The 243793-nt window shown below is 40.0% G+C and overlaps 2 protein-coding genes across 16 annotated transcripts in view; both read right to left on the bottom strand.

The window, feature by feature from the left end:
- Positions 1-1019: 1019 nt before the first annotated feature.
- LOC138764190 (constitutive coactivator of PPAR-gamma-like protein 1) lies at positions 1020-131502 on the bottom strand. Of its 9 annotated transcripts, none has more exons than XR_011358044.1 (19): positions 130499-131339; positions 102923-103169; positions 87838-87920; positions 83038-83166; positions 81486-81588; positions 78948-79048; positions 73385-73698; positions 69208-69340; positions 65759-66004; positions 51542-51716; positions 43807-44056; positions 40989-41103; positions 36401-36610; positions 20921-21104; positions 18358-18496; positions 8308-8410; positions 3229-3860; positions 1741-1901; positions 1020-1661 (listed from the first exon to the last, which is right to left on the bottom strand). XR_011358044.1 is itself a non-coding variant. In XM_069939763.1 (18 exons), the coding sequence occupies exons 1-18, from the start codon at positions 130970-130972 to the stop codon at positions 3513-3515; spliced, it is 3222 nt and encodes a 1073-aa protein (XP_069795864.1). In that variant the 5' UTR covers positions 130973-131345; the 3' UTR covers positions 1954-3512. The 9 variants fall into 9 exon arrangements, 5 of the variants coding, with proteins under 5 accessions (XP_069795864.1, XP_069795863.1, XP_069795865.1 ...); XR_011358043.1 differs by having other exon boundaries at positions 1021-1197; positions 1584-1901; XR_011358045.1 differs by having other exon boundaries at positions 1022-1197.
- Positions 131503-139577: 8075 nt separating this feature from the next.
- wnk2 (WNK lysine deficient protein kinase 2) overlaps positions 139578-243793 on the bottom strand; it is a 189606-nt gene continuing 85390 nt past the window's right edge. For 3 of the 7 annotated variants that reach the window (XM_069939761.1, XM_069939760.1, XM_069939755.1), the window contains 24 exons: positions 237132-237352; positions 230966-231123; positions 221036-221124; positions 218938-219157; positions 214604-214877; positions 214050-214246; positions 208452-208574; positions 206715-206864; positions 192857-192915; positions 191148-191313; positions 190944-191060; positions 190661-190831; positions 189819-189849; positions 186582-186701; positions 184853-186060; positions 177493-177565; positions 175302-175399; positions 172751-173394; positions 171586-171800; positions 167340-167528; positions 160430-160528; positions 143213-143254; positions 142305-142579; positions 139578-141477 (listed from right to left, as the gene is read on the bottom strand). In XM_069939761.1, the coding sequence (XP_069795862.1) occupies positions 141124-141477; positions 142305-142579; positions 143213-143254; positions 160430-160528; positions 167340-167528; positions 171586-171800; positions 172751-173394; positions 175302-175399; positions 177493-177565; positions 184853-186060; positions 186582-186701; positions 189819-189849; positions 190661-190831; positions 190944-191060; positions 191148-191313; positions 192857-192915; positions 206715-206864; positions 208452-208574; positions 214050-214246; positions 214604-214877; positions 218938-219157; positions 221036-221124; positions 230966-231123; positions 237132-237352 (5293 nt within the window). In that variant the 3' untranslated portion in view covers positions 139578-141123. The remainder of the gene's footprint in view (positions 141478-142304; positions 142580-143212; positions 143255-160429; positions 160529-167339; positions 167529-171585; positions 171801-172750; positions 173395-175301; positions 175400-177492; positions 177566-184852; positions 186061-186581; positions 186702-189818; positions 189850-190660; positions 190832-190943; positions 191061-191147; positions 191314-192856; positions 192916-206714; positions 206865-208451; positions 208575-214049; positions 214247-214603; positions 214878-218937; positions 219158-221035; positions 221125-230965; positions 231124-237131; positions 237353-243793) is intronic. The other 4 variants (XM_069939757.1, XM_069939756.1, XM_069939758.1 and 1 more) reach the window with 4 other exon arrangements.

Raw genomic sequence — 243793 nt, 5'->3', positions numbered from 1 at the left:
TGGGATGTTTTCCCAGGAGCTCAGGAGGCTGAGGGGAAATCTAATATTTCATTAAACCAAGAGGCATTACATCATGAGAGTATTGTCAGAACCTTGTCCCCCACGGTAAAAGTGTCACACTAAAGGACTAGCATTTAAGGGAGACGAAGTTTAAGGGTGATGTCTAAGGCAAATTATTTTTACAGAGTGAAGTGCCTGGAATGGGCATTTGAGAGGCTTTTAGCGTGTTACAAGAATATGAAGGAGATAAGGGTTGGGGGGAGGGTGGGGGGGATATCTATCAAAAGCAGCAGCTTTAGTTTGATTTGGATATCATATTCAGCACAGACAGGTAGGCCGAAGGCCTGTTCCTGTGCTACACTGGGCTTTTTTCTGATCACACTTTAGGAAGCATATTAAGGCCTAGTCAGGTGCAGAAATTTATAGAATTGTTACAGGGATGTGGGATTATAGCTGCAAGATCGAGGTGCAGATTTTTATGGCTCTGAAGGAACTTGGACATAAACAAGATGTTGTCAAAAATTCCCTTTACTTTGCGATGAAATGTAAAGAAAACTTTTTTTTCACATAGACAATGATTCGGATTGTCAGAATATGGTGGAACAGTCAAAAAGGCCTTCTGGTACTGCAGGTAGAGCGAGGGAAAGGTCTGAATGGATTTGTTCATAAAATTACGAATGACTCACAGTGCTGAATGGTGACCTCCTGTGGCACAAAAATACTATGATTAATTCAACGTTGATGGATTAGGATCCTCGGGATTTTTCAGCCCAAAACGTTTCCCAGCTTCACTGCTCGTCCAACATTCAAATGACTAATGAGCATGAACATTTGGAATACAAGTGGAATTCAGCATCGAGTTAATCTTTTGTTTTGTTTTGCCTGGTTACACTATTTACTATCTTAATGAAGTTATAATCAAATCTCAGCAAAATGAATTGCATTAAGATCGCTCCAAGTGGTCCCGACACTGCAGTGGAGGCATAAATTATAAATGTTTTCCAAACAAATGTTGTTGATTAGCATTTAATAATATCACTGCCCACCGAGGTTATGTTTCATTCTTCTTAATTTTTCCAAATTACAAGTATGCAGAGGTTTCAAATAACGTACAACTGAATTGCACACCTTTTATACTCCAGGGAAAAACTCCATTTCATTAACTTTCAATGACACTTCGAGATGCGCGTTGAAGGTCTGCAAAGACAAAGTACATTATATGCCAATCAGAAGCAATGCAATCCATCACCCTGTCCATTTGGGAAGACTCTTTTACTTCATATTTTACTGTCAGGTTTAAAAAGGACATCTTTCTTCTACCCGGACTAGTTTCACAGATTACAAAAATATATTTGGAAGAATTCTGAAGGGTAGATTAGCAATGCTGCCATTTTGATGGACTAGCTTAGATTCATCCATTATTAGTTTTTCACCTGACACAAGGAGCATAGCTGTTGAATCATTATTTGCTGCACCCAGAGATTAGTACGCTAAGAATCAATTTCATCTCTTTTTAGCAGATTACATTCATTGGGTCTGAATACAAGGGAACTCACCCATGTACATCTCCACAATTGTTTTACCTCTTTTTTAGTTGCGATGAAATGTTATTGAACTGAAACATAAACCTTGTTCTGTTGCCACAGATACTGCCCGGCTTGCTAAACAAAATTACATGAAAAATATTTGTGAAACAGCAAACTAATTCTGAAAATTATTTTAGTTTACTACATAACTCACCAGGATAAATTCATTTTTAGAAAAGGAAATAATTTCAATCCATAGCAAACTGAAATGGGCATTTGCCCAAACCTGATCCATATTCTTCGCAGACGAGTGAAGAGTTTGCCCTAGCCTAGCTTTGTTGACGTGAGAGATTTCAATTCAACTGGTTCTCAGTCCTAGCAAAAATCAGAACGATTCATTCAGTCAGTAGGGGGAAAAAGACAAGGGTTTATACTAAAAGAATAAAGATTTTTATTAAGCATTGTAAGTTGCATTCAATAGCCTTCCAGTATTACACCACACCATAATCCATCAACATCCGAGCAAACCCAACAGTAGTTCATTCTTGCACAATCCATATTTAGGTAGAACTCCTTTCAACTTACAGAAAAGGTACTATGTAGCTGTTGCGGGCAGGGAACTTTTGGGGTGGGGTGTTACATTTTATTTCTGTTCACTAATGTGTGATGAAGAGCATCAGGAAAATTATATGAAATAATAAAGAATTCTGATTCAAAGTACATCTCTTTTTAAACACTAATGAAACAGCGAAACGATACAAGTATACTTGCTTATACTAAACTCTTGACGGGAAGTTTTTAAACGAGCAATTTGCTGAATTGTTTGCTATGGAGGGGGGAATTGTTTTGACAAATGAAGCTTTTGAAGAATTTTGTCGAAAGATCACTTTGCTAATACAAATGCATAAAACAGCAACGGAGAAGAATATGAATACAGTAGCGATGAGTACACCAGGGTTAACATTAATCATTCAGAGTGGCTAGATAATTTTTGTAGGATTTAGAATAAATGCAACAGAGGTCAATAACCACAAAATTTAAGGTTAGAGCAAGATCAGGTAATGACTAAACATATTTTAACATCTTTTATAGGACTATGACTAACTGTTTTAAAATTTGTAAATGGGCACAGTACTTGTAGGATGGAAGAAAGAGGACGATAACATGCATAATATTAACTACACTTCAAAAATTATGAACCATGCAGAAGTTTAGCTGTAGTACTAATGTCTACATTTGATTCAAAAACCACTGATTTCATTGATTCACGGATGCATGGTAAGAGCTGTCATATTCACAAAATTATCAATTGAATGGTGTTTTACTTTTTAAAGGTCATCTGCATCTTCAATGAATGGTTTCAGTTGTTTCTTGACATGTCATTTGCTTCTTACACATATTTGCTTTTTCTTAAAGATCGCCAAAACTGAAGCTGCAATATTACTTCCTAGAAACTTAACACTGAATTGTTTTATTTTAAAAAATCTTTTGCTGACGTTACCACACCAAAACTAATGACACTGAAGTAATAGATTTTTTTTGGTGTGGTTCTGTGCCTTTTTAGGCTTATGATATTTAAATCTTAAAATAAGCAACTGACACAACACATAAAATCAATTAAGATGGCAAAGTCATGATGCCAAGTACTGTACTGTATTTTAACCTGTTCAAAACTGCCAAATTAAAGCCATATTTGCTTTACCTTCTGTAAAAGAAAATGAAAATCGTCTTAACCAGTTTGAATGTCTTGCAATACCATGTCAAAGGTGGGAGTCAAATGCTCTTCATTCCATTTTGTAGCATTCAACTGCAACTGGCTAGAAAGATTGCTTGTTAAACAGCTGACATCGAAGAGGGATCCAAATTTCAAATGTCCTCGTTTCTCTGAGAAGAAAATAATGTATGCAACTGTAGGCCATCCTTTTCAAATATTCCTATTCTGTAACCTTCAACACATCCTTCACCCCCTCAACCAAAAAAAAACCATTACTCTTCCTTTTTCAGGACAGCAGTATCAAGATTTTCATCTCTATTGCAACTGCTATCTGTAGTTAGTGCATTTAAGTGAGGAGTTGTATTGCACATTTTAGAGTCATTATTCAAGGCACTTTCAGTTTGATTGGAAGCCCTGACGTCTCCTTTGTTTCCATTCAGCTGGGAAATGGGTTTATTTTCATCTGAAACTTCATTTTCAGCAAGTGAGCTATCTGGAGAGTCTGCTACAAGGCCTGACTGAGGTTTTTCATGTTCCTCTGAACCGTGGTCTCCTGTATACACAGGGCCCTTCAATTCTTGAGCAACTTCTTCTGCAGAAGCAGCGTACGCTGGCTGAACCTGTTATACAATGAAAAGAAATAAGCAGGAACTTTTTAAAAAAAACATGACAAAACTGATCATTAAGATATTATAACCAGCCAGCAACATTACTGACATATGAACCTATGAACCATATTTTAAAGTTCTGTATAAAATCATGAAAAACACGTTGATGTCTGTTTAACCAGGTCATCGTACGATGCTTAAAACTGAAAGTAATGTTTTTGAAATGAGACAATAGCTCTACACAACCTAAACATCACATTTCTGCATTTCAATTGCCTTATGAAGATTAATTCATTCCACTGCAATTTTGTACAAATGCACTCTCCCCCTGTGAAAATTATGAACGTGGCTTTTTTCATTCCTTTACTTCATTACAAATTCCTCTTTTTCCTTGTTCAGAACAAAATTTGTCTTCCTCTAATACAAAGAACCTCATGCTTTCTGATACTACTCTATTTTCCATTTATCTACTTCTTTTTGTCTATTCATGTTTCTTTTGTAACTTGCACCACTAATTTACACAACGTACTTTACCTCCCCAATTATTATCCCCTACAAACTGTCCAATTCTTAATCCAAGTTATGTCCAAATAAATGATACTCATGTGAAAAGCTGAAGCCTGAGCATTGATCATGAGGAACACAGCTTCATATCCTGACAATTGGAATATAATTCCATTGTCCCTTCTCAGAATTACATTTTATAACAAATTATCAATCAGTTTGACCTCTACAACTTATACAGCCAATGGTATGGGTGGCAAGATCAGCGTAGTGGATAGTGCAACACTATTAGTGTCTGCAAACAGTCTGAATTAAGTGCTTGTCTGTAGGAGCTTGTACTGTGATGGACTATGTTATTTTGTATATTGTACATAGGTATGTTTTAGAGATAAATTGAGAGTTTTTTTTGTGTTGATCACAAACAAAACAAACACTTCACAACACAGATCTCATTTAAAATGCCAGAGCTCTGCTCAAGCCAGACAGTCCAGGCTCCGAGTGCCTTTGCAAAATGCCTACAAGAACTTCACAAGTTGGTGTTAATTGGACATGCTGCGGAGTAATGGATTATTGTTTTGGAAAGCAACAGGTGAATGGACTCAGGAGATTGGGTCCAGTGCCGCACTCTGTCTGAATGCAGTTTGCTGTTCTAAGAGGGCCATGTAGGTTTCTCTGAGAGAGGGAGAGAGAGATTCAGTTCTACAGTTCAGTAGCAGCAGCTGGGACTGGATCAAGCTTGTGGAAAAACCCCATTTTGAAGATGGGTTGTGAGTTCAAAGCCCTTGTGGCCCATATAAGAGATGGCTGGCTGTATAATGTTTCACCTGAGATAAGGGAAACAGAAAAGGAACTCTGTGGTGACCTGAAAGAAAGAGGATGTCATCTGGAGAACCCTGAGGGGGCAAGTTTCTTCGGCAAGACACTGAAGTGGCTGATTGGAAGGAATCAGTTGTGTGTGTCCAACGAGCAACAAATCTCTCTGAAAACCGACAAGAACCTTCCTGAGCAGTAACCATTGACCTTTCAAGCACCAAAGCCTGGTGAAGATTCATAAATGTTCATTTCTGTGCGCAGTATAAGAATTGCCTGATAATGGTGAACTTGGAGGAATGAGAAATGAGATTGAACTGTGAATCAAATAACTTTTCTGAACTTAGACACACATAACTTACACGTGCACTTAGAATTAGAAGCGGGTTAAGTAAATCAACAGAGTTAAGTTAAAGTGAGATCCTGTTTTCATGTTCAAAGATAATTAAAAGCAACTTTTGTTTAAGTCTCCATTTGTCTTGGTGAATTTCTATTGCTGCTGGGATTTGGGGTCCTCTGAGCTCATCACATTGCATTCTCCCCCTGACTGCGTGAGTTTCCTCTGGGTGCTCTGGTTTCCTCCCGTCCTTCAAAAATATACTGGGAGTGCAGGTCAATTGAGCTCCACAGACTCATGGGCCAAAAGGGCCTGTGTTACTGGGCTGTGTATCTGTGTATGTATGATGGTTTATGAGTCGGGAAAGATCTGGCAAACAATATAATTTAGCAAAATATGGGAAAAGTAAAAAGCATTATATAAACAGTGAGAGGCTACAACAAGTATCTAGGGGAACAGAGTTATGTTTTAATTATATAAGACATTACGTGGAGCACTGCACTGTATTGTTTTCCTTTTTAAGGAAGGATGCTCACATGCTGATTCTTGGAATGGGCAGGTTAGAGGGTTTAGACATGTATGCACTAAAGTTTAGAAGGGTGGAAGGGTGTTTGATTGAAGATTTTAACATCCTGAAGTGCATTGGCAGAATGAACTTGAAGACAATATTTCATTTTATGGAGAAATTAGAATGGGGATTAAAAAAGGATTGCTTATTTCAAATCTTGAAGAAAATTTTTGTTTTTCAAGGGTGGTGGATCACAGAATTCTCTTCCTCTAGTTACGGTAGAAACAGAGATTTTGATTATTTTTAAATCTGAGGGAGCTAGAATCTTGATCAAGAAGATTTTCAATGACTATCATGAGTAGACTTAAATGAGCTCACAATTAGATGAGCTATTATCTGAAATAGCAGAACAGTTTGAAGGGCCAATTAGCTTCATGTTCCTAATTAATACTTACCACATTATTGTTGCGAGGAATCTAGTGGGTTGCCATGAAATCATTTCTTTGATCTAAAAATATTTTCTTAGTTTGTTTCTGATTAAAAATTAAAATAGAGCACTTTTGATCTCCCTTTAGTCCCTCACTTGAAAAGGATCGTTATTTCTGAGAGAATCCAATAGTTCAGTCTGTGAGGACCAAGTAAGAGTTGATTGGCAAAATCACAACACTGGAGTAAGTCAGCAGGCCACACAGCGTACTTTATATAACAAAGATGAGGATACATAACGTTTTAGGCTCGAGTCCTCCATCAAGGTATGTAAATAGGCCCTTCAGCCCAACTTGACCACAATGACCAAAATGTCTCACTCACTCTAGTACCACCTGCCTGCATTTGCCAGATATCCTTTTAAACCCATCCTTTGCAGGTTTCCATTTATTTTTTTCTTGAACTTTGCAACAATACCTGCCACAACCACCTGCTCAGCCACCCATCACCCTCTGTGCAAAATACCCCTTTTTGGGGCAAAGGATTCTGAGTTCACCTGATCTAATCCCCTCATGATTTTGTATACCTCCATGAGATCAGCCCCTCATCCCCCTGCACTCCAAGAAATAAAGCCCTAGCCAAGCAACATCCTCATCAATCTTTGTACATTCTGAGTCCTGGCAACATCCACGTCAATCTTCTCTGCACCTCTCTCCAGCCTGACATATTTCCTACAGCTGGATGTCCAAAGCTGAAAACAATACCCCAAAGGGGACCTGACCAACGTCTGATACAACTGCAACATGACCTCCTAACTTCTATACTGAATACAGTGAGATGGGCAATTTGAATCCAAATTGCACAAGCTGACAAAACAACATGAAATTAATTTCTATTCATGCTGCTTTACTGGTTCTTGGTTCGATGACACTTAGATCTTATAAACCCTGGGAGATAGCATCCTGAAGCTCTCAAAAGCCGGTAGTGATCTACACAACTTGTCTTATGTTTGAAAGCAAGTAATCAAAGCATATGAAATGGATAGGAGGTCCAATCTAGACACCTTGCTATCAGATTAATTGGTAAAAATGTTCTTAATACATTTTTAGGACCATTAAGTGTTGAATATTTAAAACAAGGATGACCTCTGCCATTAATACCATGTTTTCCATAACGATGGTCAGCTCCTCCTCCATGTAGCATAAAATTCATTCAGGATCTTTCACAGAGTCCCCAGGTTGGACAACCATGGCGTGAAGATTTCAATCAGATTCCACCTTTACCAGGCCTCACCCAATTAAAAAAAAGTAGTCTTTGCTGGGCTATTAAGTGTCTAGAAGGGCAAACAGATCGAACAAGGAGGAGATAGCTGGCCGGGTAGGGAGGGAAAACTGTTTCTTTTTCATTTATTCAGAGATTTTTTTTTCCTTTAGATTACTCTAAAGAAAACATTTCAAAATTGTATGTCTATTGTGACTCTTTCTTAACACTTTTTGAAGTGCAAATCACAGTTAGAGCTTTCTACTTTCAAAAAGTTAAACAGGTAAGATTTACACATCCACAACATGCTCCAACATCTCAACTTCCAACAAGTTCAGCTGCTTGGTTTCTTTTTAATTGATAATAATATTGAAGCATAAGCCACCACCCATAACCTGAGATGAATTCATGGTTTCATTTTCATAGCTGCCAGCTCCAGTTTTGGAGCGAGTTAATTAATACCCCTACATAATAGTCAGTAGCACCACTGACTGGCCTGCTTTATTTTTGGAATATATCACATTATGAAAACAGACATTTAATATTAATAATTATTCAAAAGACAATACATTTAACTCCAACAGGAGGAACAAAAACACCATCTTGTCGCTCACCCCCTGATTTCTGACATTCCAGACAGCCGCACTTTTAATGTGGTACTTGGCTCCTCTGCCAAAACGACTAGCAGCTGGGCTGGAGATAATGCCTCTTGCACGCCTTTAAAAAAAAAGAACATTTCAAGTACATGGTAGTCATTTCACACAACCATAAACAATAGTACAGGATCACAAATACTTGTTATTATATTTTTTAAAACATGAAGTTTGTTTAAAAAAAATTTACCAATCCAAACCTTTCAATCTAGTAGCTTATACATTCATATTCTGCTATTCCCAATAATCTATGTAAAAATAATTTACTGCATGTTTGGGTTAATTGTATTTCATTCAAAATCCATTGCATTCCATGTTTATCTACACATCAATTTTCCAACACTGAAATCTTAAAAATGGGTGCAAAGATTTTGATGCAGAATAAATCTGCAACAGCTATTAAAATGTAGACACCATCCAAGTTTCATACTCCTGGTTCATTTAAACAATTTACAAAACACCCAGTTCTTGATTGTTGAATAACTGCACAGCTCAACAAAAGACACAATATCACAAATTACTAGCCTGCAATACCAAGCCAGTTTCCATTTCTTAAGAAGCAGCATTTTAACTACAGCTCTTGTTCAATCTCCTCTCCAATTTCTTCCACTTAATACCACACTGGAGGAGATGGAAAGAGAGGGAGATGGCTGGATCATTTAGGCCGTTAACTTATGGTCATGATACAAATGCCAGTATTTACCATTTTCCCCTAGTATGTTGGCCAGATTGCCAAAACCAATGGAATCCTATGCATGGTTCACCTGCCAATCATTCTCTTACACTCAAAGAGATCAGCATTCCTCTCAAAGCTTCATTTTCTGGCTGGTGCTTTAGCAGACAGCTTCAAAGCACCTGGAGTCTTGAGTGAATGACCAAGGCTCCAGAAAGGAACAGTGTCTCTAGTTCAGTCTGGAATGGGGGTGGAGCATGAAAAGTGAATGGTAAGAGGTCCCTCCACATACAAGAAAACAGTAAAACTGAAGAAATGGCACCAAGGGGTTCCAAGACTGGAAGGAACAAGTATTGTACATCTGAACACACAGAAGCAAGTCACAGACCTTCCTCCTCCACGCTGTTTCGTCCCACCCCAAGTATTTCAAGTGCGCAATGCAGTTCGGATTTTGGCAAGCTCAAACATCCAATGTGACTATTAATTGTGGGTAAATTAGAGTGGATTCACAATTGGATGTTTCAACCCAAAAATAATATTTGCAACAAATCAGAAGATTCTTCCAGCATGTTAAATCCCAATGAAAGCAGATACTGTGCAAGTTAATGTCAAGATATTAAAAATTTTCAAAGTTCAATGATTTTTTACAACTGAAGGTCAATCCAAATGACATATCCTAATTATATTACTAGCATGTTGCCGCTCAATGCACTGTACCCCAATCATTTATCAACTAAAATTTTCTCAAAACACAACCAATTTAAGCTTCACCATGTCTTCACAAGAAATATTACTGCAACAATTACAGTATATTTCAGTCAGCTATGACACTACATTATCTAAAGGCATTGTAAAATACTAATATACTTCCTTGTCACATGCAGAAAGTCTTACAAATACAGAGTACCTTTTGCGTAACTCTCAGATCATTCCAGTACATTTTGGAAAAAGTATGAAAAGTGGTATCTAATTGGTGTACAGCAGGTTCCCATTAACGGCAAAGTAAAAATGACCTAATAATACATGATAGTGATGTTGATCGAGGAATGACTATTGGATACCAGAATAAATCTCCCACTCTTCAAATGAGTCTCATGAAATCTTTCACTGGAGTGCAATTTGAATTCATTCTCATTCAATGATGTGCCAATGGAACCTCAACCAACAATGTGGAAAATAAGTCTTCCAGGAACACATCCATGAACCTAACCCATGGAGATGTGGCCAGGGGTGGGGTGCAAAATTAGTGTAGATCAATCAACCCACATTCCTAATCATTCTCCATATCACATCTCACACTCTCATTTAATTTACATGCAAGCATCAATAATGCTACTTTCTTTCCAAATAAGAAGTTAGTCGCCAACTTGGTCAGTCAGGAGTAGAAATACCTACAAAAAATGAATTAAGTTATCACCACAGATACCTGCAGAGTGGAATTTAGAGGGTGACTGAGAGATGGCATTTCAATATGGTGACTCCTCAGGTTCACGCTCTGTAGTCACCTGATAGGGCAGGAAGGAAGATAGCTGACAGATACCTGGAGATATAACCACAGGCACATTTTGCTGCAGAGGAACCAAATGAGCAAACTGACAAGGCTAGCTTCGGGGGGGCGGGGGGAGGGGGTGTAGATATGGACATGTAGAGTTAAATATTTTGTTCTTTACTGGCAAGCCAGGATGCCTACATTTTTTGGTTTTAATATTTTTCTTCTTTCTAGTCCCATTATAGATAACCATCTTTTTCAACCATCTTTGTTAGATGCAGATTTTAAGGAATGATACAGATTAGGTAACAAAAGTTATAAAGATCTTTTTATTCGAGAACAATTTAATCTTCCTAAGACTTTTTTTAAGCTATTTACAAGTTAGCCATTTTGTTCAGTCCAATCGTTCTGATTTTCCTTGACTCTCAAATACAAATATTCTTGATTTACTTTTTAACTTACAGTTTGTCTAAGGTGGATTAAATCATGTATTTATAATGACCTACTGGATTAAAGACCAGTCTCAATGGCTGCGATTACGAATGATTGGGAATGCGATTTGGATATAACATTTTCAGATGAAAATCGGTACGCTCCTCTTCACTTAATTAATGATTCCTCATTTTGTGCAAGGCATTGTTTATTACAATTTAAGGTGATACATAGAATACATAGGTCCAAACTTAAATTATCTCATTTTTATACAGACGTTGATCCACTATGTGAAAAGTGTAAAATTTTTGAAGCTTCAGTGATTCATATGTTTTGGGTGCCTCAATTTCGGAAGATTTGAGGAAAACTTTCCAAATTTTATCAATGATTTTTAAGATCAAAATAGAACCATGGTCTTTAATTGCCTTGTTTGTTTTTTCTCATGAACTGGATATACCTCTGGTTTTATATTTCATTATATTGATAGCTAGACAAGCAATTTTAATGAAATGGAAAAACAACTCCTCACTTACTCATACACAGTGGATACATGATGTAATATCTTATTTAAGCCTGGAGAAAATTAGATACAACATTATAGACAGAAAGTTTCAATTTGAAAAGATGTGGAGTCCATTCCTAAAATACTTGCATGATTGGAAGTTTTAAGAAGTTTGGATGTTCCAGTGATTCTCTGTCTCGTGTCTGAAAGTCGCTATTTGATCCACATCTTTACATCCTTTTCTACAAGGTAACTGATTAGAGGGAGGGGTTAGATTAGATTTAGGTTTTTTTTGTTTTCTTTTTATTCCTTTTTTTAAGATTAACTTGTTAAATATGGGCTTAAATACAGTTGTCATAGATCATATTAAATTAGACAGAACTTGCTCTTTGTTTTGATCAAGGGATAATCTAATGCACTTTTACTTATTTTCTATCCATATGTATCCGATATGACCTGTTATTTGTTTCATTAAAAGGACTTTGTATGTAGGATTTACATGTTAAACTCAATAAAAATATTTTAAAAAGAAAGAAAAGGAAGTTTACATTCAAAAAGAATACAAACTCAGCACAAAACTTATGCAAATCTTTGAGCCTATTTTTTCAGCTTGGAAATGGGAGGCACTTCAATCAACATATATGAATCCAATCATGTTACCATGTCTGATAGCAAACACCAGAGCTTCCGTTGTGGCATAAGCAGCAGGCAATAATCCAATGAAAGCCATGAATACTGCTGTGCGAGTTCAGATCAATGTCTTCATGGATGGAGATAGTATGCAAAGGAATTTTCAAACTATCACAGAATTTCTAAGGAATTAATGAATAATCAAACATGAGTCTGCCAAAACGTGCAAATAGAAAACTAATGAACAGGTGAATTTCAACATTTTTTCAGTTGGAAAGATGGGTGGAAATTTGGAAATGGTGATGCCTTTTGGAAAGTCAAAAAGGGGCAGGACTTTTAGAGTATACCGTAGGGAAACAAGGAATGTTGAATTTTGGGTATTCAAGTCCAGAGCCTCTTGAAAGTTGCAACATGGGTAGTTAGGGTGGTGAAGGCAGCATTTAAGCATGTGTGACGGCTCACCACTAGGCAGGCGAACCGGCCCCGCTTGTAAGCCACGTGGCGGGGCAGCTGGCTAAAATGGCACCGTCGGGAGTGTTCCCTTCCTCCCAGCACGGGGCTCAGAAGCCTGCACTGGGGGACCACATGACGCCCGGATGACATCAGCATCCTCCAGCGCAGTTCTCAGCCAGGTCCGGGCTGGGAGTATAAGTACAGCCCAGCAGCCTGCAATAAACTAGTCTGCTCACTGAGCTCAACCCGTCTGGCTGTGTGTGTTCATTCAGGAGCAGTGTAGCTGCCGCTACAATTGGTGACCCCGACTGGTTCAAAGGTCTTTGAACCCATCATGAGCGAGTCTGGGATCAGCGCTATAACCGCGAAACTGCCTGAATTCTGGGTTCAGGAGCTGGAGACCTGGTTCGGCCACGCGGAGGCCCAGTTTCACCTCCGCCAGATTTCGTCCGACACGACCAAATTCTACCATGTGATCGCTACCCTGGACCAGGCCACCACCAGATGCGTGCTTCACCTCGTTCGGCACCCACCCGCCGAAGACAAATACGAGACCATCAAGCAAGTGCTTACCGGATCCCTCAGACTATCCAGACACCAGTGTGCCGCTCGGATGCTGCACCTCAATGCCCTGGGGGACAGGTCCCCGTTGGAGCTGATGGACAAGATGCTCGCGCTCATGGGTGAGCACACCAACTGCCCACTCTTTGAGCGCATTTTCCTCGACCATATGCCTGGGGACATCCGGCCGCTGCTGGTCCAGGAGAGCTTCACCGATCCAAGGAAGGTCGCCCAGAAGGCCCAAGAGCTATGGCGCGCATGATTCCCAGAGGGTCCAGCGATACAGCAAGTCATGAGGCATGGGCACGACCATGCCAAGCCCACCCCTTGTGCTGTGGTAGAGCATCCAGCCTCTGCAGGTGCCCCCAAGGGCTTAACCAAGGCCACAGCATCCACTCCAGGCCTCTGCTTCTACCACCAGCGCTGGGGAGCCAAGGCTCGGAAGTGTCGTCAGCCCTGCTCGTTCCAGGGAAATGACCAGGCTGGCCGCTGTTAATGGCTGCGGCGGCTGGCCAAGGACACAGCCTCCTCTACCTGCAGGACTCAGTCAGCGGCCGGCGGTTCCTTGTTGACACTGGAGCCCAGATCAGTGTCATCCCGGCCACGGCCGTTGAGTCCAGGAACCGACCTCGTGGACCTCCCCTCCTTGCAGCCAACGCGACAGCAATTTGGACGTGTGGATATAAAACAGTCCACTTCCAGATCGGCCAATGAAATTTTGTGTGGAGGTTCACCATCCCGTCCCTCCCGACTGCCATCCTGGGGGCAGACTTCCTCCTCGCACACGAACTTCTGGTGGACATTCGAGGTAGGTGCCTGGTGGACGCCCGTACCTTCCAGGCTGTTCAGCCTCGACCCCTCCCGCTTTGAACAACTGCAGATGGCCACGAGTTCCAGCGAATCCTGGACGAGTTCCCGACACTCCTCAAGCCATAGTTCTCCACTGCCTCGCCGCACCACGGGATGTTCCACCACATCCCCACCCAGGGCCCACCGGTTCACGCCAAGGCACGCCAACTCCCACCTGACAAGCTCCAGGTGGCGAAGGAGGAATTTTCACACCTGCTGGAACTGGAGATCATTCGGCGGTCCGACAGCCCGTGGGCCTTGCTGCTCCACCTGGTCCCAAAAGCCTCGAGCGGCTGGTGTCTGCGGAGACTATCGACGGTTCAACGAGGCAACAGTTCCTGACTGTTACCTCATCTCTCACATAGGGACCTAGGAAGTAGGAACAGGAGTAGGCCAAAAATGGCCCATCGAGCCTGCTCTGCCATTCAATAAGATCATGGCTGATCTAATTTATGACCCAACTCCACCTACCTGCCTTCTCCCCATATCCCCTAATTCCATGATCTTACGGCCAACCTGCACGGTGAGAGGGTATTCTCCAAGGTTGACCTGGTGCGCAGATATCACCAGATCTTGGTGCACCCTGAGGACATACCCAAGACGGCCATCGTCACCCCCTTTGGCTTGTTCGAATTCCTGCGCATGCTGTTCGGGCTCAAGAACGCCGCTCAGACCTTCCAGCGCCTCATGGACTCTGTGGGCAGGGACTTGGATTTTGTCTTTATTTATTTGGATGAGATCCTCGTCAGCAGCAAGGACCAGGCGCAACACAAGGCCCACCTATGTGCCCTTTTCTCCTGGCTGGCTGACTTCGGCCTTACCATGAACCCAGCCAAGTGCCAGTTTGGGTAAGAGTCCTTGCAGTTCCTGGTCCATACCTGGACAGCCTCAAGGGGCTGCAGGAGTTCGCGGGTATGGTCAACTTTTACAACCGCTTCATCCCAGGAGCTGTGTGCATCATGCAGCCGCTGTTCGCCCTCATCACAGCCAAGCACAAGACGCTCGCTTGGAACCCAGAAGCCTGCACCGCATTCAAGGCCACCAAGGACGCCCTCACGAAGGCTGCCATGCTCGCCCACCCGCACACCAACCTGCATATGGCACTCTCTGTCAATGCCTCTCCCACAGCCGTCGGTGCCATCCTGGAGCAGCAGGTGAATGGGCATTGGAAGCCGCTAGCATTCTTCAGCTGCCTGCTCCGCCCGTTGGAACGCAAGTATAGAGCCTTCGACTGCGAGTTACTGGGCATGTACCTGGCGGTGCAGCATTTCCGCTATTTTTTGGAGGGGAGGACTTTTACCATCTTCACCGACCACAAACCCCTTGCCCAGGCGCTCGCGACGGCAAAGAATCCCTGGTCAGCCCGCCAGCAGCTTCACCTCTCCTTCGTGTCGGAGTTTACCACCAACATTCGGCACAAGGTGGGTAAGGACAATGTGGTTGCCGATGCACTGTTGCAACCGGCCATCTGCGCGCTGACGCCTGGCCTCGACTTCAACCAGCTCGCCCAGGACCATAAGTCTGATGAGGAGACGAGGGCTTTCAAGACCGCCATCACCGGCCTGCGGTTCCGAGACCTCCCGACTCCGAGCGACAAAGGCACCATCCTGTGCACTATCTCCATGGGCACCCCGCGACCAGTGGTTCCCCAGCAGTGGCGCAGGCAGGTCTTCCATCACATTCACGACCTTTCACATCCGTCCATCGGGTCCAAGGTCCGGATGGTGGCAGAACAGTTCGTATGGCATGGGCTGCGGAAGCAGATTGTGGGCTGGGTAGAACATGCACAGACACACCAGGGCGCCCGTACAGGAGTTCGAGCACGTCCGGGAACAGTTCACCCATATTCACGTGGACATCGTCAGGCTCTTACCCATTTCCTGGGGCAATTGTTACCTGTTTATGATGGTGGACCACACCACTCGCTGGCCTGTGGCGATCCCGATGCCAGACGACTCCACCAACTCCTGCTCCCAAGCACTGTCGCCCGGTTCGGCATCCTGGCTCACCTTACCAGCAATCGGGGAGCCCAGTTCACATTTGCGCTCTGGGCACAGCTCGCCAACAGGTTGGGGATCCAGCTACACCACACCACGGCCTACCACCCGCAGGCCAATGGACTGGTCGAACTTCTACCTTAAGTCGGCATTCATGGCCTGCCTCACGGGTCCCGACTGGGTGGACAAAATACTTTGGGTGCTCCTGGGCATCCGCTCCACTCCCAAGAAAGCTATCCAGGCGTCATCTGCTGAGCTGGTCTACGGTGTGCCGCTGGCACTACCTGGTGAGTTCGTCAACGCACCTCACAATCCCCAGTGGTTGGCGCACAAACTACTTCCTCATCTCAGGGCACACTTGGATTCGTTCGAACCCTCACTCCGCCCAGGCATGGCACCCACCCGTCTCATGTTCCCAGCGAACTGCTTTCCGCGGAGTACATTTTCATTTGGCGGGGCCCGATCACGGCACCTCTGCAGCAACCGTACGAGGGGCCTTACAGGGTTGCACAGCATTCCAGCTCCACGTTCACCCTGGACATTGCCGGCAGGTGGGAGCTGTTTACCGTGGTCAGGCTGAAAACCGGCCCCACTTGTAAGCCACGCGGCGGGGCAGCCGGCCAAAATGGCGCCATTGGGGGTGTTCCCTTCCTCGCAGCATGGGGCTCAGAAGCCCTCGCTGGGGGTCCACGTGACGCCCGGGTGACGTCAGCACCCTCCAGCGCAGTTCTCAGCCAAGTCTGGGCTGGGAGTATAAGTACAGCCCAGCAGCCTGCAATAAACTAGTCTGCTCATGGAGCTCAACCCGTCTGGTAGCTGCCGCTGCACACGCTTACTTTCAGAAGTCAAGGCATAGAATATAAATGTTGAGATATTATGTTGCAGTTAGATTGCACAGAGTTCTGGCTGTGCATCATAACCATTGGTTATGATGGAGCAGATTCACCAGGAAGTTGATTGGATTGGAGAAATTAGATAAACTCAGCTCCATTTTCCTGGACTGAAGTAGGTTGATGAGTGACCTGATTGAAGTATATAAAATTATTTAAAGTATAGATAATCTTAGGTCATTAATGTTGTGTTGTAATAATTACTTTATTTTTATTTTTCTTTAAATGTAATTTTTTTGTTTTATTTATGTGATAAAATCTTTAAATAAAGTTTAAAAAAAAATAAAGTATAGATAATCACAGGGCAATTCTCTCCAGTTTCTTTACATTCTAAAGACAATGGCATAGAAAACATCAGTGTTTGTGACTTTCCATAATGGTACCGGTGAGAAAAATAATTACAGGTTTTGTGTGTGTGCATCCTAGCTTATTGCAGGGAACCAAACAAACATCCATCCTGAAATCCAAACACAAAATCGTTGCATTATTTTCAGGTTATTCACAAAATTAGTTGATGCTTTGTGTTTTAAAACACCCCCAACCGGAAATAAAAATATTCTGAAGTTCTCAAAAAAAGTCCAACAGCCATTTCTACTGAGCCACGCCGAATTATACTTCCAGTAAAAAATATTATTCAGCTTAAATTGCCTGGGATATTCTTACTTGTTGCAAAGAACAAAACAATTCTTCTTGGGCACAATTTAAAAAAAAGAGCATCGCAGCATGTGGATGGAAACAGGCAATTATTCTGTGTTTGTGAAATAGCATGAGATTTTTAAATGATCAATTAAGTATTTTTGAACATATTATCGACTCTGTAAAATGAGTCAACTTAAATTTCATACCGAGAACAAACATTTGAAGAGTTGAAGAAAGCCCACAGCAGTTTAAAATACAAGATCTATTCATTACATTTTTAAACAAGGAAAGACTGATCATCCTAAAACACTTTTTAGTCCACAAAGTATAATTGAACTGCATTCATTGCTGCAATATAGGAAACAAAACAAACACAGCAAACTGCCATAAAAATAGACAATTTATATTTTCACTAAGAATTTTTACATCACCCGAGAAACCAGATATGGCTTTTGTTATCTCACTGAAAAGAGGATGAGATGATCACTGACCTCTTTAAAGATAAATCTCAGAAAGAATCAGCAACAACTTGAGAGTACTGATGAAACCAATCTGTTTCTTTCCAGACTTGCCATGGAACATCAATGCAATTACATGTAGACAACAGTAAAAAGGCTCTAAAACCAGCAGGTAGTAATAGTGCTGTTTCTCCAAGCCTTTACGGCACTGGAAGTGACCAGAGGGACAGGTTCGGAGATATTTAAATGAGTACATAGGGTGCCTACTTGAATTCTCACAAGTGCCTTGGAAAAACAGCAAATAAATCTTCATCATTCAGCAAAATCCAGAATTCTTTGTTTGCTTTGATTGTTGATTCTATTAAATGTTTCATGCCATCAATTAAAACTCAGGAAAAATATGGATGCCATGCACAAATTTTACAGTCATCAACATACCCTCTGGCTGGTCCCCCCACAGACACAACTTGGAGAGGAAAAGCTGTTCTGCCACGCCCACGCTTGCTCCCTGCCCACTGGCCCACAACTGTCCCGGCAATCTCCAGTTTTCCTCCTTGAGAGGGCATTGGCTGAAAACCTGCAAATGGAAGAGGAGTAATTAATATACATTGTATTCTTTAGCAGGCCAAAATGAGGATGGAATGTATAAAACTGTATCGACAAACCTTTTTATAAACTGGTCAAAGAATTACCATAGTGAAAAGAAATTGCCTGGAGGTCAAAATATAGAAAATTAATGGCCACACTAACTGCAAGTACAAATTCAACAGTTGTGTAAATATATATGTGTTGCTACATGTTAAGCGTCTTTTCACACACTGCCAAGGGACATTATACTGACAGGTGGACTTGGAACTCCTCACTTCCATTGCTTATAATGAAAATGAATTACCATAAATTTACCTATTGTCATGCAGTTCAACCATATACAAATAATAGATGTAATTACAATTATATATGAAAGTTGATCAAGAATCACTCCTTTTTCCAGCTTCTATTGTCCTTAAACAACCAAGTCAAATGTAGTTTATTTTTAAAACTGAGGCTCTCTTTAGATGTGGTAAAATATTGTGGCTCAGATGAGAGCTGGAGAGTATAACTCAATTTCATCTTTCACATTTGCCCTCAGGTTCAAGATCCTCTTGTGCATTCTCACGGTTCAGCAGCAGCGGAATATCCGTGACTGAAAATCTGCTCCAGTACTATTTTAATTGCACAATGTAGAAAAGAAAAACACTATTATGCACGACAAAATAATTCTCCTACTATCTGTAATTTCATTGCACATATAATTCAGTAAAACTGAGGAAAAAAAATCAGTAGCAACATGCATTAACCTGAATAACGTAAACTCCTTTCCCACTGGATAATGCAACTTAAAATTAGACCAAAAAAAGGGCACCTTGGCTGACCTTTTTGTCCATCTACATTCACTGCATTTGATCCAGGTGATTCTCCTCTGCATTCTATCCAATGTAACCATATCCTCTCAATATTGTGGCAAACAGAACTGGGTGTTGCCACTTTCAGGAAACTACGGACTTCAATACCCAAGGTCCCTTTGTTCATCAACAGTTATATTTTTTTGGAATATTTTATGATTTTTCCAAACGCAGATCCAGTACATCAATCACGTTCATCAAGCATATTTACATTTCTTCTACTGAGTCTGGTTTTATCCCCCCTCCCACCCACCAACAACACAAAATAACAAAAAAGAACACATTAATCATTTAAAGAAACTTAAAACAATTCTTAGCAACCTAATATTAACTGTTCATTTTTTATGTTCTAACTTATTTTAATTCTTACACAACTCATTCTTGTGGCCCAAATACCTCTAATCAATTAAAAGCAGCTCTGCACTGTCAAGTAACATTTGAACCTACACAAAATAATCTCACATCTTACAGGTGGCAGATACATGCAATTCCATAAAATGAGACAAGTTTCACAACAAATTTCAACTATCAACAGTCATTCAATTTAACATAAGAAAATGAAACAAAAGAAATCAGTTTTTCCCAAAAAATCTTTCAGTGTCTTAAAAAATGGAGAGGAAAAGTTGTTGAGCAATATCTTCAACAAAAGATTCCACAATCACTGTTTACCCAGCAATCTTGCAGCCAAGTAGTTATCTGATGGAGATATTCAATTGTGACCTGATGTTCAGACTGACTTGGATTAAAACCCATTCAAAAGCCATGATAGTATTAAAAAAACAGAATTAAGGGTCATCTGGTATAGGTCAGCAGACAGAAATGAATCACTCTGCCATCATAGGCTTCAGGCGTCTCCTAAGATTGGGGCATTTGGGGAAGTCATTGCAGAAGGCTGCCATTACCCAAGAGTTCTTGTATACAAGCTAAGACAGCTTTGATACTCAGTAAGAATTCTTAAGAGTGATCGACTCTTATCTGATTCGCAGCTTTAGAGGCAAAATGCACTTCACTGAGCTAAGTCTCCAGATTTTTGCATGTTAAAATGAAGTTACTTTGGACATCTGGTAGTCAAAAATCCATTCCAACATGTTGATACTGCACAGACCAACCTCAGTCTGCAAAGAAGAATTTAAAAATGTAATACAGTTGAAAAGAATACATGCTTGTTTATAAATCTTTAAATCAGGCACTGGTGCGAATTAAAAATCTAGGTGCAAAGATTAATCTCATCGAGGAAGATTACAAAAGCGAATGGAGTACAATTCTCATGTTAGTTGCATGTGCCAAATGCACAATACCATGCACTCTAGTCTGAAATTCGACTTTATTGGAAACAAATTGTAATTCTTAGTATAATTGAAATTTCTAAGATCATGGACTTGAAATGCTGTGTTTCTAAAAGTTATTTAAGTTATAGCTTTGAATCAGAACTAAAGTTGTATGTTCAAAGATTTCATCAGGCCTGAGTAAAAAAAAATTGTCAAGTTAAGAAAAAAAAATTTAAACTTTGCCGTAATTTCAAGATTCAGCGAAGGCAAATCATCAGTATTGTTACTTACCACCCACACCTCTTCCTCTGTCATGCTGCGACAGAATTGGTCCAACAGGTCGTGGATAAACTGCCGTTGGGTAAAAATGCATGGTGGCTGGAGGAGGATAAGCAATAGGATGACCTTGCCTGGAAAGGTTTAAGCCTTCCAGAATACTCTGACGCATCTTCTCAAGTTTGGCAGCTTGATCAGCCTAGAATTAATAGTAAAATATTCTTTTTCATTCTGAAATGCTTGTATTATTACTGTTCTTCAAAATATCACAAAGCCAATCGAGCAAGCATGAACAGTTGCATACCATCTGCCATCGACAACAAAATTGAGATATGCTCCCCTCGCTTCTTTATTAATTTGTATTTCAAACTGAAACAGTTTCAAATATATTGCTTGGCAAACGTTAGGCAGTGAGAAACTGAATGTATTGTGTACAGTTCTGGTCTCCATACTTGAGGAAGAGTATATATGAGCCTTGGAGGCAGTCCAGACCAGAGATGAGGGGGTTGACTAAATCGTCTGGGATTATACACACTCGAATTCAGAAAAATGAGAGACCTTATAGAAACATAAAATTATGAAAATAAGAGAAAGGCAGGAAAATTGATAGGTGAGACCAGAACTAGGGGACACAGCCTCAAGATTTAGGGGAATAGCAGAGATGAGGAAAAACTGTTTTTCCCCAGAGAGGAGTGACTCTGTGGAATTCTCTACCCAGGGAAGCGGTTGAGGTGACTTCATTAAACAGATTTAAAGTTCCGTTAGATAGATTTTTACATAAAAATGGAATTAAGGAATATGAGGAAAAGGCAGGTCGGTGGAGTTGCGTCAATGATCAGATCAGCCATAATCTTATTGAATGGCAGAGCGGACTCGACGGGCCTGATGGCCGACTCCTGCTCCTATTTCTTATGTTTTGTTGACTGTTTTCTGAAATGTTAATTCAGCTTTTCTCTCCACATATGCTACCTGATGAGTGTTTCTAGTATTTTTTTAAATTTTATTTCAATTTTCAGCATCTGTAATTTCATTGCACATTTTGCTATTTGCTCAATTTGAACTGTGTACCTATAATTTAATAACAAGCATTTATCGCTGTGTAGAATGATGACAAATAGACACTTACAGATCTCCTGGATCTATTCCAACTGATTTGGAATGAGATTCAGTACTTCACGTGATATTCACAGATCACAACTCTGGAAATGAGTCGACTCCTTACATTCCAAATTTACAACTACAGCTTTTAGTATTGTTACTGTGAAACTGACTGATGAAGGTTAGCGCAATGCTGATACAGTGCCAGTGTTCAGGATTGGGGTTCGAATACCGCACTGTCTGTAAGGAGTTTGTACATTCTCCCCTTGTCTGCGTGGGTTTCCTCTGGGTGCTCCGGTTTCCTCCCATCATTCAAAACATACTGGGGGTTAATTGGAGTCATTGGGGTGTAATTGGGAGGCTGGGCTCGGGGGCTGAAAGGGCTGTTACCGTGTTGTATGCCTAAATTAAAAAAAAATAAAAGATTCTCCTCCTGATAACATGATATTAAGGATTTTTTAAAAATCTTAGTCATTGTTGGCATGACGGGCATTTATTTATTGCTATTTGCCTCTGAACTGAATGCCATGCTACATCAGTTAAAGTCAAGATATTCAGTGGATTTCCTTCCCCGAGGGACTGATGAATGAAGACGGATTTTACAACGATCCATGTGCTTCATATCACTGCTAATAACAGACTTTTTATTCAAAATAACAACTCCACCCCTTATAGGTATCTAAAATACAGAAATGATGTGAAACTATCAAAAAGCTGTCTGATGCCCATCTAATTTGACTACTAATTATCCTTAAAATAGTTTAATATATGGTTGTTCAAGTGCTTACCACATCATTATTATTATTATAATAAATAGAGGACATGCTTATTTAACTTTCTAAAAATTTTTATGGAGTTGAAATAATCTTAAAAGGCAGTATATTTTTTTTAATCACCGTATAAATACAGTGCACAAATATTCATCAAAATAACTAAATATAGCAAAATATAAAAACGTGTGCAGTGAACTTATTTAACTATGTAACAAGCAAATATATGAAATGTATTATTGGAGGTGGAATGGACAAGTGGATTTAATACTAGGTTTTAGAAGCAATTTGTTGATAGGTCCTTTAAAAAGTGCTCATTGGCAGCACAAACCTCGCCCTGTACTGTAGGATTACTAAAATTATTTTCTTTAATCTACACCATATATAAAGATAAGTAGCCAAGACCAATAAAGATTAATCCCAATCTTTGTTTTACTTAATCCAATGTGCCATTAGAATCTCTTAATGATTGACTAAAATAGCCTTAGTAGCTCATTATTTCGATGAAATTCACCAGGACAATTAGAAAAGAGTAATAGGAATGTGAATGAACTCAATTCACTCCATTTTAGCTTAATTGAGTTTAGTTCAATGACCAAACCATTCATTATTTTGATGGGTTGTCACAGACACGTAATGCTACAATCGTGCATTGAAGTTTTAAGCATCAAGTGGAATGTATATGATAGGATCTTGTGTCATTTTAAATTGAACTATTTAATTTAAAATAGCTCAATTTAGTAATTAGTATTATACTAATCAAAATAACATTATTTATCAAAAGATGGTATTTTGTTCTTTAATACATGGAATACATCGGTACTTGCATACAGCAATTTAATCAAAAAGAAGAAACCCTCTAAAAGGTCATGGACTCAGCCCAATACATCACAGACAAAACTCTCCCCACCATGGAGAATATCTACATGGTACAGTCCCTGCAATGTCACTGGACAATTTTTTTCAAAAGGTTTTCTTCCTGAAAAATAAATGGGGCTTGTGATAGACAACTTCAAGCTGAACACAAAGATCATTTCAGATTTGCTGCATCACATAGGAAATTGGAGGAATGTTAAATTAACTTTTATTGGAATTAGCATGTTCAATCTCATAATAATGCTGACATATTGCGTTAGATTTAACTCATCTAAAAAATTTTTGCTTCCGATTTCCATTTGTACTCAGCATCTGATACCTCTCGTGTCAATGTCCAACAATAGCCAGAGGCACTGATGGGCTCCAGTTGCTCTGACACCGCTTTTCCATGGTCGCAATGTCCTGGTGAAACCTTTCACCATGTTCCTCACTGACTGCACAAAAATCAGCAGAGATGGAAGTCCAAGCATAAATGCAAAACTGAATTTTCAATGACATGTTGCACTTTATGGTTTTATATGCTTGAAGCAGGTTTGTAATCTGCTGGATGTAGTTTGGTGTTCTGTAGTTGCCAAAATTTTCAACATCATTAAATGCCTTCCATGCAGAGGTCACATGATGGTGAAAGTCTAGGAGGTTGCAAATCCTAAAAGCTCCCAGACCTAGACCAGAAAACAGCACTAAAAATCCAAAATCCGGGTTAAAAAAAGAGAAAAAATCCTGTCTGAGGACAAGAAGAGGGTAAGGAAGCTTCAGTCAACAAAAAAAGGGAAAAATACAATGAGGAAATGGATGTCCCAAAGAGGATCTGAGGCAAGTGGAGGTGCCTCATGTTGGGAGTAATGGCAATGCTGACCCAAGAGCCATCGAGGAGGATGTAACACCCCCACCACGACCTCAGCGCCAGAGTTCCACAAGCAGGTGGTGCCCAGAGCAGAGGAATGGTCACGAGTGGCAGTGAAAGCAGTAAGAGCCTTGGAACAGGTCAATGAGAACAAGGGAGGACAGCTGGCTCTCCCTCGTCGCTCGCAAGTTTGTGCGCCAACCAGCGGTCTCCCGACGGCAAAGTCCACCCAGCAGTGCGTCGAGTCAGGGAACGGCGGGCTCGAGACTAACAAGCTCCAAGAGGATGCGGAGGAGGTTGACCGGGACAGCGATGGCAGCAATCGCGAGGGCCGTCAAGTTGGAGACAAGGGCCGGTGGGGAGACAGCAATGGTGGCGGTTGAGTGTGCGAAGGACCCAGCTACGAGGCCAGGAGAAACTGGAAGGCTGGGCTACCACAAAAAAAAGGGAGGACGAGGGCCTGGGGTTCTCCTTAAGAGACATTTTACAGACTCTGACCCAAATGGAAAATAGGTCAGAGAAGGTAGTGGACAGAAGGGCCAGAGACATGTCCGAAAGATTAGACAGGATGGAGGGGCCCCTAGTGAATATAACACAGGGTTACAGAGGTAGAGGAGAGATTGGGGGCAGGGGAGGATTGAATTGCCACAATGGAGCAAGAAATTAAAGGTCTTCTCAAAGAAAGAGATGAGGTATGGGGGAAGCTGGACTTCCTGGAGAACTTCACAAAACGCTGCAACATTAAATAGAGGGACTGAAAAAAAAGACAACGAAGGAGGGAAATCTTATCAATGGATCCCCAAAGTATTGGGAAAGGAGACGCTGGGAACCCCCATTAAAATAGAAAAAGCCTTTAGTGCCCCGATCCCTAAGACAGGACTGGGACAAAGACCCTGGTCGATCCTTGTAAAGTTAAAATATTTTCAAGATTATGAAAAATATGAGGGGCAGCGGCAAAAGGGGCAATTCAGAGAGGAGCTCCCTTGGAGTACAGGGGGTCGAAATGGTTCTTTTATTCAGATATTCGTGCAGCTCTGCTTCAGAAGTGGAAAGACTTTAAACCGTTACCACAAAGGCTTTGAGGAGATGCCTGGGATTTTTCTCATATTACACCCAGTGGGTCCCTCAATACGCTGAAAAGGTTAGTCCCCTCTTAAAGGCCACCACTTTCCCCCTTTCGGTGGAAACCCAGATGGCTTTTAATTACCTCCGAAGTTACATTGTGAAAGTTGCGATGCACGCGGTAGATGAGAATGCACCTTTCCAAATGAAAAGTGACGCTTCGGATGTAGCCCTGGCCGCTACTCTCAATCAGGCGGGCCAGCCAGTTGCCTTTTTCTCACTGATGCTTCAAGGCCATGAGCTCCAGAACCTGTCTGTGGAAAAGGAGGCTCAGGCCATTGTAGAAGCCGTAAGGCACTGGAGGCACTACCTTGCTGGTAGATTTATGCTCCTCACAGACCAGTGCTCTGTCGCATTCATGTTCAACAACGCCAAGAGAAGCAAAATCAGGAATGACAAGATTGCTAGGTGGAGGATCGAACTTTCCACCTACAGTTTTGACATCGTCTACCGGCTAGAGGCCCTTAAAGACCCTCCAGATGTCTTGTCCAGGGAATGCTGTGCCTCCACACACACCGGTCAACTGCAGACCATACACAATGAGCTTTGCCATCTAGGGATCACTTGCATGGCTCATTTGGTCAAGACTCACAATTTGTCCTACTCAATAGAAGACGTTAGGGAAATGGCCAGGTCATGCCAGGTCTGCGCTGAGAGCAAGCCACACTTTTTTCGCACTATGAAAATGCACCTGATTAAATCATCCAGGCCCTTCAACCGGCTCAGCGTTGATTTTAAGGGACCGCTCCACTCCACGAACAGGAACACCTACTTTCTCTCACTCATTGATGAGTACTCTCGCTTCCCATTCGCAATCCTGTACCCAGACACATCTGCCTTGTCCATTATGACTCTATTTTTACTCTGTTTGAGTATCCCAGCTATATTCATAGCGACTGGGGCTCAGCCTTCATGAGCAATGAGCTGTGTCAGTACCTGCTAGTGAGGGGCATCACATCCAGCAGGACTACCAGTTACAACCTCTGGGAGAACTGGAAGGTTGAAAAAGAGAACACCATGATCTGGAAGGCTGTCAAACTTGCCTGAAGCAAAAAGGCCTTCCAGACTTGTACTGGCAGGATCACCATCGTGCTCCTCTCAATTCAGTTGCTACTCTGTATTGCAATCAATGCTACTCCTCGAGCTCATGTTTACGTTTGAAAGAAGGTCAGCATCGGAGACTACACTTCCAGCCTGGCTCACTAGTCCTGGTCCGGTCCTCCTCAAGAAGCATGCGAGGAGAAGCAAGACCCAACCCCCCCCCCCGTGGAAAGGGTGAAATTGCTCCATGCCAACCCCATGTATGCCTACGTGGAGTACCCAGATGGCAGGGAGGACACCGTCTCCATCAGGGATCTTGCACCCACCGGAACAGAGGATCCATTGTCTCAGGAGCCCCACGATACACTGAGATTTTTCTCCCCACCCCCGCTCATGGCCTCTGGGAACCCGATTCAGGAATAGAGTGAACGCCCCTCTATCATCCAACCGGAGCCCCAGCCTACTACCCTTCCATCACAGGAGGATCAGGAGACTCAAGAAGCCCAAGGCCCCCAGTGCTAAGGAGCTTCACCAGGATCTCCAGAAACCACCCCCCCCAGACCACCTTAATCTGTAAATAGTTTTAATAATATTTCAATTCTGTGTCTATTACTGGCTTCTGATCCTTGTTCTCTTTATCCACAGACCCTTAATTCTGAAGGAAGGGGTGAATATAGTTAACTGGGATTCACTAGAAGTGTGCTGTATTGACGACTGGTCCCACCTCCTTCCCCCTGGGGCCCGTATATAACCCTGGTTTCCCGCCTAAACCCAGAACCCCTCTGAAACCGGTTCGTGAACCCTACCTGTGTTTTAAGCTAATAAAAGCATTTATTCTCCCTCCAATTGAGCAAGAGCCTTTATCTACACTACAGGGAGGGAGCCCAGGTATGACGGCTAAAAGAGTAAAATATGCTACTTTCAATGCTAATGGCTTAAACGGTTCGGTGAAAAAATATTGAAAAAAATGTGGATAGATCTGGCCTTCCTCCAAGAGACGCATTTATCAGAGTGGGAACATCAGAAACTAAAAAGGGGATGGGTGGGTCAGATCATATCCCCCTCATTTGGCTCAAAAGCAAGGGGGTAGCAATTCTAGTGGGGAAGAGTGTTCCAGTACAGGTGCAGAGAGTGATTACTGACAAACGGGAAGATTCGTTTTGGTGCACTGTCAGATATATTCAGAACCCTGGACCCTAGTGAATGTCTATGCCCCCAATTCTAGTGGGGAAGAGTGTTCCAGTGCAGGTGCAGAGGGTGATTACTGACAAACAGGAAGATTCGTTATGGTACACGGTCAGATATATTCAGAACCCTGGACCCTAGTGAATGTCTATGCCCCCAATTCTAGTGGGGAAGAGTGTTCCAGTGCAGGTGCAGAGGGTGATTACTGACAAACAGGAAGATTCGTTATGGTACACGGTCAGATATATTCAGAACCCTGGACCCTAGTGAATGTCTATGCCCCCAATTCTAGTGAGGAAGAGTATTCCAGTGCAGGCGCAGAGGGTGATTACTGACAAAACGGGAAGATTCGTTATGGTACACAGTCAGATATATTCAGAACCCTGGACCCTAGTGAATGTCTATGCCCCCAATTCTAGTGGGGAAGAGTGTTCTAGTGCAGGTGCAGAGGGTGATTACTGACAAACGGGAAGATTCGTTATGGTACACGGTCAGATATATTCAGAACCCTGAACCCAAGTGAATGTCTATGTCCCCAATTCTAGTGGGGAAGAGTGTTCCAGTACAGGTGCAGAGGGTGATTACTGACAAAACGGGAAGATTCGTTATGGTGCACTGTCAGATATATTCAGAACCCTGGACACTAGTGAATGTCTATGCCCCGAATTCTAGTGGGGAAGAGTGTTCCAGTACAGGTGCAGAGGGTGATTACAGACAAAACGGGAAGATTCATTATGGTGCACGGTCAGATATATTCAGAACCCTGAACCCTAGTGAATGTCTATGCCCACAATTCTAGTGGGGAAGAGTGTTCCAGTACAGGTGCAGAGGGTGATTACTGACAAAACGGGAAGATTCGTTATGGTGCACTGTCAGATATATTCAGAACCCTGGACCCTAGTGAATGTCTATGCCCCCTATTCTAGTGGGGAAGAGTGTTCCAGTGCAGGTGCAGAGGGTGACTACTGACAAAACAGGAAGAGTCGTTATGGTACACGGTCAGATATATTCAGAACCCTGGACACTAGTGAATGTCTATGCCCCTAATTCTACTGGGGAAGATTGTTCCAGTGCAGGTGCAGAGGGTGATTACTGACAAAACGGAAAGATTCGTTATGGTACACGGTCAGATATATTCAGAATCCTGGACCCTAGTGAATGTCTATGCCCCCAATTCTAGTGGGGAAGAGTGTTCCAGTGCAGGTGCAGAGGGTGATTACTGACAAAACAGGAAGAGTCGTTATGGTACACGGTCAGATATATTCAGAACTCTGGACCCTAGTGAATGTCTATGCCCCCAATTCTAGTGGGGAAGAGTGTTCCAGTGCAGGTGCAGAGGGTGATTACAGACAAAACGGGAAGATTTGTTATGGTACACGGTCAGATATATTCAGAACCCTGGACCCTAGTGAATGTCTATGCCCCCAATTCTAGTGGGGAAGAGTGTTCCAGTGCAGATGCAGGGGGTGATTACTGACAAAACGGGAAGATTCGTTATGGTACACGGTCAGATATATTCCGAACCTTGGACCCTAGTGAATGTCTATGCCCCCAATTCTAGTGGGGAAGTGTGTTCCAGTGCAGGTGCAGAGGGTGATTACTGACAAACGGGAAGATTCGTTATGGCGCACGGTCAGATATATTCAGAACCCTGGACCCTAGTGAATGTCAATTTTAGTGTGGAATAGTGTTCCAGTGCAGGTGCAGAGGGTGATTACTGACAAAACTGAAAGATTCATTATGATACACGGTCAGATATATTCAGAATCCTGGACCTTAGTGAATGTCTATGCCCCCAATTCTAGTGGGGAAGAGTGTTCCAGTGCAGATGCAGGGGGTGATTACAGACAAAACGGGAAGATTCGTTATGGTACACGGTCAGATATATTCAGAACCTTGGACCCTAGTGAATGTCTATGCCCCCAATTCTAGTGGGGAAGTGTGTTCCAGTGCAGGTGCAGAGGGTGACTACTGACAAACGGGAAGATTTGTTATGGTGCACGGTCAGATATATTCAGAACCCTGGACCCTAGTGAATGTCTATGCCCCCAATTCTAGTGGGGAAGAGTGTTCCAGTGCAGATGCAGGGGGTGATTACTGACAAAACAGGAAGAGTCGTTATGGTACACGGTCAGATATATTCCGAACCTTGGACCCTAGTGAATGTCTATGCCCCCAATTCTAGTGGGGAAGAGTGTTCCAGTGCAGGTGCAGAGGGTGATTACAGATAAAACGGGAAGATTCGTTATGGTACACGGTCAGATATATTCAGAACCCTGGACCCTAGTGAATGTCTATGCCCCCAATTCTAGTGGGGAAGAGTGCTTCAGTGCAGGTGCAGAGGGTGATTACTGACAAAGCGGGAAGATTCGTTATGGTACACGGTCAGATATATTCAGAACCCTGGACCCTTGTGAATGTCTATGCCCCCAATTATGACGATGAATCATTTATACAGGGCATTTCCCTACGATTGGCAGAGGGGTCCGAAAATATTCTAATGATGGGGGCCACTTTTATCTATGTCTGGATCCGGTGCTGGATAAATCCACAAAACAAATAATGAGGACTAATGCCACCACTGACTGCGTGGGGGGGGCGGAGGGGGGGGGGGGGGGATCCGAATCTGATAGATGTGTAGCGGAAAAAACATCCAAGAGAGAGGGATTACTCATTTTACTCAAAGCAACATGACTCCAGAATAGACTATTTTCTGGCTTCAGCCCATATAGAGGGTTGGATCATGGAAGCTGAGTATGGGGCAAGGCTTCTCTTGGACCACTCCCCTCTCTGGTTTTGACCATAGAAATGCCAGATAAGCAGGACACAGCATACAGGTGGCGTCTTAACACTGTTGTTAAAAAAGCTGGAGTTTTGTAATTTCGTAAGAGCTGAAATGGCTCTGTTCTGTGAGGCCAACTACCCCTCTACTCCAGATAAATTCCTTCTGTGGGACATCCATACGGCATACTTGAGGGGCCAGATAATTGAGACACAAAGACAGTCAAGAAAAATTATATGAGGGAGGTGGTGGAATTGGAAAAGAACATTACCCAATTAGAGAAGGATTTTCAGAAATCAAGTTCAGAGGACCACTACAGAGCTCTTACAAACAATAAATTGGAATATATTATGCTTCAGATGTTTAGTATGGAGAAGGCTCTTATGATATCGAGGCAAAAATATTATGAGTTGGGGGACAGAGCTCACAAGATCCTCGCTTGGTAACTAAGGACAGAACAAGCCTCTTCAACAATCAATGCAATACCAACAGGGAATGGCCAGATCTCGTATAAACCAAAGGAAATTAATGAGACCTTAAGAGAATTTTATGAAGGACTGTATAAATCTGAATTGACTGGGAACACTAATCTAATGGGCAAGTTTCTGGCCAGATTAGATCTGGACTAGACCTTCCTCTTACAGAGGGAGAGCTGGGGAAAGCATTGAATGCACTACAAGCTGGCAAATCTCCAGGGAAGGATGATTCCCACCTGAGTTCTATTGAGAATTTAAGGATTTACTAATTCCTCTGTGTATGGAGGAGATAGACCAGGCAAGGGAGACATGGACCCTCCAGGAATCTTTCGCAATGGCGATTGTTACAGCAATCTTAAAGAAGGATAAAGATCCACTTTTGCCTTCTTATAGACTGATCTACCTGCTGAATATTGATTATAAGATCCTGCCCAAGGCCCAGGCTAACAGATTGGTATTGCATTTACCAAAATTAATAAATAAAGACCAGGCAGGCTTTGTGCAGGATATGCAAGCAGCGGATAACATTAGCAGAATGCTAAATATAATGCGTCTGGCACAAATCAGAAATGAGAGGGGATTGGTTGATTCCCTGGATGCAGAGAAGGCTTTTGATAGACTGGAGTGGGAAATTTTAATTTTAAGTGCTGAAGAAGGTGGGGTTAGGGCCATCTTTTCAAAATTGGATTACGACACTATATCATGCGCCCAAGGCAAATGTTATGACCAATGGACAAATCTCTTCAGCTTTCTCACTTACCAGAACTAGTAGACAAGGGTGCCCGCTGCCACCGGCTCTCTTTGTGCTAATGATGAAACCATTGGCTGAGGCCTTCGCCAGGATCCAGACATTAAAGGTTATAGAGTGGGCCAGGAGGAGCACAAAATCAACTTATTTGTTGATGACAGACCCTGCAACTTCTTTGCCTCAACTGCACGTGGTATTGGTGGACTATGGGAAACTCTTCGGGGAAAAAGTGAGGTGATGCCACTCACTGAGGAGAATTATAGCCAATTTAAAGTGGCCACAGGAGGGGGAGTTAATATTGATGGCAACTTGAATAATTTATACAAGTTAAATTACCCCCCCCCCCCCTTGCTGGAGAGAGTCAAGGAGGATTTAAATAAATGGATGTCCCTGCCCATAACATTAGTAGAGAGGGTTAACAGCATCAAAATGAATGTGTAGCCAAGATTCCAGTTGGGTTTCTTCAAACAGCTGCTACTCAAGGTCAGAATTTTTCTCTGGAACGGTAGGGTGGAAAGGGTCTCTATGGAAAAATTAACATGGGATTACAGTCTAGGCAGATTGAGGAGGCTGGACTTTAAAAAATATTATTGGGCAGCTCAATTGAGATACATCGCCTTTCTCTTCCAGGGAGGAGGTCTACCATCCTGGGCACAAATTGATCTGCACCTGGTGGGTGAGAGGATAGAAGAGGACTTTATTTATAAATGGGACGCTAAATTGCTGTCAGGAATGAAGGACAGCTCCATATTAAAACAACTGATTAATAGCTGGAACAAAATTAACCAATATTTGAACATCAAAGCAGGCCAGTATTGGGATTAGACTGAGATTTAAGCAGTTCAGATCCACGTTCTCGATGATCTTACTTGAAAATGTATCACCTGAGGCTACACCTGAACCAGACAGAACTGCAGATTTGCTGTGCTCTGCTGATTACAGAAATGTGACTCTTGGACTCATTCCAGAGTGATCCAGCTTTATGGCCTGATGTCCTTCAGGGCAGACAGAGATCTGTTGCTTATGGAAAGACTCGAAGAGGGGACTGTGCATTTACATCAGTGGGAAGGGGCGCAGAAATATCCCTGATGTAAGGATGTTCTGCTCAGCAAAGATAGAGTACCTGATGGTGAAAAGCAGACTCTTCTACCTGCCCAGGGAATTCACGACCATGTTGATTGTCGGTGTTTATGTTCTACTTTCGGCAAACGAGGGTGAAGCAATGAATGAAAGACCAGACATCCCACTCTGACAGTTGCATGATTGTTGCTGGCAACTTCAGCCACGCCAACCTGAAAATTGTTCTATGATGGTTTCAACAGCATGTCAACTTCGCCACTAGAGGAGAGAACATCCTCATTCGGATGTACATCAACGATTCTGCTGTGTACAAGTCTGCTCCTCACCCCCACTTTGGTTATTCGGATCCATCCTGTTAACAACGAGCAAAATCAATTCACAGGGAGATCAGGACATGGCCGAAGTGGGGGCACAGTAGTGCTACAAGACTGCTTTGAGACCACAGCCATGTAAACATCAAGGAGTACAAGAGTTCAGTGATTGGCTACATAGATTAAAGGCTACACAACCATGGGGATCCAGAAACCACAGTTGGATGCAGTGCTTATTATGCTGCTTTCAGGACAAGAGACAAGTTGGCACTAAGATCAGCCAGGGCTGAATTTTCTTGTGCAATCTGAAGACAAATTGTGGGTATGCACAGAAGATCCATAGGCAGCTGAGTGATACTGGCGACATGAGGTGCATGTGACAAGGGATCAAGACCATAAAAGATCTCAAGACAACCTTGCAAGTCAAAGACAACAACTCCTCCTTTCTGAACAGAATGAACATCTACGCATGGTTTGATGAGATGAACAGGCTGAAACCAAAATTAAAGCACAGTCTCTCCCTGATGAACAGGACTCTTGCATAGCCACCTCTGAGGTGAGAAGAACCCTATCCAAGGTGAATTCACACAAGGCAGTGGGACCATACAACAAACCCAGTCAGGAATTGAAGAACTATGCAGACCAACTGACGGAGGTCCTTATGGACATCTTCAACACATCAATGTAGCACTCCATCATCCCCGCGGGATTCGAAATAGTCACCACTATCATGGTACTGAAGAGGGTGACAGTAACAGGCGTCAATGGCTACCACCCAGTGGCAGTGACATCCTCGAAAAAGAAATGATTCAAGTGCCTGGTGAGGGAAGGCATCAAAGCACACCTCCGAGGGACATTGGACCATTTCAATTCACCTACAGATAAAACCGTTCCACTGATGATGCCATAGCCTTGTCCCTCTACTCTGTCCTGTCCCACCTGGGGGACAGCATTTAATACAATCATAGCCAGAGGTTCACGAAGAAGCTTCTGGCTATGATTCAACAGCCTTCTCTGAAATTGGATTCTGGACTTCCTCCAGTCTCTCTGGGTCAGTAGCAGAACACTGAGCACCATCACACTGAGCACAGGTGCTCAGCCTGCTCCTGCTCATGCTACTGATCCACGACTGTATCATTACAGATCCAGCTCCAACAGTGACGTCAAGTTTGCAGATGACACAACAGCCGTCAACCTCAACAGCTCACTGCAGAGAAGAGGTGGAAAATCTCGTGAAGTGGTGCAAGAATAACAATCCGAGACTCAACGCTGTCAAGACAAAGGAGATGATTGTGGACATCATGAGGAGCAGGGACGATCACCCTCCAGTACACTTTAATAGCTCAGTAGTGGAGAGAGTGGAGTCTACTTAACTAGTGACCTATCCTGGACACACATCTCACTTGTCAGGAAGTTGCAACAGCAATTGCACTTGATGAAAAAACTGAGGTAGGCAAGTCTACCGGCCACCATCCTCCCAACTTTCTCCAGGAGCTCCACAGAGTGTGTCCTGGCTGGCTGCATCACACCGTGGCACAGTTGCTGCAGAGTTTTAGATCGGAGACCAAGCCGCAGGACCACAGTAGAGAAGATCACTGGGGTCTCCCATGCCCCCATTGATGTGATTTACCAGGATCGCAGTCTCAAGAGGGCTATCAAAATCTGGAGGATCTCTACCACCCACTCCCCCCATACAGCAACTTACAGCTACTCCCGTCGGGAAAGGGAAAGAGAGCTGGAACCACCAGAAACTGCTTCCCACAGTGAGGTTGCGGAACGACTGTTGAACTGCTCATACAAATCCTCCGTGGCTCAACTATTTAACAATTAAAATTTTTAAAAAATATCTGTATATACATATTGTGCATGTGTATCATTATTCTGTATGCGTATTATGTTTGTATGTGTGCTGTCCACTTTTGCACTGAGGACCAGAGAACGCTGTTTGATTGGTTGCTCTTGTACAATCCGATTATAAAGACTTGAACTTGATAGAATACAAAATAAATTTATGTAAATATTTTGGAATAATTTACTTGTTTAATTTCTAAGCACCCTAAGGTTAAAGTACATCACCATTTATAAATCACACAGCCTGCAGAAGAAGATATTTCCCAGCCTGGCAGTCCTGGTTTTGATGCTCCTTACCTCCTTCCTGATGGTGGTAGATCAATGATACTGTGTGATGGATGGTAGGGTCCTCAATAATTCCATGAACCCTATTTAAACAATGCTCCCAATGAATGTCATCCACCATGGAAAGGAAGACCTCAGTGATCTTCTCAGCCATTTTAATGATCTTTTGTATAGACTTCTGGTCTGATGCTTTGCAGCTACCATACCACACAACAATGTAGCCTCACAGGTCATTCTTGATTGTGTTTCTGTTAAATGTTGTCAAGATGGGAAGAAGTGTGGCATTGCTACGTTTTCCTGATTAAGGGGGTGGTGTGGGTCCAGGAGAGATCATCCATAATATGCATACCAAGGAACCATGTCCTCTCTGGATAATGGAGCCTTTGATAATGTAGTGGAGAGTGTCTAAACGAGCAAACAAAGATTTGCTGGAGGAACTCATCCAGTCAGATAGCATCCATAAGTAGAAATGGTCAGACAACATTTTGGGTGTCAACCCGATATCAAGACTTTAGTTTTAATTAGTCTTGATAAAGAGTTCACACCTTAATGCTGATTGAGCATTTCTACCTTGGATCTGTCAGACTTGCTGAGTTCCTCCAGCAATTTTAGTTTTCTCAAATTCCACCATTTGCAGTTTGCGTGTTTCTTAATTGTGATTCATTGTTGGATCTGCCTCAAATTACCAGTGTAGGATACAGTAATAGGGAGATCAGGTTTTGATTCAGAATTCCAGCACAACAGCAGAGAGGGCAGGATTTTGTGCTAGATCCTGCCAGTAATACATTTCTCCATATATAATGCTATCATGATTTGTTTTATCATTGATTCCATTACTCCTCTCCTGGGAATGCATCCTTTTTCCTCAAGATACCAATGTAAAAATTAATACTCAATTAAAAATAGCAAAGAAATATCAAACTTTTACAATTAAGTATTTTTCAATATACTACTTTTTAATCTCATACATTATTTGAAAGCTTTAAAAAATTTATGGCACACAGCCACATTCATTGCAATCCATACCTGACCATCGCAGAGGTCAATCAAGGGTATCTTTTCCCGGCTCACTTTTATAAGCTTGCTTTGGAAAAGTTTGCCATCAAAGTACATCCACGGACAGCAGTGCTCCCAGGGGACTGGCTGCCCACAGGCATCATTTGCAAAAAGTGCCATATCAACCCCACTCATAAACAGTGCTCCAAGTTGAATACCACGGGGATCCAAGCTTTCAATCTAGAAACAAAAGATCACAAGATCTATCAATATATGTTAAGCAAGTTATCTGTCAGTGAAAACTACGATGACGTATTTGTAGTGGAAGTTGTAGGATGACATTGTTACTACATGTGGTTGATATTGCTTGCAATATGTTAATGGGGCCTTTGCCGATCCTCCGTCTGTCCATTGCACAAAATAGAATGAGCAGGACTTCTCAGATGTTCAGGCAATTTGGTTTGTTATTGTTGCTGTTAACAGAGAGCCCCATTCAATAGCTTCAATTACATTAATGTCTCATTTGTTTTGCATTGGCCATTTGCAAGAAACAGCAGGAATTGTTCTGAAATCATTACTACAATCTAGGCAAACTCAAGTTAACATATCTGTGCACATTGAGCCAAAAAATGAAGTTGTATAGTTTTCTTTCTCAAAGGATATTAGTGAATCAGCTATGTTTTTGACAAAAGTCCAAGCTATCTTAGTAACAAGTATTTATTATTTTCAGGTTTTTCAAAACAAGACTCAAAATTAAACGAGCATGGCGAAACTGATGCAGTTTTTAAAAATTATTTTCTGAGATCCTTGGTTTATCAGTCCAGTGATTGGCAAATTGACATGATTCATTAAATGACAATTTGCAACCAGGGCTTCAAAGCAGAATGTTTTTGAAAATAAATTCAGATAATTAAAAAACTTGTTTACCTTTCATTTGTCATTGAAAATATTAACTTCTCCTGACCATAAATCTTATGACAGAGTGATTGTACATATATATGCTGGAGTGAAATGGATGCATCAGGCACACAGCATGGATGCTGCAAAGGAAGGTCCTGTTGACAAATTTATTGGAGATCTTTGAAGATATAACAAGCGTGGTCGATAGAGGGGAGAAGATGCATGTTGTTTTCTTGGATTTCCAGAAGGCATTCAATAGTGTGCCTTGTATAGAGACATAGAGCTGCATAGAGTTGGGGCTGATGTATTAGCATGGATAGTGGATTTGGTTAACCAAAAGAAAACAGAGAGTTGGGATACAGGGGTGTTTTTCTGGTTGGCAATCAGTGGTGATCAGGGTACCACAGGAGTCGCTGCTGGACCTGCAACTGTTCACTATTATATTAACAATCTGGAAGGGGGACAGAGTGCAGTGATTTTCAGTTTGCTGATTACACAAAATTGAGTGGAAAAGGTAAATTGTGCAGAAGATACAGAGTCTGCAGAGATATAGATAGGTTACGTGAGTTGGCAAGGTCTGGCAAATGGAATACAATATTGGTGAGGTTATCCACTTTGGAAGGAAAAATGGAAGATCAGATTATTGACTGGAGCATACTGCTGTGAGACTTGGGAGGGCTTCTGCATGAATCGCAAAAGATCAGTTTGCAGGCGCAGCAGGCTATCAAGAAGGCAAATGGAATGTTGGCTTTCATTGCTAGAGGGATTGAATTCAGCAGCAGGGAGGTCATGCTGCAACTGTACAAGGTACTGATGAGGCTGCATCAGGAGCACTGCGTGCATTTCTGGTCTCCTGACTTGAGGACAGATGCAGTAACTTTGGAGGTGGTACAGAGTGGGTTCAACAGGTTGATTCCAGAGATGAGGGGGAGTTAGCCTATGTTATGAGCTCAGAGGACCCCAAAACCCAGCAGCAATAGAAATTCACTGACATATGGTTACTTAAAGAAAAGATGCTTTTAATTATCTTTAAACATGAACACAGGATCAAACTTTAACTTATTACTATTAATTTAACCCCCTTCTAATTCTAAGCGCAGATGTATGTAATGTGTGTGTAAGTTCAGAAAAGTTATTTAATTCACCGTCCAATCTCACTTCTCATTCCTCCAAGTTCACTGGTTGCAGGCAATTCTTATGTGCACAGAATTTAACATTTGTGAATTTCACCAGGCTTTGGTGCTTGAAAGGTAAATGGTTACCGCTCAGGAAGGTTCTTGTTGGATTTCAGAGAGAGATTTGTTGCTCGTTGGACACCCACAACTGATTCCTTTAGATCAGCCACTTCAGTGTCTTGCCGAAGAAACTTGCCCCATCAGGGTTTTCCAGAAGATAACCTCTTTCTTTCAGGTCACCAGAGTTCTTTTTTGGTTTCCCTTATTTCAAATGAAATTTTATGCAGCCAATCCTCTCCTCTTGTATGGTCCACAGGGGGTTTGATCAGGCTGAACTTAGAACTCACAACCCATCTTCAAAATGGGGTTTTTCCACAAGCTTGCCATGTTCTACTCCCAGCTGCTGCTGCTGAACTGTAGAACTGAAACTGAATTCTCTCTCACTCAGAGAAAACCACATGACCTTTTAGAACAGCCAACCCCACTCAGACAGACTGCTGCTCTGGACCTAATCTTCCGAGTTTGTCCATCTGTTGCTTTCCAAAACAATAATTTATTACTCCACAGTATGTCCAATTAACACCAACTTGTTAAGTCCTTATAGGCATCCTTCAAAGTTTTTGCAAAGGCACCCAGACCCTGGACTGTCTGGCTTGAGCAAAGCTCTGGCATTTTAAATGAGATCTCTTTTGAAGTATTTGAAAGTGACCTGCACTTAAAAAAAACCTGCCACAATTTATCTCCTTTAAAACATATCTATATATAAAATATAACATAATCTGTCACACCTATGAGGAGAGATCGGGTATTCTGGGAATTTACGCGATGGAATTTAGAAGAATGAGAGGGGATCTTTTATCTTCATATAAAATTATGAAACACATAGATAAGATAGAGATAGGTGACTTGTTTCCATTGGTGGGGTGGACTAAAACTAGGGGACTGAGCCTCAAGATTCAGGGTAGTAGATTTAGGACAGAGATGAGGAGGATTTGCTTTTCCTGAGGGTGGTGAATCTGTGGAATTCACTGCCTGTTGAAGAAGTGGAGGTTACTTCAGTAAATATATTTAAGACAGGGTTGGATAGATTTTTACATAGTAGGGGAATGAAGGGATATGGGGAAAAGGCAGGTAGGTGGAGGTGAGCCGATTATTAGATCAGCCATGATCTCACTGAATGGCAGAACAGGCTTGATGGGCCAGATGACCTACTCCTGCACCTATTTCTTATGATCTTACTCAACAATCAAAGCAGTTGAGATAATCTCAGTTTGTATCCAAAAATATTAACTATTCACAATATTTCTATAATATTGGGTTTTATTGATGCACCTATTTGAAATAGAACAAATAACTGGAGATGGATATGATGGCATAGTTGAGTAATAGATTTAGCAAATTAACCAAAATTCCTGGGTTACAGTTTCCTTTATGTTTTTACCTTGAGGCACCAAAAATTGAGACTCAAATAAATTTGGGTGTGAGTAAATTATTACTATACATCTCGATTCCCTGAATCTCTCAAGTCTGTTTATCAAACTACCCATAAAACTGACCATATTCCTTACTCTCAAGTTTCTTTCTGTCTGGATGGCTTGTTTCATCCATTTTAATTTTGGGCTGATAACTAAGGGTGTGGAAGGCATTAAATTTCATCTGCTGAATATATGGCTATTTCAGCAGTTTATGTCCTCATGCAGTCTGTATTCCTCTTCCCCAATTTCAACTTGGTGATTTTACCAACTGCAAACTTTGAAATTTCTCCTGTACACTTGTTTTACATTAGAAATGGTACTGATGCCTGGTGAACACCAGAACAGACTTGTTAATAGTTAATAGTCAAAAGAGCATCTATTCATCATCTTTCTTTGCGTTTTGCCACTTTACCACTTTACACAAGACCAATATTCCTGTGATTTTCAGGGTTTCAAATGCTGAGCTCCAATTTTAAATAAAGTTTTGGTAGAACTCACCAAGTTTTATTAGTTTCTTTATTCATATACTACTCCATTGGAAATATAATTTACATGAACAGAAACAAAGGTTTAAAGCATCCATGCTGCCCTGCAGATTACAATCAATGTACAAAACAATCATATTTAAAATGAACAATTTCCCTTAAAAGTAAACAGTAAATACAATATTAATTGCAATCAATCACAGGACGGTACAGAAATAGATGCATTTTTGCCCAACTTCTCATCTTGGCTTCTGCTATTTTCATTCAACTTCCATTCGTTTTGAAAAAAAGTCTAATCAAAATGGCACTGTTAGCATAGCGGTTAGCGCAAGGCAATTACAGCGCAAGTGACCTGGGTTCAAATCTGGCGCTGTCTGTAAGGAGTTTGTACGTTCTCCTCATGTCTGCATGGGATACCTCCAGGTGTTTCAGTTTCCTCCCACCTTTCAAAACGTACCTCATTTAGGTGCGATTGGGCTGTATGGGTTCGTGGGCCAGAAGGGCCTGTTACAATGCTCTATGTCTAAATTTAAATTAAAAAATTAAAACTTCCTCTTTAACAGAATTAATTAGTGTTGGTTACCTTAAGCTCCTGCAGCTGATCTGGCTCATAAAGTTTAGGAGACAGAGCCTGTGCAAGGAATGCATCGAGTTCGTGGCGACGCAGGATTCTCATTCCTGGCCACTGCAAAAGATAGCTATAACAGACATATACATAGGCTCTTTCAGTTAATTTATAAATTAGGTCACATTATTTTTAAAAAGTGATTTTTATAAGTATTAAAATCATCCTAGTTGGTAATTACATAGTTCACACAAAACTATATATGCATCTCTAATCATATCCCAACAAACTAGTTATGATATAATATCCAAATTTGCACTCAGATTTTTATAGTTACCAATGCTCAAATAGTTATAAAAGAGCTCTTCAATTCTCAAGGCATTTGTTTTTCATTCAAGTGATATATTTAAGATGATTAAAGGAATAAAAATTACTTCATTGCCAAATGATTTGGCCAAAGAAAGATTGTGACAGGTATTTGTTACAACTCTTATTCCACTTTAAAATTAACCAAGGCATCAAAATTAAACCTTGAAAAAGGAAAACAAAACAAATGTTAAAAATACCAATGGGAGTTGAAGAATTGTAGACTATTTACTCTAATATTCACTTTTGAAAAATTTGAGATTGAATGAACATCCTGCAAAGTTCAAGCTAATGAGAGTGAAAAATGATAAATCTGTAAACAATAGCTTATACCTTATGAATCTGACTGAATTTTTAGAGCAAATGAAAAATATTGGGGAGACCATTTTCATATGTTAATTTTTGGTCAGGAAAATATACAGTACCCTCCATAATGTTTGGGACAAAGACACTTTTCTTTCCTTTATTTATCCCTGTGCTCCACAGTTATCAATTTTTAATTAAAACAATTCACATGTAATTAATGTGCACATTCCAGATTTTATTCAAGGTCATTTGCATACATTTTGGATTGACCATGTAGAAATTACATAGTCCCCTCATTTCAGGGCACCGTAAAGTTTGAGACATTCAGCTTCGCAGGTATTTGTGATTACTTAGGTATGTTTAATTGCTTCGTTGGTGCAAGTTTAAGAGAGCTAGGCTTGCTTCTAAGCTTTTAATCACCTTTGGAGTCTGTAGTTACAATTTTTCGACACGAGGACCAAAGTTTTGCCAATGAAAGTCAAAGAAGCCATTATGAGACTGAAAAAACAAGAATAAAACAGTAAAAGACATCGCCCAAACCTTAAGGTACCCAAAATCAACTGTTTGGAAGATCATTAAGAAAAAAGAGTGTACCTGAACTGGTGAGCTTAGTAACCGTAAAGGGACTGGTATTCCAAGGAAGACCTCCTCTGCTACTGACTGCAGAATTCTCATCATAATGAAGAAAAATTCCCAAATGTATATCCCACAGATAACAAACATTCTTCGGAGGCAGGTGTTGATGTGTCGATGACTACTGTATGCAGAAGACTTCATGAACAGAGATACAGAGGCTACACTGGAAGATGCAAACCATGGCAAAGGTGGTCTGCTTTGGATCTTGGGCAGTTCTTTACACCTCCACACTTCGCTCTTGCCATCACTCTGATACAGATTCATTTTGATCTCATCTCTCCATAAGACCTTTTTCGAGAATTCTGCTATTTAAAAAAAAATACTTCTTGGCAAACTGTAATCTGGCCGTCCTTTCTGTGGCTAACTAGTGATTTGCATCTTGCAGTGTATGGTGCCCCGCAATGGGGTACTATGTATAAAAATTGCTGAAATTTCTAGTCAATCCAAAATGTATAGAAATGACCTTGAATAAAATCTAGAATGTGCATTTTAATTACATGTGAATTGTTTGATTACAAATATAAAATTGTTGAGCTCAGGGGAAAATAAAAGAAAAAAGTGTCTTTCTCTAAAACATTATGGAGGGTACTGTACGGGTTCTTCAAAAGAGAATGTGCCATAGGTGCTCTGTGTTTAGGAAGGGATGACTTAAAGAGGTATGTTAGTGGGGGGGAAAAAAAAAAATTGAGAACCACCGATTTATGGTAAAAGGGGAATCTAAGACTAAGATGCAGTTTCAAAACTAACAATTAGCTATCGAAAGTGAAGGAAAGAATTCTACATGTAAAGGGCAATCAGATCCAAGAATATGTAGTTTGGCACATTCTTTTAGACAATTATTTCTGAGCCAATTTAAATTAACTTTCCAACTCTGTTGTTCTTTCTCCTTAATTTTAATTTATCAATATGCTATTTAATTCTCTTTTCTTTTATCATAGCATTCAAAAGCAATTTTGTTAGTGTATTCTTTTTTTCCCTTACTTTCCCAATTATGTTCACAATCTGTAGTTTGTGATCCCTCATTACTGATTCACCATGCAAAGATATAAATGTCTTCATTTTGGATCTCCAGTTTTTAAACTACTAGGACCTCAAGCATTTTTAGGATTTAATAGGCAAGAGAATGAAAACATCTGCATTGTTTCTCCTACCACCGCACCCACAAACACTTTTTGAAAATTTTTTTTATTTTTCACACTATGAACCATACTGACCAAAATACACACAAACATTTCCCTCTTGAATATACACAGTGTCATTTGAGGCATCTGCTCACACTATGCTCTTACAAAGAATTGCACCCTTATTCTACATTCAGTAAGTTGTCAGAGAAAATAAAACATGAACATTTCAAATGATTTAATTATTTCTAATCCCGCTAATTCAATATCTTAGAAACATTAAGAATTTTTAAAATATGGCACTATTATACTAAAACATGTGTTTAAATGGTACTTACAATAAATATATACATATATGAAAACAAATAATCCATTTTCATTCACTATTTATTTTGCATTTCTCTTACCGTAGCACACAGCAAAGAACTAGTAGATGCGTTGGGACATTTGAGGGATTTAACATGGCTGGTGTATCTGATCTCATGCAGGCAAGAAATGCCCTCATTCTTCTGTTTTTATCTTCCACAGCTTTTCCTAGCCACAACTTCTTTAAATTGGGACACGTCCACTCTCTGAAAGCAAGTGCTTCAACCAGTTCTGGAGTTTGGGGTGATTTCCCTTTGTAAGCAGCCCACTCCTTCACTAAAACTGGGGGAACTGAAAAAGTAACAATATATTTTACTGACTGAGATAATATTCCATTTTTAAATTACAATAACCTGCATTAATATTTGAAATTGCTAGTAGAAGATCTGATTATGTTACTATTGTAATTAATGAAACATGCGTGCATAGATACAGATTGTATCTATGCATAATGCAAAGCTGGATGGCTATATGGACTGTGAGGACAGTGCCGAGAAACTCCCTGGAGATACAGATGGCTAACTCAGTGGTTCTCAACCTTTTTCTTTCCAACCACATCCCACTTTAAGTAATCCCTATGCCATTGGTGCTCTGTATTAATAAATGATTGCTTAAGGTGGTATGTGAGTGGAAAGGGAAGGTTGAGAATCACTGCTCTCGACGTAAATGTTACTGAAATTATTTGCTTGAGAAAAATTGTCACTGGCCCATTTCCTTTGGAGTTATGAAACCATGCACATAACGAGTCAATTAATACGATTGAAACAGTCGTTTTCAAACCTTTTTCTTTCCACCCACTCACCACCTTAAGCAATCCTGTACTAATCTCAGAGCGTCTCCAGCAGAGGAAAGAAAAAGGTTGAGAACCACTGGGCTAACCGAATGGACCAGGCCACAGGAGAGTGAACATAATGTGGGGAAAAAAAAGATGTTTAGTCTTATTTTTTAAGCGGCGAGAGACCAAAAAGTATACAAGAATTACTAAATATCTTCATATAGAATTGGACAAAGGAAGCCTAACTGTTTGTTAAGATCTGAAAACAAGCTTAGAAGTATCCTACTTGCTCTAATTATATAGGGCCTTGGTAATTTTGCATCTGGAATAATGTGTACAGTCTAACCTCCCTACCTAAGGAATGATATACTTATGAAAGAAGACATGCATGTTTGTCATACACGTCGGGATGATGTAGACTGGACTGACTCACTGATCAAAGTGCAAAACTGGAAGGTAATCAAGCTATTTCTCTCCCCACAAATGCTGTTATATCTGAGTATATATCCAGCAATTTCTTTTTTTAAATTTTTGCCATGTACTCTTCTGTTTAAAAGAATGAGAAATGATCTCATTCAAAGATGCAATTTTTTGAGAGCTTAACAGGGTATGTGCAGGAATGATGTCTCTCCTCAATGGGGTGCTTCCTACCAGGAGTCCCAGTCTTGATAGAAGGAATTAGCCATTCAGGACTGATTTGAGAATAAATTTCTCGACATAAAGTTTAATGAATAATTGGAAATGTCTATTCAAGATTACTGTGGAGGCTCAGTTGTCAAGAATATTCATGATAAAGATCAATAGGTTTTTAGATATTAGGGATTCAAGGGATGTGAGGCAAATGCTACAAAATGGTACCAAGGTTAAAGATCTGCCTTAACCTTATCGAATTGCAGCACAGATATTCCTGCTTCTACTTCTAATATTCGTGGCATGAGTTCCTGACAACACCTCTTCTGATCAATTTATTGTCTTGTAATTTCTTAAGTCATGCTGAACATTGCATATATGGTCGATATATAATTTTTTATTTTCAAATTTTAATCTTTGTTAAAAAAAATGAAGTGCCTTGTATTTTTCAATTTGCTCTTTTGACAAAGATGAGCAGCACAGTTAGTGCAGTGGTTAGTGTAATGCTGTTGCATCACCATTGATCAGGACCAGGCTGTCTCGAAGGAGTTTGTATTTTTACCACATGCCTCTGGGTTTACCCTGGGGGCTCTGGTTTCCTCCCACCATTTAAAACGGACTGGGGGTTGTAGGTTAATTGGTTCAATTGGACCGTACGGGCTCATGGGCTAAAAGAGACTGTTTACTGTGCTTTATGTCTAAATCATCCCATTCACCCTGCCAGTATTGAGTGCTTCTGTGGATTATTAAAAGTCATTTAAAATAAATATTCTGTTACCACATTTTTGAAAGTTTAGAAACCATACCAATGAGTCACTTTCTAAAACTGAACTGCATTCTTTCAGCACTGGGCCACCATACTGCTTTATCCACTACTCAGTGGCAGTTTTGGCATCTGATGTTTCTCAATGCAACTGCCTAACCTAAGAAATAATCAGGCACACAGCAAACAATTCATGGAACCAAAGGCATGAATAGATCTGCCTGCAACATGTATGGAATGGAGAGTAGACTGAGTAACTATGCATTCCTAGCCTTACACAATTTCATTTTCTAGAACCCTTTATGTTTTGAATTAGGATCTCTATTTGAACCAAGCACTCTAAGCTGTGTCGCTATATAATTGCACATAATAAAAACCATTCAGCAGTTCATCTAGAATTTGTATGGAAGAAATTTACTATGAATTGAATTGTTAATACGTGCCAAGTTTCTGTTTGCTATGTAATTTAAATTCAATGGAAATAAAAAGTAACTTGAAAAACAAAAACACGTTCAGGATATATGAGAGCTGCACAAAGTCTGTGATACTGGTCCTATTTCTTGTGTTTTTACTTCTTCTGGGTCCGTGGTGCTTTGAAATTATTAAGCACAAAGGATTCAGACTCACATGGATGCCCCTTCCTGGATTTCTGTTCTCATATAAGTGGCCCATGCAGCCCAAGGGTCATTTATGCATTAAGGTGAAAGACTAGGTATTTCTCTGGAGAGTGACTGAGCAACTATCACAACTCCTGTCAATGCCCCACTAGTTTTTCGGCAATCCATAAGGAACAAATCAGGAATATTCTTCAGTTTCCTAGAGAGGGTGGCTTCAGAGGACTCTCAAGAAGCCAAGACCATACTGAACAAAGCAGCATTCATCCAACACCTTAAGCATCCATTCCCTCCACCACTAATACACATGGGTTGCAGTGTTTCCTACAAGAAATGTGTATTAGTGAATTAATTTGACTTCTTCCACAGCTCTTTTCAGACCCACAATTTCCATCATTCTTAGACAGATGGCACACTTGAAAACACAAGTTCTTCCCCAAGTCAAATATATCCCTGAGCTAATTGGTGAGCTGAAATAGTGAAATGCCCTAAACATCCAACAGGATTTTGGTAGTCAGCAATAAATGGTGGTAGTGCCAGAAATGCCTCTACATTCTGTTGATGTATGGAAACAATTATCACTAGCCTCCTATATTTGGAGTTGATACCATGTTATTGCTGACAGGAAGATAAAAGCACAAAACTTAGAAGCCATTATAAATACTGACAAATAATTTTTGGTGCAATATTAAAAATGGAATAGATTATAATGGAGAATAAATTATATAAACATGTGCTGATCCACTGATACCTAACACTCTAATTGTGGATCGCCTTTTAAACACAATTCATGAAAGACTAATATTTTATAAACAGAACATTCAAAAAGATAAAGCTGCAGTAAATAAGAATATTAAAAATAGAAGTGGAGAAGACCATTTGGTCACTCAAGTCTGCCCTGCCATTCATCTGGAACCTGACTGGTCTTTCCTTGTTTTAATAACCTATTCTGCCACTTTTTGACTGCCCTGTCCTTGTTTTAATAACCTATTCTGCCACTTTTTGACTGCCCTGTCCTTGTTTTAATAACCTATTCTGCCACTTTTTGACTGCCCTGTATGTTCTTTGGGATTTTTTTGTACTGCACTAGACCCCAGAATTGGCAGATTTCTTGTTAACACCTATATATAACTTCTCTGCGGAACTTTGTTTCTAAGTAGCCTTTAAAAATTCATTTCTATTTTGATGACAGTTCATGAATCCAGCTCCTAAAAATATTCTTGGTGAAGTTATGTGGGAAAATTATCCACCCAGAAACATTCTTATTACTTCATGTAATTTTAAAGTGATCCCTGGACTTCTACCTATACACATACATCAAAATATTTATTTTTAATGATTAACACTTTTCAAATAACCTCCTGTTATCAATCCTAAGGTTACTGTTTTGAAATTATATTCTGTTTTCTCCACTAATAACCTTCAAATCAAAGCAGCATTCCAGATAAACCTTTTCTAAATTTTCACCTGATTTATACAAAGCTAATATTAATATCTGACATCTCCTTTCTAGGTCATAAAACTCAAGCTTCTCTGATTGAAGTGAAGGGTTAATGAAGGGTTGAAGGTTAAATGAAGGATCCTCCGTACTGCTATTAGAGCTTAAAATGGCTTTCTTATTTTCTGAAAACTAGAACTGAATAATGAATTTAAGACAGAATCTAACATGTTTAACAAAGAGCTCTAATTAACTTCTTCAAGCATCTAAATATTTTTGGGCACCTTAGATATATTTAAACTGCAACAACATAACCAAGATCTGTAACTGCAGTCCAAGTTCCAATAAGGCAGAACTATATTTCAAATGAACTCCATCACATAAACAAACACCAATGTACCACTGAGAAATGTCACAGATGTTCATAAACTAGAGGTATCGTTGTGCTTTACATTCATGCTGAGAGTAAAATCATTAACTTTTCTCCACAGTGGTAGCCATACTTAGATGTGATTAATTTCACGGAGAAACTGACCCTCAAGTAAAATCTGAAGCCTAATTATGTACACTGGTGCAATCTGACCAGCCAAGGAAAAAAGATCAGGTTCAAGACATTTACTGTTCATTGCAGAAGATCCTTATGATGACTTAAAATCTTGTTTGGAAAAAGAAATTATGCACAAACTGAAGAATCTGAGAGATAATGCACTTATCTCTGAGTCAGTAAGTTACTCACTCAAGTCCAAAACCAGCTAATTGAGTTCATCAGAAGTTGGTTGACAGTTCAGAAAAAGAGAGGACCATTGAACTGAAATAGCTTCTGCATTTTGGATGAGTTGTTAAACTGAGACCCTGTCTTTGACTATCCGAAAAATAATAAGAGATTCCACAGTCATTAGCCCAAATTCATCACCCAAACACCAAAATCAAGTAATCTAAACAATTTATTTCACTTCGATGTGAGGTATTATGTAGATAAGCTGTCTGCTCCATTCATCTCCTACATCACAAGAACCATTTTTATTGATTTTCATGTCTCTTGGTTGGGATGTCGAGATCATTGATGACATTATACAAAGTACTGTCTTTTGTTCTAAGATGAGTTTGTGTATTTTAAGAAGCTTGATGTGAACTTTGAACCATACAGTCCAGAAAACAGGCCGTTTGGCCCTTCTAGTCTGTGCTGATCACCATTCTGCTTGTCCCATTGACCTGCTCCTATTCCATAACCTTCCAGACCTCTCCCATCCATGTATTTATCCAATTTATTCTTAAAACTTGAGATCGAGCCAGCATTTACCACATCAGATGGCAGCTCATTCCACACTCTCACCACTCTCTGAGTGAAGAACCTTCCTCCAATGTTCCCCCTAAACCTTTCCCCTTTCAGTTTAAAACTATGACCTTGAAAAAGTGCTGGCCAAATAAAATCTGCATAAAAACTCGAATGCAACGTCCACAGAATTCTTTCTAAAACCATCAGTTGGAAAGATTTGCAGCACATGCAAAAATGTTCTCAATTAAGGGAGTGGTAGTAAATCTCAGATGGCAATAAGATCGGTAAAGGGAGAAAAGATGCAGGGAAAGAACATTTGGTCACAATAACCACTGGAACGGGCACTATAGCCTTCTGAGGCAGCTTCAACAAAATCATGGCTTATCTGTATATCATTCCTTCTTTCACCAATCACATCTTGATCTCTTTCATATTCAAATATCAGTTTCAGTCTTTAATACATTAAACAAAGATTTACAACCCTCTGTGTAATTTCTCCTCATCTCAGTCCGAAATGGCTGACCTTTTATCTTGAGACAATGCCACATATTCTTGAATTCTCCACCAAAGTATCTCCATCGTCAGAGTCTCTCAGATTATTATTGAGACACAACCTATTCTAAAATCCAATGAGTAAATGCCAACTTTCCTCAATTGCTCTTTAGAGGGCAACCCACTAATCCCAAGAACCAATCCTGTAAAAATACCATGCAATGAATCCATTGCCAGGATAAAACGAGACAATGCTGGAAACCATCAGGAAGTCAAACAGTATCTCTCGAAAGAGAGACACAGTTAAAGTTTCAGGTTTGAGTCCTTTGTCTGAATGGTCTGACATGAAAGGTGAACTGTTTCTTTTTGCACAGATGTCCCTGCATCTGCTAATCATTTTGATGTTTTCTATTTTTAATTTCACATTTCCAATAGTTTTTCTGATGGTTGAAAATTCTTTTTGAGATACTAAGACCAAAATGCACACAGTACTCCAAACAAAATTAATGTAATACTTGCCTTCCCAACTGCTTGCCAGACCAGTACAAATACTCTCTGTGGCTCCTGAGTCAGCACACTAGATCACTCTGTACACAAATATATATTGTTTTCTCGCGAGTTTTAAAAAAACATTCTGCTTTCCTATTCTTCACAAAGTCCAAAACTTTACTTTCCAAAGCAGTCAATCCTAATCTCTTCACTCAACGTGGTCACGGACTTGCAACAGAAACTGTAGCCTGCTTGTCACAATTCCTCACTTTACTTGTAATCGATAGCAAGTTTCAGTCTGTTACATTGACTTATAGTATACATAAACTGTGAAGGAATGTGTGTACTACATGAACTATAGTGTCACTCCGATAGCAACAGCCTGCCAACCTGATGAAAGACCCGGCAAATCCTTCTCTCCCATTTGGTGTTCTCGATGAGATGACTTCTACATTGGCAAAACTAAATGCAGGTTGGGTGGGTGGTTTGCAGAACACCTACATTCAGCCCACACGCATGCCCTGAGTCTATTTTCAAATCAACAAGCACCATTTAATCTCCCCAATCAGATCAAATTTAGACTAAATACTGCCCAACCAGCCAACTATTTTCAGCATTTGCAGTTTTTGAATCTGATTTTCAGCAACTTGGACTTTTTAAACTTTTCAATTCTTACTACTTCTTGTCCTTTAGTCCTTTATAACATTATCTCCAATCTCATCACCTTTGTTTTATTTTTAAATGGTACTTTATTGACAACTTACTGATGGATTTTTCTTCATGTCCTTTCTTCCTAATGTTGCTCTTTTATCACTATATTTTAAACTCGTGTAAAATCAAGGGACTGTATTTATGCTCTAAATTCCTTTACGTGTTTACATCAAAAACTCATCTGCAAGATTATGATGGCATTGAACTTTTAATTCAAATACATTCAAAAATTCCTCAAAATGACCAAAAAGGATGGATTTTTCTTCAGGGTGAAAATACTATTGGAAATAATTAAATCTACACATCTAGTCCAATTATCTCTACTTTCTTCTTTCTGTGGACAATGCCAATTGCCTCCCAATGGCAATACAATCCAGGTGATGTGATATTCAGATATATACAGTTTTGATCATCCAGCTGACTTTAATACCCTGCATCTGTAATGTACTTACTAAAGAAGATTTAATTATTAACTTGGTGTCCAAAAACAACTTCTTGTCTTGTATTTGCTTAATGAAGATACTCCCACCATAAACTTTTAAACTGCTATGCTACAAATATTCAGCAGAAAATATGAAAATAACTTACTTTCAGTAGGAAATCTATTTTTTCTTAGTGCAAGTCTTTCAGCCTTTTTCCTAGCCTCAGCCAGGCTAAAGAGGACTCCATATACACACTGCCGTATTGGCCTATAAAGCAAAGCAGCAGGAGGCAAATCCTTATTGGCTTCATCTTCTATGCTAATGGAGATCTTAATCTCACCCTATAATTAAAAACAAAGTATGCATCATTAGATAGTATTCATTATTTTCACAGAGTGTTCCTTCTGTTCTTCCACTCCAACCCACCAGCCACAACCCCTCCCACATCATTGGCTTTGTATTGCTCACAAACAGTTAAATCTACAACTATTTCCAGTTCTGAGGAAACATCACTAACTCAAAATATTAATTGTCTCTTCAGATGTTGCCTGATCTGCTTATTGTTTACTAGCATTATCTGTGTGAGTTCATCAATAGTGTATTTCTATTTGGGAAGTAAATAGGGCAAGAGAACAAGTTCAGTGGACAGGACAGGCAACACCATGGCAGGTACAGAAGGGCCAAGCAGCATGGATGACGTTTAACAGGAAAGGAAGGTGAGCGTGGGGATTAGCTAGATCCACAGGACTGATACGGAAGCATGGCTGAGGGAAGAATAGGACTGCATCTCAATGTAGCAGGGAGATGCTACAGGCATGAAAGAGGTGCAGATAAGAGAAGAGTGGGAGTTTTGATTAGGAAATACATCACAACAGTACTGAGAGAGGATAATCATGGAGGATTATCCACTAAGGATCCATGAGTAAAAATGTGGAATGAGGAAGTGTCTATGACATTGTTGGGATTGTACTTTTAGTCCCCTCAATAGTCAGAGGGAATTGATTGAGCAAATATGCAAGTAGATCGCTAAGAGTTAAAAGAATAATAACTTCCCAAACAACAATTCAGACTGCCACAGTACTATGAGAATGGATGCAATGGAATTTGTTGAGTATGTTCACATAAGTTTTCTCAAGAAACAGATAGATGGCCCTAGCAATGCTTGATCTCTTCTTAGGAAGTAAGGCTGGGCAAACAATGGAAATATCTGTGGGGGAGCATTTTGAGATAATTGAATGTAATGATATTAGTTTAATTTTTTTTTATAAAAAAGGATAGGACAAGTCCACAAGTTAAATTTCTAAATTGGGATAAGGTCAAATTTAATAAAGGGCCAGAGACCAAAATGTTTACTGACCATTTCCATTTCTCCTCATGGATGGTGTCTATCCCAATGAGTTCCTCCAGCAGCTCATTGTTCAGTGACTTGCATAGATTGATTACCTCCATTGGAGGTAAATGGATACCTGGCAAGCGGAAGGCTTTTAAAAGTGAGACAGTGTGTTTAACGTCAGCATGTTTCTGTTGGAGTGAAGGGCAAGGTTGGCAGGAGTACAGAACCATGGATGATAAGAGATTATGAGAGTCTCGTCAAGCAAAAGGTATAGACAGCTGGGATTGTGAATTTCTTGAGTACCAAGCATGTAAGAGTATATTCAAGAGGGAAATCAGTGCATAAGAGGACCTGAGATAGTGTTCGTAGAAGCGGCATAGGAGAATCTTAAGAGATTCTAAAAGTATGTTAAGACCAAAAAGGTAACCAAGAACAGAACAGAATATAGTTCCTTAAAGCTCAACATAGCTGTTCATGTGTGGAGCTAGAGGAGAGGGATGAGGTCCTAAACAAATGTTTCTCATTTGTATTTACTGTGGAGAAAATCATGAAAGCTAGGAAACTTTGATATTATAAGAGGTTCAAAGAGGAGATGCTGGAGGCACTAAATCACAGATCACTGAACAATACAGCAGAGTACAGGCCCTTTGGCCCACAACGGAAATGCCAACCTATATAAACCCATTCAACAATCTAAATGTTTCCTACCTCACACCCCTAACTCTCTATTTTTCTTGGATCCATGTGACTATCTAAGAGTATGTTAAATACCCCTATTGTACTAGTCTACTCAACCACCCTTGGCAATGCATTCCAGGCACCCACTACTCTTTGTGAAAAAAAAACTACTCCTGACATCTCCCCTCACCTGAAACAGATGTCCTTTGGTATTTGCTACTCTCACCCTGGGAAAAAGGTGCTAACTGTCCACCCTATTTATGTCTCATAATCTGGTAGAGCACTCATCCTTCATTGCTTCAAAGAGAAAAGCCCTGGCTCTGTTAATCTAGCTTCATAAAATGCATAGTCCAATTCAGGCAACATCCTGGTAAATCTCATCTGCATCCTCCAAAGCTTCCACATCCTTCCTGCAATGAGGTAACCAGAACTGAACATAATATTCCAAGAGCTCTCAAACCAAAGTTTTCTCAAGCTTTAACTAATGAACCACAGTTCTTGAACTCAATCAGACTATAGAAGGCCAGCAGACATAAGCCTTCTTAGCTACCCCATCAATCTGCATGACAACCTTGAGATATCTATGGATTTAGACCCCAAGGTTCCTCTGTTCACCCACTCTGCGAAGAATCCTGCCATTAACCATGTACTCACCTTCAAGTTTGACCTTCCAAAAGGAAACACTTCACACTTATCCAGATTGAACTCCATCTGTCACTTCTCTGCCCAACTCTGAATCCTGTCTATTACAACCTTCTACCCCAGCCATTCTCAAATTTTTTTTGGCTATGGCCTCCTTGGGACTCTGTTCCATGTGAAGCAGTCGTTTTGGTTTATTCCATACTTCTCTCGTACCGTGTACAAAAAATATCTTTGTCATGTGAAGTGAAATGAAAACAAGGCTTTTACTTAAATGTCCTGTGGATTGTGGATGTTCACGTGACCTCTCCGTATGGAATCTAGTTGGCAGTCACATCACCTGTCAATCAAGGTTGGAATCTGTCCAACCATTAGTGAATAACTGACCATTGGCTCCTTTAAATCAGTGATTTCTGGGGCCAGACTTCTGGAACTTTAAAAGCCTTCCAAATCTAGCAGCTGATTCTCTTTGCTCTTTGGCCCTGACTACGAACGCTGCTTTATACCAGGTCATGAACAGTGGACATCAGGAAGCGACTCTCGAGTTGCAGGGGAACTTTGGGGGTACAAATTAGGAGACCCAAATGGACAGACAATAGTCAGGGGTTCAGCAAGCTAGCAGGCCACGTGATGCCGGTTAACTGGGTTGGCAGGCTGGACCCCACAGGGAGAAGATTGGGCATCACGTGGCCTCCCTCTTGGAGGAATCAGGATTTCTCGTAGCCAAAGTCGTGGGGGAGCCCTAAGGTTGCTGAGGTGCCAATGGGATGTCACCAAGGAGTTAACAAAGCAGGATGCTCAAAATGATGAGCAAATTGAGTCTCTAGCTCACTGGAGGCATCAGACACGGACAATCTCCTCACACGCATTGGAAGCTTTTAAGGTCAAATATACTGAGACTGCCTGCCAATTGGTCAAAGTGTGGCAGCTTCAGCTGCAGGCAGCCCACCGATCCAGCTGGCAGGTTGATCCTGTCAAGATAAGGGACACTATAATGCCAGGTGACGTGGTCGGGGGATGGGAACACGTGGATGGAGGATGATGACCATGAGGAGGTAGAGTTCCATTACACGCTTCCTGGCCAGTGATCATCTGGTCCTACACCCACTGTGAGGACCCCCCCCCCCCCCGCCTTTTTTGGAATGAAGGGGTTCTTCATATCTGCCTCTCTCGCCTGGAGGCCAGTGAACAGCACCCTGCGGTGCCTCCCAGAGGGATTGATGAGGGCACCACCCTGTGAAAACAGGTGGTGGCTGCAATGCAGGCTAGGTTCCAAGCTCCTGGAATAGGACCTGAATGGGGATATAAGGAGGTGCAAAATGATTTCAAATCTAACTAATCAAGTCAGTGCTCCAAGTGCTACCATGAACATTCCTCAATAAAAGCAAAATCCCGCATAAGTATGAAAGACAAGTTGGAGAGTTGGCAACCGGACTCAGCCACTCGTGTTGGGTTGGTGATCCTACTCAAGCTTCCCGCTCTACTTCACACAATTACAAATGCTAATCTTTAGTCAAGATTAATTCTACAAGATAGAAATCGATAAAATGATGGAAAAGATGTCAATGACACTTATCAAACACCACTCACCCACCAGTTTGGATTTTGCCAGAACCTCCTGTCTCCACACTCCATTTCCAGCAACCAAAGAGCTGGAGGTGGAAGTGATTGTAGTTAACACAAAGCAGTAGTTGACCAGGTTATGTCTTTATAAACCCTAGTAAAATTAGAAGTCAATGAGATTCAAAGATAAAACTCCCCTCTCACTGGGATCACAAATATATTCTGAATGTCTATCAGTGATCCCAGGCCCTTGCAACATAGATTCCTGGATCTTTCATCATTAAGATAGAAGAAAGGATGATTGCTGATTTGTGTTCAATTTCATTCATAGTTTCTCAAAAAAAAGCACAGCTTCGAAAGAACAAAGTGAATACAAGAGTGAAGTTACGTTCTCATCACACGTATTCTGGGCAAGGATGATCGCCAACAAGACAGAATCTTTAACACTCAATGAATTGATCAATGTAGAGTTTCCCATCAATATCCTATGTATTAGCGCTAACCAAAATAACAAATATCATGGCTATAAGAGCAAGCCAGAGGCTGAATATCCTGCCACAAGTGACAACACACGATTCCCTTTCTGCTCTCAATAAGGCATAAACAAAAATCAGCGTGTGGTGGAATATTCTAGATGCGAACAGCTTCAACAACTCAAGCAGATAAACACCATCAAAGTAGGCTACTTAGTAATGGTCCACCTCTATGTTCCGTGCCAAGTTACAAATCAAGCAGAGAAAAATATACAGCCATTCATCAACATATGTCCAAGTTCCGTTCTGACCCAATGGTCGGATCTCAAAATGGATGCAAGTCGGATATATGTTAGCATGGCATGAAGTCCCCTCGCTATCATTCCCCACACTGATCCCACTGCCCTGCGCTCTCCCGAAAGCCCTATCAATCCCCACACTGATCAGCCTGCCCCGTGCTCTCCTGACAGCCCGCTGTACCTGTACGGCATTCTTTGATCCTGAGAAATGAGAGATGCTGTGATGTACACAATGCTGGGATATTGTCTGACTGTCGCTATCATACACCTGCAGCCGTTAGCACTGGTGGACATACGACCAAGCATAATTTTTATATTTACATATATGTTTTCTTTATTCTTAAAATTTCTATTTAGTTGTATGTCATGTCATTAGTAGGGAAGAGTCCTTGCCTAAAAGCACTGAAATTATCTTCACTGCCTCAGCACAACTAGTGGAGATGGTGAATGATTACCACCTTTACATGGGCAATTAGGGATACAGTTCTCAACCTTTTTCTTTCAATCCACATACGACTTTAAGTAATCCCTGTGCCATCGGGGCTCTGTGATGAGTAAGGGATTGGTTAAGGTAGTTTGTGGGTGGGAAGGGAAGGTTGAGAATCACTGCTCTAGACCAAATTGTAACTGAAATATTTTACTTGAGGAAAATTGTCATTGGCCCATTTCCTTTGGAGTTATGAAACCGTGCACATAACAAGTCAATTAGGTACGATTAAAACAGGGGTTTTCAACCTTTTTCTTTCCACCCACATACCACCTTAAGCAATCCCTTACTAACCACAGAGCATCTATGGCATAGGGAATAAAGTGGTATGTGAGTGGAAATAAAAAGGATGAGAACCACTGGGATAGATAATATATGACCTTGCCAGAAACATTTAAAATCCAGGATGAACGAACAAATCGAGAGTACACTTCAAAGTCAAAAGCATTTTATCCACTGGCGGTATTGCCAATCATCCATATCGCTGTCTTAATGTTTTTGAGGTCCTCACAAGCTGTTTTAGCTGCCTCCATCCAAAAAAATTGGAAAATACCCCATCATTATCCAAATCTGAGGCTTGTAGATCATGGAGAACCTGATAATGATTGAACGGAATCATTTATTCCATTTCCCTCTGCTTTATTACAATATCTTCTTTTGTGGCAATTTGGCATAAGCACTAAGAAATCATTCAGGCTTGTCCAGGTTACGCTCTTGTGTGAAAGGTGTTTGTTCAAAAAAGATTGAGCACATGGGATATGTTACCATTTATTATTGAAGGAATGTCACGGATGAAGAAATTGAAATTGCTGAGCTGAAGACACCATTCGGAGGAACATCTGCAGATGTATCTTGGGACAACTTACCTTGTAAAATCATACAATCAATACCTCATTTTTTTATCTGACCTCAATAATTATTAGGCCATTCACTGCCCAAAACAAATACCCCCTTTCCAGTTTTTTTCAGGATGTCAACCCATCTAAATCTGTTCTGGTCTTTCTCCCAATTCATGATTGAAGTCAATAATTAGAATTTTAAATTTGCTATACCAGACTGAAAAAAAAATCTTCTGTGTATGCTCAAGGAACATTCTCTTTGATCTCTGCAGCTTTGGAAATTGTTGACTTTGAAATTAGGATAAAGAAAGCTAGAAAACTGTAAGCCAGCCAGTATTAGTATTGAAATTGCACATTTTTATGGTTTGAAACCATCCTTTAGAAAGTTTCAGATTTGCAACAATTTTTCTGAAGCATTACACTCTCTATCCTGTCTTATGATGTTAGAATTCTGACTAGCCTGAAACAAGTCTCCAGCGCTTTCTATTTTTAACCCTTGCTGTCAGGGAACGAGGAAAAAATGATGAGCACATCAGTTATCGAAAGGTCAGGAGAAAAACAAAATGGCATCTTTATGACGTGAAAACAAATGGTCTTGCAAAATCATTCATTAACCGTGCACAGACTCTTCAAACATTATTTGTGTTATTCAGTAACGTAACGGCATAGCTGTAGCTTGATATGGAAACCTGAATAAAAGTTTGGTATGAGAACCAAATGGACATTTTTAAAAAAAAATTTTTTTTTATTCAGCTACCTTGCACAAAAAAAAGGTGAAAAAAAAAGCTAGCACAGAACAGCAATTAAAATGTAAGAACTTCAATTTTGAAATAAACAAAATTCAAACTTTGGATATGGATTCATGATTAATAAAATAAATTAAAAGGTTATAAGAAACATACACAATTAGTAATTGGCACCATATAGCTCATGTTCAGATTATATTAAATGTGATAAATATAATTACTTTCACTGTATGTTTAATGCTGGGATTATACTTCAGTAACCTTGAAATTCAATTATCTCTGAAAACTTTCTTCTTTACAATGATCACTAATATTTTATTTACTTCACTTTAACATTTCAGAGAGTGCAAGAACTACATTAATGAAATAAGCAATATTATTATTCAACAGTTTGGAACAAAATGCTCAGCAACAATTATTGTACGAATATCAAGGCGATTCAATGATGAGTAACACAACTACAACTTCTGGCATCCAATATTAATGCCTGCAGTTCCTTGTCAAACACAGTATTTACCACTTGGATGTGGTTACTGCCAAAATTTAAACATCAATTTGAAATGAACCCACTCAATAATATGGTAATTTCTACCCACACCATTGCCACATTCACTTTCATTTAAACCAAAGAAGTTGCAATCCAGGTGATGAAAATTGCAGCAGCCAACTAACTGTGCAGTCAGGAGAGTGGAAAAACAAGGAAAAGGCTAGAATTTGAGAATAGTGGTGAGAGAGAAGGCAAATGTTAGGCAATGAATAGATTTAAATGCGAGAAAGAGAATGTAAAATACTGAGGAATGTGAAACGGATGCCCACGTATGCCATGTTTAACATTTAGCATGCATGATGTAGCCAAGTCGTACATTAGCATCCTCAGTAGCCATGAGGTTGCAATATGGCACTAAACTTTGACAGCAGACATATTTGACAACATATATGTCTGAATTATTGCTAAGACTCCAAGTCTTGACACCTAAATTCCCCATAAAGAGTTCATTGATTGGACTCTTAAAATATGATAAAGTCAAAACAGCTGAAAAAACACAAACCCGCTGGTTTACTGCAGCCAAGTTTTTGAAATTGATCATTTTAAATAGAACAAGTCTTTTAATTCTTATTTTATCCAGCATTTTAATTTAATAAATTTTTCAAGATCCAACTTTTGCAGGATATTTCCACGGCCTCGTGGATTTTAGATCCACCAGGAGTTGCTCAAGAATCAAGTGAAAATCCCTTGCTTCTTGATCTTCAGGATGATCTCCAGGCATCAGAACTTCTAACGCGGCAGTCTACTAAACTTAACATCCTAAAGCATTTTAGCACCAAAGAGTTAGAATAAACCATGCTTCACTGCTTTTCAATTCAATATCTTAAATTATGGTGCTCATATCAGTGCCTGCGATTCTTCCATGTTAATTTTGGATGATGAGTGTGCAGTTTGGAAAAGATCAGTATATACACCCCCCCTCCCCCACCCGAGAGGGTGCAGAGATGAAAATTCAATATTACTTTTGATACTCCCACTAACAGATAATTTTAAAAACAATTATAATTAATTTGTGAATTTAAATAGTTTTTGATTTTTTTTCCCAATGCTGAGGGCCATTCAGAAGTCCTTGTAAGGTTTGAAAGCTGGTGAATCTTTGAAGAATGAAGGGTGGTACGAGCAGATGAGTGACATAATTAGCTAGCAGTTAAAGCTTTATTCCCTCAACTGCTTTGTGAGCGGAGCTTTTATCTGGTTAGCCTGTTTAACAAAATAATGTTGTACATGATGTTGCTGTGATTTTGTATCAGGAAGATTTGGGGTAAAAGCCGTTAATAGTACATCCTGAAAAGGCAAGTGCACCATTCTCTCACAGATCCAGATGAAAACATCACCAACTCAATGCTGGCAGCAACATGAGATCAGATGACTTAGAAGAACACTTTTAAATTAGTCACCATAAAAAAGTGAAAAGGTGTTCTGGACTTGCCCTAGTTTAGAAAAATTTTGGAAAGATACCTTTCAAACATTATTGGTGATTCTCATGTTCAAACTGGAATTGCTCAATTCGGATAATTTCAAGATGATGATGTTTTACTGACTCCGACTCAAAACTGAAATTTACCTTTTACTTCACTGATAGCCAGACGTGCAATTTTGATAAAATGGAAAGACAATACTCCACCTACACATACACAATGGTTAAGTGATATTATGTCTCGTTTCAATTTAGAAAAAATTAGATATGCCATAAAGAGTCAAATATTAACTTCCAAAAGACATGGAGCACATTTATGGTCTATTTTCATAACCTAGGGTTGTTCTGAAGCTTTGGTCTATGCTAACCATCATCAGATTGTTGTCACTTGATTCCTAAGTGCCAGCTTTTAATCTTGCCTTGAGGTAGGGGTCTTGAATTGAAACGTTTTATTGGGTATTTATTCTTCTCTTGAATTTTGCAATATATAACTGTACTGTTCAATTACACATTATGAAAACATCAATAAATAGTTTAAAGAGAAAAAGAAATGTGAAAAGATACTTTTTGAAAGTAATTTCTGATAATCCTACCATCTTATTTGGTATAATTTTACTAAATTGTACAGCCATCTATTTAGAAATAGAATGCTGCAGAGTGCTGGGTACATTTTGTAAGTAGTTCACACCACATGGCATGCAACTAAAATGGAACTGTGCTGAAATAGAACAAACATAGAACATTAACAGCACAATACAGGCCCTTCGTCTCAAGATGCTGAACTGACCTGTGACGTGTGGATTGTGGAGAAACATTTGGCCTCCCTGCCTGTCTGGAATATTGTGGATTGTGTGTGGTCATGTGTCCTTCCTTCCTGAAACTTATTCAGAAGTCACATCACCTGTCAATCAAGGCTGGACTCCAGCTACCCATTATTGCACATCTTGCCTTTGGCTCATTTAAATGACCCAGGGTCATTATTGGCTAGGCATCCAGATCAGAACTGTATAACGTCAAAGTATAGCACATTCTTTCTCTCTTCCTCATGGTCAAGCCCCGGACTTCGCTCTACGTCAGGTTGCTGCTGTGGACGTTGCTGGAAGTGCCGTGGGTAAGATGTGCACTACACTTAAGCTGAGCCGTAGTACTGTGATAGATCAGTGCTTGTACAGAGCCACACCTCCGTTGGTACAGGGAACCTGACGTGTGTGTGAAAGTCCCTGTCTATAGAGTATGTACACGTGAGCGTGTAGAGTATAGGTGGCCACTGGTATCGGAGTCCAACCTGGGTCCAATATGAATGTCTAAAGTAGTTTAGTAATTAAATATCATTTGATGTTCTCTCCTGTGTGTTCATTAGTCACCTGTGATTGTAACACTTGTGTCCAGACTCATTTCTCTGTGAACCCACCGAACCTGATACTCTTCCTAACACAACAACCGGCCCTGTGAACAGAATAGGGCACCACGTGATCTCTCTTCTGGCGGAACCAGGGTTTCCTGAGGTCAGGGAGAGTCAAGGAGAAGCCCAATTGTTACTGATATCTCTAGTTAGGTGCCAATGGGGTATCACGTCTGATTTAAGTAATCAGGGTGCCCAGAAAGATAGGGAGAGAGAATCCCTGCAACATCTCTGCTGTGCACTTCAGGAGGCAGTGCAGACTGCCCAAGTGCAGATGATTAACATAGGAATGAAACTCACAGAGGAAACTTCCAAGCTGATTGAAACGCAGCACCTGCGAGCAGCTCACTGGTCTGGCTGGCAGCTTGATCAAAGCAAAGTCCGAGTGATTGTCCAGCAAGGGGGGGGGGGATCGACATGTGGATGGATGGTGATGACCATGAGGAATGACACATGCTCTCCCCCATGTGCCTAGTGCCCTGGGCGGTCTATCTGTACAACAGACAATTGGCAATGCCTTGTGGGTGTCACCACAAGGAGTTGATGATGGTACCACCCTATGGGAATGGGTGGTGACTGGTGCCTTGGTGGACTATTTAGTCAACATACCACATGCCCCAACCTTGAAAAGGTAGTCTTGCCCCTCATGGGGCTAGTGACTGGGAAGGAAGCCATTACATTCCTGGAGGGTTCAGAGAACATGGAGCAGGGAGCAGCTGCTCAAGTTTGCAGTGCTGAGGTGAAATTTGGTGACGTCACTCTGCTGGTGACTCAGAGAGACATGTATGCTCTCTGGAGAGAGCATTACGGGGGGGGGGGGGGGGGGGGCGGCGGGAGCCCCGTGGAGGCAGAGCATCCTTTGCACCCCCCACTTGGATCTGGACCAGCCTCCCTTCTGGTCATCCCCAAAACTAATCTATCTTTTGAGTTCTCCCAAACCCTCTCCATAGGAGAAGACTATTGTTCAAGCTGTTCCTCCTCTCAGTGTGTGAGGATCTACGAAGCGCTCATCACTACAGACTGTGGTGATACCCCACATTGGTCTTCATAGGCTTCCTGCCATCATACCATTCTGTCTAACCAGCAAGGAGTAGTTGTCACTTACGCACAGAACTTTCAAGTAGACATAGAGCAGCTGTTGCCATGGAAATGTCATAATTGGACACTCGAGCTCAACAATGACCACATCTTTTGTTATGCACATCTTGCTTTTATTCTCTCTCTTTCTCTATTTAATTGAACCCTGAGCTGTGGTAATATTGTTTCCTAACACATTCAGGAAAGTGACGTAACAGATCACAATTACAATAGGTGCTTTTAAACTGCCTTGTAAACTGGGCAATTTGCCCTGTTAGTGCCCCACTCACAAGGCAGCTTGAAAGGGTCCGACCCTGTCAGTTTCGTCCAAATTCAACCGGGTCCATGAACTACCTCGGAAGTAGTCAGGGAATCCAGTTAAACTTACCCAGGACACTTCGACCGGCGCTTGAACAGCAAAATGGCTGACCCGGTTACTCCTGGAAAACCCCAGCTGAAGTGTCTGCAGTGATCAGGGGATCGGGGCAGAGAGAGGTTGCTGCCAGGGCCCAGGGTGAAGTGGGAGAGGTCGATGCCACCAGGGAGAGAGAGGGGGGCCACAATTGGAGGAGTGAGGTCACTGCCATGGAGGGAGAGGTCAATGTCGTGTGGGGTGGAGTGCCATGATCAGCAGCAGAGGGGTCAGCTGCCGTGGGGGCAGAAGGAGCATGATTGACGGTGGGAGGGATACTAACAGCTGGTTGGGGTGGATGAGGGAGACTAGTTTGCGTGACGCCTCACTTACTGCGTCATCGCGGGTCGGGATCCCCCTTAAATCGCCCCCTCAGTTTAAAAGGTGCTGGAGGCACCTTTGCCCCACTTAACACACCTGGGTCAGAGGAGAGCTACCCAGGTGCTGCAGCTTAAAAGCACCTAACGTTATAATTTATGTACAGTGTTACAGATCAAATACTACCAAAGAAATATTGTATTTATTTTGTTTTCATTCAACAATGACAGCGTCCCCACCAACCGTCCAAGTAAAGAAACAAAATACTTCATGGGGTGGGGTCTTCCGGAGCTTTTATTTAAAACGACTAATTTGGCCAACTTTCAGTCCTGACTCCTCCTGGCTATCATTACAGGGAACCAACACAGGCACATGGTACGTGTTTGAAGGGAAAGGGAGCAGGAACGGCATCCTGGTGTCAAACAACAGCCCAGGAGATACCAGGATGTATGCCTGCCTGCCCCCGGCCACACCATGGGGATAGCACGGCGACAGGACATCTGGGCTCTGTGCTTAGGGAGTACCTAAATGTGAAGCCAGGGCATGGAATGCAAGAGCCAAGAGAGGGCTCAGCACCTCATGGATGACCTTGCACTGCCTGCTCGCAGATGTTGGCGGTAAAGATGAAAACATTTGCCAATTAAGCCAGAGAAATCAGTCAGTGACAAGACTATTTTCTTTCTCTTCCCTCCCCTATGAAACTGGGGAGGAGCTCCATCAGGAACACAACAACCCTGTTTGGTTGGGGGGGGGGGGGGGGGAGCTGGTGAGGTGTTCCATCATTAAGTTTGATTATGTGCCTTGTCCAAGCATACAGAAATACAGAAGGCACTTGCCTATATATTGAGCCACTTGGTTTGCATCATTTTTCAACACTTTTTTTGTATCTTTTGTTTAGTACACGCACACACACACACACACACACACACACACACAAATATATCTATCTATTTATAACATGTACATAGAGTTTACTGTATAGAGACCAGGTATTGATGGTCTTTGTAGTTATTGCAGAATGATGTGATTTCCAAGGGATGGAATGTTACATGTAGATTGTGGTTAAACACGTGGCCTTCCTGCCTGTCTGGAATATTGTGGATTGGAGTGGCCTCCTGTCCTTCCTGTCTGAAACTTATTTGGAAGTCACATCACCTGTCACTCAAGGTTGGACTCCACCCATCTATTAGTGCACACCATTATTGGCTAGGCGCCCAGATCAGAACTATTTATCAACTCCTAGCACATTCTTTCTCTCTGCCTTGTGGTCCAAATTCCAGACTTCACTCCATGTCACATCGCTGCTATGGACTTCGCTGCAAGTGTCATGGGTAAGGTGTGTACTACACTTAAGCTAAGGCGTAGTACTGCAAGAGGTCAGTGATTGCAAAGAGCTGCGCCCTTGTTGGTACAGGGAACCAGGAGTGAGTGAGAGAGAGAGAGAGTGTGTGTGTGTGTGTGTGTGTGTGTGTGTAAGTGTAAGTCCGTCTGTAGTGTACATGTGTGTGATCATGTAGAGTATAGGAGTCCAACCTGGGTTCACTGTGAATGTCTATATGGTTGTTTAGAAATTATAGTATCGTTTGATGTTCTCCCATTTGTCTCCTGTGTGTTCATTAAAGTCATCTACGATTCTAAAACTTGTGTCCAGTCTTGTCTCTCCGTGAATCCGTCGAACCTGATATTTTTCCAAACGCAACATGACCTATATTTTTTAAACCTACTCAACAATCTAAACCTTCCCTACTTCACAACTCTAACCCTCTATTTTTCTTGCATCCATATGCCTGAGAAAAATCATCCATAACTGTATGAACGTACTTGAAGTTCTCAGCTAAAATATAATGAAGAGATTGTAAAGCATAAAGTAATCTTGAAGAAAATTATTATTTTAAACAAGGTGAACTGTTCAATACAACAGCTAATGTTCTGGCTTAACATGTATTTGAGAAAATGCATCTGTTAACTGATGTATATCACACCACATCCGACATTTCTTCAAAGGTGAACAAGGCAAAAGAATAATGTGCCATTCATGATATTCCTACTGTTCACACAATTTCCACATTACCCAAAATGTAGCCATTATTTTTCCTCAGTAACATTTTAACGTAAATAGTTAATTGTATATTGTTGTCAGTACTTAGACCTACCTTAGTGAGCACCTGAAGTACATATGGGTACATCAGCCCTTTTCTGTGTCTGTGTTCAGCAACTCTTAATACCTCTGGAGCTACCATTGGCACAGGAGGTGTGGTTATGTCCATGTGGTTTCTTGTAGGCACAGACAGTAGAGATGGAATATGTTCAGTGTTGATTTGGCTTAATCTGCTTCCAGCTGACGCAGGGGAAATTTTTGCATCTACCTGGCATCCTGGATTGCCAGGAAGTTCCTCAACCTGGTTGATAAGATATTAATAAATTCCACCATTTTCAAAGAACACATCCCCATTTCAAAACATTTTCAGAAATATTTTTGGACTATATACATTTGAGAAACTACACTGTGCATGAAATTCTTTCTATTCTTAGTACTGAATGGGCAACCCTTTAATTCAAACTCAGACTCCTGGTTAATAGACATTTCAACTGGGAAAAACATCATTCTTGTCTAACCCCATAAGAATTTTTTAAAAATCTTTCAATGAAATCATCTCCATCTTCTAAATTTGAGAGTGTTGACTCAGCCCGATTAATCACTCCTCATGCTACACGTTGAAAATCTCAGGAATATGGCAAATCCACATTGCCAGACTCTTTTGCAAAATATTCTTCCTAGGTAGAGAGATGATATCTCTATATATTACTCCAGATGGTTCTGATATAGTTACAGATTTCCTCAGTACAGAAAAAAGCCCTTTAGCCCAACGTCTTTCCCAATTAAGTTAGTTCATCTGCCTGCATTTGCTCCATATCCCTCTAAACCTTTGCTATCCATGCATCTTTCTAAATGTCATTTGACTGTCCAATTGTATCCTTTTCCTCTTACTCTGGCAAATTATTTCATAAACCTACCACCCTCTGTGTGAAGAAGGTAGCTCTCAAGTCCCTTTCAAATCTTTCCCCTCTCACATTGAATTTAAACCTTCTCATTTTAGATATCCCTTCCTTGGGAATAAGGCTAAGACTATTCTCCTTAGCCACACCCCTCATGATTTTATAAGCCCCTATAAAAGTTCTCCTCAGGGAGAAAAGTGCCCACCATTTCTGCCTCTCCTCAAGTTCAAGCCTTCCAGTCGCAGTAATGTTCTCATGAATCTTTACTGCACCTTACCCAACTTGATGATATCTTTCCTATAAATGGAAGACCAATACTGTACACAATAATCCAAGTGCAGCCTCACCAAATTTTGTACAGTTGTAACATGAGGTTTCTGCACCTAAACTCAATGCCCTGACTCATGGCCAAATACCTTTGTCATCATTCTGCCTACCTGCATTGCCACATTCATGGAACTATGTACCTGTACCCCTAAGTCTCTTTGTTCTACAATAATACCCTGGACCCTACCATTTACTGTGCTAACCCTGCCCTGGTTTAACCACCAAAGGACAACAGTTTGCACTTGTCCACACTATTAAGTAATTGCAGTATGACACCTTTACTGTTGGGTTCATACCCTCTTGCAAAAAAGCTGCACATACTGTTTATCTTCCTAATAGTTTGCTGTACAAATTTTTGTTAGTTAGCTTTTGAAGAACGACACCCTTCTGAACACCAATACCTTTCAATCATCTTTTCCACCAAAGGGGAAGACCTCACATTTCACCCCATTAGCCATAATGGTCATTGGAAAAATACTGTAAATTAATGAGGTAATAGCAGAGCATTTATAAAATCTCAAGATAATCAGTATTAACAAGGTTTAATGAAAAGGAAACCCTAGCTTCAAACTTGCTCGACTCTGAAAATATAACCAACTAAATTGAAGGGTAGATGTAACACAATTAGTAGATGTAACATATTTCGATTTGCCATATTTGAAGCCATTTAACAATGTACCATATTAAAAAATCATTAACCAGGATGACAATGCAATTTCTTGGCAAGTGGCAAGAATAGGAGAAAAATGATAGTTGGCAAAAATAGGACATTTTCTGGTTCATATTAGTGTTAGAGATCAATGGTGGGTGAAGGAGTCGAATGAACTGTGGCCAAATTTGCTGGTGATATTAAGATCAGTAGGTTCACAAGTCATGAAGAGAACATATATAACATGCAAAGGGAAATGGATTGATTCAAGTATGTGGGCAGGACACTGGCAATTGGGTATAATGTGTGACATTGTGAAGTTATCTTCTTTGAAAGGCAGTATAAAAAGAACATTATTTAAATGCAATGAGACTACAAAATGTTGCCATACAATAGCTCCATACACGGCTCCAAGTGCATGAAACACTAGGGTTGGCATGCAGGAAGCAAGTCATTAGGAAGGCTAATGAGATTGTTGGCCATTATTGCACTTGGTGTGGAGAACACAAGCAAGGAAATTTTGATACATTACAGAGCCCTGGTGAGGTTGTGCTTGGGCTGCCACATATATTTTTGCTCTTCACAGTTACAGAACAATATAACTGCATTGTAGGCAGTGCAGAAAAGTCTGGGGATGGATTCCTGGAATGAATGGATTGATACAGAAATAGAACTTTTGCAGTTTTGACCAATGCTCATGAGAGTTTCAAAGAATGAATGATGATACTAATAAGATTCTGTGGAGAATTAAAGGCTAGATGCTGAGATGTTTCTCCTCAAGGGTGTAAGTGAACCTTTCCAAACTCAATTAGCTTTTAGCTCATTAATTTCTTCATTTTTTTAATAATGGTAACTTCTACTGATGTCCACGTGACCTTACACAATGAAGTGTCTTGTGATGACTGCTCACTGAAGTATTGTGGAAGAACTAATGATAAGGTTTATATTTAGGTATTCTACTTCAAAAATAAAGATTTTGTTTTGTAAATTATAGGTTCAGTACAGAAACCTACACCAACATTAAGTCACAAACAATATTATTTTGAAAACTCTCCATACTTGTATTATGGTATATTATTGATAAAGTACAAAGAATTTGGAATTGATTTGGAGGATGCACAAAAAAGATTTGTTAAGATAGCTCTAGCCGTAGCAAAAAAATGTATTATGTCAACCTGGAAATCGGAAGATAATTTGAAAATACAACAATGGTATATAGAAATGAATAAATGTATTCCATTAGAAAAAATAACATATAGTTTAAGAAATAATATAGAAATATTTGAACAAATATGGGAGCCTTACATGAAACACAATAGCGAAAACCTACCGGGGACATTCACTACCTAAATTAGCGAAAGGAGAAGGAAATGAAAAGAATTGACTCAGTGGAATTTCTTGTTTATTTTTATTGAATGACAACATTGTTTGACTGGTTTAATGTATCCTAGATTTGGTACTTTAAATGGACGGGAGGGGGGAGGTAGGGAGGGTGGGATGGGAGGAGGGAGAGGAGAAAATGGCACTGTATATATTTGAAAAGGAAAAAGTATGTATCATGGTTAATGTGGTTTATGGTGTGAAAAATAAAAAATTTTAAAAAAAATAAAGATCACAGAAGGGAAATACCTTTGTTTCATTGCGAATACAGACGCCTTTCTGATGCCCTCCTCCAGTAGACTTGTCTGAAACATTAGACTGATTTCCAGATTTCTCCCATGGTAATACGTTCCCAACTTGGTGGTGTCGTTCAGTGACATGACTTGGGGGAAAATAAAATCCACAAAGGCAAACATTAAATGGATAAACAGGACAGAATTTTAGATCTGCATTCACAAAGCCACCAACCCAAATATTGACCCTGCCTTAACTACATAACCTTTCACTGGAGGCAATCTCCATTCATCGTTCCAACCCCATCCTAACACTTAAAAAGAAAATACTAAGACAGCTAACTTTTTTCCCCCCTCTAACTGAACAATTATCTTTAGTTCGATATGCAGATATTTGCTGGTTGGTATGTTATTTCATTACTCCTGGTAAGCCAGATGTTTCATAAGTAAAGGAGTTTCCATTGAGGATATTCATTTATTGGTTCATGTGGTGACCTAGCCACTAGCCTCTATTTAGTTTTATTTATGCTCAGTTCAACTGTAGAACAGTTTCCAAATGGGCATCACAATTTTATGGCATCTTATAAAAAGACATTTTTAAGTTTGGTATAGCACATATTTAAACACATACAATTAGTTCCAGGTACAAAACCTATTCTTTGACTGAATCCATTAAAAGTGTTTCAAAATAATTCTATGGTAATAAAAAGTCACCCCGATCACTTTCTCAGCATTTTTCTCTTGTTCCCTCCCATATATCCACCTATGTTCTCTTGCCAGTGGTCCTCCCTCCATCATTTAATTCAGCCACCTGCCTGCTTTTGCTCAGTCATTGATGAAGGGCTCAGGCCCAAAATATTAGTTATGTATCTTTGTCTTTGCTGCGTAACTTGCTGAGTTTCTCCAGCATTTTTGTGTAAAACTACAATCACAGTGTTTGCAGATTGTCTTGTTTAACAGCATTTATCAAAATTGTTTTTCAATTGTGCTTACTTTTTAAGAACAGAACTCTGACCCCATTCAAGTAGTAAAAACAAAAGCACAACATGATGGATGCTGGAAATCAGTGGCTGCATGGCTTATTTTATTTTTATTTTTGAATAATCATCATTTGAACTGTTAATAAAACTACAGTTAAATTATACCCAAGACCAACTTTGCAAATAATTGCAATTATTTTTTTTATTAAAACATTTCTAAGTCTAATGTTTAATTTTGTCTGAAACAAGGCAAATTGTAAACTTTGCCATTACAAGCGAAGTACCAAACTAGAAATAATGTTACCATTTGTTCCTTCACAGTATGTTTGGAAAAAATAATGTTACTGTCATGCATATCCATGAATACAAAGTGGAGAAGTATCGGTTTATTAACTTCAGGTTGATTTTGATAAGATCTTGTCTTGTAAATTTTATAGATTTTTTTGAGGAAGCGACAAAGACCAGTGATGAGGGTAGAGCAGTGGATGTTATCTAAATGGACATTGGTTGAACCTTTGACAAGGCTCCGTCTGGTAAATTGGTGGAGAAGATAAATCACATGGAATCCATGGTAAATTACTAAATTGGGTAGAAAATTAGCTTGTCATTGAAGACAGAAGGGTGTTTTTTTCAACTGGAAGTTCTTGACTAGTTCTGTTCCACAGGGATCAGTGCTGGGACACAAATTGGTCAAAGAATGCAGTAGGATATAGATCAGTAGTCAAATTGGGCAGAGATTGGAAAATGAAGTTTCAGCCAAACAATTGTGAGGCGTTGCATTTTAAGAAGTTAAATGCAAGAGGAACAGTAAATACCAAGACCCTACAGAGCCTCGATATCATTGCAATTATTTGCAAAGTTGGTCTTGGGTATAATTTAACTGTAGTTTTATTAACATTTCAAATGGTAATTATATTTGCTATAAGGATGGATTATAAAAAAAACGAAGTTGTTTTTGGTGAAATGTCCTTTGCTGAGGGGCATGGATAGGGTAGATAGCTTTATGTGCCATGGTGGAAATGCCATATACTAGAGGGCACAGGTTTAATGTGAGAGATGTAAAAGCTTAAATGAGATGTGGGAGGCAAGTGGGGCAGATTCCTTGAATATCCTGCCAAGAGAGTTCGTAAAAACAGAGATGATAACAACGTTTACGTGGCAATGGCAGGGAATAGAGGGATACAGCGAACACACAGGCATTTGGGATAAATTGGATTTGCATTATGGCTGACAGACAAAGGGACTGTCCTTGTGCCATTCTATTCTATGTTCCACCAGGAACCAAAGTTGTTCCTCATAGATTTGCAAACAATATTTTAAATAATATGCAAAAATTTGAAACTGAATTTCATGCTAATTACATTTCATATCAAACTGTAAACGGCAAGCTCACTTTTCAGACATGCCACACATCTTACATAATAGAACAATTTGAGAAATACTTTGCTCAGTAAAGCTTCCTCCACTGAAAATGATCTTTCAGTCAAGATTCCAATTTCTCTGCATTGGTTTCATTGATAGCTGTCTTAGCTGAATGTTTTATCAATAGTTATACTGTACTTCTATTTCATTTTGGAAATATATCCTAAACTTGGATTAAGATTACATGTTATAAATTATACATTCCATTGTTTGTTTGCTCCACTGTAAAAATTGTGATGGGACAGCAACTGCTTTGGCTATTCGGTTTCTATTACCACAATCACCTTTCTTTAATACAGTAAGTTGTCCAGTCATTCATTCAAGGAATTATCATTTCATCAAAAGACTCATTCTGGTCAAAAAGCACTTAACAATGCAGACATAAATAATCTTACTTTTTAATTTGGGCTGTCAGTTCCTCACAACAAACAAATGCATCACTGTTATGCTTTTTTATGTATTAATGAAAAAACAGGCAATATTTTTTAAAAATTCAAAAGAAAAGTTTTGTCTCATATTTCCCACAGGCCAAATGCAGCCTTCCAGACATTCATTTTGGTGAGCCAGCCACCACACTGTCAAAGACCTAAATGACAGACATTTTAAACAGACTCCCAACCCATGTCCTTCCTAGTTCAATTGGGGAAAATGAAGCCTTAGATAAAAAGGTCTGCTCCTCAGGTCAAAGATCTGAGGCCTTACAATTTCTTCTCGGACCATCCATTTGTAAAAGGCAAAAGTTTTTTTTCTCCATTAATTCATGTACATTTGTGACAAAACAGTTTGAATTGTTTAATAATTTGATTCATTTTTATAATCTTATTAGAATAGGGGTAGGGGCAGATCATCTGGCCTGTCAAGCCGACTCCATCATTCAAAAAGATCATGGCTAATCTGGTCGTGGACTCAGCTCCACCAATTTGCCTTTACTCCAGAGCCCTTAATTTCCCCTAAAAGACAAATATATATCTAACTGTCTTAATTATAACCAGATAGCTCTGACAAGTTCCTTAGGTAGAGAATTCCAGATTCTCTACTCTCTGGGAAAAGTAGTGCCTCATCTCAGTCCTAAATCTACTCCCCAAATCGTAAAGCTATGTCCTCTTGTTCTTGTTTCAATGCCAGTGGAAACAACCTTCCTGCCTCCATCTTATCTGTCCATGCTGTGCACTTGGATATCCAGAAAGCGTTCAATAAATGCAGCATAAAAGACTTATCCCTAAGATAAGAATGCATGGGGTTTAACCAATAGAAGGTTGAGATTTGGGATGTTTTAATCAGCCGTGAGTGGATTGCTGCAGGGTCAGTGCTGGGCTCTCAACTGTTTGTGATATACATTAATGATTTTGAAGAAGGAACCAAGTGTAGTGTATCCAAGTTTATCGACGACGCTAAATTCAGTGGAAAAATAAATTGCGCAAGGATGTGAAGAGTTTGTAGAGAGATAGATAAAGTGAGTGGGTAAGGGTCCGGCAGATGGAGTACAATGTAAGCCAACTCCTCTCTCATCCCATTGTAGTCTCCCTTATTTAAGGGTAAAACATTGATTTTGGGTTGAACGATTGTACCCTCCTTTTGTATGCTGAGATCACTCTTTTGAAGAGGATCCCTCATTTGAAGGGCATTAATCTTACCCGCCTCATTGCACAGGATCAGATCGAAGAGAGCATGTTCCCACGAGGAACAATTAGTCAAAATTTGTTTTATATGCATTGTAGTCCTACTTTTTAATCATAATCTGTACACATTTAAATTACCAAAGTAACAGAAGCAAAGGTGTTAAAGACTTACTTAATAGCACCTCTATTTTCCTCATTGTCAGATGAAGATGATGTTGAAGAAGCAGGGAAAAATGGACCTTCTATGCCACAGTGATTTGGACTCACAGCTGAAACCGTAGAAATATTTGGTGAGGAACGCTCATACAAAGGTGTATGCTTCCCTTCATGAGGAATGTTGCTGTAACTGTTGTTGGCTTCCAGGGTGAGGCTGGAGTCAGACAGAGCAGATTGATATGTACCTAATGGTGATGACTGATCTTTGCTGGGTGAATAGAAGTCAGGTCTCTGTCCTGAAGTGGCAGTTTGGCTAATTAGTCGTTGGTTCTGTAATGATGAAATAAATAATATTATCAAACAATGTTAATTTGTAATCATCACCAGTCTTTTGAATAACAGTGACCTCTGCATTAAATACTGTCAGATATAGAACATAATAGATGATTGAAAAACAATCCTGTGATACAACATTGATTTTGATAAAGAACTATATAAAATGCAAGTTCATTCTTTCTCTTCTATTTAAGACTTTGACATTTAAACCAAACTAATTTTCATATGAAAGTATTGTGAAATGTCAGTTGCACAAGTGAAAAATAAATCAATTTTTCATTAGATAAAGCTACAGAAACCATTTAGAGCAACACATCAACTTAAATAAATGAGGGTCAAAGTTCAAGTCAGCAAAACGTTCAAACGCAGAAAGGGAGAACAGGAAGCTAAATTAAATTGATCATTTATATTCAATTTCCATAATTGAATAAGTTCAAATCGCAATGATGAGAAACTCAAAGGCCCGTCCTAATCATCTGATTTGCAGAATTAATTTTAAACTCTGTAAATCCGGGAAAATATTCCCTTTAATGTTTAGTTTATGCAAATTTTCCTCTTGTTTTATTAGAATGAGATATAGTCAATTATTTTGAATGTGATAAGTTAATATTTTTATCAACGTGATGTACTATTAGACTTTAGGAAATACCTAATTTAGTTGTCACTCCAAAATTTTTACCACAACTCTTTTTAAATTTGCGAATTACCCATTTGACACAAAGATTGAAGGAATAGTGGACGGTGAAAAAGATTTTCAAAACTTGCTAAAGGTTCTGGACCAGCTGGAAAAATGGGCTGAAAAACGGCCGATGGGATTTGGTGCCGACAAATGTGAGGTGTTGCAATTTGAAAGGTCTAATTAAGGTAGGACATACACAGTTAACTGTGGGACCCGAAGGAGTGAAGTCAAACAGAGGAATCTGGGAATACAGATACACAATTCCCTCAAAGTGGCATCACAGGCAGAAAGAGCTGTAAAGAGAACTTTTGGCACAGTGGCTTTTATAAAAAAAAGTACCAAGTACAGGAGTTGGGACGTTATGAAGTTGTACAAGGGATTGGTGACACTAAATTTTAGGAGGTAAAGATATACAACCAACGTTTTGGGACTAAGCAAAAAGCAGAGGGAACTTGAAGGAAAGGGCTTTGGAGAAGGGAAGAAAGGGAAGGGAGAGGAGCACAGGATAACAGACAAAAGGTTATAATTTAACATAGACAGGAGAATAGGAGAAGAAAGGTGAAAATTGATCGGGGAAGAGGGTGGCCTGGAGAAAAGAGGAAGGGAAAGAGAGACAGAGCTAGAGGAAAGAAGATGGGGAATGGGGAGAAACATTAATCAAAATTGGAGAAATCAATGTCTGGCCATCTGGTTTAGGGGAGGGTGGGGGTGCCCAGATAAAAATACAAGGCATTGTTTCTCCAATAAAGATAGACCCCCTACTTACGATGCCCCAATATACGATATTTCAAAGTTACAATGGTTCTATTCTCACATCTTTCAGCAAAATATGCGGGTGGTCTCAGTCTGGCAGTGTACGAGACCTGAACAGACATGTCAGCATGGGAATGGGGTGGGGAACTGAAATGGATTGCCACTGGGAGATCCTGTAACACTGGACAATCAACAATCTCCTTTTACCAAAAGCCACATCCTGCTGTCCAGCAACCAGGCAACAAGCCTGAGCACACACTGCCATTGGCTGGCCCTGGTCATTGGCCCCTGCTCCACAGAGTGGGAAATTCAGGCCCCATCATTGGTCCCTGTTCAGTAAAGCGGGACATATTTAAGTCTGAGCGGGCTCTTTCTTGCTCTCTTTTTCCCCTCCCTGCTCAGATGCTCCTGCTCCCTGCCCAGATCACGGTCGCCACAGTAGACGCCATCCGTGGGGACCGCAGGTAGTAAGTAACATGGCATTGTGCTCCCAAAGGCTAGCCAGGGTATCCTGGTGTACAAAGAGCCACAGTCCTCCATATTCCCCAGGGTGGGAGGCTGTGAAATCCCCATGGGTAGCCCTGACACAAGGGCACATTTTCCCTCAGGGTCTAACACTAAGGGAATTCTCCCCTCCTGCCTTCCACTGAGCCCCTTCCTTCCCCAACAGGTCCCACAGCTGGGTGCAGATCAGCGCGAGTGTGTGAGTGCTTGTATGAGTATGAGCAGTGCAGCACGAGAGCCATTGCACTGTTCTATTCTTTGACTGGTTATCTAATAAAGATCATGGGTGATTGTGATTCAAGTCTTGGGAGCTTGCTTTCTGCTGCACCCCACAAACCCTTCCATGCAATTGGCACTGCAAGTAGAGCGCAGAGAAAGCAACCCAGTCAAGCGATCGATATGGATATGTGGGAGCAGCTAGTAGTTTTTGTGACCCAATCCGAGGTTGTGGCAGCATTCACTGCCACATTTGTAATGCTCGGAGATGGATGGTGGTGGCCATGTGGAACCGAGGGACCGTAGACGGGAAGGGACCCCCCACACCCAGACCTGCCGTTTCCAGGTGGCCTGATGATGATCTAGGGTACGGTCGCCTGCCAGCACAGCTGGCGGAACACACCTGGCAAGTTAGTGTTTGTGGTACCTGGACCTGCAGGGGCAAGGACTTGGCGACCAGGTGGCCATTCTCTACCAGGACTTGGCATTTCCCCGCACCCCAGGGAGTCGTGGGCAGGCTATGTGATTGCTCATGTCACTTCAGAAGAGCCAGTGCAAAGTAGCTGCTGAGCTGCACTTCAAGAGGGCATAGGATGCCAAGAAGCTTGAGGCCGTGGCTACAGAGTGGGCCACCGCATAGGACGTTCACCTGAGGGATGCTCTCCGGGGGGCCTCTGCCCGGGTGGACTGCATGGAAGTCCAAGTACACCCAGGGCTCATGCAAGCTGATCAAGGTGTGGCAACTCCAGGCTGCCCTCTGCAGCAGCTAGCAGATCGACCCGGTTAAGATCAGAGTCCTGGTTATGCTTGGAGCAGAACCAAAGGCTTGGGTGGGGGAGGCTGATGTGTGGCTGGGAGACTCGGCAGAGTTGGAACATGAGCCTCTGTCCCCCTGCCCTCCGGCAGAGGTACTAGCAACTAGCTCACCCAGTAACCACCCAATCCCATACTCGTAATCACGCCCCCCCCGCCCCCTCCAGGGTCCCCAAGCTGACGATGCCAGAAAAGGTCCAAGCAACCAGTGGGTGGACTGCTGGGATGCAGTTGAGCAGTACTCCAAGAAAGAGCTCTCTGCCCTGGCTGATAGATATTGCCAGTGACCAGGCGAGCAATTGTCCACTTAGCTACTGCAGCTGTGGGACGAGGGCGGGCCCCCGTATCCACCTCTCACCGGGAAGCCAGTTCCCTGGAAACTAACACTAACCTTAATGTGGGTACACCCCCTGGGAATAGCTGACGGGAGGAACTCCCTCTAGAACCAGATCACCGCGGCAGTGCGAGCAAATTCCCCTCACTGCTGGAGTGGAATCTCTCCAGCCGTCCCCAATGGCACACTGCACATGAGGGCACCAGGGCCATCAGAGAATGGGCCTTAATCACCGAATTGTACAACAATCAAGCCCCCAACAGCCTCCCCAAAGATGCCCAAATCATTCCAGCTCTCACAGGACACTGAGTTAACACAAGCCCAGATCTCAGGGGGTTGTGCTATCCCTATTCAGGACGGCATCCAGCAAGACCATCAGAGAGACCACTGCCATCCTGGAAGGGCTGGAGCACGGGGAGTTCAGTGCGCTCCGGGGGAACTCTGCGCAGGCTCACTGCTTGGAGGCCAGGCGCAGGGAGCCCCAGAAACCTCAGAACAAGCTTACCGTGAGAAGGCATGGGGGAGCCTGAGGTGCAGACATCAGGAAGGAATTAATCTGCACACTAGGGAAGACTGGCTTCGACCACTCCTTCTTTCATGTTCTTACTGCTGCCATTCTATTTAATGTGGCAGGAGTGCCACGAGAAGGAGGTGGAGGACTGCCCAAGCTATAGTACCCGCCGTCCAGCCATCCCCCTCCCCTGCCTCCAAGACAGAGGAACCCATCTTCCCCTCCACCATTGCGTGGAAACACAAATCGCCAACCCCATAGGAATGAAGCCAGGGACCCTGGTGGATCTGCTCATCGGCCCTGTCTCACCTGGGTGACCTGAGGCCATTCATTCCAGTGTGCGCACAATGGAATGAGGGTAACACACATAAATGGCTGGCGCTACAGGTTTACTAAAGCTGAGCACACCATCATCCACAGAACCCTTCACAGAGGTCCAGATAGAGGAACTCGGGGGCGCAATTATCCCGGCAAAGGAGATAACCCTGTGCCGTGCTCTAATGGCGACACTCCTGCACCCCCCCCCACCCCCAACCACTGGGCCCCTCCCGATTGAGGTGATAACCTCTACTGAGTGCATTCTTGGCATGAATGTACTGAGGGGGCGGACACTCAAAACTAACAAAGCTAAGTTTGCCTTTGGGGTCACCCGAATGTCCATCGTGATTGGGGCAGCAAAATGGACACTCCTTTCATTTTTTATCCACCCTACGGACCCCAGGACTCCGACTAACAAGGTAAGTACACAGATTTTGGCTCTTACGTGCCCTGTATCTGTTATAGTTTATCAAATACAACATAAACTGCATAAATTATTTTTCTTTATATTTTTTAAAACAAATTTTTGGTCAGATGGACATAGGTCACAAGTTGGGGAGTACCTGTATTGAGAAACTGAGACAGCTTGCCCAGAAGAACACAATAGATCTCATGCCACTTTCCCCACAGAGATAGTGATACACCACATCGAGGATTACATTTATTCTCCAAAAACATCACAAGAACAGATTATTTCATTATGTAGCTTAACAGCGATGTAAAGAACTTAAAATTTGAACTCTGAGGGATGCAGTCTTGTAAGTAGCTCTATAATCTATGATGCACAAAGCTATTACTCTATGTGACAATCCACTTCAACCATTAATCCAAATCTTCAGAAAAGGAAAAGTATATTTAAAAAAGACAAACACAAACTGTTGGAGGATCTCAGCAGGTCAACAGAGATCTTCCAGCAGATTTTGTTTGGCTTCAGATTTCAGCGTCTGCAGCATCAGACGTGTCTTCTATTTAAAAGGTGCATTTCTCATCTTTCCTGAACATCTCTACTACCTTTGTGGACAAACATCATAAGATTTTGACCTGCTGTACAAATGATCATCATCACCACGAATAATAATTAAGATTTAATGCCATCAATTGCTAATCAAACTCACCATAGCCTTCCCCTGAAGATGGGATTGTGGAATGGTAAGCATCTGTGGATGTGGATAGTGTGGTATTACACCGGGCACTCCAAACTGATTCAATCTCATTCCTTAAAGCAGTAGAAAAACATTGACAGGTTGTAGAAATCTCAAGTAGATAAATAAATGAACAATTCTTCAATATGAATGGACCTTGTAAAAATGCATGTCATTCCTAACTTATGTGCACAAATGCATGACGAACACATACCGACTGCATGCCCATGAGACTATTGGGGCTAAATCTAAATTAACAAATAACTACCCATAAAGCTGACTGCTTTAGTCATATAATCGTGAAAATTGTTCCTCCACCAGCAACTCCAAAATATGGAGTTTCCAAACATACAATGCGGAAATCCCAAAGCACAGCTCAATCGAGGGAAATTTACATGAATTCTAGCAATTAATGAAATAACTCCACTGTACCGGTGGCTGAATGAGATCCATGTTATTGCAGCTACTGTAAAACTCCAAAAATCCAGCACCTCTGGATTAATGGGACCAGATATGGAGGGATGATGAACAGATGGAACCAGGTGAGTGAAGAGGGGTGGTCGGGTACAGATTGAGGCTGGTCGGTGATAGGTGGAACCAGATAAGGGAGAAATGATGAGCAGATAAAACCAAGCGGGAGAGGGTGACGAGTCTGGGTAACAAGGAGGGAGAGCTGGAGAAGGTGAACAAAGGGAGAAAGACCTTGGGTACACTGGTGGGATTGGGAAATGTACCATTGGCAGTGGATTATTTGGCTTCAATTGAAGGTTGAGATGCATATGCTGAATGGCCTCCCCTTCTACACTTAAATTTCAGATATAAATTGAAATATGTCGGCCACCTATGTGGAATAATGTCTTATAGAGAGCCTTCAACATTGGAAGATGTCCTAAAATACATCAGAGGAGTGTTTAAATTAAAAGTAATAACACAAAATGCTGGAGAAACTCAGCAGGCCAAACGGTGTCCTTAATGTAACAAAGGCAAAGATACATAACTGATGTTTCAGGCTTGAGCCCTTCAAAGTTTAAATTAAAAGGTGATCAGTACCTTGAATAAGAAAGTGAGTTTCAAGAGACCTAAATGTTTAGAGGAGAATTCCAAATATTCGAGCTTTAACAACTAAAAGCTTGGTTTTAACCAAGAAAGTCTCCAGATTCTATGATTGCAGCTCAACATAGAAAGTGCTGGAGAAACTCAGTAGGTAATGGTGAGTTCCAGAGGTATGTGACCTACTGAGTTTCTCCAGCAGTTTTGTGCATGAAAGCCATAAGTATAAGCATGACTTAAAAGGTCAAAATTGTAAATATTTCAGATAATCGCAGGGTTGGAGATTATACACTGCAAGGGGTCGTGGACTGCTTTAAAACCCAGGATGCAAATTTTAAATATCAGAATTTTGCTCAAAACCAAACCCATAGCAATCAACAGAGAATGATGGGTAATACAAGATTTGGTGGAGTTAGAGAAAAGTGGCAGAATTTGACTTTAAAAAATAACAAGGGAGGCCACCTAGAGTACCTTAACATATTCAAAGCCAGAAATGTAAAAGAAATTATGAGGGTTTGGAGGTGAGTAAGGGGTAGAAACGCCTGATGGTATAGAAACATAAATAGATAGTAATATGATGTCCAAAGAACATCTTGGGATCACATATAATACCAGGGTCACAAACAGTTTGATGCAATTTTACACAGATGCTTATTCAGGTTAATACAGAATAATAAGCCACAAATTGCCAAACCAATAAAGATGCAAATCCACTTGATTGTTAATCAAACTAATGAAATCTTGATATTTAATCACCTTTTTAAAAAAAATTCTTCTTTATGAAAGCACATAGCATTAAATTAAATAAGAGCCTTTCCAGCCAGGGAAGGTATTTCTGAATAACTTTTAAATGGAAACTCCAAAGAGGTCAGTGTATCTGTGAAATGAGGGCGGGGGGGGGGGAACATGTTCAGAGTCAAAGAAAGAAGTTTGAACCCATCTTCAAAGGAGTTCATAACTTTTTTTTGGAAGCAATATATGGGTTGTGCCGACCCATATATGGGCTGTATTGTTCTATGTTCAATATGGACTGGAAAGCTCAGGGAACAAGAAATAATTTAGTTTAATATAGGTCAAATAAAATTCATCCCACTCTGTCACTTGAATTGAATCACTCATGATATTCCCTCTCTTGAGATGGCAAAGTTATAGATGGCTTGGCTGAGGGGGTACTCGTTGGAATGTTCAACAAAATTATGAATAAATCAAAAATAGTCTAAGTTAAATGTAGTGTCATACTTCATTGGTGTACTGACATGCTGCCATAAATTCCAAATAGGTTTTGAATATGCCATTATAAATGTATGGTAGAATCTTCAGAAAAAGTCAAATTGGCTTAGGAGCTACAGTGGAGTACATCCATGTATGGCTTCAAAAGACCAAAATAAATGTAAAAATTTCCAACAGTAAACCATAAATTGTTCCAGACAACTAAATCTTTTCCCACTCCATCTAGTGTACCTGGGAAAGAGGTTGGACCATGTTGAAATAATGGAGGCTTGCTTGCAATGGAATAATATTCAACCGCCCTCTTGAATTGTTCAATTTTATCTTCCGTCCTGGACTGAAAATATACAGAACAAGATAGTATATCCCACAAAATTGTTGTACAGATAAGCCCCCATGCAAGCAACTGCTATTAAATTTAAAAAATATGTATTAGCCAAACCTAATCAGTCACTTGCCATGGATACTTAAAGTCACATAGCATCTATTTGTGAAAATTGTTTTGAAATAGATGAATGAAGCTTGGATTTGTCTCATGAAGATTACAAAAGAGCTATCCACGGCTTCTCTCTCTGACTGTAAGAGGCGCTTAGGCAATTCCTGCCTGTGGCGAATCTGTATGCCTTGCAACAGGCAAAAAGAAATTTAATGTAATTCAACATGGTTTTATTACTTTGATAATAAATTGAATCTTGAAAGGGCAGCACAAAGTTTTCGCATGACTTTGGGATGATACCATATTAACCAGAATTATTAAACCAGCATTGTAAAAAAAAAGTGTGATCTTAGGGGATGACTATTAATCATCAATTATCTTAAATTTCCATATTCTACAAAGTAAAAACAACCTTTTAATGCAACAACAGCAGTTTTCACTCTTTTGTATATACTGGACATGTTAAAAAAACTTAAAGTTTGATGCAGTCATAGAAATCTACTTCAATAGTGGTGGACAACATGCTAATATAGCTTTCAAATGACAGATCCCTACCTCAAACGGCAACAACCCTTCCAGCCACATGCCCTCCCACTTCCCCAAGCCCCCCTCAGAAAAAATAACAGCAAATATTGGCATTATTGGCATTACTTGCCTGACAAGGAGTGGAAACTGGTTTATATTCAAATCATTATTAAAGCCAAAAGGCTAAGAAGTACCTAATGGAAGTGTAATGTGGTGTTCATTAGCTTGTATTGAGCTTCACAAGAGTGACGTAGAAGGTCAAAAGCAGACAATTCAGAATGGGAAGGGGAAGAATTGAAATAGCAATCAACTGCTCAGGGATGCACCTGCAAATAGAATGGAAGTGATTTGCAAAGTGGTTGTTTCATAAGTGTTTTCTCTAAAAGTTGAGAATACCCGCATCCAGTCTGTTAGCCCTCGTCTTGTTTTGCGTCATTTTCATACTCACATTTCGACTTGTCTCAAGCTCCATCTTCTTGGTTTTCATCCATTATTCCTCAAATTTTCACATCATACTTTACACTCTGTCATTTAACATTTTTCAAACTTCTATTCATTTCCTTTACCTCCAGAGAATTTAGCAATTGGCTTTAGTAATACTTGGCCAGCAGTCAATTAAAGTTCCAACACGTAGATATTATTCAACAATCTTCACTGGGAAAAGGCTCGTTTGGGCAAATAGACTTGTGTTTACTATCTGACTAATAAACCTCTTAAAGCAGGTGCCAATAAGGGTCAAAGGAGTCATCACTTTACATCAATGACAGAACGAACAAGGAAAATAAAAAAGCAACATCAATTTCATGATGATTATTTACTACATACCCGAGAACGTTTGAAAACATCTTTTGCAACTAAATCCAAATCACCAATGTCTTGAATATTGCGAACATATTCAGCCACTGCTTTAATCACCACATCACATGGCGGTAGAACAAGCTGGTGTGCTCGAACCTGAGAATATAGAAAACCTCGAGTTGAATATTTACAATATTTCTTGTTCTTTGATACATTTTAGAAAATTGTAACTGATTAGAATTTTTATAGCACTTTAACAAAGAAAAGTATTCAACTGTACTCTATAGAGCAAGATGAGAACCAAGGCTTAATAGGAAGGATAACCTGAAGAAAGAGGTAAATTTTAAGGTTGATTCTTAGGGAGATGATGTAGAAAGATTTGAGGATGAAATTGATGGCACCACTGCCAATAATGGATCAAAAGTCAAGACGCAATTCTGCAAAGCAATATGAACATATGAATGAGAACTTTAAATTGGACACAATGGACAACGGTGAATAACAAAAGACAAAAAACAGAATTTACTTTCTCATAGTTGTTTTTGAGAAAGGATGAGAGTGATAAAGTTTCATAAAAACCGAGGGTAGAACATGGAAGTTGTAACTATGGCACAGATAGAGATACAGCCACAGATTTGCTTACATCAGGTGGATAATAGTAAGATGAGAAGGTTGGCTTCCTAATATTGAATATTTGGCGTCAAAAGTTCATCTCGGGTCTAAATAATCATATTAGACAGTTCCTTTGGAATAATAAGGTTCCAAAAATCACACTGGAAAAAGTGATATGGGACTACAGACTGGGAGGACTTAGACTACCAGATTTTTAAAAAAATACTACTTAGCTGCACAGGCTAAGTTCTCGCAGCTTTCTTCATCGAAGACAGCCCCATCCTACACACACACACACACACCCCCCCCCCCCCCACATCCACCACCCCTCTTGGATTCAGATGGAAAAGTACTCAATGGACGAAGGGGAAGCAAAGGATTTTATCTATAAATGGAGTGTCAAATCACTAGAAAAAAAGAGATAATTCCATACTAATACATATTAATGAATGTATAGAAAAAAAAGTAGGGAAATCAATAAAAGCTCCACCATGTAAAAATGTGTTATTGCCTAAAAACATTAAATTTGTAGTATGACAAAAGTATAAGATATATTGAAGACTGCTACACAGAAGGAACTTTGAAAACACAGAATGGCTAACGGGACCTTCTTCTGTTTTCTCCATCTTAGATCGTTCTTAAGAGAAAGATGGGGACCAATGCTGACCCCACCTGAAATTAGTGAAACAGAACAAAAAATCTGGATGGGGAATACATCCAAATTTATAACGAAAATGTACTATGCTCTCCTGAGCATAAGTACAAAACCAGGATTACAGTGGGCAAGAGAAAGATGGGAGTGAACTTGGGTGTGGTGATTTCAGAATGAAGCTGGTGAGATTGGTGTAAGGACAGCATGACATCAATTATAAATGCAAGATATGGATTGGTTCAGTATAATTTTTTACTCCAATTATATCTTACTGCACAGAAATTACATAGATCAAAAGCTGAATTGTCAAGATGTGTTTTAGATGTGGGATTGAGACAGGAACTTTTTTAACATGCTATGTGGTCGTGCGTGAAGGTGAGGCCATTTTGGCAAGGCATCACAGAAAAGTTAACCAGGATATGTGGCCTTCACAGGCAACCCAGAGCTATATCTATTTGATAATTTTATGGAAATAAGCAACAAATTGACCAAATATCAAATCCCATTTATAAAAATAGCACTGGCTATAGTAAAAAATGTATCGCGATCACTTTGAAGTCCGACTCCCCTCTACTTATAGCACAATAAGCTGTGGAAATGAACAGCTGTAAACCTATGGAAAAAAAAAAATCACCTATAATTTCAAGAATAAATATGACATTTTTGTAACGATCAGGTAGCCATAACTAGACTACATTGGGGCCCAAATACGGTAAAAAATAAGAAAAAGGACTATAAATGTAACGATTATATATATTTAAATGTGGTTTCCCCAATTGTATTCTATTTTTTTAAAAAGATATGTAAACTCTGACGGTGTGCAGATTCGTATGCATAGAAGGGGGGAGGAAAGGAAGGACTGTTTTGCTTTTATTTCTTGTTGTTTGTAAGAAAAAGTTTAATATATTGTGATCTTGAAAATTTATTATGTATATTTTTGAAAAAAATCAAAAATAAAATATTCAAAATAAAAGTTCATGTCGGGTTAGCATAAAGCACTCATTCAATGTGAATCCACAGGCAGTGAATGGCAGGGGTACGTAATATGAGAGAGGGTGGTTTAAACAAATGTATGGAATACTGAATACTGGCAGGAAGTCAAAGATTTTGGATATGGAGATCTTCATGTTTAGTAAGAGGCAACTTTGATTCAAGGCAACATGTCACGAAGGCAATCGGATTCCATAGGCAGTGAAGGGTCCAAGAGATGCAATCAAGTTATAATATCATTAATGTCAATATGAAGGTTGAACCTTTCACTTTCGATATCAGTGCCATGGACAAAGGTACTCATCATAGGAATTAATTCAGATGTACAGAGATTTTTACTACATTTCAGGAAGCTCTAAAATGAATGAAATCCTTTTGACTGCTATCGCTTTTTTTTAAATACAGTGAAACAATGCATCTAGTTGTGACTGGCAAGGTTCCAGAAACAGCAAGGAGCTTAATTTGGATACAGAACTAAGTATGGGAAACACTCAACAGATGAGACATCATCTTATGTTTCTTCCTTTACATCATGTTGTCTGACTCCCTGAGTATTTCCAAACACTTTTTTTAATTCAGATTTCCTTTATGGTAATTTCTAGATTTTCAGTAAGTAGACAGAAATCTGTTTCATTGATGTTTGATTTAATGTAGTGATCAAAATGTGGGAAAATTTCCCTGCTTTAATTCCATTTGATTGAGCATATCATCTTGATATTGCTTCAGAGTGCATAAAGTATCAATTAATGAGGATGTTCTGAAATTAGATTGTCCCTAATAATCAATTGTAAGTCTAATGTTTTAAAGCTGTCTGGGTAGAAGCAATCAATGAAAATTAAGCACAAATTCAAGACTCAAGACTCAATGGCGGCAATGATGGAGAGTATAGGTCTTGATATTAGTCTTGCAGCATTGCAGCAGCAAGATCTGTATATATTTCACATTGCGGATGAGGCCAGCCAGGAAGCTCTGTATGCCTTCAGTCAGAAAGACAATGAATGGGAAAAGACTGAGGTTGAAGTAACCTTATTTGTTTATTCAATTGAGGGACCTCTGCGGCTGAGGGACCAGCGCATGTGGCGGGCTGCTGGCAACTCGAGGCAAGGAACCCGTGGAAGTTGTGAACTGCTGGAGTGGCTCGAACTGGCTGGAGGGGTATCAGGTATCGAAATCAGGTTGCAAGGAGGTGCCGAGGGCGCTGAAGGATTCCTGACCTTGTCAGAGGTTTGGATCTGGAGCTTGGGTTGCTAATGGTTTGGACTGGGTTTTGTGTGGCTGTGAGGGCTGCGGAAGTGCCGGAGGCGCATCTATGGACACTCGGTGACTTGGGGGGAGACTCTCTATTGGTTTTCTCTCTCTGACTGACTGAGAACTGTAAGAGGTGCTTAGGTAATTCCTGCCAGTGGCGAATTGCCTTGCAGCAGGCAAAAATAAATTTCATGTAAATCGACACTGTTTTATTACTATGACAATAAATTGCATCTTGAATTTTGAATGTCATCATCACATCGAATTTAACCTTTATGGTCATATGAAGTTCAAAAGTGTACATTCAGAATAAAAACAAGTGGCCAAACCCAGGTCAATATGGACCAAAAAAGGGGAAGCAACATTTGCAGAAGCTCTTCACAAGCCCATGGAGTTAGACAAAGGAGAAAGCAAGAGAGAGAGCAGAGGAACATCAGTCTCGCCTCACTGTTGATGCTTCCAGACATGCAAGGAGCTGGAAACGGAACAGCAGCGAAACGCCCGTCTCCGTGTTCAGGCCTCCAGGCGGCAAATGCAAGGCAGTGGGAAACAGAACCTGGAGCTCTGGTTGCCAATGGATTTAACAGGTGTCTGTGGGAACGCTGGAGTTGAATCCATGGACACTCAGTGACTCTAAAGAGACTCTTTCTCCTATTGATAGAAGCAGAGAATCCACAGGTTTACTTCTCTTTGGTGGGAAATAATTTTTTTTTAACCTCTGTCCTAAACCAGAGAGAGTGTGAGAGCGTCTGTGTGTGTGTGTGTTGCCTGTGTTTGTGTGTGTGTGTGTGTGTGTGTGTATATATGTGTAACGCCAAGCCCACCTCAGTGCTGATGCTGCCAGGCATTCCATGAGCAGACAAGAGTCTGCTGAGAAAGAACAAGCAAGACTCCAAGCGAAGCGAACAAATGCCACCAGCCGAAGGGCAGGACCATTTACTACAGCACCTGCTGACATTGCGTATTCTTCCACTAATGCAATTGTAATTGGCTCCACGTCAGAGGTATGCCAAGATTGTGAAAAGAATAAATGTGTTTGAAAAAAATATATTTATGCAGAATTACCATGAAGTTTTTTTGGGTGTTTTGTTTCAACCATGCAGTCAAGAACTGAGTGTTTCATTTCCCAGGCAATGCCAGGTATCCTGCTAGCTATATAATAAAAAAGTACAATGCTAACTCACCTATCTTAAAATCAGCAGCTATAAAAAGAGCACCATCAAATTCAAATGGCAGAATTGTTAGAAATAGAAGGGGACTGATTTAAGAAGGAACTGAGGAGGAACTTTAGCAGTCATTACGATCACCACTTTAATTATTTTTACCTTTAAGGATGCTAGAGGATGGTCTGGACCAAGTAAACTCCAATGAAAGGCAGCCAAATCTTCATCAGGTAGTATATGATTGCCTAATCAAAAAGAAGGATGAAAATGTAAAACTAAAATACCTTGTTTAAAGAAAAAGTGATGGGACCTTTCATGTTTCTTTTTCTTTCTGACCACGACTTATCTGAATATTAAAATTAAAATTTACAATAAAAATAGAAGACAATTTGAACAATTAGAAATGTTGAGATGCACCTCTTACTAATGACAAAAATCAAATACATGATTATCTTTATTCAAACAAATAGCATCCCTTTATCAGGCAACTAAAAAGTTGCTCCACGGGTTTTGTCAGTTCAAGCTGCCCAATGATTTATTCTTTGGAACAGCACATGAAATCACCAGCCATTACCAATTTCTGTGGTTAGCCCAATTGCAAAAATGTGGGTGATTTCAAGCTTCAGGAAATTGTTTCAATGTGTCGTGATTGTGACCAAGTGAGCAATGGGAAATTGTGGTGCTACTGGATTATGGTCTAGCAACATCTTTGCTCAATCTGCCTTTATAAAAATCTGAATATTTATGAGGAATACAGTGGGTCACAGCACAGCCCAAATCAACATGGACATCAAGATCTGAACATCTACAACAAAAAAAGACATCAGCTTTTTCCTCCGATCAGAGTGCTGATTGGAAATTCTGCACCATTCAATCTCTCTGTCCTCAGATTTTATCTGAAGGCACAGCAGGAAGCACATTGACAACTATACTTGGCCACCAAATGATAATGCTATTGAATGGCTACCATGTTATTTTAGAAGGCACTTCAGTTATTTAGAAGGCAGTTCAGTTATTAACATTGCCATGGGCCTGGATCACATCCCACTTCTCGCCTACATATTAAGCAACGGGCATTATTCATGTTTGGCACATAACTGCAGCTCTTAAAGAAGCATAAAGTAATCACTGGCCTTTGTTCTTAATTGCTCATTATTCTGGGATGATCCACCGCTGCAAGCAGTCATCTAAATCCCAAGTCTCCATCAACCTCACTCCCAATAACAGGCAGCGCAGTTCGTGTCGTGGTTCGTGCAAAAGTGACAGCGCCAGCGATCAGAGTTCAAAACGAGCAATGTCTGCAAGGAATTTCTTTGTCCTCCCCACGTCTACATGGGTTTCTTCCGAGTGCTCTGGTTTCCTCCCGCCCTTCAAAGATATATAGTTGGTCAATTAGGTGTAATTGAGCGGCACAGCTTCATGGGCCTGAAGGGACTGGGCTGCATGTCTAAATTTAAAATTTTTAGCATTATGTTATTGTTATGGATGTGTATGTTGGCCTTTCTTCTGCTGTCTCTGAAATTTCCCTTCATTCCGCTAACCTTTTGGGTCCAAATTCTCACATTAATTCCAAACTACACTCACATCTCTTCAATCTCCATACCAGCCTTGAGCTTCAACAAAATCATTTGGCCTAAGAACCCACCTCCTGATCCCTCAAGCTCATTCCCACTAATCTCAGATAATGTATAATTATGCAGCACAAATTTAGCTCATTGCTGCCCATGATGTCAATCTTCAAACCCCATTTGCCCACATTAGTAGACCTGCTTCCCTCTACTCATCTCCTTCCCAAATACCCGTCTAAACACTTCTTATACACTGAAATTGTGTCTGTCTCCATCACTTCCGCTGGTAGATTATTCCACCCGTGTCAAAAGATTTCCTTTAAATGTCTCCCCCCCCCCCGCCCCCCCAGCTTAACCCTATACCGTCCAGCTTTAGACTTCCCCAGTGTAGGAAATATATGACTAGATAACCTACTGACTTCTTCTTCTTTGGCTTGGCTTCGTGGACGAAGATTTATGGAGGGGTATGTCCACGTCTGCTGCAGGCTCGTTGGTGACTGACAAGTCCGATGCGGGACAGGCAGGCACAGTTGCAAGGGAAAATTGGTGGGTTGGGGTTGGGTGTTGGGTTTTTCCTCCTTTGTCTTTTGTCAGTGAGGTGAGCTCTGCGGTCTTCTTCAAAGGAGGTTGCTGCCCGCCGAACTGTGAGGTGCCAAGATGCACGGTTGGAGGCGAGATCAACCCACTGGCGGTGGTCAATGTGGCAGGCACCAAGAGATTTCTTTAAGCAGTCCTTGTACCTTTTCTTTGGTGCACCTCTGTCTCGGTGGCCAGTGGAGAGCTCGCCACAGAACACGATCTTGGGAAGGCAATGGTCCTCCATTCTGGAGACGTGACCCACCCAGCGCAGTTGGGTCTTCAGCAGCATGGATTCAATGCTTGCGGATTCTGCCAGCTCGAGTACTTCGATGTTGGTGATGAAGTCACTCCAATGAATGTTGAGGATGGAGCGGAGACAGCGCTGATGAAAGCGTTCTAGGAGCCATAGGTGATGCCGGTAGAGGACCCATGATTCGGAGCGGTACAGGAGTGTGGGTATGACAACGGCTCTGTACACGGTGATCTACTGACTTACTGACTAAGCTATCGATTATTCAGGTTCCATTCCTTGCTCTATCTTGAGTGATTTTGTTAAAAGTTCTTTGCTCCCATAGAATCAGATAGAGTGATGGAACTGCAGTTAAGTTACGAAACAGTCATCCAGAAGCCAGAACCACAAATCCAGAGGAAGAAGTTCAAATCTGACTTTGAAACCAGTTACTATTCTTCAAAGTTGTACATGATCCAGACCCACAGAAATATTGCCAACTCTGAATTCTCTTCTCAAATGCCCTTGTACTAGTCTTATAAACATCATGTTTAAACAAAAAAAGGAATAGAACTGACTAATAATTCTGTTTCAACCTTGACATCCAATTTGGGCATGTTAAAGTCACTTGAAATTCAAAAGAGCTTGTAATAAAAGAATAATGGTGTCGACAATAACCACTGAAAAGGACAGAAGCAGCAGGATTATGGCAATACCACCACTGTCAGGATCTTCACAAAGTCACCTATCATCTTGACTTTGAAACATATTGCAGATTATTCATTGTTGCTGGGCCTAAATCATGCAATTTCCAAACAGTGGCATTGTGGAAATACCCTCATCCAAAGGACTTCAAGAATTCAAGGTGGTGACCCATTTGCTCATTTCATGGACTAAAAATGTCCAGTTCCTGAAAAATGAATCCCTTTCCTTTCAAGTCTATGATTAATATCCTTTACCTCAAAAAGCAAACTTTAACCCTTCCATCCCTGAAAATTACCACCTTCAAACTACTTATCATCTCCATAATCCTTGAATATATTGCAATTTTCCAAATTCATGTCCAGGGGTTTGATCTTTTTTAAATTGTTTCTCATTTGCTACAGCATCCAACAGCCTTGGCTCAGTCAAAAGCTAGGCCAATAACATTGCCCTTACAGATCCGTCCACTGTCGATGACATCACTAACCAAATCATTCAACTCCCATACTTCTCTTAACAGTTTTCAGCTCAATGAAATTACACGTACAGTAAAATCGGCAAAAAAAAATCAAGGGAAATTTTTTAAAAATAGGTAAAATAAAATACACAAGTTTCAAATTAATTATCTATAATGTTATTGTTCATCTTTGGGCAGCTCCATAAAGGGAAGAAACCTACAATTGTAGCAAAAGTTAAATGAATTCAAAGAATGTGACTGAAAATAAAATGCTTAAAAGTTTACCATACATACTTGTGTAAAAGTCGAGTTTTGGGAACCAATTTTTCAGGTCAAATTGGGGGGGGGGGGGGTCGACTTTTACACAGATACTACTTTTGACTGCAGTAAATACCTCCATCGTTCAAGGTGCTAGGAGCACAAATGGCTGGGACTGGGTGGTAAATTTGAGGTGTCGGGAGCTCAGAATGGCCAGGTGGCTGAGGCGCAGGCTTGTGGTTGGGGTGTCAGGAGCTCAGATGCACGGGCGGCTGAGGCCAGGATTCACTGTTGGGGTGTCAGCTCAGATGGGCAGGCAGTCTGGGCCAAAAATGGGGGTGGGTGGTGGTGCCAACAGATACGGATATACAGAAAACACAGTTTTTTGGGCAAAAAGGGAGGGGGGGGGATCAACTTTTACAAAGGATCAATTATTAGATCAGTACATACAGTATATATTCATGTTTGTTCGGCTTAAGTACAGGATAGTATTTTTGTCTTTTAAACTCTATTCATAATGCAGGTGTACTAGTTAGACATTGTAAGACTCAAGCAAACAGAAAACACACTTATCTGACATCTACCGATCCCCATAGGTGCCAGATACCAGGGGGTTTTACTGGTTGGATTCTCATCTATCCACCCACTGCAGGAGAATTATCTCCAGTGACTTTTACTTCTGCATTCGAAACTCTAGATGAAAACCCGTTGCTTTATTTGTATTGATCTCTTGTGGAGTTTCTGTCAAGATTCCTCAACAGTTTTTATATTTCTAATTTCTATGATTTGTTGTGTCTCTTTGACCAGTAAAATATCATTTGTGAAGGGTATGTTTAAGAAACAAAAACATCCTTAGTATCTTTAGAACAAAAATATCTTGGCACCTCCCATTTCTCCTATTTAAAATGCAACCTCATTACATGCCAAGTGACCTGCTGAGCTTCTCTAGCCCTTTTGTGTATTACTGCCCAACCTCTTCATGCCTTGTGAAATCACTGTCAGCTTCCACTGGACACAGCCAGCAAAAACTTGTACAAATCCAGGATTGTATGTGCAGAAAATTCCTCTTATCATCACCTCCACTCTCTCGCTACAAAATTCATCCCATTCCAGGAAAATGTGACATTGAACCATTTATGACAGTCGCATGATTTTTTTTTAGCCTTATTCTAATCTCTCTTCAAGGCAGTCGGCATCCATCACCTGATAAAACAAAAATGGTGGCTGTGCTGAAGCTGTTGCAACGACAGCACTGCAGACCCAGGAGAGTGGGAACCGGAGTCACTGTTCCAGTGTGTTCTACTGCCTGGCCCCGATACTGACAGCTTCCATACAGGCTGTAACTACCAGTTTTTAAAACCCTGCAACCACGGGGGGGGGGGGTCTGTGCCCAAAATGCTGGCATCCATACAGGGTAGCACATGACGAAAAGTTGCAGATTCTTGGGAGCAACATACTGGCACAGGGCACCAGACACAGGGAGAATATCCCCATTGAGTAGAAGCATGGGAGATGACCCTACAAGAAAAGTGATCATGGCAACAGACCAGTGAAGGCACAGCGGCTAAAGGACGCACAGAGGCTGCAGCGAACTTGAGGGAGGGTAGAAGGACTCACACAGTCTGCAGGTTGCTGGGGACTGGTTCATGGGAATCAGGTATCGGATCCGGAATTCAAGAGGGTTCTGAGGGTAAGAATGGTTCCTGAAGGGTCTCAGGCACTGAAGGCTTCCTGATTTTATTTGAGGTTTGAACAGGCGTCTGTGTGGCTGCAGAGACTGTGGGAGTGTTGGAGGCGAACCCACAGCCACTCAGTGACTCCAAAGGGACTCTCTTCCTTCATTGTAGTCTCTGTAAATTTGACATTGTAAACACTGGGGCCTATGTTCTAACCTAGTCCTGATTACCCATCATCCCAATGATAAATGATACCCCTTCATTCCTGATTAAGAAATATTGATTTCAAAATGCTACCAATTTTCAACTCCATTCGTACTTTCGACCTTCTCTATCTCTCTATCTTTCTCCAGCTTTATTATCCAAAGATATTTATGCTCCTCATCATCAGGACTTTTGACTACTTCTGATGTTGGTATTTCCTCCTTTGGCAACTGCTGAGGGCCTAAGCTGTACAATTACCTCCCAAAATATCAGTACCTCACTACCAATCTTTCCTCCTTTAAAATATGAAATAAAACCTTTGGCCCTAATAAATGATGTGAGCCAGAATTAATTTTGGAAGAGAAATGTAGTGATAATTGGGGATAGTGTCGTCATGGAAATAGATACAATTCTCTGTGGCAAGGATTGAGAGAACAGAGGCTGTGTTTCCCACCTGGTGCCCAAGTCAGAAATTAGGGTTGCAGTAAGCTCAATGGTTTTACAAGTGACCCAGGTTTGAAACCGGCACTGTCTGTAAGGCGTTTCTACATTCTCCCTGTGGCTGCGCAGGTTTTCCTGGGTGCTTCAGTTTTCACTCATCTTCCAAAACATACAGAGTTGTTGGTTTATATGGTGCAATTAGGTGGCACAGGTTTAAATGGCTGTAAATCAAATGTAGATTTAAAATTGATCTCATCTGACTTGAAGAGGAATTTGCAGAGGGAGATCCAGTTGTTTGGCCCACGTGGATACTAACTCCATCAGTTGGACAAGAGGTTCTGCTTTGGGAATTTGAGCACCTTGAGCCCAAATTAAAAAGTAGATCCAAAAAGATACTAATCTCTGGATTGCTACTGTAGTCATATGCAAACTAGCACAGGGTCGATAAGATGAGGGAGTTAATGCATGATAAATATTAGTGTGGGAGATTTGCAGCAGTATTGGGGAAGGTAGGAGCTGTTCTGGTGGAACCATGCTGGGACAAGAGTTCTGGTGAATCATATAATTGGGGCTGTGGATGGGAATTTCAACTAAATAGCAAGGGGATAGGTTCAACAGATTGAAAAAGCATGGTTAAAGGGAAAGAGCACAAATTACTGAAGTTTAAAGAATAAAAAAAGGAGACAAAGTTTAGAAAGGGATAAAAATTTTACCACCATGTACTGACAATAACCACACCAGCAGTGCGAGTACAAGACAACTTTAATAAACTAATGTGGACACTAAGAGGTCTTGTCTCTGCAAGACAAACCTAGAAGGCTAGACCGTAGCTCTGGACTGCTTGATATACAAGGTAACCGGGATGACCCCTGGTGACCTAGTGGTGTAATTACATATCACCACACACCAGATCTCCAAGCAGATGTGCATAAAGCTCATGAAAGATGGCAAATTTCAGGACTGAAAGTGTTGTGTTTAACTGCATGCAGTGTTCAAAGCAAGGTAGATGCATTTAAAGCACAGTTAGAAATTGTCAGGTAAAACACAGGTGGGAGCCAATCATTCAAGGATACACATTCCAGTAATTGGTCAGAGGGGCTGGGGTGGCTCTGTGGTTAAAAAAATAAATTAAATCCTTAGCAAGTAGGATAAGATGTAGAGACATTGTGGGGTAAAGTTAGGAAAATGCAAGGGTAAAAAGATCCTGACTGGAGTTACACATGGGCCTCCAAATCATACCCAGTTCGTGGGGGACAAATTACAAAAGGAGTTAGATAAGGCAATGTAAGAAAGTCAATGTTACAGTCCTCCTGGGGGACTTCAATATGGAGCTAAACTTGGAAAATTAGGTTGGCACCGGATCCCAAGAGAAGGAATTTGTGGAATGCTTGAGATGGCTTTTTAGAGCAGTGTCGTAGAGCCCACTGGAGAAAAGGCAATTCTGGATTTGGTGCTATGAAATTAATTGAATTTGATCAGCAAATTTGAAGTGGGAGCGGCCAGTGTGTGAGGCTTTGGCTTGAGAGGCTTCGGTGAGCAGAGGCTTTGGAAGTACTGCAGGTGTTGGCCGTGACAGCAGCACGATGGGAAAAAGGCTGCAATAAGAAGGCACAGGTAAAAACAGGTAATGTCAGTTAAAGTCTTTCCTTATTGCGTAAAATGAACAGTGGGAATGGCAGCCAGAGCAGTGATATGCTCCTCTTTTAGGATGCCTTCACCTGCAAGGTGCATCCAGCTGCAGTTACTTTCAGATGGCTAAAAAAAAGAACTAGCTATTTCCACTGTTCAGTTATACACCTGTTCAAACACAATACATCAAATTTAATTTCATTTAAATAACTCTGGTGAATTATATTTAGAAAGGGCCTCAAAGGCCTTACACAATTTCTCCAACAAGGGGCTAGTTAGTCGGAATCTTGTTTTGTACCTATAATTAAAAATTAAATACGACGAACAGTGGACATACTGTTGGAGTATCCCAATTGTTAAAGAAAAACATTATTTTTGTTCCTTATTGGAATATACATCTCAAATAAGAGACCAGCAAGACAAAGGCTGGCAGAGCCAAAGCTTGTGGGCCCATGTTTCTGCAAAATTACTAAAATTACTAAAATAGAGCCATATAAAATTATGGAACCTAATAGCAGAGCAGAACTAATTTTTCTGCTGCTTACCTAGGAATGTGAACATGAGGAATCTATGTAGTTGGCTGCAGGCTTATTACAAATTGAACAAGAATTGTTTTAACTCTCAAAAACACACTTATTCTACCAAATCAAACCATTAAAGCTGGCAGACTCATTAACCATTAACAGTGCCCTGTACAAATACACACACATTAAACTCTAGTATTACAATATTACTCCCCCAAGGTCCCAGATGTCCACGTATCTTAATGTAGCCACTATATACTTCAACATCTCCTTAATCCTCAAGGCTGAATGACAGGGTTTGGTTAACTTGGAACCTGGCTTTATAGTTCAATATATTTCACCATCAGAATACCATATTTTTGCACATATAACGTGCACGTTATATGTGTATTTTACAAACCAGGTAACCCCCCCTCCCCAGCGTTATATGCCTGGAAAAAATGCACACAATTAATAGCAGGCATGGGAAAGATGTGCTGTCAATTTATCGCAAGTGTGGGAATATATAGTGGCATTGAAAGAACACGCACAATTAATAGCGGATTGGGAAAGTTGAACTGGCAATTTATAGCAAGCGTGGGAATATCAGCGAGTGTGGAATATAATAGCAGCATTGAAAGAACACGCACAACTAATAGTGGGCGTGGGAAAGACGTGCTGGCAATTTATAGCAAGCATGAGAATATTATAGCGAGTATGAGAATATAATAGCGGCAATTAACTCATGGGCAAAATTTATAAGAGCCGTGGTAAATTCTGATCATGGTAATATCACTGTTCTGAATGCCGTGGTATTCCGATGAACAGGACATTCTGGCTAGGGCACTGCACCTAATCAATGTTAATTGTACAGACCCATCCCCGAGGGAGATTAATATATCAAGTGCCTCCGATTTGAGACATTAGAATTAAAATCCTGCTGAACTCTGAAGCTTGTCTATTTAATTGATTCCTCTCCAAAGCTTGATAATATGTTGCAGCAGAAATCATCTATATAATGGGTTATTGGCACCTCTGGGGGAAGATGATTGGCTGTTAATTACAGATTAACTATGGCAGATATTGGGATATGTTTTATTTCATGTGCCATTTAAATGCAAATTGCTTTTGCCAGTCAGAATTTAAACTACATCCAAGTGTTATATGTGTGTGCATGTTAATGCTAAAATATTTTTACACACTTGATGATTTTCTGTGTGTTATATGCGTGTATACATTATATGAGTGAAAATACAGTAAAAGCAACAGCCAGGAAAATGGCTGAAACAAATTGCTCTAACCTTCTCAAGAGTAGCATTTTCCTTCAATACCAAGACTTCCTTCCCGAGAGGGAAGGAGGCTGAGGGGTATTTTACAGAAACATACAAAATCAAGCGAATAGTCATTGCCTTTACCCCAGGTAAGGGGAGTTTAAACTGGAGAGCATAGCTTTAAGATGAGAAGAGGCCTCATGATAAAAGATGAGGAAAGGGAGTAGCGGGGAAATGTTTTCACATAACATAACTAACAAGTTTTACAAAGAAGCTATAGAGGCGTGTACAAATTGGATATTTAAAATATCTCTGTACACTTTTTGTGCATGGACAGGAAAGGTTAAGTGAGAAATGGGCCAAATTGACAAGCGCAGTTGGGCATCTTTATCAGAATGAACAGGTTGGGTCAAAGGACCTTTTCCCATGCAGTGTAGCTCTATGATATGCTCTTAATGATGACAAAATGGGTGTATGGTTTTGATCAGTTATACAGGTACACGATCCTTTATCCGGACATCTAAAATCCGGAAAGCTCCAAAATCCGGCAAGTGGGGACCGGCAGTTAGGGGAGGCGGCCGGGAGGCCGAGGGACCACGGTTGGGGGAGGCGGCCGGGTGACTGCAAGGGGATAGAGATGGATACCCCAGCTCAATTCGGGTGGGCTTTCCGAAATCCGGAAAAATCCAAAATTTGGAACACACTGTGCCCCAAGGGTCCTGGATAAAGGATTGTGTACATGTATCTGTTTTGATTTTACCCTGTATAGTCCTGCAAAAGTGCCACACTACATTTCAAATCAATTAGAAAGTATACACTTCCAGCTGGTGACTACATGGAATAGTTATGTACTCCTGCCAACTTTCAATAATTTCCACCCTTTCACTCAATTTTTTTAATCAACATGGTTAAATCTTGGCTACACTGCTTTATATTACTACTATTAAACAGAATATATCTAAAAAAACAGCCAATGCAATGAAGGAAAGTAGAGATCGAAGGAGGAGGTGGTTCCCCATATCCAGGAAATGGCTACTAAAATGATCAAGATGCAATTCCAAGAAAATACAAAGAAATTGACAGCAATTAAGACCCATGGTAATCTTCAAACGCAAAACTAAACTGAAAATTCCCTGCAGGCATTTTTGTACATTTTCATGATGGATCTATCTATGGATAATAGATAATGTGTGTAACAGGTGGCCAGACAGTTTACGCAAAGAATAGAGTTTGCTAGTCCGGGGTATGCTTTGTAGTCACTTAACTGAGAACACTAGAAATAGATAAGCACTACATAATATTTACATACTGGTTATCCCGGCTGGTTTGATGTCTATATTGCAACCTCTCATGTCTGTCTGAACAAGCCATTCATTCAAAGACCATGTGCACGAGGAATGGAATACATGGATGTCGAGTTCAGAGAAGTTGTTTACTAAAGGTGGGGACAACGCCTGCTGCATCACTTGATGTGCTGTGTAACTTTGTGCTCAAGGCATAAGACAAAGCTAAAGTCGAGACTGTGATAAAATTGTTCTAAGTGTGATATCACTTGTGCAATTGATGGGACAGAAGAGGATTTATTGTGGGACACTGATGACGAAGCTGAAACTGCCTCATCAGATACAGACTGCGACCCATATGATGACTGTTTAAACAGTGGATGTGATTGTTGCCGTCTTTGCTTCAGACGATGATGGTGAGAGTGATTCTGAAGGGTTTTAAATGTGTTGCTGTTTTCAATCATAGCAAATTTGACGGGTGCTAATTGTTGTTTTCAATGAAAATCTGTCCCAGTCGGATTTTATTTCTGGTTTTTCAAGCGTTGACTTGTACGTCAGATCAGTGCAGATTGGATTTTGAACTGAATTTAAGGTCTCAAAAGTATATCCGGCCTACAAGTCGACCCCCGTTTTTCAGAGAATTTTTTGGGTTTCACGACTCAACATGCTGAAATATATGGTATATTAACCATATTTGTTCACATGGGCCAGTTTTCAGGCTATAAATATACATAATTTGATTCTTTTGTTAAAGTTTGATAAATTAGTTCATCGCCCTTCTTGGGTGAAAACAAGAATTGAATTTTTCTAAAAATACATCTGTTCAGCAGTCTTAGGCCCCTTTATATCTCCCCCCCCCCCCCCCCACTAAATTAACATAATCCATAGGTTGAGAATATGGGCACAGTTTGAGAAAATGTTTTGGAATTCATAGTTTGTCCTTGCTAGTCCCATTGGAGCAAACCATATTTTTGTACCTTCTTTGTCAGATATAGGCTTTAGGGAGTGGCGTAGAGTGCTTATTAAAAACTTTTAAGATTTTTTTTTATTTGAGACAATTTTGCCTCTTTTGTCCAATTGAGGGTAAAATTTAAATTACATGATAATCATTTTTTCAGTTAGATACGTTAGACATTTTATTCAGTCTAAACTTTCTGATTTTTCACAAATTTCTATAACAAACATTCTTGCTTTGCTTTTTGATTTTAAATCTTCTCATCGAGGCTCAATATCAATTATTTATAGCAATCTGATGATTTGAGAATAGCTTCAATACTTAAGATTAAGAGTGATTGGGAACATGGCTCTGACTTGTCACTCACTCATAGATGAGGTCTGGGATAAATTGTTTATTGCAGTTCAAAGTGGTGCATAGAGAACATATTTCAAAACTTAAACTTTCTTGCTTTCATTCTGATATTGATTCATTGTAGTGGCACACGGCCATCGCTGCAAGCCGACACAGAAGACGCCATTCAAACACAGCAATCAACCAGGCCTGTTCCCATAGGCCGCTGCAAAACGGGCTTTGCCAACCAATCGCCGGCAACAGATCGAGAAAGGACCAATCGGCACCCAGGGCAACATAAACCACACCCATCAATGATGCTGCAGCAAAACGTGCCTATCCAGCCAATCACCAACGGCAGATCGTGAGGACACCAATCAGAGCCCGAAGGGGCACAGGTCACGCCCATTGGTTACATGGCAGCCAGTTCATTAAATCAGTGTCAACTGCACTCAAGTGTGTCTTATTTCTGAGCTAGAACCTCGAGACATGCCACATCATTATGTGATAAATGTAACATTTTCGATGCTTCAGTGATACGCTTTGGACTTGCCCTAGTTTAGAAGATTTTTTTCAAACTTTATTAGTTATCTTTATGGTCAAATTAGTGCCATGCCCATTAAGTGCTTTATTTGTAGCTAGATGGGCAATTTTGATGAAATGAAAAGACAGCCCTCACCTACTCATACTCAATGGTTACAGGAGATCATGTCCTTCCTAAGTTTAAAAAAAACAGATACAATGTTAAAGATGTAAAGGTGAATTTTTACAAGACATGGGGCCCATTCATGGAATATTCCCATAATTTAAAGAATTAAGGCGTTTGGATGCTCCTGAACAGCGTGGTCTGGTTTCTGAATGTCGTCTGTCCTTAATTTCCAATGTATATTCATCATTATCATGGCCCATCCCTTCGCGAGCGAAGATGAACACGGTGCCTTGTAGCTCTTCTGTCCCCACAGAACTTTTTGTAGTTGTTGGCATATTGTGATGTGCCACTGCAAATTGTGGAATGGCATGCAGTGCGATTTTTTGCGAGGCCCTCCCAGTGTGTACGGTTGACATGGAATGATTGGAGATTGCACTTGATTACGTCTTTGTAGCCAATTTATATTCGATATGCAAGTTTACCTTGTTTATAGAGATGGTTTTGATTAATGGGGGGGGGTCTTTTTCCTTTTTTTTGTTTTTATTTCTTTTTTAATATTTTGATATAATGGTTTGATTGGGAAGGGTGCACACAATTTGTACTATGTGTGATCAAGATTTTATTTGAAATGTACAAATTATCTGTCTTTTCTCATATTCCAGCCTATGTATTAGATTTATATGTGTTATTTTTTATTAAACTCAATAAAAATATTTTAAAAAGAAAAGAAAGTGTAGAAAATGCAAGTAGAATCACAGGTAGAAGTAAAAATTTCACCATGAAATAAGAGTCCAAATCAAAGCAAACGACTATGTGAGCATTAACAATCTGATTGCCAATGTTAACAATATCTTGCAGGCACCAAAGTTTAGTCCATGAATTTAGATTGATTATTGTTAGTTAAATTGAATTTACTAATTATGATTCTTTTATATTCTAAATAGTTCCAAACAATGCTTTATTTTTGAAACCATAATGTCTGTCCCATCATTCTCACATCCAAATTTACAAGAGATTTTGCTGGAAAACTGTTGAGATTTAAAAACATTCAGATTTTTAAAAAAAATCAGCTCTAAGCTCATTTTTACTTTGAATTTTGCTTCCTTTTGCCAGGATTTAATACAGATGATCAATACTCATTTCTTCCAAACAATAAAAACATCAGATATTGAGAAAGAAATTGAAATACAACTTATCCCTGATATTTAGGTACATAAAAACTAATTTCAAACCATTTTCCAGCCTTGAGACATTGAAGGCCATTTTGTTTAGTACAAAAGTTATTATGCCAGGTGGTCCAACTAGTTTATCATCTAAATCCTTGAACTAGATTGCAAATTTACCGCTGAATGATGTAACGTGCAAAGTCATTTTATTTTTATTTAGACATACAGCACGGTAACAGCCCATTTTGACCCAAGAGCCCGTGCCGCCCAACTTACTCCCAATTGACCTACACCCCTGGAGAAAACCTATGCAGACAAGGGGAGAACGTACAAACTCCTGACAGACAACATGGGATTCGAACCCCAGTTCAGTCCCGTTCGCTGGCACTATAAAGGATTTGCATTAACCGCTACGCCAACCATGCCACCCTTTGGACAGTAACTAACTCTCTGGATTTTTTAGGTGAGAGTATGTCAACTTATTTTTCTGAAAATATATCCAAGTTGCCAAGCACATAATGAACGTAGATAACTTTCAGAACAAAGAAGATCCTATGTTCTTAATTTACCCCATTTCATATTATCAGTTAAATCGTACTTAACAATGCCTGGATCCATAAAGTAATATATTATCAAATTAATGAAGCATGACCACTTCAAAGCCACAATTCATCTTTTAGTAAGCCAAGTACATTTTATCATTTCAGAGCTGCTAAGAGATCTTAACAAACACCCACCATTTAAATCCTTTTTTATTTCTTAATTTGCCAACAAAGTCCTCAGGGGCTGATTTTTCGTTGTCAGGCATACCACCTCTCTTCATTGTAGAGATTTTGTTGTTAATCATCCTTCACGATTTTTCTGATCTTTCCAGTACAACTCAGAATATTTAGATCCTCCTCCTGACCAAATGGGTTGCTATTAATGATTACTTCAATGTCTATCACATTATAACTCTTCTAGCTCTGGACAATTTTAACATGAGATAGACTGCAATAATTTAAGTCTCTTTTACAGTGACTAAGGTAATGTTATGATTCTTGCTTAAATCACTCAGGTTACTCTCATGTGATAGCCAAGAAATAAAATTGGCTAGATCGTGAGGGAAAACAATCTAAGAAGTAAAATAAACATTTAAAGAAAGATAGTTGCCCGTTAAGAAATTTTAAAAACATCAAGCATTTCAAAACGGTAAAACATTCTACGCAATACAAAAATATTTTGGAAATTTTTACATGACACATTTTAAATTGAATAATATTCTAAAACAATGGGCAAGAAACTATTTCCTTACCCAACTTCGAATGTTCCAAATTTGCTTTCACAGAAAATAGATTCACCCACCTAAGAGTGCAGCGAAGATAACAAAGCGACTCGGATTCAGATCCAGTTGCTTGGCAACTTCATGCATCAGGTATTGGCTGGTAGTGAGGCTTTTGCCATTCCGGCTCAGTTTAAGGGCATGGGCACTGAAATAGTACTGGATGTTACACAATGCATAATCTGAGTCATAAGCAAGTAGACCATGGAAACCATTCTCTCTGCAGAAGGCTATCACTTCTTGATGGTGATCTTCAATGCTCTGTGCAACCTGCAAAATAATCAGGCATTTTATCTAAGCATCACCTAGATTTGACATGAAACAATACGATATTAACATACTTTTGGCAATGCTATAAAGCTCTAATCTTACCTGCTTCTCGTTAACCATAACCATCTCAGACATTCTGTACACACAACTTGATACAGCATTCACTCTTGTCATACTTAATGAGATTGTGTGAAGCAAATAAAGATCCATAAACTTGGATGTGAAATTATTATCAACACTTGACACTGAAGAGGAATCAAGTATGTTTTGCTTCCAATGTGCAGCATTTTCCTTCCATTTCTTCAGGATCATTCGATTTCATAAGGACTTCTGTTCGAAACGAAAATAATTTACAGCTCTGATAAATGTCACAATGTTTGATATTAACATTAATTTTATTTTGGGTTAGGATTAGCAGATTGGAAAAATGACCCTGCTCAGTGGCACATCAACATCAATATATTTGTCAGTATTTTTTGTTGTTCTGAGAGGTGAGGAAAAATAAAAGCCAAAGGAAAAATTCATACAAATACACGCTTAACGTCCACGATGCATTCTGTGAAACTGGGAGTTACGCGATGTGTACGATGTGCTCACGCCATATTAATATATATACTTAGCAAAACTATGTGGGATACTGAACCAACGATAAATTAAACTTTAATTTTTTTTATGTGAACACTTTCTTAGCCTACATCACACACAATTTAGCAAAGAGAATCAGGATCATCCGCGTCACTGTTCTCAACTCGCTCGTAGTGTTCGACTGGAAGAGTTTCAGGTTCATTGATGAACTGTCTCTCTGTAATGCCTGAAGGACCTGGCTGAGGCTCTTCTTGGGGAGGTGTTGCCTTCTTCAGGAATATGTCCCATGTTGTTTGCCTCGTTTGCTTTGCTTTTTCTTTATATGCAGCAAACTCTACATGGGCATTCCTCTCTATCAGTGAAAAGCATTCAGTGTTTGGCTCCATCTCTTCAGCAAGCTGTTATGGTCTGCAAAGAATGTGGCCAGCCCTTAATAGTCTCCATATCTTCAGCAAGCTGTTATGGTCTGCAAAGAATGTGGCCAACCCCTTAATAGTCAACCTCTTCTGCATCTGTTCTTCTTCTCCTTCTGCAGTTTCCTTTTCCTGGCCTCTTCTTCAGTTTTGATTACGTCTGTTAAATCCCGTTCTCATGTTCTCCAATCAGTATTTCTGACTGAACTCCATTATAACCCCATCAGACCACGAATGATGGACATATAAGGGTTCGAACGTTGCCCGTTTGAACGTTAAGCTGTGCACACCTGCACACAAAAATTATTTCTCCCAACAAATTACAAGTTAGAGTTTTCCAAAGCTAAAGGGTGGTGCAGTTAACGTAGCGGTTAGCACAATCAGGTTTGGATCCAGCACTGTCAGTAAGGAGTATGTACATATTTGCGTGGGTTTCTTCCGGGTGCTCTGATTTCCTCCCCCACCCTCTAAAAACATATCGGGTTTGTAGGATAATTGGTATATTTGGGTATCTTGGGCTTGCGGGTGGGAAGGGCCTCTATTACTGCGCTGTAAATTAAATACCTTAACTTAGAAATGCAACACAGTACAAGTTCCTCAATCAATACTGTGGTAATGGTTAGAAAATAGGTTTCAACGAGACTGGTTAAAGAACAGTAAGCCAGAGCATCACAAAGAACTCTGATTTATCCCATAATCGTGACTTTGATAATAATACATTTATCGTCATATATATTGTGCAATAGACATATTCACCAAAATTCGCATTTGAAGCCAAACAGGTATTTCATGAAAAAAAGGCAACTACAATAACGTACATTGTGACTGAGTATAGAGCTATGTTTTGGGGAGATAAATTGGGAAAGGTTTGTTAGGGTAGGTCACATACAGGCACTTTAAATCAGATCTTATTTTAAATACTGGAGCTCTGCCAATGCTAGACATATCGGCTCCACAGCTTTTGCAAGAGCTTTGGAGAGCGCCCAAGAGACTTAACTAATGGATTGCTGTTTATAAAAGGCGACAGGTGAAAGGTCTTGTTGAATCTACAGATTGTCTGGAGTTGTTCTAAGAGGGTCATGTGATTTTGCAAGTCTACAGGCTTTCTCTCAGACAGAGAGAGAGAGACACACACACACCGATCACTTCTACAGTATTAGTCAGCAACAGAAGCTGGGACTGGAACAGGACAAGCTGGCAAACTTGTGGAAAGCCCCATTTGGAAGACAGGTTTGTAAGTGCTTGATTCAGCCTGGTCAAAGCCCTTGTAGTTCATGCAAGAGGACTGGCTGTCTCATGTTTCACTTGGAATAAGAGAAACAAAAAGGTACTCTGTGATAACCTGAAAGAAAGAGGTTATCATCTGGAGAACCTTGAAGGAAGCAAGTTTTGTCAGAAAGACACTGAGGTGGCTGGGTGTCCATTGTACCACAAATCTCTGAAAACCAACAAGAACCTTCCTGAGCGGTAACCATTTACCTTTCAAGCACCAAAACCTGGTGTATTTTATAAATGTTAAATTCTGTGCATAGTCTAAAAATTGCCTGCAACCAGTGAACTTGGAGGAATAAGAAGTGAGATTGTGAGATTGGACTGTGAACCAAAGAACTTTTCTGAACTTACACACACGTGTGCTTAGAATTAGAAGGGGGTTAAGTTAGGATAGTTAGTTAAAGTGTGATTCTATTTTCATGTTTAAAGATAATTAAAAGCAACTTTTGTTTAAGTAACCATTTGTCTTGGTGACTATCTCTTGCTGCTGGGTTTTGGGGTCCTCTGGCCTCGTAACAACATTAGAGATCATAAATACAAAAGATAATACAGGTACACGATCCTTTATCCGGAACCCTTGGGGGACAGTGTGTTCCGAATTTTTGATTTTTCTGGATTTCGGAAAGCCCACCCGAATTATGCTGCCATATCAACCCCCACCCCCTTCCAGTTGCCCAGACGTCTCCCCCGACCGCCGGTCCCTCGGCCACACAGCCGCCTCCCTGAACTGCGGTCCCTCGGCCTACCCCCCCCACCAACGGACCCCGGCCACTCCCCCCTCCCCACTCGGCCGCCTCTCCCTCGGCCGCCCGGCAGTGTCCCCCAGCTGCCAGTACCTCAGCCGCCCAGCAGTCTCCCCCGGCCGCCAGTCCCTCGAACGCCCGGCAGTCTACCCTGGCCGCCAGTCCCTCGGCCACCCGGCAGTCTCCCCCGGCCACCAGTCCCTCGGCTACCCAGCAGTCTCCCCCGGCCGCCTCCCCTGACCACCTGGCAGTCTCCCTCGGCCACCTCCCCCGACTGCTGGTCCCCACTTGCCGGATTTTGGAGCTTTCCGGATTTTAGATGTCCGGATAAAGAATTGTGTACCTGTAAACATTTACAGTTGCCACAGTGCAAGAAAAGTAGTGCCATGACAATAGTGAAGACAATTCTTTTGTGGTGTCAGAGCAGTCTGTGATTTGCTTTATATGAGGAGTTTCAAAAGCTTGATGGTCATTGGAAAGAAACTGTTCTTGAAACAAGTGGTGTTGGTCTTGGACTTCTGTACCTTCTACGTGAAAATAGCAGTGAGAAGAGGTTGTGACCAGGCTGATGGGGTTCATTTATGATAATCATTATATTCCCTGACATAGATGTATGTCTTCAATGTGTGGGAGGTTGGAGCCTGTGATGGACCTGGCTCGGTTTGCTGCCTTCTGCATTCCTGGGCACTCAAACTACCAAACCAGGATGTGAAGCAGCTACTAAGTACAATTTTCACAGTACACCAGTGGAAATTTTATAGAGTATTTCACAACTCCCTAAATCTCCTTAAAAAGTACAGGTATTTGGTGTCAAATACTTCTTTATAGTTGACTTGACGTTGCAGCATTGCTGAAGTTGCTGTAATGGCAATGGTGCCACTGGTGAAAACAAGGAGCAGACACACAGTGCTCCCCTACAGGGTCCGACTGCACGGTCCTACTGCTGACAATTCCGTACAGGTTTTCAACGGCTTGTTAAAGGATCTGATGTTGTTTTATTTAAAATCCTACAAGCTTGAGGTCTGGGCCCATGATGGTTCAGCAGTGTCCACGAGGGGTTGCAAACTCCAGGAGAGCAGCTGACTGGCACAGGGCACCAGTAACGGGGAGAAGACCCCCCCCCCCCACCCCAGCATTGAGAATGAGAAAACAGAGGAGACGACCCCAAGGACAGTGACCATGGTAGTGAACCAGTAAGGAGCTCTGCGGCTGAAGGACCCACACAGGTAGTGAACTGTTGGCAACTTGTGGACGAGGATGCCAACTTGAGGTCAAAGGACTCACACTAGGCTGCAGGCTGCTGGACTCTGGCAAGCAAGAACCAGATATTGGAACCAGGATTCGAGTGGGTGCTGAGGGCAAGAAGGCTCTTGAAAGGCCCTGGACGCTGAAGGCTTGTTCATTGTATTGAAGGTTTGGATCTGGGCTGGGGTTACCGATGGTTTGAACTGAACTGGAGTTTCACGTGTTTACAGAGCTTACAGGAGCTCTGGAGGCAAATCCATGGGCACTCGGTGACTCTGATGGGACTCTCTTTTGCCTCTTTCTCTCATTATTAAGGGTGCTGGGCAATGCCAATGGCAAATTTTTGTCTGCCTTATAGCAAATTAAAGGCAATTTAATTTAACATTACAAGTCTATTTTATATTAGTAGCACCAACATAATACTTGTATCAGCTGTTAAACAATAAGAAAAAAAAACGGAAGATTTTTCAAGCATGAAATAATGTTTAATTCTTAACAAAAAATGTGATCTCTGCTTACAACTTTTAAAATTTTGGATAACTAAAAATATAATTTGTGGATCATCGGAAACGTACTGTACAATAAATAGTATCTTATCTGATGAGAGCTTCTGATATAATATAGAAGGTACCTCAAAGGTAACTGACAGGTCTTTACAGATATCTTCCTCAGCAGTCCATTGCCTCTGCAAGTTTCAAGATAACTACCATTATCCTGGTACCTAAGAGGGCAACAGTAACAGTGACACTGACCTCCACCATTCTAAAATACTTACTGAGCACCTGGTGATGGAATACATCAAAACACACCTCCCAAGAAATACTGGAGCCATTTCAATTTGCCTAAAAAAAAAGAAACTGTTCCACCAGGCATCGACCTGCTTTGCATTGAATTTGATCATTCCCTAGAAGCTGTCCTTGCTGTGACTCAACAAACCCCCCCACCTCTGTAACTGCATTCTGGACTTCCCAACGGAAAGACTGCCGTCTGTTTGACTCAGTACCAGACCAACGAGCAACAACTCGCTGAGCACTGGTGCACCTCATGTGTGTTCAGCCCACTCTGTTCACGGTACTGACCCACAACTGCAACACCAACCAGGTCCAGCTCCAACAGACTCATTAAGTTTGCAGGTGACACAATTGTACTTGGCCGTATCAGCAACAATAATGAGTCGCACTACAGAATATCCACCTCTGAGTTGCCTTGCTGTGGCTATAATCAAGGGAGACACGAAGAAAGAAGTTGCTTTAAGAACTGCAAAAGGTTGCCACTAAAATATTAAAGAAACGAATAGTACCACTGACCACCAAGATTCAGCAAACCCTAAACTAACAACTCCAAACTGAGGCTACCCGCAAACTGGGGGAACTCCTAATATTCCATCTGGGCATTCTCCAACCAGATAGAGAGTTCTCCATTGACCTTCAGCTCTGTTTGGCCCCTTCTTTTCTCTCTCTCTCTCTCTTTCCCTATCCTTCTATTACCTTTCTTCTCTATTCCTTTCCCCATCACTTCTCAGTTTTATTCTCTTCTGCCCTCCCACCAATATCCACCGATTACTACTTTCCTGTTGACCTGTGCACCTCCCCTTCACCTTCTTCCTCCTCTCCTATTCTCCCCCCACCTTTTTATTCAAGCATCCCTGATGCAAACCCAACACCGCAGCCGATCCCTGCTGCGCTGATCCCCAGGGAAGCTTTCCAGGCTGGTGGAACACTCATTGGCAAGATGGTGGGCTCCTGTCTCCCCGGTCACCAGAGCTCCCGATCCTGGAGTCCCAACTCCGAATCTTCCCCTAGGCCTACCACACACGCACACCAGGGAGTCTGGTGTTTGTGTGCAGTAGTAGGCCGAGGGGAGGGTTCAGAGTCGGTATCTGGTGCACTGAGGAGGGAGGAGAGGGAACGCCATTGAGTCCAAGGTCCCACTCCTGCCCGGGAGGCCATTCTCCTTGATGACACCAAGACAAGGTACTCTTCTGACCACTAGCAGCCGGGAGTCAGTAGCACGCAGTTTGAGGGAGAGTTAGAGAGAAAAGACAATAGGAGGTAAAGAAAAAGTGGAAAGAGAGAGGGGAGGGAGTTACCTGAAATGAGGACAATCATCATTCTAATTTCAAGTTGATGATTAATTTTTCAACCTGTGAGGTTAGTTCGGCTCCAAAAAAAACCTTGGGATAAATGAGCATTTCAGAGAATCCGATTTGGGATTATCAGGGTTGTATTGTAATTAAACAAATGGATAATTTACTGCACCTAGTTGTGGATGATTACCATTCAATATTTATTAATTGTAGCAGAATTTCCAAAAAGTCAGATTTCCTTAAGTCAGGTCATTTGTTACCCACAGAGTCGCTGTATACAGTCTTTCCCATTGCATAATTATCTGGCTTTTAAACCTTCATTAATAACTTCTATTAAAACCCAAGAGCATGCTTAATTTTATTTCCAATAACTCCTTATTATACTTCTCCAAATGAAGTCAAAGTTCAGCATTGGTATTATCTCTAGATATGTAGAATCATCAAAAGTAATTTTCACCACATTAATAAAGAAACTATAGTTATTGCGTGAAACGTAATTTTTCCATTATTAAACAATATTTCATCTCATTATGCGATCTATTAATATCAATCATATTTGTACCTTTCCACATACTAGCAATACATTTTTTTGCTACGGATAAAACTAAATATACAAAAGCAAGCTGAAACTTATTTAATCCCAAGCCTTTCAGAGGTTGCAAACTACCCAATAAAAATACTGTTGGATCTAAAACTATTTTAATCTTATTCCAGAAACAATTGTACTTTCTTCCAAAAAGATTTTATATATATATATATAAAAATATATATAAATATATATATAATGACCAAACCGCATGAAAAAAAATTCCAACAGCATTACCACATCCAAATCACAAATCTGATTCATGAAAACCATACTTTTTTAGTTTTTCAGATGTTAAGTATCATTGATGTAAAAAATTATAATTAATCATTGCATAATGTGCATTTATCAGTCTAGTTACACTATCATAACAAATATCTGACCAATCATCCTCAGAAAAAATAAAACCGATCTCCACTTCCCATTTATCTTTTTATCCATACCATCCTGTAGTATTTGATACATAAATGAAATATAACCCTTCATAAGTCTCAAATTTATTCATTTCAGGTAAAATCATATCTCTACCAAACACGTGTTTTACCAACATATGAAACTTCTGAGAAAATTCAAATAGCTTATCGTTGCAGATTTAATACAATGTTGTTAAAAAATACGGAATTTATTGATTTTTTGAAAAAACAAATTAATTTTTTTTGAAAGAAAATTCTAAATCTGTTCAAAGTAAGTTTATATTATGGGATGCTATGAAAGCCTATTTGAGAGGACAAATAATTAGTTATACTTCTAAAATACAAAAGAATCGATTAAATGAGAGTCTTGAATTAGAGAAACAGATCGATGAGTTAGAAAAGGAATTTCAGAAAGATGCTACAGAAGATCAGAAAATAGAATTATCTAGGTTGAAATTGAAATATAATACCTTGCAATCTTATCAATTTGAATGTCTGATTAATAGGACTAAACAATGGTACTACGAATGGGGAGAGAAAGCGTGGCAATTAAAGAAAGAACAGATATCAAGGACTATTAATGCTGTTAGACGGAATTCTCTTATTACTTATAAACCTCGTGAGATTAATGATGAATTTTATTCATTTTATAAAAAGTTATATACATCTGAAGGAAAGCAGGAAACTGGATCGATTTATTTTTTTTTAATCACAGTTGAATTTACCGATATTAGAGGATGGAGATATACAGGAGTTAGAAGAACCATTTACTGATTCGGAAATTAAAATGGCTATGCTGGAAACGCCAAATGGTAAATTGTCTGGTGATTATGGATTTTCGGTTGAATTTTATAAAAATTTTTATGATGATTTATCTACAGTGTTTGGGGATGTATTACATCAAGTTGGAGAATATTATGATTTACCTGAGTCTTGTTCTAGTGCTTTAATTACAGTAATTCCTAAAAAAAGATAGAGATCCTTTGAAGGTATCTTCATATAGACCAATTTCATTGTTAAATGTAGATTATAAAATAAGCTAAAGTATTAGTGAATAGATTGGTTAAATTTTTACCAAAGTTGATACATATTGATCAAACAGGTTTTATAAAGAATAGGTATGCTTCAGATAATATTTTGCGAGGGATTAGTTTGATCAATAGATTTTGACAATCTTTAGATCATCCGATGGTGATATTCTTAGATGCAGAAAAAGCATTTGATAGAGTTCAATGGAATTTTTTGTTTAAAGTTTTGGAGAAATTTAAGTTTGGTCCTTCTTTTATTGGTTGGATTAGGGATCTAAATAGTAAACCGGTAGCTAGAGTATTGACAAATGGTTTGATTTCAGAATCTTTTAAGTTAATTCGATCAACTCGTCAAGGTTGTCCTTTATCACCAGCTTTGTTTGCGTTAGTGATTGAACCTTTAGCACAGTTGATAAGACAAAATCACATATAAAATTTATTTATTTGCTGATGACATATTGGTGTATTTAACAAATCCAGCTCAGTCACTTTTGCATTTGAAGGAATGTTTAATACAATATGGATGTCTTTCTGGATATAAATTTAATTGGGAATTTAATGGGAAGGATAAATACAATTAAGATGAATATTTTTTTGCATATACAAAATTTGTTTCATTCTATTTACTTGATAAAATTTTTATTCGAGATTTAAATAAAATGGTTAGGGAGTTTTTAATGGAGGGGTAAATTTTCGAGTGTAGCTTTGAATAAAGTTGAATAAATTAACTTAGAAATATGAGTTGGGGGATTACGTTTACCACATTTTCAAAATTATTATGAGGCAGACCAACTTATATTTATTAGTTCATTGATGGATTTGGTAAGGCCTCCTAGTTGGGCTAAAATTGAGATGGCAAGTATTTCTGAATTTGAAATACATCAATTTTTGTTTAGGTGGAATATGAATTTGTTACAATATACTAAAACATTTAATGAAGTTATGGATAAAGAAAAATAAAATGATAGGTTCTAGGGGTAAATTATTGGCTTTGACTCCATTGTATAATAATCAACTTATTTCTTTTTCAATACATAATCAAAGTTTATTGCATTGGAGATTTAAATGTGTGAAAAATTTGGGAGATTGTTTGAAAGAGGGTAAGTTTTTATCTTTTAATCAGATGAGAGAAGATTTTGGTATTGATAAGAATTCTTTATTTCTTTATTATCAAATTCAATCTTTGGTAAAATGTATGTTTGGTAGAGATATGATTTTACCTAAAATGACTAAATTTGAAACTTCTCTTATGAAGGTACCAGAGAAGGGTTATATTTCATTTATGTATCAAATATTACAGGATGGAATGGATAAAAAGGGTTGGGATAGATCTAAAATTAAATGGGAAGCGGATATTGGTTTTACTTTTTCTAAAGAGGATTGGTTAGATATCTGTTATGTTAGTGTAACTAGATTGATAAATGCACGTTATGCAATGATTAATTACAATTTTTTACATCAATTATATTTGACACCTGAAAAATTTTTAAAAATGGTTTTAATGAATCAGATTTGTTTTAGATGTGGTGATACGGTTGTAACTTTTTTTCATGCTGTCTGGTCATGTATACATATACAATCTTTTTGGAAGAAAATTCAATCGTTTTTAGAATATCTGTATAAGATTAAAATAGTTTTCGATCCAACAGTATTTTTATTGGGTAGTTTGCAACCCCTGAAAGGCTTGGGATGAGACAAGTTTCAGCTTGCTTTTGTATATTTAGCTTTATCCGCAGCGAAAAAATGTATTGCTAGTACTTGGAAAGATATAAATATGATTGATATTAATAGATGGCATAATGAGGTTAAATAATTTAATAATGGAAAAAATTTTTGTATGTTTCACATGATAATAATTTTTTTATTAATAAGTGGTTGTTATACTCAGAATATTTACATTTCAATTTGTATTGATTAGATTTTAATATGTATATTTAACTTTTTTTAAAATATTCTTTCTTTTTTCTTTTTTATGGCTCTCCTTAGGAGAGTTGGCTGAAAGGGGGGGTGAGGGGTGGGGGCTCTTTTTTTCTTTTTTTATATATATATATAAAAAAATGTTCATGTTTAATCGCTGTATATGTCATATATTATTTGTTTTTTGAACGAATAAATAAAGTTTTTTAAAAAGGATTGACAAAGGTCATACTGGGGCAAAAATTAAGTCAATATCTGCTCCTATGAATTATCAATTCTCATTTCTTCAGAGCCAGTTCTGCAACTCCTCATCTTCAATTTGCACATACCACCGCCATCAGTCTTGAAGTGGCCAAAAATAAAGCTGCAAAATTCTGTCCCTTGTAAGTATTGATGAACAGGTGGATTATTTTAAACTTGAATAACAGGTGAACTAATTTTATTTGCAACATGACATGGATATGGTATTTGGACTTGCCTCACAGAAACCTATACTAATAAATGAGAAACAAGAGTTCCAATCTTACCATTGTAACTATCAAATTTAATTTTAATTCATAATCTCAATTTAGAAAAACTCATCAATTATAATGAGAAACACAAAATAACTAATGTTGCATATTATTAAAACAGATCTAGCTCACCAAAGGGGCAGTACAGTTGGCATAGGAGTTAGTATGTTCTCCCCGTGTCTGTGTCGGTTTTCCGGGGGCTCCGGATTGATCCCACCGTTCCAAATGCACCAGGGGCGTAGGTTAATTGGGTGTAAATTGGGCGGCATGGACTTGTGGGCCAAAATGGCTTGATACCGTGCTATATGTCTAAATATTAAAAAAATTAATTTAAAGTAACATTTTTATCTGGTCTGGCCATTATATGATACCAGACTTACCAATGTGGTGAATTCTTAAATACTATCTGAAAGAGTTAAACCATTAGATACAACTCTACCATTAATAAGCACAAACAACATTGCACTATAAATGCTCGTCTTGTCTGTGACACCATGAACATGAACAAGTCCCCAAAAGGTACAGTGAACCTATTATGTTGAAACTTCAACACTCTCAGATCCCCATCATAATCATGATGCAACCTGCACGTCAACCGTGCCACCCAAATTTAGACACACAGCACTCTAACAGGCCATTTCAGCCCACCAGTCCATGCTGCCCAATTCACACCTAATTAACCTACACCCCTGGCACGTTTAGAATGATGGGAGGAAACTGGAGTCCCCAGGAAAACCCATGCAGACAAGGGGAGAATGTGCAAACTCCTTACAGACAGCCGGGATTTGAACCCTGGTCCCGATCACTGGCACTGTAAAGGCCTTGTGCTCACCGCTACGCCAACCATGCCTGCAATCATCTCAAACTATAAATGCATGTTCACTGAGGTCAATCAATCCCAAAAGTATTAATAAGAGTTAACTCATGCTCTCTTTGAAAAATAGAACTATTGTAACCAAGATTTCCACAACCTGTAAATGGTACTTGCACCTGTTTGCACCAGTGGTACATTAATATCTCCAAAAGAAGCCCAAACAAATACTTTAAGAGTCCAGATGTTACATGAAAAAAAAGTGATGTAATCAACCTTTAACTTAAGTGTACGAGATATGAAATGTAAAACAATGATACAAATTAAAGCTACAAAACAGAGATGAAGCCTTCAGAAATAAATAATATTTGCTTTATCAGTAAAACACCTGCAAGATAATTTCCGATAAGTACATTCAACTGGATTTAGTAACCACGAGGTCATGGCTTGACATAAAAAGTGAAATGAAGTTCACGGTCCCAATTTCTACAATCATAGTTCCCACAAAATCTGAAATTAATTAACAAAGAAGCATATATTCTTCCTTGCAATAATACACACAAATTATACTGCATCCGAAACAGCATACAGTGCTGTGAACAGTATTTCACATGTGAGCCACGAATGGGATTACCCAGGTAAAGCCCTATTTTGCTACTGCAGGCCAAAAACTGAGGCAACTGAAATTCCATTAATTTTTTCTGGTGCTGTGGTTCAAGGAATCACAAAATTCTCATGAGTTAAATTAATAAAGTCAACCAATACTACAATTGGAACAAATGCACACCATATCAATAGCAATTATAAACTGATTAGACTTACGTGAATGCACTCAATCTGTGGTGTTATGAAGCAATGAAAAAGATGTGGTTAAAAAAAAAATCAAAGTAAATTTCAAAACCAATCTGTTTCTGGATAGCCAGAATTTGCAAAAAAAATTAAAGTAACTAATATTTAAAAATACTCCATCAAGCAACATATACAGGGATCATGGATGCCGGAAATGTGAATTTTCCAGTTGACGGAGACTCACTCTTACCAGCTAATACCAATACCACCTGCATCAATACTTAGTCCCTTTCCTAAATCCAGGACCTGCTGGCAAAGAAGCGAGCTGCCCACCAGGCTCACCTTACAAAGCTGTCCTGACCAGAGATGAAACAAGCCTTCCGTCGCGCATGCAGCCATCTTCAGCGCAAACTCCGGGAGATCCAAAATGAGTGGTGGACTAGCCTCGCCAAACGAACACAGCTCAGCGCGGACATTGGCGACTTCAGGGGTTTCTACGAGGCTCTAAAGGCTGTGTACGGCCCCTCACCCCAAGTCCAAAGCCCGCTGCGCAGCTCAGACAGCAAAGTCCTCCTCAGCGACAAGATCTCCATCCTCAACCGATGGTCAGAACACTTCCAATCTCTTTTCAGTGCCAACCGCTCAATCCAAGATTCCGCCCTGCTCCAGCTCCCTCAACAGCCCCTAAGGCTAGAGCTGGATGAGGTCCTCACCCTGGATGAGACATAAGGCAATCGAACAACTGAAAAGTGGCAAAGCAGCAGGTATGGATGGAATCCCCCCCAGAGGTCTGGAAGGCTGGCGGCAAAACTCTGCATGCCAAACTGCATGAGTTTTTCAAGCTTTGTTGGGACCAAGGAAAACTGCCTCAGGACCTTCGTGATGCCACCATCATCACCCTGTACAAAAACAAAGGCGAGAAATCAGACTGCTCAAACACAGGGGAATCACGCTGCTCTCCATTGCAGACAAAATCTTCGCTAGGATTCTACTAAATAGAATAATACCTAGTGTCGCCGAGAATATTCTCCCAGAATCACAGTGCGGCTTTCGCGCAAACAGAGGAACTACTGACATGGTCTTTGCCCTCAGACAGCTCCAAGAAAAGTGCAGAGAACAAAACAAAGGACTCTACATCACCTTTGTTGACCTCACCAAAGCCTTCGACACCGTGAGCAGGAAAGGGCTTTGGCAAATACTAGAGCGCATCGGATGTCCCCCAACATGATTATCCAACTGCACGAAAACCAACAAGGTCGGGTCAGATACAGCAATGAGCTCTCTGAACCCTTCTCCATTAACAATGGCGTGAAGTAAGGCTGTGTTCTCGCACCAACCCTCTTTTCAATCTTCTTCAGCATGATGCTGAACCAAGCCATGAAAGACCCCAACAATGAAGACGCTGTTTACATCCGGTACCGCACGGATGGCAGTCTTTTCAATCTGAGGCGCCTGCAAGCTCACACCAAGACACAAGAGAAACTTGTCCGTGAACTACTCTTTGCAGACGATGCCGCTTTAGTTGCCCATTCAGAGCCAGCTCTTCAGCGCTTGACGTCCTGCTTTGCGGAAACTGCCAAAATGTTTGGCCTGGAAGTCAGCCTGAAGAAAACTGAGGTCCTCCATCAGCCAGCTCCCCACCATGACTACCAGCCCCCCACATCTCCATCGGGCACACAAAACTCAAAACGGTCAACCAGTTTACCTATCTCGGCTGCACCATTTCATCAGATGCAAAGATCGACAATGAGATAGACAACAGACTCGCCAAGGCAAAGAGCGCCTTTGGAAGACTACACAAGAGTCTGGAAAAACAACCAACTGAAAAACCTCACAAAGTGTATACAGAGCCGTTGTCATACCCACACTCCTGTTCGGCTCCGAATCATGGGTCCTCTACCGGCATCACCTACGGCTCCTAGAACGCTTCCACCAGTGTTGTCTCCGCTCCATCCTCAACATCCATTGGAGCGCTTTCATCCCTAACGTTGAAGTACTCGAGATGGCAGAGGTCGACAGCATCGAGTCCACGCTGCTGAAGATCCAGCTGCACTGGGTGGGTCACGTCTCCAGAATGGAGGACCATCGCCTTCCCAAGATCGTGTTATATGGCGAGCTCTCCACTGGCCACCGTGACAGAGGTGCACCAAAGAAAAGGTACAAGGACTGCCTAAAGAAATCTCTTGGTGCCTGCCACATTGACCACCGCCAGTGGGCTGATCTCGCCTCAAACCGTGCATCTTGGCGCCTCACAGTTTGGCGGGCAGCAATCTCCTTTGAAGAAGACCGCAGAGCCCACCTCACTGACAAAAGGCAAAGGAGGAAAAACCCAACACCCAACCCCAACCAACCAATTTTCCCCTGCAGCCGCTGCAACCGTGTCTGCCTGTCCCGCATCGGATTTGTCAGCCACAAACGAGCCTGCAGCTGACGTGGACTTTTACCCCCTCCATAAATCTTCGTCCGCGAAGCCAAGCCAAAGATTACAACTACTACTACAGCTTTCTGTCCCCCTCCTTTCATTGCGACACAGCATTTGAGGTTGCTCAATCCAGTCAACCTCCAAAATGTAAAGAAAGTTTCTCCAGTCATCATTTCTTGCAAGATTCCAGGAATGCAGGTTATCATATGTGAGGGAATTTCCTGCCTTGTACTTTTTCTCATGATGAGATTAAGTTCCAACCTTCCTCTTGCACCTGACTTTCTATCAGTATTGAGATGGCCAAGTTCTTTTTCTATAAAGAAAGCCTCTTCCATTTTTATGTCCCCTAAAATTCCCTATACATGCTCTGAAAGAATTAATACATACTCTCCCATTTTTAAATACCCTCCCATTTTTAAATACCCTCCCATTTTTAAATACCCTCCCATTTTAAAATACTCAGTTGGTTAAATTGATAATCTATATTCTCTTGTTTTTTTTAAGTCACCCTTTGCTCCTTTCTGAAATTTTCTAAACCTCTAAGCTTCTGTTTAATTTTGACAACACTGTTGTTAATTTCAATTTGAACTCATTCTTTCCTTCCTTAGTTCATTCTTCTTGATCTTTATACAACTGGAATTTCTTCTTGAGAATTATCTCTGCTATGGCTCATCTATTGTCTTATTTAAAATTATATTTTCATATTTCATTTTAGCCAACTCCCTCTTCATTCCTTTAAAATTACATTTATTAAAATTATTTTAAAAATGAATGTAGATTCTACGATATTATGATCATTCTTCCTCAGGATTACTTTTAGATCATTTAGCAATTGTCTCAGTACACATGATATTTAAAATAGACTGTTCAGAGGCTGGAGTTCTAAAAAACTGACCCAAACACACTATAAAACATGTTGCCAAGACTACTTTTGTTTATTTGGTTTGTCTGACCTTAAGTATATGCCACCCAAGATTATTGCCATTCATTAATTGCATATCTTACTTGCTTACATTTTTGCTTTCTATGCTACAGTATGGTTAGTTAGGCTGCAATACTTAGCCAGAAAGATCTTGAGTGTTAATCTCTCAAAAATACCCAAAGTTTACATGTGTCTAATATATTCAAAAACTTAAAACCATTAATGGCATGTAATTTTTTAATTTCTTTGAAAAATCAAATTGCCATTCATATATTTGTAGAAATTCTAAGGAAACCTTAAGAATACTTTTGAATTCATACGCTATCTGAATTTGAAGTCATGTATCTGATAAACATAATGGAAATAGGCCCATTTACATCTCTTATACACCATGCTCAAGATTCTCTGATAAATTTGCAGGTTTAAGTTTAGGGTCTATTTTTCCTTTCAATTTTCAGGAACTGGGCATCACTGACAAGGTTACCACTGATTACCCATCATTTGGAAAGTGGAGGATGAGGCACCTTCTTGAACTGCTGCAGTCCCTCTGACAAAAGTTCTCCAGCTGTACTTTGGGCCAGAAATTCTAATATCTAGATACAGCAAGAAAGTTTGGCGAAGTTACCATACACCCAGTCTATTTGTCCTCCTTCGTGGTTGAGATGACTGACTTGCAACTTACTGTTGGAGTGGCCTGTGTGAGAACGTGCATTGGGATTTTATGAATGGTAGTGACTACAGCAACTATGGTTGATAAGTTTGTGGATGGCACCAAAATTGGTCAGCACAAAAGGCTATGAACTTGGAATGCAAGCCAAGGAATGGCAGATGGAATTAAACTTGCACAAGTGTGCAATATTGCACTTTGGTAGGTTAAACTGGTGCAGGGCTTGCACAGTGAAATGATAGGGTCTTGAAGAGTGTTACAGAACAGAGAAAATTCAGGGTACAAGTACATAGTTCCATGAAAGTAGTGGCATAGGTAAACAGGGTGATGAAGAAGGCAGCATTAGCACCCTGACTTTCATCATTCAGGGCACTGAATGCAGGACATTGATGAGACCAAACTTGGATGCATAGTTCTGGTCACCCAGCTATAGGAAAGGTATCATTAAGCTGGAAAGGGTGCAAAAAAAAAAATTCACAAAAATGCTACTAGGTCTGGCAGGTTTGAATTGGAAAGAGCTAAAAAGAATTTTCAATTTAATTCCTGGAGTGCAGGATCTGAAGGGAGTTCTTGGAGGTTTAGAAGATTATAAGAGGCATGGTTAAGGCATATTGTCATAGATTTCCCCACCATGACCAAAAAAAACCTAAAACTAGAGACCACAGATTTAAGATGAAAGGGATTTAAAAAGGACATGAAGAGCACCATTTTCCACATGTGAAGATGGTGGGTATATGGTACAAGCTGCTAGAGGAAGTGAAAGGTGGGTACAATTGCAACAATTTGAAGAAATTCAGACAGAGACTTGGGAAGGAAAGCTTTAGAGAGATATGGACCAAACACAAGACAATTGGAACTGGCTTGGGTGGTCAACTTGATCAGCATAGACAAGTTACTCAGCACCAGTAATAAATCTAACATTCTATTCCCTTTATTTCAGGGGTCTTCATCAGTATGATCATTCTCCCCCCTCCACTAAGTAAATCCTTTTCTCTGATGACAGCTTTGCTTAGCTTCTGGCCTTTTTTCCATGATAAATATCAAGAAGTGTATGCATGAAACCTGTCCCTAGCGACATAAGTTCACCCATATTAGTTAAGAGTACAGAGGTTTAGAAAACTATTTTTATACAATCTCTACTCCACCAAAAGCTTGAGGAACTTCAAGATATATTAACGTGAAGTGCTCCATAACTTGAAAAATCAGAGCCAAGATCCAAGGCCATTTTTAAACTTCATTCTAACTTTCTGGGCTGGATAGAACATTATTTTCAGAGCCCAAAATAGGTTTTTAATCATCAAATCATAAGGACACCATGTTAGCAAAGTAACGAGAATTAACAACTGAAGCTTCAATTTTGAGTGATATAAAGAGCAGAAATTCAGATTCTAGCTTTATTATGTCAACAATAATATTAAAAACATGACCTAGATTACGTAGCTGAATTTCAACATAAGCAGTTCATCACAGTGTTCCATGAGAATGTTCTTAATACCAATAAATAATTTCTTCAAACCATTTCTACACATGGAATCCAAGAAATTTCCAATGTTATATAAGCGGCGGGATACATCTGTGGCACTACAGGTCATTTTAATTTGGAGATACAGCACGGTTGCTTATGGCCCGTGTGCCCTTGCCACCCAATTATATCGAGATGACCAATTTACCTACTAACCTGTCCATCTTTGGACATGGGAAAAAAAACTGAAGCACTCAGAGGAAACCCACTCGGTCGGTCACAGGGAGAACATGCAAATTCTTTACTGACAGTGGTTGCGTCGAACCCAGGTTGCTGGTACTGTAAAAGCGTTGCACTAACCACTCCATTAACCATGCTGCCCATGTAAATTGCAAACCTTGTATTTTCCATATTTTGTTTTGACAGTTGAGGCTGTTGGTGTCGGTGCTGCACAATTGCTCAGCTAAAGGAGGTGTAAGGCACTCCTTCCGTCCGATAACCTACAGGTCACCCTTGGGCAAGGTGTAGTACCTGTTTAATCTCTCAATCAAGGTCACGTGAAGTCATGGATTGCACATGGTGGATGGTTTTTATAAGCAGATTCTACAAATTGGAATTTACGGTTGTAAAACTAAATACACTGGGCAGAGGAATCTGCTGATTAATGGTCAGGGTTACCCGTCTAGTACGGACACTTCAACTGAAGGCGGCCACGGGAACCCATCAGCATTTTTCCCATACACAATCATGAACTCAGTTCAAAGAAGGAGCCTTCACCTAAGGAGAACAGGGGAGCCAACAACTACAATTCAGAGGTCAGAGATCGTGATGGATGGAAACATGATCGCCCACACTGAACGGCAAGGCACCCGATTGAGTTAAGGCTATTTGGGCTACTTTTCTCAAATTCCATGATGTCATCCTCTAACTGAGCTCAATCTTATCCTCATTTTCTTATTTTAGAGTGTTTATTATATGCTAACCTTGAACCACACTCTCGCCTTCAACCGGAATTGTGCGTGTGGAGGGTTATATAAAATAAGAGGGGACCATAATCCCATTAGTCCCACTTCCCTGTATCTTCTATCCACTATTTTCCCCTTTAATTCTTCAAATTTTCACCTTGAAAAGTTGTTCAAGTTTTGGAGAACTGGACTCATCATATAATATTCTTAACTTGATTTTCATTATGATTGAAACCTAGAATGTAATTTCAATGTCTGTCAAATAACTTTAAAAATGTCAATGGCATGCATCTCAGAACATGTTCTAAATACAGTAAAAAAAAACCCTGGTATCTGGCACCTATGGGGATTGGTGGATTCAGGATGTGAATTTTCTGGTTGCTTGAGATAATGTGATTGGTGAGGCGTGCCAATTCTAAAGCTCCGTATTATTTATTTATTTTCCGTAAATTTTTGTGCCAGTTGCTTGAATTTTGGATAAAAGAGGCTCTTTATTAAAAGATTTTTAACATGATCACTACTGATTATGGTCCCCTCTTAATTTGATATAACCCTTCACACGCACAATTCCGTTGAAGGCTCGAGTGTGGTACAAGGTTAGCATATAATAAACACTCTAAAATAAGAAAATGAGGATAAGATTGAGCTCAGTTAGAGGATGACATCATGAGCAAATTGTGAAAATGACCACTATGCATGGAACAGAAGATAAACAAGTTCTAAATTCTGAGCTTGCACCTAAAATATAAAGCCTATAATTCTAATGCAAGTATTTCAGTTTCACCCTCCTCCCAGGTCTAACACTGGAAGTAGAACCAAGATTTGGAGTAATTAGCATGAAATATAGTTCTTTTAACAAAATGATGACTCCTTTGTTTCTCTAGTTAGTTCATGATTATCATTTCTCAACCGAATGTCCTTTTCACTTAATCTTCCAATGGTTTTTTTTCCACTGTCCTACCCTATCCCCATATCACAGACACAAGACTGGAAACTTACAGAAAATGATAAATTAAGTTAGAATTGAACCTCTGCAATTGTTTCAAACATTAGCTTTAAATTTTCTGCAACAGGCAGCCATAATTTTAGGCTCTGTTTCAATTTTAGATGTCTTCTTTCTACAGAGTTGGACTGCCAATTCTTGTTGGACATATTCCAGGTGGTTTAATCAAATTACATAATTGTTTTAAGAACTGAGCTATTCAAATTATTTTTCCATGGAGTGAACACTGTCTTAACATTTCAAACAGATGTGCACAGCCTTCAGAAACTAAGAAACCAGATTCACCATTCAATATTAATTTTTAGAGTTTCCCACTCCTCCCCTGGGGGTTCTTACTGCAAAGTTCAAGAGGTTAGTTTCTAACTATTGGAAGTTTTCAAAACACTCTGGAGAGCTGGCAGACCTTGGCAAAAAGTTGAAGCCATTAAATTGTTGCACAGCACATTTTTCAATATTTAAAATACAAATGACCAGAATTGAAAGTCTAACCCATTCTCTAAGAAGTTCATGTCTCTGTTTTTTTTCATTCAGATGTAATGGAGATGAATAAGATATGGAACGTGATCACCTCTAACTGCAAGATGTTGAAGTAGGTTTCGTCAAGCAATCTCCAATATGATGGTGACCATTTACCTGAAATGATGAAAAGTCACCAAACTTACTTACTCATTAACTGTATCACTCTTCATCACTCTGCCTGATCAGTTATTTCTGACATCTACTGTGCATATCTTAAAAGCACACTCTCACTGTGGGTTGTAAACCTACAAATGCATTAAACAGACAATTAACAAGTATATTTGGTCCATCAATACAACTGAAATTATTCTTGCAATGAGCAATGTGCCAGCAATTCACATTTCAATGAAATAATCTCAGTGAATTAGTGTAATTTCCATTTAATTGTTTCCAATTTCCAAAGCCAATTAACTATGCCTGCTCCACAATTCTGAGGATCAATGCTTCATCTTATTTCAATAAAACTTTTCATTAGTTACTCACGTTCCTTCCTAGCAAATTTAGCTAATATTTTAGGGAGACATGGAATGGAAAAATAAAGCCAAATGTATATATTTAAGCATAAGGTACAAACCTGAAGCAAGCGCATCGAAACCTATTCAGCAGTAAGATTCTGCATAGAATTTCTACACATTAGAGAGGCAAAGTAGGATGTAACAGACAAATGAAAATGGGTTAGGTAGATGTTATCCTGCTCAAGAACAATCAGTTCGCATCCAAGGCCTTAAGCCAATGAAATGTAGTGAAAAACCTCCCTTCATGTGTGGAAGAAATGCCACAACAATGATGGGATGCATCAGCAGTGCAGAAGACTCCCACAGCACTGATCCCTTACCAATAATTATGAGACCTGACTTGCTTCACATACTCTTGCGGTTAATAAAAACAGTGAAAGTTTTGATGCATGAAGTGACAGGCTGCTAATGAACGTACAAAGGAAACTCCTGTTTCTGCTAGATGCCCAAACTTGATTATTCAGCTGGATTGAAAGAGAATGATTAAAGATTCTACAATAGCTTTTAAATGGAAACACAAAGCAAGCATTAACAACAACAATATACACTGCCCTCCAGAAAGTTTGGGACAAAGACAACCTTTTATCCCCCCATTTACTTGCCCGGGTCTCTGCTTCAAATTTGCAATCAAACAATTCACGTGATTAAAGTGCACATTCCAGATTTTATTCAATGTTATTTGTACATATTTTGATTTGATCATGTAGATATTACAGCACATTATATGCATAGCTCCCTCTTTTCAGGGCACCATATTTGGGACAAAACAATGGGATGTATATAAAAGTATTCATGTTTTGTATTTTGCTGCATGCCGTTGCATGCAATGACTGCTTGAAGTCTGTGATTCACTGACATCACCAGGTGCTGAGTATCTTCTCTGGTGATGCTCTGCCAGGCCTCTACTGCAGCCCTCTTCAGCTTCTGCTTGTCCCCTTTTAAGTTTTCAGCAGATGGAAGGCATGCTCAATTGGATTTAGATCAGGGTGACTGACTAGGCCATTCAAGAATATGAATGACCAAGTCAGTCATTGGAGTTGAAAAACTCCTTTGTTGCTTTAGCAGCATTTTAGGGATCATTGTCTGGCTGTAGGAGAAGTGAGTTAGGAGGCATTTGCTCGAACTTGAGCAAATAAGAGGTTTATATACACCTCAAAATTCAATTTGCTATTGCTATCAGCAGTTACAAAAATAAAGATGATCTGTGGCGCCCATACATGCCCAGGCTTTAACACCCCCAAAACCACATTTCACAGATAAGGTGTTCTGCTTTCAGTCTTTGGCAGTTGTTTTATGCCTCCACTCTCCTGGCAGCGGACGCCTAAAACTGTGCCTCCTGGCACAGTGCTCTTGCCGTCACTCTGAAACATGTTAATCTTGGTCTCACCTGTCCACAAGACCTTTTTCCATAATTCTGCACTCTTTTGGCAAACTGTAATCTGGCAATCCTGTTTCTGTGGCTAACTAGTGATTTGCATCTTGCAGTGTAGCCTCGATATTTGTGTTCATGAAGTCTTCTGAGGACAATAGTCATTGATACATCCACACCTGCTTCCTGAAGAGTGTTTCTGATCTGTCGGACAGACATTTGGGGATTTTTCTTCAATATGATAAGAATTCTTCTGTCATCAGCCATGGAGGTCATCCTTGGTCAACCAGTCCTTTTGAGCTCACCAGTACGCTCTTTCTTCTTAATGATGCTCCAAACAGTCGATTTTGGTAATTCTAAGGTTTGAGTGATGTCTCTTACTGTTTTATTCTTGTTTTTCAGCCTCAAAATCGCTTCTTTGGCTTTCATTGACACAATTCTGCTCCTCACGTTGAAAAAAAATGGCAACTACAGTCTCCAAAAGTGAACAAAAGCTTAGAAGCAAGCTTAGCTCTCTTATACCTGCACGAATGAAGCAATGTACTCACAAACATCTGTGAACCCAAATATTATGGTGCCCTGAAATGGAGATGTATGTAAAAAAGTGGTGTAATTTCTACCAAAATGTATAGAAATAATCTTTTATAAAATCTGGAATGTGGTCTTTAACCACATGCAAATTGTTTGATTACAAATTTAAAACTGAGAAACACAGGGACAAATAAAGGAAAAAAATGTCTTTGTCCCAAACATTATGGAGAGCACTGTGAGAGGAATATCTTGCAACATTATCACTTTTGTGTGTCTCATCAAGACTGGGAATCAAAGCAAGTTGTACAAGACACATCAATTTTGGTTGGTTTCGTATGATAGCAAAACCTTAATTGACACTCTCTCTCCTTGAGAGTTGGGTTCAAGGGTCATGACAAATAACTTGAACATGAAAATCTAGACTGATACACCTGTGCAGTAAAGAGTGAGAGCTACATCCTTTCACAAGTTAAACTGAGACTGATTCTAATGAAGAGCAAGGACACTCTGCCCAGTAACATAAAAATACTACAAAAAAAATGTTTCATATAATGTTGTTTTAGTGAGATCTTGAGAAATATTACCAACATTTCCTACAGCAGCAATATTTTATTCAGACACAGTGCCTATCAAATATATTGCACTGACTATGGAAATCACTTGGATATCTTGTTTTATTAAACATATTTTGGATAATATATTGCACATTGAGCCAAATGTTTCGAAGAAAATTGTATCTTTTTTATTCCAACATCCCCACTTTTTAAATCAGAGAATGATTGCAGCTCAGAAGGAGTCCATTTCGATATAATGTTAGAGCAATCCAGTTCGTCCCATTCTCTGTGCTTACCCCAAAGCCCTGAAAATCCTTTTCTTTCATACAGTGGAATCCCTAAGCACTCACTGTGTGAAGAGGTTCTCCATTTGAAGCTTTTAACAAATGCCGTCATTGTTTCACCCGGGCTCTTAACCCATGGAAATAACTTCTTCTACCAGTCTGTCAATATGCTTTATGATTTTAACTATCTTTATCAGATCCCCTCATAAATTCCCCTTGTTCCATGAAAAACATTGCCTTCCCAATCAAAACATAAGCAATGTCCTGCATCCCAAGAACCAATTTTGTAAATCTCTTCAGAATTCTTTCCAATCTATGGTGCCCAAAGAGGTAACAAACTGCCAGTTTTGGCTAAATGTTTCCTAAGGATTTGTAATGACTTAATTTCTCTTGAATTTTATACCTCTACTTGCAAAGTCTAGGATTTTGAACATTTTCTTTCTCCCAACCATTTTTAATTGTTCAATAAATCATGCATAAATTTGCCCATATTTCTCTGTGTTCTGTCCCCTTGAAGTTTGTGCTCTCAGTATCACCTCTTCTCACTGACAAAATTAAATTTCATCTGCAACTTTTCCACTGACTCCATTAGTTTTGCCATATCTCTGAAAAGTAATCCGTAAATTTGGAAGTTGTCTCCTTAGCATTTCAAAGTAAATGATGAACAATGAAAACTTCTCTCCAATTCAAACACTACTACTGTTTCCTGTCACTTCACCTATTTCCTTTCCATGGATCTTTGGCCTCTTTTATTAGTCTTAATGACAAGACTATGCCTTTTGGAAGTTCATCTATATACCAACCATAGTTACCTCACTGACCCTTTGTTATTTTATCAAGAAAACCTCTTGGTTAGATGTGACATGTCTTCAGCTATGCATTCTAGTTTTCTCAATCCACGGTGTCAAGCACACCAGTCATTCTGTCTCTGTTTATGCTGTGGAGCTCTCCCCATTATTCGTTTTGCATTCGACAGGTTAATATCCATACATTTTGAACAAGGGTGCAATATTTCCAACCGTCAGTTGCCACCTCCAAGTTTAGAAGATCATGGCCAGGGCCTCTGCATCTTTCTCCCTTACTTTCCTTAGCAACCCAGGATGCATCACATCTGGGCCAAATTACTCATCCGAATGTAGCACAGCGAGTGTTTTGACATCAATTTTTGGCCTATCCAGAATCACATCTTCATGTGCTCATTCTCCAGGAGCATCTTAATTCTTGATAAAAATTCTTTGTACCTCAATCAAATCCTCAAAATCTATGAGGTACACTTTGCTTCTAATAGTATTTTTCTTGTTCACATGCCTATTTAATATTTTTGGATTGCCGTTTACAGTTGCTGCCTGTATTTTGTCGGACACTTTCTTTGTTTTGGTCATTTATTTTCTTACTTCCCATCTGATCTTTGTGTAACTAGCTGCTACTCATTTTTATTAACAATTTTGCATCTGTCATATGTTTTCTTTCTGCTCTATTTTCCTCCATCATTTTGATCATCAAAAGAACTATTTTTCACATCCTTCTATCTCATGGGAATGTGCCCCCTGTGTCACTGAAATATCTCCACCTTAACTGTCTTCTTACCCAAAACTGATTTTATTCAACATTCAGTATTCCAACCATGTCACGATGTTTGGGACTAACAGTCAAAATTCTCCTGAAATGACTGGATACACAGCAGTGCACTGTTAGCAATATCATTAAAAACACTTCAAACTGTTAGGTAGGTTAAAAATCCAGTTACAACAATTCACAGATATTGATCATTGCAAATTGAAAACCTAGAATTTGTTAAATAGCAATATCAACACCTTAGTAACATCTTATTTGCTCATAGTCATGGGACAATGCCATGTTCAAATTCTCTGTAGCATTTCTTATTACAGCTCATTGCAAAAAGTACAGCTATAGCCATCGGGGAACTACGTGTACAATATATGCCACTTCAAGATCTGCATCTTCAAATACCTATCCATTAAATGTTACTGCACCTACATTTCATTAACCCTCCCCCCCTCCCCCCAATGCAGCTGGGACTCAGCAACCACACTTAAACAAACATCAGCCCTGTCATTTTGTCTTCTACACAAACCCGAAGAGAGCTGGGTTTGCTGCCAAACCTATTCCAGAACCTGTCATCACTCCTTCTGCTAGGAGCCATAAACTCGTTTGTCAGAAGTAGCTTTTGTTAACAGGATACCTTTATTCACTGTATTGTACATCTTTCACAGGGAGTTTGAAAGGAAGATCTATACCAATAAATGCGGCATGAAATGTCAGTCTTTACTTTGGTCGGTAGGCTGCATGATTTGGTGGGGGGGGGGGGGGGGGGGGAAGGAAGGATGTTTGGGTTTCCAGCTATTCATGTCCATATCAATGATTAGGCTAGAGGAACCAAATGTTGTATTTTTAAATTTCTTGATGATATAAAATTCAGCGTGATTGCAAGTAGGGAGGAAGATGCAAAAGGCATTCACAATTCAGATGCTGAGTGTAGTACACCTGTTATAATGTGGAAAAGTGTAAAATTAACCAAGTATGGTGTACTACACAGTAAAGCTAAAGTGTTTTATTTTGAATGGTGAGAGATTGATTCCTTGGTAGATCAACAATGTACAAAGTGTCGTGCACAAATCACCAAAAACTAACATGGATCTGAAGGCCAACCTGCGTTGGTTTTCATTACAAGAGGGTCTGAGTGCATGTGTGAAAAAGTTTGGCTGCAGTTACGACCACACCTGAAGTACTGGAGATGGTTATTGACCCCCTATTCAAAATGAAATGCACGACATGGCAAAAATTTACGGGAAGAGTGGATTTGATGAGTTTGAATTGAGATGGTCCTTATTCTCCAATAAAGAATGTGAAATCGGTTTCTTGCAAGGCTTAGCAAGCTATAGATACAGGGAGGACATCTCTCCTGTTTCAAGAATCTAAAATGAAGAATCAGTGTCACAGGTTGTTAGAAAATGAGGCAAATTACTGGAAATCTCGATCTCAGAGGACAGTGAGTTCATTTACAACAAATTAATGGATTTCTGGATATTAAGGGTATCAGGTATCTTGGGCTAGTGCAAATAAATTGGCATTTATGCAGAAGAACTGCTGTGATCTTGATGAATGGCAGGCTGAAGCAGCAGGACGATTTGCTCCTGCATTTTTAATGACAGCAGACCCACAAGTGGCCGTCCCCGGAGAGACTCACCGTTGGCACCTTCAGTGACAGCAGTTCATTTGCAACTGCTCCCTGGAGTCAGAAGCCCAGTCAGCTCTGCACCTTTGCGTTCTTTATTGTGAGCCATTTGCATGAGCTGCTGATAGCAATGGCAACAGGTCATGCAAGGGCCTCGTGTAAAATAGTGCGGAAAAGGTTATTTTAATTCTACATATGCTTTTTTTTTAAAATGTTTTCACAAATTTGACCAACGTCGAGCAAAAACCACAACATCCAGGCCCACTAATATTTCGTGACAGGCTCCTGACAATAAATTGTGCTTTTATATTGCTGCAGTTCCTTGATATAATTCTGGGTAGCAGCATTAGGTCTGATTTTTTTGTGTGTGTGTGTGTCAGAACCAGCGAGTCTTTGTTCCAGGCACCTTAAACTGGCAGCACTGCCGCAAGTCTCTCCATGACAATGTGAAGCACCCACACCCGTTAAAACGGGGGGCGAGTGGGGGGGATGAACGATGCTGCTGCGAGTCGGCACCTACCTTCACGCGGAAGCGGAGGAGAGCGAGGCGGATGCAGTGGCTCATGCAGACGGGGGGAAGGAACCAGACTTTGGGCGGCGGGGTGCCTTTGTTCTGGACGTGGCTGACGATCTGCTGGGCCGTCTGCCGGTCGTTGATCTGCTTCTTCACCCACTCGTGGAGGCGGGGCTTCTCCAGCGCGCCGTTGAAATAGACCACCAGCTCGATGTTGCCGCTGAAGCAGGCCTTGGAGAGCGAGGCCAGGTAGCTCAGCATGTGGTTCCACTGGCCGCCGCTCACCCAGTCGTTGTAGAAGCCGCCGTACAGGCGGTGCAGGCAGTTCTCGGCGTCGACCAGCAGGCGGAGCGGGGTCTGCGGTGGCCGGTTGCGGCCTCCGCCCACCAGGCTCCCCCGCGCCAGCTTCTGCAGCTCCACCGGCACCACGGCGCTGGCGCAGTGCTTCTCGATGTACTCCTGGAAGCCCTGCACCCCCATGGCCTTTCACTCCCTCGAGCCGCGCACCGCGCGCGAAAGGGCCGCGGGAAAATGGCAATCGGCCGACCGTGGAGGCCGAAGGGTGGGCGGGCTCCGGCGGGGGCCGACGGTCCGAGTGGGGCCGGGTGGACTTCGGTCGGATTTTACCGCACTCTGCCAGTCGGTAACAGGGACCGTGCCGATCGCCGCCATGTGCTGTTACGGCGCCATGTCTGTCGGAGCCGCCGCGCAGGCGCACTCACCCCGCTCCCTTGACGTCAGCGCCCACATTCGCCGGAGGTCACGTTCAGGGGCGCCTGTCAATCAGCCCGCGGACAGGGCAGTCCCGTCGCGCCCAACTCCCCCTTGCAAATCGTGGGTTGAGAGGGCAATGAAACATTGCTCATTTCTTGCTCCGAGGGATTCTTGACCTTTCGACTTGACTCCAAGCTGTTCTTTCCTTTGTGCCCCTGGTATGAAAATACATCAGAGTTCTCTGCAACCTACAAAGTTGCACCAACTCCACACCAATCTATTCTCACCCATCACCCTCTATTTTTCTTTCATCCTATTGATTTTTCAAAAAAATCCTCCTATTGCACCAACCACCTCCAGCAATGCCTTCCAGGCCACCCAGCCCTCTGGGTTTCAAGAAAAAATAACTCTGACATCTTCCCTGAACTTCTCTCCACTCACCCTCAACAAACGTCCTCTGCTATGAGGGCCTGGGGGTGGGGGGGAAGGAAAAAAAGGGCTGTCCACGCCCCTCATCGTCTCAGCCACCTCTCATCCTTGCTGCGGGGCGTTTTGGGGACTGGTCAGTGATGCTGTTGGTTTGCACGCTGGAGCTCTGCAGGGTCGGCTGGTCCTTCTCAGCATTCATCTCTCCAATCAAGTTCCAAGTTCCTCTTGGGAAAAAACTTGGACCCACAAACATCCATTTTACTTCTGGAATTTATCGAGTTCAGCACTCCACACCTGTTTTCCACGGTGCCTTAATTTTGCTCTCTCCAAAATTGATTAATTTTGTGCATTAACTCCGTTGAAATTTTTTTTTTAAATTGCAATAAAACTAACCCCAATTTTCGATCCACCTTGGAGAAGTCAATCTGCCACTGACAAGTTCCCTGGTATGACCGTTGTCAAAGGTCTTTTGCTTCCTCCCTGGAGTGACTGACCAGAAGAGTACACATTACTCCAAGCATTGTTTTGCCAATATTTGATGCTCATTAAACATATTTTTTTTTCCATTTTAGCCTTCAGAAACAAGTCTTCACATTATATTGCTGTTGGGAAGATGCTGATACCATTGTGACAGTTTGTTCTCTGCCAGACCTTTCTCCAACCATCCCAATGAGAGTCCCCCCCCCCCCCCCCCACAGTTGAGGCAGGTGCAGCAGTGGGACCGCCTCCGCCCCCGGTGTTCTTCACGGTCCGCCTGCGGTGCTGTTACTGCTCAATTCCTTCGCATCCCAGGGGATCCCAGTTATCTTCCTGTCCCATCCGAATGGCACCGTCCAGCGTTCTCCGGTGACCAACCCTGCCGGAACTAGCCAGTGAGGGGGAGGTAGGGGGGGGGGGGAAATCACAAACCGAATGCAACTGTTCAAGATGGGACCTCTCCTTGTCCCGCCGTGTTGGACCAGCCTTTGGAGAGCGTCGGTTCCTCGTCATCCTGCGGACAATATTCTTCTCGCCATTGGTGCAATTTGAACTCGTTGAAGGTGTTGCCCGTCCCCAGAGCACCTCCACGCGGGCGGCTGAACTTTTTGTTGCCCGGAACCCCCCGCTTGCATCGTCGCTCTACTCCTATCTATATCAACGTTGAAGATCGCCCGTAACTTTGCAGAGTTTCGGAAAAAATCGTGGGCATGTCACCTCGTCGGGGCACTTCATCAAACACGCCCGATTAGTCGGCAACCTCTTTAATGTCATTCTCCTTCTGCTGCACATCGTGAGGATGAAATATGAGCCTTGCACTAGCACGGGCAACGCTCTCGCTGCCCAACACACCAACCAAGTCACTTTACATCAATTGCCCTTTTCAGTCACCAGCCCTGACTGACTGTCCCCCATTCACTTCTTTTTCTGAACTTCAGCAAGCGCAGAATGCAGCCACATTTCGGCATTCTTGGTCGTGTGCTGGGTGCACCATAGGTGCTTCTGGCTGGGTACATACACCCCGATGGGTACACCCCGACGGATTACCTGTTTGCTCCCGGTTCATCTACAATCTCATATGGGCAAAGCAGAGATGTGACCCAGTGATGGTTTGCAGGGTATGGACACGTGTGGTCTGTCAACAACACAATAAAGGCAGAACACAATAAATCTGATGGCCTACAATGGAAGGGTTTAAGGGAGGTAGCAATGTGTCGAAATACAGAGAAGAGGTGGAAAATCTCATGAAATGGTGCAAGAATAACAACCCGAGTCTCAACCTGTACAAGGCAAAGGAGATGATTGTGGACTTGAGGAGGACCAGGGATGACCACCGGGCTCAATAGTGGAGAGAATGGGGAGCACCAAGTTGGTTGGAAGAAGTGACCTATTCTGGACACCTAATATCTCCTCATGTCAGGAAGTTGTAACAGCGACTTCACTTCCTGAAGGCTGAGGCAGGCAAGGCTACCCAACATTCTGTCAACTTCCAATAGAAGTACTATCGAGAGCAGAGGATCTCAACCTTTTTCTTTCTACTCACAGACCACTTTAAGTATTCCCTATGTCATCAGTGCTCTGTGATTAGTAAGGGATTGCTTAAGGTGAGAAGGGAAGGTTGAGAATCACTGCTCTAAACCCAATTGTGACTGAAATATTTTGCTTGAGAAAAATTGTCATTGGCCCATTTCTTTGGAGTTATGAAACCATGCAATAATGAGTCAATTAGGTACTATTAAAACAGTGGTTTTCAACCTTTTTCTTTCCATCCATATACCTTACTAATCTCAGAGCACCTATGGCATAGGGAATACCTAAAGTGGTATGTGAGTGGAAAGAAAAAGATTGAGAACCACTGATCTAGAGTGCCCTGGGCAGCTGCATCACAGTGTAGTACAAACATAAAACTGGATAAACTCAGCAGCTCAAACAGTGTCCTTTGTATAGCAAAGATAAAAATACATAACTGGCATTTCGGGCTTAAGCCCTTCATCAAGGTATGGAAAAACATCAGCAGACGTCTGAATAAGTAAGTTAGGGGGAGGTGTGGTCACAAAGGCCGGAGGTAATAGGTGGAGAGGGGAGGGAGGACACCGCAGCAAGAGGAGGAGGGATAGATAAGTGAATAGAGAGAGAACATAGGAAGTAGGAACAGGAGTAGGCCAAAAATGGCCAATCGAGCCTGCTCCGCCATTCAATACGATCATGGCTGATCTAATTTATGACCTAACTCCACCTACCTGCCTTCTCCCCATATCCCCCAATTCCTCCATCATGTAAAAATTTATCTAAACGAATATTAAATATGTTTAATGAGGCAGTCTCAACCACTTCCCTGGTTAGAGAATTCCAAACATTCACTACTCTCTGGGAAAAACTATTTTTCCTCATCTCTGTCCTAAATCTACTCCCCCGAGTATTGAGACTGTGTCCTCTTGTTTGAGTTTCCCCAGCCAGCTCAAAAAACCTTCCTACATCCATCCCATCCATACCCTTCATAATCCTATAAGATCTCCTCTCATTCTTCTGAACTCGAGCGAATACAATCCTAGACGATTTAATCTTTCATCATAAGTCAATCCCTTCATCCCAGGGATCAACCTAGTAAACCTCCTCTGGACCATCTCCAAAGCCAGTATATCCTTCCTCAAATATGGAGACCAGAACTGGACACAGTACTCCAGGTGCGGTCTCACCAGTACCTTATACAGTTGCAACATTACCTCCCTACTCCTGAATTCAATTCCTCTAGCGATGAAGGCCAATATTCCATTTGCCTTCTTAATAACCTGCTGCACCTGCAACCTAACTTTTTGCGATTCATGCACAAGCACTCCCAAGTCCCTCTGCACAACAGCATGCTGTAGTTTTTCGCCCTTTAAATAATATTCAGCTCTTTTATTTTTCTTGCCAAAGTGGATAACCTCACACTTGGAGAGAGGGGATAGAGGGCTGAGGGAAATAAGACAGAGGAAGAGAGGGGGGAAGGAGAGCAGGTTAGCAGAAGCAGGAGAAGTCAACGAGTGCCCAGATAGAAAATTAGGTGTGTTCCTCTAATTTACAGGTGGTCTTGGTGGGATTGTACACGAGGCCATGGAGAGACATGCAAATATGGGAGTGGGGCGCAGAACTGAAATGGTTGGTCACTGGGAGGTCCCTGTCACTGGTGTGGACAGAGCAAAGGTGCTCAGCGAAGCGATCTCCCAATTTCTGATGTAGAGAAGGCCACAAGGGAGCACCAGATGCAGTAAATTGATTCTGCAGATACACAAAGGCCCTGGATAGTGGTGATGATAAGTGTGGCACTGCACCATCAGGGACCAGTAGCCATTTCAATTCTGCATCCACGACCATACTCGCATGTCGGTCCATGGGCTCGTGTACTATTCCACCAAGACCACCCATAAATTGGAGGAAGAACATGTGATTTTCTGACTGGGCACTCTCCAGCCAGATGGCAATAACATCAACCTTTCTGGTTTCTGCTAACCTGCTCTCCATTCCCCCTCCCTTCATTCTCCCTGTCTTCTTTCCCTCAGCTCTCCACTCCCCTCTCTCTCGATTCACTTTGCCATCCCTCCTCCTCTTTTTTTCTGCTATCCACTCCCTCCTTTCTCCACCTATTACCTCCTGCCTTTGGAACCATGCCTCCCCCCCCCCTTCCTTTTTGTTCAGACACCTGGCAACTTCTTTCCATACCTTGAAGGGCTCAAGCTCATTATGTATTTTTATCTCTGCTACATAAAGGACACAAACTGACCTGCTGAGTTTCTCCAGCAGTATTTTTACTTCCACCACAGTATCTGCAGACATTTTTTGTTTTACTTGGAGTGTAGAACGGTTGCCATAGAGCATCAAATGAACTTTAAAACCCAAATGATTCCAATTATTTTGAATTTGTTGAAATAAGAAAAAAAAACCCAATACTTGATAAATGAGGTTCTATTTGGGGACAGGGTATTAGAAACTATATTTAAAAAAAAACACACACACGTGTTGGAAAAAATTGCAGAAGGCAACCTAATGGGGGCAAAGGTCAACAGATACCCTGAATCTGATGGCCTACAATGGAAGGGTTTAAGGGAGGTAGAGACAAGAGGTTGCAGCTTCTGGAATCTGGAGCTATCAACAAACGGCTGGAGCGACTTCACAGGCCAAGCAGTATCTGTGGAGACAAAACGATAGTTGACATTTCAAATGGTGTGCCAGAATCAGGATCTGGGGACATAGTTGCAAATGTGGTGGATGCATTGATTATAATCAATTAAGATTCTAGATTTGAGGTGTGACAAATGGAACATTACTATTCAAGAAGGACAGGGTCAGAAAGGAAGAAGTGAATGACCAGTTGATCACTGGGAAACCTTTGATTCAGGATCTTGATCCCTTCACCGATGCAGCCTGACCCACCAAGTTCCTCCAGCAGTTTTGTTTTTTTTTTAACTCCAGATTTCAGCATCTGCAGTCTCAGGCCATCAGATCCAGGGGATTTAATGTTGTGAGGAGAATGTACAAACTCCTTACAGACCGTGCCCAATTCCAACCGAGAGGGTTGCTGATACTATAATAGTGTTATACTAACTCTTAATCATGCTGGCCAATAATTCTAATTCCTGAACACAGATCTTGAGAAACATCTCCCCCCACCTTCTTTCAAACATTTGTAGTGGTTATCTCCTAGGCTTATCTCCTACCATTTTTTTCCCACATCTCTTTAATAATTTTCTCCCCTTCATTTAGCTTTTGGGCTCCTTTGTACTGCACAACAAACTGTACAGCACAGGAACAGGCCCTTCAGCCCATCTGTCTGCACCTAATGGCAAAAAATTAATTCTCTGCTGTTTGTATATGATACACATCCCTCCATATTCATGTGTCTATATCCATAAGCCTCTCAAACACTACTAATATATCTGCTTCCACTATTAGTCATGACAGCCTATTCTGGCACCTACCACCTTCATTATATTTTTTTCTTTCCACTGCCGTAGCAAAGAGCTAGACCTTCTGCTGACTGGCAAGCTGCTGCTTATCAGCTCCTGTCTTGCCATCAGCAGTACAAGTGGCAAAAGTTAGAGAAGGAGCTGTGGGGATTAAGGACAGCATTTGGGTAATACCAGAACAGAACGTTTAGAGCTGTGGAAAGAAATGCCATAGTTTGAAGTATCCAGCCAAAAATTAGAGATAGGCAAACAAAAGTGATCTCACTAACCTGGACAATGAAGTTGAGGTTGGGAAATTGCACGGTTGACAGTATTAAAGCCCTACAGTTGCTTGGAAGAGAATTTCGTGAAGGTTGTTTTAATGTGATGGTTGGCATCAAGACCTCACCAGAGATTTAAACATGCAGTTGAATGAAAAGGTGGGTAGAATGGGGAGGTAATGTGTTCAATGGCAAAATAGGAAGAATGTAATTAAGCCAGAAAGGATATTGTCTAGATTGGAGGGCTTGAGTTACAAGAAAAAAAAAATGGATAGTTGGATCTGTTTTCCCTGAAATGAAGGAAGTGGAGATGATCGAGGCATACAAAGTTGAAACATAGGTAAAGGAGGGAGCCAGTATCTCTATCCAATAGTAGGCGAGCCTAAAATTAGAGGACTTAGTTTTAAGGAGAGAGGATGGAGGTTTAAAAATTGAATGTTATCTGAAATGAGTTACCAGAGGAAGCGGTGGAGGCAGGAGGTCATATTTAAAAGACATTGGACAGCTAATTAAATGAATAAGACAGAGATCAGTGGAGGCTAGTGGGATAAGTATAGGCATAATGATCACGTTCAAAGCAGTGGGCCAAAGGGCTTATTTCTATGCTGTACCTCTGACTCCATAAAAGGCAGGGATGGGAGGTTCCAGATAATGGTTTGGAGAACTGGGTGTTGATGACACTTGTCAAAGGCAAGGTGACAGCAACAGTTGCTTCGGGAATCCTTTACAATATTGTCTAGCATGAGAGTTCGGTGACTGGGTTGGATCAGAATAGAGAGATGTGGTTAATGGAACAGGAGAGAAGAAGGGTGAAAAAGGAGCAGACACATGTTCAGGTCAAGGGCTAAAAAATAAGTGAATTCAGGGGATGCCTTGCAGACCACTTAGGGAGAAATGGGGTAGATCATGATTTCAAAGGAGCAGCTAACTCTGCCTATCTTGACAACATCCTGCTGAACCTCCTCTGCATTCCCTCCGGCATAGTCACATCATTGCTATACTGTGGTGACCAAAACTGCACACATAACATCAAATACAACTGAGCCAGTGTTCTGTAAAATAGCAACCTAACATCCCAATTCTTCGGATCTATATCTCAACTATGAAGATGAGGATGCCATGGGTTTATTTCACCACCTTAACCACCTGTTTTACCATTTTCAGGGAAATGAAGACTGAGACCCTGAGTTGTCTGTTCATCAACATTCACCAGTGCCAAACATTTGAGATAAGACCTACCTCCATTTTTCCAAACTCTTCCCAAATGCATCACTTCACACTCGTCAGGATTGAATTCCATCTCTTGCTGTTCTAGGTCAAGGAAGATCATGTAATTTACTTGCACTGAATTGCAGGAGGAGGAACGTTTGAAGTGCCATCTTCCAGATAGAATAGTAAAATTAAGGACATCAGACTGTTTTGATGGTTTTAAAAGATCAATTTTGAGAACGTGATCCTCGTCAGATATTTTGAGAAATATTTTCCACTTAATACTAAAAGCATATTAAATATGATTCAATTCTAATTGCTGAAGACAAGCAGCTACAGATGCTGGAATGTGGAGCAAAATAAAAGGTTCAGTCCTGGTGCAAGATCTCAATCCAAAACATTGACCACAGGCACCATTCAACCTGCTGAGTTCTTCCAACTGTTTATTTTTTTGCCCCTCCTTCTATTTGCTGTTGTGCATTATTGTTTTGTACAAATTAAATACCATCTTTACCACAGGTTGATTTAGTCAATGTTTGTAAAGTGGTCCAAGGTACTTGCTTATTGAAGCTGGTTTTCTTTAGTAGATGCAAATTAGTGCTTAGCCTGAAGTCATAAAAAAGTGGGAATAAAAGGTTGAAGTACAGGATACAATAGTGCAAATTTTGTGGTGTTTATCTTGAAACAACTAGATGAGAGTTTAAAAATACCATAATGGCAAGTTGTGAAAACAAATTCACTGCACTCTGGTAATAACTAGAAAATTGACTCTTAAAATGGATTTGGTTTGTTAACATCAAACTAATAAGGCTAAATAATCGTGAAGAAAACCCTTCTTTTCCCCAGTAGACGTGTCCCTGGTTACATGCTGCAGGACAGACTCTCATGGCATTCAGGGAAATTGTAAATTAAAATCAAGTCCTCCGCATCATTGACAAAATCTATGAAAGAATTAAAATAATAAATGAAAATTATTTTCTGTTTCTATGAGTGTCGATAATTTAATTAGATTTTTGTTGTGTTACGCAAAAAAATACAATTGTATGTAGAAAGTCAAGCACAAAATAGGTTTTATTTATATCCTTAAACAGTTACAATCTGTGATTTAAGTGCCACTGACCATGTCAGTTAAACAAAGAAAAGCTATTTAACAAGCAAAGCAATCCATATGTTCTTAGTGCAAGCTTTAGATGTCTGATTGCTGTATTTTCCATTTTTGCTCATGAAACATAGACACAAATAAACGCAAGATACAAATAACAGAAATCTCTTACTCCAAGAAATATTTTGCCAAGGCAGATAACTCTGCACAATGTTCTATAAAATTCCAATTCTAACCGAATTGATGGAATATTAAAGGGTATAAACTAAACAAAAATAATTTAGATTGGTCATCAGAAGTACAGTTACAATTCTTCACAGTTTGGCAGCACAAGTCATCTCTGCCTTTCAGCATGTAATATAAAATATTGCAGGAAATAAACCAGAGCAGTGGATGTTCAAAATTTAATTCATAAAGTATTGCATCTGTCTGCCTTGTCTCTTTTGCCTCAATGCTCCATAGTGTTCTACTTAGTATTTTACCTATTCATGAGGCTTAATACAGATTTATTCCCTTTGCCAAATAGACATACAGTTTACTAAAAATGCAACCTGTATGCCAGGTAATGTACAATTTGACGAAACAAATTAATAAGTCATTCTGTGCTACCTCTGAAGTACATTCCTTCCAGTCAAATCTGTTCATGGTCAGGTAAAGATAAATAAATGATGCCCTTGAAAACCAAAAGATAATATGGAAGACAAAACAGATTGTTGCGCCATGTTAATACTATTGGTAAATTTGCAATTCAAACCAAGTTCAGTGCTTCTCCAAAACAATTCCACAACATGGATGAGTGTATGTGCAGATACTGAAACACAGCAGATAAAGATTTTTTTAAATTATTTTTCTCCTAAATAAATTTAGAATCAAATTTATCAAGTTTTCCTACAGAAGCAGTAGATTGAATAGCAGCTAAATCATTTTGTATGCATGTGATATTAAGTCCTTGGGAAAGGGAGACAATTCTAGCAGCATTTAGTTACCCATGTGGCAAAGACAGTAAAGCAACAAATAAATACTCATTGTTCTTGTGCAGATTGCTAAATTACCCATCCAGCCTTTCATAACTAGACTAAAATATGTCCAACGGACCACAGTAGAAACTTAAAAACCCTTCCAAACATTTCTTTCCAGTGAAAACTGAAAAGCATAATCAAGGCACTGTACTCCTGCAGGGTTAAATATATCTCAATGTCCATTCAAGTAATGAAACTTAGTTTAGTGTTAAATATACAAAGCAAAATATAAAGTGTCCAAATTGCAAGACAAGAACACCCAAAAACTATCAAGCTTTCAGCAACTTTGTGAAAATATTTCACAGTGATTGCTCAATGTAGTGTATGGCTATGTGCAGTAGCAAGCCCACTCTGGCTGCCAATAATATTCAGCTATGATCTGATTTAATTCCATCTGTATAAAGAAAGCAGTTAGATAAAACATTCTCAAAAATTGTTTTCCCCATGCCCTTATTATTTCAGATTATTTACAACAAAGCTAAGTAGTCCTCATGTTGGACCCAGATGGGTTTAAAAGAGGTTTCTGGAGTGGTACTGGAAACATCTGTAGGCCACCTTTGCTGAAAGATGGAAATGAAGATATTCCTTGAGTATTTAACATCCCAGGCTGTGATGTAGAACTTGAGATACCTTGCCATTGTACACCGTATAGTGGTGTTGGGATCACTCCACCATACTGACACAGAGGCAGCATATAAGCAGGTACTGTACCAAGAGTAGGAGTAGCTGACATTCCTGGTGGTATTGTTGATTTCCCTGGTGGTAAAGCAGCTGATGCTGGACATGTCACTGGAACAGAACATTTTCTCATCTTCCCTGGTGCAGCTATTCGCTAAAGTGAAAAAAAAGTTCTTAAATATGTTTGATAAACTAAGAATAATGCTATAATTCCAAACATACAAACATATAATATGCTTAAGATGCATATCATTTAGAAAAGACAAGGGCAAAGTGAGCAGACTAGTTTACATCCCAGCAATCCCGGGGCAGCATGGTTGGTATAATGGCTAGCACCACGCCTTTACAGTGCAAGTGATCAGGACCTGGGTTCGAACCCCGCGCCATCCTATAAGGAATTTTTACATTCTCCCCATGTCTGTGTGAGCTTTTACCGAGGGCTCTGATTTCCTGCCACCGTTCACAATGTATGGGAGGGGATTGTGTGTAGGTTAATTGGATGTCGATTGGGCACCACAGACTTATGGACTGAAATGGGTGTATATCTACATTTTTTTTAAATTAAATTAAAATTTAAATATCCTACAGCTTCATCTTCTGTAAAATGTACTTTTCAGAATGCTAAGTTTTTAGTTATCATTAAGAGTGTATCAATATTTTTACTGTCTTCTAAACATTTAGGAAAACAGTTAAAATCCTAGCCAGAAAGGTTTGACCTGGAGATTGTCAAACAAAGTCCGAGCAACTAAGTTAATGTAGTGCATTGAATGTGAAACAAAATGCAAATAAGTACAGACAATTCAGGTAATACTGTATAAAGGTTTTTTCCACCCCCCCCCCCCCACCAGAATAAACAATTTAAATACGTTTGTAAAATATATTCTAAAATTAAATTAGATTTGATGTCTTATGCCTGAAATTTAAGTCAACTATTTGCAAACATTTCACAGCATGAAATAAAAATGCAAAGCTTTCACTCACATCAAGCTTGGAGAGTTTCTGCCTAACTTCCATATCAAACCTATGTTGGTTCTGCTTTAATTGATTTAAAGAAGGCTTGAATTGTGCAGCTCCCACTGCTTCTTTGGTCCAGTCATCTACAAGCTTGTGTAGGTCATCTGTAAAAGTTCCCTTCTTGTTGTTACTGTTGTTGGTTTGAGTGTGCTGTTGCGGTGGCCGCTGCTGTTGGGGCTGAGGCTGGGTCTGGGGCAGGACTTGCTGCACTGAATGATTTGTACTACTGCTACTTGCAGACCCTGGGAAGAAAAATAAAATGTACTGATTTGTAGCACCATATAATTTTACAGTAGAAGTCTGAAAATCTGGACTGCTTGAGGATGGGTCGGTCCACATTTTCGGGCAGTACTTTTAAAGTTCAAATTTAAGAGGAATAAAGAGATGAATAGACAAATTTTGAGTTTATTCATTAGCAAATACAGTATGTTTCATTTATCAAAATGAGCAATTTTAAAGAAATACAAAGTGGTCAATTGTTCTCACCGTGCATCTGTGGCAATAATGCATGTCATGCACACAAAAACCTGCTAAGTTTGAGTGTTTTCGAAAAATCCAGATTCAAAGTGGGGGGGGGGGGGGGTCCCGGATTTCTAGCATCCAGATTTTTGGACTTCTACTGTAACTGCAAATAAATATAGTTATTAAAACAAACTGAAGAAATCAGTAAAGGGTAGAATGCGGCCACAAATTAAATGATCATATCCATAATGCAAACACATCACCAGAAGCACATGCATTTGTATTGAGGCAAAATGATGTGACAATCAAACCTAAATTGTAAAACAAGCGCCACAATAAAAATTTCCATCAAATATTAAAAATAAAGCTCATGCTGTATAGAGAGAAGAACAGAACAATAACTTGATAGTTACTACTGCGATCTTTGCCTAGGCATAGCCGTTTCAGAGTAGACCCTACAAAGTAAAATGATAGAACAGGAAGAGTTAGGCCTTAAACTATTTAAAAACAACCATAAAGGGAAAGGTCAGATAATGCAGTACAAAGTCATTCATATGACTGCTTAAAAATTCAGCAGTACACATATAAAGACATTAACAGTCTAATCTCGTTACTTAATTTGAAAAACTAATGAAATTCACCGTGCAGCCACACCAAATTTTGTATCTGTGAACTCTGGAAGAAGTCAAATAATGATCGCTTTTCTTTTCATGTTAAAATGCATATATTGTTGCAGAGTGTTTTTTTTCTTTTCCATTAATAAAAAAAGCTCGTCTCAAAGAAAATAGGATTTAAATTTTTTCAAATTTAAATGGAAATGCAATTCCTCAAAAAATGAAATTGTAAAAAAATACACAAATTTCAACCAAGAAAATAATCTCACATTAATTAGAAAGGAATGGGGAGAAGAAAATGGTGCAAATTGACTAATTTAGGTTGCCAGAGTTAAGAATAATCTAATTGGTCTGACTGCACACAAATTGTAACATACATTTTTATAAAGATATATTGTTCTGGAGGTCAGTGGCCATTAAATGTCAATGAGCAAAAGTCACAACACTTAAAATTGCATTAATAATAAAAATAAAAATAATTTAAAAATCTATTATGGGGAACATTTACTTTCTATAATAGATTCCTTTCCTTCAAACTCTCAAAATATTGTTTTTCTTTTAAATGGGTTCCAGAAAGCAAATTTATGCTCTCAAAGAAATATTGCTGATTTTAAACTAATAACTTTAAAGAAAATTTTTCACAACTTAATCAACATGAAATCAGATGTACGACTGATGAATGCCAGGTATAGTGGTAGAGATTGAAGTGAAAGAAAGTTTTCAATACATGACTCAATTCCAGCTCAGTAGAAAAATATAGCACAGAAAGCAGGCCATTTAGCCCTTATAGTCTGCGCCAAACCATCATTCCTCACGTCCCACTGACCTGCACCTATTCCATAATCCTCCAGACCTCTCCCATCCATTTATTTATCAAATTTATTCACCACATCAGATGGCAGGTCATTCCACACTCCCACCACTCTGAGTGAAGTTCACCCTAATGTTTCCCCTAAACCTTTCCCCTTTCACCCTAAAGCCATGTCCTCTCATACTTATCTCTTCTCATCTAAGTAGAAATAGCCCACTCACATTTATTGTCTATTCCCGTCATAATTTTGTAAACCTCTATCAAATCTCCCATCACTTTTCTACACTCTAAGGAATAAAGTCCCAAACTGTTTAATCTTTCCCTGTAACTCAACTCCTGAAGACATGGCAACATCCTAGTAAATCTTCTCTGCCCTCTTTCAATCTTACTGATAACCAGAACTGCACACAATACTCCAAATTTGGCCTCATCAATGTCTTATACAACCTCACCATAACATCCCAACTCCTGTACTCAATACTTTGATTTATGAAGGCCAAGATGCCAAAAGCTTTCTTTACAACCCTGTCTACCTGTGATGCCACTTTCAGCAAATTATGTATCTGTATTCCCAGATCCCTTTGTTCCTCCGCACTTCTCAGTGCCCTACCACTTACTGTGTATGTCCAACATTGTTTTGCCTTTCCAAAATGCAACACCTCACACTTACTTGTCTGCATTAAACTCCATCTGCCTTTTTTGGCCCATTCTCTTAGCTGGTCCACATCCCTTGCAAATCTTCCTGACTGTCTACAGTGCCACCTATCTTAGTGTCATCAGCAAACTTGCTGATCCAATTCACCACATTATCATCCAGATCATTAATATAGACAACAAACAACAGTGGTCCCAGCACCAATCCCACTGATCAAAGGCCTCCAGTCTGAGAAGTAATCAACCACTTCCACTCTTTCTTCTCCCATTCAGCCAATTTTGAATCCATCTTAAAACCTTTCTGTGGATACCTCATGTCTGAACATTTTGAACTGACCTCTCATGTGGGACCTTGTCAAAAGCCTTACTAAAGTCCATGTAGTCAACATCTACAGCCTTTCCTTCATCTATTTTCTTGGTAATCTCCTTGAAAAACTCTTAAGATTTGTTAAGCATGACCTACCACACACAAACCCATGCTGAATATCCTGAATCAGCCCTTGGCTATCCAAATACTTGTATATCTGATCTCTCAGAACACCCTCCAATAATTTACCTACTACTTACATCAGGCTCATTGGCCTATAATTTCCTGGTTTACTTTTGGAGCCTTTTTAAAAAAAAACAGAACAATATGAGCTACTCCCCAATCCTCCGGCACCTCCAGCAAAGTACATTTGAAATATTTCTGCTTAAGCCCCTGTAATTTATATACTAGTCTCCTGTAAGGTCAGAGGGAATATCACATCAGGCCTGAGGGATTTATCCAGCTTTATTCACTGTAAGGCAGCAAGCACCTCCTCCTCCTTAATCTCCCTATGTTCCATGTCATTACTACTTTTTTCCCTTCCTTCCTTATACACTGTGCCAGTTTCCTGAGTAAATACTGATGCAAAAACTGTTTAAGATCTCCCCCATCTTGTGAGGCTCTACAGAAATATGACCACACTGATCTTCTTCCAGGGGACCAATTTTATCTCTTACTATCCTTTTATCTTAACATACTTGTAGAAATCCTTCAGGTTTACCTTCACATTATCTGCCAAAGTAATCTCATGTTTTCTTTTTGCCTTTCTGATTTCCTTCTGAAATATTCTCTTACATTTTCTACAGTTGTCTAGTACCTCATTTGCTCCTTGTTGCCTACACCTGCTATACACCTCTTGCTTCCTCTTTACCAGATTGTTAATATGCCTCACAAACCAAGGTTCCCTATGTCTGCCAACCTTGCCTTTAATCCTGACAGGAACATTCAAACTCTGCCTCTCAAGATTTTGTCTTTGAAGGGCTTCCACTTACTGAACACATCCTTGCCAGACATCATCTTATCCCAATCCACTCTTATTAGATCCTTTCTTATTTCCACAAAACTGGCCTTTCTTCAATTTAGAATATTTTTAAAAACTATATTAGTAAGCATTGAGACCATATGGAATGCATTGTACTTAAAAAAAAAAAAATCTGGATTTGGTTTGTGCGACAAAGGTAAAATTATATGCATTTGTCATCATTAGAAAATGAAACCAAGACCAACATCTGGAATTCTGCATGTGAGAAGTTGAATTTGTCAGGACTGATTTTGAAGCCTGACCACTGTGTATATGATGCATTCTCCACGCAGAACCAGTGTGATGAGAACTTAAAATATGCATAAATTTATTGCAGCCAAGTTTGTTTTAGAACATTACAGCACAGGCTCTTCAGCCCACAATGCTGTGTCGACCCATGTAAATCTACTCCCTAACAATGTAATGTACCCTGACCTCACACTTATAATTGTCTATATCACAAGATTTTTTAAAAAAGGGATATTAACATCAATATTCCAACAAACCTTTTCCCCAAAACACCTAATTTTACATTGACTTCCTGACTGACAGAATTTAATGAAACACAGCAGAAACAGGCCTTTCAGCTCAACTTTCCCATGCTGACCAAAATATCCCACCCACCTACATTTAGCCCATATCCCTCAAAACCTATCATGTATCCATCCAAATATTTCTTAAATATTGCAATAGTACCCGCCTCAACCACCTCCTCTGGCATCTTGTTCCTAGCACCCACCACCCTCAGGTTCCTATTAAATCTCTCCTCCTCACCTTAAAAACAATATCCTCTGGTTACAGATTCCCCTACTCCAGGCAAAAGATGCTATGCATTCACCTGATCTATTCATCTCATAATTTTGTACACCTCTATGAGATCTCACCCATCCGACTGCACTTCAAGGAATAAAACCTTAACCTGGTCAACCTCTCCCTAAATCTCTGAGTCTTGCTCAACCTCTCCCTTATATTTTATCTCATGGCCCTCTGATATTCCCATAAATCTTTCCTGCACCCTCGCCAGTTCGAGAACTTTATTTTTTTCCCTGTAGCACAGTGACTGAAACGGAATGCAATACTCCAAACGGGGCCTCGCCAATGTCTTGTACAACTGCAACATGAACATCCAACTTCCGTGCTCAATACTTTGACTGATGAAAGTCGATGTCTTTTTGACCACTCTCTCTAACTGTGATGCCACTTTCAAGGTACCTAAATTCCTTAATTCTTCTGCTCAACAACAGTCCCCCTATCCAAACCATACACTGTGTAGGTCTTAACCACGTTAAGACTTTACAAAATGAAACACCTCACCTCCATCAACCATTAATTTCTCTGCCTCCCTGCCCAAGATCCTGCTAAAATATTTGGCAACAGGCTTCACTATCTACAATACCAAAACAGCATATTTCGACATACAATATTTTATTCTTCAATACATTTGACTGCTCAAGGCAATTTGATGGAAACATTATTGTTGGCGCTAGAATCTTCACTGAATAAATGCCCTAAGAGATAAATAAAAAATGTATATTTGCCATTGATCACAAGATACTGACCATTTGGCAAACGAACTGTCTTTTGTGAGTTATAATTACTATTATTGTATAGAAAACTTCATATCTAGCTCTGTGGTATCTGATCCAGTCACACTTAATGCAAACAGTATGCATGAGATACAGGGGTTCAAGTCCACCAATGGACAGAAGAGTGTGGTTATAATCAAACTTTAGATCCCTTCCAGAAATAATTATTGGTCACTACATAGCTTGCTTTGTAAAGTCAATTGGATTCCTATAAAGCAGCAAAATGCTTGTAAACAATAAGCTCATACCCACAAAAAAACTTTACAGTGAAAAATCCAAGATATTCACTCAACGCGATTTTAAATGAAACCACTCTATTTAGAAATGTGATGTTTGACATAGTGCACAAGTTCTGGTATATATATATACATATATATATGAGTGGCCAAGAGAATTTACAGTACATAAACAGATCATTTGACCCTACAACTTTGCAAATCCATTCCTTTTTTCATCTCATCAATCAGTCTTCTTCAAATGTGGTTTTCCCCAACATGTCATTTTAGTTGCTCCTTCTGGTACCTCATTCCACGCTCCAACAACTCTCAGGGTAACAAATTTTGTTCTGCCTTTCCTATTTGATTAATAGAGATCATGTGTGAATGTTCCCAAGCTCTGGAATTGCCCTCAATTGAAATTACTCCTTCTTAGGAACTCCTTGGAATGTAGGAAGTCTTGTTTCTGCTCTGTTCTGTTTTGAGGTCTAGGATTGCTAAATGAGGCCAATGTTGAGAACATAAGAAATAGAAGCAGGAGTCGGCCATCAGGCCTGTCGAGCCTGCTCCACCATTCAATGAGATCATAGCTGATCTGATCATCGACTCAACTCCACCTACCTGCCTTTCCCCATATCCCTTCCATAAATGGTACAGGTTGTGGCTGACAGAGGGAACTGATGGTCCATTCCTATCTCCACTTATGCAGAAGATTTTCATATCCTATGTATAACCTTGATACTCTTGATACCATCCTGAAAGCTCCTTCTCCATTTTGTGCAGTTGAGGCAGAAATTCTTGGAATAAGGTGGAAATTGCTCCTCCTCAAGGATGTTTTGAGCATCCATAGAATCTTTTCAATCTCCATCTATTAATCCCTTCTCATGATATTGGTTTGAATAAAGAATTGTTTCAGGAGTCTAATGTTGGGTGTGCTAACCACATAAGCTGTGTGTAACAGGGGCTCAATATTGGCGATGTAATTAAATGTTCCACATCTACCCTTTCAAGGTCATTTCTCAGCACTCTTTTAAAAAAAAAATCTTATGGATGACGCTGTAGTTGTAATTCCAATCCTCCTTAAGCAATATTTCTGGAGTCCCAAGCAAAAATGAACAGATGGTTATTGGGGGCATGAATTCAAAATTGTACATTTACAGTTTAACTTGCTGTACATTCATTTTATACACATTGTTGTTTTTTATTAAACAGCTTTGCTGTTTATCACAAAATAAATTGAAATCTGATCAACATGTTGTCTCTATTTTGCAGGTGATAATGTTCATTTGAAACAAGGCTACCTGCACTGTTATATGAAAAGGTAGCAATAACAACAAACAAATTCTTGTAATTCTTTGAGATGGTAGTCAAACTATTGAATGAAATCCAATAATTCAAAGATTTTCATAAAGAATCAATTCAGTTATGTTCAAAATTAACAAAATCAAGCCCATATTTTCCATCAAATTTACTCATGAAAAATTGATACATAACCTTCATATTTTAAATATCTTTTTTGAATTATTAATAGGTAACCATATGAGAAATGAAATTGAACATGTTTAGCAGTCTTTTAAAGGTGCAGTTCAACTTTTGATCACGATTTAGATACTAATTTAAGAAGATTTTCAAGATTTGGGTTTGAAAACTTTCTTACTAGTTTTGTCAACTAAATAAGATGTTTACTGTTAAACCTTTCAAATTCATTTTGTTGTTTGAGCACTGCCAAATTATAATTGCATATCCATGCAAGTCTGAAATCTTTCTCAATGAAGATGTTGATGAATTGGCATATCTTGCAAAAGTAGATCCATTTTCAGAGAAAGCTGTTAACCTGTGAGAACAGTAATGTGCCATTCATTATCTCCCATTCCCCTGAAAATGCAAACATATTGATTAAGGTTTTCAAACTAAATCCTGAAAAGGATTCAAATCATTTTACTTTTCAAAGAAACCTTGAGGTGATTTATTCTCTGTTTTGTTCATTTTCATTGATAATTGTCTGCTTTATTTTATCCAAATGGAAAATTAGCAACTATGTTAAGCCCGATTATACATCTTAATGGCATGGTGAATGACTTTGTGAAATTCACATGATTTGAGTTATACTTAATTATATGGTCTTTCACAGTACAACTTGAGTTGCAAGTTTGAGATAACAGGAAATGTAGGTCTCTCTATGAAAAGTCACATCACTGGACACATCTTAGGAGCTAACCTTAATTATAATGATCGAGCAACATGCAAGGGAGAGACAGAAGGGACTCCATCTGGGGGGTGGGGGGGCAGAAGGACAGTCTGTAAAATATGTAAAAGATTTGATATGGATACCATGCTATTGGTCCTTGACAAGGTTGGCAGAAAAGTTAAATGGTTATTTTATCGATTCAAAAGGTCTTCAAATTGAATAAGGATGAGTTTCATGCTGTTGAGTTCTCGTATATCAAAGCAAACAAAACTCCACTTTCCTAAACATGTGCAATTTAAGTTACCTAAGGGCTCATTTACATTTATTAAAAATTATAGATAAATTCTGCCAAAAACAGTTAGCCTCTCTTGTTTTCACTTCCAGCTTTTTTCTCAAGGCCACAAAATACGATCCAACATTTGAAATTTTGCACAAGGAAATGTAGCTTCCTTGTGTTGTATTTTAAGGTAGGATCAGAGCTTAAATTGCAGAAGCAATCCTTCTGCAGGCAGTCCCCAGATTACGAACGAGTTCTGTTCCCAAGTCTGTCTTTAAGTCGAATTTGTAGGCAAGTCAGAACAGGAACATACAATTCTTATTTAGCGTCAATTAGTCAAATGTTTGTCTTGGTCTATGTACTATACTATCCTATCCATTCCCCTTCATTACATTGTAGACCTCTATACGGACACTCCCCCTTCCATACAACCCCCATCCCAGCCATCATGGCAAACAAACTCAGCCTTCTCACAATGGCAATACTGCAGCCGAGGCAACGCAAGGCAAATCTGCTTTCTCTCCAGTGCAACATGATTGGAGCAGCACACAAGTCTCCAGCTGCTGTTTAGCTGATGTTTAAACTGATACCACTGGCTATCTTGCACTTACAGAGGATACCGAGAGAGTCATCGAAACCTTGGTATAATGTCATCCCAGAGGAAAGGCATTTCAGATGAAAAAGAAACTGTACACTCTTTTGTCTGTGCACAGAAACAGTGGTTCTGCTTTCTGTGCTTTGATCTTGGAAGGTGATTGAACCCGCAATCTCTGACACAAGCTCAGGTGCCTCCACACCTAACGTGGGGCGACTTGAAGGGTATGCTGGGGTGCCTTGAATGTGAATTGGGTGGGACTCCTGTGTGTGGCTGTCGGGCCCTTCTGGGGTGATTTCCAAATGATTGGATGCAACAGGTTATTTCACTTTTTTTTTGGACACTTTTTCCAACCAGTTGAAGGGACTTCATTACCAATTAAGGATCATGAAACCAGCACATGTGGGAGTGTGAGTGAAGTAGGCATCAAGGGAGGCAAAGTGATTCAACTTAAAATGGCAGACAGCATTCTCCTTCCTCGAGCCGAAAAACGCTGAAGCCGTGCATAGCCCGTTCGTAAGTACAAGTTGTCTTTAAGTCGAACATTCGTATCCCGGGGACTGCCTGTATTGAAAGGCAATATATATTTCACATAAATATTATAGACCAAATGACCTCCCTATGCTAAAAATTCAAAGCTCCTCTGTAGCTCAGAGAACTATATTCAAGGAACCCTTTTTCAGTCTTTCCTTAGTTTTGAAGAGTATTATTGCATTGTCACAATCTGAAAACCAAAATTCCTGTGACAATTCCAAGTTCATCCCACAGCACAACTGATGCTTGAATCTCAAATATTAATAACAAGTGCATCTAAAGGGTAATGTCAATCAGATTTAGCTCGATCATGCAATACATTTTGAAAATCTGACCGATGATTAGATTTTGATGTGCCAATTTCATTTTCTGCCTCATGCCGATACGAAAGTTGCAAAATTCACCTGAAATTTTTAAATCGGTAAAATGTTCAAAATAGACATGCTAATAATGTCGATTTTTTTTGGCAAATGTTGAATTCCATTGAAGCAGACACCTTTTACCAATTATTTACCCATGATCTCAAATTCCTTTCATTACAATTTGAAAGAATTGTTACTTTATGAATTTTGCTTTTCTGCATTCAGGAGTTTGGACAATTATTCCTTTGCATATTCAATATCCATTGCGCAATCAAAATGCAAGTGAGGAAAAAAATCAATAAAAATTGTGCTGAAACGTGAATTACCTCAACTTTTTGGTAGTATTCTTGTCTGTTAGGACCAAGATTGGCATTGAATCAGGCATTTTGATTTTCAGATCACATGTTAAACTGATACCAAACCTCCTTAGATGAATACAAAATAACCCATGGCATGTTACCCTGCTCTGACTTCTAAGCACAAATAATACAGCATTATACCAATAAATTAAATACTGTGAATGTAAACACAATGTATAGAATAAGGTTCACTTTGATGGCGAGGTCAGATTATTGGACTGACTTTAAAAAAAACCAGGAACATTCTGTCAAAAACATTACATTAGAATCCATCCAACTTCCACTGGACCTTTAACCAGTAAATTGGCCGTCGATGCAGTGGAAAAGATTATTATAGAGTTCACAGCAATATTCTAAACCCAAATTTAAATATAAACAAAGCAACAAAGTTAGGAAAGACAACTGCTAATAGGAATGATATTTGTAGGCTAAAAAAAAAATTTGTTGTACTTGCTTTGCTCTTTGTTAAAACATAACTACGAAGTTGTACTTGCTTTGCTCTTTGTTAAAACATAACTACGAAGTTGCGATTAGCCAAAGCTGGGACAAGATGTTCACTACAAAAGGCACGCTCATGAGAAGGAAGCAGAAGGAGATCTAGATAGTGGTTCAACAATATTAGGCAAATCTACAATCTTTAAATATTTTCGTTACTGATGAGCAACCCCCAACTCACCAGTTGGAGAAATCTGACAAATGGAAATGAGCACAATTTCCCCACATTTTTTTTAACATTACTTCTGCTGATAACAGAGTATAGAAAGCCAGAATTCAGGAAACTTGTGTGCTCCTGCAGCCATACTAATAAGAGAGAGGGGACAGTTGGGTCTTCAAAGCAGTTCAATAGTCTCCATACACAAAGATCCATTTCTTGTCTGCACATAATAAGTGAGGAACAGTCAGCTGGTTCTCAAACCACACCAGTTCTCTCTGTAAGGGAGAATAGAAAAGTTTCCACTCCCCCAACTAGAATGACTTTCAAGGGAGGAACAAGAAGTATAATAGGTAAAGCCTTAGAAAATCTCATTGATCATTTCTCGAGGGCAACATTTAGGATGAACACACAAAAATCTGAGTTAATAAATTTATCAAGGGAAAGTCCTTCTTTCTTCTTTGGTTTGGCTTCGCGGACAAAGATTTATGGAGGGGTATGTCCATGTCTGCTGCAGGCTCACTGGTGACTGACAAGTCCAATGTGGGACAGGCAGGCACGGTTGCAGCAGTTGCAAAGGAAAATTGGTTGGTTGGGGTTGGGTTTTTCCTCCTTTGTCTTTTGTCAGTGAGGTGGGCTCTGCGGTCTTCAAAGGAGGTTGTAGCCTGCCAAACTGTGAGGCGCCGAGATGCACGGTTGGAGGCGATATCAGCCCACTGGCGGTGGTCAATGTGGCAGGCACTAAGAGATTTTTTTTTAAGCAGTCCTTGTACCTCTTCTTTGGTGCACCTCTGTCTCGGTGGCCAGTGGAGAGCTCGCCATATAACACTATCTTGGGAAGGCGATGGTCCTCCATTCTGGAGACGTGACCCGCCCAGCTATCTTAATACTGCATACAATGCAGTTAAAATATGTGGGGGGGGGGGGGGGGGCGAGGTGTCAGGGGAGGGGAGAGATGAAATTGTGGGGCTGAGAGGAAAGGGTGGGATCAGGAAGCTGAGAGGGGAGAGCACATCCACCTCACCTTTTTCTAATCTTTTGCAGAAATTATTTATTTCTCAATCGCGTATTTTCCGAAATGTGATTCATAGCAACTTTTGGACCCGCAATGCACAATACGGCTGCCATGAAACAAATTTTGTCACATGTTCATGACAGCAATCCCAATTCTGACATTGAATTTCTAACAGACTCTTATGCATAATTGGGTTGGGCGGTTATCGTTTACATATTCATTCATGTTGCATAGAAATATTTGCATTGTATGATATAATTTATAGGTAGCCTACTTTCAATTGAAGGTATCAGCATATAATGGGAAGAATCCATTTTGCATGTCTTTGTGTACAGTCAACTTTTTGGTTAAGCCTAGAGATGTTCCAAGGCATCAGATCTACAAGGACTGATTAGGGATAGTCAACATGGTTTTGTGTGTGATAAGTTGTGTTTAACCAATCTGATAAGAGTCTTTGAGGTTACCAGGAAAATTGATGAAGAAAGGCTATGGATGTTGTCTACATGGCCTTTAAGACCTTTGATAAGGTCCCACATGGTAGGTTAATCAGGAAGGTTTCAGGCGCTTGGTATTCATGGTGAGGTAGTAAATTGAATTCGCCATTGGCTCTGTGGGAAAAAGCCAGAGAGTAGTGGTGGATGATTGCTTCTTGGACTAGTAATGTGCCTCAGAGAATAGTGCTGGGACCATCGTTGTTACTCATCAACAGTATATCAATGATCTGGATGATAATGTGGTAAATTGGCACAGTGAGTTTGCAGGTGACAAAGATAGGGAGCGCTGTGGACAATGATGGATGTTTCAAAGCTTGCAGAGGGACCTGGACCAGCTGGGAAAATGGACTGAAAAATGGCAGATGGAATTTAATGCAGACAAGCATGAGATCTTGCATTTTGGATAACCAAGGATATTCACGGTAAATGGATGGGCACTGAGGAGTGTGGTAGAACAGAAGGATCTGGTAAAACAGATACATAGTTCCCTGAAAGTGGTATCACAGGTAGATAGGGTTGTAAAGAGAGCTTTTGGCACATTGGCCTTCTTAAATCAAGGTATCAAGTATAGAGTTAGGATGTTATGGTAAAGCTGTACAAGACATTGGGGAGGTCAAATTTGGAGTATTGTGTACAAATCAGAGGTCATGGGTTAAGGGTGAAAGGGGAAAAATGTAGGGTGAATATCTTCACACAGAGGGTGGTGAGAGTGTGGAATGAGGTGTCAGCTGAAGTGGTGAATGTGGGCTCAATATTAACATTTAAGAAGAATTTGGACAGGTTAGGCAGAGGAATAGTTTGGCATGGACAAGGAGGGCCTGTTTCTGAGCTGTAATGTTCTGAGCTCTTTTGCTCTGGTCATTTTTAACATTTCATAATATATACTCTAGACTGGGCCCATGGGTAAACCACAGTACAAACCAGTACAACCCAGCTGGTAGTTTGGTATAAAACCAATCCCAGAAAACTGGAACACAAAGTACAAGTGTTCCTCAACTTATGTCTATGTTCCATTCTGACCGACTGGTCGTATCTCCAAATTGAAGTATGTCAAAAATTCAGTTCGTCAAATACAATATGGCGTCCATCAAAGCCGCTCTCGCGAGAGGCTGGCCACCCATGCCATAGTTGTTATTTTCCACAGATAGGCCCCGACTTTCACCCATAAGAGCTTAATTTCTATATTTTTTCTTTTTAAAAAAAATTGGTCGTATGTACAGATGGCCTTAAGTAGCATAGGTGGTAAGCCAGGGAATACATGCATACGCGCTTGATGGTGGTCCCTGAAAAGTGGAACACTGAGTATACACCGTTGTTGGTAGTCCTTGAAAAGTGGGAGACTGAGTATACACACTTGTTGTTAGTCCCTGAAAAGTGGGAGACTGAGTATACACACTTGTTGTTAGTCCCTGAAAAGTGGGAGACTGAGTATACACACTTGTTGTTAGTCCCTGAAAAGTAGGAGACTGAGTATACACACTTGTTGTTAGTCCCTGAAAAGTGGGAGACTGAGTATTGTAAGGTAAAATATCATGAGATGGGAATGTGTAGGGAGTTACCCTGTACAGGGCAGTAACAAGAAGGGGAGGTGTCCTTGTACTCCTGTTAGGTAAAACATCATGAGATGGGAATGTACAGGGCTGTAACAAGATGTGAATGCATCCTTGTACTTACAAGATAAGAGAGACATTGATGGATTGAGAGGCAGGAAGCTAGCAGGGAAAGGATAGCAACAGTTTTAGTCATTGGACAAGTAATGATATGATGATGTTCTAAGCACATATCCAAGGGTATAAAAAATCACCATTTTGCTGATAACGGCAGAATGCATTCTCCGACTAACATGTTTAGTCGCAAGTGTTACAATCCGGTAATAAAGAACAAAGAACCCTGATTTCGACTCAGCCTGGTGTTTGTCTCACTCATTCATGAACAAAGCAGACCTAACAGTATACACACTTGTTGGTAGTCCCTGAAAAGTGGAACACTGAGTATACACACTTGTTGTTAGTCCCTGAAAAGTGGGACACAAAGTATATGCGCTTGTTGGTAGTGCATGAAAACTCGTTAAACTAACTTCAAGAAAATATTTCAAATATTTAATTTTGCACAAATATGCAAACTCCTCTGGTAAATACAATTGTGCAACTCTGGAAAATAATTTAAAAAATTTACCTGCACCAGTCATTTATTTTCCAATTGTTGTCTCAGGAAGCAAATTGGGTTAGAGCTAAGATTGTGATTGCACTCACACCCAGAGTGCTTTGGTGCACCAAAGTGATGCATAACAATATATGCACCAGATTCAATTTCCAGTACCTCTTGGACTTCACCTCATGAGTCAGGAAATCTGACATTGTACACAAACAAATGGAAAACTCTACCACATTTACTGCCAGGACACTTGTGAAACTATGCAAGAAAAAAGGTGGAATAATTCAATAGGCCAATCAGAATCTGTAAGTGGAAAGACAGAGCAGAGTTAGCATTTCAGGTTTTAACATAAATTTGTAAAACATGTAACATTAATACTGCCACCATTTCACTGGATGCGCCTGAGCAGAAAGCTCCCAGCATATCTAGTTTGAGTTTAATTTCTTGCATAGAATCACAAAGATAGAGCATGGAGCTAAACCCTTCATCCCACTGAGTCCACCAACAATCGATTTACATAATCTTATATTAATCCTATTTTCTTTCATTCTTACATTCTCATCAACTCCCTCCCATAACTATGTACTTTGCTTCAGCTTCTATAGATCCTCCTTCATATACAAAGTCAGGAGAATCATGTTGCACTGTTCAGTTCTGTTCCTTTCTCACTTTAGATGTTTAAAAATCAGATGGTAAAATAAAGTGTTCTTAAATCAATTAATTTTTTTCTCAATTAACAGTGTACAAATGCATTAGTACATTTGTTATTGGCACCATAGAATTTCTATTACTTGGTGATATTGTAAAAGTTGGAATTTTTAGATTACATTCTGCATGCAGTCATGATCAAAATACTACTTGTCAACAAGGATTTGCCATGAAGATCCTAATTCACAAACACATACCGTTAAAAGCATCTACTAAATCCGAGATTAATGAGCAAAATATTGATTTCTCCAAAATTAATAATAATTCACAAACACATACCGTTAAAAGCATTTACTAAATCCGAGATTAATGAGCAAAATATTGATTTCTCCAAAATTAATAATAATTCACAAACACATACCGTTAAAAGCATCTACTAAATCCGAGATTAATGAGCAAAATATTGATTTCTCCAAAATTAATAATAATTCACAAACACATACCGTTAAAAGCATCTACTAAATCCGAGATTAATGAGCAAAATATTGATTTCTCCAAAATTAATAATAATTCACAAACACATACCGTTAAAAGCATCTACTAAATCCGAGATTAATGAGCAAAATATTGATTTCTCCAAAATTAATAATAATTCACAAACACATACCGTTAAAAGCATTTACTAAATCCGAGATTAATGAGCAAAATATTGATTTCTCCAAAATTAATAATAATTCATAAACACATACCGTTAAAAGCATCTACTAAATCCGAGATTAATGAGCAAAATATTGATTTCTCCAAAATTAATAATAATTCATAAACACATACCGTTAAAAGCATCTACTAAATCCGAGATTAATGAGCAAAATATTGATTTCTCCAAAATTAATAATAATTCACAAACACATACCGTTAAAAGCATTTACTAAATCCGAGATTAATGAGCAAAATATTGATTTCTCCAAAATTAATAATAATTCACAAACACATACCGTTAAAAGCATTTACTAAATCCAAGAGATTAATGAGCAAAATATTGATTTCTCCAAAATTAATAATAATTCATAAACACATACCGTTAAAAGCATCTACTAAATCCGAGAGATTAATGAGCAAAATATTGATTTCTCCAAAATTAATAATAATTCATAAACACATACCGTTAAAAGCATCTACTAAATCCGAGAGATTAATGAGCAAAATATTGATTTCTCCAAAATTAATAATAATTCATAAACACATACCGTTAAAAGCATCTACTAAATCCGAGATTAATGAGCAAAATATTGATTTCTCCAAAATTAATAATAATTCATAAACACATACCATTAAAAGCATTTACTAAATCCAAGAGATTAATGAGCAAAATATTGATTTCTCCAAAATTAATAATGCCAAAATTTTAACTGGGCATTTCTTCAAAATAAAAATAATTGTCACTATATAATTTTTTTTTTTTTTTTTTTTTTTTTTTTTTTTGGTCACTATATAATTTCAATGGCCTTCAGGACCTGAGAGGACAATATACCTTTATACATCCAAAACCCATACAGAAATACAATCTTGAAAAAGTTAAATAATTAAAAAATATATATTCTAATTCAGAAAACTAAATAAATTGTGACTCACACATGGGGTATAAAACTGTGTGCTCAGAGTGCTATTTAAATCTTGTACAATAACTGGAAAAGTATCAATGAGTAAATTATAGAAAGTAACTTATTATATTTTGAATGCAAGAATATTGCTTGATAAACACATGATACTACTTGACAAATTAAAATTTACCATTCAATCGAGACTTTATGCATTAATTCATAACTGAAAATGAATTAGAACACGTCAAGCTGCTTTTGGTCTTGAGATGCTTCCTTTTAAGTGGCTTGTGAAAAGTGATCTTAAAATTTTACACCAATTTCTAAAATGGATGTCAACAAAAAGTTCAATGTGCAGTCAGCAAAGTTGTTGAAGTGCAAGTGCAAAGTGTGCAATAAAATTAACACGTGCTATGCAGCACCACTTTATCTGTGAATAATATTTCAGGATGTGACTGCTTCCTGACCTGCAAATTGGTGTTCAGCTAGTCATCTCTAACCATAACTGTCATATACCTGGCCAAGTCCTTGAATACTAGTGATGCTGTTCCAAATTCCTTGCTTTCAAGCACTGAGAGCACAAAGTTTTGTTCAAAAGTAAAGTCATCTTAAAAATTAAAGTGAATTTTCAGGAGAAACAGTGCTTTTTTTCTTTAAAAGTCAAAGTGGTCTTTAAACAAAACATTTTATAAATATTACGGCAATTTTCACAATAGCATAACTGGATCAATTCTAGTGCTCCAGCCAGGATTTTCATGATAAAGTATCATCTTTTCATAAATAATCATAACTCATAACACACTAATTTAAGCATCCTAAATATATTTTACTTAACAATTTATAAACTATTAGGAAAATGATGGCATGGTTACAAGTATGATAAATGAATAGAAAATATTTAAATTAATGAGCTGCATAAAGCTATTGAAAACCATGTTAGGAAATTTTATTGAACACTAACTGGAGCACTGGTGTTTCAAAATTTTTCACATGCAGACATCTCAAAGATACAACAGTGTAAAAATATTTAACAGTCCTTTAAGAGGAGTTGTCGCCTCCAGTGACCTTCCTAGTGATACACAGCTAAGTATCCAGCTTGTTACATGCAAGTCTTCATTGTCGAAACATGTGTGAAAGAGACCAGTCTTCTATAGGAGCTCTGAGTTCTCCATTTTTTGGTGAAATAAGATGCTAGGGGAGTAGACTTGTATATTTGTAATATTTTGGGGGAAAACTGAAAAGGCTATTTAAAAACAAATTACACTTAAATACAAAAGCTTTGGTACACTCAATAAATTTTCATATAAATGTTATAGCATTTTAAGCACAGAAGATGAGCTCTTCCACATATGCCTTTAGTATTTAGTGATGAGTCAAAAGCAGTGCACTAAAGCATTTGTATATGAAATGAAAATGTGCATGATAACCAATAGATTTTAAAAATGGGCTTAAAATAAAAAAGCAGGCTTCCTGCAGAATATAAAATGGACCAAGACAGCAAGAGAAGATGGATGATTAGTTCAAATACAAAAGAACAAATACAAACAGATGGACAAAGACACAGGCCCACTGAGGAATCTGGTACGAGGTTTGCTATTAGATTTATAGGTCACTCTCTCAGACGTTTGGTGGAAAACCGTCCAGCCTGCAAATGAATATAAAGGGGAAAAAAAACAAGACACTAGTAAAGTATTTGTAGTAGTGACTCAAAATTGTAAATAATTTAGCTGGGTGGATATAACATCTACAGTTTTTTTAACTACTAAATACAAGAAAAAACTTCATAGTTAAAAATGAAATTGATCATGTGCAAATAGATGTAATGGGGTGGGGAAGGGGAAAGCAGATTTAACTTTTACAATAACAAAGCATTAAAAAAAACAACAAAAAATTATGACCAAGAACTTACTGAACACAAATAGCTTCGTTTGGTCATCTGCTATGAGTACTTCACATTTAACAATCGTAATCTACCACACCAGAATATAAGCAATGCTTATAACATGAAAAAAAACCCTAAATTTCCTTTTGGTGAACTTGTAAACACCACCAATGTTATTTCCTGAAATCATTTTTAAATATTTTGAACTAAATTTTCCAATAAGGACACTGAGAATTCATCATCATTATTGCACCATGAGATAGCAACTTGAGCAATTCCACACGTGGTTTATTACAGAAATTCCAAGTTTGATTCCATGCTTCTCCATAGGTTGCATTCTTTTTCCACATTCCTATCCCCTTTTCATGCAACATTTTAAACATGTGTACAGTAATATTAATATCATAGATATTAAATGCTAGCTTGTCACACAAAGCTGTCAAAGGCTATATGGACTTTCTGGGATGGAGCTGCAGGGCGACCAATTACCATGTGGAGGGGGTCACCAAGATCGATCCTCTGCCTCTTGGTCAGATAAATGCTGAGCAAAAGGAAAGGACAGAGAGAGGAGGAGGCCGCAGACAAATTGTTAACAAGCTAACTTTGCTGCAATCTAGCCTAACATTTAGATTTAATTTGGATGCTTTGGAGATCAGAAAAGCCACAAAACAAATGCAAAACTTCCATCAGGAAAAATATGCATTTAATAGTCTTTTGCAAGTAAATAATGACATTATTACAAACTACCTTATCAGAATCTGCAAACATTAAGAATTAATAAATTAATAATTTGGACAAAATTTGAGTTATTATAAAACCAGAATATTTATTGGCAAATTTATAACTTTAAAAATTGATCACATCACTTCATGAGTCTTACTATAACTAGCAGTTACCCTGCTAATTACTTTTCCCAATACTACCCACTAGTTTCTGTCATGAAGAGAGAAACAGATAAACATCATCTGGTAATGGCACTCAAAACTGTTAAAAGTGGCCAGGGGCAGTTCAGACTGATTATTTTCTGCACAGCATCTCGCTGCTGCCTTGCAAGTCCAGTAAGAACACAAGAAACACGATCAAATCATTTGATCTTTTAAACCAGGACTGCAATTCATGATCACTAGTAATCCCATACTTTCTTGCTGATCTCCAAAAGTTGATTTCCTCAATTGAAAAATTCAATGCTGTCCAATATTAGAAACTTCTTGTACTCAACCTTGTAAATTTTTGAGCTATATGGTACCTTGAAATTCCATATCCAATACAATGCATTGCTAAATGACTTGTGTTAAAACATTTTTTTGGAGACATTAGCTTGATTCAGCTTTTAACATTGTTCCCCACATTCAGGAAAAGGATCAGGCAAATCAATTATTACTCATGGTTGCTTAGCTCAAATTCAGATAACATGGGAAATCAGATCAAGTAAATTTCCATGGTGCTTGGAAACCATGCCAAATTTTCAGTAGTGGTTGCAATATTTTACCAGTTTGTAAAACAGTATAGTAAATGCAATGGTTATTTTGCTGTACTACTAAAACAGGGACCTTGAGAAGTGACTTAGGAACAGGTTGAAATCAGACCAATAGAGGTTGAGGAATTTATAATCAACTCAATATGCCTGGATAAAAGTGCGACTATCAGCTGTACTGGATCCTTGAAAAAGCCCAGGTGATTTTAAGGAAATCCTCATTCCTAAATGAGATTCCAGCCAATGAGCAAGGCATCAACCTTTAAGATGCCCTAATAGTATGAGTTTATCAAGTTAATCGGACCACAGAAGTATTAGATTCAGAAATAAAAGCAAATCCACTTTTCCTATCTCTTATTTGAGGACTTGCATCAAAATGGAAGGAGCTGTGCCACAGGTTGATCGATGAAGAGATGCATAAATGTGGCTAATTTCTCATCACATTCCTGCTCAATTCTTGTGCTACTAATGGAAGAGTGTTACCAGAGGTGGCAGCACAAGTGGCATGAAATTGGGAAGCAGAAGCTCTGAATTTAACTACCAAGAATCCTCAGTACATCAGTGACAATTAAATTTTTGATCAATGGCAGTGCTTCCATACCTGATGAGTCTGTGCTCTTTAATGTTAAGTCTGTCTTTGGCTTGGCTTCGCGGACGAAGATTTATGGAGGGGGTAAAAAGTCCACGTCAGCTGCAGGCTCGTTTGTGGCTGACCAGTCCGATGCGGGACAGGCAGACACGATTGCAGCGGTTGCAAGGGAAAATTGGTTGGTTGGGGTTGGGTGTTGGGTTTTTCCTCCTTTGCCTTTTGTCAGTGAGGTGGGCTCTGCGGTCTTCTTCAAAGGAGGCTGCTGCCCGCCAAACTGTGAGGCGCCAAGATGCACGGTTTGAGGCGTTATCAGCCCACTGGCGGTGGTCAATGGGGCAGGCACCAAGAGATTTCTTTAGGCAGTCCTTGTACCTTTTCTTTGGTGCACCTCTGTCACGGTGGCCAGTGGAGAGCTCGCCATATAATACCATCTGAAAGAAGTACAACAAATGCTCTGGCGGAGGACTTCAATATTAGACAGTCTCATTTTTGTCAGTGTAGAGCGGGAGGTTGAACAGGAATCTTATTGAGGGCTATAAAATCATGAGGGGCATAAACAAGGTGGATAGTGTCAAGCGGTTTCCGAGAAAAGGAGGGCAGAACAAAAGGTGAGGGGATGAGATTTAGAAGGGATGTGTGAGGACAGATTTTCAGAGGGTGCGGTGATTACAACCACTGGGCTGTCGGTGACTGCATGTGCCTGTCCACACTCCTGCACTGCCTACTGCAGGGGGAAACCCATTGTACCTGCAGAGAGGTAATCTGGGAGACTGGCTCCACCTACTCCCTGCCAATCACCGGCCCCACATAAAGGCTTGCGCTGGCCCTTGGGCGGGAGCAGAGCACCCAGAGCCAGAAAGGATATTGAACCTTGTGTGCATGTTTTAAGCTAATTAAAGCCTGTAGCACAGCCTCTCATTGTTTGCGCTGGTTGGTTCACACTGCAGCGCACCACAGAGGGTGGTGGGCATATGGAACAATCTGCCAGACAAAGTAGTAGAGGCAGGTATGTTACTTTCCTTTAAGAAATACTTGGATAACTACAGTGATGGGAGAGGAGAAAGGTGTGAGCCTACTGCTATAATGGGGATAAAGAATGAGGGCACATTCTTTGGCATGGTAATGCTGGTCCTGTGGGCCTCTTTCAGTGCTGCCAGACAACAACTCTGTAATTGTTAGTGACATTCTGAACCAACATGAAAGAAAACCTCACAACCTTGTCCTACTCAATCTACTTGCTCTAGATATACTTTTGTCAATGAATATCATTTAGGAGACACAACTACACAGTCCTTGTACGGAAAAATATCTGCATCTTACCAAAATTACTTTTTGAAGTGCTGTGTCACTGATCTGGTATAAATAGTTCACATATAGGATTGACCTGATTATTGAAAGCTACACAACTATAACCTCATGTACTTTGCACCCCACCATAACTACCAAATTGGGAGATGAACTCCAATTCAGTATGGTGTAGAACAGCATTCCAAGATGGGCATCACCTCAACCACAAAAGTACTTGACATGCAGCACACCAATGATCCCACACAACAAATCAGGTCAAAGCTCTTCAATGTTATCATATTAAAGGAAGCAACAGCCCCATCACAGTTTTGTTATCCTCAATGAGGTCAAACGCAGTGTGCAAGTGCAAAAGCAAAAACAGCCAGTGGAGGTCAATAATTCGCCTTCATCTTCTCTCAAGACTACAGAAGCCAGCCAATTTGATTAATCTTAAGCAGCAGCAAGAAGCACCCAAAACAGCACAAAGACCTTGAAAAGACCCAAGCTGTACTGCTGAAGACCTAAACTCCAGAACAAATATAATTTGAGCCAAGCTAACCCAGAATAATAATGCAACCATTCCTGCGAAGTGGAATATGATCCATATTATGCTTTGCCTGCATATAGAGCAGAAGAAAAATTGAATTTAACCAAATATTGAACAATCAATCCATTCTCAATGGGATGAAAGGAGCCAAATTTACTGCCTAAGCAGTGCCTACTCAGTGCTTGATCACCACATGTTCCACAAGGAATGTTCAACTCTGGATTTATGATACATGTGGAAATATATGTGTAAATAAGGAATGAAATGTTTAAATGTACAGAATTTGATTTTCAGAAATAAATATTTAGCTCTTCCCCGCTATCCATCACCTTTTTTTCTTGCTCTTATTTAAAAAATTGTTCTGATTGGAAGCATAATAAATGTTAAAAAAAAAGTCATGTGTAATTATATCAAAATTATTCACTGCTGTTTTGGTGCAATAATGCAAAGATTGCAGAAAAAGTTAGATACGTCAGGACAGCAACATTTAAAAAAAAAATACCAGTTTCTATTTCACTAAACACATCATTCATAGACGGTTCAATTCCAAGATTAAGAAAACATTTCTCAAAGTTCCACAAAGTCAAGAGATTGCTGGGTACGGAGCCAGTCAAGTGGAAAGAACAAGAAACCAAAATGGCATTTATTTGAGGGCAAAAACAGATATGCCTCAAAAGAATAATACTGGTTGCACCAATCACAATCTGCACAATGACTTTGCATTAAGCCAAAACCGGACCGCTGCTGCTGAACAGTTGAGTTGAGGCATCTGCACATGTACAATTCTCCAGATTACTGTCAACATTAGAGCAGCAGTGTGGCCCACTAACAATTGCTGCACATAACTCCAGCGACCTGGATTAAATTCTGACTTCCAATGGTGTACGGAGTTTGGACGTGCGCGCTTCACATTACACACACCACCATTTCCACCACCACCTCACTAAACACCCCAAAAGACTAACAGATTCACAGGTTAATTCAGAACAGTAAATTGACTTCATTCATAAGTGAATAGTAAATCTGCACAGTTGAGGGCATGTGGGGAGAACAAAACGGGATTCATGTCAGATGTGTCTGATGGTTGGCATTAATTTACTGGGTTGAAGAACATGTTTTCATGCTGAATGATTAAGATCCCACCCTTCCAATGGCATTATTGGGCAGCTGGACAGTAAACAAATAGCTGCCCAAGCTAGAATAATTACATAAGTGGTTGTTGGACAAGGTCACAACTCCACTCATTCAGTTCACTTTCTCAACAAGTTCTTGTAGAACAATCCAGCCTGTCCCACTCCCCTGCTCTTAGTTTCTCTCATTACATCTTTAAACTCTGACAGTTTTCATCACTATTGCAGGGTGTGCTCCAGATCTTGACAGCTCCCTATCCAAGTTTCCCTTGCATGCTTCATCTTTTGCCAATAATATTGGCCAGAGAACTACAGTATCTGATAATGACACCTGGTTAACAACTAGAGGCCATTTAAGATCATCATTATATTGTTCACCTCCAAAGCTCTTCAACCTCTTCTCCCTAAATAAAAGCATCAGATTCTCCAGTCTAACCTTCATTCATCAATGGAGCCAAATTTACATCACTGACAGAAAATGAATCAATTAGAAAAATTCTATCCGTGAATAATCTCAGCTGCTGCATCCAGAACTACCTTTCAATTGCGCTTATTTGATGGTTTCACCATTTTCACTACCAGTGTTCCACCAGCAAGTCTATTTTATGCGCACAACGTGCATGCCGCCCGTGTCCCCCTCATTAGTTATGGGTTCAGATAGTTCCCAACTTCCGAACTCCACAAGTTATTACATCTACCCGCACATACGACCCAATTAAAAAAATCTTTATTACAACTACTGTACAAGTACATATTTTGCATTAAAGTACTGTATACAGTGGTTCCCCACTTCCTGCAGCAGCCTGACATCCCCGTTCCCTGCACAGCCCAAGCTCCCTGGACTTTATTATTTACTAGAAGTTCATATGCTAAGTATCTTTATTAAAGGTACTATGCTGTACTCATGTTGGCATTCTTCATTAAAAGTTCATTTGTTGATGTTTTTTTAAAATTGCTTGAAGACCTCATTAAAGTACGTGGGGTGATGCAAATTCAACTTGCATTCAATCTGAGTTACGACCAATCCTTTGGTCCCAATTATGATAGTAGGTCGGGAACTATCTGTATGCATTTTCCCATTGCCTATATTATCTTATTTATCCATGAGGCATTCTCTGCCAGGGCAGAAAATCCATTTCCAGATCCTTTGTCATGATGTACTTTACTGATCTACTGGTGACATATTTGGGTTGATTCCAGAGTTTCCTCCAGGATGTTATTTATTTTGTGGTTATATCATTCATTCAATTTGCTGTTCTGATTGCTGCTTCTTAGCAATGAAATGCAATGTGCTATGTTAAACCAACTGAAACATCTTTATGTTATTTGATTTCATGTGGTATTTGATCCATTCATACACCATCTACCATTTACAAATTTGTAAGAATAAATTAGATTTGCATTTCAAAAGGAAGATTTTATAACTTTTGGAAAAAAAAGTGAAAAATGTTCATTAGTTTTGCACATTGTATTGGAATCCAATATGCTTCTAGTAAACAAAACTTCATCCTATGGTATAATATTCAATGAATTGTTTTTATAGTTACCTTGGGCAACATCTCCTTTTGCTGCCCCTGTGGTTTCATTCCTAAAACCTTGATAATCATCAGATAAGGAAGACTTGATCGAGCATGGTTGTTGTGTCTGCACAGCCTCTAATGGAGTAACTTCTGGTGTATCAGAAGTATATGGGGCATCTTGATGTTGAGAAGCAGTACAATTAATTGTTTGAATACCTGTAACAGCAAAGAAAGTGAAGATGGAATTGTTTCATATTTAGAACAAGATAACTGCAAATACAGCTTAACAAGATGAACTCTCAAGAGAAAAACATTCTTTCCACTGGATGTTCGACAAGGAAACAATTAGATTTAATAATACAAGGTTTGATACATGACCAGGTTCATCAAATGTTACAATGCATAAAAAAGAAACTCGTGTATATGGTACAATTCCCCAAGCATAGATCTATGACTTTTTACCATTCATGTTCCTTTATACATTCACATTCCCACCATGCTCTAGAATTCCATTGCCAGAGTCGTACAGCACAGAGAGGGTCCCTTCAGTCTATTATGCCCATGCTAACCTTTTTGCCCATCTCCATTAATCTGATTTTCCTGCATTATGACCATCTCCAACAGCATTATACCTTTTTCAGCATCTGTCTAAATGCCTCTTAAACATAGTAATTTTATTAGATTCCACCATCTTCTTTGCAGTGCATTCCAAGTATCAATGATATTCCACGTAAACATCTTTCCTCCCAGATTTTCATTAAAAGTTCCATCACCATAAAAATATGCTAATTTTTTTTAAAAATATTTTTTTATTTTTTATTTTTCACACCATAAATCACATTAGCCATGATATACACTTTTTCTTTTTCACACATATACAGTGACTTTTTCTCCTCCCCCCCCCCTCCCTCCTCCCAGGCCACCCCCCCCACCCCACCACCCCTCATCCATTTTAGGTATACAATCTAGGTTGCATTAAACCAGTCAGACAATGTTGTCATTCAACAAAAATACACCAGAAATTCTACTGAGTCCATTCTTTTCTTTCCTTCTCCTTCCATCAACTTAGGTAATGTTTGTTCCCGGTAGGTTTTCGCTATTGTATTTAATGTAAGGCTCCCATATTTGTTCGAATATTTCAATATTATTTCTTAAACTATATGTTATTTTTTCTAATGGAATACATTTATTCATTTCTATATACCATTGTTGTATTTTCAAATTATCTTCCAATTTCCAGGTTGACATAATACATTTTTTTGCTACGGCTAGGGCTATCTTAACAAATCTTTTTTGTGCATCCTCCAAATCAATTCCAAATTCTTTGTTTTTTATGTTACTTATGTTCTGGAACGATGAGAAATACAATAAATACGAGGCTACGTATGATACAATATAATTGGTTACACAGACTATACATTACACCGCAAAAGTTAAATAAATGGGACCCAACAGTATCTGATAGATGTTTTCGATGTAAAAAAGAAATGGGAACAACAATTCATGCAATCTGGACATGTGAGAGAGTAGAAAAATTTTGGGATGATCTCAATCAGATATTAAATAAAATAACAGAAAACAATATACCAAAGAATCCAGAGATCTTTCTCCTAAGTAACATAAAAAATATGCTATTTTTTGATGCTGCCTCTATCTTGGAAAAAAAAATCTATCTACCTGCTCGAGGTGAAACAGGTCCACTCCATCCAATTGTTTCCCAGTTTGCAAATTCAAGGAACATCTTAGTGTAGAGGGTATTCACTATCTCTAGCTCAGTGTGTGGCAACTAGAACTACAGAAGTATATCACAATTTACATATTCTATGCCCTGAACCATGACAAATAAGCATACCATGTATTCTTCACCACCTTGTCCATCAGTGTCACTAATTTCAGGAATGGACTTGGACCCAAGATCTCTCTCTTCATCTACACGACTACACGACCCATTGACTGTCGTTGTCCAACTCCTATTTGATTTCCCAAAATGCATCACCTCTCACTTTGTCAGAATTAAATTCCACCTGCTGACACTCCATCCAACTTTCCAACTGATCTCTACCCTTCTTAGACATGTTCCTGGTCATCCATACCACCAATTTTCATGACATCCACTGATCCCAGCCTGGCTTGTTTTATCTTCTTCTTTCTTTGGCTTGGCTTCGCGGACGAAGATTTATGGAGGGGGTAAATGTCCACGTCAGCTGCAGGCTCGTTTGTGGCTGACAAGTCCGATGCGGGACAGGCAGACATGGTTGCAGCGGTTGCAGGGGAAAATTGGTTGGTTGGGGTTGGGTGTTGGGTTTTTCCTCCTTTGCCTTTTGTCAGTGAGGTGGGCTCTGCGGTCTTCTTCAAAGGAGGTTGCTGCCCGCCGAACTGTGAGGCGCCAAGATGCACGGTTTGAGGCGATATCGCCTTGTTTTATACCATCTAGCATAAAAGCATCTCTGCATCCATCCTGTCAACCACTTAATTGTTTTCATTTTTAGCCTCTTAATCCTTTAAACTGCAGTATGTATTGGACAATCCCTTCCCCCAGGAAGTAATATGGAAAATCTACACTGCATAATGTACACACAAATCAACAAAATATTAATTTTATATAGAATCTTGCTCACCAAGGACATCTTATGGCCCCTTTGGGCCTTCCAAATGCCATGCTTGAGCTCTTTCCTGCAAACTTTGTGTTCCTCCAGGCCACATTCTTGAAATCTGTTGCCCTCAAAGTGAATGTAATTTTCCTTTTTATTTCCTTATTTTGGAAACAAGCTCTTATTTTTGATTAGTAACCCTTTCAGTGTAATTGGTGTTGGGAGATCTATTGATTACCTGCAATGTTTGATCATTTTCATTTTTCTCTTTCCATTCTGCTCCCCATTCCTCTGAGCTTGTATATCATTCCAATATTAAAGTTATCCCCTTCCCTTTCATTCCATTTGGTCTTTTATTTAGAACAAGGGTCAATCTTGAAGATGGAGATGAGGAAGATTACATCTTAAATCTTTGTAATTTTTGCAGAGGAGACTTGGGCCTCTGAAACTGGATCCTAGACTTCCTCATCGGAAGACCACAGCACGAATCAGAAACAATGTCTCCTCCTCACTGACAATCAACACAGATGCACTTCAAGAATGTGTGCTTAGCCCCCTGCTCCACTGGCTCTATGCCCATGGCTGTATGGCCAGGCACAATTCAAATATTGTCGAAGTATTTGCTGATTGTCGGTAGAATCACAGGTGGCAACGAGGAAGCATATTGGAGGGAGATGGATCAGCAAATTGAGTAGTATCACAGCAACCTTGCACTCAACATTAGCTAAGCCAAGGAATTGATTGTGGACTTGAGGAAATCAGGTGAACATGAACCAGTCCTCATTGAGGAATCAGCAGTGAAGAACTTCAAATTCCTGGGTGTCAACTTCTCTGAGGATCTGCCCTGAGGCCTCCATGTCGACACAATCATGAAAAAAGCTCGTCAGCGGCTGTACTTTGTGAGGAGTTTGAGGAGATTTTATATGCCACAGAAATTCTCAAAAACTCTACAGGCATACTGTGGAGAGCACTCCAACGGGCTGCATCGGACTCTAGTAAGGAGGCGCCAATGCACAGGACCAGAGAAAACTCCACAGAGTTGTAAACTCGGCCAGCAACATCACGGGCATCAGTCTCGACTCCATCAAGGACACGTACAAGAGACAGTGTCTTAACAAAGCAGCCTCTATCCTCAAAGACTCACACCACCAGGCCATGCCTTCTTCACACTGCTACCATCAGGGAGGTGGTACAGGAGCCTGAAGACGAGCACCCAATGGCACAAGCACAGCGTCCCTTTCCTCTGCCATCAGATTTCAATGGGCAGTGAACTGTAGGCATTACCTCACTTTCTCCTATTGTTTGGCACTATTTATTTTGAAATGTAACATTTGCACTCAAATGCTGCCACAAACCAGAATTTTGTGACATGTTCATGACAATAAATTCTGATTTTGAAGTGCGCATCATCAAACCAGTTTGAGACCCACAGATTTTTGTTGCACAGGAGAACAGTGGTTACATACAGATGAATTCAGCAAACAGACTTGTATGGCAATATTACCAAGTCTAGATCCTGCTTCATTGGTTCTTATGCTTTAAATACCAAGAACACTTGAATAGTTTTCATTTCTAATGTTGGTTTCCATGAACCACAGCATTTATGATCAAAATTATTTTAATTTTATTTTTGATGATCTATTTAAATGTAGATGATGAACCGTTCAAATCAGAATACTTACTTGAATTGGAAGCAGCATTCTTTAGTGATTGCACTAATGGATTAAGTAGTCTGCCAGCTTTTAGTTTGTTCTTGCTAGCTCTTCGCCGTCGGCCTGTAGGTGGTGCAGCTTGCAAGAATCCTAAAGCTGTTGGTAAAGGTTTTCCTAAACGTCTGTACAATTCCTCAATCTCATACCTCTGATGAACTTGAAGTTCTGAGATTTCTTTCATGTGTCTAAAAAGTGTTAAAATAAACATTTAGATTCTAAAGGGAAATTTATTACATATCTGTTCAATTTAATCAGTACAAATTAATTTGTATCTACCAAAATTAAGCATATTAATTTAAATTTTACAATTAGACATACAGCATGGCAACAGGCCCTATCGGCCCATGATCCCATGCTGCCCAAATACACCCAATTGACTTACCACCCCAGTACATTTTTGAATGGTGGGAGGAAACCGGAGCACCCAGAAGAAACCCATGCAGACACAGGAAGAATGTACAAACTCCTTACAGACAGCGCCGAACTCGAACCCTGGTCGCTGGCGCTGTAACATCATTGTGTTAACGGCTATACTAATCATGCCGCCCCAATTTCTGCACAAAAAAAGAGCTTTCTTCAATTTATCATAATGGACTAAAATAAAGCACCATATTTCATTACGCAGCCTTTCCATCATCTACAAGTCAAAAGAATCTTGGAACATTTTGCTTCCTTGGCTCAACGCACTTCACCAAATCACAAGAAACTTGAGCAGCCAAGACAAAGCAGCCCACTTAGCTGGCAGCCCTTCAATCATCCTGTACATGCGTGTCTGCCACCCGAGGGTACCATTTACAAAATGAACTGGTAATCTGTCAGCACCTCCCAAGCTTTCACCTCCTCCAATCAACAAATGCATGGGCATCAGGTCTCCCTATATGTGGCGCACCATCATTACTTAGCATTAAACTGGTGTTCTTTTATTTTTTTTCCTGTCTGGGTCTTTAAAATCCCTCACCAGAAGGACCAGCAAGATTCAGGACAGCAACTCACCACCATCTTCTTAAAGCAGTTAAGATTGCAACAGTGAAATGCTCAAATCCCAAAACATGAATGAACAAATTTAAAAAATGGTGATAGCATTCAGACAAAACGTTTAACAAATCAAAGTCAAAATGTGTGAAAAAAAACCCACTTTTCTCTTAGTGTCTGTAGCTCTTTCTTCATATCAGCATCTTCAAATTCCGAATCATTGTCACTGCTCATGTAAGATGATTGGGAAGGAGATGCAGAATTAAGAGTGATGGTCGGAGGAGCTGGCGTTTTTTCAACATCAGGTTCAGGTGTCTGCTTATCATCATTCTTCAACAAATCAGCTGACTTTCCTGGTAAAGAGAATTCTCCGTCTGTGGTTATCTGATGACAAATAAGTGACCCTTGAGCAGTTTTTTCTTTTAAATTGAATGGCTCATCAGAATCTGAAGAAAGGCGACTCCGAAGTTTAGGTACCAAAGGAATTGAGGTTTGAGCTCGAGTCACCAAAGGCTTTAAATCGAGATGAGTTGGATATTCTTTCGTATGCAATTCAGAAGGTGCAGAATATCTATTGAGACGAGGGTATTTTAAAGTTACTTCATCTTTTGTACTAATAACTGAAAATCTACCAATTGTGTTGATTCTTCGAATGGACAGTAGGTCGGTCTTTTGGCTTTTTTCACCATTTACTAATGATGTACTTAATAAATGGCGTTTTGGTGAATCTGGTGCCTTGATTGGCTTAGTTTCACTTTTTGCATAATACCCAATTGCGTTACCATCGTCCTGAGATGTTGAAGTTACCTGAAATAAATGAGAATGTTAAAAATTAGCAAATTCTTTCAATTTCTGACCTGTAAATGATCGTCAATACATTTACTTTGTGCAATTCTGAGGAAATTTAAGACAACAATTCATGGTTGCCTATTTTATGCATAATCCTTTCCTCTGCAAGCTGCTAGTGACAAGATATCTAATATTGAAAATGCCGATTTTAATTTTTATGGGCCTTTTTTATATTCAGTCGGTGCGGACGAGAGGGGCCAAGATGGCCTGTTTCCGTACTGTAATTGTTATACGGTTACAAGTTGTTAAAATTGTCACTTATATTTAAAATGGATTATGCCTTGATCAGGATCAATCCTGAAGTTTACAGGAGAAGAACATCTGATAAAGTGATGCATACTAATAAAATATAATTTCCTTTTGTCCTTTAAAATGTGTGAAACCATTTCCTTATTATCATTTTCCCATTGAAGACAAACCTATTTTCTCTTCAATAATTTACTTCCAAGCTGTTTTTTATGAATGAATGATGCATTTTTAAAGTTATTTACAGCTTTTGTGCCTCTGAAGATCAGACCTGAACTCCAGAGGTGAGAGTAATTCCCCTTGACATCAGGCAATAGCAAGAACCAAGAGAAAATTCAGATACTATCCCCTGACATTCAAAGGCAACATCATTACAGAATCCCTCACCATCACTCTCCAGAAACTGAATTGCAGCAACCAAATACACAATGTGGTGACAAGAGGCAAGGAATGCTGTGGAGAGCAACTCACCTCCTCACTCCCAAAACCCTGTCCACCATGTACAAAGCTCAAGTCAGGAAAGTGATGGAATTCTGCATTTGCCTGGACGAGTGCAGCTTCAACAGGAAATTTGTCACCATATAGGACAGAGGAGTGCACTTGAAAGGTACTCTATCCACAACCACAAACTCCATCACCCATGCACAGTAACACCAGTTTGTCCCATTACAGGGTGAACTGCAGCAATTCGTCACGACTCACCCACCAGTTCCTTCCAATCCTATGACCTTGGCCAGCTAAAAGGACAAGAGCAATAAAAGCACCGGACCTCCCCAGCTTGGAAGTTGTCCAACCCCCGGATCATCCTCATTCAGACACATATTCTTTCACCGATGCGGGATCAAAATTTCAGAACATCCTCTCCAGCAGCACTGTGGGTTCAGCCGCCCCACAATGACTGCAGCTGTTCAAGAAGGCAGCTCAGCACCACCTTTTCAAGGGAAATTAAGGATGCGCATTTGAATGTTGGCTGAGCTGCAAAGGCTTCGTGTGCCTTGAAGGAATCATAAAACAAAACTCCCCAGTGGAAAAGTACAGAATCCCAGCAAGATTGTTCCACTTAAACTTGTGTTACAATCTGTATATATTAGAGCCTGCTCAAGTGGGTCAAACTGGCAATGTCCTTCAGAATTGCTAGTATAGGCAGTCGGGTTTGCGTCGAGTGCTGTCTGTGATCTAATTTTTCACCTCAATATAAATTCCACCACACGCCACATACAAACTCCCTGGGTCAAGTGTACAAATCATCAAGCCTTGAATTTGAATCAAGCTGTGTGCTTTTGAACCACAAAATGAAAGACCTTGATCGTTGAAATCTTTTTAGTTCAAACAAAAATTTACCAAAATCCATTAAATTGCTCTCAATATTTTTTTTGTCTGAAGATTAAAGAGCATGAACATTAAACATGCCATGAGAGAGGAACAGGACAAGAACTTCCACAAGTAAACAACATTGACAATGCTCATAGCCCAAGTACATACAACCATTTAAACTATTTGCTTCTAAAATATGTGGGCATCAAAACGGTGAAAACTAAAGAGAAAGCAGATTAAATACTGCAAATTATATATATTAACTTGCAGAACATCATGAAATTATCTGAGACATAACTACATACCTGAAACCCATTTATTGCAACTGGTAGAAGATCCACTGAGGATGACATTACAATCATTGTATCTGTCGTTTCCTTCCCACTGATGTCAGCAATAGTAACTGAAATATATTTATAAAATATGAGCTCTCTGGCACTTAATTTCAAAATTAGGATAATGTATAAAATATCAACCCTTTGCATTTGGATTGAAATGAAGGAAAGCAGCGAATTCCAGGACTGTTTGATCATTATGAATTGTATTAAATAGAAAACCACATGATGAAGACATTGATAGAACTTAACTAATTAGGTTGAACCAGTCACCATCTTACAGACATTATGCTATAAAACAGCATTATAAATGCTATAATGGCTATAAAACAGCCCAACAGCACGTACCCTACAAACAGAAAAATAGAACTTTATACTTTGCATCAGATCACTCCTATGGTTCAAAATTCCATTGGCCTGTTCTATTCATTCCATTTTAATAGACAACCATCTTATTCCTGTAATCCACCTAGTCAGACTTGACTGCATTCCCAAGGTACATAAATCCATAAGTCGAGACTAAAACTATTCACTGTACTCGGTTTACTGTAACCTCAACAGAACCTTGACTTAGACTGTAAATTGACACAGTATGAAAATAGCCCTTCAGCCTGCACCAACAATGAAGCACCAATTTACAGCAATCCTATACAAATCCCATTTTATTCTTCCCACATTCCTATCAGCATTTCTATCGCTTACCTACGCTTCAAGCAACTTACTCTTGCCAATTAACCTGTCAACCCTTGCGTCTTCGGGATGTGGGAGGAAAATGGAGCACACAGAGGAAACCCAGGCAATTGTGGGCAGAACTTGCAAACTCCACAGACCATACTGGAGGTCAGCAATGAATCTAGCTTTCTCGATCGGCAAGGCAACAGTGTTGGTGGTGCCGCCACAAACCCTTGCATTAATTGTTAACATGCCATTTGTCTTTCCAAACATTCGCCATAGCTGCATGTTAACGTAATGATTTATGTAGGACACAAGTCCACGTGGCTATTGAAAGTAATTAGCCATGTGAAGCAGCACCTGATTTAGAATGTTAACTGTCCTTTTTCCACAAATGCTGCATGACCTGCTTTGGAAAATCTTTAGCGTTTATTTTTCCTGCCAAACTGCACTTATTTCACTCCCAGTCTTATTCTTCTTTGGCTTGGCTTCGCGGACGAAGATTTATGGAGGGGTAAAAAGTCCACGTCAGCTGCAGGCTCGTTTGTGGCTGACAAGTCCGATGCGGGACAGGCAGACACGGTTGCAGGGGAAAATTGGTTGGTTGGGGTTGGGTGTTGGGTTTTTCCTCCTTTGCCTTTTGTCAGTGAGGTGGGCTGGGTCACTGTCTTATTAGCCAGTAAACATTTACAGTACATCCCACTGAAGTAACTGAGTCCTTTCAGGCAGATGAGTGCCAAAAAATTTCACATAATTAATGCTGCTTCACATTCTTTTACTTTTCCACAGAATCAAATACGTACCATTCTGGCTTTGTCTATATGTGTCAGTAGACACAGCAAGATCTTTGTGGCTTCTGAAGCTTTCCTGGCAAACTGCAACCTTCTGTACACCACAACTGGAGTGAAATGCATCAACTGTCATCCTCCATTAGGTTTTCTCCCTCTATAACCCTTTTCAGTCTCACTGCCCCAAATTAAAATTCTTACCCTCATGGTCTTCCAATTTAAAAAACACCAAATCCACTATACTCTACCCATTAATAACCTGAACTCTGTTCCTCAACAATCAGACTTCAAGAAATACACTCTACCCATGCAATGATTTGCACTTCTATTTCTATTGCCTGGAACCCCCACTGTTCCTCGATGTTTTTCTTTCTTTAGAACGTATTTCCAAACCAACCTCTGCACAAAGCCTCTGATCCAATTACTTTGGATTTTCCCCACACATTTGGCAATCCTTAATTTTCTACAAAAGATGCAGTTCACACATTTTTAAACATTCTCGACATTTCTCTAATTATATGTGAAATATATTCAGGAGTTAATCTTAATTATAGCACAATTTTTGAAATGCTGGAACATTAAGAGAGTTTGAATTTTGATGAATCACTGTGATTTTTTGATAATTCCATAGATTACATTTACCTTTGAGGAAATAAAGAAAACTTGGTTGATGTAACCATGGCTATTTAGCATTGACCTACCTGTGGCCAATGCAGTTGTCTGTGGTTGCACTTTGCTTTGAGTAGACTCTTTTAGCTCATTCTTTTGATTCTGCTGAGTAAAATACAAAATTAGTCCTCATCATGAATTGATCAACAAGTAAACAGCCAAATAAAACCACAAAAAACATTTAAACTGAAATGTCTTGACAATGAAAGATTAAATTAATTGAAATCATTCCAAAGTTCTAATTTATTGCCAGAGTGCATAATGACATCACATCCAATCCCGAGATGCTTTTTCTGCAGGTCAGGCAGAATTTCTAATTAAATTCCACAATCTAATACCACAAGTTTAATTGCATCTACTACATTCTATGATAACAATAATTCTAGCTTTTCCTGTACAATGATTCTTAATGACTGTAATATGGTCATTGTACATATTGTGCATTATTGTGCATGTTATTTCCTTATCTGCTCAAGTATTTCACTTGTCACTGCTTTTCTGATATATTTAACAGAATTTGAGCATCAATGGTCCGCTGGTAATCATTAAGCATTTCTAACTACTGTTGAGAAAGTGGTGCTGAATCATCATCTTTGACTGCTGCAGTCCTTCTTGTGGAAATATGCCCACAGAGCCGATGAAAAAAATTCTACACTTTAAAGCCAGTGATGAAAAAAACTGACCTATTTCAAAATAAGGATGGAGAGGAATCTGAAGGTGGTAGTGTTCTCATTCACCTCATTCACCTGCTGCCCTTATTGGCAAACTTTGTAGCCTCGGAATTGCTTTGAGATGTACATCAGACCTCAATACCATCAAGCATAATACGATTTGAAAAATCACCATTACACAAATGAAATTTTTAATTATATATTGATGACTTTGCTAACATTGTAGTTAAAATGGTTGATAATTTTACAGATGACACCAAAATTATATAGTGGGCAGCAAATGAGGTTACTTAAGATGACAACAGGATCTAGATGAACAGGGAAAGTGGGCCAAGGAATGGCAGATGTAATTTAACTCAAACAAACGCAAGATATTACGCTATGGTAGGTTAAACCAGAACAGGAAATGCATTGTGAATGATAGTGCCCTGAACAGTGTTGTAGAATAAAGATTTGGAGAACAGGTAAAAATCTATTCTGGACCCTCCACGTCAATGCAATCATGAAGAAGGCCCACCTGCAGCACATGAGGAGTTTTGGTATGTCACCAAAGACTTTTGGAAATTTCTACAGATGAACTGTGCAGAGCATTCCGACAGTAGCACCACTGGTATGGAGGTGCCAATGCCCAGGACAGGAGACTACAGAGAGTTGCGAACTCGGCCAGCATCATCATGGCTATGTTTTCACTCTATTAAGGACATCTACAAGAGGCGGTGTCTCAAGAAAGCAGTCTATCCTCAAGGACCCAGGCCATATCTTCTCACTGCTACTGTCAGGAAGGGTGCACAGGAGTCTGACTACAAACATGGTAGAATAACAGCTTCTTCCCCTCTGCCATCAGATTTCTGAATGGACAATGAACCACAGAAACCACCTCATTTTATCTTCATTTGCAGTAATTAAAAAAAAATGTAACATATAGCAATTTTGCACCTGTAATGCTGCCACAAAACAACAGATTTTGTGACATTTTCATGATAATAAATTCTGATTCTGAATCATAGTTCTATAAAAGTGGTGTCATAGGTAGTCAGAGTGGTAAAGGAGTTTGGCTTTCCTGTCAGGCAACTGAATACAGGAGCAAGGAAATCATATTACAGCTTTACAAGATATTAGTAAGACCACACTTACAATATTGTGTGCAGCTGTAATAAATCTATAATTGAACAGAAAAAGGTGCAGAAAGACTCAAGAAAATTATCAGACTGGTAAGCCTGGATAATAAGAAAAGTTTTGGATATAACTCCCTGGAGTACAAAAGTCTAAGGGGGACCTTGTAGGAAGTTACAAAATAACGAGGGATCTTTTCTTTGGCTTGGCTTCGCGGACGAAGATTTATGGAGGGGTATGTCCACGTCTGCTGCAAGCTCGTTGGTGACTGACAAGTCCGATGCGGGACAGGCAGGCACGGTTGAGTGGTTGCAAGGGAAAATTGGTTGGTTGGGGTTGGGTGTTGGGTTTTTCCTCCTTTGTCTTTTGTCAGTGAGGTGGGCTCTCACTTTGCAACAGTTAAATAGCCAGTCTTTTTTTCCCCCCAGGGAAAGAGAATCTAAAACTAGATTTAAATTGAGAGGGTTAAGACTTGAAAGGTACAAGAGGGACACCTTCACATAGAAGGTGGTGGGTACACGGTACAAGTTGCCAGTTAAATTGGTAGAGGTGGGGCAATTCTAACTTTCAGAAGACATTTATTCAGGAACATGGTGAGGAAGTATTTTAGAGGGATATGTGCCAAACACATGCAAATGCTACCAGATTGGGTTGGCTTAGACAAGTTGAACTAAAGGCCTCTTTCTGTACTATTTAAATGTATGACTATAGAAACACAAAAACTATGGGTGGTGGAATCTTGAGTGAGGAAAGAGAAGATACAGGGACTAGGTAGCAGTCATGGATAGAATTGGTCAACGTTTTGGGTCAGGATCCTTTTTCAAGGCAGAGTTCCTCCAGCTTCTCTCTGCTCACTATTGTTGGAGAATTCATTGCCTCTCCAACATAAGGGGAAGGGACTTCTTATCATGAAAACAAATTAAGTGATGAGTTATTCAATTGCATTTTTGAGAAATCTTTCTGTGTGCATGTAGCGTAGATAAAGCTCACACACGACTGCGGGGGGGGGTGGGGCGGGAGAACTAGTGCTTTTATTCGCTTACAACACAGGTAGGGATCAGGGTTTAGGCAGGAAACCAGGGTTATATATGGGCCCCCGGGGGAGGGGCTGGGAGGCAGGACCAGTCGTCAGTACAGGACACCTCTAGTGAATCCCAGGTCACTACAGTGAACACTGGCAAATCTGTTTGCAGACATTTCCGATGCCCTCTGGACTGACATTTCCGATGCCCTCTGGAATGACATTTCCGATGCCCTCTGCAATGACATTTCCGATGCCCTCTGGAATGCAAATATGCTCTTCTTAGGATATGAGTGGCCACCTGCAATCAGGATAGGAATTTGTTTTCCACATCATGATGAGAAACTGGGCCACCATGATCCTGTCCAATATCCCAATCATTAGCCAAGTTGACCCACAGTCAAACAACATTTCTGAGGGTGTGATATTCCTAAGACTCTGCTGGTACTACCGTGGCCTTTCCACAAGACATCACAATGAGAGAAACCAGGAAATACAGTAAAAGTCCTAAAATCTGGACAGCTTGGGGTCAGTCTGGATTTTCCAGATTCTCGGGCAGTACTATTCAAATTCAATTTTAAGGACACAAAAAAAAACAATAGGTAAATTTTGATAGTTTGTGAATTAAATTTGTCATACAAAATGCAAAAACAAAATTTATTCATTCATTTCTGCAATTTCTGTGCATCTGTGGTGCACGTACACAAAAGCCCGCCAAATTTTAAAAGTTTGACAAGTCCAGATTATCAGGATTTCTGGTATCTGGAATTTTGGACTTTTATTATAAATTTATTTTAAAACATTTAATCAATGAAAAGCAAAAAGAACTATGAAATACAGAAAAAGAAACCAAAGCACATAGAAATTAATCTCTCAGTGAAACTCAGCAACCCCATTCAAGGCTGAAAAGCAACTCGAAGAGGAAGCTATCAGGCCCACAAACTCACAAACCATGAGCTCCAGAAGATTTTCAAGGCCGGGTAGATTCATCTAATTTTCTCACTGAAGGACATCCAGAACTTGTTGCCATGCACACTGCCACAGGCACCAGCTGGCTGGTTATCAGTGCCTTCTCCATGTTTTGCAAAATATGCAGCAAATTGATTGAATTTTATTTGAAATTTATATTCTTTAAGATTATATTCCAAGTGCTTCAAAGTCAAAGTATTTTTTAAAAAATAGGACTGGGAGGATTGTAGTGCAATAAAAAGGTTATAAGCAGGTATCAAAGTTGGGAAAATTAATATAACATCATCCAGTTAAAGCTCAAGAGGCCTTTATTCTTTCTAAAGCTAATCTATAATTTAGTATACAATAAGATAAACTGGATTTCAGATTTTTTGGTCAGAGTACATACATGACATCACATACAACTGTGAGATTCCTTTTTCCTGCAGGTGCGGCAGAATTACCACTAATTGGTAGTGCAAAAATAAACTGTACACAGTATAAACAGGTTACCAAATAAACTGTAAAAGGATAACAAATGTAAATAAACTGACTGTGCATCGATGACAGACCACTCCCACTGATGAGAGACGTGGCAGCAGGAGAACACATACAAGGTGTACATTGTATACATACCATAGCTGTCAGATTAATAGGGAGGTTATAAAATAAATGGGTGGTTTGAATGCATTTTCTTTCTCAAATTATGGTCAGACAAGAATCCATAAATGATTTAAAAGGGAAAGACAGTTCTCTGAGAAATATGAAAAAAGGGATTGGTGAGTCCCGGGGAAAAGATCACCAGCACAAACTTGAAGACAAAAACCCAGAAATATGACATTTAGCATTCACGGATATCCAAAGACAAGAAAGTATTAGCTTTCTTTGTTAAATTAATTCTCCAAAACCTGTCTTTGTCTTCAAACACCTGCAGGAAGCCCTATCCTTTTTGAAAGATATAAATTCTGGCTAAATATTGGAATTCCAAGGACCAGAGCATCCAACACACTCAATCACTGCTAGACCACCTCAAAGAACACCTACTGAGCTAGCCCATGACTGCACTTCGGAAAGTCTGATCACCTGGCTGTACTTCTACAACAAGCAGACACTGATGAACACAGCACCAGTAGTGAAGATGGCAAAAGTACAGTCGAGGGATGTGGAGGAGCAACTGCAAGACTGCTTTGAATCACTGGATTGGACCATATTCAAGGACTTAGACTTGAACGACCTGCGGAAGGCTCTCTCTGAAACAAAGTGGCAATTCTGGAGGAAGCTAGAAACACACCAGCTATGGTAGGGAGTGCAGGCCATTACAGCTTACAAAGTGAGGGGGAACACCATAGATGGTTGTGATGCTTCACTACCCGATGATCTGAACATCTATGCCCACTTTGAGAAGGAGAACCCAACAATGCCTACGAAAATCCCAACAAAGGCTGAGGACCCTGTGATATCTGGTTCCAAGGCCGACATTAGAACATCATTCATGAGGGTGAACCCTCGCAATTGCATCAAGCCCTGATAGCGTACCTAGCAGGGTACTCAAAACTTTTGCCAATCAACAAGCTGGAATGTTCATGAACACTTTCAACTTCTCATTTCTGCAATGAGAGGTCCCCACTTGCTTCAAAAAGGCATTAATCATCTTGGTGCCAAAAGAGCAGCGCGAGCTGCTTCAATGCGACTATCGCGCAGTAGCACTAACATCTACTGTGATGACATGCTTTGAGAAGCTGGTCATGGCCAAAATTAACACGTGTCTAAGCAGAGGTCTGGACCCACTGCAATTCGCGAATCGTCACAATCGCTCCACAGCAGATGCAACATGTCAGGCTCTCCACTCAGCTCGGGATCACCTCAAAAATAGCAACTCATACATATGGCTGGTCTTCATTCAGTATGTCACCAAAGATTTTCAAAAACTTCGATAGGTGTACCATGGAGAGCATTCTGGCTGGTTGCATCACTGTCTCATACGGAGGTGCCAATGCACAGGGAAAAAAACTCCAGAGGGTTCTTAACTCAGCCTGCGACATTACAGTCATCAGTCTTCACTCCATCGAGGATATCTACAAGAAACGGTTCCTTAAGAAAGCAGCCTCTATCCTTAAAGACCCAGACCATGCCCTCTTCACCTTGCTTTCAGAAAAATGGTACAGGAGCCTAAGGACGAGCACTCAGCTGCATTAGGACAGCTTCTTTCCCACTGCCACCAGACTCCTGAATGATCAATAATGCAAAGACACTGCCTTACTTTCGTGCACTACATTTTTGTACAGTGGTTTCTATCAGTGTTTGCTCAGTGATGCTGCCTGCAAAACCACAAATTTTGTAACCTTAAATTCTGATTTAACTCAAATGTACAATGAAAACATTTGGCATTGGCTCTCTCATTACAATAAGCAACTTTACTGCTTCTGGGACACCCCTTTAACAAATTATGAATTGGAAAGACTAGTCACAAGGAGATGGTCCCATTGAGTAGGGTAATAATTAAGTCCTTGTGCTGAATCTTCAACATATGATTCAGAATGGGAATTGAAATTATAGAAACCAATCAATTGGCACACCAATTGATACTGCAAGGTCTAAAATGACATAGCTTCCTGTTCTACAGTAAATGTTTAATGTACAATTAATTCCTTATTTAGCATTGAGATAGTGGTTGTATGATTTTGCTTGTAAACAAGATGATGGAATGAAATGAACCAGAGACAAATTCAAATACTATTACTGAAGCTGGAGAATTTCAATTAATTTTGTTCAATATATTTGGAATAAAAAGCTCAGAAAAACCAATAATACGAAGAATTTGGTTCACTAATGCCTTTTCGGGAAGAAAGCTTGCTATCTTTGGACCAGTTTATGTGCAACTCTCGGTTCCAAAAGCCATCGACTCACACCTAACCTCTGAAATGGTTTAGCAAATTATTCAGTTGTATCAAAATATGATGAAAAATAATATTAAATATTGAGCAGAAATCCCAGGACAATTCTCGGACTGAAGAGGAAAGCTCACACCTTTCAGAACAGCAGCCCGGAACAACTTCAAATAGACTAAACAATCCTGCTCATGGATACAACATTTTTTAGCAAGGGTCTCAAATTATATGATTGCAATGTCTCATCAGAAGAGACATGGAATTACAGAAGCATTTACAGAAATGACAGCCCTGGGAGCTAACATTCTATATTGATCAATTGAAAGAAACATCACAAGTAACAGTGGCACATAATTAACCTGGAGTAGAATCTTCAAAGCCAAATACCAAGAATGATTTGGCAGCACACAACAACTGACTACGCTGGTCATTTTGGTACAGTTGGAACAACCCAATGAGAAATCTTGCCAAATGGTACAGAATCAAAAACAACATAGCAGTTCAAATGTGGTCGTCTTTTAGATGGCAGCATCAAAATCATATTCCGTCATCAACTGCAACTTGGTGGTCTGGCAGCAAGCCACAGGAGCAATCCTGGCCCAGGGAGTGTTGGAAAGCGTTCCAAGACCTGAAAACTGAGGTGCCAGTCTGGTGACACAAATAACGTGCACACTAAATTGTTAAAATTCAGCACTAAAATACTTTCCCAAAGACAAAATTTCCTGCAAAGCCAAAAGTAAATGGAACTTACATCATCAGAGCTGTCAGTAGTTAAAGCCAGGTCTCGAACTGCAGGTAATATTGGTGCTTTCACGTGCTGATACAGAACCTCTCTGTAAACAACAGATTCTGGTACATTTGCAGGTGGACTGGGCATGCTTGGTGGAGATTGCCCAACTGGAACTGCGGTAATTGGTAGAACAGAATGGAAAGGTGGATCAACTTTCTTCACATCATGGACAGAAGCAGGCACAGAAAGTGTGGCATTAAGCACTTCATCCAGAGGTTCAGAATAAACTTCTTCCGTGCAACCCACATCTCCTGTGGGAGCACCTTCAGATTCTGCAGCTGAATGAACTGGAAGAATTCCTCCAGGCTCTTGGTATAATAAAGTACGCAGTTTTTCATCCAGTGTCTTTATTGTACTATCCATGAATTCAATTTTGCGTGGACCTTCCGCATCTGATTCAACCACAAGAGAAAGGTGTTGCTGACTGCTAATAACGCCAGTCATGGGGATTGATTGGGACTGTACTTGTGCCGGGTACTGTTGATTAATACTTGGAGGTACTTGTGCAGGACTCTGGGGCTGAGAAGTTGATGTATTACTTACTGTTCCAGAAATGGCTGCAGCTGAATGCATCTGGCTTGTGAAAGGTTGCATTAAACCAGGTTGAGAGACATCAGGAACATATGTTCGCATAATAGGCTGTTGCTCCAAGACAAGGCTGTGAAGTGGACTTGGTTCTGCAGGTTGAATGGGAAGTGAAAGGTCTGCTTGGATGGATATTGATTGAACGGGAACAGAATCAGCAACTGAACAGAAAGGCACATCTACAGCTGAAGGTGGGCTCAAAGTAATATCGGATTGTTCTTGCACTGTCTGTACGTGACAAGCAATCGTAGATTGAAGTTCTAAATTCTCATCAATGCCGATCTGACTTTGAAAGGAAGTATTTGATTCACTACAAACAGGACCATGAACCTGGTGACTGCTCTGTGGTACTTCATTTCTGGATTTGTCCTCAGTTTCCTGTTTCAGTGCAGGAATGCTAGGGGACATCATGACTTGAACAGGCAAATTTGCTGTGTCACTAATATTAGACAAGGCCAGTACTGAAGGTGGAGTTTCAATGTGATGTCCAGAGGTGATCTCATTAGCAACAGCTGAAGTCATTGCACCCGAGATCTGCGTTACTAAAGAATCAATTTGTTTGTCATCTATTGCACTTTCAGTTTCTGAAAGAGTGAATATAAAAAGCATCATTGTTTTTTGCAAATTTTGATTGACTGTCAAGTTCGAACAATTCTTCCTAAAGCCTACTTTATTGTCCCATTCTACCCATTCTACTTGACCTCATTTTAATTACAACCCATGATATTGATAACAAATTTTAAAATCCATATCAATGGTGTTAATATTAAGTACCACCAACATCCAAGAAAAAGATAAATGTTCAATTATTTAAAATGTGTAAATTCAGCTCCATCTGATTTTTATCAGTAACACTTCCTTTAGGAAATCAATTTAGATTACAAGTTGGCTTTAAGTTATTCTTAAAACTGCAGATGTTGAAAATAAAACAAAAACATGTTGGGAATATATTAGATCAACCACATCTATAGGAGAGAAACAGCATTAACGTTTCAGGTCGAACCCTAATGCTAGGTCCAGCATTTTGTTTTTACTAAAAAGTTTGTTTTGCTGTGCCCATTTCAAAATGTAGCAGATCAATATTTACAAAACAGGAAAACCATACCCAGAGTAGAGGTTGTCAGTGGTTGACTTGAAGGAATCTCTGTTGCAGGTTGTGGCTCTTTTGTGGCACTGTTCTCCACAACTGGACATATAATGAACCATCTTCGGCCAGTGTGCAATACTGTCAGAGATGACACGATACATGATCATCTTAATCCATACTGCATTATCCACAACATAAAAACAATTTGTTTTACTATGTACTTCAGCTCAGATATTAAGCAATGCTGATACATCTCAGTGAGTTCGCATCATTTTTGGCACAATCATCTGAAACAGCGTAGAATGCTGACTTTAATAGGGAGCAATGCACAATGTAATGTTATTTCCAATTCCATTCACTGTTCTTAAGGTTACTACACAAGGACCAGAAAATCAACATGCTCACCAGGAGGGAATATAACCACCTTCTATCAATATTTCACCTTATAACCACCATTAATTCCCTCAAAAATATTTTGGTAATCAGAGACCAGAAGGCAAGTGTGTCACATCCCAATCACTTACGTGGCCATTTTTAAAATTTTTATTTTTATTTTTCACACCATAAACCACATTGACCATGATACATGCATTTTCCATTTTTAAGGAACAATTGACCTGGACCCCACATCCCTCCACACATCAATGTTTTTAAAGAGTCTTGTCAAAAATTGTTCAATTTCCCCTTACACTTGACCTTCCAAGGGGCAATACCTTACACTTGTCCAGATTAAAATCCACCTGCCGTTTCTCTGACCATATCTGGAACTGAGCCATATCCTGTTGTACGCCAATAACCCTCTGCACTGTACAAAACTCTACCAATCTTTGTTTCATCTGCAAACTTACTAACCCACCCACCTACATTTCCATCCATGTCAATTATGAACATCACAAACAGGGCTCCTAACATCAATCCCTGCGAAACACCACTGGTCTCGGGCCTTCAGCTAGAATGACACCCTTCCACTACAATCCTGGCTTCTTAGGGGCAAGCCAATTCAAAATCAAAACTGCCAATTCATCATGAATTCCCTGTACTTTTATCTCTCGATCAATCTACCACATTAAGTGCCTGATTGAAGTCCTTGTAGACACAACCATTGCCGTACCCTCATCAACAAAATCCAATATGGCAAGGCATGACCTGTCTCAGTCAATGGTGTCTAACTACAGTATTCTGACTATGCTTTTCCAAATGCACACAAATCCTTTCCAGAATCTGAAGTTTATTGACATGAAATTTGTTGCTTAGGGGCAGCAGTATCATGCAGGACAAGGTGCAAAAATTACTATACATTACAAACTTGTAAATACTCTCATTGTTTCCCACAACTAATTCAAGGCTCACCAGTCTGTAGTTTCCCAGATGATCCCGATTTTCCTTCCTCAAAGGAACAATACTGGTTACTTTCCAGTTCTCAGGGACCTCATCTGTTGCTAATGAGGACACAAAGATTTTTGTCAAGGCTGCAGCAATCTCCTCTATTGCCTCTTTCAATAACCTGTGACATATCTCATCAATTCTGAGAACTCATCCATCTTAATGTTCTTCAAAAGATCTAACATTACCTCTTTCTTGAGCTCAAAATGCCCAAACATTTGCCTGCACAGTGCTCTCACAGTCCTCCATGTCCTTCTCATTGGTGATGACTGATGCAAAATAGGAATTTAATTCCTCAACCTCTGACTTCAAGCATAAATTTTCTCTTTTGTCCTTGAGTGGTTCTATCTTTTCCCAAAGCTTCTTTTTTTTTTAATGCAAGTGTAAAATGCCTTGGAACCCTCTTTAACACAACTCATCAAGGATGTTTGAAGGCCCCCTTTGGCTTTCCTAATGCTCTGCTCGAGTTATTTTCTGCCATCTTTAAATTTCTCAGGGGCCCTGTCCTATTTTTAGCTCGACTTTCCAAACATTACACATGGCTTCCCTGATCTTTTTGAGTAAAATCACAACCTCTTTCACCCAAGGTTCTATAATCTTGCAATCCCTGTCCTTTCTCTTTAATTGAACCTGCCAATCCTGGACTCTAATTAGCTGGTCCTTAAATAACTCTCACATCTCAATTGTGAACTTTCCTGATAATAACTGCTCCCAATTAAACCCCCAGCTCCTGTCTAAGAATGTAATAATTAGCCCTTCCCCAATTTTGTACTTTCCCACAAAATCCAGGCTTCTCCTTATTCAGAACTACCTTGAAACTTAAGGAAATTGTGATCATATTCCCAAAATACTCTCCCATTGAAACTCTGATCATCTGACCAGAGTAGTTTCCCAGTATAAAAGTTTAGTACGGCCTTTTCCTTGGTTGGATACCCTACACACTACTTCAAGAAACTCTTTTGGATAAACTTAAACAAATTCTGCCCTATCTAAGTCTCCGACACTAAGCAAGCCTCAGTTCATGGTGAAGAAATTAAAGTCTCCCACAATGACAACCTCATGATGCTTTTATATTTTTCCACAATCTGTTTGAATATCTATTTCACTGGCTTTTTGCATTACACTGGCTTTTGGCATTTCACCTCTCTTATTTTTGATCTCTATCTGGAATTTATTTCAAATCCTTTCAGGCACTCTAAGTGGAAACAAATAAAAGTTTATACTTGGCCTTGTGAGACATATTTCTATGCTCCTCTTTCATGTTTTGAAAAAAGATCTCCAAATGCAAAGTACGTGCTGTCAACTTCAAATTTTACAATTTCTTGCCTTTGTAGCATTTGAGAAATAAAAGTGTTAATTGTTAAACAACTCATTCATCTTAAACGAAAAAACCCTGATCATTTGGATTTAAAAATGTAATTAAAACAGACTCTCTTGCCAAATTCAGTCTGCTAAAACTGACAAAATTAGCCACAAAACATTTTTCTCACATTACAGTAACCAGTTTCAAACCCTATACCATTGTTGTCACTTCACAACCTCCATCTGTCTCCTGCTCCTTCCCAGGGTCATGCTCACTCCAAGGACTCTAACAATAAAGATTTAGGTGGATTGTCTGGAAGAGGGACCCTGCCTCTGAATATCCCCACTGACCACGAAGATTCAGCAAACCCCAAAATTCAAACCATCAAAAGTGAAGGGCCAGAAATTTCAGTTTGTTATGCGGCAAGGGACCAAAGGCTTGTGCACAGCTCTCATCAGAAACAGAGCAGGCAGTTAGAGCTCTAAACACTGGAATATGGATCCAACATTCTGGCCCAAAATAAACTGTGTATTCAGTTTATTCCAGGGGAAAGTGTGCCTATCACTTACCATTCTGTTGGCACTGCTGAGAAGCTGAAATCTGCATGGTAACAGGGAAAATAATACAAGCATTAGACCTTAAACACAAAGTGACACACAATAATTGAAAAGCAAAGAAACTGCAGGCGCAAGTCCATCAACCCAAAACATTACTGTTTTTATCTCCATAGATGCAGCCTAACCCCTTTTTCAATAAAACACAAGTTGATGCATAATTAAGCCATTAACATTTCTGAAGCAATATCAAGGTTCATCCAAGTTTTTATCCCTGATAAACAATTTGAAGTAAACGTGAGAATTACAAAAGAAAACCATTACTGTACTAATTTTTGAATCCCTCCCGAAATGCAAGATAGAAAATATTAATTTTAACATTAACAATCAGAATTTGGACTTCAAAAAGGTAACACAAACTAAAAGAATCCCAAAAGATTTCACAATAGTGCTCACTTAAAACTTTTTTTAAAAATCTGTTGCTCTGTTCCTTACCACTGAGAATAAAATCATCCTTTATGCTGCAGAAAATCTTTGACTTCAGTTTTTAAATTCAAAACACTAATTGGATTGCAACATTCACACTGTTAAAATGCCTGAATCAATTTTTAAAATTATGCTGCAACTCTCAAGTTGGCACGAAGGTGTGCAGTACAAATCGAATCAGATGGTACTAAAATTGGAACTTTGCTGCGGTGTAAACATTAGGATTTCCCCATTTTGACTACTTCCGAAAAGTGTATTCTAGAAATCAAAGGTTATTAAATTTTGCTTGATGTAAATCTGAGTCAGATATGCATTTACCAAAACGGACCTTCAAAATTCATGTTAAACAGAGATTGTAATATGTTACATACTGTATTCTCAGTTTCAGATTTGCCAGCAACTTGTTGAAAACCTGTACTTTGCGTCCAGTTTCTTTCTTCCTCTGCTTCTTCAGCGAGCATATCTTCTGCTTTATCCATTATATCCTTCATCTGTTCTATGAAAATCTCCTTTTCAATTTCCAGTATAAAATCATTATCCACCTATTCATGAAAATACACAAGCCTTAAAATTGCTTGCATGTATTTTAAAATTCTGATTATATTACACTAAACCAATCCACCAGTTCATCTTTCACCTTTTTTAATGACTTACCATGTAAATTGCTATTTCATCCGGAGCATCCCCATCCAAATCAAATTTAAAGGTTACCATCTTGTGATTATGAGTTTCCAACTGGCATTCCACCATTTTATCTCCTACATTTGAAACCTGAGAGAAAGCGGACATCAGTTCTGACCTTAAAATATTCCATCTATTATTTATTGGCCACAATAGTTTAAAAAAGATAGTAATCACATTTAGAATAGTCAGCTTCGGCCTACTGGTCTTTTCTTGCCGTGAACGAGTACGTGTTGACCTCCTATGATGCTTCTTTGAACTTTTGCTCTCCTGTTTTCCACTGACATGAACTCCTTCATATCCGTCACTCATTTCTTTTCCTGATGTAGCATCAGAGTATATACTACATGGCAAAAACAAAATAGATTTAAAACAAAATCAGAGTGAAAACAGCCATCATATGCTAATTTTTTTTGCCATTGTGATTCGCATTTTCCACAAAGCACCACAACTTGTCAACATTTCTTCAAATAGAAGCCTGAATTCAGCTTACTCTCTCTTCACTGAGAAATTATAATAATAAATAACAGAGAAGAGGAATTGTTTTTCCACACCTGTGTGGTAACTTGTAATACTTTCTCTGTGTTCTCTGATGCAGGAGAAATACAGGCAAAACACAAACCAATTAATCAGGCTGGGAGCATCAAAGGACTAGTTTGGCAGAATGCATCCTAGTTTTACGCCCCTCTCAGTCATTTCTTTAGCCAGCGTTAACATCAATATTACAAAGTGAAAAATCGCCCGGTTCACAAAATCCAAGGCAGACTACTGCAAATCAAAAGCTGACTGCTCAAAGGTATTGTCAACAATTCTTTCAAGCATTACCAATTCACTAATGCAGAGTTTGGGGTTAGCTAGTTTTAAAGAAAAGGGAATTCGGCACATAACTGAGATGAGAACAACTCTCCTCGACAAAACTTAAATCAAAAGCAGCAAGAAGGAAAACTTGTTTCTTAGAGGGGTTTACTTGTCTCAATTATCCTAAAAAATGCCTTAATTGTGAGTTCCAACACAAGGTCAGAAATGGAGCTGCTTATTGAAGACTCCACTCTAAAAATTTTCACAACTTGTCAGATGATGAGATGCCCTCAACCTTCATTGAGCAACAGTCAGGTTTGGGGGTGGATAAGCTGCAAGTTACATTTGTGTTAAAAGGAAGAATCGTATTTATACTAACGTAATTGGAATCTTCATCAGTACCAGTGACTGCTTACTACTGGAGAAATTTTGCCTGTATGGCGATATTGTTAAAAAAAATGTGCATTCAACATGCATTGAACTTTTAGAGATTGCATCTGAACAATCAAATAAACCATAGATGCATAAAGTCAGAAACAAAAACAGAAAATCCTGCGGACACTCAGACCAGGCGGAATTAAAAAAGAAAAATACAGTTAATGATTCAGATTGAAGGCCATCAGTAAGAACTTAGAAAAATCTCCCTGACAGTTTCAACAAAATAATCCTTGATCTGAAATGTCAACTCAGTTTTTCTTTCCACAAATCCTGGTCGACCTGATACTTTCAGCATTTTCTATTTTTCTTGGAATTTACTGTTTTTCCATTGAAATGGATCTCAGGTTTCTCAGGAAAGTGCACTATGACAAATGGGAATTTCTATTTCAGGGGAAAAAGTGCTTGCAAGTAAGAAAGCAAATCAAAATTCCATTTGAACTTCTACTGCTCCTCTCACATCCTGAACACCCACCCCCACCCCCCCGCAGGTTAAAACTGAAAGGGTAGCTTAGTTGCAATGATTCAGAGACAAACTCCTCCTCAAATAAGGCTAAGTGTAAACCCGGAGAAACTGTGTTTCATCTGGTTGTGCATGTAAAGTCAGATGATAAACTTAAAATTGATTTTCACATTTCTGATATATTACTTACTTGTCATAAGGACTACCAAATGGTGCAGTATGATGTTTATCATGTTGAGGATGAATCTCCTGTATATAGAAATAATAGACTTTTAAATATAACAACCATAATGCTAAATATTCTAAAAAAAAATCTTTGGAATTAGAATAGCTCCACAAATTCAAGTGCAGCAAATTCTTGTTTATCTGGTGTTTGTATATCATAATTCTCAGGCAACCAGCAAGAATTTTTTTGAGTTGAAAGAAATTTTTTTCCCAAAATGACGATTTGAAATTGGGTCACCAGGTTCCCATGTGATTTTGTTCACGTTATCTCCCATTAGCCAGCAGCTCACTCCCTCCCCGCCCAGCTTCTTGTGTGTTCACAAGTGGTAGTTTCTCCGAGATCAAAACGTGCACGTTTTAGTGTGTGCCTCAGTAAAAATTTGCAGTTGACAGGGGGTATTTTTTACTTGTAGTTTACTGACAGAGAGGATTACCTTAGATTGGAATTGCCTGTTGTACTAAATATGGGAGACAATTGGATTGCACTTGTATATCCAGGCAGAAACTGATGCTCCGTATACTGAACAGCAAATACAAGTTGTGGCAAAACTAAATACCAAGGCATAATTGGTATTTCATGTATTTGAGGTTGAAATTCCATCAAATGAACAGTGAAATTAAGCTTATGGAATAACCATCTACACAAAGATGCATTTTTAAAAATATTTTATTTATTCAACATATATGTCAAAAATTAAGAATGTTACAGCATAAACACATAATAAAATATTAACAAATAGATGCTGAAACTCTCTTTATAAAAACTAAAATACTAAAATCTAAAAACTGAAAAATCACAAACTACAAAAAACCTATTAACCCATCCTCCCCTCAAACTAATCTAATCCCAAAACTAAAATACAAGATATTTCATTATAAAACAATTACAAGTCATTAATTTGGATTCTGTCAGTTGACACTCAAAGACCTCAAAAACATCATACAGTTGTTATATTTTTAGGGAAAACTTCATTGATCAAGAAAGAAATTAATATAATCAATTTTAATTTCATTATTTTGGCATATGGACCCCAAATTTGCAAAAATTAAATATTTATCCCTTAAATTATATGGTGTTTTTTTTCCTAATGGAATACAGCATGCCACCTATCTAATGTTAATAAAACATCAGATTTCCATGTTACAGTGACACATTTCCTTGCTATTACTAAAACCAACTTAACAAACCTTAATTGGGAATCTGACAACAATAATTTCAAAATTTCTTAACAAAAGTAATTCAAGATTTAAAGCAAAATTCACTCCCTTTATCCATTGTAAAAATTTATGAAGAAAAACCCAAAAAGGGTTGACCTTTGAGCAAGATCACGCAGAATGAAGTTCCAATTTCTGTTCAACATCTAAAATTTTGATCTGATAAATCAGATCTCCGTCTAATCAATTTCTGAGGAGTAATATACAATTGATGTAAAAAAATTATAATGAAGTAATGTAGCGGCCGCAACACACAGAAACCACCACTAGACTCGGTGGGGTTTCCAGTTTATTTGAATTTCACGTGCGCCCCTTTAAGGCTAATGGGAGTTTCGCCCCTGCGCAGTGGTGATGACATCACGTGGCCCGGGGCGCGAACTGTGGCCTAAGCCATGAGGCAGTGAGCAAGCCCTGATAGCGCCATCTTCTGCAGCTGCTCTGCCAGCACGGTGATACAAACGGGGCCGAATCACTCACAGAGATGTGCGCCGCCACACAAATCTGTATTGTACATTAATAGTATTTCCCATAACCTCTCTTCACACAAATTTTGCCAGACTTTTTGATCTATTATCGTGTCCAAATCCTGTTCCCATCTTTCTTTTGATTTAAACAAACCTACTTTAGGTGTCTGTTCTAGATATTATATAGAGATCTTATCTAGAGATATTTATACATATATATATCTATATATATATAGATATATATATATATAGATACATATATTGAAGTAAACGTTTTAATCATTGCATCAACCATAATTTGTTCCAAATTTGAAAGATCTTTGAAAATAATTTCTGGTTCTAATTTTCTTTCAAATAGCCCTCAATTGGAAATAACAAAATAATGTATTGCAAGGTATGCTATATTTAATCATTAATTGATCAAAAGTCATCAATCTATTATTATCATAATAATCCTCCAAATTAGAGATTCCCTTGTGATACCATATATCTAAAAAAGGATTATTTTTTGAAAGAAACAATAAAGGATTAATTACTGATGTTTTTAATGAAAGAATATATCTATCAATTTCTAATTTAACTTTATTCCAGATGTTCAACAAATGTTTTCATATCGGAGCTTTCTTATCTATTACATTGGATTTAAAATCCCATTTATAAATAAACTCATCTGGTTTAACTTCCATCTTAGTTCACTATCAACCCATGATGGTTTAATTTTAACAAAGATAAAAACTAAAATCTTAATTGTGCTGCTCTGTAATAATTCTTCAAATTCGGAAGTTGTAATCCTCCTTGAATACACAGATTCATTTTTAAACAGTCAATCTGCTTTAAAAAAACAGTTCATCTGCTCTTAAGCAGACCTACTTCACTGAGTAGGTTTACTTTTCAGTGAAAAAGTTATGGAAATTAAGTTTATAAAATAATCTAATTTTTACCCTAAGACATTAACCACCTTAAAAATGTAAAAAAATTCATCACTTAACTCAACATTTAGATTATGGCACATTTTTATTGAGTTTGACATTGATTTGATGAAAGATTGTTATGACCGTGCATTTTAAGTGGCACCTCTCAGATCAAGAGCAAAGAATTAACAGTTAACAATGTTTTCTGCCACTTTGAAGAATATTAACATCTAAATTATCAATGCAGGCATGGCAAGTAAAAACTTAAGGGAATGCATAGCTGAATTCTAACTGGATTTACTTTAATTGCTAAAAATTAAATACTTTTGTTCAATCCGAAGAACAGTGGCCCTTAACATATTTTACTCATAATACTCATTTTAGTTTGGAAGGCATTGAAGTATAGAGTGAATTTCACAGTGTGCTAAGTGATTCTGTTCACATCTTTCTCCATCCTCCCTTCTGTGGACAAGATGGTGGCATTAAGAGACTGACATCAAGGTAACAAAGGAAGAGAATATTTAACCGTCATATCCTGTTGTCAAAGATATTTCATTACTTTTGAAGCAGTTATTTCCAAAGTGTAAATATTGTGCACCCAAATATGGAAAGTCATGGTGTCATTTGGAAATGAAGAAAGTTGGAAACAGTGGGGAAAGAGATTGAAAGAACATTCTTGTGTGTTTCACTTTTGAAATGAATATAAAGTCCCAGCCCCTGGTATCTGGAATTCAAGCAACTAGCAAAAAATAAATCAAGGAAAATAAAATTAAAAATTAAAATAAATAAGACAATAGTTAAAAAATAAGCATTTAAAATTGTAAAATTATATGTTCTCTGAAGTAACACATAAATCTTTGGTGAAGATGGGAGCAAATATTCAGCCAGCAGGGTGGCTTGATTGTGCTTTGTTTGTAGCAGCTGCTTGAACAAAGCTGTGTGAATAAAGCAAAAGCGTCGCCCAGGATGAAGAGCTGGTTGATGCCACTTGCCAGTGGGGTGATTACTGATCTCTGCTTATGAAGAAACCCCCTAGTCAGAGGCTTTGTAAACTTGGTTTGGGGGGGGGGGTGGATGGGGTGGTGGGTCAATTTTATGTAATGCTAAGACATAGCAACGGTTAAATGTTTTCAAAGAATGTGAATGAAAAGAAAGTAAAATGCTTCAGATTTCAGATTTATTGTCAGAGTACATACATGACATCACACAACAGATTCTTTTTCCTGCAGGTGAGGCAGAATTACCACTTATTGGTAGTGCAAAAATGTACACAGTGTATACATGTAGACAAAGAAATGTCAACAAACTGACTGTGCAATACAGAGAGGAAAAGCAACAACAAAGAAAATCAATAAAGTACAAAAGTAAGATTCCTTAAATAAGTCCCTGATTGAGTTTGTTGTTGAGGAGTCTGATGGTGGAGGGGTAGCAGCTGTTCCTGGACCTGGGGGTGCGAGTCTTGTGGCACCGATACTTCTTTCCTGATGGTAGCAGAACATGTGTGGGGTGCTGTGGATCCTTGATAACTGCTGCTGCTCTTCAACGTCAGTGTTCCCTGTAGATGTTCTCAATGGTGGAGAGGGTTTTTCCAGTGATATCCTGGACTGGGTCCACTACCTTTATGCTTAGGGGTATTGGTGTCGCAATACCAGATTGTGATGCAGTCGGTCAGCATACTTTGCCAGGGTTTCTGACGTCACACAAAACTTCCACAACTCCTGAGGAAGTGGAGGCGCTGACGTGCTTTCTTCATAATGCCATTACCGTGTTGGGTTCAACAAAGATACTCCAAGATGGTGACTCTTAAGAACTTAAATTTGCTCACCTTTTCCACCTCTAATTCCCCCAATAATCACTGGATCACATACATCTGGTTTTCATTTCCTGAAGTCAACAATCAGGTCCTTGATTTTGGTGACATTGAGTGCGAGGTTGCTCTTGGTGCACTATTCAGCCAAGTTTTCAATCTCCCTCTAACTCATCCCCTTCCTTTATACAACCCACAACCATGGTATCATCAGCAAATTTGTAGATGATGTTATTTTGACCCATGCGGTCACTGGTGTAAAGTGAGTAGAGCAGGGGACTAAGAACACAGACCTGTGGTGTTCCAGTACTGATGGAGATGTTCTTACAAATCCTCACTGATTGTGGTCTGGAGGTGAGGAGATCAAGAATCCAAATACACAGAAGGGTGTTGAGTCACAGGTCTTGGAGTTTGCTGATCAATTGCTGAGCATCTTGATGTATGCATCTTTGCTGTCCAGATGTTCCAGGGTTTTGTGTAGAGCCAGTGAGCCATAGACCTGTTGTTACAAAAGGCAAATTGAAACAGATCCATGTCACCACCCAGACAGGAGTTGATATCCTTCAACATCAGCCTTTCAAAACACTTCATCACTGTTGATGTGAGTGCCACTGGTAAATAGCACAGTTGGCAGAGCAGTTAGCGTAACGCCTTTACAGAGTTGAGTCTTGTGTTGTCTGTGAGGAGCTTGTACTTTCTCCCCGCATCTGTGTGGGTTTTCTCTGAGGGCTTTGGTTTCCTTCCACCATTCAAAACATTCTGGGGGTTGTAAGTTAGTTGGGTGTAAATTGGGCAGCACGGAGTCGTGGGCTAAAAGTGCCTGTTACTGTGCTGTATATCTAAAATTTAGACAGGTTACTACACACTTCTTGGGCACCGGTACGATTGATGCCATGCCCTGCCCAAGTGAGATGTGGAAGATATCCCTCAATACATTGGTAAATTGGTCAACACAGATTTTTAATACTTGCCTAATGCAAGTGAAGTTTGTTCAGTGCAAATACAGTATAATATATTTGTCTTTCAAACTGTTTATTCTTAATGCAGATGTATTAGTTAGACCTTGTAAGAGTAAGGCTCAAGCAACTGGAATGTGCACTTATCTGGCATCTACTAATCCCCTTAGGTGCCATATCACAGTTTTACTGTATATCCAAAATACCTTTATCATTCAAATTTCCCAGCATTAGCCTCACAATCTCAGTCAGTGTGCACTCTTTATGATCCTCGAAAACATTATACTTTTCTCCTGTCAATATTGCCTGCCCAGCATGCCGATCACACCAACTTGCTTGCTCCATAGAAGGACCGTTATCATTTCCCTTTCGAACATGACAATCTTTGCACTTATTCTCCAATGAGCTTCTCAGAGATGCTCATCAGGTGTCAACAGCTCACCAACTTGATGAAGCCAAATGCTGAATGCCTCTCCATTCAGATGAACTTCAGTGCATTTCCCCATATCCAAAAAACCCAAAACCTGAACTTTTTTGTGGCGCCAACACGTCACAAGTTGACAAAAATGATCGCCTGACCGGTTGCTGTTGTTTTTTGTTGTTGTTTAAGGCTGATACATATTCTGCCGAAGCTACTGAGCTGCTTAAAGCCATTGTTTTGATAACCAAAAAAAAACCCAATATCTGAAAAGTGTCCAATCCTAAGCATTTCCTTCCATTTCCAGGCCATCAACTCATGCCTCACTAATGCATGTGGAAAAATTGATTCGAATAATCGCACACTTTTGTCTATTTTCTTTCCTCGTTAATTCTTTATCAAAAACTTTATTTTTTGGAGCAAAAGGCCATCATCATCCCAAGAAGAGCTGTGTGAGATGCTTCAACGACTTTCATCCAGGAGCATGAACATCCACTGTGATGAAATGCTTTGAGAGGCTGGTCACGGCCAGAATTAACTCGTACCTCATCAAAGGACTGGATCCACTCCAATTTGCCCATCGACACAAATCGCTCCACACAGACTCTATATCACTGGCTCTCCACTCAGCTCTGAATCACCACCAAAACAGCAACCCACATATATGGCTCCTCTTCATCGAATGCAGCTCATCCTTCAGCATTTATTACCCCTGTGCTGGTCAACAAGCTCCAAACCCTGGGCTTCTTCATCCCCCTCTTGACTTCTGGATCCATACTTCCTCATCAGTACGAATTGGAAACAACATCTCCTCCTCGCTGATGATCCACACAGGTGCCCCTCAAGGATGCGGACTTAGCCCACTGCTCTATTCATTATACACCCATGACTGTGGTTACAATTCCCATGCTATCTTCAAATTTGCTGATGACATCACTGTTATCAGCAAAATAAAAAACTGTGATAAGGAAGCATACAGGAGGGAGATAGATCAGCAAGTTAAGTGGTGTCACATCAACAACCCTGCAGTCAACACTAGCAAAACCACAGAGATAATTGTCAACTTCAGGAGAAAGTCAGGAGCAGGCAAACCAGTCCTCATCACAAGGTCAACAGTGGAGAGGGTCAAGAACTTAAAATTTCTGGGTGCCAACATCTCTGTGGATCAGTCCTGGAGCCTCCATGTCGATGTAATCACGAAAGCGGCTCGCCAGTGGCTATACACTGTGAGGAGATTGAGATTTGGTAAGTCACCAAAGACTCTCGAAAACTTCTACAGGTGGACCGTGAAAAGCATTTTGGCTGGATGCATTGCTGTCTGGTAGAGGTGCCAACGCTCAGGACAAGGCTAAAACTCCCGAGGTTGTTAACTCTGCCTGCAGCATCACAAGCACCAGTCTTAGCTTTAACAAGGACATCTACAAGAGGTGGTGTCTTAAGAAAGTAGCCTCTATCTTCAAGGCCCCCACCACCCAGCCCATGGCCTTTTCGCTCCATTTTTGGGCAAAGGGTACAGGAGCCTGAAGACGAGAAATCAACAGCACAAGGACAGCTTCTTTCCCTCTGCAATCAGACCCCTGAATGATCAATGAACCACACACACTGCCTCACTTTAACTTTGACTTGGACTATTTTTATTCATTTTGGAAGGTGGTTAATATAAATGTTTGCACAGTGATGCTGCCTCAAAACAAATTTTTAATTTCATGACGTTCATGAAAATAAATCTGATTCTGATCCATTCTGAGCACAATGATTTTTAAATCTCTAATACTTCAAATGTCGTTTATTTACATTTCTGTATTTTGTATACATTTCAGTCACTGTAAACTGCAAATTCTGCCTCGCCCACAGGAAATAATCTCAGGGTTGTATGAGATGTCTTGTATGCAATATGACAATAAATTTGAACTTTGAAATGGAGAGCAGAGGATACTTGTCCAAAGTAAACACTCTGGCATTGCAAGATTGCTCAAGTGCTTGTTGGCTGTCAGGAACTTGAGTATATTCCAGCCAATTCCCTCTGGATATTGAGGTCAACAGTGGCTCCATGTCAGCAAACAGACAGAGGTCAAGTAAATTGAGATTAGGATCAACCCCCTTAGTCTGCATGCTTTAGCAACCATGGTTTGAACAATATGAACAAATGCAAGTGTTATTTTAAATTACAAGAAACACACCTGTTAGCATTCTAATTTATTTTTGTTATTACATACATCACACTTTGCTACTGCGTAGTAATGAAAGTTCTTAAGGTGGATCAATGTATTTGTTGACCCTTTTCAAATTTATAAAAAAAATACAACAAACAGTGGTTGCAGAATTTTACATTTCAACCTGATTACCCTGCAGGAAAATGTATACTTCAGGCCAAAATCTAGCCATGCACAGAATTAGCAGTTCTCAAGAGAACTTTAAGGGTTTAAGGGTTATAATTCCATAGAATTAAAGCTAACTTCAATTTATCACCAACTTAATTTCCCAAAAACTTGCTCATTCAAGAAATGTGGGCTTCACAGGCTGTGCGAGCATCGAATTGTCCAACCCTGATCGTCTTCGAGAAAATGGGGAGGAACTACCTTCTTGAAAAGCTGTTGTCTTTGAGGTCTAGGTATAACGACAATACTGTAAATGAACAAGTTGGAGAATTTTGACAGCAAAAGGATGACAATATATTTACAAGTTAGGATGGTGTGTGACTTGGTGGCATCCCCATACTTTTGCTCACCTTGTCCTTCGAGCTGGCAGAGGGATACATCACTGAGTTGTAGCATGGCATCCTGAAGATGGTACAAACTGCTGCTACAGTATGTCAGGGGTGGAATGGGTCAATGGTTATGCATGGAATGCCTACCAAGCAGGCGGCTTTATCCTGTGTTGCAAAAAACTCACCAAAATGCTGGAGGATCTTTCAGCATCCACAGGGGACAGATACATTGGCAACATTTCAAGCCTGAGCCCTTCATCAAGGAATAAGGAAAAAGCTTATCTCCCTCATGTCCTGTGGTGTGTCTAGCTTCTTGAATTGTTAAAATTTCACAACAATCCAGATATGTCAAGCATAATCCATCACATTCCTGTCTTTATAACTCTATGAATGTTATGAGGTGAAAGCTGACTTCATTGCCTTGCACGTATGGTGTAATTGTTACCTGCCACCTATCACCTGGAGCATGGGTATTGTACAGATCTTGCAGCATTTCAAAGCAGACTGCTTCATTATCCAGGAAGCCAACTATATATTGTCAATAATTGAAAATTTGAACAGACACAAAAAACTTACATATCCCGTAATAGACGAGAATATGCAATATTACTGTACACGAAATTGCCTGTTGCCTGCCATTAGTGTTGCCTGGTCCCCCACAGCTGAGAAAGAAGCAAAGTCGCTGAGTGTCTGTGGATTCGCCTCCCGCAGCCTCTGCAGTTGCACAGACACCTGTTCAATCCATCAATGACCTGAGCTCCAGGTCCCCGTCATGATCAAGAAGCCTGCAGCACCCGAGACCTTTCAGGGACCCTTCTTGCCCTCAACACCCTCTTGAATCCTGGCTCTGATGCCTGGTTGCCACAAGCTAGTCTCCAGCAGCTCGCAGCCCATGCGGATCTCCCTACTGCAATTTGCCCATAGCCTGTGTGGGTCCTTCACCAACTGAGTTCCTTGCTGATCCATTGCCACGGTTAACATCCTGTGGAGTCATCTTCTCTGCTCCTCCACGGGGAAGAGCAATGGTGTGTCTCTGCTTTCCTGGGTCCACAGCAGTGACAGCGCTGCCATTACAGCAGCTCTGCCTTTGCTATTGCTCTACTGGAATCGAAAGCAAAGAACAAGCTGCTGGAGAAACACAGACCTGATGTAGGGTCTTCACCTAAATCAAACTGTTGACCATCCCTCGGCCTCCACAAATGCTAGGACCAAGCTGCTGTGTTCCACCAGCAACTTGTTTATTTGTGCGACTTAAAATTCAGTTGAAACTCCAACTTGAGATTTATCAGTTTTCAACTCCAACACTATTTCAAGCGAACTTTCAGAAAAGTTCCACTGTTGTATTAAATGTTTTAAAAACAAATGTCCACGATGACAATTTTGTTTCCTGATTAAATAATAAATCATAAAAAGTATTTGGAAATGCAAGATTCAAAATTTCTCTGACTACAGATTTGTTCTATGGGGCTTTGCATTAATATCCATAAAGATAACCCCAAAATAACACCATGTGATGGACTGGAAACCTGCCACTCTACTGTCAACTAACATCAATTGCCTGTTGCTTTCCATGGATGCTTCATGACCTGCTGAGTTTCTCCAGCACTTTTGTTAATGCTCCAGTTGTCCAGGATTTGCAGACTTCTTGTTTATATCTAATATTCTGCATTACTGAGTGATAACGTTCAAATAACACATTAGATCAAGACCACTTATGTTCCCCACAAGTAAATGCAAAAGATCACGATGCATTTTCAAAGATGATTTGGGTAATTATATGCCTTGTTGAATGTTAATCTCTAATTACATCATTAGAAAGCAGATTCTGGTAAAAAAAAATTTTGCTATTTGTGAGACATGAATGTGCAGTGCATCTTTCATGTATTACAACATTCATTAAAGATTATTATTAGTTGTGAAATGTTTGATGACATCTTGACTTGATGAAATGCACTCTTTCCTACAAGTTCCTCCTCAACAATTTTAGCATTCTTTCACCTAATGATGCATGGAAGCTAATCAGAATTCATGACCAAATAAAATCAAAGAAGCAATTTATAAATACTTCATAAATAATTTCATGCATCCAAATGTAATGGAAAAAGATCTCCTAGAAAGGTGCTTTGAACTTTGAGATTTATGCACATGTACTGCTTTAGTTTGCTCAACAGTCTGATTTCGAGCCCGGCATGACAAATGCATGCGTGCTTTTAAAATTACTTGCATGACATGACCTTGGACCATTTTAAATTGGACCAGTTATTAATTCCATATCCACAGCATCCAGATCAGATTCTCAAAGGTCATAATGCTTGTATAAATGGTTTCACTGTTAACAAGTGTGCAAAGAGCTACTGCAACATCTTTCAATCCATAAATGAAATACAGGTACATAATCCTTTATCCGGACATCTAAAATCTGGAAAGCTCCAAAATCTGGTAAGTGGGGAGAGAGGCAGCTGGTGCTTGGGGGAGGCTGCCGGCGCTTGGGGAAGGCGGCTGAGAGAGCAGCACTTGGGGGACGTGGCCAAGGGAGCAGCACTTCGGGGAGGGTGGAAGGGGGTGGGGGTGGATACGGCAGCACAATTCGGGTGGGCTTTCTGAAATCTGGAAAAATCCAAAATTTGGAATACAATGTCCTCCAAGGGTTCTGGATAAAGGATCATGTACCTGTAGTAATAATAATTCAACACCAATCTTTGACAAGCTCCAACACAAAATCACTACCATCAATCATGAGCCAATATCTACCCATTCCAAATAATTTTACAATTAACAGAGGGTATAATTAAAATACTCTTCAAATCCAGGTGTGTCTGCTATACAAAGATTAGATCCATGAATTAGTTCAATGGATATCAGCGAGAGTTAAATAAGAGAATATATATTTCACTGAGCAGCCAAGAAAGCAATTTTTGCATTCCAATGAGAAACATGTAGAAGTGAAAATTCTAGAAAAGTCAAATTTGTTTTCAAATTAATAGGACGTGCATCTTGTAGTAAGTGACAACACAATGCCAACTGGAATTGCTATATTTTATGAATCTTTTTTATTAAATTTTAAATTTTACATAAGATATATACAGAAAATTTTTAAAATACACAATTGTCAAATATAAAAAAATCAACAGTAATCTAATTTATAGAGTACATCTAGAAAGTAACAAAACATTTTACAGTTTTATCCTGAATATCATCTTTTCATTTTCTCCCCACCTCTTGATAGCCCACTATCAAGTCAGTTATGTAATTAAAGTATGTCTTGTGCCTGGAGTAATATAATAAAATGTTGGAAGACAAATTTTATAATAAAACCAAGGGTTCTGAAACTAGATCAGGAAAGGTCCCCATAGATTTTGAAACCCTTTGTCTAAGTTACTAACAGAATAATAAATATTTTCTAGATTTAAAGTGGACATAATATCCTTCAACCACTGAGCATGAGTGGGCAGGGCAGCATCCTTCCATCTTGGTAATATCACACATCTAGCCAAAAGAGGCAAAAGACAGATCCTGAGATTTAATTGGGGTCAAATGGACATCATCCTCTTCAGTGATACCAAAAAGGATGACCAGAGGGTTAGGTTTAGAATAAGGATGGGGTTTGGAAAACATCCCTCCAGTATTTTTCAAGGCTAGGGCACTATCAAAATATACGAATAAGAGAGGTCTCACCTCTCGTACATTTATCGCAACAAGAATTTACATCTGGATAAATATGAAGTAATTCAGCTTTGGACATATGAGCCCTGTGCACAACTTCAAATAGCAACAAACAATGTTGGGGGCAAAGGGATGTGAAATTAACCAATTTAAGGATTAAATCCCAATCCTCAACTGACAATGAAAGGCTTAAATTCTGTTCCCATGCATATTTAATTTCATCAAGAGGGGCAGATTTTAAATCTGCCATCTTATCATACGTAACAGATATAAGAGTAGGTTGTAAATTTAAAACACATCACCAATGTTCATATCAGGTACACCAGGAAAGTTAGGTATCTGAGAGTGGAGAAAATGTCTGATATGCAAGTATCTAAAAAAATGGATATCAGGTAGATTGAAGTTTTCAGAAAGTCGTTCAAATGATGCAAAGCATCACTTAATACCCAGTCTATACCATTCTTCTAATGCAGAATTGCGCAATGAAGGTTGGAAGAAATGAATGGACAGAATAGGTCTTGAAAGAGAAAAATCAAAATCCAAAATGTTTTCTGAACTGGGCCCATAGCCTAACAACCGGATTATCAATAGATTTATCTAAAGAAAAAAAAGAGGTGAGGATCCAAGAAAAACTGGAATGGAGAAATTTTTAACTTTACGCAAATCTGTTGTTACCCATAATGGGCAGTCAAGTCGTTTATGAAAGTGTATCCAATACGCAAGGGTACATACATCAGCTGCCCAGTAATAAAAATCTGAAATTAGGCAGCGCCATACCGCCATTTCTTTTAGATTTCTGAAGATGAACTTTACTTAAATCAAGGCCACTTACTCTTCCATATATAGGATGATATAATAGAGACTAATGAGTTTTTTTTTTAAATCAACCAAAACTTTTCACTGATCAAAGAAAAATCCTGTACAATAGGCAGAAAGGACAACCGACTGCTCTGTTCTCATTGTCAAATTGCTTGGGAAGTAACACATTCAAATTCTTCGAATTTTACTGTGCAGCATATCAGTGTTCTAGCACAGAATGTTGTCTCAATAATCATCGAAACATAACTCAGTATGTTTAACATGATAATGTTAATTTATTTGTTGCAATTTGGAACTTCACTTGCTACAAGTATTCAGTGTTAAGTTGAAAAAGAATTGCAGGGATACTGACGAGACTTTAAAATATATTGCTGAAGATACAAAACGTTTTAACTTACTCGAACAGAAGAAACTATTTGTAATAAATGTTTACATTAACACACTTAGATGAAGAGCAAAGGAATTGGGGACAAAACATGACTGCACATATTTAATCCATCAAGGACATCTACAAGAGGCGGTGTCTTAGCCTCAATCCTCAAGGACTCCCACCACCCAGGCCATGCCTTCTTCACACTGCTACCATCTGGAAAAAGGTACAGGAGCCTGAAGATGTGCACTCAGGATCACAAGGACAGCTTCTTCCCCGCTGTCATCTAACTATTCCTGAATGATTAATGAATCAAAGACACTGCCTTACTTTGACTTCTCGTGCACAATTTTTATTTATTTTTGGTCAGGTGGTTTATATAATGTCCCCAAATGGACAAAGCTTAGTCATGGGTCCACTCACATTACCCCCAATACGCCAAATACTCTTCATCAAGGGCACAAGTTTTTATGCATTCATAAAAGGAATTTACCTGAGTTGGAGTTGCTTGGTTCACCTGAAGGGGTTCTGAAGAGATCTGCGAGGGAATCATTTGCAGAGGTTGAGCTGGCAGGGGCGACCTTGGAAGCTGTTGATATTGTGGCAGTGGTTGAACAAAGGATTGCACTGTCGGCACCTGTTGCTGGAGAGAGGAAGACACAATGAGAAATGATTGCACAATATTAAATGATGCAACCTGCCAACAGCTTCAATAGTTGACAGTGCCCATTCATGTTTTATTAAAATATCAAATAAATGGAGCCAACACAATATTAAGTGATTTAAATTCACAGCCATCTTGTCCTCCATCATTTTTGGGGAATACAAATGACCCTGAGAAGCCAGATTTTGTAAGATACTCTCTTTAAAGATGGCAAGTTAAAAAAAAAAAGTCCATTATTTCCAATAATTTTTTCCAATTAGGTTTAGAAAATTAGATTGAGATCTTTCCATCTCCTGAAGAATGACCAAATAAAAACGATATGCACAATTAAAATATCTGCCTGAAAATGGAATGTTACGGCGTACAAATAAATAAGACTCCAACTATGAGAAATCAGAACACGTGGGTGAAGTAACAAAAGAATAAATGGTTCATAAGCTGCTCAACAATGGAGTCCATCTTATCAGAGGAAGCTTTTTTTTTACAATGTAGCAATAGCAGTAGCAAAGAAATGTATGGCAGTAACGTGGAAATTAGACAATGATGTGAGGTTGAATCGATGGAAAATGGAATTACAAAATTGTATACCATTAGAGAAAATAATGTATAATTTATAGAATTAACCTGAAAACTTCTACAAGATCTGGAAACCATATATGGATTTCATTGGCAAAAATTCATCTATAGTGTCCACCACTCCTGTGCCAAATCGCCCTATTTAACTTAGAGGTTTAAGATCTGTAAATTTGAAATTTAATTAATCAATGAATGATATATGACAAATTCAGGTAGGCCTTTTTCTTTTTTCCCTACTTTTTTGGGGAGGGGGAGAAAATATAAAATTATGTATTCTTTTTGAATCATTTATTATTGTGTATGATTATCTTCTCTTCTTTGGCTTGGCTTCGCGGACGAAGATTTATGGAGGGGTAATGTCCACGTCAGCTGCAGGCTCGTTTGTGGCTGACAAGTCCGATGCGGGACAGGCAGACACGGTTGCAAGGGAAAATTGGTTGGTTGGGGTTGGGTGTTGGGTTTTTCCTCTTTTGTCTTTTGTCAGTGAGGTGGGCTCTGCGGTCTTCTTTAAAGGAGGTTGCTGCCCGCCGAACTGAGAGGCGCCAAGATGCACGGTTTGAGGCGATATCAGCCCACTGGCGATACAATTACAGTACGGAAACAGGCCATCTCGGCCCCTCTAGTCCGCATTGATTTGTGATCTTCTCTAATCCCACCTACCTGCTCTCTGTCCATCACCCTCCAACCCCCTCACATCCATGCACTTATCCAAGCTTCTCTTCAATTACAAAATTGACCCTGCCGCAACCACCTCTTCCGGAAGGTCATTCCACTCAGCCACCACTCTCTGAGTGAAGAAGCTCCGTCTCATGTTACTTCTAAACTTTTGCCCCCTAACCCTTAACATGACGCCTCATTCCAATCTCACCTACCCTCATATTATATTTGTTAACATAAAATAGTTTTCAAAATAACAACAACAATGGAGTCCATCAGGAAAATGAATCTTCATCTAATGACAAATTAGTAAGAAAGCAAACTAATGATTACCTGTTGAGATGGTGCTATCTGCATTGGAGCAAGTGCTGCTGGTTGCTGGTAATATTGCTGAGCCCCAAATTGGTGGGATTGGGAAGGCAAAGCCACAGAGGGAACATGCATCATGGAGTTGGGCTAAATTTAAATAGAAGCAAAAAAATCAATGACATTTTCTGCTTTTAAGAACTGCCGAAGTGTTTGATAATTTGTCATGTGATGTTCTGAAACCAAGTGAAAATGGTGAAGAGTCCTTTTAAACTGAAAAAGACATTACAGCATTAAAGTTATTATACATTTATGGTTCAAGTTTTTGTGGGAATCGAATCTTTACAAATGGCAGCACTGTTGGAGCAGATGTAACAGCAGCGCTGCTGCTGGTGTGGACCAGGGAGAGTGGGGAGCGGAAATACAGCACTCCCACAGGGTCCAACCACTCAGTCTGACTGCCGTCATCTCTGTGAAGGCTTTACATGGCCGGTTAATGGAGCAGACAGTAGTTTTTAATTGAAAATCCCATGTCTACAGGGTCTGGCCCATGATTGGCAGCAGCCATGAGGAGTTGCAGATTCCAGGGAAGTGGAGGACTCACCCTGGCGGCAGACCAGAGAGGGGTTCTGTGGCTGAAGAACAAACAGACAGCAGGATGTTGCCAACTCAAGGCAAGGAAACCATGCAGGCTGCTGGTGACTTGGATTCACACCAGGCTGTGGACTGCTGGAGACTGGCTAAAGAGGTACCAGGTATTGGAACCAGGACGCGAGAGGGTGCTGAGGGCACTGTAGGTCTCCTGATCATGTCAGAGGTTCAGTTCTGGAGCTTGAGCTGTGGATGGTTTGGTCTGGACTCTGTGTGCCTGTTTTTCATTTCACTGGAGTTGAATCCATGGACACTCATTGACTCTGAGGGGATTATCTTTTGCTTCTCTTTCTCTGACTGTAGGAGAACCTTCCAACATTTCCTAAAATGCCAACTAAAGCAAATCCCATGTAATATTACACTTTTTATTACATGACAATAAAGGAATTTTCAAAAATTAGGCATTTTCAGGACAGCTTATTTCTATCCACTCAATTTTTCTGTTTGGTTCTGACTTGGCCAACAATTCAAAGGATTGTTTTAAGCCAGAAAAAATCTGGGAATGCAGGAGATAAAATTTAAAAGTACATGCCAATTGATCACCTATGGTGGCATCTGAAATAATTTTCCTTTACATTCACAAAATTGAATTTTATCCACTCAGTATCTACATTTTTCGCACTATGCCTCAAAAGTGGACATGTATGAAATAAAACAGAAAAAAAAAATCAGCACCTTGAAGCTCAATAACAATATTCTTTTCATGGGTTACAACTTCATCAGCTTTTTCTCATTGCCAATCCTCTGAAATTTTTTAAAACTTTAAATTTTTAAAAACCACTTAGCAAACATATTACAATATTTCAAACGTAATCCAAATACATGGTATTTTATTTAAAAAAAGGAAAAAAAGTTAAGAAAAACAAAATAAAGAAAAACCTCCTATTAATCCCCCCACCCCTACAAACTGACAAAAAGAAAAAGAACAGCAACGAGAAACCCACAACAGGAGTACTTCACTTTACAATACCTTAGATACATAAATATTTATAGAGACCTATATTTAAGTTTTAATGCCAACAGTTTTTAAACATGGGTTCCACATTTTCCAAAATGTATGATATTTATCTCTTAAATTATAAATAACTTTCTGGAGGAATTCAACTCCGTACTTCTGCATGCCATCTATCCATTCCCAAACCAATATCAGACTTCCAAGCTATAGTAATACATTTTCTAGCTATTACCAAAGCAATTTTTACAAATTTTACTTGATACATATTCAGTTTTAATCCCTCTCGTATCCCTCCAGTAAAAATAGCATTGGAACCTGTGGGAATTTTACTCCAGTTATTCGTTCTAATAAATTACCAATTTCAAGCCAAAAAGGTCTAATTATGGAAAACCGCCAAATTGAATGCAAAAAAGTACCAACTTCTTGTCCACATCTAAAATTTAAATCTCAATGTATAGTTGAATCCTCTAAAATTTAAAAACGCTTTAAAACACAGAATTCAACTCTATAAAATTAACTTTCTCCCCCCCCCCCCCCCCACCCCACCCTCACCCCACTGAGGACAAAATCTGGATGAAAAATATTTCAATAAAAAACTTTAAGTCGCACATTCAGACTTAATGGAAACATACTAAGATAACAATTAAATAGTTCACCTAAAATAGAAACATTTAAAAGAGCATTTTACATTCGAAACAAAGGTTTTTATGCAGTTTTATTACTGATGAACTACAGATCACATGTATTTGACATTTTGCCCATACTGAGTTATTGCTATCAACAACCAACTTATTTCAGATTTATTCTCAGAGTACACACATGACATCACATACAACCCTGAGATTCTTTTTCCTGTGGGCAAGGCAGAATTACCCCTTATTGGTATTGCAAAAAAAAACTGTACACAAACTACTCATGTAAAGAACTGTAAACAGATCAAGTGTACAACTAAAAGTCCTTAAATGAGTGTGTCACTGTAGAGTCTGATGGTGGAAGTGTAGCAGCTGTTCCTGAAACTGGTGGTGCGAGCCTTTCCTGATGGCAGCAGCGAGAACAGAGCATCTGCTGGATGGAGTGGATCCTTGATGATGGTTCCTACTCTCTGACGGAAGCATTCCTGTCACCTGTGATGTCCTGAGCTGTGTCTGCTATATTTTGGAGGGCTTTATGCTCAGGGTTATTGGTGTCCCTATACCAGACCGTGATGCAACCAGTCAGCACTTTCCACCACACATCTGTAGAAATTTGCTAGGGTTTCTGGTGTCATACCAAACCTCTGCAACCCCTGAGAAAGTAGAGGTGCTGATGTGCTTTCTTCACAGTATTGGGTCAGGAATGATCCTTCAAGATTGTGACTCCCAAGATCTTAAATTTGCTCACCCTCTCCATCTCTGATCTCCCAATGATCTCTGCATCATACAACTCTGGTTTTTCCATCTTGAAGTCAACAATCATTTCCTTGGTTTTGGAGACAATGACTGCAAGTTTGTTGTGGTGCACCATTCAGCCAAGTTTTCAATCTCCCTGCTGTATGCTGACTGATCACCTTTCTTTATTCAACCCACTATTGTGGTAATGCCATCAAATTTGTAGATGGTAATATAGACATACTGAGTTACAGAGTCATAGCTGTAAAGTGAGTGGAGCAAGGGGCTAAGAACGCAGTCCTGTGGTGCTCCAGTATTGTTGTGGAGAAGTTCTTAACAATCTTCACTGATTGTGGTTTGGAGGTGAGGAAATCCACGATCCAATTACACTGTGGGGTGTTAGTCCCAGGTCTTGGAGTTTGCTGATCAATTGCTGATGGTGTAAATTGCCAAACTGTAGTCAATGAAGAGCATCCTAATGAATGCATCTTTGCTGTCCAGGTGTACCAGGGCTTGGTGTAGAGCCAGTGAGATGGCATTTGCGGTAGACCTGTTGCAATACTTGGAATAAGGACCTACAGTGTATTCTTAGTGACAAACATTGCGAGGGAAATAAAAAATATTTGGCTCGGTTTTTAACAAAATTTAACAAAAGGCAATGGGTTATTTTAACACCTTTGAAGTTTTTCTCAAAAACAGCCCCATCTCATGAGAATTTAATTTTGCCAAAACTGTTACCTGGAACTACCATCCTCATCAAGCACCTCCAGGGCCTCAAGAATTCTGTAATCTCTCCCGGATTCATGTACCAACAAGGTGCTACTCCTTAGATGCCATATCTCTGCTGCCTAATATGGCTTCATCTCGTTAGGTTGCAACTCTGAAGTTCCTAACATAATCCCTTCTGGCTCTCCTTCTCTTGGTGTCAAAAACTACCTCTGACCAAAATCAACGTCTCTTATGGTTCAACCAACGTTTGCCTGATCATACTCCAAAGAAGCACCCCACCATCTTCGTCAACAACTGCTATTTATTATTTCAATATTCTTACTCAGTCTTCATTTATCACAGATGCCACCCACATCACAGAAATGCTAGGCTCAATCACTGTTCCTATTTTAATTTCCACTCCTAATTTATAATGTTTATCATTTTAACTACAAATATTTGAGAGCCAAGAACTAAATTTGATGTCATCCAAATTATGTTTCTGAAGATAAGTTAGCGTAGAAGTTAGCGCAAATCTTGTGCTGTCTATAAGGAGTCTATATGTTCCCCATGTCCGCGTGGGTGCTCCTCTGGGGGTTCCGGTTTTCTCCCATCCTTCAAAACATACTGGGAGTTGTAGGTCAATTGGGTGGCACGGATTACTGGACCGAAAGGGCCTGTTACTGTGCTGTATGTCTAAATTTTAAAATTAAAATAAAATAAAATTAAACTAAAATACCTTGGACTTTGTTTCTATGGATATATTTACTATGTCATACTGCAGAATCTTTTTTTAAAAAAAAGCTGAACTTTGTTCTCCAGGCTTCTAGCAATTGTACTTAAACTACTTGAATAGCTGAATGTAGTTTAACTTCTAATTTTGCATTATTTATCATAGCAAGATGAGTTGTTTCACCTTGCACCATGACTAATGAAAATAACCCATTATTGGAGAATACAGGAGAGTTCATACCAAACTGCTCCATGATCTGAAAAAATAATTTTAGTTATACCGATTCCTTTTGTTCATACACTTAAAATAGATCTTTACAATTGCATATTGGCTGATGATGGACAAGATATTCACATTTCTGTAAATAAAATCAGAATTTCTGGAACATTTTTGGTAAAATGAAAGGTCACTGATGTGGAATATCAGGCTTCTCTCTGGACTGTGCATTTCAAATGTTGGTTTTTAATTCAGATCTCCAAATTTAGCAGTACTTTGCTTTGTGTTGTTTCTCAAAGCTAACCAATCTCACCTTTTTTTCATTCAAACAGACTACATTGCTTTTTCACAAGTTAGTTACTGCTTACTTACAAAGTCACAAAAATAAAAAAAGTCGATATGAAAATATAGGGATCCAATAATCCATTTTAAGCTTCTCTCTAGCTTTTCAAAAATGAAATGGCAAGTTAATTCTGCAACTTTGCAATTCTATAAACACAAAAAACAATTAGAAATTAAAAGGTTTCAGGTGGCCTTGCGGAGCAAGAATATTTGAAGGTAAAATGCCCAAATTCAGGTAACAAAGAATAGATGTTTTTAAAATTCCTTCGCACTTTCATTCCATACATTACAGCTCAAAGCTACAACAAAAATATCAAAATTGCTCAAAATACACATCTAAAATCTTGAAACAGTCCCATGAACAATATTATTGAGGCCTTCATACATTAAACATTAGGTTTACTACCTCCATATTTGATGACATTTGTGCATTGCAGTTCAGATTATAATTGAGTCTCTCCATTTGAAGTGAGCAAATTTACAAAATAAGAGATAATGTTTGTCATAAAATTTGTATCCATTATTGTTCTTCTGGGCATGGAACTTCCCATAAGCTCTCACAGCAGATGGAAAGCATTTGTTTTGACAACGCAGACATTTACTTTTCACACAAAAAAAGCAAAAGTGGCATGCAAGAGAATGCTAAAACATACCGTAGAAGTATGCTGGTAGTGTGCCAGTGACTGTGAGCTCATGCAGGGTGCTTGAATTTCACTCTGAGGTGGACTGTAGATCTGTTGTATGGTAGAGGGCATTGGCTCATGAACAGATGAGTAAATTACACTCTGTTGGCTGCCTTGGGAGTCAGAATATAATGTTGATCCTTGCCCACTGTCACAAGTGCTGTCAGCTTTAAAATACACAATAATTAATGTATCTGTTTATATGTAATATTTGTAAAAACATAAATGAAGCAATATAAATAGCATTTAATTCTGCACCAAAACATTAAAGTGTGTTCACAACATGCTCCCCTGCTCCACTGCATTTCCAAATGATGATCTTGGTGGTGGGGGGTGGGGGGGGGGAAAGAAAGCTGCAGGGGTTGATATAAGTACTTGCAGGGAAGGGGAAAAAAATAGGAAGTTATGGTGGCTCAAAACAAGCAGTGGCAGAAACACTTAACTTTGTGGTTGAAATAAATCAAACTAATCTTTAATAAGAAAATTCACTTCATATGATCAAATTTTTAAAAAAAATTGCTCACACATCATAGATGTAATGCTGGTCAGCAGACTTGGCGACATATGTTGATCTGCTTCAGGGTCTTCCACTTCTGAGGGGATTGGTTGAACTTGCTGGGAGGTGTCAATAACTTGGTGAATACATTTCTTCTGTGTATTGCAGTTCTCCGTTCTTTGTGCATTAGCTTCGTTCACTTGCTGACTCCTTTCTCTCCTCCACTTAATTAAGGCTACTCTGTCTCGTATTGACTTGGCAACAGTTTTAGAATCACACTCTTGAAAAAACCCAGAATCAATCTGTAAAAATGCCAGGATTGTATTAAATGTCATAATGTACAAAAATCATCCATCCTTCCCCATTCAAAGTTTGTTGGACAATATTAAATTATTAATAAAGATCAAGGTTACAGTTGATTTCAAGCAAAAAGCAAGTTGCTGGCGGAACGGCATGCCAAGCAGCATCTGTCGAAGGAAACAAATGGTCATAAATTTGGGTCAAGACCCTGGTTTGGGATTGCCTCAGCTGCAGAGTTTTGCTCAACTTTCTCAACATTTCAACTAAAACTTTGTCCTCAAAATTGGAGAAGATATCAAAAGATATTGGAAAAGTGGGCAAAAGTCTGATGAACATATTTGTAGGACTTTAGCATCCAACATTGAGGTTTCTCCGCATACAAAATATAAATAACCAAAGCCTCTTTCCTCTCCCACGTGCCTCATTTTCCACATATTTATTTTAGTGCTACAACAGATTAATCCAAGTGCATACCAGAAGAAACAGAAGATCTGCGCTGCCTCGACATCCGAAATTAAAATTTCATTCTCACCTTAAATGCATCTCAGCATATGATTTCCCCCCCCCCCCCATCATATTGAGAATATTAAAAGGCTGTTGTAAACAACTAAAGCCATCTTGAACTGAAAGGAATGATGATTCACTGTCAATAAATGTTTCCTTTCCTTTTTGCAAATGCAAAGAGATATCTCAAAATTAGGCAGAATGCCTTCCCATGCATTCTCAACATCAGCGCATCGCTGAACAGTTATGGCGTCACAGGTTCACCCTTTCAATCCAAAATTCATTCTGCACTGAAAATGATCTTTTACCAAACCCATAAAGAACAGATTAAAAGAAGAATATGCTATGCACCCTGTAAATGTATCTTTCTTTTTCCAAATTCATCGATTTTATAAATTCTATAAAGAGACTCTTCATTGTTTGCACTAATTAAAAGCATCTAACTGAATATACTTTTCTCCAGGAAAAGTGTGAAAAAAATTAAGATGCTCATAATATGAAATAAAAACAGAAAAGGCCAAGGTACTCATGGTCAGGATTCATTGGTAAAAGAGGGAGAGTTAGTGTTTCAGGTGGAAGACTGTTCATCAGTATTAGAAAGCAAGCAAACAATTTTTTTTTTCCAATATTTTTCCCCTTACTTTAAATGTATCCCATTTTTCTGTACATTGCATTTTACATCTCTCAATGCAGTTATCATGTCATCAAAAATAATGAAGTGGCAGGCCCCTCAACTAATACAAACAACAAAGCAACAGGAATCTGAGAATGGAAGAGTATTACATGTTTTTCATAAGTATGCACCATCTGTGGCTCCTGCTGTTCACACTAAATTGAGAATCCCAACCTCAAGTATGACAGAAATAGGAAACTATCCACTCTTTTCGATCCATAGTAGAAAGTCAACATCCATGTTTGAGTTCTGGCAGATACTTCTCATTAAGCATTTAAGAGGTTTCTATCAAATAGCTGCACATAAAAAAAATGATACATTTGACCACAAGGGTGAAAGATGCAAGGGAAGATGGAATTGAGAGCTTTTTTTAATCAAAATAATACTGGTAATATTTTAAGAATGCCTAGAAAGATGATAGAAATTTAAAGTACAAGGTAAAATTGTTTCCTCAAATGTCAGGGAACTCAACATCAGCGTAAAGAGGCATAGAGCAAGCAAGAGGAACTATTCCAGCAAAGAGACATTTCTGCTGATTACAGACTTCCTCCTCTGGGTCACTCATTTTCGACTGCCAAGACCCAACCTTGTTTTCTTTCTTCCGACAGCTACTGTCCTATTCCATGTCCTCCAGCCTAAAAGTGTAGGTCCCTACTACTCAGCGAAATATAATTTGATGTCAAATTCTTATTGACTCAGCAAATCAAAGTGGCTAATGCAGTCTGGAGGATGAGTTAATAAAATAAATTTTTGCTAAGTACTAGGAGCACGACGTACATTGATTTATACCTTGGAAACAGACTATTGTCAATGAGATTAATTTATGGTTCTTGAGAGAAATGTGATCTCAATTTGATAGTTTTTCAGCTTGTGAAGAACAAGTCAACAATAAATGAGAAGATGAGGACAATTGTGCAGTTATGACATTTAAGCAGCTCATTGCACATGTTTTAAAAACTATTTCATACTTCTCATCAAATGCACATTGAACTGAAAGATTAAAAACTTCCCTTGACAAGTGACCCAATGAATAATTTAGTCTTACAATTTTACCAAGGATAATCAGAGAATTTTATACAAAATGAACCATCAGTGTAAGCCTGGCAAAGTTGAAAAACAAATTTCTATCATGAAAATTTTGGCAAAAAAATAGAAAAGATAGTGGGAAATAAAAAAGTTAAATAATGATACGGAAATTATTTGGTTTGATATTGTTGGCCCAGACCATTCACCCAGAATTCTTACCTTCACCACCTTTCACTGAAATACAAGACAAACCTTCAGCCTCTCAATCAAGACTAGCATATACTTCTTACCCAATGCATGTTACAGTGGAGCAAGAGGTGGAATGTATTAATTTGTAATAATTACCTGCAAAACAACAGAAACATCCCCAAGTGATCCAAACACTGCAAAATACATTGGAATGTCAATCGATGCTCTTGGCCATCATTCAAACTATACAGTGCCCTTCATAACATTTGGGATAAAGACATTTTTACCCTCAATTTTCTCGTGCTCCAGTTTTAAATTTGTAATCAAACAATTGACGTGATTAAATTGCACATTCAAGGTTATTTCTATCATTTTGATTTGACCATGTGTATATTACAACACTTTTTGTACATCATTCCCCACATTTGGCTTCACAGGTTTAATTGCTTAATTGGTGCAGGTATAAGAGAGGAAGGCTTGCTTCTAAGCTTTTGATCACCTTTGGAATCTCATTGTTATTTTTCAACACGAGGACCAGAGATGTGCCAATGCAAGTCAAATAAGAATGCCTAGAAGGCATTGACTATTGTCAATGAGGCTGAAAAACGCAAATAAAACAGTAGGATCACCAAAATCAATAGTTTGGAACATCATTAAGAAGGAAGAGCACATAGGTCAGCTCAGTAATCACTAAGGGACTGGTCTTCCAAGGAAAACTCCACTGCTGATGACAAGAATTCTCATTATAATGAAGAAAAATCCCCAAACATCTGTCCGACAGATCAGATATACTCTGCAGAAGGCAGGTGTGGATGCATCAATGACTACTGTCTGCAGAAAACTTCATGAACAAAAATACAGGATACATTGCACTATGCAAACCATTAGTTCGTCACAGAAACAGGATGGCCAGGTTACAGTTTGTCAAGAGGTATTTATAAGAGCCTGCAGAATTCTGGAGAAGGTCTTGTGGACAAAAGATTAACTTGTATCAGAGTTGATGGCAGTAGCAAAATGAATTCCGAGGTGTGCAACAATATCTTATCTGCTCAAGTTTGAGCCAATGCGTCCAAATTCTTTGGACGAAGCTTCATCCTTCACCAAGGCACATTGCTGAAACAACAAAGGAGTTTTTCCAAAGATAAAAAAATGGGAAAATTATTGAACAGGCCAGTTAGTCACACGATCCAAATCCAATTGAGCATGCCTTCCATGCGCTGAAGAGAACAAGTATAAGGGTAAAAGCTCCTGAAACAAGCAGGAGCTGAAAATGGCTGCAGTAAAGCCCTGGCAGAACATCACCAAATAAGATACTCAGCACCTGCCGATGTCAGTGAATCACAGACTTCAAGTAGTCATTGCATACAAGGGACATGCAACAAAGCACTAAACATGATATAATACACACACATATGGTGCCTGGAAATGAGGAGGCAATGTATGAAAAGTGCTATAATTTCTAGATGGTCAAACCAAAATGTACACAAATACCCTTGAATAAAATCTGGAATGTGCATTTTAATCACGTTTGATTATAAATTTACAAGTGTGGAGCACAGGGGCAAAAATAGGAAAGAAATTTCTTTGTCCCAAACATTATGCAGGGCACTGTAATTTTTTTTAACCATTTCTAAAACAGCAATAATGAGACTTGCAATAATGAGACTTACCATTTCTTGTGCAACATCCTCCGGATTTTCTTTAGTTAAGTCAAAGCTGAATTCAATTGCACCATTGTCCTTCGGTTTTCCTTTCAGTTTCTTGGGATCATCAACCCAGAGTCTCATTGCAATTGAATTTTTTGTTCCATCATCTTCTTCAGCAAGTTCAACCCTTACCCCAGTGTCCTCCGCAAAGAATGCATGATTTAAAAGATCTTTTATACCATATCTGGAAAATATTTCCACACTCAATTATTCAGTAGGGGTAAAGTTTGTGCTGGGCACAATAAATACCAGCACATTTGGACAATATTTTAGAATACAACATTTTATTCTACTTTAAAATATGCTTTCACCAAGAAAATTAAGAGTTTGATTTCTACAGCTGGTTGTAGATTTATTTTAAAAAAAACTTTAGTCAGTTCATCACCTGTAGAAAGAACAAATGCAGAACCATCTTGTATTTATTTTGGTATACTGCACATATTATCTAAATTTAAAGATAAATATTTAAAGGTTTAAAACTGTTAAAATGCTTGTGAACAGGATTTAAATGTGACTATGTTGGATGTGAATTGGGACACAATTCTTAAGTTGGTTAATAGTTCTTTGCTATGTGCTCTCCGCTATTTATTACAATTCAAAGAGGTACATCGAGCACTTTTGTCTCAAGCTAAATTGTCTCACTTTTATTCCCTGGTGACAGGTATAAGAGCGAAGAAGTGTCATTAATTCACAAGTTCTGGAATTGTCCTAGTCTACAAAAATACTGGAGAGAGGTTTTCCATACTTTATCAAAATTGTTTAATAGAGATTTAACACCGAATCGTTTGATGGCCCTCTTCAGTACAACAGGAGAGAACGATTCTTCTTTAGATGGTTTATACCTTGGGAACAGACTATTGTCAATGAGATTAATTTACTCTGATGGTTTTTATTTCTTTTGTCTCACTTTTGGCGAGATGTGACATTTTACATAAATGGAAAGATGCTGCCCCACCTACTCATGATCAGTGATGGCGAGACATCATGTCCTCTTTGAATATAGAAAAGATTCGTTACTCAATTAATTATTCAAATACAAGATTCCAGAAGTTATGGAGGTCATTGATGACTTACTATCTTAGTTTATAATTTCACTTCAATGTAATTAAATTATCTGACTCGTAGCTTTTCCACATTCCTTATTTTTATTTTTTTTATTTTTTTTTTTTAAAAAACACACCTTCATTTTTCTTTTAATACTAATCATATATAGAATCTGGCAACACAGTTAGGCAGGAAGTTTGAGATTTTTCCTTTTTTTTTTAAATATAAAATTATTAAAGCTTTTCTTCCCCCCCATAAAAGGTACACCTCATTTAGAATATGAATTATGGACAGCATTTACAATTCATGTATGTTTTTGTTATACAGAATGCCTTATTAAGTTTGTGTAACTATTCATATCTTATTGAATTTTACCTTTTTCTGTACGTTCTTTGTTAAAATTAATAAAAAATATTTTAAAGAAACTTAATGTCACTACATTCAAACACAGGTTTTTCTTCCATATCTTAAATGCAAACTTGTGGGCTTCTAGTGTAATTTAAATCAAGCTGACAAATTCAAGCTCTAAGTTTCCAAATCTTTACACATTATACTTTGAGACAAACTGCATGAGAAAACAGTGATGGCTGTTTCAAACATCAGATTTGCAAAATTATTATTGTATAGCTTGATAATGTCTTTTAAGTTATATTTAAAAAAAACCTCAGATTCTACAGAAGCTATATGCCCACTTGAAAATGTTATAAATGGAAAACAACCAAGTTTTTTGGAAATGTATGAAAAGAACCATATTTGGGTTTTTTTTTAAAAAACACAATTAATTAAATTGAAATCCCAAATTTGTCAAACTATTTTCAGGATTTTTACAACTGATCAGATCTAAAAATCAAAATGCATTGTTGAATACATTTTCTTTAAAAAGACTAAAAGTACATTTTGTAAGTTAAATCAAGGACTCGCTGAAACTAGCGGAAGAGTATTTACTGCAAAAACCTCAGAGTAATCAATTATTATTTCCAGGAAACAATAAACTCTTGTTCTCCATTTTGTTACAAACCTTTCTTCTTTATTTTGGCAGATACATTCTCCAATGATCTCTCTTATTTCTGGATCTGTGACCTTGCCAAAACTTGCAGGTTTTACTCCCTGGAAATTTAGAACAAAGTTGTACCAACTGGAGAATCAATTTATTACTAGCTTAAACATGGTTGATAATCCTTTGAAATCAAGAGTATACCAAATGAATATGGTAATATAAACACTTTAAAAGGACATAATGAACTCCAATTGTGCTTCGAATACAAATATCACTATTTATTCCATTTTAAATTTTCCAACATCCAAAGTATCGGTTCTTCAGGAAATTTTCCGTCAGTTCATTGGTTTTTTTTTAAAAAATAAACATGTTTGAAGGTCAGAAAGATAACATCAGAACACAGAAGTCAAGATAAACTTTCACTCCACATGGAAGGCTTGGCACCATACAATGTCTCCATGACCTTTAAAATTGTAAACTTCAGTGAAAAATTATGACTTTCAACGCAACACAAATTCTGAATGCATCACATTTAAATGGGAGATTTAAAACATTTGTCCAAAATATCAGCTTCAACAAAAGGTACAATGCATTTGCACTCAAACTTTTCCACCACTTGAACCAATTATTTTTTTAAATAATGCCTTACGCTTCCATTAGAAGTTAATTTATCAGCAGAAATCTCGATGAATAGCAAACATTTCAAAACCTGATTAAATTTATAAAATGTTGTAACCCAACAGTTAAATTCAAAAAAATGCCTCTTCCCCAGAGGCACCCCCAAATACCCCAACAAAATGAACCATTTCTATGTACAATGAACTTCTATGCACAAGTTTCCTATTTGTGTGTTCATTGATACATTTCTCGTGTGCTTAGGGTGGGCACCCTAACCCTAATTTAAAGACAAATACCTTAAACCTCCAGACTTTAATCGCTCACGCAGCCTTATGAACTAAGTAAAAAAAAAGTGATGATGTCCATTCAGGCAATGTGATTGTGACCATCATGGGCCAATACTGATGTCAGCTTTCCCTCCAACAGAATGTTGATGTAAATATTGCAACTAATAACTCACAAAGGGTAATTTCCACAAACTGCAACACCCAAACTATTTTCATATTGCAATCAATGCTTAATGGTGATGAACAATGGATCTAAATGATAATATTTATTAGGGGACAAGAAAATCGATGGGGGAGGTGTGAAGAAACGGGAGTAATACATTTGCATTCTGGGAACCAGCATGGACCCAATGAAGAGTTGATAACCTCCTCTTATGTCATTACAAAAACTTAGTCAATGTTTCAAAGATTTTACCATTGAATATTTATTCATAAAAATACAAATTAAAATATTAAATGTTAGAAAATACATGAAAGCTGTTAGAATTAAAAGCAATCATTTTCAAAATTACAAGTAAATCCCCTTCTGTACTTTACATACTGGCATGCAAAAAATATTAATACTGCAAATATAGTTTATCTCAAATCAAGACAACTCATCTACAGAATATGAAATGCATAGCAATAAACTAAGTTTTGTCTGCAATTGTTATCTTTAGGTTATGGCAATTTAAGCCTTCCATTTCTCTTTGCTCTTCATGTCCTGTATTGCTTCAATACAATCTTTCTATGAAACATTTTTAAAAATTGCAGGCTTTACAGCAATACCTTTAACGACCATGCTCACATTAGGCCCTTTCATACAGTCAAAAAGTCCAAGTGTAAAGACAGAGATTCTCTGTCCTCACATCGGAAGACTTCCCTCCATGAATGTGCCCTGGCCGGCTCCAAGGCACTGACTACAATCACTCTCGGGGGAAGGGTCAGTGATGAAGCAATGCACTCCACCACCAGCATGCATATAATGCCACTGCAAATAGCTCGTGTAGAGCTCGTCGAAAGAATCAAAGAGTTGTGGATCCAAACCAAGGCTTTTTATTAGCAAAAGACAGGAGCTCTTCACAGGTGGCCGACCAGTCCGGAATGATCCGACCTGGCTAGGGACACAACCCTTTAAGGCCCAGACAGTAGGCGTGGCTTAGCTCTCAGCCAATCGCTGTAAGTACAGTCTAGATACAGTAACTATATACACTATATACATTGGTGATAGATCTGTACTATCACAGCTCGCAACCCATCTTTCCTCTGTCTCCCACTCACTCACCCCTCTCCTCCATGACTCCCCTCAGGGCAGAGGCCACCAGGCCGCTTTGGCCTTCGGGGCCACTAATCAGCGCCAGCAAGCAGAGCAATGGCTATCTTCCTATCCATAATCCCCCATATATCTGGAACCGTTCAACGCCCAACAGCAACAGTCGCCCCACCTACAGTGTCTCCGGACGATGCACCGAGCCTTTTAGGACTGCTTAATGAACAGGTAAGTTTAAATTTTTTATCCATCTCTTCAGAAGACCTTGAAGCTGAGGCCCAGCATTAACAATAAGCTTCCATGAGCAAACACCCTCCCTAAACCAGTTTCCACCTTTATTATAGACGTCTTCCAGCCTAAAACAAGCTTAAAGCCTTAAATAATTTAATCATTACCTAATTACCTCTTTTGTTCTGTAGGTACTTTGCATATTACTGAATTCTATCTGACAACTTTACGCTCAATTCTGCATTGATTATAATCTTCACTATTCACATCACATCCAATTTTAATCTCATCTGCAAACTACTTCTTCGTCCAGGTCATTAATAAGAATCACAAAGAGCAGTGGAGCCGGAAGAGATCCCTGCAGAACAAGTCACTGACCACCAGGAAGAATATGTATTACCTTCTGCTTTCAGCAGCCCCAAGCCAAGGGGCTACAGTCAAGGTTCCATGAATTCCATGCTCATGATTTTCTGAATGAGTCTTCCATTGGTTGGGGTGGGGGGGGGGAAACGACACACCTGTCAAATGTCTTACTAAAATCAATATCCACCACATCTACTGCCCAACGTTCATCAATTTCTTTTGTTACTTCCTCATCTTAATTAGGCTCATGAGGCATGACTTACCCTTCAGAAGCCATGCTGACTATCCCTGAGAAGGCTGTACTTCTGCATGTCCTTGCCAATCTGGTCTGCCAGGATTCTCTCCAATAGTTTGCAACTGGTCTCTAATTTCCAGCATTCACCCTATGACCTTTCTTAAGCAAGAGGATCATATTTTCCATTTTCCAATCCACTGGTACCTCCCCTATAAGCCAGGGAGGATGCAACTATCATGGCCAAAGCCCCAGCAATCGCTTTCCTCACTTCCAGGAGTAACCTGTGCACCTCTCTAGTCCTGCAGATTTATCAATCAAAATATTTTTAAGAAGATCCAACACTTCCTTTCTTAACCTCCACATGCTCCAGCACATAAGCTTATTTGATACTGACCTCATATTGTCCAAGGTCCCTCTCTCTGATGAAGCGTATTCATTTATACCACCTCCCTTACCTCCTTTGCCTCATGGCACATTCCCTCCTTTATCCTTAAGGAACAATGCCTTCACCCTCATCATCTTTCTGTTCTTCACACAAGCAAAGAATTCCTTAGGGTTTGCCTTAATCCTACTTGTCAAGGCAATCTCATGCTCCGTTCTAGATTTCCTCTGTCCTTTCTTCAGTTCCTTCCTGACTACCATGTAATTCTCATGAGTCCTTCCTGTCTTTTGCTTCCTGAACATTCTGCCTGCTTCCTTCTTCCTCTCAACTAGCTGTCTCACTCTTGACAACCAGTTTCCTTATCCTATCACTGTTTCCCTGTCTTACAAGAACAAACCAATCCAGAACCCAGTGCAAGTGGTCCCGAAACATCTCTTACTTGTATAGCATCTGTTCCTAATTTGCTCCTGCTTAATCCCATCATAATTAGCCCTTCCTCAGTTAATCACTTTGCCACTTTTTCTCCAATTCTTGTCGATAGCTCCCCCAGAGGTCTGTCACCTGACCAGGTTCATCACCCAAGTCTAAATCCAGTATAGCTTCTCCTCTGGTAAGATGGTCCACAAACTGTCTCAAGAATCCTTCTTGGAGACACTTAATGACGCAGCAGCAAAGGAGATCACCTCTCCTCCAAATGATCAGGTGCTGTGTCTTGCAGTGGCCGATAATGAAGAGAGAGCTAGGCAAGGTCAACCCACGGAAAGCTGCTAGACCAGATAACATTCCCAGCAGAGTGCTCAGGGAATGTGCAGCTCAGCAAGCAGATGTTCTCACCAACATCTAATATCTCCGACATGCGCCACAGTCCTTGTGTGGTTCAAAGCCACCACCATTGTCCCCGTGCCGAAGAAGTTGTTTGTGTCCTGCCTCAACGACTACCGCCCTGTCGGACTAACGCCCATCATCATGAAGTGCATCGAGGGGCTCATCATGGGACACATCAAGCTCCTGTTGCCCCTGTCATTGGACTCCCTGCTCCAACTGCTCTACGGTTGACATCACCACTGCCCTCCATCTAGCCCTCACCCACTTGGAAAATAAGGACTCTTATGTTTGAATGCTCTTTATCCATTTCAGTTTGGCATTCAACACAATCATACCTCAGTATCTGATAAGGAGGTTGAGCCTGCTGGATCTAAACACCTCCCTCTGCAATTGGATTCTTGACTTCCTGTCAGGGAGACCTCAAGCAGTCCTGATCAATAACAGAACTTCCAAGACCATCACACTGAGCACCAGTTTCCTTATCCTATCTTCGTTTCCCTGTTTCAGTGGAACAAATCAATCCAGGACCCAGTTCAAGTGGTCCCCAAACATCTCCAAAGATGATTCACCAATGCTGTTCATTCTGCTGACCCATACTGTGCAGCTAAACGTAGCTCAAACCATAACATCAAATTCACTGACAGCATGACCATGGCGGGCCTTATTAGTAATAATGAGGTGTCTGCCATCAGAGATGATGTGCAGTCGCTATTGGACTGGTGAAGAGCCAACAACCTGTATCTGAACTTTCTAAAAAAAAGCAAAAGAGATAGTCATCGACTTCAGGAGGACCCAGGGGTGGTGGTGGGGGAGGTGGGGGGGAACCACGCTCTGCTGACCATGACCTTTCCAACAGATTTACCAAACCTGCCCACCAGATATTTGTTTTCCTCACTTTCAGGTGCATCCACACTGTAATGTCCCATATTGTTCTATGTTCACATCCCTCATAAAGCTTTTAACTGTGCAAGTTTAGTCTTGAAAAGAGCATTCCAGAATATCACCCAGTGGAAGAAGCACTTCCTGCTTTCACTCTTAACTAGCTCCAATTTTAATACAATAGCCCCAAGCTTACTGTCATCTGGATAAATGGTATCTCTAATCATCTTAAATGAATCCATCATTATAAACATTACAAATAAAATACGCTTCAACTTTCCAAACTTGGGGACCAAAAGCAACCTTCCCTCATTTTTAAATACTTCAGTTCTATATTTTGGGTAAACTTATGCTGCATTCTTCCAAGGTTAACACACAAGGTGAAGTGCCTAAACTTGACTGGTTGGGTGAGCAGGGTTCACTATGAGCCACAACCACCGCTTTTTGCATTCGATTCCCCATGACTGTCACTAACACCAAGATTTTACAAAGTTGTGTAGCGCATTGAACAAGTTCAAGTGAGCCAATGTGTTCAGAGAAAAATTGCTTTCCTTCCTTTAGGTAAGGTAACCTCAAGATGTACCTAATTTACAGCTGTAATACTACTAAGATATGATCTTATGAGACTGACCGACTTGGAGAGAAAGAGATTTAAAGATAGAGATTATAACATGAATACTCAGTAAACATCAAACAAAAAGATCACATTAATGTCCAGACACAATATTTGAGTTTCTTCCTCTACAATGCTGCTTGATATACTAGGGATTTCCAAACACTACCTATTTCAACTCATTGAATATTGTTGAACAATCAAAGTAGAATAGAAAACGTTCTTCTTCCACACAATGGAAGATAACATTTATGGCATATTTTGGAAAATTCTGAAAAGATGAGTTTATACTACACTGGTTCTTTTCCTGCCCAGCTGTGTTGTGTGCAATATGCAGAGGCTGCAAATGAATTAGAAAGTTTATCAGATAATCAGAAAGGTGACAGACACAAGATGTTTTTAAATGCAGCATTGTACAAGTTCTCCCCTTAAAATATAACTTTTTTGAACTTTCAGGGTCTATTAAGTTGTAATGCCTCAAAAATTACACTAAAACCAGAGTTACAACAAAGGCGATGAGTTAGGAGGGAGACTGAAAACTTGACTGAATGGTGTACCTTACACTCAATGTCATCAAAACTAAGGAAGGAAAAACCAGAGGTGTACGATCCAGTGATCATTGGGGGATCAGAGGTGGAGAGGATGAGCAAATTTAAGTTCTTGGGAGTCACTATCTCGGAGATCGTTCCTGGAACCACTACACTAATGGCGTTGTGAAAAAAACACATCAGCATCTCTACTTCCTCAGGAGTTTGCGGAGGTTTGGCATGACACCAGAAACCCTGGGAAATTTCTACAGATGTATGATGTTACGAGCCCAGAGGACCCCAAAACCCAGCAGCAATAGATATTCACCAAGACAAATGGTTACTTAAACAAATATTGCTTTTAATTATCTTTAAACATGAAAACAGAATCACACTTTTACTTATCATTATTGACTTACCCAACTTAACCCCTTCTAATTTTAAGTGCACATGTATGTGATCTATGTGCAAGTTCAGAAATATTCTTTGATCCCCAGTTCAATCTCGACCTTCCGCTTTCCTTGCCTTTGGGAGGCAAGTTTGAAATCTTGGGGGAGGAGGGGGGGAGGAGACAAGTGGATCGCTGCTCCCCACAGAACACCTGAACACAAGACTGTATCAGCTGTAGCTTTCCCACAGAGGTTGAAACACCTGCGTGTGGGAAATACGATCCTGATATTAAATACTCTATTTCACCCACTTTCCCTGGTAATGTTAAGTAAGCACTGTGTACTGGGGGTGAGAGGAAAGGTCTCCTCGTCGGCCGAGTATGGTTTGTCTCAAACTTCCCCTCAGGCCGGGGCCGCTGCTCCGGGCTGGAGTACACGGACCGACAGCCCAGGCTGCGCCCGATTGGAGCCAGACTCACTTCGATATTCAAGGGTAAACAAACATAAGTGTTACTTCCTCTAGGCAAAGGGTGGGTAGAGTAGGGTTCATATTTTTATCTCTCAATGAACTCGTCCAAATCTGTCCCACCTGTCTTCCTAGCTAGTCGTTCTCAACTTTCCTTCGTGGGCTTAAGAACAGCTACGATTTTGTCTCCTGCCTCACCCATCGCTTTTGGGAGATGGCTTCAGGAGGCCTCTCAGCCTCGACGTGCTGCAAATGATGTCAAGGCAGTGTGGGCAGGACTAGGCCACAGTCCCGAGGAGCCGGCGTTCACTCAGATGCAGCTTTCCATCAGCTGGCATGTTCAGACGACAGAAAGGCATCTTCTCTGCGACCACCTGAACGTCCCAGCTGCACTCCTCCTGCCGCGCCTGCCAGTGCATTATCTTCATCCATACACTTGAAAGTGGCTTAAGCTTACTTAGCTCTAAACTTAACCCCACTAAGCGCAAATGTAAATGTGTGTAATTCAAAGTCCTACTCTGAAAAGTCGGTCTTTAAAAGTTCAGCATCATTTTAGTCTTGTATGAAGGTCTTAAATTCTCAATTCAGAAATAATTATAAAGTACTTTAAACATGACATCTTCAGGCCTATTTTACTCACAATTATGTTTTCCATTCAAAGAATTTGCCCTCTTCTCAAAAACAGCGAATGTGGCTATTTTCTTCCACAATGAATTTACAAACCTAGACAAAGTTTAAACGAAATGGCCAAACACAAAAATAGACCAATTTGAATTTTGTCTTTTTTCCCCAAAGAGACAGTAAAGTAGTCTTCATTAATTCAAAATCCATGGATTCTGTGTTCCCTTTCTTCTAAGAGTAACATAAAACAGACCAATTCTGGTTACTGTAACTCAACCCTATCTTTCACAAGGTTTCCAACCCTGTACATCGCAGGGGTTTGACTTCTGTGAACTCCAAGCTGAACTGTTCCAAAAATGAAAACAAATTGTCTGAATCTGGTAATACATTTCTCCAAACCACGTGTCTGTGGCATCATCACTGAGATGAGTCCCAATTCTTGGAAACCACATGACCATCAGTTTTATTTCTACCAAAATTCAGTTTCTTGTTCAAAACCATTCCATATCCATAACAACCTTATCTCTGTTCAAGAGGCTTAAGTGGCTTTGATTAAAAACAGATGGCTTCCTCCCTTCCCTTCTTAGCCATAGGACCGGACTCTGTGCCAGAGACCTGATCTCTGTGGCTTGTCCCTGGTAAGTACCCCCCTCCTCACAAACAGTATCCAAAATGTATACTTGCTATTGAGAGGATGCCCACAGGGGTACCCTGAACTGCCTGCCTATTTGCTTTCTGTCTTCTGACTGTCACCCATCTACCCTCCTCCTGCCTCCTAGGTGTGATAGTGTCCCTATAACTCCCCCCTGCCTCCCGAATGATCCAGAGTTCATCCAACTCCAATTCCTTAACTCAGCTTATCAGGAGCTGCAGCTGGATGCATTTCTCGAAGATGAAGTTGTCAGGGATACTGCTGACTTCCCTGATGAGCCACATTTTGCAAGAGGAGCATTCCCCTGCCTTGGCTGCCATCCTATGAACAAAATGTATGATATCTAAAAATCTTGCCCTTCCCTGTGCCTACCTAATCCGTTTTATTTCTCAAATAGGGTGACCTTTTCTGACTTCAATTCCAACTAATCCTGACCTCTTACCTGTTCTCTCTGAAGCCTGTTAAGCCAAAGCCTGACTCTGCCCACTCCGCCAATAACCGCTCCCTTCTTTGTCTTCAACTGATGAACTTGATTGCCCAATGGTGGAAAATGTGCTGATCAGCTGCATCATGGTCTGGATTGGAGCACCAATACCCTTGAGCAAAAAGTCCTCCAAAAAGTCATGGACACAGCCTTGGACATTACAGGTAAAGCCCTCCCCATTATTGAGCACATCTACAGGGAGCACTGCTGTCAGAGAGCAGCAGCAATCATCAGGATCCACGCCATCCAGCACACGCTCTGTTCTCACTGCTGCCATCAGGAAAGAGGTCTAGGTGCCACAAGACTCTCACCACCAGGTTCAGGAACAGCTGCTTCCCCTCCACCATCAGAATCCTCACAACAAACTCAATCAGGGACTCATTTAAGGACTCTTACTTGTACACTTTGATTTTTTTTTAAAAATTCTCCCTGCATTGCGCAGTTTGTTTACATCTGATATGTTTACAATTCTTCATTTGTTTACATGTACAGGTGCACTCCTACTTCAACCATAGCCCATCCGCACATACAAACAAATTTTTTTTTAAAAATAAAGAAAAATATACAATTTTCACAATTACATTGAAAATTGGGCCTATGAAAAATAACAGCTCCTCGTTCAAATTTAAATTCTTCGCTTTCTCCCAGCTGATTCCTCATCCCTATCTTTCCTCCAGCTCTCCATCCCATTCCCTCTCCAATCACAGAGCCATCCCCTTGTTTGCTGGTGTACCTTCCCTCCCTTCTCCACCTATTACTTCCTGACTGTGGGACTGTGCACCTCCCACACCACCCCCCCCATCATTTTGTTCAGACGCCTGCCCACAATTTGTTCATACCTTGATGAAGGGCTCAAGCCTGAAAAGTTGGTTACGTATCCATTCCCTTTGCTTCGTTAAGTACACTGTTTGGCCTGCTAAGTTTTTCCAGCATTGTGTTTTACAAGAATTCTAGGTGTCCTTTGATTTGGAATGCAATTGTGTGGTGGATAGCACTTTGATGCACAACCTGATAAAATATCCTTGCCAGATGCTTAAGCAAAGTGTGCCTGTAAAACTAAGGCTATTTGTAAACTAACCATAACTTGCTTTGTTACATAATATTTAAGGGTTCTTTTCTTGGATAATACTCACACTTGTAACTTTTCGATAGATCTGGGCAGCATTCTGACATTCAGAGTATGGGTATTCTGAGGTAGCCATTTCCAACATGCACATTCCAAACGCGTATACATCCACAGATTCATCATAGTGTTCTTCATACATTTCTGGAGCCATGAATTCTGGAGTACCTGTAGATAATTAAAAGTAAATGCATCATTCCAATAACAACTGTTAATAAACAGGAAAAATTGTAGATTAGGTGGGATTTGATTTCCTAATATACACCAGGCATGCACAGTTAATGATTTTAATTTCAAAAATTCCTCAAGGCCCAAGCCACTATTTTACACATCTACCCTGACCACCTCCCCACCCACAGATGCAACAAGGACAGGATTCCCTTGTCCTCACCTATCACCCCACCAACATCAGCGTTCAGCATAACATTCTCCGTAGTTTCCACAATTTGCAACGGGATCTCACCACCGTTGGAGACACATCCTCATCTCCCTTCTCAATTATCCTCAGCTCTGCAAATCTCCCAACCTCTCATCCTTTCCCACTTATCATCCCCAGTAACTACCCCTGTTGTGCTGCACTTGCTCTGACATCTTCTCACCATTATTCAGGATTATGAACAAATGAAGCACCACCAAAACAGAATCTGTAGGTCATTAACTGCATCCAGTGCTCCTGATGGGGCCTTCTCTACTTCACAGATTGGGGGATTTTTTTTTTGTTGAGCATCTTCTCTCCATCTGCTGCAACAGCAAAGACTTATCAGTGGCCAACAACTTCAATTCCACACTCCATTGCCACACTGACCTGTCTCTCCATGGCCTCATGTACTGCCAAGTTGAGGCCACCATAAATTGGGGGTACACTTTATATTATATCTTGGCAGTCTCCAACCAGATGATGCAATATCTAATTCTGTTTAAATTCCACCCCCCCTCCCTTCTTTCCCTCATTTCTGTCTCCATTCCTCCAGCTCTTGAGCCCTTTTCTTTCCTTCACCAATCAGAACTACATTTATTAATCCTCTGCTCTGTCCCCAGCAATTTTCTCATTCCCTTCCCAGATTTCCACCCATTATTTGTTAGACCATGCCCCTCCCCTTCCCCTTTTATTTCCACTCGTTTATTAGGTGTCTGTCTGATTTTTAGCATTCCTATAGAAGGACTCAGGCCTGAAACATTGACGCCTTTTGCTTTCTCCTCTCTCGCGTCGGCCCCAAGGGATACTCAGTCATCAGGGACTGCATGACGTACGAGATGGCCATCGAAGGCCCACTACACGAGGCCCCAGAATGACATATGCTGGCAAGGCACCAACTCTCACAGCGTCAGTAATGACAAGCTGAATCACTGGACTACTATGTCCTTGAACTATGGATGCTGACAAGGAAGTGCCTCTACGAGGCAGTCTCAGCTCTGGTGAGGGAGAAAGAACAAATCCGGCTAGAATCAGTTTGAGATACGTGAGGCAGCAACAATTGGAGTTGGGGAAGAAGGACCTTACCAGGACCCTTGATCTGGTGAAATCCCTCGAGCAGGCCTATCTGGGAGTGGACCATCTCTCTAATGAAAGCGGCGTCCACTCAGAAAGCCAGGTCTATGGATCACAGCTGTCACAAGTATTGATGACTGTGGCCACACGCGACTGGGATTGCTACTTCTGCAGACAGGCCAAACACCCCCCTCGCCAAATGCCCCGCGAGAGACTCCTTGTGTTCTTAGTCTGTCAGGCAAAGGGGACCCTCAGGAAGGCTCCCACGTGCACGGCCCCTGAACAGTCGCAAACTCCGTGCCCAAGCCCAGAAGCACAGGCCCCTGCCTCTCCATGCTGCTTGCCACCACCATCTTGCTGTGCCTTGTGGCAGGAACCGCTACTGGAAAATAAGCAACGGCAGGAATGGTGGCCATCTTGATGCTCCTCGTGGTCGATGCCACCTCTCCAGCCTACAGATCAAGACGACGGCAGCAGGGGGAGCAATGCAGCCTCTGGACTGCTGGCATCAGTCGTCCTTGACAAAGAGAAACTCCATCAGCTGAGTAAATCGACCATGGAGGTGAGGGTGAACAGGCACTTAACGGACTGTTTCATCAACACTGGCTCGACAGAGAGCTTTATAAACTCTATGACTGCTCGGGCAGTAGAAATTAAAGGTTTACCCCGTGGACTACCGCATCCATCTAGCATTGCAATTGCATCCGGCAACTATTCAGAGGTATTGTACTGTGCACTTAACAGTAAAGTGGGAAATTTTGCAAGTTCTGACTGTATGTATTGAAATGTTTTGTGCTTCTGTGTTGTTGGGCCTAGACTTTCTGTGTCACCTTAAAAGTGCGACCATTGAGTACTCAGGCCCAATTACGATGTGGAACTGAAGGTCCAAAAATCCATACACTAAATGCAGTCTCTCCACACTGAATATCAAATTCCCCCACCTCCCCCCCGACTGTAGGCTGATAGCCACAAAGAGCATGTGATACACTGCAGGGGACAGAGAATTTATTAGAGTTGAATTTATTAATTAAGTGGCTGCTTAAAGAAAAAAAATCAATGAACCCAGCAACAGCCCATGGTCAGCCCAGGTAGTAATGGTGAGGAGGTGGGGGGGAAAGACCTCCCTATCCCACCACCATGAAGGTGCTAAGGTGGTGCCTGGGCTTCTTCTCATACGACGTCCAGTGGGAACCTCATAATACTGACAAGGTCTGCCCCCTCTTAAAATCCACCTCCTTCCTATTGTCAGCTGAAGCCCAGGTGGCTTTTAACTACGACAGGAGCTACATTGTGAAAGCCGCCATGCATGTGGTGGAAAGCGAAGCCTCCAATGTAGTTCTGGCTGTGACCCTTTACCAGGCAGGCAGGCAGGCCAGTTGCTTTCTTTTCCTGCACTCTCCAAGGCCATGAGCTGCAAAACCAATCTGTGGAGAAAGAGGCTCAAGCGATTGTGGAGGCTATCAGGCACTGGAGGCACTACCTGGCTGGCAGGAAATTCACTCTGCTCACTGATCACCAATCTGTAGCATTCATGTTCAATAATACGAACAGGGGCAAAATAAAGAATGACAAGTTCGCAAGGTGGAGGATTTAACTCTCCACCTATAACTATGTGATAGTGTATAGGCAAGGTCCACTCAATGAGCCCCCAGATGCCTTATCCTGAGAAACCTGTGCTGCTGCACACACCAGCCAGTTGCGGCCACTTCACGACAAGCTCTGCCGCCCGGACATCACCTGCATGGCCAATTTTGTCAAGGCACGCAACCTGCCCTTCTCCATCGAAGACATCAGGGAGATGACCAGGTCTCCACTGAGTGGAAACCACACTTCTACCACCCTGATAAAGGCTTCCTGCCCCTTTGAATGACTCAGTGTTGATTTCAAGGGGGCCCTTCCTTCCACCAACAGAAATGTGAACTTTAATGTTATCGATGAGTACTCGCATTTTCCGTTCGCTATCCCCTGCCCAGACACCTCCACCGTCACAGTCTCAGAGCTCTGCCCTCCATTTTTACCATGTTCAGGTATCCCAGCTATATTCATAGTGACTGGGGCTCATCGTTTATGAGCTACATCAGTAAGAGGAAATGCCTGCAGCAGGACGACTAGCTACAACCCCCATTGAAAAGGAAAACACAACAGTCTGGAAGGCTGTAAAACTGGTCCTCGAGTCCAAAGGCCTTCCAGACTCATGCCAGCAAGAGGTTCTGCCCACTGTGCTCCACTCCCTAAGGTCACTCCTCTGCATCACAACCAATGAGACTCCTCTCAAACTTATGTTTGTATCCCAAGGAAATCCACGTCGGGGACCACTCTTCCAGCGTGGCTAACAAGAATCCAGCTGAAAAGCATGCGAGAAGCAAAACTGACCTGCTGGTCGAGGAAGTGTACCTACTGTACTCAAATCTGATGTATGCCTATGTGGCGTACCCAGATGGCAGGGAGGACACGATCTTGATCAGATATCTGGCACCTTCGAGAACTGAAGTCCCGACGCCCACAGTGGGCCTGGAACCTCCAAGAGCTACCACTAGACCTGGGACCCCAAAGTCCCCCTCTGAGAACCACAGGAAGTTCTGGAAGAGCAAAGCCCACCAGTGCCAAGGCGCTCAACCAGAATAACCAGGCCCCCTGATCGACTCATCTGATAAATAACTGCACAAAAGGATCTTTTGAATGGGGTCTCTGTTTTTGCAGTGAACACTGGAATTCACTGTCTGTATGTAGAGTAGACGGCCGACCCCTCCTCTTGGCTCCGCCTCCGTCGGCCACGATATAAACCCCATTTTTCTGCCTTGCCCTCGAATGACCTGAAGACCTCTAAATACTGGCCGTTAGTTGTAAGCTAATAAAAGTGTATTTGTGCTTCTCCCAAGTCTCTGAGTTCTATCGATCACGTTACAGCTGCATGACCTGCTGAGTTTCTGTGGTGCTCTGTTCGCCAAAATCAGACACACACAAGGTAAAGACTCTACAACAGGCTTTAATCCACAAAGACTTCCACAGAGCCAGGCTGGCTGTGGCTGCAGCAACTCTGAGTGAGGCCTCGGGAGGCTTACATCCCGGAGGGTGATTGACACCCGATGGGGTGGGACTTGATCCATTCAGGCCGACTGATTGGTAGCCGGCCAGGTGTCGTCCTGTCCCCTTACACTCCTGCAGGTACAGAGGTTGCCCCCTGCAGTAGGCCGGTGGTATAGCACCACAGTTTCTCAAGCAACTTTTGTATAATGCAGTGGTCCCCAGCATCTTGCATCTAAGCCATCAACTTTAAGTTTTAATATTTAGCAAGCTTGAAAGAAAACTTCAATTTATACGGGTGGATCAACAGACTTGAGGGGTAAATCGCTCCATTCAGGAATTTGCAAGCATGATCAGATGGTTAATTCTTAGCTCACAAAATAACTAAAACAAAGTTTTGGTACTTTGTGAGAAAAAGAAATTCCGTAAATTATGTGCAAACATTCAGGATTCATTAAAAATGTACACATTTCCATTTCACGTTCCTTGCTTGAAATACTGTCCTAGGAGTTGATAACATGTGGATCTATTGAACTCTTTTGCTTGAAAGAACTCAAGCATATAGAGGGTCCTGTTCCTGGGATTTGTAATTAACACTTTTTTTTTGCAAGAGAAAAAACATGATATAACCCCATTTCCTGAAATAGTTAAGCCTCCCCTTCCAGAAGTCCTATTTTATTTTCTTTCGGTAATATATCACATAGCCATCGGTTTTCTAAAGCTACCGATGTACTTCATACAGATTTTTAATTTCAAATATCTATGTTCACCCAAACACTGTCCCGAACTAATGGAACACACACAAATTCAGTTGCTGAATACCACAGAACCTTTTATTTGTGAGGCTACCAAAACACGTCAAAATGCATTCATGTTAAATAGAGAGTACATTAGGTAAAGAGGAAATAAACAAGGAGCCAAGGGTGTGAAAAATTGTGGAGATGTGGAAAGAAACCATTTTGAAAAATTCAAATATTTATGGAAGAATTTGCATGAAGTCCAATTTCCCCAAATAAATAACCCATGGAATTCCTCTACAAGTTACAGAAAACTTGCAACTTCCCCACCTTTGAATTGGCTTTGAAATCACATAAGATATTTTTAGTTTTGTTGCCATCTTTTTCAGCTGCAACCTTTGTGTACCACTAGCAATTTTCAGAATTAAGATGATACCAGTGATGGGGAAAATAATCCATGATTGGATGAAATATAATTTTGCATTAAATATTTTGTAATATCACACTCAACTCCAATCTATCCCTGATTTATCACAAATTAATTTGGAATGCATATAAACACATATGATTAACAAGAGTGGTTATAAATTAATGAAGACTGTCAGACAACCAAGGTTATTTTTCCTTCATTCCAATCCCACCTCATGCCCTGGTAAAAGTTTATAATTAGCCAAATATAGGAACTCTTATATCCTTATATCCGGGATAATAGGATCTTAATTCAGAACCTTGAGTTAAGTAACACATTATTAAGACAAAGAAACAACGGTGAATAATACCATGCAGAATTTATCTGATTCCATAACTGACACAAAACTCAATGCTTAGAATTTTTTAATATACTAATTTTTCATCTAGCACTTTCTCCCACTGAGCCAATAATGACAAGGATTATACTAAATTTGAAGGAAATGGCAGATATTTACCTATAACACTTTTAGCAAAAGAGGCACGCTTTAAAGTTGCAAGCCCCAAATCTCCTATTTTCACAGATCCAGTGGGTCCAGTAATAAAAATATTATCGCATTTTAAATCCCGGTGAATAATTGGTGGTGTTCTTGTGTGCAGAAAATATAGGCCTTTCAATATTTGGCGACACCAGCTTCGCATAACTTTTGTTTTCATCACTTTAAATCTTTTTAAATACCTGAAAATAAGTACAAACATTTTTTAGCAACTGTGAAAAAATAAAGATCAAAATCATAATTTTGAATTTCTCAGGAATCTCAACTTCATCTATGCACGTTGAAACTAAAGGGCTTAAAACAGGCAGATACATTTTCATTTTTGCCCTCAATTAAATTCTGCGCTTATTTCCACAGATGCTGTTTTTCTTGGCCTACTGAATGTTTCCAGCATTTTGCTTTTACTTCAGATTTCCAGTATCTACAAATTTTTGTATTTCCAGTTAAACTCATTCATTTCACATGATGCTTCTTACAGAACACAAAATAATTGGTAAAAATATTGCCTGCAGACTTCAATGGCAATAATACAGGTTGATACTAGACAATTATTTAATTAAATGTTGTACTTTCTACCATTAGAATCATGGTGACTAGTTGAGTGGAAGGATAGGTAGCAAAAACTAGTTACCCTGGTACTTCAAACACAACTTCATCACAAAGCTGCAAACCCACATCACCCATAAATTTATTGAAATAAATCAAAATCTTTTGGGCAAGAAAGAAACTTGGGAGAGGGAGAGAGGGAAGAGAATTTAGGGATCATGGATACCAATAGGGTATTTCAATTAGAATTTTGATTTAAAAAAAAACACATTGATTTATATGAATAAGTGATATAGCATGGAACAGGCTTTTTGACCCAACATGTCCATGAGAACCAAGATGCCATTCCAGTCCAGCTCCATTTGGTCCACATCCTTCTAATCCTTCCTCTTTGTACATCAAACCAAATATCTTGTGAATGCCAAAATTTCACCTACTTCTCATTTCTTCCTTCCCCCTCAGATCTCACTTCTCCCATTTCACTTTAAATTTATGGCCACTGGTTCTAGAATTGGCTAGCCTAGGAAGGAGACTCGTGGTTTTTTTAAATCTCGAAGATCACCCCTCAGCCTCCTGTCCTCTCAGGGATAAAAACAGAACCCATCTTACACTTCCATACAACTCAAGTGCTCCAGTTTCAGCAACTAGTGCATTTCCTCAGCATCCCTTCCAACTTATTGATAACCTTCCTGTAGTTGGCTGACCAGAATTGCACACTCCAGAACTCCAATGCCTTGTACAGTTGAATAACGAGGTCCCAACTTTAGTACTCAATACCCTATCCAAATTTTTGCAAATTTGGAGCCTGTATATGCAAATATTAGGCATAAATATGTAGAAATGTTCTTCCAACCTCAAGTCCTGTGTTAACCTACTTCCTTAAAATGAAATGACTACACAAGATCGGTTTAATTCCAATGTGTTAGAATGTGATGCTCCAGGCAATCCAAAGTTTCTTTTTATAAGGGTCAGGGGACAAGGAGGGAAAGGGAGGGGATATAATCATCATGTAATGAATGAAACTCTCGTCAATTTAAACATTCATTGTATTGTACATAATGATTTACTAATTACATGCATACTTCAATGGTAAGGAAAAACATTTAAATAAAATATTCCAAAAACCCTCCAAAGAGAAACATGCCAAACATCATCTTCACCACCTTCCCTAATTCTGTCACTTTTAGAAAACACCGTACCTGTACCCCTCAGTCTCTGTTCATAATATTCTCCAAGGCCATGCCATTTACTGTGCAAGTTCTACTGTTTTGCCATACCAACGTGCAACAACTCTGTCTGAGTTAAATTCCATTTGCCACTCTTTGACCCATCTTCCCAACTCATCTAAATCCTGTTGTAAACTCTCATCCATCCTCACAGTCCACCAATTTGCTTTTGCATTTCAATGATTTAATTATTGTATTTAGGGTCAAAAAGGCAAGATAATTCTACAAATATTTGATAGCTAAAAGCTTGAGCTAAATTTTTTCATCATACAAGAGCTCAGCAAAAGGTGTCCTCCTTTTGAAATCGAATCAATTTCAGCCATCCAAATACAAAGAAAAGCATTACAAATGCTACCATTACGATAACTGGAAAAACCAACAATGCAGAAAATTTAAAATTTCAGTCAATGTACGCAAGTAACTATTATGGTTTATTGATTACTTTATCAAACAGATGTAACACTTCACACACAATACAATTCTGCAACCACTGGTTAAAACAGCCCCATGCATTTTTCACTTGCATATATTCACTACTATAAACATATGTAATTGATCCATAACCTGCAGTTTTTATTTTCCCCACACAGATCCTTATTTAGATTTTAAACAAGCTGCACTCCAGATGTCATTATTTTCCATTTCAGTTAACTTCTCTTTCAAGGAGTTTAAACAATAAAATACCATACTAAGGGACTTCATGTTAATAAAATGCATATTATTAGGAACAATGTCTGCCTGAATTTAAATAATTAAAGCATTCAACAACAGAAAAAAATTCTGATCAAAGCCATGCTTCCTTAAGTGTCATTTGCATTGCATTGCTTTTAAAACCTTAATTTGAGGATACTCAGTTTCCCCTAAACAATCCAAATACAGATAAAATTTGGCAAATTATTGTATCTATTCTTGTTCAATATCTGGTTCATAGATATCTTGTAGCAAGGTTGCTACAGTTAGGTTATAGCCCTAAGACTGTAGCTCGAATCTGCAGAAGAAGAAAAACACACACCCCAGTAGAGTGTATTCAACACTGAGTTTATTCAGTGGCAGCTGTGCCTTTTATAGCCAGCTCAGCTGCGTCACCATCGGGGCATGGCTTGAGCAGACCAGCTGTTGATTGGTTACCTCGGATGCCCAGGCCTGATTGGGACCCCTGCAATCCACCAGTGGTGATTGGCCAGTTTCATCGCTTTGCCGGTGGCCTATGGAATTGGGTGTTTCAGCCTGCACAATGCTTTGCTGGTTGCCACGTTCAATGGCCAATTCTTGTTTGACCCGAGGTGTGGGCCGCAGGCACTACACGACTGTGATAAATCTCTGCTCAGCTGTCTATCTTCCCTTCGGCTAGCCTTGCTGTACTAACATTGGCTGTGCATTATCTCTACTGTTAAGAACATTCCCCTTGGATATAACTGTATATGCATCTATTGTCTTTCATTATTGTACCATGAGTTTCTGCTAATAAAAGCCATGATTATTGTTTGACCACATCGTCTTTGTCTACTTCATCAACTGGCACTTCAACGACCCTCCCCTCAGAACAGGCGATCGGGGCAATGTTTTTAGGAGCCTGATCCTTGTGCCTTGCAGTCGGGTGAGTGATGGGCTAGTCAAAGTCCAAGTAGGATGGTTTCAACCAGTCAAATGTGAAAGTCTCTTCTCTGCTGCCTATGTCCAAAACACAGGTGGAGCCCTTGTGTCTGAGGACACGGTATGGCCCCTTGTAAGGCTGCTGTAGAGGTGGCCGGTGAACCCCAGGCCGAACAAACACGTATTTACAGTCAGAAAAGTTCTTTCTTTGGGACGCAAGTGCAAGGTTGGCCGTGGGGTCTAGATTTAGCAGGGGCCAGGGCGCCTAGGCGTTTGTGTAGTCAGGATAACGTGGTCATCGGGAGCTCCCCAAAGTGCTCAGGGGCCGTCACAACTAGGGGTGCACCATAGACCCTCTCGGCAGAGGATGCCTCAAGATCCTCCTTGGGTGCGGTGTAAATGCTTAACAGGATCCAAGGGAGTTTGTTAGCCCAGTTAAGTCCAATAAGCCATGCCATTAAGGGTGCCTTAAGATGACTGTGGAACCGCTCCACCAACCAGTTGGTCTGTTGGTGATATGCCGTGGTGTGGAGGAGTTGGGTCCCGATGGCATGTGCTAAGGCAGTCCATAATGGAAGTGAATTGGGCCCACCCCCCGTCCAATTAAAGTGTTCAGGGACCCCCAAAACACACTACCCAAGTGTTGAGTAAAGCCAGTGTGCATGCTTTTGTGGAAGCCTCTGATACTGGCGCTGCCTCTGGCCATCTGGTCAATCATTGTGAGATGATAACGTGCACCTCTGGGTAGGGCCCCCAGAATGTCAATGGGCACATGGCTGAAGCAGTGACGTGGTAGCTCAAATAAATGTGGTGGAGCTTTGATGAGTCTGGATTTTGGATGACTGGTACTGAGTGCAAGTCATGGCCCTCAGGGCGACCTCTTTGCAGAGGTCATGCCAGACATACCTGTTTGCCACCATTTTGACTGTAGTCCTGATGGTAGGATGAGCTAAGTTGTGGACCGAGTCGAAAACCCACCTCTTCAATGCAGCCAGAATGACAGGGCGTGGTTGACCCGTTGAGGTGTCACAAAGTAGTGTGCGATTGCCGGGGACGATCTAATGTCCTCCAGTTGTAAGCCAGTCCGGTACGCTGGAATGTCAGGGACTACTTGCTGCACATCAGCCAGGGCCCCGTAGTCGTTGCCAGGGATAGGGTCGTGCACCACCAAGACAGCCGGATGGGATAGGGTGTCAGGCACCACAATGTCCACTGTAAATTCAGAAATGTAGGACATGTGCTGCTGTTGCTTGGCTGACCACAGATCTGACACCTCACTGAAGGCAAAGGTAAGGTGTGGTCCATGTAAATTTTGAACTTCCTGCCTTCCAGGAAGAAACGCAAGTGTTGAATTGCCAGATATAAGGCTAACAGTTCTCTATCAAAGGCCATGTACTTGAGCTCTGGTGGCCTGAGGTGATTGCTGAAGAAGGCCAGCGGTTGCCATTGTCCATTTACCAGTTGCTCAAGTACAATCCAAACACTGTGCTGGAGGCGTCTGTCATGAGGGCGGTTGGGGCATTTGTCCGCAGGTGCACAAAGAGGGTGCCATTGGCTAGGGCATTTTTGGTGGCCTGGAAAGCTTCGGTCACCTCCTGAGTCCATTGTATGTTTTTATTGAGTCCTTCCATGAGGGGAAAGATGAGATCATGATCCAGGCCACTGCAGATATGAAGCAGTGATAAAAGTTACCATACCTGCAAACTCTTGTAGTCCTTTCACCGTCGATGGCGTGGGCAAAGAGGAAATAACATCCACCTCAATGGGTAATGATCTGGCTCCATGTTGGTTGGTATGATGGCTCAGAAAGTCAATAGTCTCTCGGCCAAACTGGCACTTGGCCGATTCAATGATTAGGCCAAAATTGCTCAGCCTGGAGAATAATTGTTTTAAGTGAGTGGCGTGCTCAGTGCAGGTGTGGCTGGTGATTAAAATGTTGTCAAGGCAGACGAAGACAAAATGCAGATCCCAGCCCACTGCATCCATCAGCCTCTGGAAAGTTTGAGCTGAGGTTTTTTTTTTAAACCCAAAGGGCACGCAGAGAAATTCAAACAATCCAAAGGGGGTTATGATAGTGGTTTTTGGGATGTCTTCGGGGTGGACCGGGATCTGGTGATAGCCTCTGATGAGAACCATCTTTGAAAATATCTGTGCCTCTTGCAGGTTAGTGGTGAAGTCTTGGATATAGGGCTTGGGATTTGTGTTTGGTATGGTGGCCTCGTTGAGGCGGCGATAGTCTCTGCATGGCCTCCAACCACCCGCTGCCTTAGGGACCATGTGGAGAGAGGAGGCCCAAGGATTATCGGAGCACTGCACAATGCAGAGTTTCTCTGTCTTTTTGAACTTGTCTCTGGCTAGGTTGAGTTCTCGGGGGAGGGCCCTCCACTCTGTAACGATTTGGTGCCTCACCCCACATTTGGGTTCTGCTGAATGCAAGTGAGGCATGGTGATGGAAGAGAATTCTGCTAGGACTTGAGTGAATTCGTTGTTGGCAGTACTAACTGAGTGCAGGTGGGGGATGGTGAGTTCATTGTCATTGAGCGAGAGTGACTGAAATGTCAAAGCATGCACCAGCCGGCTCCCCTCGATATCTACCAGGAGTGAGTTGGCCCACAGGAAATCTGCACCCAGGAAATCTGCACCCAGGAAATCTGCACCCAGGAAATCTGCACCCAGGAAATCTGCACCCAGGAAATCTGCACCCAGGAAATCTGCACCCAGGAAATCTGCACCCAGGAAATCTGCACCCAGGAAATCTGCACCCAGGAAATCTGCACCCAGGAAATCTGCACCCAGTAATGATTGTTGCATGGTCACCACCATAAACTTCCAAGTGAATTTTCTGTCCCCAAAGCGTAGGGGAATGGTGCAGGTGCTGAATGTTTGGATGCTGAAGCCGTCTGCCACTTGTAGCTCCTGGCCCATTTTGCCACAGTGGGCCTCCAGGCTGATCAGGGGAATGACACTGCATTGTGCCCCAGGGAGTCTTGAATGTGTAGCAGGCCATGCAGTTGGCCGGTCATCACAGCCATTAACGATGGCCGGCCTGAGCATTTCCCTGGGGAGCGGCATCAACGGACCTTGGAATCCCACCGTCAGTGATAGAATCAGTACTGCTCACAAATGGGGTGTGACGTTCGGGTGGTCGGTCGAACGGTGGGCTTCCTGGCCGGGCGCTGATGATGCAGTGCTGTCACCTGCTCGAGTCCCTCTTCACTGTCCATAATAGGTCTGCTCAGGCAGCAACCTTCCTGAGGT

Source organism: Narcine bancroftii, chromosome 5, assembly GCF_036971445.1.
Source record: "Narcine bancroftii isolate sNarBan1 chromosome 5, sNarBan1.hap1, whole genome shotgun sequence".
NCBI classification, from domain to species: Eukaryota; Metazoa; Chordata; class Chondrichthyes; order Torpediniformes; family Narcinidae; genus Narcine; species Narcine bancroftii.
The sequence above is the reverse complement of the archived record's forward strand: the minus strand, read 5'-3'. Positions and strand labels throughout refer to the sequence as shown.

Coding starts and splice junctions, on each gene's coding strand:
- LOC138764190 (XM_069939762.1), bottom strand. CDS start 130,972: ATGGGGGTGCAGGGCTTCCAGGAGTACATCGAGAAGCACTGCGCCAGC. Junction 81,589..83,037: donor ATGTTTTCAAACGTTCTCGG/GTATGTAGTAAA, acceptor GTATATTTTCAG/TCCAGGACGGAAGATAAAAT. Junction 51,717..65,758: donor TACTTCAGGTGCTCACTAAG/GTAGGTCTAAGT, acceptor TTTTAATTATAG/GGTGAGATTAAGATCTCCAT.